The sequence below is a fragment of the Oncorhynchus keta genome, chromosome 4 (assembly GCF_023373465.1).
Source record: "Oncorhynchus keta strain PuntledgeMale-10-30-2019 chromosome 4, Oket_V2, whole genome shotgun sequence".
Lineage (NCBI taxonomy): Eukaryota > Metazoa > Chordata > Actinopteri > Salmoniformes > Salmonidae > Oncorhynchus > Oncorhynchus keta.
Window position 1 is genome coordinate 60,621,021 of NC_068424.1, and position 283,811 is coordinate 60,904,831.

A 283,811-nucleotide genomic window follows, 5' to 3' on the forward strand; every position below is an offset into this window, starting at 1 on the left:
AGGTTTTATGTAAGTGTTCTACAAACCATGAGATACATTCAATCAGATTTCAAGAGAAAACAGTATTTTCTTTCCACAAGCTGTGAGGGATAGTCCAACACCCTTTCAGAAAATACTATTGTTCCTTATGACAGGTCTACAGCAAAGTCTGACACCGCTTGAGAAGAAAGCATTTTCTTATGACAAGATCTTTAGCCCTTTCAAAAAAGACAGCCTTTCCTTCCAACAAAGTATTTGGCACAGTCCAATACAATTATTGATGTGGAGAAGACCATCTTCCCATCCAGCAAGCTGTGAGACACAGTCCAACAAAGCCAGCACACACTTCTTCTTCCCTCATACAACATAGTTTCCTCTCTGACCATGGCGAGGGTCCCTCAGAGAGCGTCCGGGCTGCAGACTAGACCCCACCGAGTTCCTTAGCTGCTTGAGGAGCATCCAGAGCAGTAGGAGCATGAGCAGAAGCAGCAGGAGCAACAGCCCCAGGTACACGCTCAGGTTCCATCCCCAGCCCAGGGCTATGGGCAGCGAGGTGGACGCCACCAAGAACCTCCTCGGTGAGGGCATGGGTCAGATCTGGAGTCCCCCCTGAACACGTTCAGGATCCTTTAACGTTTAGAGTGGTGCCGAGGCGTGGTCATGGTTGTCATTTTAGAATGTTAGATCATTGCGGCTGGTTGCTTTGGGAATTTTCTTTCCCTCCATGGTTTTATTTTTCCTTAGATATTCCTTTTGAGTTATCTTATATCGTTATCTAGAGGAGAAGTGGTCCATAGTGTAGACGTGTGCACCCGTAAAAATAGACTGGGTAAATGGGTGGTAAGCATTCTGTTGCTGGGCTCTGTACTCAGCGCTCGCTGTACAGAGCCAGAACAATGTATCACCGGTGCATACACACACACGCATGCACACACACAGAGCAAGAAGCCCCCCTCACTGCCATTGGCTACCTGTTCACTTGCAGGCAAAGAATTAAATCACAGGCCAGCTTGGAACAGAAAACATGTTTAATCGTCATGTGGTCATTGAAGTGGCAGTTCGACTGAAACATTGTGTAATTAAATTGTCATAAGACATTGGACATGATCAGTCTGCTCGTTTTATATCAGCTTCAGAATGGAAACAATTGTGTTGCCGTGAAGAACTGCCATTCCTTTCTTTAGGGGAGTTCTGATGGCTAAATCTTGCGTGAAATCGTCAAATAGCATTTTCTGAAACAATCATATCTCCCTTAAATGTATCTGTTACGCAGCTTCATTAATTTAAATGGGAGACCAGGCTTTAAATGGTGGCTTTAAAATAGAGCCAGATGCCAACCATAATTCATAATACATGTATGGCACAGGTGTCTAGATCTGTTTTTCAAATGCCAGGACATGAATTGAATTCAAGCATTCATATACACCTTCTCTTGCATGATGCCTGTATCATTGAAACACACCCCCCAAAAAAAAAACACTGATTCAATTTAAAAATGGCATCCACAATCTGCCTGTCTTTGTTTAAATGTGCATTCAGCTGCATCTCATGGCTTTAATAGATGACTAAGTCATGATTTTCAACCAGAGCTTGGTGGCTGAGGACTTTCAGTTAAATATTTGAGTTGATTATTTTGTCTCCTAGCAGATGACATGCTACAAACAGCATAATTTGTAACTTAAGTAAAATAACTCAAACGGGATAGTGGCGAGGAAGTGTGATTACCACTGAAACCAGGTGTGTAATCACTAATCCAAGTGTTTATTGGACAGATTCAGGTAAATCCCTCCCAGTTCCATTTAAGAATAATTTTGCAACAGAATCAGCCACAGGAGTTAGTTTTTGAACCTGTCTAGATAGGCCATTGAACTTCCATTCTATCACCATGACATGTAACTAAAAGCATTCCTCTCCAAGTTGAGGGAATCAATGTGGCAAACCAATGGGTACAAACACGCTATTCACAACAGTAACTTATTCATAATACAGAACAAATTACATCTACAGATGGTAAGACATTTTGAAAATGTAACTTTAAAAAGGACAAAACGACTAGTTGGAAACACCATGTTACTTTAACCAGACTATTTGCGCTATAACAAAATCAGTATTGTTACTCAAATATCTGCAACCAAGATGGCATAGCAGTTCAGACGTCTTTTGTCCTCGTCTTGTCGTGTCCTGTATATATATATATTTACAACTTTTTTCACATACATTTTATTTTCCATCAACTCATCTTCAAAACACTCTCCTGCAACCCGCCTCACCAATTTATATTTATAAAAAAGTATTATTTACCTCAAATCTGTAATCCTCCAAGAAGCTAGCCAGAAACTCCAAGAAGCTAGCCAGAAACTAGCCAGAAGCTAGCCAGGAGCTAGCCAGAAGCTAGCCCAGAAGCTAATCCAGAAGCTAATCAGAAGCTAGTTCAGAAGCTAGTTAGCTTCTTTACTGGCATATCGTTAGTATTCAGCTAACCACGGTTTGTGGTCATCAGCTATCCTTTAGCTCGAAAATCTATCGCCAGTTTTGTACGGTGCAGCGCGGCTCGGAACGGAACATACCGGACCAATTTTTCTCTCCATGTCCCTGGATTTCAACTGCTCTCTGGACATTCATACCCGGATCTCACAGCCAGCTAGTTGCTATCCGTGTGACTATCGGCTTTCGTCGATTCCGGAGCAAACATAAATTATTCCGGAGCTAGCCAGCTCCGTCAATCACTCCTGAGTTCCATCAATCACTTCTGGGCTGCAGTCACCTATCCGGACCCGTTTTACTGCCTACGCGGAGCCCCACCGGGCCTTCACAACTGGACTGCCGACGTTATCTACCCGAAGGAGATCCGGCTGGCTCCTCCGTCGCGATGTTACCTGAACGCCCATCTGCGGCCTGCTAACCGTTAGCTGTCTTACCGGCTGCTATCTGAATAGACAATCGGACAATTTATTTATTTTTATTATTATTATGTTTTCTTCTTGGGCCTCTATAACTATATCTATTGTTTTCATTTTTGTTGTTTTTGTTGTTGTCCCCAGACCTGACTGCCCTTAACCAACACAAAAACATCCTATGGTGTTCTGCATTAGCATCGAACAGCCTCTGTGATATGCAGCTGTTCAGGGAAGCTAGAAACCATTATACGCAGGGAGTTAGAAAAGCCAAGGCTAGCTTTTTCAAGCAGGAATTTGCTTCCTGCAACACTAACTCAAAAAAGTTCTGGGACACTGTAAAGTCCATGGAGAATAAGAACACCTCCTCCCAGCTGCCAACTGCACTGAAGATAGGAAACACTGTCACCACTGATAAATCCACCATAATTGAGAATTTCAAAGCATTTTCTACAGCTGGCCGTGCTTTCCACCTGGCTACTCCTACCCCGGTCAACAGCACTACACCCCCAACAGCAACTCGCCCAAGCCTTCCCCATTTCTCCTTCTCCCAAATCCATTCAGCTGATGTTCTGAAAGAGCTGCAAAATCTGGACACCTACAAATCAGCCGGGCTAGACAATCTGGACCCTTTCTTTCTAAAATGATCTGCCGAAATTGTTGCCACCCCTATTACTAGCCTGTTCAACCTCTCTTTCGTGTCGTCTGAGATTCCAAAAGATTGGAAAGCAGCTGCGGTCATCCCCCTCTTCAAAGGGGGGGACACTCTTGACCCAAACTGCTACAGACCTATATCTATCCTACCATGCCTTTCTAAGGTCTTCGAAAGCCAAGTCAACAAACAGATTAACGACCATTTCGAATCTCACCATACCTTCTCTGCTATGCAATCTGGTTTCAGAGCTGGTCATGGGTGCACCTCAGCCACGCTCAAGGTCCTAAACGATATCTTAACCGTCATCGATAAGAAACATTACTGTGCAGCCGTATTCATTGATCTGGCCAAGGCTTTCGACTGTCAATCACCACATCCTCATCGGCAGACTCTACAGCCTTGGTTTCTCAAATGATTGCCTCGCCTGGTTCACCAACTACTTCTCTGATAGAGTTCAGTGTGTCAAATCAGAGGGTCTGCTGTCCGGACCTCTGGCAGTCTCTATGGGGGTGCCACAGGGTTCAACTCTTGGACCGACTCTCTTCTCTGTATACATCAATGAGGTCGCTCATGCTGCTGGTGAGTCTCTGATCCACCTCTACGCAGACGACACCATTCTGTATACTTCCGGCCCTTCTTTGGACACTGTTAACAACCCTCCAGGCAAGCTTCAATGCCATACAACTCTCCTTCAGTGGCCTCCAATTGCCCTTAAATACAAGTAAAACTAAATGCATGCTCTTCAACCGATCGCTACCTCCACCTACCCACCTGTCCAACATCACTACTCTGGACGGCTCCGACTTAGAATACGTGGACAACTACAAATACTTAGGTGTCTGGTTAGACTGTAAACTCTCCTTCCAGACCCATATCAAACATCTCCAAAGTTAAATCTAGAATTGGCTTCCTATTTCGCAACAAAGCATCCTTCACTCATGTGGACCAAACATACACTTGTAAAACTGACCATCCTACCAATCCTCGACTTTGGCGATGTCATTTACAAAATAGCCTCCAATACCCTACTCAAATTGGATGCAGTCTATCACAGTGCAATCCGTTGTCACCAAAGCCCCATATACTACCCACCATTGCGACCTGTATGCTCTCGTTGGCTGGCCCTCTCCATACTAGTCGCCAAACCCACTGGCTCCATGTCATCTACAAGACCCTGCTAGGTAAAGTCCCCCCTTATCTCAGCTCGCTGGTCACCATAGGATCTCCCACCTGTAGCACACTCCAGCAGGTATATCTGTCTAGTCGCCCCCAAAACCAATTCTCTTTGGCCGCCTCTTCCAGTTCTCTGCTGCCAATGACTGGAAGGAACTACAAAAACCTGAAACTGGAAACACTTCCTCACTAGCTTTCACAGCAGCTCACAGATTACTGCACCTGTACATAGCCCACCTATAATAAGGCCCAAACACCTACCTCTTTCCCAACTGTATTTTGCTCCTTTGCACCCCATTATTTTTATTTCTACTTTGCACATTCTTCCATTGCAAAACTACCATTAGTGTTTTACTTGCTATATTGTATTTACTTTGCCACCATGGCCTTTGCCTTTACCTCCCTTCTCACCTCATTCGCTCACATTGTATATAGACTTGTTTATACTGTATAAATCGACTGTTTGTTTTACTCCATGTGTAACTTTCGTTGTGTGCCGAACTGCTTTGCTTTATCTTGGCCAGGTCGCAATTGTAAATGAGAACTTGTTCAACTTGACTACCTGGTTAAATAAATGTAAAATAAATCAAATCTCTGCAAGGAGCTGAACATTTTTTGGGGGGTGAAAATGTATTCACCAAGGCAGCATTTCCCCAACTCAGTCCTTGTTTTTGGTTCAACACTACATAGCTAATTCATATAAATTAATTCAAGCTTTGATTATTTGAATCAGTAGTGTAGTGCCTTGAGGGTCCAAAGGACTGCGTTTGGGAAATATTGCACTATGGCAAGGGAGCAGTAGTGTTCTGCTGCCCCCAAGAGGCCACAACAAGACATGCAATACTGACATTTCACTGATGCCACCCACAAATTGTGATTTGAAACTTTCACTTGAAATTAGAAAGCCATTTTACATGGTGCTACTACCATGAACTACTTCCAGAATAGTATGAAGTACAATACATTTTAAACAGGAAGGATTAATAACCAAGGGTCTGTGGGAATGGAATTTATTTACAAGAGACATTATACAGAGCGAAATGAGTCATTAATTGTTATCCAATGAATGTCAAGACATACATGAGACAAGTGATTTAAGATAAAGAAAAAGAGGCAGACAAACTTTCGCAGTATGTAGAGTCAAATTAGCTAGATTTAAGTTTCCAAATTACACTAGAAAAGCATTACCCAGAATTAACTTGTGTTATAAAAATAACAAATCAACCACACCCAGACAACCCATATAAAATAAAGTTGTCATAGAAAACCAAACCATGGTTAGTCAGATTTGTCAGGAAAAATACCAAAGTAACTATTAGTTGCAGAGGGGAAAATAAGCTGCAGGTTTATTACAAAGATGCAGAAAGTGAGACTAATCTTTACAGCGTTTAAGCAGTTAAAAACCACTGCAAACATGTCTAGTAAGAAAAGAAACATGACATTGCTTGATTAACATTATATCCCAGGGCTGCATCAAGCATAAAATAACCATCCTACAGCAATGTACATATAAAATGCACATGTTTTTAAAAAATCTAAAAATGTTGACCACGTCCAAGACTGTGGCCATGAGTTTAGTTATTGAAATTCTGGCATTATGAGACGCGTATTAAAAAATAAATATGCACAAAAAAAATCATTCCAAAGACAGTTTCATGGGGGGCTCGATGAGAGAGACCTCTTGGTACCTAGAGAAAGAGAAACACTATGGTAGAAACAACCAACATGCTTTCATTCAGACCCACCATTATGTTCAAGCTAATAGATATCTAGAAAATTACCATATGAACAAGTAGTATCCATAGTAGGAAAACTAGCCGTGCGTAAGCTTACTGGCTATTTTAGATTAGTCACAACTGGATGCCTAGCAATGGTTTACATTAGCGAAATATGCCAACACGAAAAGAAATCCAGCTATACGGTGTACTTACTTGGCACACTTGTACTTCTCCCTCACCGACTGCTGTGCATGAGTAGCAGCATTGCGGTACATTTGGTGCAGATCCTCTATGCATGGCATCAGGTCTTCTAAAGAGTTGCCAGTCACCTCTGCCAGAGACTTGGACTGAAATAAAACAAACTGTCAGAAAAATGCACATAATTTCATTCTAATTTAGGGCTAAGATTTCAGTTGACAAAAGATCTGAATTTAGGAAAAAGTTTGGATAAATAAAACTGCAGTTGAACACAGGCAGTCAACCTGTCTTTTCAGGGTATGACAATCTCATGCTACAGTTGTTTAAGGAAAATGTTAAGTTTAAACTTCAGAGTAGAAAATAAAGATCAAATGCAATCAAGAGACTGAATGTCAGGGAGGAGCCTGGGAATTGAAAAGCATGGCAACATTGAGGGGAGAGAGTCTGTATTACCATGTGGTCAGTAAGCAAACCTGTCAACAGGGGAATAGACAACTTTTCAAATATAAATCTTACAAAAGCATACTTAATACAGCACTAACTTCAGCAAAGTGGAAATAATAGTTTGTGCCAAGTTTAGGTGCAGAATTAAATGTTACACGGCCACTTGACCGTCAGTGACTACTAATTGGTTGATGCAACAAGAACATTAGCAGCTGTAAATCTTGGTTATACAAAGTTCACTAAGTGAACTTACCCATGAGCTTCCTGTTATAGTGTGGTTTGCCAAAACAAAGGCGGCAGCAGCAGTCTGAGAGGGGAGGTACTTCAGGAATGGGTCCGAGTCGACTAGACTGAGCTCCCCTAGGAACTAAGAAAACAAAGACAACATTTAAGACAAAAAATATCAAATATCTACAGAACAATTTGAACCTTGACAAACTATGGATTGTTTTGTTCACTGTTGAAGTGATATCCCAAGAATAAATTGATTGTAGTACACACTAAAGGGTAAAAAAAAAGTTAGGCAAAATAGTGTGTAGACAAGTGCAAACACCAGGGAGTAGGGCACTTAAGGAGTTGGTCTGATAAGGACTGATGAGATCAGCCCCCCATTTGAGATAGAGAACAAAAGAGTGAAGGCCCACCCTCCCACTTGTGCCATGTCTTGATACCTGGACCACCTATTGAGATGTGCCTTTTGTTAAGTAAATCAAGTATTAAATGAAGTGAAACAGATTAGAGTACGACTTTAAATTACAAGCTGTGAACACCACTACAATGTGTAGTCTACTCACCCTTGACAAGCTCTCCACCTTGTTGTTGACAGGCTGGGTGAGAAAGTACTGGGTGAGAAACTGGTTGATGGTGGGAGAGGCCAAATCAAAGGAGAGCACTTTAAGCACCAGATGCTCCATTCGCAACACTTGCTTTTTTGTGTAGGTGTCGTCCGTGATATAAACAAACTCTGCCACCTCTGGGGGGTAGATCTCTTCAAACTTCCTGCATTTGAATGAAAACCAGTGAGTGATCAAAGCACACATTGCTTAGCTTGATACAATCAAGTAAAGGAGTACTACGTCTCTAGGGTTGAATTTCATTTGAAGGGACAGTTCCAACCAAGTTAAGTCAGTCAGATGTTGGTGCCAATCTTTCCTATTAATTTGGGAGAGAGGCCTAATAGTGGGTTCTACACAACGTATAGGGAAAAAAAACTTGGTTTACACGGCACACAAAAGGTGAACAACCCCTTTATAAGGATGCTGTGGGGTTGACAACACTTACGAGGCCAACAGCATGGCGGCGGTTCCGACCAACTGCAGCTTCCCCCGCAGGACTGACATGGAAGACAGGAAACGGTCAATGTAGTTCACAGCAAGGTATAGAGTCTCGTTCTGGAGCTTGTACTCCTCACCAACCTCCACCAGCCAGTCAACAAGGATAGCCCGCATGCTGTAGGTTATGTCTGGCTGCTTTTTCATGTAGCCTGCTTTTGGTCTGGACTTAGCCTAGGGACAAGAGCACAAAAGGACAACTCTGTAGTCATGGTTCAGTGATTTGTGTGAACTGAACAATGAATGGGTTTGCTCACCTCCATTTCCCTGAGATGAGCATGTATTTCTGAAGCATACTCTGTTGCCGCATTCATGTGAACTGGCTTCTCTTCCCCTTCAATAACGGACATATCCATGGGACAATCTATATAGAGAATTGGAAAATGTGAATTTCTAATCCATAGACATATTAAACATCAACATGAGCACCTCCGTGTTATAAAGGGTAAAGTGAAATTTTCAATAATTTGGCCAGGTGTATTACAAATACTCACCACCAAAACTAAGATCCATGTTAGACACACATGTGGCAGGTATGTGAAGAGAAGCCAGAGGCTGCCTGAGACAGGTAACTGTGGGGTTCAGTTTCAGGGGGTACATCTCTTTGGAAGGGTTGGCTTTGAACACCATTTTCCCGGAGAAAGCCGAATCTGGCTCGTCCAGGTGAATCTGAAAAGCTGGCGGCTTGGTACCCAGCTTCTCTGCATAACTTCTAGGGAATTCACTTTCATTTTTGCAGGACAGCAACTGAAATGAAAGGTTAAATATTTCAGTGCCCATTGCTTCAACATTGAGTCAGTTCCAACTAGCCATGTCATGCTAATTAATAAATAATTTGAAACGGGAAGAAAGGAATGAGAAAGCAAGTTGGCCATCCCAATGTTTAACAAGACGCTGACCGCATAAAATGGCGGACTACTTTGGAGGGTACCTAGCTAGTTAGCGGACATTATCAATACAAACTTTGAATACCGTAAGGTGAATATGAAATAAATAATCAAATGTAAAGTAAACACTACTCTTGGCCGTGAAAATATTACCTAAAATTATGAGTGTTGTCCTAAGGTGATCATTTTTGGTAGGTAACAACCTAGCTCAATCTACATGCCAAATATGATAGCTAGGCAACAAGTGTTTGTATAGTGTTCGCTGGCTTGTGGCTTGCTAGAAATTACTAACCTGTGTTGTGTTTTGAGGATTGCTGCATTGATTGTTTTGCAAACCTCCCAGAACTGTTCTCTGTTGGGCTTTGGGGACAATGTTCTCCTGGTTGTCTGCCCGGTTTTTGATTGGACCCCTCAGCCTGGACAGCATATTTTCTTGGTTTTGGTATTCTGGCAGCGGAACGTCAACCGCGCTTCCTTGTCCTTGGTTTGATCCTGACATGTTATTCTCAGTTTCTGGCTCAAACAAGTCACTGCAGAAACGTCCACTTTGCTACAAAGAAAATAAAAAACTTGGTAAAGAAATACTGCAATGAATATAAAAACGAACTTACAAATTGTACAATATAGCACAAAGAGGCTACCTGTGTTAGCAAGCTAGCTACAGTAGCATAAGATATCGCACAGACAAGTCTGGGGTGTTGAGATGGCAACAACGTAATTCTGAGCTACAAATTTAAAACCCTACTTAACGTTGAGACAAAATCATCTTCTGCATGAAAACCGACATTAGCTCGCCAATGCTGTTTGACTAAATCCAATAAATGTAGCTAACCACCGCGCAACCTTTACCTAGATAAAGTCCCTTGTCCTCTGAAAATATATATTAATGCAGAAAAGTTGCTTGTTCTGAGTTCAAGTAGCCCGCGACTATTGAAACGGCCAATCACAACCGAAGGCGAAAATTACGTCACGAATCTACGGCGGCTGATATAACTCAGATTTAATGTGTCCGAGAATACGCAGGCCGTTGCGGTTTCGGCATGTATGGACAATGAAAGAGTCAAAAGTACATGTTTCATAATTTGAATTAATATAATATCGTACAAACAATTATGATCTCTCTGAGAGCATCGCAAAGTCTTGTTACACTCATTTATGCTATACACAGAGATAACCTCACCCCATGACAAATAAACCACACATGATTTAAATACTCTAGTTAGTCTAAATACTTCAATAGAAATATAACTGCCAAACATGAAGGATGGTGTGTTCAAGTGCCAACCTATAAAACAAAAAATATAACTGAATATACAGTGCATTCAGAAAGTATTCAGACCCCTTGACTCTTACACATTCTATTCTAAAATGGATTAAAATGTTTGTTTTTCCCCCTCATCAATCTACACACAATATCCCATAATGACAAAGCAAAAAAATGTTTTGGGGAATTTTTTCTAATGAAATATCACATTTACCTAAGTATTCAGACTCTTTACTTAGCACTTTGTTGAAGCACAGGGGTTCGGCTACCTGGGGCGGCAGGTAGCCTAGTGGTTAGCAAGTAGCCTAGCCTAGTGGTTGGACTTTTAACCGAAAGGTTGCAAGATTGAAGAGATGACAAGGTAAAAATCTGTCGTTCTGAAAAAGGCAGTTAACCCACTATTCCTAGGCCGTCATTGAAAATAAGAATTTGTTCTTAACCGACTTGCCTAGTCAAATAAAACACTTTTTTTTAAAGCACCTTTGGCAGCAATTACAGCCTTGATAATGACACTACAAGCTTGGCACACCCGTATTTAGGGAGTTTCTCCCATTCTTCTCTGCAGATCCTCTCAAGCTCAGGCCAGGTTGGATGGGGAGTGACACTGCACAGCTATCTTCAGGTCAGTCCAGAAATGTTTGATTCGGTTCAAGGGACAAGTCTCTGGTCTCTCAAGGACATTCAAAGACTTGTCCCGAAGCCTAGGGTCATTGTCCTGTTAGAAGGTGAACCGTCGCCCCAGTCTGAGGTCCTGAGCGCTCTGGAGCAGCTTTTCATCAAGGATCTCTCAGTACTTTGCTCTGTACATCTTTCCCTCAATCTCCCTGCCACTAAAAAACATCCCCATAGCATGATACTGCCACCACCATGCTTCACCGTAGGGATGGTGCCAGGTTTCCTCCTGACGTGACACTCGGTATTCAGGCCAAATAGTTCAATCTTGGTTTCATCTGATCAGAGAATTTTGTTTCTCATGGTCTGAGTCTTAAGGTGCCTTTTGGCAAACTCCAAGTGGGCTGTCATGTGCCTTTTACTGACAAGTGGCTTCCATCTGGCCACTCTACCATAAAAGCCTGATTGGTGGAGTGCTGCAAAGATGATTGTCCTTTTGAAAGGTTCTCCCATCTCCACAGAGGATCTCTGGAGCTCTGTCAGAGTTGCCATCGAGTTCTTGGTTACCTCCCTGACTAAGGCCCTTCTCCCCCGATTGCTCAGTTTGACTGGGTGGCCAGCTCTAGGAAGAGTCTTAGTGGTTCCAAACTTCTTCCATTTAAGAATGATGGAGGCCACTGTGTTCTTGGGGACCGTCAATGTTCCAGACATTTTTTGGTACACTTCCCCAGATCTCTGCCTCAACACAATCCTATCTGGGAGCATTATGGACAATTCTTTTGACCTCATGGCTTGGTTTTTGCTCTGACATGCTCTAGTCAAGTGTGGGATCTTATTTAGACAGGTGTGTGCCTTTCCAAATCATGTCCAATCAATTGAATTTACGACAGGTGGACTCCATTGAAGTTGTAGAAACATCTCAAGGATGATCAATGGAAACAGGATGCACCTGAGATCAAATTTGAGTCTCATAGCAAAGGGTCTGAATACTTACATAATTAAGGTATTTCTTTATTTTCATACATTTGCAAACATTTCTAAAAACCTGTTTTCACTGTCATTATGGGGTAGTGTGTAGATTGATGAGGGAAAAAACTATTTGAATCCATTTTAGAATAAGGCTATAATAACATAACAAAATGTGGAAAAAGGAAAGGGGTCTGAATATTTTCCAATGCACTGTATATAGCTAGGCCAACAGAATATGGCTTTAGACATAAAGAATTCAGATTATGTAACATAATTCTAGTATCTTACACAAAAAAAAGACACAGCTGGAAAGTAAACGCTGTACTCTAAACAAAACAAAAGCTATTACAAATGGAGTGTAAAAGTTTGCATCCTCTTTGCTCAAGTTTGATATTATGCCTCATTGAAGAAATTCATCAAAGAATCCAAATCGTAGTTATCCAAAACTTCCAGCAGCAATGACACCTTTGTCTTCACATTCTGTCCTTTGAATTTGAATTTGTCGATGAAGAGGTCCGTTATCATACCTGGGGAAACAGAAGAACACACAAGTTACTGTCATGGTAGTTCTGCATACTGTCAAATTAGTTTTGCACCCAGGATATAAGGATAATTGGCAAGCTAGGCTACTGTGATAGCTGAAAATGTCATTTGTTTTTAATTCTACTGAAACAAGAATTTTAGAGCAATATTTATATACCATAAAGTCTTTCCAGGTGAGCTGGTTGTTTCTTGTATTCCTCTAGCAGATAGGCAGACTCGTCTAGAATGTTACGATATTCAGGAATGAGGAAGTCCGCATTCCCCTCGTGAACCTGAAGCTCCTACAAAACACACACGCACACAGTGAAATTTGAGCAAGAGTTGCAATATTAAAGTAGTTTCAATTATTATTATTTTTTGCAACACTGGCACTTACTTTTAATGCGTCAATCAGCTGAACCTTTTTGGCCAATAGCAGCTGATACTCAAGCTTCGGATGAATCATCTTGAGTGTGTGGCCCACTGAATCGTCATTGATATCTGGAATTTAAAGCCGCAAATAAAAATTGTGAGATAAGATAATATATGTTTTATTTCATGAACATAACCGTTTCACTCCATTGTCGATAACTAACTAGTAGCCTAAAAACAGATAAAATGTAACTAGCTAAAGACCTACCATAAGAAATATCGAGATTGTTTTTTCTTTTGGTGGCTTCTTTGGAGAGGACATCCTTCAGTATGGAGATGGTGGAAATGTTGTCAGACTTGAAGTGGCCTTCCCCTTTACTAAAATGACAAAGGGGTTACATTGGTTACATTTACTTGGAAAACTAAACCAAGAACTCTGATTGATGCATATCCCAAAGGGGATAAATTAAGTTGTATTGAATTTAATTCCTAACCAGTATGTGGCTTCCAGCTGCGTTCCAAGGAAAGTGTTCTGGAAGTAGAAGGTGATATTTTCCCCTGCTGGAGTCTTCTCTGGGACCTCTGGCAAGCAGAAGAGGACCCAGGAATGGATCTCTGCAAAGCTGAATTGGCCAACTAGACTCAAAGTGTTCATGGGTCTGTTTGGGGGGGATGGAGAGAAAAACGGAGAGAATGAAAGAAGACAAAAAAAGAGGGATATTGAACACTGTCTTTCTTTCAGTATCCTTATCCTTATCCTTACCTGTCCTGTTCAATGGTGTGAGTTCTCTGGTGAAGGGACAGAGGTTTGATGAGGTACTGGCGTACCTGACAGGTCTTGGGCTGCAGGCGTGGGGTGATGTAGGCCTGTAGGGTGCCATATTGGCCCTCAATAGACCTCACCTGGAGAAGGGAGAAGATGCTGTTACACAAGTCATGAGAACACACAGCAGTGTTGCCCATAGCATTGCAGAGGCAGGTGAGACTGGATGGGAACTGGAGACTTAGAGTGGTACTTCTATTGGTTGCAATTGACAATTTATTATGAATTGCCATGAGTACAATTCTAAATAAATTGTTATTGGGCTAAAATCAGAAAGAACTGACTAAAACATACTCTTAAAAAATATCTCTCACCTTCAGCTCAAGCCGTGTAGTATTTGCTTGGCATCTGTACGTAACGAGGAGAAAATTGCCTTTTGGCTGCTGGAACAAAAGACATAATTAGTGCCTTGAGGAATCTAAAGCATTCACTTGTATGCTCTCTGTACTAGGACATCTCACCTCTGAATCACATTCGCTGAAACTCACGACAGCAGAGTTCTTGTCGACATCCAGCAGATCAATTGGTACATCACTCTGTAAAGAAAACAATATTAATGTTACAATCCATGACAGAAATATCCACAAGTCATTGCATATGTATAATTAGCAGATCTCTCTCATGCAAAAAAACATACACATTTTTCTTTCGTGTTCAATACAGAACATAAATACAGAGTCAAGTTAATTTGTTTCACCTGCAGCAGCAGATTGTCGATGGCCGTCTGCACTTCCAGGGTCAGGCTGTAGCTGGCGTCATCCTGACACAGGGTGAACTTGTCGTTGACGCTGAACACGGGCATGGCAGACACCGCCGTACTAGACTGCGCGGTTTGCTGGTACTTCTCACGGCCCTGAACGACCTTCATCTGCAGTTGGTCTAGCTCTGCCCTGAGGGGGACAAGTGCTGTGGGTTCATACTGGGAAAATTACAACAGACAGCTAACTTAAATATGAGGAAAGATGCTAACTCAAATTTTTGCTAAACACAGGACTTTACTTTGGCTGTTGAATTAATCTTGCCAACACTGAGTTTTGCTTACAAGGTTCCATTGATATATATTGCAAATGCAGGTGACAACAACAACTGTCCACAAGTATACCTGAGAGCTGCCACTTTGCTCTGGGTCTCCCGACTCATCTTGACTTCATCTCCAGGGCCTGCCTCTGCCTGCTGGGGCTCTGTAGTCAGCCCTGTCACCCATCCTGGACACACACATATTATTTTAAGTCGCTCACAACTTTGTATCTGTATCTCCTATAGAGCACTTATTGGGAGCAGCAAACAGTCAGCGGACATTAGTTTTTCTCGCTAGTGTTTTTTTTTGTATAGCTCTTGTGCATAAAACCCTCTCCTTTTGTTGATAGCTCACCTGTGTACGTGGCTGTCAGAACCTCGTCATAAGACTCCTTCCCAACACAGCCACCCTGAATAGAGGTGACGCTCTCCAATAACACCTGGTGGACAAGTTAGTATCCCAAAGACATGGATTTCTACAATATTCTCAACTTTGGGAAAGAAAGTTTATTTATTTTTACAAAAAAAATACATTTCTATCACCCTTGAATTAAAATAAATTTATTTTTCCCCCTGAATTTCAGATGATATGTACAACGCCAGTAGAATGTGCCATAAAATAATGAAAAATATTATTTGTGGACTTACATGCTCAAAGCGCAATGTGGGCTCATTGGAGCTGTCAAACCCATAGACCTCCACTGTCCCATCATCCCTGCCAACAAGGATGTCTTTCACCCCGTCACCCAGGATATCATACGTGTCGATGCACAAAACACCTGGTAGAAACAGCCATAGAAGAAGAAAATGTGGAATAAGCTCAATGAATGGAATGATGCTATATGATTGAATGATGTCTAACATGGTAAGTCAATGTTAATAACATTCTTACAATATACAATGATAATACATGTGCTAATTGTGTTTCAGTGCATAGGTACTCTGAGTCTCTGACAGATGAAACATATACTAGTTTTCATCTTCATTAACAGTATCGTACCTCCTTTCTTTTTCTCATTATCAATCTCCCATTTAGAAGAGGAAGAGGAATCAGTTATCCTAATCAGTCCCAGTTTGCCATCCACAGTTCCATAGAGAATGTCTTCGCCATTAGTCCCTAAAGCAGACGGTGGGGTAGAAGTAGACCAGTTTTCTGTAAGTACAGGGATGTGTGAAATTTACATTTGAGTTCAGTATAAGGATTTTATACTCGCCTCCATCTCGATTGTACAGCTCCAAAACTGAGGGAGGACCAGGGACTTCAATATCATACACAAGCTCAGATCCCTTTGGGCAAGAAAACACAAACTCACTGAAGTACTCGTTGAAGTACTTATATACTCATACTGCAGTACTCACAAACAATTTCCATTCACCTGCAACACTCTGAGAACTCGGTCTTGACATGCCAACACAGGGACAATACGGCCCAAGTTCTCAGCAGGTAAGCACACAATGTCATTAATTTTGTCTCCAGACAGGTAGTAGTCTTGATCCTTGCAGTCACAGTAGTGGTTGTAGATGTAACTCGCACACACAAAAAGGTCTGCTCCTGAAACGTGCCTGAAAAACACATTGTAGGCATGAAAAAAACCACACATTGTAATATAAAGCAGCACAAAAACACACCCACAATTCCCCTTATTTATAAACAGATTAAAGAATGCTCCAAGTCTCTTTAAAAATTAAAGCTAGACTATACTCTCTCAAAACCGTACTCCCAAGTCTCGTTCGTCACTGTTGACAAACATGTGTAGAAGGCTTGGAACCAAAGCCAGTTAACCTATAATTCACATCAAAAAGTTAAAACTCACATGGCATTGATGCTTTCTGTAAGGTTGGCCTCAAAGGACAGGAACTGTTTGCCTTTCTTGGTATATCCCTTCACTTCTGAGCCAGCACACACAAATATCTTCTCCTGTGGGGTTCCAAGAGCCCCACCAAGGTCCAGCCTTGTTATCTTCTGCCCTGGCAAAGTCTTGAACACAGGCTGGAAAAGATAGGTACAATCAACATTCATGGAATGAAACTTTATTTAATCATTACACAATGACAAGGGAAACTTGTCTATTAGAGGGCACAGTACCCATGCCACCGTACCGCACAGGGTCAGCTGCAGAGAAGCTTTCCTGGTGCAGATAGGGATTAAGCTAAGTGCCTTGTTCCTGGGCACAACGGCAGTAGGTATTCATATGAAGTCCATGAAAGCGGCTGTATTCTGCTAGCCTTGGTGCCAGTCTGGCTCTGATTTAGCCAACAGTGATTAATGAGTCGGCTCCAAAAAAAAGACTGGCACCCAGGAGAGTATTTCAATGTTTTTAAATATGTAAGACTCAATACCTACCACAGCTTCTCCTTTTTTCATCCCAAAACAAGTTATCACACCATCATGATCAGCAACAGCAACCTGAGACACACAAAAACGACATTTCTAACTCAAGAGTACTTGGGACATTGTTCAAATATCATATTCCAACACACCACAGGGTCTATTTATGGGTCACCTCTAATAATGCACATTTACATTACATTACCTTTTGGGTTGCTTTGCGTCCCAAGGCAGGGAGGAGCCTCATGGTTTTCTGAGATATCACACCAACCTGTGTCGATGAATGTGACAGCCAGAGTCAGTCAGTATCACGAGTCATCCAGTTACTTAAGGTTAAATTGGCAGAGTACAACAACAAAAAATCAAGCTGTTCAACTCTTTTTCCATTCAGGCTACTATTTAGCCATAACATTAGTGACGTGATCAGGGGTCGAAATATAGGAAAACTCTACGTTGAATTATCTAGCAAAACATGTAATCCAGTTACCTGTAGATAATCAATTCGGTTGAGATTTATCTCCATGATGTTCTTGGCTTGATGTGAGAGTATGCAATTCAATTGATTAGCTCGCTATCTAATAACGTTCGCTTAATTATCCAAAAGGTGTCTGTCCAGTAACGTTAAGCGTTTACAATCAACAACAAAAAAATCAGACCGGCGTTACAGGTATCTAAATCAACGTTAGCTAGCTAATAAAGATAGCTGGCTAACATGCGAGGTGAACAAAGAGCATTTTGTCAGATTGGGATTATTCTGTAATAGGGATTAGCCTCGTTGGCTAATTTAGCTGTCTCGCTAAAACTGTAGTCAGAATGCACGTAGCATACTCTCTGACGTATTAATATATTCTATATAGCCGCCACATCGTTGTTTGATTTAGTTCAACCATAACGTTAGCTAGTTTATCGACATTATAGGAGTTAGAAAAAGAAGGTTGTCGAAATAACTAGCATCTAATTCTTCTGCGCGCACACTGGACCCGTTACCATGGACAACGTTGTTCGTTTGAAGAAGCTTCAATATCATTGGGTGATGGTGATTGTGGTGTGATTCAAGCTAGATTCTGAATGGTTTAGCAGTTCCAGTATTTTTGTCTTCCTGGATAGTGGAAAGTGGCCATCCTCTAAGAACCAAACCAATAAAATCACCAATGCTCCAAAAATGAGTCAAAGAATACTAATTGATACGAATCATGTTTATATTAGTGAATATGGAGGTTATAAATCTCATTCAACAAGGTCATTTCTTTCATTTTTTTTGATTGAATAGAATGGAGAAATGTATTCCAGCTATACAAACATATTTTCTCTACAAGTTAAATAGGGTAGCCTAGTGGTTAGAGCGTTGGACTAGTAACCGGAAGGTTGCGAGTTCAAACCCCCGAGCTAACAACGTACAAATCTGTCGTTCTGCCCCTGAACAGGCAGTTAACCCACTGTTCCCAGGCCGTCATTGAAAATAATAATGTGTTCAACTGACTTGCCTGGTTAAATAAAGGTAAAAAATATGTTCAATTAGAAAACCTATTAAAAATGCAAATATGAATTTTAAACCAGCCTAGTCCTTCCTTCCCATTTACTGCATAACATGTGCAGACTGAGGAAATGCTGGTATAGTGAAACTGATTAATTTCAGCCATAAATCCTACATTCTCATTTCAGGGTCCTTTTGACACTGCCTCAACTACCAACACATTTTTTTTAAATAGTGAATTACATGGCATCACTTTTCAAATTCATAAGAGTACAAATGTGTTAAGACAAAATCATAACCAATGCTTTTCGTGTAAGAAAAACAACATAAAATGGAATTATTGGATGTAAAAAATAAAATACAGAGCAACTGACATTGCCTTTGAAAAGCACAATATTTGGCTGTTAAAAAAAATAGACTGCAACGATGTATAGTACAATTGAACTATCTAATCTCAGAAGTTAGTATTTTATTTAAAGATAAGAACAAGTATTTTACATGACAAAGACATTTAACCATCACAGGGTCAATCCTTAGAAGTAGAACACATCAAATAGTCAGCTGGTGTTTATTCCCAGAGAGCGAGAGAGAAAAGGGGGAGTGAGTGTTCGGCTGTTCCATAAAGCCATATTGAAAACAATCAGTTTTCAGTGCGTCACAGTCCGAGTCTCAGCCTCCGCTGTAGCGTATGAACAGAGCAGCAGGAAGACAGACCAGACTAACATTCAAATGTTTTTTTCCCTTGGTCTCAAAGTTGTTGTTCGTCCATCCCGCTCGAGTTGAAATGCTGCCACGCCCCTTACAGTACAAACTATGGTTGTGTGGGAACAGGAAGTAAGATCACACTGCGGTGGGGGCCAGGCGGCTCATAAAGGAGATACTGTTGAGGCACATCTTTCTGAAGAAGGCGGGGCAGGCAGGCTTCATGACGAAATGTTCCAGCAGAATCCGCAGCTCTGAGAACAGGGTGCTGGGAGGGGTGGACAGGGAGATTAGGGAATAGGGGGACATGATGGTTTGAGAAATGATTTAATCAACATCATATACCTCGAAACACACAATTCGCCATATTTGTTATTGTACAATTATCCTACATATTAACATTTCTGCACAAAATTCAAATGAGGCTACTTACCGGCAATATGGGTTTCTCCTTGATGTATAGCGGAGAGTTAGAAACCTGTAGTAAATGAAAGGCTGCAGCAAGCTTCCCTGGCCACTGTAAACACAAAGACCAAGAGTTAATCAAGTGACTGGAGTAACCAAGAGTTCATCTCAGTTCATAGTGGTATTGTAAGACATCAAGAAGGAAAAACCCTAATCTGACTTCAGTATTAAGGTACCATACAAATGTGCTGACAAATTTACCAAGAAATAGAAACATACCTGAAGAGCATGAATATGGTGGCTGGCATGAGGAAGATCTCATTGCAGGCGATGAACTTCAGGATGTTCTGCTGGTTGGCCGAGAGCTTGTTGAGGAAGTTCCTCATGAAGAGAAGGCTATTGGGGCCCATTGCCTAAAAGGGGAATTATACACATCAGGACCTTACACACTGTACATTTTCCATTAATGCCCTAAAATAGGAAATGTCTAATGAGGAGAAATGTGCAAAATTACTATTTTACCTAACCAAAACAGGTAGAAGGGTATTTTATGAAATACAATTTTTCAAGTGTTGGTTATGCTTTACCCAACTGACTTTTTAATGGCTTCACGAACATTGAAATGTTTTGGAATCAAAAGGATACTTACATCAAGAACCTTCTTTGTGTAGGTGGTTGCATGAAGCAATGAGAAGAGGAAGACTGGGAATATGCTCACTGTAGACTGCGGTTAAGTGGCAAACAGCATTAAAAATGTACAATGCAAAATAAACACATTTAAGGTCAGCATCAAATAGTGTTGTCAAGCAATACCTTCTTGTTAATAGGTTTAGTAGGTTTGCATAACCGAAACCACGACCCCCAAGCACTGCAAAACCTTCCTGCAACACAATTGGCCTTCTCCCCAAACCAGTTTATTGGTGATATACCAAACTCTAGCTTTATCAGAGACCATTGATTGGTGATACTATGGTGATAAGGCCTTTATCTATGGTTGAGAGGATACTTGTAATGGGGTAAGAGTTGACCAGGATGAGGGAGTATAGCAGGTAGTGACAGCTGTCCTCTTGGAGTGCCTGGGCTAGGAAGGCTCTGCTGAGCTGGAAGTGAGGAAGCCGCTGGTGTAGCCGCAGAGCACTAGTGAGTGCGTTGGCCAGCAGCGCACGCTGATAGAAATTGGCAGCCGCCTGAGGTCTGGAATATGTCAAAAAGAAAGAGAAATGAATTACTCGAGGGAACTCAGACTGGTTAACTATCTCTACTTGCACATTCATCTTCTGCACATCAATCACTCCAGTGTTTAATTGGTATATTGTAATTACTTCGCCACCATGGCCTATTTATTGCCTTACCTCATTTGCACACACTGTATATAGATTTATTTCTACTGTATTATTGACTGTTTGTTTATTCCATGTGTAACTGTGTTGTTGTATGTGTCGAACTGCTTTGCTTTATTCTTGAACAGGTCGCAGTTGTAAATCAGAACTTGTTCTCAACTAGCCTGGTTAAATAATAGTGAAATAAAATACATTTTTAAACTATACTGAACAATTTTTTTATTTTTAAATTCAACAATTTCACTGAGTTACAGTTCATAAGGAAATCAGTCAATTTAAATAAATACACTGCTCAAAAAAATAAAAGGGAACACTTAAACAACACAATGTAACTCCAAGTCAATCACACTTCTGTGAAATCAAACTGTCCACTTTGGAAGCAACACTGATTGACAATACATTTCACATGCTGTTGTGCAAATGGAATAGACAACAGGTGGAAATTATAGGCATTTAGCAAGACACCCCCAATAAAGGAGTGGTTCTGCAGGTGGTGACCACAGACCACTTCTCAGTTCCTATGCTTCCTGGCTGATGTTTTGGACACTTTTGAATGCTGGCGGTGCTTTCACTCTAGTGGTAGCATGAGACGGAGTCTACAACCCACACAAGTGGCTCAGGTAGTGCAGCTCATCCAGGATGGCACATCAATGTGAGCTGTGGCAAGAAGGTTTGCGGTGTCTGTCGGCGTAGTGTCCAGAGCATGGAGGCGCTACCAGGAGACAGGCCAGTACATCAGGAGACGTGGAGGAGGCCATAGGAGGGCAACAACCCAGCAGCAGGACCGCTATCTCCGCCTTTGTGCAAGGAGGAGCAGGAGGAGCACTGCCAGAGCCCTGCAAAATGACCTCCAGCAGGCCACAAATGTGCATGTGTCTGCTCAAACGGTCAGAAACAGACTCCATGAGGGTGGTATGAGGGCCCGACGTACACAGGTGGGGGTTGTGCTTTCAGCCCAACACCGTGCAGGACATTTGCCAGAGAACACTAAGATTGGCAAATTCGCCACTGGCGCCCTGTGCTCTTCATAGATGAAATGCAAGACAATGCTAGACCTCATGTGGCTGGAGTGTGTCAGCAGTTCTTGCAAGAGGAAAGCATTGATGCTATGGACTGGCCTGTCCGTTCCCCAGACCTGAATCCAATTGAGCACATCATGTCTCGCTCCATCCACCAACGCCACGTTGCACCACAGACTGTCCAGGACTTGGCGGATGCTTTCGTCCAGGTCTGGGAGGAGATCCCTCAGGGGACCATCCTTCACCTCATCAGGAGCATGCTCAGGCGTTGTCGGGAGGTCATACAGGCACGTGGAGGCCACACACACTACTGAGCCTCATTTTGACTTGTTTTAAGGACATTACATCAAAGTTGGATCAGCCTGTAGTGTGGTTTTCCACTAATTTTAATCCAAATGCAAACCTCCATGGGTTGATACATTTGATTTCCATTGATAGTTTGTGTGATTTTGTTGTCAGCACATTCAACTATGTAAAGAAAAAAATATTTAATAAGAATAATTCATTCAGATCTAGGATGTGTTATTTTAGTGTTCCCTTTATTTTTTTGAGCAGTGTATATTAGGTCGTAATCTATGGATTTCACGACTGGGTAGGATGGGCTTGGGAAGGCATAGGCCCACCCACTGGGGAGCCAGGCACAGCCAATCAGAATTTGTTTCCCCCCCAAAACAGGGCTTTATTATACTCCTCAGATTCATCAGCTGTCCAGGTGGTTGGTCTGAGATGATCCCAAAGGTGAAGAAAATAGATGTGGAGGTCCTGTGCTGGTGTGGTTACACGTGGTCTGCGGTTGTCAGGCCAGTTGGACGTACTGACAAATTCTCTAAAACAACTTTGGAGGCGGCTTATGGTATGGCAATGAACATCAATTCTCTGGCAACAGCCTTGATGGATATTCCTGCAGTCAGTATGCCAAATACAAGCTTCCTCAAAACTTGACATCTGTGGCATTGTGTTGTGATAAAACAGCACATTTTATTGTCCCCCAGAACAAGGTGCACCTGTGTAATGCTAATGAGGTAATGCTCATGAGCCACACCTGTCAGGTGTATGGATTATCTTGGCAAAGGAGAAATGCTCACTAACAGTGATGTAAACAAATGTGGGGGGAAATTGAGACAAAAGCTTTTTGGGCATATGGAACATTTCTGGGATCTTTAATTTAATTTCAGCTCATGAAACCCAGGACCAACACTTTACATGTTGGATTCATATTTTCATCCAGTATACATTTTGGAGTATATCAAAATGGTGGAACAGTTTTGATCACAAAATGCTACAAAAGTGAATATGTGGTGGGATTGGGTGATCATTCCAGACCTTAGATAATCCCATTAGTAATACATCTGTTAATTTAGCAGTTATGCATTGGTTGTCTCTGTCAGGTATTGTTGCTATATTGCTATGTGCCCACGAAGAAAAATATTATCCCTGGAACTGAGTAAATATTAACAATAATGCAAAACCCAAACTGCAGTAGAAAACCAAACCCAATGACCAGTCCCTGTCATACAGTATTACTTTCTAAATAGACATATAGACAAAGCAAACAATTGGAGCATTGACCCTTACCCTAAGAGAGGTAGAATGAACATTACTGAGCAATAGACGGTGAAGAGCCGCGAGAGCCACATTGCCGTCTCTAGTTTGTTAGCCAACATGAATTGCTGTGGGGGGAAAAACATTTTTTTTTTAAAGAGTACATTCAAGTTCATAAGATTTAAAAAACTAGACTAAATCATCCACTGTAAAATCACCATCCACTGTCGGATCACAATCATAGGCCTATACAGTATCAGTATGAAAACTAGGGTTGCTGTAATCCAGATTTTCATACAGTTTTTGTACCATACCGGGGTATACAACATTACCGAATGTGCACACAAGGGGCGCAAAAACAATTTAGGCAACAGTGATCTTGATAGTCTCTGCTGTAACCAAGAAGCTTGACATCTAGCCACTTTGCTAGCAAGTTATTAAACCAAATACATTGCTGGTGCCCTGAGCTGCATATAATTTATTTGACATATCTTAGATTTCTTATAGTTATGAGCAGTGGCGTAGCACGTACCCTGTCTGTATTTCAAAGTAAGTCCAAATGTGAGAAAAAAAAAAGAATGTCTACCTTACTGCAATGACGCAATGAAGGGATGCAACTGAATAAATAAAAATGGTTTCCCTTGCGTTGCACTACAAATCTGGGGCTGCACACATTTGCAATTCAACTAAATTAGGCTTCAGGCTGGATTTATCCCCCACCAAACATTCAAGGTAAGAAAATGTCACAAGAGCGTGCGTAAAGTTACAACCTATGACATGCAGTGAAATGTGTGTAGAGTGGAGGTTCTACACTACAGAGTATGTCTAGTGGAGTATAAATCCAGCCCAACAAATACAATCTTATGAAGTAGAAGTGCATGATTACTCACCACTGTCCCTAATTGAGGGGGGGGAGGAGCACTTGTTTGCTCTGTGTCAGCCATCTTCTTGACTCTGGTTTATCCCTGAAAAGAAAAACACAAAGACACCGTTTAATGAATATCTTCTGGCACCCTGACATTGCAAGCCCACTTGAAATGGCAAGAATGATACAATGCTGCTTAGTTCTTTCAGGTTTAGGCCAACTTGATCTCTGTGCCTCTTGAAAAAATGGTTTCATAATGACAGATTTAGTGAAATCTTGGATGCTAAGGCTAGTGATCTGAGAATATGTTCACAGATTAACAGGCAGAAGAAGACAGTCACTTGGCTTGCAAGCAAAGCGTGACATGTTCGTGAGCTGTTTTGATATGTGCAGTAAAGACGTTAACATCAAAACTAGTTAGCAAGCTAAAACGTTTAAACTGAATCAAGCTAATTTTAGTTATCAGACTTACGGTTAGCTAGTTAACGTTAATTAGGTTAGTTAGATTCACAGATTCACACAATTCTTCTCTCATTTGTTCAGTTGTAAATAAGCATTGACGGAACACTGGCGCTGTCCAGCAAGCTGATCTGAAGATAACAATTACTAGCCAGAAGTGAGACAGATCCAGGAAATTATAAATAGCAAACAAATGTGTTGGCTTTATTTAATTAATTGTGAAAACGTTAGCAAGCTGGCTAATGTCAGTTAATAAACGAGCTAGCCTAATGTACGCTAGCTATTAGCTAATATAGGACTGCCTCCACTAGAATGTTCGGCACTTGCTTGTTAGCAAGCTAGCTAGTAACGGTAGCTCAGTATTTGTCTAGATAGCTAGCTCAAAAAGCATTGTGCAGCTAACGTTAGAGATTATCTGCAATGTAATTCGATTTAGACTATTTCCCGAAAATTACCTGAAACTGTCGAGATCAACGTTAGGTGTCACTTGTACCAGTGATTGTGTTATTTTGTTGGCTAATTTTGCTACTGTAGCTAGCTACTCAGCCATCTGCGTCGTTCCTACAAAAGACAGTATGAAGATATGCAGTACCTGCTTCTCCCTGATCAAGTTGTAGGCGACGTCATTGCGACGTTGGTTAGCTAGGCGCGTGCGCAGAAACACGTTCACCGGGTCTAAAGGTCGTCTCGGCGAAATGTGCTTGTGCATGCCATCAAAAAGACACTCCTTCGATATAAAGTTGTTTTTGACGAAAATGAAAACGTGTCACTTTCATGAGGCTGGAGTAATAACATGTTCCGCTACTTAAGACATTAGCTCTAATCTAGGTAGTGCCTTCAGATTTCGAGAAAAATTTGTTTCAATTCTCTCATTGGGCGTGTTTAAGTTGTAAGGCTAACTTGCACCCCACACTGCTCACAAACCTCTGCGTTGCCACGGGCTAAAATAGAAGTCAGTTCTATTTGTGACACAGATCACTGCCTCTCACATCTCCTCATTGATTTATAGAAGCAGGCACCCATGTGCCATCTCCTCATTGGTGATACCCACATGGGTGACTGAAAGATGATAATGCACCTAATTTATGAAAATTGCCAATCGCAATATAAAGTCAAGAGAAGAAAAAGCCTAGAAGGAGAAGAGATGACTAGAAACGATTCGGTTTACCGGTTTATGTGTGGATTAATTGTCAGAGTAGAGGACCTTGTACATTTCAGGTAAATTAACAACTCAATGTTTATATCCCAGGACAAATTAGCTAGCAACAGCAAGCTAGCTAAATAGAAAAAATTAGCTAACAAGTGCTAGCTAACTAGCTGTCATAAATGTTTAATGCTTTTCAACCTGTCCCCAAATTAATGTAATGGGTTAGAGTTTGTTTTGATATTTTAACCTGCGTGTCATGATCGTGTTTGGTGTGGGGGAACAAAATACATTTATGCAAGATGGAGCACGTGCGCAGCTGGTTTGGGTTCCGTGTATAAAGCAACAGACTGTAGATGAAAGTCGGTGAAAGTGTGTCAGTGACACTAATGTGGGTTTCCAACCGCAAGGCTCAGATCAGCATCAGCAACACCGTTTATAAAAGGTTTAATTTATAATGTTGAAATAAACATGTCTCCAACACCCATATCACACACTCACAAACTGAAATCATATGTGTGCACATTATACAATCAATTAGTGAGAGAGAGAGCCTCAAACATCACATACATGTTTTAAATATTTACTGTACACATGAATTGTGGCAAATTGGAGCTAGAAACACAAGCATTTCGCTACACCCTCAATAACATCAGCTAAACATGTGTATGTGACTGATTTCAAATTGGTTCCCTTTTTATGTCTTCGGTCACATTCACCTTGGTCAAAGAAAAACACCCTAATAAAAATAGAGCCTCACACAATCAAGTTGGTGAAGAGCAAATGCCGAAACTTGTAGTCTACTGCTGTCAACTTCATGACCTGATCACATGATTTTTGTAAAGTTCATGCAGTCAACATGTAAACTCAAGTCTTAAAGTCTTTTGCCCTAGAATGCAACACACTTTGGAAGGTGGCGACCAATGACAGGCAACAACTTTACAAAAGTGATCGACTCGAACGCGCCCATTGACTTCTCAAACCCAAGCCTGGTCTCCCAAGTTTGCGTTCCCGGGAAGTCTCTCGACGTTGCGTCTCTGGGTTTAGAAACTCTGTGGTTTCCACTGTGAATTAAAATTGATCAGCTGACCTTCCACCAGAAAGGGAAAAATATATCGCGATGTTTGTAGACGTGACCAAATTCTCTGTTTTATTGTATTGTAATGAAACCGGCAGGGAGCAGGTCTCGAACCCTCGACCTTCGAGCCCGAGGGTCCGGCGCGCTATCGACTGTGCCGCAAAAAGCATGCTCGTGCTGCTGAGTCGATTTCCGCGCTTATAAACCCAGGGTCGTTACAGTATTATCTAATTAAGGCTTCTATTATGTTGTCTTAGCAATATTTCTGAGTCAAACATTCATCTTACTGGAACTATTTTACTGTAAATATACAGACGCCTACAGATCTAGGCCTACTTTAGTCAGGATTCTATGTTTAAACTTAATTTTACCTGTGTAAATACATTGGAAATACTCCCAATAAAATATATTGCAAATAATGAGTCTCACATGAGTTCTCAAATGTGCTGTAGGCAAGGAAAAGGCTACAGGGGGAATGTGCAAGAAGGGTTCTTGCATGATCATGTCAATAGGGGGAGGATAGCAACGCAATTCTTACATGGCTTTGATGTTTTAATATAGAGTTGTTATGTGGTACATTACATATTTAATAATTTTTATCAGAATCCACTTTTAATAGAAGTGTCAAACTAGCCAACATTAATACTCTTCTATAGCATGCACGAGCACACACACAGGGAAGGTTAGGGCAAAGGCTGCGTTGAACTTAAGGCTATGGTTATGCCAAGATTACACTGGGTGAAAAGGGTTGCTATCAGAGGATATCTTTACATTACACATTTTTGATATTCTAGAGAATACAGGCCATTTCCAATGCATATTTGTAGTTTTGTGGATATGCACCATATCTTGACAAATTCTGAATCCAGATGTGACTCATTCGATATAATGAGATACGTGACATCCTATTTTAATTTCATGCTAACAAATACTGACTGTATACATAGCAGATCTGTGTTTTTCTCAGAACATGTTTTGAGATCTTCATTGAATGTGAGAACACGTTAGCTAATGCTCAATCACCTCAACAGCTAGCCTGAACCTGGCTAGCACTGTGACTCTAGCTACCTAATAACTCACTGTACAGTTGCTGTGGAGGTTGTGTGCGGAAGATCACAACAAACCTTCTTTCCTTGATGTTTATTGTATACAAACACACACTTAAGGACTAGCTTCAGCACAGATCAAATCAACTGCCCCAAGTGACAGTTACACAGAACATGAATGTGGTGCTGACTGGTGATTGGCCAACACTATGGTCAGTCACCCTACATGGTTGGCGGGACATAAAAGGGGTATGTCTGTATTCACAACACTATCCCCCTCCAGCAGTGCAGAGTTCCTTCAGGCACCTATACTAAAGGCGGGAACAATACAACATTTTCTAAAAACACTTAGCAGAGAAAACAGGTAAAGCATTAAGAATCCCATAACAGGTTCATCATTTTAAAACAGATAACTTGTCCCATATTCAACAAAACAACGATGTAACAGTCCTAATTTTTCTAAACAGACTGTCTCTGCCTGGCTGAGCTGGAAAGCACATGACATGAACTTGGTGGGTGGGGTGTGTAGTGTTAGGTCTGCACTTTTGGATTGGGGCAGCACCACTGTAGTGCCTGAGATTTTCAGAGGAATGTCCAGACACACAGAATGTTCAGTGGTGGCACACTGATCTTCACCCTGGAGGCCTAGGGTAACTGCATGGGCTGGCTGAAGTACCGGTCTGGTGGTGCCTGTATCAACATTGTCAATAGAGGCAGAGGGGTGACTGCCCGGTGTCGAGGGCAGTGACCTCGGAGCGGGCTGCAGGGTGGGGCCAAATTCCTTTCCATCATGTCCCATATCCTCTCACTCTTCTCATCCAGGTATGCAGGGAAGCCCAACAGGGACGCACTCAACTTCAGATACGATTTTATTGGAATTTTTTTTTTTGAAATATCCAGGAAAAATACATATAAAATCTGCACAAAAATGCAAAATAGGCCTGGCTTTGCCTCTGCAGCGCAGGGTCTTGTTCTCACTGTGCTAGCTGCCATTTGGTTGCCATAACAATGAGATCAGGGCTTGAAAAGTACACTTAGCTGATTGGCTAGCAACTGAATCTACCTAACAAGCTAGCTCGCAATGTCTCGATCAGTGAGAATGCCCCAAAACACACAAACATCTGAAAGTCCACAGAAAAGATTACATGGCTCACAAAAATAACACAAATTTCAATAAATAAAAAGTGTTGTCATTTGAGATCTTCACTGAGTGTGAGCTAATGCTAATTCTCAATCACCTCAGCAGCTAACCTTAACATGACTAGCACTGTGAATTGGCACGGTTTATAGATATACAGTTGAAGTCGGAAGTTTACATACACTTCGGTTGGAGTCATTAAAACTCGTTTTTCAACCACTCAACAAATTTCTTGTTAACAAACTATAGTTTTGGCAAGTCGGTTAGGACATCTACTTTGTGCATGACGCAAGTAATTTTTCCAATAATTGTTTTACAGACAGATTATATCACTGTATCACAATTCCAGTGGGTCAGAAGTTTACATACACTAAGTTGAATGTGCCTTTAAACAGCTTGGAAAACTCCAGAAAATGTCATGGCTTTAGAAGCTTCTGATAGGCTAATTGACATCATTTGAGTCAATTGGAGGTGTACCTGTGGATGTATTTCAAGGCCTACGTTCAAATTCAGAGCCTTTTTGCTTGACATCATGGGACAATCAAAAGAAATCAGCCAAGACCTCAGAAATAAAATTGTAGACCTCCACAAGTCTGGTTCATCCTTGGGAGCAATTTCCAAACGCCTAAAGGTACCACGTTCATCTGTACAAACAATAGTACGGAGGTATAAACACCATGGGACAACGCAGCCGTCATACCGCTCAGGAAGGAGACGCGTTCTGTCTCCTAGAGATGAACGTACTTTGGTGCGAAAAGTGCAAATCAATCCCAGAACAACAGCTAAGGACCATGTGAAGATGTTGGAGGAAACAGGTAAAAAAGTATCTATATCCACAGTAAAACAAGTCCTAAATCGACATAACCTGAAAGGCCACTCAGCAAGGAAGAAGCCACTGCTCCAAAACTGCCATAAAAAAGCCAGACTACAGTTTGCAACTGCACATGGGGACAAAGATCGTACTTTTTGGAGAAATGTCCTCTGGTCTGATGAAACAAAAATATAACTGTTTGGCCGTAATGACCATCGTTACGTTTGGAGGAAAAAGGGGGAGGCTTGCAACCTGAAGAACACCATCCCAACCGTGAAGCATGGGGGTGGCAGCATCATGTTGTGTGGTTGCTTTGTTGCAGGAAGGACTGGTGCACTTCACAAAATAGATGGCATCATGGAGGCAGGAAAATTATGTGGATATATTGAAGCAACATCTCAAGACATCAGTCAGGAAGTTAAAGCTTGGTCACAAATGGGTCTTCCAAATGGACACTGATTTTATATTTTATTTAACTCGGCAAGTCAGTTAAGAACAAATTCTTATTTTAAATGATGGCCTAGGAACAGTGGGTTAACTGCCTGTTCAGGGGCAGAACAACAGATTGTCAGCTTGGGGATTTGAACTTTCAACCTTCTGGTTGCTAGTCCAATGCTCTAGGCTACCCTGCTACCCCAAGCATACTTGCAAAGTTGTGGCAAAATGGCTTAAGGACAACAAAGTCAAGGTATTGGAGTGGCCATCACAATGCCCTGACCTTATCCTATAGAAAATTTGTGGGCAGAACAGAAAAGCGTGTGCGAGCAAGGAGGTCTACAAACCTAACTCAGTTACACCAGCTCTGTCAGGAGGAATGGGCCAAAATTCACCCAACATATTGTGGGAAGCTTGTGGAAGGCTACCCAAAACATTTGACCCAAGTTAAACAATTTAAAGACAATGCTGCCAAATACTAATTGAGTGTCTGTAAACGTCTGAACACTGGGAATGTGATGAAAGAAATAAAAGCTGAAATAAATAATTCTCTCTACTATTATTCTGACATTTCACATTCTTAAAATAAAGTGGTGATCCTAACTGACCTAAAACAAGGAATTTTTACTCAGATTAAATGTCAGGAATTGTGAAACTGAGTTTAAATGTATTTGGCTAAGGTGTATGTAAACTTCTGACTTCAACTGTAAGTAGTTGTCATTTGTCTCATAGTCAAAATAGTTTAAAAGTTTAAGTATTCTGTGGTAGTTGTGGGTGTCCATGTGAAGTTCCTCCCAGTTTAATTTGATGGGATGGGAAAAACCTCTCTCCAGGTGTTAGGCCTGTGCTGCTATAAGTTGAAAAGACTGACAAGTTCATGATGTTGGATAAGGAAGTGGGATCTTCTCCATCTGCTGGATGTTGGATAAGGAAGTGGGATCTTCTCCATCTGCTGGAGGATCTAAAGACGGAACTGGGGGAGGGAGGGGGGGGGAGTGAACGTGGTGCGGCTAGGGTGATTCAAAATTTGTGTACAACCTATTCTAAATGTGGATGACACTAATTCTTAAAAATGAGGTCTGCTGTGGTTGTTGTCCAATGTGTGAGGTGAGGTTTTGTATCTGGTTTGGAGAAAGGAGGTGTGAGTGGTTAATAATGGGGAAAGTGGCTCTGGCTTCATTGTGCATGGATGCAATCTGCTTGATTGAAGTTTTGTATGCCCACTGAGAGAACCACTGTGCTGGTGCTTTCTCCAGGACCTTGGTGAAATTGTAAAGAGTTGCCCCGGGGTAGGTTTCAACTTGTATCTTTGAGTTGTGGAATGGGGAGATTCTGTTCACATTGGAGCCTCCCAACACCTGTGTTTGTTGTTTCCCTGGAAATTCCAATCCAGCACCTTGCATTTTGGTCTGGATTTATAATAAAATGGTTTCTGTGGGGGTTGGGACTGGAGTCGGTGTATTGAAGCTCCAGTTGTACAGGGGTCTCAGACGGGCAACGGCATGGCGACTTTTGGGAGGGCTCAGATGGGGTATTTTGGGGGTTTGGCCCATCATCATCATTTGACCCTAGAGCTGCCGGTCCAAATCTTAACTCCTGATCTGGCTCCTCCTGTTGGTAAGAAAGATATAGGAATTCCTATACAAGATTTTAACTGAAACATTGCTAAGTTTATACAACTTGACTGGGCTGTTTGGGAGTACTGCCATCACACCAAGGGTTTCTGGCTGACTGCAGGCCCAATGGTGGAACTCAACTAGGGTCTGGATTACATTAGAGGAGTCCAGGGGTAAGGGTTCAGAGTTGGAGTCTATGGTGGGGGAGGAGGGATCCATAATGCTAGGAATGCTGTGCTCTTGAGTGGTCAATGAGTTGTTTATTGTCTGTGGGCCGTTTGGGGAAGTGGAGATGGGGGTTATCGTTATGAAATTACCATCCACCAAATGGAGAAAGGATTGACATACTGATTCAAACCATGAACTACGAAGAGAAAATAATACACTAATAGTTTATTAATGTATTTTTTTATAGACACTTAAGCTACTAATAGTTTTCTCAGGGTGCTATTGAATTTATAAACATGAAACCATTTTAGCCTAATTGAATAATAAAGTCAATTAGAAAGAGAGTGGAATGTAAAGGTTGGAGGCAATTTGGTTAAACCAGTTAAATAATATAAAATGCAACACTGAGGCATTGTGACTTGTCCAAAATGGCAAATTTTGTATTGCTGGAGGATCTGGCACAAGGTGCGTTACGCAGGGAGAGTGTTTTCAATGAGCATGCATTTTTTTTTGCTGAGAGCAACTCTTGGCTTATTAGTAAATTGTGTTTTCCAAAGCATATTTTATTGCATCTCTGCCACCAACTCTCTCCAGTATTAGAAAGGGAGCTGAATCGCACCAATGCCATCCCAGTGCATACCCAAGTCCTTTCCACCCTGGGATTTTTGACCACTGAAACATTCCAATGGGAGATTGCGGATCGGTCTGGCATTTCACAACCAACCATGAGCCGAATATTGCCTGCAGTCCTTCATGGCACTATTTCATTGACCCCGCAATACATACAGTTTCTGTACACTGCTCTGCAACAGGCCAGAGTGAAAAGGGATTTCCATACCATAGCTGGATTTCCTAATGTCATTGAAGCTATTGACTGCACCCACAATGCAGTAAAAGCACAATCATTGGACAATCATTTCCATTCTGTCAATGTGCAGGTCATCTGTGATTCACATTTGGCTTTGTTAAATGGAGTGACCAAGTGGCCAGGTGGGACACATGATTCATTCATTGTGCAGAACAGTTCAGTTGGCCTGAACCTCCAGGAAGGAGATGTTGAGGATGGATGGCTTATTGGTAATTGACTTGTGTTTTATTTACTAGGTTTTATTTGCCATGATGGACTACTGAGAAACAATATCTGAATGTTAATTTCATAACTGCAGGAAACCGGGGCTACCCATTTAAAAACATGGCTGATGACTCCCCTCACAAACCCCTCAAACCAACAAGATGCAAGGTACAACCAAGCCCACGCATACACAAGAACAACAGTGGAGCGCACCATAGGCCTGCTGAAAGGGCATTGGCTGTGCTTGTCTGGGACAGGAGGCACATGCAATACCAGCCTAGCAGCCTAGGTATGCCTCTGAAATGACATTCCTTCAAATGCCATAATGTGAATGGAATACAATGTGCAAATTCCTTTTTAGGTTAGCTACATTGTCAAGGCTTGCAGTGTGCTCCACAACATTGCAATCAAAAATGGCATTCCACTGAATGATCTACCCAGACCCGGTGAGCCCATGCCTGACAGGGAGTGTTTCCCACCACCCATAGCCCTGGCATAGAGGACCAGAGTCAATATCATACAAAGGTTTTAAGTATCTGTTCTTCCAAATATTGTAATCAAATCGACAAGGCAAACACGTTTACATTGCACCAGAATTTGTCTCACATGTTTGACACACTCAACAAGTTATTTCAATAATTAATTTCTCTCTCAGGCCATTGCATACATCCTCCAGCTGCTGTTTGAGTCCAATAATTGATGTGTTGATCTCTTCTTGTTGTTTCAGGACTGCGTCAGTCAATACATGCGGTGCAGCTGAAGCGCTCGCCAAAGAGGACACCCTTCTGGTAGACCTGGGGATGAGGAGTCAGGAAAATCACCCACATCTGTCAATATTTCATGTTTTGTTATTTTTGTTATATTCATTTTGTTATATTTGTTTATTGTCAAGAAAAAATATTTAGATGTGGTCCATGTCTGAATATGGTTGCGAAAAATAAAGCTTGACTTACCATCAGTTGGTGTGTCTGGTATTGCTTCAGGGTCTGGGAGAGGGTCCTCAGTATCACCATCACAAATGATGCCAGACACTGAGGTCTCTCCAATTAAGCTGCCAATGTGCTGGTCCATAGCAGACAGGGAAGAGTCACTCTGCCCTCCTCCTGTTGCACTTCTATCCCTTTTGTAAAAAATACTAAAATGTTTTAAAATCAAACCATTTCTTTTTAATTTCATTAACTGTTCTGCACTCAGATGAGGCAGAATTTATCACAGCTCTAACCTGCTCCCAAGCAATATTTTTCCTCTACTTGTCAAGCCATTGCTAAGGGCTTGTTTTGCTTCCACTTCGGTGATCAAAAGTTTATTCTTCTTTGATTCCTCCAAGTTGGCAGACAGAAATTAGTGACGTTTCTTGCAGCTTTAAAGGGAAGGTTTGTGACCATACATGGTAATTTAGGGTGGTTCTTTATGTAAATGAGACTTCACGTGCACTAGCACAGTGTTTTAGAACATGTCTGATTTATCAAGTTTGGTATCCCAGGAGGTCTACCCCGGGGGATAGTAATAGAGGGGAGGTACGTGAGGCGACGTCGACTCCCTCTGCTGGGAATACGGGAGTTTGGCACCCCGACACCAAGCAAAAGTAGAAAGAAGGACCGAGCGAAACCTTAGTCATTTTCTTTGTTATATTTATTTTCTGTCTTAGTAAAGTTGTTTTTGCGGACTAAAGCCTCCCTGTCTCTGTGTCAATCTCTGCACGCTCAACCCAACACCCCACGGTTTACCACATATGGTGGAGAATGAGGGTATCTCAGTAGCTTTGGGTGCCGTGTGGTCGAAGCGTACAGAGATTACCATGGAGAAGCTGGTGGCTCAATTAATTTTCAGCCAGCAGAAGCAACAAGCTCTCCAGGAGTAAGCACTGGAGGAGCAGCACCATCAAAACCACAGACTGGTAGCGGAGGTAGCCCAGTTGAATGTTGGGAGGGCTCAGGAGTCAGGCCCGACTCAGTTCCTGGTTCAGTTAAGGGAGGAAGATGACGTGGAGTCATATTTGTGCACCTTCGAGAGGACGGCACAGCGGGAAGGATGGCCCAAGCCCAAGTGGGCCAGCCTGTTGGCACCCTACCTCTCTGTGAAGGCCCAGAAGGCCTACTTTGATTTGAACACTGACCAGGCCGCAAATTATGAGGGACTCAAACGGGAGATACTGAGCCGTTATGGGTTCAATCTCGCACGCCGTACACAACTGGTCCACGACTGGCCCTTTTGACCCCACCCTTTCCCCCCGGGCTCAGATGAGCGACCTGGTGCGACTGACCAAGGGCTGGCTACTGACGGAAGTACCGTAGTGAGGTGTCCACTGGGCCCAGGTCGGACCCGGAGGAGGGAGACGACCCCGCTCCGGCAAGCGAGCCATCGGGCGAGGAAGACCTCAGGCTCCCCTTTTATGGGGGTGGAGGCCCTAGGCAGACCTCCCGACACGGGGCCAGGTGAATGCGGTGGATGGCGCACTGTTACCTGGGGTAAGTGATTGGCGCTACCCCCACTTCACAATCAAGCATAATGTATTGTATCAGGTAGTAAAACATAATGGGGAGACAAAAGACTTGTTACTCATACCCAGCCAGTATGTTAGGACTGTGTTGCAGCTTTCCCACACACACCTGCTTGAGGCACACCTGGGGATGGAGAAAACCAGGGAGTGGATCGGGAACCGGTTCCACTGCTCCGGAGTCAAGCGCACCATGGAGGACTACTGCCGTAGTTGCCCGGAGTCCCAGATGACAGCTTCGAGGGTGCATTATCGAAACCCTTTGGTTTCCTTGCCCATTATAGGAGCGCCATTCGAGTGGGTGGCAATGGATCTGAGCATGCCTCCCTCCCAGTCAGTGCTAAGGGGGGGTAAACCCTGAGGGGTAAATCCCACGGTTTACCACACAAGGCAAAATGTGGGGCTATATGTTTAGATTTTTAATAGATTGTAAGGCTGTATGATGCAACTCTAATGATGATTTGAAAAAAGTTGCTTGAAAGGCATGAGCTCTGCTTTATTTTTTACGCAGGATGTACACACTTCATTAGTATCTCATTCACAATTTGACAAGCACTTGATAATGCCTCAAATTTCATGCCGGCATCCCCTTAATGGCCGTAATGCACCCTAAAAAAAGCCATGCCTTTTGCTGCCAGTGGCTGTTGTGCCCTTGGCCCGCAGTTCTTTGTTGTGCCCTTGGCCCAGAGTACTGAGTTGTGCCCTTCTCCCTGAGTACTGCGTGCTCCTAAGCACCTCTCGCTCACATGGCTCTCCATCACGTGATCGGGTCTTTCTCATAGGCTACAAGTGAAGACCGACACATCGGGGACACAACTACGTGTGATATTGGCAGAACTGTCCACATTTACTTTTCATCATCCAAGAAGATGGGTGGGACTAAAGAACTGCAAAAGCACTGACCTATGTCAATCTATTATCCCCCATAGTACAAAAGATGACCTACTCAGTGTGAGAAATAAATATTCCTAACATAGTCTGGGCCAGTTGTAGGATGCAATAGATCCCAAATTAATAAAACCACTAGCACCAAAAAATAAATGCAACGTGGCTGATGCAACAGATCCGAATTCTTTTGCTTAAAATGTTGATAAACTATTAGGCTATTTCTTCACATTATAAGCCCAGCAATGTGCACATGGTCGTAGGCTATAAGCCCCAATGTTCCATTAGCAGGAAAACACCATTATCAAAAGTAACAACAAATGCAATTATGCATGTAATGCTTTTATTATAAAGGTGCATTTTTATGGTGAAAATGATCTTCCCCAAACTTGACAATCACGTGCTGCATAGGTATGCCAGTTATGCTCTAAACCCCTTGCAAAGCAGATTAATGTGCTTCATTTTAAGTAGTTATTTGGCCACTTTAGTTGCGATACAAACATCAAAACATATAAGTCTATGGGCTAGGCGACAAGAGGTGTGCAATTATGAATTGAGAAATTTAAAAAGAAATGCACTTTCTTATGCTGGGCATCATTCACAAGTGATGTTATAATTCAGTTCTTGATTTAATATTGTCTTTACATGTACTAAATAATATATTTGTGAAATTTGTGTTGATTTAGAATGGACCATTATCATGCACCGGTCTCGAAACAGGGTCAGGGGAAAAATACATGTCATCTACGCACTTAAATGGAGAACGGAGGATGCTTTTCCTGTGGTTCATTTTCATGCCAGCCAGGTAGACTACACTCTTGTTGTAAAGATAAACAATGTGCTTAATATTAGGAAAGTTGAGAAATAAATATAGTAGGCCAAGCCTATGGAAAGCTGATGGGTTCCTCCTTTTTTTTTAGTAGAGGCCATCACACTGTTTTCTCTTGCAGTTGCATAGCCTTTAGAAATGTTGCGCAACATGAACTCATAGGCTCTCATGAAGTGTTTGATTAGATTTTCAAACACATTTCCATTGATGTAAGAGTATTTAGAGGGAAAATAGAGTGCTGAGTACCAGGCAGTTAGCAAGTTTGGTAGGCTACTAATGACTATCAGCAGCATCAGAGCTTGGGGAAGCCTAATTATCGTGACTAAACGGTCACGTGGAATTTGACTGCCTTCATGACTGATGACCGTCGGTGTGGTGGTAATATGGTCACCGCAACAGCCCTAGTTGCAGTTGGATTGCAGATTCTCCAGTTGGGGTGTTTTTCTCCCAGTTATTGTAAAACCTTCCACATCTTCAAGTAAAATGTAGCTTTTATTAGTCAATAGTTAAACGGATCAAATAATATTATCAAAACCTGTGTCCATTGTCATACCCACTGTGTTATCCCGTTTAAAAATCCCTGACATTTCGTAGTATTCCTGCTTCTTCAGGGGCCATTGTTTCTAGTGGAAAATACCCCAGTGCTTAAAAAGATCCAGTTGGAGAGAGGAAAACCTTCCCATTCTTCTTCTATGATATAACGGCGGTCCACAAACCAACGTTAAAGGTACATGCCACCACCTACTGTGCTTAAGTGTGTTCAATCCCGGTTTACAACATTTTTAAATCCTACTACCTAACCCAGTACTTCTGAGAAAATAAAAGAGCCCTACTAACTTCCCCATCCCCCAAATCCCTTCCAAACCTGTCCAACCTCAATGACCCTACACTTCAATCTTTCCCTCTCTTCAACATACTTACAGCAATATAACACATGCTCCACAATTTCATCTACCATATACTCCAGACACATTTTACATGCTTGCCAACCAGATGTAATGATGAGTTCAATCGAGTAAACACCACCTCTTCCTTCCTAAACTGACCTCTGAATCTTGGTCATGGAATATTTCTGTTTCAAAGGAGATACTTTTTTATTTATTCAAACAATCCTTCTTTAATATCAATTTAGTTTTTGAAATAATGAAGCTGGTCTATCCCACACTCTAAAGTGTGTTGCAGAGAGCTCACCAAGCAGATTTGAGCCACAGCATGTTATAGAAAAGTACACCCTCCTGAATGTTCATGACAAACAACAGATGTATGGAATAATACAAAGGTCCATTGTGCTATCAAGCAACAGACATCATGATTTACATTGCGGAATTCAAATGATCCATACCAACTCTGAATACTTTTTTCAACCTTTACATGCACTACCGTTCAAAAGTTTGTAGTCACTTAGAAATGTCTTTGTTTTTTAAAGAAAAGCACATTTGTTGTCCATTAAAATAACATCAAATTGATCAGAAATACAGTGTAGACATGGTTAATGCTGTAAATGACTATTGTAGCTGGAAACTGCAGATTTTTAAAAATGGAATATCTACAGTGCCTTGCGAAAGTATTCGCCCCCCTTGAACTTTGCGACCTTTTGCCACATTTCAGGCTTCAAACATAAAGATATAAAACTGTATTTTTTTGTGAAGAATCAACAACAAGTGGGACACAATCATGAAGTGGAACAACATTTATTGGATATTTCAAACTTTTTTAACAATCAAAAAAGGAAAAAATGGGCATGCAAAATTATTCAGCCCCTTTACTTTCAGTGCAGCAAACTCTCTCCAGAAGTTCAGTGAGGATCTCTGAATGATCCAATGTTGACCTAAATGACTAATGATGATAAATACAATCCACCTGTGTGTAATCAAGTCTCCGTATAAATGCACCTGCACTGTGATAGTCTCAGAGGTCCGTTAAAAGCGCAGAGAGCATCATGAAGAACAAGGAACACACCAGGCAGGTCCGAGATACTGTTGTAAAGAAGTTTAAAGCCGGATTTGGATACAAAAAGATTTCCCAAGCTTTAAACATCCAAAGGAGCACTGTGCAAGCGATAATATTGAAATGGAAGGAGTATCAGACCACTGCAAATCTACCAAGACCTGGCCGTCCCTCTAAACTTTCAGGTCATAAAAGGAGAAGACTGATCAGAGATGCAGCCAAGAGGCCCATGATCACTCTGGATGAACTGCAGAGATCTACAGCTGAGGTGGGACACTCTGTCCATAGGACAACAATCAGTCGTATATTGCACAAATCTGGCCTTTATGGAAGAGTGGCAAGAAGAAAGCCATTTCTTAAAGATATGTAGTTTAAAGTTTAAAGTTTGGATTGTATTTATCATCATTAGTCATTTAGGTCAACATTGGATCATTCAGAGATCCTCACTGAACTTCTGGAGAGAGTTTGCTGCACTGAAAGTAAAGGGGCTGAATAATTTTGCATGCCCAATTTTTCAGTTTTTGATTTGTTAAAAAAGTTTGAAATATCCAATAAATGTTGTTCCACTTCATGATTGTGTCCCACTTGTTGTTGATTCTTCACAAAAGAATACAGTTTTATATCTTTATGTTTGAAGCCTGAAATGTGGCAAAAGGTCGTAAAGTTCAAGGGGGCCGAATACTTTCGCAAGGCACTGTACATAGGCGTACAGAGGCCCATTATCAGCAACCATCACTCTTGTGTTCCAATGGCACATTGTGTTAGCTAATCCAAGTTTATCATTTTAAAAGGCTAATTGATCATTAGAAAACGCTTTTGCAATTATGTTAGCACAGCTGAAAACTGTTGTTCTGATTAAAGAAGCTATACAACTGGTACATTGTACTTGGTGTTGGATAACTGCCTGTTTGCCTCATGTGTATTGATGCTTGTCTAGAATCACTGTTTTGGAGCCCTTGTCTGCTGGTTTCAATATTATGTGAAGGTTGTTTATAAATTATTGTATGGCTTGTCTTTCTATGTGAGTGAGGTTGTCCTGTCTATCTGCCTGGGTGTGGTGCTGAATAGATTTTGGACCCTCCCGTCTACCTGGGACAGTTTAGGTTCCCAGGTAGAAGGAATGGTGAATGGTAACTAGTTGTCATTTGTCGCATAGTCAAAATAGTTGAAAAGTTGAAGTAGTCTATGGTATTTGTGGGTGTTCATCCCAGTCGAATTTGATGGGACGGGGAATTAAGGAAATCCCTCTCTCAAGGTGTTGGACCTGTGCTGCTATAAGTTGAAAAGACTGACAAGTTCGATGTTGGATAAGGAAGGGAGAACTGCCCCATCAGTTGGAGGATCTAAGGAAGAAACTGGGGGACGAAGGGAGAGGGAAGGGGTTTGTGGAGAAGTCAGTGTTGTGGCTAGGGTGGTCCAACATGTGGGTATAACCTATTTTAAATTTAGCTGACCACACCAATTCTTAACAATTAGGTCTGCATGCCTTCCGAGTGGCGCAGCAGTCTAAGGCACTGCATCGCAGCGCTAGAGGCATCACTACAGACCCAAGTTCGATCCTGGGCTGTATCACAAACGGCCATGATCGGGAGTCCCATAGGGTGATGCACAATTGTCCCAGTGTTGTAGGGGTAGGGTTTGCCCCGGGGGCTTTATTTGGCTCATCGGGCACTAGCAACTCCTTGTGGCAGGCTGGGCGCCTGCAGGCTGACCTCGGTCGTCAATGTTTCCTCTGACTTATTGGTGCGGCTGGCTTCCGGGTTAAGCAGGCGAATGTTGAGAAGCATGGTTTGGTGGATCGTGTTTCGGAGGGTGCACGACTCAAACTTTGCCTCTTTATCCTGTTGGAGAGCTGCAGCGATGAGACAAGATCAAAATTGGGGTAAATCTTTTTTGTTTAAATGAGGCCTGCTGTGGTTGTTGTCCAATGTGTGAGGTCTGTTGTTGTGTGAAATGTGTCATGGGGGATCTCCAGGAGGAATGGGCCATGTGTGGCGATGTAACCATGAATAACTTAAAGGTTTTGTTTCTGGTTTGGAGAAAGGAGGTGTGAGTAGTTAATAATGGGGAAAGTGGCTCTGGCTTCATTGTGCATGGATGCAATCTGCTTGATTTAAGTTTTGTATGGATCATTATCCTTATTGTTTATGCCCATCGAGAGAACCACTGTGCTGGTGTTATCTCCATTACCTTGGTGAAATTGTAAAAAGTTGCACCGGGGTTAGCTGTCATGTTTGGGTTGTGGAATGTATGTATGAGTTGTGGAATGGGGAGATTAAATTGGAGTCTCCCAACACCCGTGTTTGTTTCCTTGGAAATTCCAATCCAGCTCCTTGCATTTTGGTCTGGACTTATAAGAATAAAACGGTTTCTGTTTGGTAGCTGGGGTTGGGACTGGGGAAAGTGTATTGAGAAGGCAGTTGTAAAGCGGTCTCGGACTGGCAGCGGCATGGTGTCAATTTGGGAGGGCTCAGATGGGGTAATGCCCATTGTTTGGCCTATCAATCGTTATTTTCCCCTGGGGCTGCCCGGACCCAGTGTTAAGACAGGCTATATACAGTAGCGATGCTATAAAAGTAGCGAGGTTACATACATACCGGTTAGTCAGGCTGATTGAGGTAGTATGTACATGTAGATATGGTTAAAGTGACTATGCACATATGATGAACAGAGAGTAGCAGTAGCGTAAAACAGGGGTTGGCGGGTGGTGGGTGTGACACAATGCAGATAGTTCGGTTAGCCAATGTGCGGGAGCACTGGTTGGTAGGCCCAATTAAGATAGTATGTACATGAATGTATAGTTAAAGTGACTATGCATACATGATAAAACGAGAGTAGCAGCAGCGTAAAAAGAGGGGTTGGGGGGTCACTCAATGCAAATAGTCCGGGTAGCCATTTGATTTCCTGTTCAGTAATCTTATAGCTTGGGGGTAAAAACTGTTGAGAAGCCTTTTTGTCCTAGACTTGGCACTCCGGTACCGCTTGCCATGCGGTAGTAGAGAGAACAGTCTATGACTGGGGTGGCTGGGGTCTTTGACAATTTTTAGGGCCTTCCTCTGACACCGCCTGGTCTAGAGGTCCTGGATGGCAGGCAGCTTAGGCCCAGTGATGTACTGGGCCATACGCATTATCCTCTGTAGTGCCTGCGGTCAGAGGCCGAGCAATTTCCGTACCAGGCAGTGATGCAACCAGTCAGGATGTTGCAGCTGTAGAACCTTTTGAGGATCTGAGGACCCATGACAAATCTTTTTAGTTTCCTGAGGGGGAATAGGCTTTGTCGTGCCCTCTTCACGATTGTCTTGGTGTGTTTGGACCATTCTAGTTTGTTGTTGATGTGGACAGCAAGAAACTTGAAGCTCTCAACCTGCTCCACTACAGCCCCATCAATGAGAATGGGGGCGTGCTCGGTCCTCCTTTTCCTGTAGTCCACAATCATCTCCTTAGTCTTGATTACGTTGAGGGATAGGTTGTTATTCTGTCACCACCCGGCCAGGTCTCTGACCTCTTTCCCATAGGCTGTCTCGTCGTTGTCGGTGATCAGTCCTACCACTGTTGTGTCATCTGCAAACTTAATGATGGTGTTGGAGTCGTGCCTGGCCATGCAGTCGTGGGTGAACAGGGAGTACAGGAGGGGACTGAGCACGTACCCCTGGGGAGCTGGCTTATTATTGGAAATGCTTTGGCACTTGCTTTGGCAATGTAAACATATGTTTCCCATGCCATTGAATTTAATTGGCAGAGAGAGACAAAGGGAGAGAGAGGGAAACAGGGAAAGAGAGACAGTATTTTATTTACTGATTTGGTCATTTCTACTACATCCCCATCCCCCCACCCTTGATTATTGTTATTACTGATTGTCCACAGAACAATCTGAATTTTTTATGATGTTAATATTTTCCAATTTCAAAGTGCAAGTTGGCAATATGTGTGCCTATATCTTACGTCATACCAATGAAGCAATTTGAAATTGAAATTGAAATATGTAGACAGCTGGGTTAAGCCTATGTGGGAATGGAGGAGTTTGAAATCTGTTGTGAAAGCAAACAAGAGCTGGAAAGAGATGCATAGTGACTTTACCCCTACCTACATGTACATATTACCTAAATTAGCTCAACTAACCTGTACCCACGTACATTGACTCGGTACCGGAACACTGTATATAGCCTCGTTATTGTTATTTTTTTGTTGCTCTTTTATTTTTTTACTTTAGTTTATTTAGTACATATTTTTCTTAACTGCATTGTTGGTTACGGACTTGTAAGTGAGCATTTTACATAAGGTCTACTACACCGGTTGTATTCGGCGCGTGTGACAAATAAAATTTGATTAGATTTGAGATTTGTGACATCAAGAGAGAGTAAGCTGGATGAAAAGACAGATATTGAATATGTACTATAAGTGGATATTTGTGATAATGAGAATCTGAATGGGTTTTAGATGCAAGAAGCACTTGGAAAGCATCAGAGTCCATGTTGAAAACAATCATCAAGCAACTGTGGCCTAGTCAATAGCTGGAGATTGGTTTCAGCACCATGGACAGCACCGCACCCTTTGCAGCATGCTTTTGGATCAGCTTGTTGTACACTCACCGGCCTGTTTACGAAAATGGATTTGCTCCTACAGACAATGAGTCACGTGGCCGTGGCTCGCTATATAAAGCAGACATGCATCGAGGCATTCAGTTACTGTTCGATTGAACGTTAGAATGGGAGAAAAAAAGTGACCTAAGCGACAGAGTGGTGGGATCGTCGGTGCCAGGCATGCCGCATTCAGTATCTCATAAACGGCCGCCCTCCTAGGCTTTTCATGCATGACAGCATCTAGGGGTTTCCCGAGAATGGCGCTTCAAACACAAAACATCCGGCCAGTGGCAGTCCTGTGGGCGAAAATGGCTCATTGATGAGAGGTCGAAGGAGAATGGCAAGAATCATGGTACAACAGTGGTGTGCAGATGGCATCTCGGAACGCACAACTCCCCTATCCTTGTCATAAATGGGCTATTGCAGCAACCATACCGGGTTCCACTCCTATCAGCTAAAAACCAGAAGAAGCGGCTCCAGTGGGAATTCAATCACCAACACTGGACAAATAAGGAGTAAAAAAACATTGCCTGGCCCGACGAATCCCGGTTGCTGTTGCAGAGTCAGGATTTGGCATAAGCAGCAAGAGTTCTTGGACCCATCCTGCCTGGTGGCGGTGGTGCAACTGCGTGATGCCATCGCGTCAGCATGGACCAGCGTTTCCGACTTTTAGAATCTATGTCCCGAATAATTCAGGCTGTTCTGGAGGCAAAGGGGGGTCCGGCCTTTGTTACTGGATTACAGTAAATGAAGCCATGTTAGGCATATATATACAGAAAACGAAATTATAATGGAAATTGTGTTTTATTGTAGTTTCACTAGATGGCGCACTCAGCCCTTCCGTGGCGTCCATTGCCCCTCTACTGTGTGGCGTTGACTTTCACTGTGTGTATGCTAATTAGTTTAGCTATGTATAATGCTGAATTTGATCCCAACATGTTTTAAAATAATCTACTGTACTCTGACACTAAATAAATGTTTGAAGATTATTGACAAGAGGGTTATTTAATGATGAGATTGTTTTATATATCATTTGAAAATATAGGCAGTGTAAGCAATGCTGAATCTAATTATTTCTTTGCAAAACCTAATTAGGCATTAAAAAGGTTAACCCCAGCGCCTGAAACCGTTTTTGTTTAATAATCCCATTACTGACGGCTCATCATGTATAAAATGGTGCTGAAAGGACACTAAGTTTCCACTGGTTAAAGTGAATCTCATAGAAATAGTCGAGACAAAACACACCACTTTTGACAAGATCTGAGATGAGAATGCAGGCGGACATCGTCACAGTAAGTTGGCTATAGCGTGTGCATTTTTACCATGTTGTTCCTATAACCCATTTTCGTAGGCTATTTCTGTTATTTAAACTGAATTACACGAGTCATCTTTTTATTTTTATTTTTTACAGTTGAGCCTAAGAGAGTGTGTTTTATTGCTCGAATCACGGCATTAGCCTACCTATGGGCTACACATAGAACTATGAAATTGATGTAGCCTAATCGTTTTCCTTACAAGACTAGATTAAAAAATGTATATTATTCTCGGAGGACTCGCAATATATGGCAACATCAATATGAGCACTGCTCCTGCGTCAGGTCCTCAAGGACCATATTATCAAACCACTGTCATTATAGGATATAACTTAAGCGTGTTCATGCATTGCAATTTTGGAGTTATGGAGTATTTTGCACCTTAGAAACCGGCCTTGTATTCTGTGAACAAACGCATGATTTCTGCGTTTAATGTGCAGTCTACTGATTATTTAAACAAGATAGCATATTGTATGTAGCGTAACCTAAATTATGATCTCACATTTAACATTTTTTTTCTCGATTCAGTCCAATGCAAATGTGCAGGAGAAAAAATTATACATAATCTCCATAAAAGCGCGAGCGTTTTGACACACCTGTCTGCACCATCAAGTTCCAATATGAAAGCGCACGCGTCTAAAATCTGAACGGAGGAAATGTTAGGCTTAATATTTGTGTGGTACTCCTATCTTAAGAAAACACATTTTAGGATATTGAACTTTAAAAGTATCTTCTATTTCTATTTTATGCCTTTACACGACAATATACTATTTTCACTTAACAACTATCCTATATGCAACTATTTGTTCAGCAACCCATTTTTTCTGAAGTCGAATAACTACCATCGATGACCAAAAATAACAGCATTTTTGCAAAAACAAAGCCTTTGCTAGGAAAACCTTTCAACCCGCACTTTCACTTTCCCACCCTTAACCTTTTCCCATTTCAAAACCAATCCATCAATGAGGGACATACGTTTTCTGTTGAAGCTGCATCGAGAAATAGAACAAAACATGCGCGATTGACAGGCTATAGTAAAAAAATGTTTTTAAAAAGACTGCTAAAGGGGAAGAAAGGTTACCTTCAAAAGGAATGCGGTTGTAATCGGAAAAAGAGGGCTGTATTCTTTCCACAGCTGTATCGGACAAAAACAAACAGGGTGTGGAATGGACTGAAGCCAACGAAAATTGGGGCAGGCGAAGAAAACGTGTCAAAAGGATTGGTTTGGCGGAAGGAGGAAAAGAGGGACACGGTTGAAACTAGTCCCTTCAGAACTCTCTCACACTAAAACAGTTCAAAGAAACACTGTGTAACCTGATTATCAACAGTATTTTAAAGACCTTAAATTATGTATGTGTTAATGACGGAACAAACAGCCTATTCAATTCATGTTATTTATTTAGAATATCGGACTTTCAGAATTGCACGATAGAAAAATTACATAACAGATATACAATAATTCAATAAATGCATTATTTTCTGTAGACAATTTCTGATTCCAGTTTTTAAAGAATTGACCGCTCTGGTAACGGCAGCCAATGTGATGTGTTTACATGGTCAAGCAGACCAAAGGTCAAAAACAAGTAATAATAACATGTAGAAAACACAAGGTGGATGGATGTGGGTGCAAACCGGCTGAACAGGCTATAAATTATGGGTATTATAATCTCTTGTACTTTACGCATGACTTGATAGCCAAACAATGTCCATTGAATAAATGTCTTATTTATAAAATAAAGCCTTTTTATTTTGGGGAGGTGTGTTTGTTTCTTAGCTGAGTGGGCATAATGGAATTTATCGGATCAGGACTGTCACCACAAATTGTCTGGGCGTATTGCACAGGGTTGCTTGACATAGCCTATTATGTCGGTAGTCACGTCCCCCTATCTTATAGGCTTTCTTATAGTTTAATACGATAGTATAAATTAAATGGTTGGAGGCAGATTATCCAATTTAATGCTTATTTGATTTATTCGCTTTACAGTGGCCAAGGCCTTCTGCTGGGCCACTTGTGGTTGTGATGGTAGCCGGTACCGTAATCTCCGTAGTTCACGAAAATACGTTTTGATGGTTTTCACTGAAATGTAACAGTAGAGTGTCTTAGAGTGTGACGTTCTTTAAAAACGCTCATCCTTCATTTGGATCAGATCACCCGCCAATCAATTGGTAAGGCCTAGAAAAGGGGGCCCTATCGGTAAACCTATTTTGGTGGTGACATTTGAGGCTACCAGAAATGGCGTAATAACATCGAATTAATACATTAATAATTTATCATATTTAAACAACTGCCTAGGCCTGCATAGTATTTTCTCCCTAAAATGGAATCGGTCTAACTACCCAGCGGAGAGCACAATGTCAAGATCAAAGCGCTATCGTTATTGCTTTATCAAACACAATCAGAAAATGAATTAATCAAGCGCAACGCGATAGAGCAAGCACATCGTTGGTGTATAATGGATTACTTTCAAATGTGACGTTATTATTTCCCGTCATTTCAGGAGAAAAAAAACCCGAACATTTATTGCATATATATTAAAAATTATATAAGTCGTCGCTCGAGACTGATATCTATTTTATTGAGGCACACTAAAAGGTGAGGTCTCAGCGGATCAATTTCTCTGTCTTGTTACTACTCCCGCAAGAGAATGTTTGGAAAATGATTTGGAACCGCAAAATTGATTCAGAAAATAATTCATAACTTGTGGCTAGGCTATAATGATAGTATTTGTTTGGCACCCTCCCTCCATATCCCCCCTACTTTCTCCATCATGTTTTCTTTGCTTTTAAGCACTTCAATATAGCCATGTTTGTGAATTGAAAATTAAGTTGTGAAGTTAGAAGTTGTGAATTCTATGGGTAAGGCAACATTTCTAATTCGTAGCAAAGATCTACTTAATACACTGGGTTTGGTTTCACAAACATAACCATTAAGCAGTGACAATGCTTTTATTGTGCACTTGATCCCAAAATAGAACCATGTCTTAGCTGCAGGATCCAGACTCAACATGCAAAGAGGCCTCGTCTTTGTCTCTCTTTGACGAGATGAATGGCCCGTGTCACGCAGATGATTAGTTTGCACTATTAAATTGTCAAAAAAGGAAGGATTTCTCTAACAATGCCTTTTCGTTTAAGAATTATGGAATTCGGGGCTGTTGGCGACTGCATGGGTTAGGAAGGTTGAGAGTGGCCAACCACTGAGAAACGCGCAAGGTCAGACGAAGTTCTCAGCAGTAACCGTCACTGTGTTAAGTGTGTGGCATCGTGGCTGGAGAGAGGAGGCAGAAGTGGCGCCACTTGTTATAGCCTGCGACTCGATTGGGACATTGTTTTGTCTGCAACATGTAAACGTAATCAGATTTGTATCATTCACCCCATAATGTTTACAGTTGTTATGGACCGTTTTCCCAAATATGCTCCTTTGGAGGCATAGTTTAATAGATTACTTATTCTCTAGTCAGAAAAAAAGTATATCTCTGCCTAAATAAATTAAGAGTGACCACTGTATTTCTCAATGTATTGACTAGGTTGATTATGCATTTCAGTGCACCACAATATTCTTCATAAAGGCCTGACAAATCATTGCTCATTAACTCAAACAGACGAAACAATTTAATTGTGTGGGTAAGTTTTGCTTTCTCTTTGCATCTTATTGAATTGCATACCATTTTGTAAATCAGCCAGTGCACTTTTGGGCATGCCCAACTTTTATGCGCTTCAAAAATGGCCACCCTCAGATCAGTTGGTTGTCTCCAATTGGCCTCGAGGTAAAAATGTAAAGCTGTCTTTCTCGACAACACAACCGCCCTGGCCACTATATATTTCACCCATATTCTATTTTAGTGCCAACTTTTTGTGTTAAATGTTAACAACTTGGCCTAATCCATTTTTATCGCCAACAACATCTATGTTGACTCAAACACTCGCCCCCTTTGTGCCCATTGTGCGCCTGCCCTCATTTGAAGATTTATGTATTTTTTTTAATATTAAATTCCTATTGTCATCAAGACGGCTCTTTTGTTGACTTTTCTTGACCCGCCGACCCGTTCCCTAAACTTTCCCATATTTAACATGGGATATTTCCTCCCTCGCTCTCTATTTTGGCGTCATTGGAACTTATTTGTCTCAACAGTTAAATGCTGTGTGTACCCCCATTTTTGGAATGTGCTGTTTGCACTGTTCATGAACTTCAATGTGCCACACCAGGCGACGCTGCCCTGTCCCCATCATGTACTTTGAACTCTGTATCTTCCTCAAAATTAATGCCCTGTCGGCTACAAGCCTCCCTCTGACTGCCCAGCTTGCTAATTAGTTAAACAAACGCTCGTACTAATGATTCTCCAGGCCTGGCGAGCTTTTGCGGTTTTGTTCGAACTCAGCTGCCGCTGCTGAGGACTTTGCACGTCCTGCTGGAAACTTGCCCCCTCTGACCCCACCTATCACGGCGCTGTTGAAACGGCTGGACCGCCCTGTCCGAAGTCCATCCCCCCACGGGCCAAAGGGCACCTTCAGAGGCTCGGAATGCCACCACCAGCTGCTAGCGGTGACAACGGCCACAAAGGCGCGCGGTGAGCAATCGTTCTATGGGTTGTCAGTATGGTGACAGTGCTGGCCTGAAATTCATTTAATTGTCTCTAATGGAACCAAACAAACACAGTTTCATTTTTGAATTTGAGCCTTTTTCTTGCTATTCCAGCATTTCCATCTAGTGCGGCAAACATGTCCCATTACGCATTGTAATTTGTGGCCTTTCCTGTTGTTTCTGCAATGTTTGGCCATTTGACCGGCCTGTGTCTGTGTGCTCCAAGGAGGTCCCACAGAAATTGATACTAATTGCAGGGACTGTACACTGCTGGCTGGTGGAGCGCCTCAGGCAACCAGAGAACCTGCTTGTCACCGACTAATTGACAAGAGCTTGTCTGTCTTTAGGAGCAGCTGGTCCTAAGCACTGGGACACAAACGCAATCTTGACACGGCCTCCTTTCGCCTGAAGGAGTTTTGAGGGAAAACGCAGTTAAAGGGAGATTTATTGAAACTCCCTTTGGGTGTCGCGGCATTAAGTAAGATATTTCCGCGGTGGATTATGATGCCACGCGCTCCTGGTATTAATAATAGAACACGGAAATTAGGCAGGTGTCATTTCTAGTGACATTATGTATCCCACTAAACAAGACAGGCAGAACGGAAAGCAAGCAATCAAGTAGGCCTATATCAAAAACGAATTTCTATGGTACTTTATTTTCTTTATTTTTATTATATACCAAGGAGACAAATCCATGTGTCACAAATCTGCAGCGCATGATAGTCAAATAATAATGGTTTTAGGGCCCATGCAACCTAACATTTTTATTATTGGATCAATTGGAGACATAAGGGCACTCATTCATGCAAACAAACGACTTCCATATTCAGTCAAATCATCTATTCTTTATACCCTATTCCTATATATATGCAAGCCTATATGTTTGAATGAGTCAAGAGAAAACCAAAGCTAGCATTGTTTTCGAGTGAAGTGGAAACGGGTTTCTGTAACTTTCCCACTGCCTGTAAAGAAATGCTGCTTTTCTTTTCCTTTTGAACAGAAATCGCGATTTTTTTCTCTCGCGTATTCTCCATACGGTCCCCTTTATTTCTGAGGAACAATGACAACAGTGGAGCACCCCTTCGACGCGCCACAGTTGGGGATCTCTCGGATTGTTTTAGATATCTTTAGATTTCATCAATCAAAATGACTGCAGTTTTCCATAAAAATGCAGAATTTGGGCCTGGGCTTGAGAGAACTAGGTAGAAAATACGAAGCTGTCCCTCTTGATGATAAATGTCCATCCTTTGGTTGAACAAATAGAGAAGTCTTTATGCCTACTAAGAAAAAGCTAAATATTGGGAACATTCGTTTTGTTGAACTTTAAGTTTATTAGCCTACTGAAGCAAATAGACCATTTAGTTTTATGTTATGTATTTTAATCTAAAATGCATATGTTCTTACTTATATGTGGTCAAATAGTGGATAAAATCAATCTGAATATGTTTAAAATCGAATTGACTACTGATTCCTTTACAATTCTCTGTATTTCATAAGTCTAACAGTGAACATGTTCAAGGATAACCACCATCAATCTGAGTGGAAAGTGAGTGGCATATTATTGCCAGTATAGCTGTATTGCCCAAATGGTGGGTATATGTAAAATAAGGCTACAGGTAGGCCTACATAGATGATGACAACTATATGTTACACCTTATAACAATGCACAGATAGGCTATGCCCATTTGCTTGCTCTTGCAATAATGATTTATTCTCTGTCGTAGACTGTCACAAGCATATCACTAGACTGGAGAATCGTGTCATGGAGGTTTATGAATGGATCTGCATGCAGAACACAAACACTATAGCCTACATCATGGCGATGTATTTCTGGCATGGTAATAGTAATGCTGCACAATACAATGCTACAGCTCCTCTCTCAACTATGGAACTATTCCAATGCTTATCATACTCTTATAATGATCTCTTGACGTCATAGATATCTCTTTGGATTGACTTTCTAATGCTGCATCTATTTTGATATTTTAGTTTTTTGACCTATGCAGGAAATTGTGAATGACTGCCACTGCTCACTCCTGCGAAAGGGTTGCAAAATTCCCGTAACTTTCCCCAAATTCCAGGAATATTCCAACCAGACCAAGCTGCATGTTCTTTTCATGCTCTTTATCAATGGAGAATGAGCAGAGCATACTCATATGCAATAGCACTCTTTCCTATGACTTGTTGGGTATAACAACAATCACATTTTTATGAAGCCGATCAATTGTTCAGACCTCCACCCTGGACATTGGGTCTAATCCCAGAGGCCGACCCAAAACAACGTTGTCACGGCAGGAGAGGCAGATGGAGCAGCCTCCTGGTCAGACTTTTACATTTTATTAATTGAACCTTTATTTATACAGGTTGTTCTCATTGAAATAACATCTCATACCCAAGAGAGACCTGGTCCAATAGCAGCAGGGGGAACAACGTTTCAGACAAAACAACTTACATACACTAACACAACATTAAACAAAACTATAAACACACATACAGTACAACAAAAACATGTTACGTAAAAAACATGGTCTTGACTAAAAACAGCTGGCCTAAAAACAATTACACTTTTCTATGATATATACATCAATCAAGTATTTAAACTCCACCAACAAAACTAGATAATCAAATTTTATAATGTTCAGGAGAGAATTCCAGGACCATGGAGCTAAGTAACTAAAACTATTTCTACCATGACCTGTTCTACTTTTTGGTACTGTTTGAAGCAAATGAGAATGGGACCGTAATTGATATTTATTTACCGACCTGACTAAAAAACAACAGAGATAAAATGGCATTTTACCCAATATGGCCTTATAAATCAGTGTATACCAGTGTTTAAGCCTACGCAAGGTCAATGACGACCAGCCAACAGTGCTATAGAGATCACAATGATGTGTTAGACATTTTTGATTTGTAATGAACCTGAGGGCTGCATGATACACTGAATCAAGTGCTCTCAGGGTAGTGGTTGAGGCCTGCAAATATACTTAGAAGGCGAGCACACCACCCACCGCTTCCGAGCATATTAGTCGCCAATGTCCAGTCTCTAGACAACAAGATTGTTTTGATCACTTGAACTGGAAAATGTTCCGGGAAGCCTCAGACAATAACATTGATCTATACGCTGACTTGGTGAGTGAGTTTATTAGGAAGTGCATTGGAGATGTTGTACAATCTGTGACTATTAAAACCTACCCCAACCAGAAACCGTGGATAAACGGCAGCATTTGAACAAAACTGAAAGCGCAAACCACCCCATTCGGGGAGATGTGGCCGAATGTAAACAGCGTAGTTATTCCCTCCTCAAGGCAATGAAGCAAGCAAAATGTTGGTATAGGGACCAAATGAAGTCGCAATTCAACGGCTCAGACACGAGACGTATGTGGCAGGGTCCACAGGAAATTATGGACTACAAAAAGAAAACCAGCCACGTCACGGACACCGACGTCATGCTTCCAGACAAACTAAACACCTTCTTCGCCAACTTTGAGGACAATACAGTGCCCCCAACACAGCCCGCTACCAAGGACTGTGGGCCCCCCCTATCCTTCTTTATTGGCTGATGCGAGTAAGACATTTAAACGTGTTAACCCTCGCAAGGCCAGATGACATCCAGAGCCGCGTCCTCAGAACATGTGCAGACCAGCTGGCTGGTGTGTTTACCCCAGTCTGCTGTCCCCACATGCTTCAAGATGGCCAACATTGTCCCTGTACCAAAGAAGGCAAAGGTAACTGAACTAAATGACTATCGCCCCATAGTACTCACTTTTGTCATCATGAAGTGCTTTGAGAGACTAGTCAAGGATCATATCACCTCCACCCTAGACCGACTTAATTTTGCATACCACCCCAACAGGTCCACAGACGATGCAGTCTCCATCACACTGCACACTAACCTATGTAAGAATGTTGTTCTTTGACTACAGCTCAGCATTCAACACCATAGTACCCTCCAAGCTCATCATTAATCTTAAGGCCCTGGGTCTCAACCCTGCCCTGTGCAATTGGGTCCTGGACTTTCTGACGGGCCGCCCCCTTGTTGTGAAGGTAGAAACATCTCCACTTCGCTGATCCTCAACCCTGGGGCCCTACTAGGGTGCGTGCTCAGCCCCCTCCTGTACTCCCTGTTCACCCATGATTGCGTGGCCATGCACACCTCCAACTCAATCATCAAGTTTGCAGATGACACAACAGTAGTGGGCCTGATTACCAACAACGACGAGACATCATATCATTTCACATATAATTAAATGTATCACAATTCCAGTTGGTCAGAAGTTTACATACACTAAGTTGATTGTGCCTTTAAACAGCTTGGAAAATTCCAGTAAATGATGTCATGGCTTTAGAAGCTTCTGATAGGCTAATTGACATCATTTGAGTCGATTGGAAGTGTACCTGTGGATTTATTTCAAGGCCTACCTTCAAACTCAGTGCCTCTTTGCTTGACATCATGGGAAAATCAAAAGAAATCAGCCAAGTCCTCAGAAAAAAAATTGTAGACCTCCACAAGTCTGGTTCATCCTTGGGAGCAATTTCCAAATGCCTGAAGGTACCACGTTTATCTGTACAAACAAGAGTACGCAAATACAAACACCATGGGACCAAGTAGCCGTCATACCGCTCAGGAAGGAGATGCGTTCTGTCTCCTAGAGATGAACGTACTTTGGTGCGAAAAGTGCAAATCAATCCCAGAAAAGCAGTTAAGGACCATGTGAAGATGTTGGAGGAAACGGGTACACATTTAACTATATCCACAGTAAAACGAGTCCTATATCGACATAACCTGAAAGGCCGCTCAGCAAGGAAGAAGCCACTGCTCCAAAACCGCCATAAAACCCAGACTACGGTGTGCAACTGCACATGGGGACAAAGATCGTACGTTTTGGAGAAATGTCCTCTGGTCTGATGAAACAAAAATAGAACTGTTTGGCCATAATGACCATTGTTACGTTTGGAGGAAAAAGGGGGAGGCTTGAACCCCGAAGAACACCATCCCAACTGTGAAGCACAGGGGTAGCAGCATCATGTTGTTGGTGTGCTTTGCTACAGGAGGGACTGGTGCACTTCACAAAATTGATTACATCATGAGGGAGGAAAATTATGTGGATATATTGAAGCAACATCTCAAGACATCAGTCAGGAAGTTAAATCTTGGTCGCAAATGGGTCTTCCAAATGGACAATGACCCCAAGCATACTTCCAAAGTTGTCGCAAAATGGCTTCCTTAAGCCAAAGTCAAGGTATTGGAGTGGCCATCACAACGCCCTGACCTCAATACCATAGAAAATGTGTGGGCAGAACTGAAAAAGCGTGTGCGTGCAAGGAGGGCTACAAACCTGACTCAGTTACACCAGCTCTGTCAGGAGGAATTGGCCAAAATTTTCCCAACTTATTGTGGGAAGCGTGTGATAGGCTACCCGAAACGTTTGACCCAAGTTAAACAATTTAAAGCCAATGCTACCAAATACTAATTGAGTGTATGTAAACTTCTGACCCACTGGGAATGTGATGAAAGAAAGAAAAGCTGAAATAAATCATTATCTCTCCTATTATTCTGACATTTCACATTCTTAAAATAAAGTGGTGATCCTAACTGATCTAAAACAGGGAATTTTTATTAGGATTAAACTGAGTTTTTCACAATGTATTTGGCTACGGTGTATGTAAACTGTAGAAGCACAAGCATATCGCTACACTCGCATTAACATCTGCTAACCATGTGTTTTTAAAAAATATATTTTTATTTAACCTTTATTTAACCATATAGGCAAGTTGAGAACAAGTTCTCATTTACAATTGCGACCTGGCCAAGATAAAGCAAAGCAGTTTGACAGATACAACGACACAGAGTTACACATGGAGTAAAACAAACATACAGTCAATAATACAGTATAAACAAGTCTATATACGTGAGCAAATGTGGTGAGGTGAGAAGGGAGGTAAAGGCAAAAAAGGCCATGGTGGCAAAGTAAATACAATATAGCAAGTAAAACACTGGAACGGTAGTTTTGCAATGGAAGAATGTGCAAAGTAGAAATAAAAATAATGGGGTGCAAAGGAGCAAAATAAATAAATGAATTAAATACAGTTGGGAAAGAGGTAGTTGTTTGGGCTAAATTATAGGTGGGCTATGTACAGGTGCAGTAATCTGTGAGCTGCTCTGACAGTTGGTGCTTAAAGCTAGTGAGGGAGATAAGTGTTTCCAGTTTCAGAGATTTTTGTCGTTCGTTCCAGTCATTGGCAGCAGAGAACTGGAAGGAGAGGCGGCCAAAGAAAGAATTGGTTTTGGGGATGACTAGAGAGATATACCTGCTGGAGCGTGTGCTACAGGTGGGAGATGCTATGGTGACCAGCGAGCTGAGATAAGGGGGGACTTTACCTAGCAGGGTCTTGTAGATGACATGGAGCCAGTGGGTTTGGCGACGAGTATGAAGCGAGGGCCAGCCAACGAGAGCGTACAGGTCGCAATGGTGGGTAGTATATGGGGCTTTGGTGACAAAACGGATTGCACTGTGATAGACTGCATCCAATTTGTTGAGTAGGGTATTGGAGGCTATTTTGTAAATGACATCACCAAAGTCGAGGATTGGTAGGATGGTCAGTTTTACAAGGGTGTGTTTGGCAGCATGAGTGAAGGATGCTTTGTTGCGAAATAGGAAGCCAATTCTAGATTTAACTTTGGATTGGAGATGTTTGATATGGGTCTGAAAGGAGAGTCTAACCAGACACCTAAGTATTTGTAGTTGTCCACGTATTCTAAGTCAGAGCCGTCCAGAGTAGTGATGTTGGACAGGCGGGTAGGTGCAGGTAGCGATCGGTTGAAGAGCATGCATTTAGTTTTACTTGTATTTAAGAGCAATTGGAGGCCACGGAAGGAGAGTTGTATGGCATTGAAGCTTGCCTGGAGGATTGTTAACACAGTGTCCAAAGAAGGGCCGGAAGTATACAGAATGGTGTCGTCTGCGTAGAGGTGGATCAGAGACTCACCAGCAGCAAGAGCGACCTCATTGATGTATACAGAGAAGAGCGTCGGTCCAAGAATTGAACCCTGTGGCACCCCCATAAAGACTGCCAGAGGTCCGGACAGCAGATCCTCCGATTTGACACACTGAACTCTATCAGAGAAGTAGTTGGTGAACCAGGCAAGGCAATCATTTGAGAAACCAAGGCTGTAGAGTCTGCCGATGAGGATGTGGTGATTGACAGAGTCGAAAGCCTTGGCCAGATCAATGAATACAGCTGCACAGTAAAAGTTTCATATCGATGGCGGTTAAGATATCGTTTAGGACCTTGAGTGTGGCTGAGGTGCACCCATGACCAGCTCTGAAACCAGATTGAATAGCAGAGAAGGTATGGTGAGATTCGAAATGGTCGGTAATCTGTTTGTTGACTTGGCTTTCGAAGACCTTAGAAAGGCATGGTAGGATAGATATAGGTCTGTAGCAGTTTGGGTCAAGAGTGTCCCCCCCTTTGAAGAGGGGGAGGACCGCAGCTGCTTTCCAATCTTTGGGAATCTCAGACGACACGAAAGAGAGGTTGAACAGGCTAGTAATAGGGGTGGCAACAATTTTGGCAGATCATTTTAGAAAGAAAGGGTCCAGATTGTCTAGCCCGGCTGATTTGTAGGGGTCCAAATTTTGCAGCTCTTTCAGAACATCAGCTGAACGGATTTGGGAGAAGGAGAAATGGGGAAGGCTTGGGCAAGTTGCTGTTGGGGGTGCAGTGCTGTTGACCGGGGTAGGAGTAGCCAGGTGGAAAGCATGGCCAGCCATAGAAAAATGCTTATTGAAATGCTCAATTATGGTGGATTTATCAGTGGTGACAGTGTTTCCTATATTCAGTGCAGTGGGCAGCTGGGAGGAGGTGTTCTTATTCTCCATGGACTTTACAATGTCCCAGAACTTTTTTGAGTTAGTGTTGCAGGAAGCAAATTTCTGCTTGAAAAAGCTAGCCTTGGCTTTTCTAACTGCCTGTGTATAATGGTTTCTAGCTTCCCTGAACAGCTGCATATCACGGGGGCTGTTCGATGCGAATGCAGAACACCATAGGATGTTTTTGTGTTGGTTAAGGGCAGTCAGGTCTGGGGAGAACCAAGGGCTATATATATATATATATGTTCCTGGTTCTACATTTCTTGAATGGGGCATGTTTATTTAAGATGGTTAGGAAGGCATTTAAAAAAAATATCCAGGCATCCTCTACTGACGGGATGAGATCAATACCCTTCCAGGATACCCCGGCCAGCTCGATTAGAAAGGCCTGCTCGCTGAAGTGTTTCATGGAGCGTTTTACAGTGATGAGTGGAGGTCGTTTGACCGCTGACCCATTACGGATGCAGGCAATGGGGCAGTGATCGCTGAGATCTTGGTTGAAGACAGCAGAGGTGTATTTAGAGGGGAAGTTGGTTAGGATTATATCTATGAGGTTGCCCGTGTTTAAGGCTTTGGGGAGGTACCTGGTTGGTTCATTGATAATTTGTGTGAGATTGAGGGCATCAAGTTTAGATTGTAGGATGGCTGGGGTGTTAAGCATGTTCCAGTTTAGGTCGCCTTGCAGCACGAGCTCTGAAGATAGATGAGGGGCAATCAGTTCACATATGTTGTCCAGAGCACAGCTGGGGGCAGAGGGTGGTCTATAGCAGGCGGCAACGGTGAGAGACTTGGTTTTAGAGAGGTGGATTTTTAAAAGTAGAAGTTCAAATTGTTTGGGTATGTGACCAATAACATTTGATTTGACATTCCCATAACTACTGTGCTGCTAAAGAAAACAGAAACATCTCTTTTTGCAATTTACGAATTAATCTGAGACACGTCTTTCAAAGGTATCCCCAAATTATTTTCTTTATAGTTGTCGCTAAGTATATCATATTGATATGTTAGCTCCAACTCGGGGCACAAGGTCAACACTTTCCCATAAGTGGATACAACATATTATCGTTCTGGCAAAACAAATTGCCCAAAACATTGGACTCTTGACTCAAGCGTGTCGAGGGGCTTGAAGAATTGTTTAATTTCAGAGCTTGGCTGAGGCAGGGCGTCCTCTGTATTTCCTGCGGTGAGGTCTTCGTTGGCTGCTAATAGAGATCTAATTGATGGCTGAAGTCCCGTTTCCGTGCTCCCCTCCTTTTATTGCGCCCTGGCGTCTGCTGTAAAATAGAACTATAATCGAATTGTGCTATTCCACCAGGGAGGAGAGAGTGAGAGTTTACGGCTGAAGGGAAGGGGAAAAAATCGTTATTAAAAAAGTTAAGTGCAGAGTACAATTCGACATAGTGTTGAGGCTTGATGAAAAAGGGGGAACATGATACCACTGACAGACCTTAGCCTATATGAGACATTCTCCATAAATAAACTTTCTTGATGTAGCTTTGCACAATATCCTATAACTTTTAGACCATTGACAGATAGAAGCCATATATGCTATCTATTAAAACAAACAAAAAAATCCTTATTTTCAAACAGAAGTGATCATTTTTCATATAACTACTATCACTATTATCAGGAAAACATATATAGGGGCCGACAGTATATGACAGATATAGTCACAACATCATGATTAAACTAAATGCAATAGCTCAACCCTTGTTATTCACTGCATTGTCATGCACTCTATGGTACGTCTGTCAAACCATCAAACCCATCAGAAACGAGGGTGGCAGCCTGAGAATCACACCAACCGACTGATGCCCCCCATTTCAATTTCAATTTCAATATAAGGGCTTTATTGGCATGGGAAACATATGTTTACATTGCCAAAGCAAGTGGAATAGATAAACAAAAGTGAAATTAACATTAAAAATGAACAGTAAACATTACACTTCCAAAAGTTCCAAAAGAATAAAGACATTTCAAATGTCATATTATGTATATATACAGTGTTGTAATGATGTGCAAATAGTTAGTCTCTCTCTCTCTTCCCTATAGCGTTTCCTGGAAGGGTGCTGCAGTCCATTGGAGGCCTGTCTCCGCTCTGATAGCAGCCCTGGAGCCCAGATGATTGATGAAGGCGAGGGCAAGGCCGAGCGCTGGCAGCATAAAGCCCCATAGACGCATCAATAAAGCCTGGCTAGTGGAGGGCCTGGGCCTGCTCAATAGCCACCGCCTACGAGGATTCAGGCAAGCAAGCGGAGAGGGGAAGGTGCTCTGTTGTTCCCTAATCCGTTTAGCCATTGAGCCACCAGCCGTCTGAGGCTGGATAAGTGCAGCGACGGATGTGTGCGGGGGTGAAAATAGCAGGGAGTGGAGGGCTGGAGAGGACCCGCGGGGGGAGATATAGTGGGACGCATACAGTTCACACACAACTGATTGAAGGATAGAGGGAGAGGGAGATGGAGAAAGAGGCTGATGATTACCCAGCTTCCTCTAGGGTAGAAGGGAAGAGAAGAGCCAGCCATCATGGGTTGGTGGGTGAGGGAATAATGGTTGGTTGGTGTGCATTTATTTCATTGATTGCATATCGGACAGTACAGGTGTTTGTAATTGCTTGAGTATGTAACGCATATTATTTATCTTGACATGTTATGACAAAGTTAAGTTCTAATCTAACCAAAAAGGCACATACTCCCCAGGCAATATACTGGAGAAAACACAGAGGCAAAACAAGAGAACATCTTGGACAATAGTTCAAGAGTTGTTTCCCTTCTTGCACATCTATAAGCAAGAATTCCAAATAGGCACCAGCTAATCAAAAGGCCTTTTTAAAAGTATTACACTTGCACCAAGCAACAGGAGTCCAATTGGTCAGCCATTGACCCCTGCTCCACAGACCCCTACCCCACTGAAGCTTGGGGAATCGCTGTCATCCTAAAAATGCATTTGTCCAGTGTGTCCACCATAGTGGCCAGCCAGACCTCATGCAGGCCATAGTAACTCCAGCGTAGCACATTCCTCAATGGCACAATTAGGCTGCAATCATCTCCTACCAAGCCAGCTTTTCACTGACCCCAGGCCCATTGCAGCTACACGGTACCCTGTAGCACGGCCTGGTTGGAGATGGAGGGAAGAGAAGGAGGGAGGGACGAGGGAGAGTGATGGGGTCTGTGCCCTGTGGCTCCAGTCTGCCCTATGACACTCACTCCCAGCAGGCCTCAGATGTTCGTAGAATGGACATTCCCAATCAAAGCAATGTCCCATGATAGCGGGACTATCTGGACATTCTATTTTTATGTCTCAGCTGAGCTCTCCACTGATCCCTCTACCTCAGCCACTCTCCGACCCATGCAATTTCATAAAAAGGGGCAATTCAACCCGAAATCCAAGTTTCTAAGATAATGATCTTTCCAGTCATTTGGGGTTGATGTCTACAGATTTGTCCTAATTGATGTTTGACGTAGAAGGATACATCTGGTATGTTTAAAATGTTTTAATTTGTTTATATCTTAGAGAGGATGACAGTTTTGAAGATATGTTTTCTAAAAAAAAAATCTAAAAACAAATTTGTTGTGTCTGCAATAACTACAAGTATATGTAGACTAATAAAAATCATTTTCATATAAACTGTGTAGTTATTTTGTCATCATCAGCACCCTAGCTAACAAAAAATGGCACACCAAACCATGTCAAAGCAGTCATTCAAGATTCATGTTAACATTTCAACAGGTTGATGAAACCATAAAAGTCAAGTGTGTCTCTGTTCATTTGTGATTAGTGAAGAAGGGGTGGATTCACGGGGTCCCTGTAACTCAATTCCGCCTCGGGTTGTAATTGTTTAATTGGAGTGATTATTTAGCAATGGGAAACAATTCCACCTGTTCTATCAGAAGGGTGAATCTGTCAGCCTCTTGTTCAAATTGCCAATCAATTGATAAGATTATGGATTTAAATGTGGATTTGGTTCTCCATGACCAAATTAAATAATCAATAATCACATTTATCTCGGATGAGTAAGAGTATAATGATAGAGTAGGTATTTATCATGGTTGAATAGGAGTATAATGATAGAGTAGGTATTTATCATGGTTGAATAGGAGTATTATGGCAGTAAAATCAGTAAATTGAGTGTGATGGTAAGCTGAATATACAGTATATATATATACTCCTGTGTCTTAGTATTAAAACATCAAATCCAATTTTATATCTCACATGCGCCAAACACAACAGGTGTAGACAGTACAGTGAAATACTGACTTACAAGCCCTTAACCAACAATGCAGTATAATGAAAAAACAAGTGTTAAGCAAAAAATTAAAATAACAAATAGTTAAAGAGCAGCAGTAAAATAACAGCAGCGAAACTATATGCAGGGGGTACCGGTACAGAGTTAATGTGCGGGGGCACAGCTTAGTCGAGGTAATTGAGGTAATATGTATATGTAGGTGGAGTTAAAGTGACTATGCATAGGTAATAACCAGAGAGTAGCAGCAGCGTAAAAGAGGGGTTGGGGGACGACGACAATGCAAATAGTCTGGTTAGCATTTTAATTAGCTGTTCAGGAGTCTTATGGCCTGGGGGAAGAAGCTGTTAAGAAGCCTTTTGTACCTAGACTTGGTGCTCCGGTACCACTTGCCGTGCGGTAGCAGAGAGAACAGTCTATGACTAGGGTGGCTGGAGTCTATGACTAGGGTGGCTGGGCCTTCCTCTGACACCGTCTGGTATAGAGGTCCTGGATGGCAGGAAGCTTGGCCCCAGTGATGTACTGGGCCGTACTCATTACCCTCTGTAGTGCCATGCGGTCGGAGGCCAAGCAGTTGCAATACCAGGCAGTGAAGCAACCCGTCAGGATGCTCTCGATGGTGCAGCTGTAGAACTTTTTGAGGATTTGAGGACCCATGCCAAATCTTTTCAGTCTCCTGAGGGGGAATAGGCTTTGTCGTCCCCTCTTAACAACTGTCTTGGTGTGTTTGGACCAAGACAGTTTGTTGGTGATATAAGGAACTAGAAGCTCTCAACCTGCTCCACTACAACCCTGTCGATGAGAATGGTAGTCCACAATCATCTCCTTTGTCTTGATCACGTTGAGGGAGAGGTTTTTATCCTGGCACCACACTGCCAGGTCGCTGACCACCTCCCTATAGGCTGTCTCATCGTTGTTGGTGTTAACACCGTTGTGTTGTCGGCAAACTTAATGATGGTGTTGGAGTCGTGCCTGGCCATACAATCATGGGTGAACAGGGAGCACAGGAGGGGAATCAGCATGCACCCCTGAGGGGCCCCCGTGTTGAGGGTCAGTGTGGCAGGTGTGTTGTTACCTACCCTTACCACATGGGGGTAGCCCGTCAGGAAGTATAGGATCCAGTTGCAGAAGGAGGTGTTTAGTCCCATGGTCTTTAGCTTAGTGATGAGCTTTGAGGGCACTATGGTGTTGAACGCTGAGCTGTAGTCAATGAATAACATTCTCTAGTATGTGTTCTTTTTGTCCAGGTGGGAGAGGGTAGTGTAGAGTGCAATAGAGATTGCATCATCTGTGGATCGGTTGGGGTGTTATGCAAATTGGAGTGGGTCTAGGGTTTCTGGGATAATAGTGTTGATGTGAGCCATGACCAGCCTTTCAAAGCACTTCATGGCTACATGCCTGAGTGCTACGGGTCGGTAGTCATTTAGGCAGGTTACCTTAGTGTTCTCGGGCACAGTAACTATGGTGGTCTGTTTAAAACATGTAGGTATTACAGACTCAGTCAGGGACAGGTTGAAAATGTCAGTGAAGACACTTGCCAGTTGGTCAGAGCATGCTCAGAGTACACATCCTGGTAATCCATCTGGTCCTGCGGCCTTGTGAATGTTGACCTGTTTAAAGGTCTTACTCACATCGGCTACGGAGAGCGTGATCACACAGTCATCCGGAACAGCTGATGCTCACATGCATGCTTCAGTGTTATTTGCCTCAGAGAGCATAGAAAATAATTTAGTAATTTAGCTTGTCTGGCAGGCTCGTGTCACTGGGCAGCTCGCTGCTTTGCATCCCTGTAGTTTGTAATAGTTTGAAGGCCCTGCCACATCTGCCGAGTGTTGGAGCAGGTGTAGTACGATTCAATCTTAGTCCTGTATTGAAGCTTTGCCTGGTTGAAGGTTCGTGGGAGGACATAGCAGGATTTCTTATAAGCTTCCAGGTTAGAGTTCCACTCCTTGAAAGCGGCAGCTCTAGCCTTTAGCTCAGTGCGGATGTTGCCTGTAATCCATGGTTTCTGGTTGGGGTATGTACATACGGTCACTGTGGGGACGACGTCTTCGATGCACTTATTGATGAAGCCAGTGACTGATGTGGTGTACTCCTCAGTGCCATCGGAAGAATCCCAGAACATATTCCAGTCTGTGCTAGCAAAACAGTCCGGTTGCTTAGCATCTGCGTCATCTGACCACTTCTTTATTGACCGAGTCACTGGTTTTTGTTTGCAAGCAGGAATCACGAAGATGGAATTATGGTCATATTTGCCAAATGGAGGACGAGGGAAAGCTTTGTATGAGTCTCTGTTTGTGGAGTATTGGTGGTCGAGAGTTTTTTTCCTCTGGTTGCACATTTAACATGCTGATAGAAATGAGGTAAAACGGATTTAAGTTTCCCTGCATTAAAGTCCCCAGCCATTAGGAGCGCCGCCTCTGGATGAGAGTTTACCTGTTTTCTTACAGCCTTATACAGCTCATTGAGTGCGGACTTAGTGTCATCTTCAGTTTGTGGTGGTAAATAGACATCTATGAAAATGGATGAAAACTCTCTTGATAAATAGTGTGGTCTATAGCTTATCATGAAATACTCTAACTCAGGCGAGCAAAACCTTAAGATCTCATTAATATTAGATTTTGTGCACCAGCTGTTGTTTACAAATATACACAGACCTCTTACAATATACACAGTATACACAGACCTCTTACAGGAGGCCGCTGTTCTATCTTGCCGGGTTCTAAAAACCTCTAGCTGTAATTTTATCGTTGTTCAGCCACGACTCGGTGAAACATAAGATATTACGGTTTTAATGTCCCGTTGGTAGGATATTCGTGATCGTAGCTTGTCTATTTTGTTATCCAATGATTTTACGTTGGCTAATAGGACTGATGATAGAGGCTGATTACCCACTTGCCATTGGATCCTTACAAGGCACCTCAACCTATGTCCCCGATATCTCCATATCTTTCTCCTGCGAATAACAGGGATGTTGGCCTTGTTTGGGTGTCTGAAGTAAATCCTTTGCGTCCGATTTGTTAAAGAAAACATCTTCATCCTGTACAAGGTGAGGAGTCGCTGTCCTGATATCCAGAAGCTCTTTTCAGTCATAAGAGACGGTGGCAGAAACATTATGTACAAAATAAGTTACAAATAACATGGAAAAACACACAATAGCACAACTGCTTAAGAGCCCGTAAAACGGCAGCCATCTCCTCCATTCATATCCTTATAACATAGAGGAACTAACTATACACACAACTATACACAAATGTTTGACAATACTATTTTCAAACAAACAAAACAAAACATTTAAATATCACATCATTCCACAGTATAGCATATAACATAACAAACAGGTATTAGATCACAGTGGTGGACATTGGTCAAAGCATTACTTATATCATAATAGCGTATATGTTTTGGTTTGTGTGTGTTGGCGACCAGTGGGTGGTGGGTGGGGGTGACTAAAAGGCCATGAAGATTCCAGCCACATGAGGAAACATTGGCACGAGAGGCGGAGAATAATAAAGAGCTAATCGGATTCCCAGAATTGATAATGGAGGCTGGCCGGGCTAAATCTGAAGAATTCCAGACAAATTTGAAGGAATGAAAAAGGACTCCCCCTGACATAATGGCACGGTGCTAGGCTGCCTCTAATGAGGTGTAATTTATCTAAGAGCCTCTCTCATTCCTTTTCTATGGCCCTCTCTTGCCTCCCTCGTTCCACTCAAGGCTCAGGTTCACCTCAGAGAATACCCATTATTCCTCCAGCTCTCTTGTTCTCTCCATCTCTTGCTCTCATCAGCTCCTTCTATCTTTTCTTGAGGAGGAGGGGTGGGTGTGTGTGTGTGTGTTTCATAAGTGTGTGGCTGTGTTGTTACTTGAGAGAGAATGGAAGATGAAGAGATACGGATACACAGCAAAGTTGAGATGTGCGTGTTTATGAGAGAGCTTTGGAAGTCATTGCTATTATGCTAATTCAGCTATAATCCGTTGTATCATGTAAATGTGTACACTTTCATCTGTTAACGATATAGCAAGTAACAAAGGCCATGCACCACTAGACGCTATGAGATCCAAGAACCACCAGTCAGATACTTCTATTTGTCTCTATGGGTGGAATAAAGCCCCCTCCCTCCTCCTCCTCTCCCCACCACCTCCAACTCCTCCTCTTCCCACCTCTCTCCTCCTCTTCTACCCTCTACCTCCACCCCCCTCCTCCTCTCTCCACCACCTCCCCACTCCTCCTCTCCCACCACCATCCTCCCAACCGAGACACTAGTGACTGCCCTGGCCCCCGGCATTCCTGACTTCCATAAATTATTGGATATTTTCATATTTCAAATTTCATCTGCATTCATGTGTTACGGCCGAGGGGAGCGTTGGTCAGGCTGCCGGTGGAGGAGAAGAGGTCCCCCTCAGTAGCATAGAGGCTCTGCTCTGCCACCGGCTGCCTGGCTCAGTCGCCCCAGAGACCCCAGCTAATTGAATTGCATCCCCTGATTAGATTATCCTTGCGGCAGCTTGCTGCCAATCTGAAGTATGGGTGCCTTCTATCCTACTTAACCCTTCTGCCCCCCACCTGCTGCTGACACACACACACACACACACACACACACACACACACACACACACACACACACACACACACACACACACACACACACACACACACACACACACACACACACAGGCAGAGTGCCCAATATATGCAGGGGCCATCAAAGTTTGGCAGTGTTGTTATTTTTCTTTTGTATTGTCTTCCCTTGTAAAAGCGTCCATCACTCACAGCATGGTCCCTACAGTTTGTTTCTCTCCCTCGTGCTACTCCCAGCACACTGGAATCCAAAAAATGATATGTTTTCGGTCCCCCTTTTTGGGATGGTTAATGTGTTGCCTGCTATTTTGGGAATTGGCTCATAAGTGGTGTAGTTCTAAGATATGGTGTCATATTGCCCTGTGAGGCTAATGTGGCTACCAGCTCTCACAGTCTCACGTCAGAATTAGACGTTAATCCATCTTTCTCAAACTTAAAATTTTGTGTTTAAGGGTAAGTTTACTGCCCAGTGATACGAGCCTAGCAGACAAGCTAAATGCTTTTTATTCTTGCTTCGAGGCAAGCAACACTGAAGCATACATGAGAGCACCAGCTGTTCCGGATGACTGTGTGATCACGCTCTCCGTAGCCGATGTGAGCAAGACCTTTAAACAGGTCAACATTCACAAAGCCTAAGGGTCAGATGGATTTCCAGGACCTGTACTCAAAGCATGTGCGGACCAACTGGCAAGTGTCTTCACTGACATTTTCAACCTCTCCCTGACGGAGTCTGTAATACCTACATGTTTCAAACAGATCACCATAGTCCCTGTGCCAAAGAAAGCAAAAGTGACCTACCTAAATGATCACCGCTCGTAGCACTCACTTCGGTAGCCATGAAGTGCTTTGAAAGGCTGGTCATGGCTCACATCAACACCATCATTCTGTAAACCTTAGACCCAATACAATTCGCATACCACCCCAACAGATCCACAGATTACACAATCTCAATCAAACTTCAGACTGACCTTTTCCACCTGGACAAATTTAATACCAGTGTGAGAATGCTGTTCATTGACTACAGCTCAGAAATCAACACCATAGTACCCACGAAGCTCATCACTAAGGTAAGGACCGTGGGACTAAACACCTCCCTCTGCAACTGGATCATGGAATTCCTGACGGGCCACCTCCACATGATAAGGGTAGGCAACAACACATCTGACATGCTGATCCTCAACACTGGGGCCCCTCAGGCGTGCGTGCTTAGTCCCCTCTTGTTCTCCCTTTTCACCAACAACTGCGTGGTCAAGTAAGACTCCAAAAGCATCCTTAAGTTTGCTGACGACACAACAGTGGTAAGCCTGATCACTGACAACAATAAGACAGGTTATAGGGAGGAGGTCAAAGACCTGGCAGTATGGTACAAGGACAACAACCTCTCCCTCAATGTGAGCAAGACAAAGGAGCTGATCGTGGACAATACGAAAAGGAGGGCCGAACAGACCCCATTAACATTGACGGGGTAGGGCCTCCTAGGTGGCGCAGTGGTCTACGGCACTGCATCGCAGTGCTAGCTGTGCCACCAGAGACTATGGATTCGCGCCCAGGTTCTGTCGCAGCCGGCCGCAACCGGGAGGTCCATGGGGCGACGCACAATTGGCCTTGCGTTATCCGGGTTAGGGAGGGTTTGGCCGGTAGGGATATCCTTGTCTCATCGCTCACTAGTCACTCCTGTGGCAGGCTGGGTGCAGTGTGCGCTAACCATGTCGCCAGGTGCACAGTGTTTCCTCCGACACATTGGTGCGGCTGGCTTCCGGGTTGGATGCGCGCTGTGTTAAGAAGCAGTGTGGCTTGGTTGGGTTGTGTTTCGGAGGACGCATGGCTTTCGACCTTTGTCTCTCCCGAGCCCGTACGGGAGTTGTAGCGATGAGACAAGATAGTAACTACTAACAATTGGATACCACGAAATTGGGGAGAAAATGGGGTAAAATATATAAATAAATAAACATTGACAGGGCTGAAGTGGAGCGTGTCAAGAGTTTCAAGTTCCTTGGTGTCCACATCACCAATGAACTATCATGGTCCAAACAAACCAAGACATATGTGAAGAGGGCACAATAACATATTTTGCACCTCAGGAGACTGAAAAGATTTTGCATGGGTCGCCAGATCCTCAAAAAGTTATACAGCTGCACCATCGAGAGCATCCTGACCAGTTGCATCACCGCCTGGTATGGCACCTGCTCGGCATCTGACCGTAAGTCGCTACAGAGGGTAGTGCATACGGCGCAGTACATCACTGAGGCCAAGCTTCCTGACATCCATACCTCTATACCAGACGGTGTCAGAGGAAAGCCCTACAAATTGTCAGACTCCAGTCACCCAAGTCATAGACTGTTCTCTCTGCTACCGCATGGCAAGCGGTACCGGAGCGCCAAGTCTAGGACCAAAAGGCTCCTTAACAGCTTCTACGCCCAAGCCATAAGAGTACTGAACAATTAATCAAATGGACACCCAGACTATTTACATTGACAAACCCCCCAACTTCATTTTTTCACTGCTGCTACTCGCTGTTTATTATCTATGCATAGTCACTTTACAAATGACCTCGATTAACCTATACCTCCGCATATTGACTCAGTACCAGTACCCCTTGTATATAGCCTCATTATTGTTATGTAATTTTCTTGTGCTAACTTTAGTTTGTTAAGTAAATATTTTCTTAACTCTATGTATTTCTTGAACGGCATTGTTAGTTAAGGGCTTGTAAGTAAGCATTTCACGGTAAGGTGAAATGCACCTGTTGTATTCGGCGCATGTGACAAATAAACATTTGATTTCATTAACTCCGAATGTTTACGGTTAGGGTTAAGATTAGGCATTAACTCCAAATTCTTAAGGTTAGGCATTAACTGCGAATGGTTAAGGTAAGGCTTAAGGTTTGGAATAGGCTTACAAATATATATAAATGATAAAAAACGACTTTCTAGCACTGGATTGGAACATGCAGCCTTTGGAATGACAGGCAGATGCTTACGCCCATCCACCATCCCCGTCCACAATGCCCTTATTGGCCGGTTTCACGTCATCTCCCGATGTCTGCAGACATGGATGGACGTCAAATACTGACTTGTATCACGGGTGACCTAGCTGTGTGGGGTTGAACTGAATGCCATAAGATACATCTGTCAATATACACTACAGTTCAAAAGTTTAGGGTGAAAAACAAGCACATTTTTTTATCCATTTAAAATAACATCAGATTGATCAGAAATACAGTGTAGACATTGTAGACTCAATAAGTTAATGTTGTAAATGACTATTGTAGCTGGAAATGGCTGATTCTTGATGGAATATCTACATAGGCATACAGAGGCCCATTATCAGCAAGCATCACTCCTGTGTTCCAATGGCACGTTGTGTTAGCTAATCCAAGTTTATCATTTATCATTCAGTTAGCACAGCTGAAATCTGTGTGCTAATTAAATAAGCAATAAAACTGGCCTTCTTCAGACTAGTTGAGTATCTGGAGCATCAGCATTTGTGGGTTCGATTACAGTCTCAAAATGGCCAGAAACAAAATAAATACAATTCTGAAACTCGTCAGTCTATTTTTGTTCTGAGAAATGAAGGCTATTCCTTTAGAGAAATTGCCAAGAAACTGAAGATCTCGTACAATGCAGTGTACAACTCCCTTCACAGAACAGTGCAATCTGGCCCTAACCAGAATAGAAAGAGGAGTGGGAGGCCCCGGTGCACAACTGAGCAAGAGGACAAGGACGTTCGAGTGTCAAGTTTGAGAAACAGATGCCACACAAGTCCTCAACTGGCAGCTTCATTAAATAGTACCCCCAAACACCAGTCTCAAAGTCAACAGTGAAAAAGCGACTCCGGGATGCTGGCCTTCTTGGCAGTCTGTCCTCCCACTCCTCTTTCTATTCTGGTTAGAGTGTCACGTTCGCTGGAATAAATATCGGACCAAGCTGCAGCATGATATGGTTTCCACATCATTTATTAAAGTGAAAACTTAGAACAAAACAAATAAAGAAACAAACAACGAACGGTGACTACATAGGTTCTACATACACTTACTCAAAATACAATAGCCCAAAAACACAGGTGGGAAAAACAGCTACTTAAATATGATCCCCAATTAGAGACAACAATTACCAGCTGCCTCTAATTGGGAATCATACACAATCACCAACATAGAAAAACAAATCTAGAACCCGACATAAAAATAATAAACTAGACTAACCCCCCAGTCACGCCCTGACCTACTCTACCATAGAAAATAAGGACTCTCTATGGTCAGGACCTGACATAGAGCCAGTTTCCACTGTTCTGTGAAGGAAGTAGTACACAGCGTTGTACAAAATGTTAAATTTCTTGGCAATTTATCGCATGGAATAGCCTTCATTTCTCAGAACAAGAATAGACTGGTGAGTTTCAGAAGAAAGTTATTTATTTAGAGCCATTTTGAGCCTGTAATCAAACCCACAAATGCTGATTGTAACGGCAGATCTCTTCGTCTGAAGAGGAGTAAGGATCGTAACAAGATGCAGCGTGATAAGTGTCCATAATGTTTTTAATAAAGACAAATGAACACACGAACAAAAACAATAACATGAAATAACATGAAACAGAACCGTGTGGCGACAAACACTCACACAGAAACAAACACCCACAAACCAACAGTGAAACCCAGGCTACCTAAGTATGATTTTCAATCAGAGACAACTAACGACACCTGCCTCTGATTGAGAACCATACTAGGCCGAAACAGAAACCAAACATAGAAAAACAAACAGACTGCCCACCCCAACTCACGCCCTGACCATACTAAATAAAGACAAAACAAAGGAAATAAAGGTCAGAACGTGATAGTCCCCCCCCCCCAAAGGTACGCAAAACCTGAACCTATAGAGGAGGGTCTGGGTGGGCGTCTGTCCGCGGTGGCGGCTCTGGCGCTGGACGTGGACCTCACTTCACCACAGTTTTTGTCCGCCTCCTCAACCGCCCCCATGGCCCCTCGTCGCCGACCTCCGACTGGGAACCCGGACGGACGAGAGACTCCGGAGTGAAGGGCGATTCTGGCGGCTCCTGGCAGACTGGCGGCTCCGGCGGCTCAGGACAGACGGGAAACTCCGGCGGCTCAGGACAGACGGGAGACTCCGGCGGCTCAGGACAGACGGGAGACTCCGGCGGCTCAGGACAGACGGGAGACTCCGGCGGCTCAGGACAGGAGGAAGGCTCCGGCGGCTCAGGACAGGAGGAAGGCTCTGGCGGCTCAGGACAGGAGGAAGGCTCTGGCGGCTCAGGACAGGAGGAAGGCTCTGGCGGCTCAGGACAGGAGGAAGGCTCTGGCAGCACTGGACAGGCGGGAGCACCTGTAGGCAGAAGACGGGAGACAGCCTGGTGCGGGGGGCTGCCACCGGAGGGCTGGTGCGTGGAGGTGGCACTGGATAGACCGGACCATGCAGGCGCACTGGAGCTCTTGAGCACCGAGCCTGCCCAACCTTACCTGGTTGAATGCTCCCGGTAGCCCGGCCAGTGCGGCGAGGTGGAATAGCCCGCACTGGGCTGTGCTGGTGAACCGGGGACACCATGCGTAAGACTGGTGCCATGTACGCCAGCCCGAGGAGACGCACTGGAGACCAGATGCATAAAGCCGGCTTCATGGCACCTGGCTCAATGCCCACTCTAGCCCGGCCGATACGAGGAGCTGGAATGTACCGCACCGGGCTGTGCACACGCACTGGGGAGACTGTGCGCTCCACCGCATAACACGGTGCCTGCCCGCTCCCGCTCTCTCTCCGGTAAGCACGGGAATTTGGCGCAGGTCTCCTACCTGCCTTCGCCATAATCCCCGTGTACACTCCCCGTGTGCCCCCCCAATAAATTTTTGGGGCTGCCTCTCGGGCTTCCAGCCGCTCTGCCGAGCTAGCTCCTCATAATGCCCCTCTCTGTTTTCGCTGTCTCCAACTCTGCTTTGGGGCGGCAATATTCCCCTGGCTGTTCCCAGGGTCCTTTACTGTCCAAAATCTCTTCCCAAGTCCATTTCTCCAAATATCGCTGCCTCTCCTGCTGCTGCTGCTGCTGCTGTCCTTTACCACGCTGCTTGGTCCTCGGTTGGTGGGTGTTTCTGTAACGGCAGATCTCCTCTTCGTCTGAAGAGGAGTAAGGATCGGACCAAGATGCAGCATGGTAAGTGTCCATAATGTTTTTAATAAAGACAAATGAACACTCGAACAAAAACAATAAACGATAACTTGAAATCTACAAAAACCGAAACAGTACCATGTGGCGACAAGCACTTACATGGAAACAAACACCCACAAACCAACAGTGAAACCCAGGCTACCTAAGTATGATTCTCAATCAGAGACAACTGATGACACCTGCCTCTGATTGAGAACCATACTAGGCCGAAACAGAAACCAAACATAGAAAAACAAACAGACTGCCCACCCCATCTCACGCCCTGACCATACTAAATAAAGACAAAACAAAGGAAATAAAAGTCAGAACGTGACACTGATGCTCCAGATACTCAACTAGTCTCAAGATGGACAGTTTTATAGCTTCTTTAATCAGCAAAACCGTTTTCAGCTGTGCTAACATTGCAAAAATAATTTTCTCGTGATCAATTAGCCTTTTAAAATGATAGACTTGGATTAGCTAACACAATGTGCCATTGGAACACAGGAGTGATGGTTGCTGATAATAGGCCTCTGTACACCTAGGTAGATATTTCATAACAAATCTGCAATTTCCAGCTACAATAGTAATTTACAACATTAACAATGTCTACACTGTATTTCTGATCAATTTGATGTTATTTTAATGGACAAAGAAAGTGTAGTGTACGTACATATGATATGAAGTCATATTTAGTATATAATGTTGTTATTAGGGATCAATATTAATCATGTGTCTACAGTTGAGTTAAATGAATGATCCAGTACAATGTAATAACGATTAAACCAAAAATATGCACACTGACAAGCAATATAATACGAAGCTAAATGTTCAGTTTCTCTATACAATTTTTTAAACGTCTATACTCTGCACAACTTCATACAATTGTTATGAAAAATAATATGTCCTACAGTATCTGTCTTTCTTAGTGATGTAATCTGCAATCCTTCAATGCAGAACTCTAAGGATGGGTTTTTGATGGAACTACAGTTATTTTGAAATGTTTGACATTATATAGACAAGTATCGCAAAATATGTCATTGAAGTCGGAAGTTTACATACAATTAGGTTGGAATTATTAAAACTAGTTTTTCAACCACTCCACAAATTTCTTGTTAACAAACTATAGTTCTGGCAAGTCGGCTAGGTCATCTACTTTGTGCATGACAAGTAATTTTTCCAACAATTGTTTACAGACAGATTATTTCACTTATAATTCACTGTATCACAATTCCAGTGGGTCAGACGTTTACATACACTAAGTTGACTGTGCCTATAAACAGCTTTGAAAATTCCATAAAATTATGTCATGGCTTCAGAAGCTTCTAATAGGCTAGTTTACATATTGTGAGTCAATTGGAGGTGTACCTGTGGATTTATTTCAAGGCCTACCTTCAAATTCAGTGCGCCTTTGCTTGACATCATGGGAAAATCTAATGAAATCAGCCAAGACCTGAAATTGTAGACCTCCACAGGTCTGGTTCATCCTTGGGAGCAATTTTCAAATGCCTGAAGGTACGACGTTCATCTGTATAAACAATAGTATGCAAGTACAAACACCATGGGACCACGTGGCCGTCATACCGCTCAGGAAGGAGACGCGTTCTGTCTCCTAGAGATGCGAAATAGTTCAAAACAATCCCAGAACAACAGCAAAGGACCCTGTGAAGATGCTGGAGGAAACAGGTTCAAAGTATCTATATCCACAATGTCGACATAACCTAAAAGGCCGCTCAGCGAGGAAGAAGCCACTGCTCCAAAACCATTATAAAAAAGCCAGACTACGGTTTGCAACTGCACATGGGGACAAAGATCGTACTTTTTGGAGAAATGTCCTGGTCTGATGAAAACATTTGACCCAAGTTAAACAATTTAAAGGCAATGCTACAAAATACTAATTGAGTGTATGTAAACTTCGGACCCACTGGGAATGTGATGAAAGAAATAAAAGCTGAAAGAAATAATTCTCTCTACTATTATTCTGACATTTCACATTCTTAAAATGAAGTGGTGTTCCTAACTGACCTAAGACAGGGAATTTTTACTAGGATTAAATGTCAGGCATTGTGAAAAACTGAGTTTAAATGTATTTGGCTAAGGTGTATGTAAATATCCGACTTCAACTGTAATAGTTCTCAGACACCAGTTTGTCCCAAAATAGGTAGCTTCATTTTAAATGTATGTATTGGAGTTCCATATCCTTGCTTCAATACCTGCCAACCTTTCACAAAAGGCTCGCTTTCTGCCCTGTCATGCTGTACTTGCCACATCTCAACTTTACTGCAATGCATAACAGATGAATATAGGAGAGATCATGTTGTGATGTAATTATCATCTATTGCTTCCTGTAATTGTATCAGGTCTCTTTTGAACAATAATCTCATGTTGAATGTCTGGAGCTGGGTCCTTTCACTGTTTATTGTTCTCCACTCTGGTAAAACACAATTGAATTGAAGACTGCACTATTGGATTTTTTGCTCTGTAGAATAAACTGAAATTGTATTTTTGCTGGAAATGATCAATACATCTTGCAGAGGGAAAGTAAGAAGACAGGCATAGAATAGAATAGACCCTGGGTATTGGAAGGGAGAGTTACATAAAAAGCTGGAAGATAAAACGAGTGGATGGATAGAAGAGAAAGCTTTTTTAGACATTACAGTATGTTGAAGATATTTATTAACATAGAACATCACACAACCTGTATGTTTTCATATCTTTGTTTCCTAGTCTAGTTAGCAAACATCACATTACCTATATGTTTTCATATCGGGTGGGGCTATGGTTGGGCTGAGGGCTCCGGCTCGAAATGGACAACAGCCATCAACCATTATTATGGGAAGCTCCATGGTTAGATTGGTGGAAGTCCGAAATACCCGTACACTTTGTTTTCCTGGAGCTAGGGTAGTTAGATTCACAGACTCTGTCCCAGATTGGCAGTCTATCAGGCAATTGTTAAATCGGTGTGTAAAAGTAGTTAAAAAAGCTAAATCGGATTATTATGTTAATTCACTATCTGAATGTACAGGGAACCCAGCTACATTTTGGGAAGCTGTTATGTCACTGAAGGATTGTGTCTCCTCTTCTCGCCCCCAATAAATTCATTTAGATCCTGGCCCTATTACTGACAAAATTGATATCATTAATGCATTTAATCCCCATTTTATCTCTGTGGGCTATATACAGTATTTGAATATTATTCAAAACTAGCTCTTGAAAGAGTACTTTGGATGTTGAGGGTGAAAATCTATTGAATGATACTGTAAGTGCCGGTCAAGAATTGTATTTTTGGGAAATTCACTGATGAATAAGTCCTGGATGCTTTGCTAACATTGGACAAAACTTCCAAAGCATAGAAATCTGCATATGTTCTGCCATTCCATAAGGGTGGGAATACAAATGATCTTGTTAAGTATCACCCCATTTCAAGACTACCTTCTATAGCTAAGATTCTTGAATCCTTGGTTAATGTACAACTTTGTTCATTTTATCTGATAATTGTATGCTTAATATAAACCAATCATGGTTTAGGCCTGGGCATAGCACTACCACAGCAACCACGCTAGTTGTTAACAATCTTGTCAATGCCTTGGATGCTACAACTAGCTGTGCTGCCTTGTTTATTGACCTGTCAAAGGTGTTTGACACTGTTGATCATTCTGTTTGGCTGAAGAAGTGATCAAAATAGTCTAGTTTGCAAACATCACAAAACCTGTATGTTTTCATATCTATGTTTTATAGTCGAGCTAGATAACGAGAGTAAATCCAGAGTTTCTGCACAATCACTGCCATCATTGTTCAGGTTATTGTCTGTACATTGATGACGTTTTAACTACAAGGACGGAGAATTCGACTCAAAATGTAAACATAAAAAACCCCACCAATGCACATGTCAAAACAGCTGATATTGTAAGAGACATTCTTTCACTTTGTGGTTCTAGGTTTTGTTATGTTTTTGTGGGGGGGTTCATTCCAATACTGGACTTTGGCACAGTTGGAAAAACCTAAGCACAAATTAAAATATTATTTTCTTGAAACACGCTATATGTTTCACCAACTGCTCTCTGGTCCTATTGGACTAAATATAGCAGCTATTTTTCCTAATACATTTTACAGCAACTTTATGGATGCTAAAAGAGCATTATCAATCCTCCATCTATCAAATAACCATCAGTTTGCAATACGTTTATTGGCTGCTGTACATCCAAGCTGTCATAGCAGGAATCAGGAAGTTAGTCTGACATAACCATTAGGGAGAAGGAAGTGAAGGGACCTGGCATGAGTACAACACCCCTAACGCTCTGAACACTCCCGAATCCACAAACCATCCATCCCTGCCTTCCTGAGTTACTTTTCATAATTATTGAATTACATTCCTCGTAACCCATTAAGCAGGACATTTTCTTCTTAACCACCTGCTCTTCTTCCTCCACCCCATTTTACACCATCAATCTTTCAGCATTACCGGACCCCTAAAAGCTTTCTGACTGGCCTATAATGGGGGACACCGGGGGGTCAGGGAGGGCTATAGGACAGGACTGTGTGCTCAGGAACTGTGATGCCTCAGCATTTGTGTTGGGGGTAAGGGAAGAGGGGATGGTGGGGGTGAGAGGTGGGGGCCACTCTGTCAGTCTGGGGTTCTGGGGGGATTGTTGGAACAGGTCACTCACTGTGTGGCTGTGTGGACCCACGATGAGGACTACATAGTGTTGGGGGGGTCAGTTGAGGAATGGATCATAGACCATTCTGTTATAATGATGACGTTGTCTTGTGCCTCAGGGCACTCACAGGGATGATGGGGACATTGACCCCCAATGTCTGGCTATGGCTGCAATAGACAGGGGGCAAAGCTGAAGGCATGGTGGTGCCACTGGAGCTATAACTTAACCTCTCTCACACGCTCAGTTGAACTTCGAGGGGACGACTGAGGACACAGCTTTACTTTACTCTCTCCACAGTAACATCCATTGTAACTGCAGGAAGGTTGAGAACAGACAGTGTTTAGTCTAAATTTGTCAAATTGGGTGACAAATCAATGAACGACTGAACCAACATCAGTAAATGCTGTATGATGATGTTGTGATGTATAATGTGGTGTGTACTTTATGGGCTGGTTTTAACATTTGTATTGTGGATGGATTGTGTGTGGTTTATCCTGTTTACCCTGCTTGCAAACCAAATTTCCCTCTAGGGACAGTAAAAAATGTATTGATTGATTATTCTCATACCAATATAAAGCTTGATTCAAAATGTAATATTAGTAAGGTGAAGACTGCAGTGGTACATCATTTGATTGATATGAGAAATACTGACATGTTGGTATGCAATGGTCTTTTTTTCTCACCTACAAGCAATTTTTGGTCTGTGTTGAAACTTATCAGTAGAAGAATAGCAATCATCAAATATTCAAATGCATTTACAGAACATCCAATCATTGTGTTCCCTGTTTCTGACAATCAGTAAATACTACTGCACGAAATTCGAAATGCATGTACGCGGGTTGAGAAAACTGGAAATTAATGTTAAAGTAAAAAATGTAGGTTTGTCTCTACACACATGACTAATGCCTGTTTGTCAATATCCCTGCAGTCCAAATCTATAAGGCCAACAGATATGACTGTTATCTCAACATCTGTTGTGTGTGTGTATATGTGCATGTTTGTGTGATCAATTGTGTGTGTTAGAGATGTTTATCGGTGTGTATGTATGCCTATGTGTACACATACGGAGGGCCTCTGCGTACTGTGTTAGTGCTCATCACTCACCTCACTGCATGAACATCATTACCTAATGCTCATAACCCATTGTAGATTATTCATCTCTGAAAGCTCACACTGTTTTGCATAACACACACACATACACATGCACTCACACATTCACATGCACACACACACACACACGTACACACACACACACACACACAGGTATGCAGATACACACAGGCACCGACACACATGCACGCACACACACAGGCATGCACACACAGGCATGCAAGCACATATAGCCTATCAATAGTCAAACACACACCATCAATACCCTTTCTCCTTTGATATCTACATTTACATTTAAGTCATTTAGCAGACGCTCTTATCCAGAGCGACTTACAAATCTCTCTCTATTACGCACGCACGCACACACACACACACACCATATGAGATATGAACAACCTTAATAACACCTCAAACTTTTTCTCCCTTCTTCTCCTCCCTGTTTAAATCCACATCCCCTTTAACGTTTCCCTAATCAGATTATCTAATGGCTTTCCTTCTGCTGCTCGGAGACGCTCTGGCCAGACCTTGGAAAGGGAAGACACACGCGGGTGTGCTACTGCAGAGAGATGGAGGAATCGGTGGAGGGGGTGAAGAGCTACATCCAGGCAGCAGCTCCACTTCAACCCTCCCCTCCTCTACTCTACTCCTCCCCCCACCCCCACCATCCTCCATCCTCTTCCCACCCCCACTTCAGCGAAATCTATAGGGAGAGAAGGCAGAGACAGGTGCATTTTCGACAAATCGAGTTAGCCAAGACATGCCACATCCAATTGGGCTAAATTGATGTGAGAGTTTGCGATGTCTGCCGTGGGTATTACAGCAAAGGTCAGTGTGCCGAGACAATGACATCAATCTGCCTCCACGTGGCCAACTAGTGCTCCGTCCCACATGATTCAGATTCAAGGGATAGAAGCACGTCGGTCACACAAACATGGACATAGGGGGAAGGAGAGGAAAGACAAATATGCGAGGGGAAATTGTGTTTATAGGCCTAATGGTGGGCAGGTATATTGAAGTCTCGTTACTGATCCTTAGAGTATGACTACACCTCAATCTCATAATTGTATATATTCTGTTCACTTTAAACTCCTGCACACTTGCTCCATGTTTTTAATGGATTTCCCATTTAAAGTAATCTGCACAGTGTTTGTTTACATTTACTCTGTTAACTAAAAACACGTATATTTTGGGTTCTGATTGGGTACGACAGTTGAACTAACTTCATTAGGCATAAGTTATACTCTTTAAGAAACAATGGGTACATATCATTAATTTCTAAATCGGAAAATTGATGTATCACCTGCAGATTGCCACTTTAAACCACCTTTTTGGCACGGACCATATACAGGGTTGTCCCGCCAGTGTGCAAGATTTTCATTTTTACAAAAGAATTCTATACGTTTCCAAGCACTTTGACTTTCAATTAGGTGTGAAAATATTTATATGATATAGAGTTGAAGTCAGTGGTTTACATACACCTTAGCCAAATACATTTAAACTCAGTTTTTCACAATTACTGACATTTAATCCTAGTAAAAATTCCCTGTCTTAGGTCAGTTAGGATCACCACTTTATTTTAAGAATGTGAAATGTCAGAATAATAGTAGAGAGAATGATTTATTTCAGCTTTTATTTCTTTCATCACATTCCCAGTGGGTCAGCAGTTTACATACACTCAATTAGTATTTTGAAGCATTGCCTTTAAATTGTTTAACTTGGGTCAAACATTTCAGATAGCCTTCCACAAGCTTCCCACAATACGTTGGGTGAATTTTGGCCCATTCCTCCTGACAGAGCTGGTGTAACTGAGTCAGGTTTGTAGACCTCCTCACTTGCACACACTTTTTCAGTTCTGCCCACAAATTTTCTATAGGATTGAGGTCAGGGCATTGTGATGGCCACTCCAATACCTTGACTTTGTTGTCCTTAAGCCATTTTGCCACAACTTTGGAAGTATGCTTGGGGTCATTGTCCATTTGGAAGACCCATTTGCGACCAAGCTTTAACTTCCTGATTGATGTCTTGAGATGTTGCTTCAATGTATCAACATAATTTTCCTCATTCATGATGCCATCTATTTGTGAACTGCACCAGTCCCTCCTGCAGCAAAGCACCGCCACAACATGATGCTGCCAGCTCCGTGCTTCACAGTTGGGACGGTGTTCTTCGGCTTGCAAACCTCCCCCTTTTTCCTCCCAACATAACGATGGTCATTATAGCCAAACAGTTCTATTTTTGTTTCATCAGACCAGAGGACGTTTCTCCAAAAAGTACGATCTTTGCAGTTGCAAACCATAGTCTGGCTTTTTTATGGCGGTTTTGGAGCAGTGGCTTCATTTTACTAGGGCTCATTTTATTGTGGATATAGATACATGTGTACCTGTTTCCTCCAGCATCTCCACAAGGTCCTTTGCTGTTGTTCTGGGATTGTTTTGAACTATTTCACACCAAAGTACGTTCATCTTGAGGAGACAGAACGCGTCTCCTTCCTGAACGGTATGAAAGCTACGTGGTGTTTATACTTGCGTACTATTGTTTATACAGATGAACATGGTACCTTCAGGCATTTGGAAATTGCTCCCAAGGATGAACCAGACCTGTGGAGGTCTACAGTTTTTTTTTCTGAGGTCTTGGCTGATTTCTTTTGATTTTCCCATGATGTCAGGCAAAGAGGTACTGAGTTTGAAGGTAGGCCTTGAAATACATCCACAGGTACACCTCCAATTGACTCAAATGATGTCAATTAGCCTATCAGAAGCTTCTAAAGCCAATACATAATGTTCTGGAATTTTCAAAGCTGTTTAAAAGGCACAGTCAACTTAGTGTATGTAAACTTCTGACCCACTGGAATTATGTGGTGAAATAATCTGTCTGTAAACAGTTGTTGGAAAAATTACTTGTATCATGCAAAGTAGATCTCCTAACCGACTTGCCAAAACTCTAGTTTGTTAACAAGAAAATTGTGGAGTGGTTGAAAAACGAGTTTTAATGACTCCAACCGAAGTGTATGTAAACTTCTGACTTCAACTGTATAGTTTGACGTTTTTGCAGGGCAGGCTGAAACTTGAATCAAAACCAACATGATTTCCTGAGCACGGTATCAGCATTGAATAAATAGCCTATCAATTTCCCCTAGCATATATAGTGGTGGTTTTGGGAGGTTTTTAGCATCCGTCCTCAGAAAATCTGATATGAATTTGCTGCAGGATTTTGTTTCATCATACTGCCACCTCTTCCCAGGGTCTGTAAATAGAGATTTCAGGCTATCGCTTCCACCCCACGTTTATTCAGAAAATCTTTTTATTTTATTGCATTAGCTTTATTGCTACTCTTAGGCTTTGCTCTGTCTTCCGAGTGATACTTTATATCACCCCAGGGATATTGGTTTTCATTCTGTGGGTTGGTTAAATCTTAGACCAAGCGCTAGCCAAGCCAACATACAGTAGCTGAAGTCATATAAAAGCTGTTCATATGAGATCCTACACAGGTCATAACGTGGGAGGTCATTGCGTTAATGGAAAAAAATGCATGAGAGAACGTTTTTGAACACAACAACACACCAGGCTCCCGAGTGGCACAGTGGTTTAAGACACTGCATCTCTGTATTAGAGGCATCACTACAGACCCTGGTTAAATTCCAGGCTGTATCACAAATGGCCATGATTGGGAGTCCCATAGGGTGGCACACAATTGGCCCAGCATCGTCTGGGTTAGGGTTTGGCAGAGGTAGGCCGTCATTGTAAATAAGAAGTAGTTCTTAAAAGACTTGCCTAGTTAAATCAAATAACATTAAAAAAAAGACATGATTAGGTGATGTAGCTACGGTATAAAAGTATGTGGACACCTGCGCTGAACACCTCAATCCAAAATCATGGGCATTAATATGGAGTTGGTCCCCCCCATTGCTGCTATAACAGCCTCCACTCTTCTGGGAAGGCTTTCCACTAGATGTTGAAACGTCACTGCGGGGACTTGCTTCCATTCAGCCACAAAAGCATTAGTGAGGTCGGGCACTGATGTTGGGCGATTAGGCCTGGCTCCCTGTCGGCGTTCCATTTCATCCCAAAGGTGTTTGATGGGGTTGAGGTCAGCGCTCTGTGGCCAGTCAAGTTCTTCCACACCGATCTCGACAAACAATGGACTTCACTTTGTGCACGGGTGCACTGTTATGCTGAAACAGGAAAAAACCTTCCCCTAAACTGTTGCCACAAAGTTGGAAGTACAGAATCATCTAGAATGTCATTGTATGCTGAAGTGTTAACATTTCCCTTCACTGGAGCTAAGGGGCCTAGCCCGAACCATGAAATACAACCCCAGACCATTATTCCCTTCCACCAAAATATTTACAGTTGGCACTATGCATTCAGGCAGGTAGCGTTCTCCTGGCATCCGCCAAACCCAGATCCATCTGTCGGCCTTCCAGATGGTAGAGCATAATTCATCACTCCATAGAACGCGTTTCCACTGCTCCAGAGTCCAATGGCGGTGGGCTTTACACTACTCCAGCCGACACTCGGCATTGCTCATGGTGATCTTAGGCTTGTGTGCGACTGCACAGCCATGGAAATCCATTTCATAAAGCTCCCGACTAACAGTTATTGTGCTGACGTTGTTTCCAGAGGCAGTTTGGAACTTGCTAGTGAGTGTTGCAACCGAGGACAGAAGATTTTTACAAGCTACACGCTTCAGCACTCGGTGGTCCCATTCTACAAGCCTATGTGGCCTACTACTTTGCGGCTGAGTTGTTGTTGCTCCTAGATGTTTCCACTTCACAATAACAGCACTTACAGTTGACCTGGACAGCTCTAGCAGGGCAAAGATTTGACAAACTGACTTGTTGGAAAGGTGGCATCCTATGACGGTGCCACGTTGAAAGTTACTGAGCTCTTCAGCACGGGCCATTCTACTGCCAATGTTTGTCTATTGAGATTGCAACAATGGGTGTGGCTGAAATAGCCAAACCCACTCATTTGAAGTGGGTGTCCACATACCTTCGGCCATGTTTTGTATAAAAGATCCTATGTATTCTATAGTTTGAGCTATAATAGATCAAAACTCTCCTGTAATTGCAAAACCAGTTGGATAAGAAATCTATTTTGCCTGCACTATTGTGCTTACTCAACAAATTGTCTTGGTGTATAGGACAATGTGAATACCAAACAGTAGAAGCCGGTTCTGGAAAGCGCCTGTGTATTCTGGATTTGGTTCCATAATGATTTTAAGTCAATACCTTGTCTATTTATTCTCTGAAGTGGACTTTCTGTGAGCAAAAGTTGGATGGGTATATCTGAACAACACCAGATATAAGATAACCTCTGTCTTCTTTAAGTATATTCTTTGGAAATGTTCCTCAATTAACAAGATGAGTGGACCCAGTACTCACCCCTGTGGAATCCCAAGCCAGGTGGTTGGCTGAGAGGCAATTTACTCTCACTTACCAGTGAGAGTTGTGCCTGATGCATAAACATAATCTCTGATACACCAATTCATCATCAGATAGCTTGGGGATTCTGGGTGTGTTCTGATCAAATTTGCGTCCGATGATGATGAGAGGCATGTTGGTTTCGCTTCAGAAAACTGCACATCCAGCAATTTGTCACACACGTCACACTATCTCATGGGAGGCTGGGAGAGGGAAGTACAGGAGCGTTTTCTGCTTACTGAGAGGGGCCTTCTGGGAACAGGAAGTGAATCAGCTGCTCAGCCAGGCAGACTGCATCCGATTGGTCCATCTGGCTATTCTTTAAGGATTACATCCAATCAAATTAGCGTTGATTGATCAACAGGCACTACGATTGGCTGGCGGCTGTGGGAATTGAAGGCACTATTCAATCAAAACCAATCATAATTGGGTTACGGATACATTTTTAAAACAACAGTGAGAAAATGTGTATATTAATATGCAGTAGAATTTATTCTGGTTCAAACTATATTGTTTTATTGAGTATGAACCTGAACCTGCAGTGCAAGAAAAATGTGGTTTGGGACTTATCCTGGAAACCCAGTTTGTGTTTTTTGGGGAGTGATGCCTCAGCTGAGGTTTTGAGTTCCAGAATGTAGTTATGGTTAAATGAAGTGGAAATAAATAAACGCACTAGAAGATTACAGTATTTTAGGTGATAGACTGGATAGGTTACCCAGTCAAGCCTCTTTGTGAAAATAGATACCTTCTGCATATACCTTAGATTCATCAATGTAGCAATATGCAAGCTAATTACCAATATAAATTAAAGCAATTTGTGGAATGTGGAATATAAGACAAATTTGTTGAATATATTATTGTAATAAATTCAACATTTGGCCCTATAGCAACATCCGAAAAACATATGTGCATGACATATTGTACGAGTTGCAGAATGTGAATAGATATCATTTTTATTCAAGAATTATGTTGCCGGGATATTATAGCCTGACTAATTAATTATATTAACATTTTCCTCTTTTGGGCTAATTTTGAATTATTCATAATGATTCATTCATAAGGGGCGAGTATAATAATTAGCCTAAAGGGATGTCTCATACAAACATAACTGTAATGCAGAAGTTACAAGTTAAGCCATCAAACCTGAAAAGAATGAAAACAAAGAGGTCTACTGCTTGAGGCGAGACAAATGGGTAAGCTTTTGTGATGCATGGCAGGTGTTTACATGTGTGTATCTTTGGAATAGTTATAATAGCAAAGCAAAAAACATTACAATGCACTGGGATACAATAATCAATATGATTTCACAATGACCTTGACGTTTTATGATGGATTGGAAGAGTCGGTTTACTGTAATTGCCGCTCCCCTTGACGCCCCAGCAGTCAGCGCGACATCCGCTCTCTCATAGGCCAATTTTTGTTTTTAACATTAAAAAGCGCTCCATCACTCTAGATGCGGTGCCCTGTCGCCCTAGACGGCCATTAATCGCTTAATTCCAGTAAACCTACGTGTACACACAATGGCCCGCTGTCTCTTGCTAATGCATGTGTGATTAAGCTTTTAGCCCGACCACAGGGCGATATTAGCCAGCAGGTCTTTGCCTTGTATTGAGCCCCAAATGCCTTCAGGGGGCCGGGGGAGGAACGCGCTGGGATTCGGGGGGATAGTTAATGACACTGACCCTCACTTCACCAACAGCCATTCAATTCAACAATAATAACGCTCCACGCAGCTGATTTATGAGACTGGAGCTAATAATTGTCAATTGCTAATGTGGGGGGAATAATGCCAGTATAGTCTATGCTAAATAAAATATGCCCTCTCCTTGCCCGCCCCTGCCTGACACATGACGACCCCACCCGGCTACTTAGGGGAGAAATAAACAGACAGCTAGGCTTTGACAGCTTGAGTTGAAGTAGTTCCCTAAAGTACATTTGGGGTTTACATGTGAAAAACGTTGAACAAACACACAGGCTATATGCGTAAACTCCATGAAATAAATTGGTAGGCTAAATTGGTAGGCTAAATTGGTAGGCTATCAAATACATTATATTTGTTTTTATAAAATAAATCAAACAAACAAATAGGCCAAAATACATGAATGCATCTTATAAAACTGTGGAATATATTTTATATTTCCCGATTTTATCTCATGCAGTCATATCCGCCAAACCGCGATAAATTAACAAGTAAACAATGTCTCGAGGAGGGGAGGATTCACTAAGTTTATTTACAGATGGAAATCGCATGAAGGCCATTGACCAATGTTAAACAGAACGAGATGAAATGATGACAAGGGACTCCGATAAGAATTTAATACCATCTAATTTTGGACGAGTTTATTAATCAAATTCTTGAACACTGGCAAGAGATTTAATGATCACATATTTTCATAATCTTATTTCAAGCCGGACGATGGCATTCCTCTCCGTTAATGTCGATTTAGAGGTTGGAGTAATTTAGTAATTGATTCTTATCCTAGCTCTCGCTCGTGCCTGGGCCGCGTTTGAGGGCAATGTATTTGCTAATCTTATCCTGTGGAATAAGATGTTTATGCTAGTCTAGTCGCTGGTATCTTAGTCACGTGGGCCTCATATGCAGAGGAGCAACCCGGGGAGGGCAGACAGACCACAAGCCTTCGACCCAGGCAAGTGGCCGTCAGTCAGCCAAAGCTTGACTCTGGAAGATGTGGATAACCTCATAGAGAATATTATATGCTATATATTGCAATTGGATCATATAAACTTGCTTTGATCAACTCACGAACGAAGGTGGCTGATTGATGCTCAACATAATCATCACTATTATCATCACCACACACTATTATCGTCATCAACATCCTATATTTCACCATATCGTCATCACTATGCATCTTGCCTCCCACAACTAATTGCAAAATAACAATAGTTATCAAAATACCAGGTTACTTTGGTATTTTATTAGGATCGCAATTAGCTGTTGCGAAAGCAGCAGCTACTCTTCCTGAGGTCTTCGACGACAAAGTGCCCACCCTGTTCTTGTCTTCAGGACAGTACACCACACGTTTTTGTGTGTGTGAAACACTTCGAGCATATATCGAAAAAGCGGGCCCGCGCTCTTCTAATCGAATGTATCTCTTCCCCAGATGTCACTTTTCATCTGTGCAAGTGGAAACGTGATAAGCCTAGTGACGTGCCACAGATCCTTTTTCGCAGGAACATCCTAAAATCACATTCTTACATCAGCATCTTCGTCGCAGTCTCTTGACTTGTAGGCCTATAAAAGCAGTATTTTGACATTGGAAATAATGTCAGTTCAGATGCTGAGTCTATGGATGTAGGACATAAAGGGGGGGAAATAGGCTGGGTCTAATAAGAAATTCTGATGTGCCAAATATTTTCCATATTGCTATAGATTTGCTATCGAAAAACATTCACATATTAATTGAATTCGCCCATAATTCCTTTATTATACGAGATTAGTGTGATTGCTACATTTTGCACTTGAAAAATACCACAAGCCTCCACGGGCACTACATTGCACAGTGGTAAAATTGTAAACAATTCTGAGCCCATATTCTTTTATTTGATCTTTGGTGCTGTGCGTTTTCTTTTCCCTTAGCACTTGAGTATATGCCTTTCTAATCTCAATATCAAATTGAGATATCAGACGAAATTGTCAGGAGAACAAGCCAAATGAATATTTTATGTTTTGTCAACAACATTGCCTTAGGGTTGTGATTCGACCCCTCCTCAAACACATACGCCCTTATTAATAACCGTTTTGATAGCGGTACGTTTTCCTCAGCCGGAGTAAGACATTATGTTCAATGTGACAGAGGTTCCTCCCATCCCAATGTCTACATCCCCCTCTGTGTTTCCCCTTTTTGTGAGTGTGATACCTCCAATCCATCCACAGACAATGGCATTTTGTTCCTCTTTTTTGTCCTCCTGTCGACCCGCATTCCCATATCGCTGAGCAACGATAGCGCACACTAAAAGGAGAGGAGTTCCTTCTCCGCCTTTTAAATGTCTCCGGCTATTGTGTGGCACTTGCAAATTAAAATGTAGGGTCTCGCACGCATCGCATTTGTCCTGATTTATTTAAGTGATAGCATATGGTCGCTGCTATTTATGTGTCGTTGGGTCACAAATTAACCGCAGGTTCACTTTTATTAAATAGCCATTAAGATACTGTAAATCACGGATTCCATGCACTTGTGATATTTGTTTTCAGATGGTGCTTAATTTCAAGTGGGAGATCATATATTGACTTGTTAGCATCATAATGCCGAAAGTGTAATGCGTAATTTTACTCCAGCCACTTCGAATCTTATTTAATTTAGTTACTGCCTATTTGAAAACGTGTGTGTAGCCTATAGCCCTGTGTGTGTGTGTATAGGCCGGTGTATGTGTGCCTGTGGGTGTGTCTTACAAATGTGAGTGAGGACGGGCTTAACATTCTCTAATCAAAATATCAAAGGTTTTAACTCTGACATTTAATTCCGCCCAACAAATTTGGAAACCAGTTGATAGAATAAAGGGAGACGTTGAAAATATAAAGGAGGGCGTTTCAGTGGTTGGTGGACTATGGTGGACTATAGGCCGGTCGAATAAAGAGCCGTTTGAATGAGAGAAACGGATGGCAAAAGCTATAATTCTATTTGCCTCGGCAAAATATCAGAAAGGACTTCTCGGTTCTTTGTCAGCTATTAGATTAATTCATAGAGATGGCTTCTTTTGCGGTGCCAGACGCGTGGAGGGAGGCCGGTGAACCAGTTGGTCTTTGGTTTCAATAATCAAATTAACCATTTGGTAGGCTACAACTTTTAGTCACAACTCTGGTGTAGAATGAAAAAGAAAGAGAAACCATTTACATAAAAGGGTCTATCTAGGTTGTGTCAAGAAAGAATTAACTTTTTCTTGTCGTTCATCATTGAATGGGTAACGCGTAAAGAACAGAGGGAAAGACACTGAAACGCTTCAGCAATTGTGGAAAAATAATAATCGATTGCATAGGACTTTATTAGCATAACATCTTCAATGTTATGTTGTACCCATTTTTGTTGTTCAATGCACCTTTCATCTCCTCTTTTGAACTTCAGAAAGAAATGCATGGGCCTACTTTCTTTTCTAGAGACACCAACAAAGGGTCAAACGGTAGTTATTTGACTTTTTGTTGCTAAGTCTGACTCCTTTGTCCGTTTATTTCAAGGAATGAAAGATCCATTTTGGCCGATGCCTTCATTTAATTTTCATGGTAAAAAAAACGGAGATAAATACTTTGAATGATAGTCTAACCCTAAAATTGACAATCTTATAGGGTCTCTTTTGAGTTGACTAACCCTATATATATATATATATATATATATATATATATATATATATATATATATGTGCAACATGTCAATTTATTTTTCATAGCCTCACAGCGAACATCAATTTCAATTGATGCGGAAAATATAATTGTGCCTAGACAGACACAATTGTGATACACTCTCGTTAGATACTATTTCAGTGGAAGAAAAATAAACATTGCGCAACAAATTAAATGTTGCTACAAAGCATTTTTTTTTTTTTAGAAAGGCAAGAATGCGTTTTGAGAAATAGTGTGTGGACTAAACAGAAACGTCGACATGCAAGCTCTTGATCCAATGATAGAACAACAGGATCGGGTAAACACCTTACCAATTACAAATTAGCCTTATATCAGCCTAAAAGGTCCGATGACTTGCTCACGACTTAGTTACTTTCATTAGAAATAAGCTATTGGCTAAATGAAGAGAATAATTAATGCAATAAAACGAATTACACCCCCACCCCCTCCCTCCAGATAAAACGTATTCTGTGGCTTTACCTTGCGGAATTGAAATAATATATCATAATTGTTCTATAGGAATATCCTATACCCATCCATTATGTCCTATAGAAATAGCCTATATCCAATCATGTGCATTTAAAACATGTAACATTACAGGCCTACCATTCTGGTTTTCATTTAGACTGCTTTCATTTAACAAAAGCAAGAGACATTAACGTCGGCAGGGTTAGACGATGGCAGGGTTAGGATTAGGGTTGGACGGTGGCAGGGCAAAATGACAACAATAGCCCAATAATAGTAGTAACAATAATAATAATATATATTTTTAAATACAATCCACCCTTCTGTAATAATGTTACATCATGCGTAATGATCCGCACTTCAAGCCAAGCCAAGAAAGAGTGCAAAGGCAAAAAGAGAGAGGGAATACGATCAGAAATTCTGCCTAAGGTATACTGTTGGTTAAAAGGCTTAAAAGCTTGGGGAAAATTGGATCAGGGAGAATCGTCACCCAACTTTCATTATTTCCAAGTGGTGTGATTGAATTAAAGAGCAAGACGGTGGTTAGAGAGGAGGGTGGATGGCGCGCGGGGAGGGGGGGGGGGCTTGGCGCATAATGGTGTGGTATTAAATTCTAATTAGAGATGCAGGGGATCAATGATAGGGAGGTTGGACAGTGCGGGCCCCCAGTGCCAGCCCAATAGACTGATGAGTTATTGTCATGTAAAAGCGCTAGCAATAAGACCAAACGCTTTGCCATTGTCCAAGAGGAAAGAGCCAAGTTTATTATGAGGACTATATGCTCTAGAGACCTGAGGCTAGGCGGCTCTTAGAGGGCTTTTCATAAAACAGGGCGAAGCTCCTATAAAGGAGGCCAGTTTTGGAGCAGGCGCCGAGCAGTGCACATCTACCCACGGTCTAGTCTCTTTCCAAAACAGTCAAATCCAAGCAAGTCAATTCTCCCCATCTCATCTCGCGTCATTATCATTGTTTTTGTAATCAAATTTGAAGTTTCGATTTTTTCCCCTTGGAAGTGCTGCTTTCTTTATCCACTGAGCCTTTTCAAATGTATAAAATGGAGTATTCTTACCTAAATTCCTCTGCCTACGAATCATGTATGGCCGGGATGGACACATCGAGCTTGGCATCAGCCTATGCGGACTTCAGCTCGTGCAGTCAAGCCAGTGGGTTTCAGTACAATCCGATCAGGACCACGTTTGGGGCTACCTCCGGCTGCCCGTCTCTTACGCCGGGGTCTTGCAGTCTGGGGACACTGCGGGACCACCAAAGCAGCCCATACGCCGCAGGTAAGCAACCGCCAACTTTATTCACCACTCCCCGGTCTCTACCCGGGTATATAGGACGCCTTGATTGCATTTGAAAATGGAAATGTGTTTAGTATTTACCAAACGAAATTTGCTTACACAAATGAAAGAATTTATCACGTTAGAAGCGATTGCAGGCAAGCGGTAATTCAGTTATGGGGTTACACTATCCCAGTCACACCCAAACCGCCAACAACATTATCTTAAGCTGCCAAAATGATTGGCATAATTTATTTACTTTGCGATGAGATATAAAGCTTCAAATAATTAGATAACCAAAGATCTAAGCTCATTATTGACACATAATTGGAGTTACAGTAGCAACAACCGGTACGGATGGCAACATTATGACAAGTTTCCAAACTTGAACCCCAATATCAAAGCAAAGATTTGTTTATCATTACAGTTAACCACATTACAGTACATCACTGGTCTCATTTTAACACTAATCCACAAGTATTCTAACATATTATAGAATATAATAACAACATAACTCGATTTCCAACATAATCATTCTTAATTCGGATAGATTTTTATCTGACAACTTTGTTAATATTACTCTACAGCTATTGCCATTGCAAATACGTTTAACGTTTACATTTTATTCCCACAGTTCCTTACAAACTCTTTACGGATCATGGCGGACTGAACGAGAAAAGAAAGCAGAGGCGCATTCGGACCACTTTTACCAGCGCACAGCTCAAGGAGCTGGAGAGGGTTTTTGCTGAGACCCACTATCCAGATATCTACACACGTGAAGAGCTGGCGCTCAAAATCGATTTGACTGAAGCCAGAGTGCAGGTAGGCTATGCTATCACCTCGTCAAAGTGTACCGTCTTTTCCAAACTCGAGTCATTAAGAACAAGGTTCCCTACTATTATTGTGGGGTTTTAAAACATTTATATGGTTTAAACATTGTTGTTTGATTATGTGTGAATAATTACACGAGAGTTGTTTTCCGACGGTCAATGTCTAATATTGACAGCATGACTAGTTTCAGTCATTTACACATACAGTAGGACTATTTAGCCTAATGAACCCGTTTTTCATTTTCTAGGTGTGGTTCCAAAACCGACGCGCCAAATTCCGTAAGCAAGAGCGCGCGGCCGCTGCTGCCGCTGCCGCTGCCAAGAACGGCTCCGGGAAGAAGTCGGACTCTAGGGAAGAAGACAGTAAAGAGGCCAAATCTACCGACCCTGACAGCACGGGAGGACCGGGGCCCAACTCTGTCCCAACCTCTAACTGCGGTGGGCCCAGTCCAACCGGTGGCCAGGTCAACGTTTCCAGCGGAAACGGACAAGTGGACCAAGTGAAGACGTCGGTGGCTCCCGGCATGTGTGGAAACACACCGAGTCAAGGCTGGGCTTCTGCACCAGGTACCATCACCTCCATCCCGGACTCTTTGGGTGGACCGTTCGCCAGCGTACTGTCCTCTTTGCAAAGACAGAACGGAGCCAAAGCTACATTAGTAAAGACCAGCATGTTCTAATACAGCGGAGACCCACTGACAAAATCAAACAGGTGACTGAGGAGTGTTGAGTCGTGAAATGAGGGACGTTACAAGAAAGACTGAAGGACACTGATAGGCCTATCATAACCGCAGTTGTAAAAAGATGAAGATGACTACTTACATTTTTTTGCCTCAGTCCTTCCTTTTCGGTTATCGTCCAGTATTATGGTCATTCTGCACTTATTGCGGTCTGGTTCAAGTAACCACAAACTGCTGTGAGTCATAAGCAGTGTCCCATCATACGACCAGATGTCATCAAAATGTCAGACACTGTACAACTGCTTGTTTTGTTTAAGTAGCCAACATTCTGATTTGAATGAAGATCTTCGATATATGGAATGTCTCTGATTATCGAACGAGAGACTATTTTGTTCATTTCCTGATGCAACTTGCTAAGTGTAAGTAGCCTATACACCACTGTTTCAGGGCTCGTGAAGAATTTCGTTTATTTCAATTGTTGACATCAAATGAACACCCTTATTTCTTCAAAAAAGGCACAAAGTACAAAAGTTCACTGTTGACAGGAATATGTAATTGTATTGTGAGTCTTTCTACAGCTGTGTTTTTGTGGCTCAATTGTATAGTGTTAATATGTATTATTGTATCTATCCTATAGTTGACCATAGGCCATACTCCCCAGTCCCTTTAGAATCACGAAGTCTTTTTGACGTTTTACAAAGTTACCACTGGCGAATTTATTTTGGGTAAAAAAAAGGGAATGTATGCAAAGTGTTATTTCACTATTATTTGCATGTCTTTTTTGTCCGATTTTATAATAATTTCCCCCCATTTTGTGAGCATAATGTAACACGTTTTGTCCAGGATTTGAAAGTTATTTATATGTAGGTAATGAATGCTTATATTTAAGGAAATATTTCTACATGTGCACATAGTTTTCCAGGTGTACCATTGAAATGGTAAAAATGATAAAAATAATCAAAGTTGTTTGTCATGTTTTTCTTTGTTGATCTTTAAACAAAAAGGTACAAACAGGCTAAGGTACCATTCTGCATGCATTAGATGTAAAACGGTTAACCAAATTCGCACAAATTACTATTCTCTTCTGATTCCCCAATCAATGTCAGATTTGGTTCTCAGAAGTGTATCACATTGTTTAAAAGCTATTGTCATGGATTCTATAATGTATTACTATGTACCTCTATTATACAAGTCACCTACACTGAGAGGCACCTTTTTAGGTAATTTACTTCAGCACCATGGATAGCGGCTTGCGACAGAACGCAGGCTATGGGATCAGGGTTACTTTCACAAAGGGCTGACTGTTCAGCAGTAATCCCATCGAAACAGTCGTGGTTAGCCTTTCCCATTCTCTGCCTGCCTTTAGCTGGCTAAATCCAGAAAAAAAATACTGACCTTTTTGCTTTCATCCTCGTAGCAGCAAAAAGGCATAGGGCCGAATTGAGCCGAGTTGACTACATGCAGGTGCCCCACATTATTTCATTATCTTTTAACTACAGAAAGACACGGACAAGCTCATTCATTCATTTGTTACATTTGATTTATAAACATACAGTATGCTATAAAGCCAATGCATTTGAACATCACATTTATCTTTCTTCGGGTAATGTTCAGGTGAATATTACAATAAATACAGAACTTAGACGTAAAGTATCATTCCCAAACTATTAATCCAGCTAAGACGGTATCGATATTTCTGACACAGACGCCCCCCTGCAGAGTATCAGCTGAGATGTATTAATTTCCTAAATAAAAGTAAAAAGACAATCAGATCTGAAGCCTAAAAATATGGTAGGACTATATCAGAAAAATAAACTCAGACGAAACAGGGAAAGTTGTAAGCTACAAGTTGAGAATGGATCATATGTCTGACAGAGTAGGCTATGGATTTATTTCAAGATAGCATTTGGACATACATTATATCCACCACTGGTAACCTATGGAGCGATTTCAGTGCCAACAGACATTTTATTTGAATTCCATAATTTTGAATTTGTAATGCATGAATTTAACCACTGAATTCATAAATGTAACTTATGGTAAGTATTGCATTCATTGTCTGTGAATCAAGTTTACAAACAATCATTTCAAGTGAATCAAAGTTTCATATATTCAACTTCAGCTCTCTAAATTCAGATTCAAAACCTGAGACAACATCCTGGTACTTTACCAACCAGGAAGGTAGAGAACAGATAATCAAATGCTCACTCTGTAAAACATAAACTTCATGCAGTTTCTGAAGCCAATGTGACATGTTGAATTTATTTTCTTCCTATGAATTTAGCGGCAACTTTTGAACAGTCTTGGCTATGAGCTATCATGACCCCATTCCTGAAACCACAGATTCTCTGGAGCCTTCTGTTCCCTTCTATGATGACAACAATCGGAGTTAGAAGAGAGTCACAAAAAACACAATTTGGCCCCCATAAGAATATAGTTGAATAGTCCTGCCATAGCCCTTCTAAGGATAGCCTTTCCACTCCCTATTAAATCTTGCTCTTGTGACAGTGGGTTTGAACAAGGTCTCCTACATGTCACAAGACTATGTTAGCCCAATTAGCTAAAGCTGAATTCAACGATTACAAATTCAAAAGTATTACAATCAAATTCAAAATCCTAATTCAAAATTATGAAATTCAAATACAATTTCTGTTGGCACTGAAATTGCTCCACAGTAGCCTATAATTTCACAATTGGCGTTCAAACTGCTGTCACTGGTCTTTAGCAGCCAAATGTTAATCAAGTGCACCTGCTGGTAAGAACATTTTAGCCATAATTTCACAATGCAACAAGTATGCTTAATTTATATTTTTGTTGTTGAAAATGGGTTTCTATTGCTGACCAAAGTCGTCATCACTGTCAACAGGGTATAGAGAGGCCCATATAGTCATTATAATGTCAAAACATTCGGATACACAAAATACAAAAATCAATGGTCATCCTATTTTTTGTTGGGAAAGGCTGCTATTAAATATGTCAACCATATATCCTAGATATATTTTAGATTCCGTTTTGAAACTGGAAAGACACTGCAAATCATGAAATCATGAGAAAACAAGGTTTGGTAGACTGTGACATGAGTAAAAAAATAAAGGGGAATATCAACTAAACAAATTGGTGGGGTGATTTTAAGCTCTCGTGCAGTTTCTCCTGCATTTTTGGACAAAAATCTCCCATCCTACCCCATCACACTTAAAGGAAAACTCCATCCAAAAACAAAACTTTGGCATTTGTTTCATTAGTCTATTGTTGATATAGTCTCAAAATGTTTTGCTTGTTAGCAAATAAGTTTTAAAATACATGTAACATACACAATACAGAAATAATCCCTATATGATGCCTATTTCTGATTTCTGTATTTTAAGTGATATTCTTGATCATGTTTTTCTTGTCAATTATCAAGTTGAGACTATATCATCAATGGACTAATGAAATAAATACCAAAAGACAGTTTTCGGGTGGAGTTTTCCTTTAAGTGGACATCATCTTTGGGTTCCCTTCCCTTGAGTGTGCAATCACCTGTTTACCTAAGGCACGTTTCATGACATTCCAAGCCTGAAATTCCTAAAGAGAACCGGTTAAGAGTTTACGGAATGGTTTAGTACAGTAGCATGAATCCATGACGGTTGTTTACCTCCACAATCAGTTTACATGCATCAGTTTGCGTTATTGCTTTGAAATCAAGTACATCTAACTTTGTGAGCGGACATTTTTTTTGAGCAAAGAAAGAGAGAAAAAGGATAACGTTGTCAGGCCGACGTGCAAAGTTACTGTAATGTATGTAGGCCTATAGCCTAGTGACAGCACAGTATTTTTTTGTATCCAGTAGGCTACTAAAGCAATACGGAAGAAATAAACGATAAGACAGTGTTGGAGCTGCCTGGAAAGAAGATAGTTAGCTAAACAAAACAATTTAACTTTCAGAATTTAAACCAGAGTTTGGGTTAATTGTGGTTTAAGTGAAAATCGGGAGGAACAAAGCAGGCTTTTCTAAGCCTTTAGTTGACCACCGAGAAAAACTCCTACAGATCTCAAGTTGGTAAAATGGAATACACTTCTATTACTTGAAACTTTTATTGGAAATCATGACAACCTTCTCTAGCAACCAAATTAGAAGCTTAAGTTACAAACTAAAGACTAATAAGGCCTATCTAACAACCTGGATACCAGAGAATAATTCTATTCAAATAAAGGGTATACTATACAAACAAATATTTTGTCTAAGTGCCAAATTTGTTGGTTGGACTTCATTGCATTAATGTTTTCATGAGTTTCCTATACTGTTTTGAAGTGATGGAGGCTGTTATACTGTATACGCCATATTTACAGTATCAGAGCTCAGATTCAAAATGGCCACCATCCTCTCGAGGGCTTGTGGGTGCATATGGATACGAGGAAGTGAGAACCTCTGAGCTGTGATCATACAGAGCCAATAGAATCAATAGGCTGACTATGATCAGTCAGACTAATATTCTATGTACACACAACTTTCCAATGTCAGGCATTATTTGGACCATTTCAATAAACCCGATAGGATGTGATTTGCAGACATTGCGAAAATCCCCACATAGGCATTGACAGACAAGACACATTCCACACAGAAGTAGGAAGAAGGGAGACAATTTCTCTGTGTGCTTTCCATTGACCCAACGTTGTCACAATGTGGTTGGCTGGCCGGCTGCTGAAAATAGAGCAACAAAACAATAAGGACAACTGTAAATTCTCTAACAGTTGATTATCATATTTAACGGCATTAAGGAAAAATACATGTATTTCTTGAGGCAATTGGGTACACAATACTCTTATATCCGTTAAACTAAAACTGTGAAAAGGGCAATGAACTAATCAGTGTGTGATGTAGCTATTTATCATGTGAAAGTGAGGGAGACAAATGTATAGGTGTGTGAGTGAGTGAGAGAAATGTGTATCCGTGTGTGTGCATGCGGGGATGTGATTTTGTGTGACTCACAGCGGGAGCGGATGTAGCACTGGTGGCAGTTGAGGAGGCCGTTCCGGATCCTCACGTCTGTCCCCGTGGTGGTGTCACCCAGCTGTCCCTTACAGACCCCACACTGCAGGGGGAAGAGTGACAGAGGAGAGAGAGAAGGGAGAGGAAGGAGGAAGAAAAGTACACTACATGAACAAAAGTATGTGGACACCTGCTCGTAGAACATCTCATTCCAAAATTATGGGCGTTCCAATTCATCCCAAAGGTATTCAATGGGGTTGAGGTCAGGATTCTGTGCATGCCAGTCAAATTCCTCCACACTGATCTCGACAAACCGTTTACGTATGGACCTCGCTTTGTGCACGGGGGAATTGTCATGCTGAAACAGGAAAGGGCTTTCCCCAAACTGTTGCCACAAAGTTGGAAGCACAGAATTGTCTGGAATGTCATTGTATGCTGTAGCGCTAACATTTTGCTTCACTGGAACTAAGGGGCCTAGCCCGAACCATGAAAAACAGCCCCAGACCATTATTCTTCCTCCTCAAACTGTAGAATTGGCACTACGCATTCGTGCATCCGCCAAACCCAGATTTGTCTGTCAGACTGACAGATGGTGAACCGTGATTCATCACTACAGAGAACTTGTTTTCACTGCTCCGCAGTCCAATGGCAGCGAGCTTTACACCACTCCAGCCGACACTTGGCATTGTGCATGGCTAACCGAGGCTTGTGTGCGGCTGCTCGGCCATGGAAACCCATTTCATGGAGCTCCCGACGAACAGTTCTTGTGCTGACGTTGTTCCAGAGGCAGTTTGTAACTCAGTAGGGAGTGTTGCAACAGAGGACAGAAGATTTTTTACACGCTTTGCGCTTCAGCACTCAACGGTCCCGTTCTGTGAGCTTGTGTGGCCTACCACCTCGCGGCTGAGCCGTTTTTGCGCCCAAATGTTTCCACTTCGCATTTACAGTTAACCAGGGGAGCTCTAGCAGGGCAGAAATTTGACGAACTGACTTGTTGGAAAGGTGCCATCCTCGGGAAATCCACTAATTTGAAGGGCTGTCCATATACTTTTGTATACATTGTGTAAGACATATGCTTTGTTTGAATACTTTGAAAATGCATAATTCTTTCCTTCCTTCCTTGTAGTAATCACTGATCTGACATTGGTGAGTGTGTTAATCAGAGATGATTGGAAAGGTTTAAGCAATATGGTAATTCCTTCACCTTGCCTTCTGATTGGTCGGGTGGGAAATCTGCCATATTGCTTACACCTTAGCCTCTGAGTCCCGAACCACCGGATGTTCTGGTTTTCAGGGGAAATGGAAAGAGAGTCTGACGCGACTTCCGCTTTTGGAAATTAACAAGGGAACACTCCATCTTAACTCCTCCTCCACATTTACTGGATTGGTTGAACAGTGCGGAAGACAACCTCCCTATAGTTTTTTCTTCTTGTCAAGACCAGTAAGTAGGGGATCTAGTTTCAGGTGTTTCTTTAACCCATGCTACATTAGGTTACTTAAATCTTATACCAGTGGAGGCTGCTGAGGGGAGGACGGCTCATAATAACGGCTGGAATTTACAAGGAAACCATGTTTTGATACCATTTCACTTATTCCGCTCCAGTCATTACCAACAAGCCTGTCCTCCCCAATTAAGGTGTGACCAACCTCCTGTGGCCTATACAATCTTTGAAGATCAACAAGGAGTTTCTTGGAGGTTGGGTCTAGGGCTTGGATTGGAATTCATCATCAATTACATTAGTTACAGTCCTGTAGTTAATAACTGTGGATGGGTGTGGTGTTGTGGTGAAAGGGTTCTGACCTAACGCAGCCTGGTACTAACAGTGGTGTTGTGGTGAAAGGGTTCTGACCTAACGCAGCCTGGTACTAACTGTGGTGTTGTGGTGAAAGGGTTCTGACCTAACGCAGCCTGGTACTAACATTGGTGGTGTGGTGAAAGGGTTCTGACCTAACGCAGCCTGCTACTAACTGTAGTGTTGTGGTGAAAGGGTTCTGGCCTAACGCAGCCGGGTACTAACTGTGGTGGTGTGGTGAAAGGGTTCTGACCTAACGCAGCCTGCTACTAACTGTGGTGGTGTGGTGAAAGGGTTCTGACCTAACGCATCCTGCTACTAACTGTGGTGGTGTGGTGAAAGGGTTCTGACCTAACGCAGCCTGGTACTAACTGTGGTGGTGTGGTGAAAGGGTTCTGACCTAACGCAGCCTGGTACTAACTGTGGTGGTGTGGTGAAAGGGTTCTGACCTAACGCAGCCTGGTACTAACTGTGGTGGTGTGGTGAAAGGGTTCTGACCTAACACAGCCTGCTACTAACGGTGGTGAAAGGGTTCAGGCCTATCACAGCCTGCTACCAACTGTGGTGATGTGGTGAAAGGGTTCTGACCTAATGCAGCCTGCTACTAACTGCGGTGGTGTGGTGAAAGGGTTCTGATCTAATGCAGCCAGCTACTAACTGCGGCGTTGTGGTGAAAGGGTTCTGACCTAACGCAGCCTGCTACTAACTGTGGTGGTGTGGTGAAAGGGTTCTGACCTAACGCAGCCTCAAACTAACTGTGGTGGTGTGGTGAAAGGGTTCTGACCTAACGCAGCCTGCTACTAACGGTGGTGAAAGGGTTCAGGCCTATCACAGCCTGCTACCAACTGTGGTGATGTGGTGAAAGGGTTCTGACCTAATGCAGCCTGCTACTAACTGCGGTGGTGTGGTGAAAGGGTTCTGATCTAATGCAGCCAGCTACTAACTGCGGCGTTGTGGTGAAAGGGTTCTGACCTAACGCAGCCTGCTACTAACTGTGGTGGTGTGGTGAAAGGGTTCTGACCTAACGCAGCCTCAAAATAACTGTGGTGGTGTGGTGAAAGGGTTCTGACCTAACGCAGCCTCATACTAACTGTGGTGGTGTGGTGAAAGGGTTCTGACTTAACACAGTCTGCCTGAGTGACACTGACCTTAAAGCACTGGATGTGGAAGTAAAGGCTGAGGGTCTCAATAATCATGGCTGCCCCTTTTCCCAAAGGGTGACCGCAACTGGAGCACAGCTTCTTACCGCTCACCGACCTGCAGGGGAGAACCCAGTTCAGGCTACAACAGACTGACCACTGAGCAGCAAACTGAATGACCGCAGTGGCAAATGAAGTATGGTCCAGTGGATATATGGTCCTTTGATAGTGAATGACGAACTGAGGGATTGATGCTTTTAGATTCCTCAGATTCACATCTAGTACAGTATATTGATCTATACATTTAATACAGTAGTGTGGGATAGAGATATCAGCAATGTCTTCTACAGAGCTGACATGATACTTTTCACAGAGAAGCACAGATCAAACCTTGTATTTTCAGCAAGTTCAATATCCTTCTCAATATAACAGATGACAAAAGCAGCAGTGAGTGGCCTCAAGGAGCTGAGTTTGGCGCCCTCTGATGGCTGTACCTGTTTGGAGATTGAGGCATGTCAGATGGGCATGTGGTGGGTGAGTTTGATGGACTGGGCCCCATGGATTCAATGGAGCCACACCTGAAGATGAAAAGCAACATGAAGGCCTGCCTAGCAACATGGACATGATTGAAACCTTTAGTATGAATTGGACCAATCAAAACTATATGAGCCGAACAAACAATATTTAAGGTTCTACAGGTGAAAATACAACGTTGCTACCAATTATGTGGACCATACAGTGTGCAATACAGCGGCATTTGACAAATTCCTACTATAAGCAGGTTTACAAATATGGGTTCTTACTCTCTTGAACCACAAATAAGAATCTGTTTTAATTGGTTGAACTATAAAATCAGGGGACTTTTTTGTAAATTCCTAAATATAAAACCTCTTGTCATTTCTCTATAAAGCCTCATCTTGACAGTGAGGCAACATAGATTACTTACGGGGCCACCTACGGGCCATCTGAGTAAAAGGCATGTCCGTGATGGAAGATGTGGAGAAGCATTAATAACTAAAAGAGAAAGCCATCTGCATAACATAGTGAATATTGGCTTGTGAATGATAGAACAAACTCAAACCCACACATGAACACATCGTTCCCCTCACCCCTAATCTCTTCTCACCCGCACATATGCAGAGCCAGAGGGGTGTCTGGACACCCCTGACATCTGATTGGCCAACCCGGGTGCCACCCCAACATTTCATTCGCTACTGGCACTTTGATGCTGATTGACATCTCATTTCACATTTAGCTGAAAGAAGCATTTTACGTTGACGTTCGGGGGCGCATTTTTCAAATAGATGATGAGAGAATATTAACGTTGGTGGCGAGATACAGAAGAATAAGAAGAACATACAGAAGAGACAATATTTCCACAGCTCCACAAGCTCTTTTCGCGGTTGACGAAAGCCTCGTATTTGAAGTAAGTTTTAAAGTTTAGCATCGGGTTTAGATTTCCTAATCAACTTTTACGAAAGTTGAGTCGCTGTGTCAGTCAATGGAGCCAAAGGCCTAACATTAACAGACAGTTAATCAGATAAGAGAGATCGGTTCCTAACATTATGTTTACTTTACATATGTGCTAGTAATACACTCATATACAGTGCAGTAAGTTACAGTATACGAATGTTTAGCTAATGTGGGGTAACTAGTAGGCTACAGCTGTCAGTGTTCAGCAAGTTAACATTCAGCAATTTGAAATCCATTAACTCAGATTTTCGTACTTGAACTCAAAACTAACAATTATCAATCTGTTAGCGTTACTCAAAAGACTACCACAATTTGCAGATAGTCTGTTTGCTATCGTAAAGGTGTAAGAAATGATAGATAGCTAAGTTACTCACTGCAGAGTAGTCCTGGCCATGATCTAACTAGTAACTTACTGCAGAGTAGTCCTGGCCATGATCTAACTAGTAACTTACTGCAGAGTAGTCCTGGCCATGATCTAACTAGTAACTTACTGCAGAGTAGTCCTGGCCATGATCTAACTAGTAACTTAGGCTGGTAGTTGATTTTAAGATAGAGTTATGATAAAGGGGATTTGTAATTAAGATTGAGATTGGAATAAAATGTGGGAAATTGGATGCTTAGATGTAACCATAGACTGTCTTATTTTTGCATAGGTTCAATTAAACATGAAAACAAAAGGGAGATAGACTTCTGTTCCAAAAGGACCCAATGTTAGGCCAGGCCTATACTTTAAACTACACATTTTAGTTTGCAGCTGTTAGCATCTAATCTTGTGGATCCCTTAATTATACATTTCCATAGACTTTATTTAACGTGTATTTCAGACATTTCAAGATCCAGAGAATGGTTCCTGTAAAGCCGTGTTTGAAAACATTTCCCAGAACTCAGCATGGTACTAGGAAAAGGGCTTTCAACAGCTCCTGGTATACGGACAATTTGTGGCTTGAATATTCTGTCAAGTCAAGATTCGACTTGTTTCGCCTGTAGGCGTTTCTCTGCCCCAATAGACCTGAATCTGCTTTCACATCAGTCAGGTTTTTTTGTAACCGGAAAAAGGCACTGTTTAAAGATTCAGAGTTTAAGCTCCATTCGAAGGCAGAGCATCTTATCAATGCCATGTATGCTTGGAATCATCATAAAAGGGCTATTGACAGCAACTCATTAATGTTAGACGTCATAAATGAGGACAGGAAAAGTGGAGGAAAATGGTACGTACATTAAAACAATTGCAGATGTGCTCCTATTAACTGCCACTCAAAATATAATGCAGAGGTCATTAACAAGGGTAATGGTTTGACAATCTTAAAAGAAATAGCCAAGCATGACCCTCTCATAGATAAAAGGATGAATGCATGTGGCAATGCTAAGTACACAAGCCACCAAATCCAGAACAAAGTTCTTGAGGGCTGATCTGAGATGGTACAAAGTGACATTTTTAAGTGTAATTGTAGATGAAACCAAAGATTTTAAAGAAAAAAATAACAAATGTCTTTAGTCGTGAGGTACTATTACACCTGCCATCCACGAAAGCTTTTTACACTTTCAGTCAGCTGAAAGCTTAGATGCAGCAGGTCTCATAAAAATGATGATCTGGCTATTGCCTTGAAAAACATAAATAATCTTGTGGGGCAAGGCTATGCCGGTGCATCCGTCATGAGTGGAAAGCATTCTGGTGTGTCTGCTCGGATTAAAAACAGTGCAAGAGTTGCATTTTATGTGCACTCTAATGCACATTCTTGTCAATGATGTAAAATCAGTGCCTGAGGCAGTTAACTGTTTTGCTCTCCTGCAGAAGCTTTATAACTTTGTATCTGGCTCGTACGTTCATCTCAAGCGGCTTGCAGTTCAGAAAGAGCTATATCCACAGCAGCCCAGAGAACTACAGAGAGGGATGTAAGGTGGGCATGCAGATACATGGCATGCCGTAATCTGAGGGACAGGCTACCAGCAGTTCTGAGAGTGCTACAGGATATCACACTTGGTTACCTTTTGTAAAGTGCTCGGTGATGCCAAAAGACATGTTCCAATCAAGCGCTCTTAATCTATCAAGGGCTGTGGATCTAGTAGGTGCCTTTACAGACACATTACAGGACTACAGAAGTGAGGGTTACTTTGCAGAACTATGTAAAGAGGTTGAAGAGATTGCAGAGCACTGCAAAATAAACGGATAAACAGTGTGTCAAAGAGCCTAAAAACAAGCTTAAGAGTTCACGCCTCATTGATGATGAGCACTGTAGGACAGAAAAATAGTGACCAAAGTGATGGTGAGAGCTTCCAAAGAGATATCTTTTATCAGGTGCTTGACAGACTCATAACTGAGCTGCAGAGAAGAAGAATTGCGAGAATGCAAGGGGTTCAGTTTCTCAACCCAAAGAGGACATCATTCTTGAATGAGGAGCCTCTGTTTGCCTTTGTTCAGACCTTTGAGTCAGATTTAGAGGACATCAAACCAAGCGGCTTCTTGATAAGAGAGAAAGGTGGAAGGGATAGACCGTCTACTCTCCTCGACTTTGTTATGTTTCTAGAATCTTTAAAAAAGAGGCCTTCCATGAGCTTTTTCGACATTGTAAGATTTCTGTTATTAAAAGCTTCTCAGCTTTAAAACTGATTAAAACCCACCTTTGGACAACAATGGTTGATGACAGGTTAAGTCACCTCTGAATCCTCAGTGTTGAATCAAGGGGGGCACGCTCCCTCAACATGGATGTGTTTGTGAAACATTTAGCCAGTTCTCACCAGAACCGCAGAATTATGCTGTTTTTAAATCTACCTATGATAATTTGGCACTTAGGAGGTCCCTCTGGTCATGATTAAAACCTCCACTGTGTACTAGCTAGTACACGGACATTCAAAATGATAAATCCAAAGGGTATCATCCTGTGGCGGACTGCAATAGCATCGAATAGTCCCCGTGATATGCAACTGTTCAGGGAAGTCAGGAACCAATACACGCAGTCAGTCAGGAAAGCTAAGGCCAGCTTCTTCAGGCAGAAGTTTGTATCCTGTAGCTCCAACTCCAAAAAGTTCTGGGACACTGTGAAGTCCATGGAGAACAAGAGCACCTCCTCCCAGCTGCCCACTGCACTGAGGCTAGGTAACACGGTCACCACCGATAAATCCATGATTATCGAAAACTTCAATAAGCATTTCTCAACGGCTGGCCATGCCTTCCGCCTGGCTACTCCAACCTCGGCCAACAGCTCCGCCCCCCCCGCAGCTCCTCGCCCAAGCCTCCAGATTCTCCTTTACCCAAATCCAGATAGCAGATGTTCTGAAAGAGCTGCAAAACCTGGACCCGTACAAATCAGCTGGGCTTGACAATCTGGACCCTCTATTTCTGAAACTATCCGCCGCCATTGTCGCAACCCCTATTACCAGCCTGTTCAACCTCTCTTTCATATCGTCCGAGATCCCCAAGGATTGGAAAGCTGCCGCAGTCATCCCCCTCTTCAAAGGGGGACACACCCTGGACCCAAACTGTTACAGACCTATATCCATCCTGCCCTGCCTATCTAAGGTCTTCGAAAGCCAAGTCAACAAACAGGTCACTGACCATCTCGAATCCCACCGTACCTTCTCCGCTGTGCAATCTGGTTTCCGAGCCGGTCACGGGTGCACCTCAGCCACACTCAAGGTACTAAACGACATCATAACCGCCATCGATAAAAGACAGTACTGTGCAGCAGTCTTCATCGACCTTGCCAAGGCCTTCGACTCTGTCAATCACCATATTCTTATCGGCAGACTCAGTAGCCTCGGTTTTTCGGATGACTGCCTTGCCTGGTTCACCAATTACTTTGCAGACAGAGTTCAGTGTGTCAAATCGGAGGGCATGCTGTCCGGTCCTCTGGCAGTCTCTATGGGGGTGCCACAGGGTTCAATTCTCGGGACGACTCTTTTCTCTGTATATATCAATGATGTTGCTCTTGCTGCGGGCGATTCCCTGATCCACCTCTACGCAGACGACACCATTCTATATACTTTCGGCCCGTCATTGGACACTGTGCTATCTAACCTCCAAACGAGCTTCAATGCCATACAACACTCCTTCCGTGGCCTCCAACTGCTCTTAAACGCTAGTAAAACCAAATGCATGCTTTTCAACCGATCGCTGCCTGCACCCGCATGCCCGACTAGCATCACCACCCTGGATGGTTCCGACCTTGAATATGTGGACATCTATAAGTACCTAGGTGTCTGGCTAGACTGTAAACTCTCCTTCCAGACTCATATCAAACATCTCCAATCGAAAATCAAATCAAGTCGGCTTTCTATTCCGCAACAAAGCCTCCTTCACTCACGCCGCCAAGCTTACCCTAGTAAAACTGACTATCCTACCGATCCTCGACTTTGGCGATGTCATCTACAAAATTGCTTCCAACACTCTACTCAGCAAACTGGATGCAGTTTATCACAGTGCCATCCGTTTTGTCACTAAAGCACCTTATACCACCCACCACTGCGACTTGTATGCTCTAGTCGGCTGGCCCTCACTACATATTCGTCGCCAGACCCACTGGCTCCAGGTCATCTACAAGTCCATGCTAGGTAAAGCTCCGCCTTATCTCAGTTCACTGGTCACGATGGCAACACCCATCCGTAGCACACGCTCCAGCAGGTGTATCTCATTGATCATCCCTAAAGCCAACACCTTATTTGGCCGCCTTTCGTTCCAGTTCTCTGCTGCCTGTGACTGGAACGAATTGCAAAAAAAAAAAATTGCTGAAGTTGGAGACTTATCTCCCTCACCAACTTCAAACATCAGCTATCTGAGCAGCTAACCGATCGCTGCAGCTGTACATAGTCTATTGGTAAATAGCCCACCCATTTTCACCTACCTCATCCCCATACTGTTTTATTTATTTACTTTTCTGCTCTTTTGCACACCAATATCTCTACCTGTATATGACCATCTGATCATTTCTCACTCCAGTGTTAATCTGCAAAATTGTAATTATTTGCCTACCTCCTCATGCCTTTTGCACACATTGTATATAGACTCCCCCTTTTTTTTCTACTGTGTTATTGACTTGTTAATTGTTTACTCCATGTGTAACTCTGTGTTGTCTGTTCACACTGCTATGCTTTATCTTGGCCAGGTCGCAGTTGCAAATGAGAACTTGTTCTCAACTAGCCTACCTGGTTAAATAAAGGTGAAATAAAAAATAAATAAAAATATCATGTCACACAGATTTAATTTGGTCTTGATTAGGTCAATTCCAAAACTTCTCTTTGCTATTAGTTAACACACACAATACTGTAAGCTTGTAATATTGATTGGCACCAAAATGATTTTTATTTTTCAAGTCTGTTTCTGCTTGATACCTGTTATGTCAAATTGCATTGTGTACATTTTTGTACATAAACTATGCAATTTATGTAACACACAAACGCCATCTTATCTCCTTGGTGCTTGTGCTTTATTTCCTTAAAATATTTTGGATGTGCAACACTTATAGACCCAGATTCTATATTCATGAAAACAGAGTGACCCAAGTCTCTCCAGTATGTGAGTACAATATGTTTGTGTGCGTGTGAGTGAGAGAGAGAAATTGAGCTGCAGTTCCGAGGTAGAGACACTGACTAGTCATAGTATATTAAAGAATTCTAGTGAAGTAACCCTTTTGGAGCACACTATCTACCACATTGAAGAACTCCTGGTTATGTGAATTATCACTTCTACCTCTAATCAGCAATCATAGGATTCATTCATGCTCCTTAGATGCCAGGTTAGGGTGACACACTCATTTTCTGTCATGGTCGATGGACCGCCTAAAGTAGACTTGGCCACCCAATGTACAAAATTCTAGTTCCGACACTGCACATACCTCCTGTCCCGAGAGGGCGCCTGCTGGCTGGGTTTGGTGCAGTCTAGTAAGACCTCTGTATTTTGTTTCTTGTTGGGGGGCTGGGGAACGGCCATGGTGGGTGGTGCTCTCTGACCATTCTGAAAACTCGGTGTCAGCTTGTCTGCCTGACTGCTGTTCTGGCTGATTGAGCTGTTGATGATTGATTGATTAAATGCATAATTAATTTCCATTTCATTAATGGCATTATATAGAAAGTCATTATTCTCATGACCATTGTAGAGTTCAAGGCCACACACACACGCTCTCAGACTGACCTGACTGCTGTTTTCAGACTCTCATCTCTGGACACTGTGCTGATGTCACTACTCCTGTCGTTATCTTGTCCTTTCCATACCACTCTCTCGGTGTTCCCCTGGTGGATGAAGACAGTTTCAAAAGGTTAGTTACAATCACCCTAAAATCCACCATATCACAAAACCCACTGCCTTACTTAACTGTGGTCATATTAGCCGTTTAATAAATTAAAAACTGTTAGTTCACAATTTCACTTTATTAGTGAAGTCCACGTCCCTACACTGAGTCGAGTGCCTTTTAACTGTGTTGAGATATGCTCAGAGAGAACTTGCAGGTGTCACGCCCTGGTCGTAATATATTGTGTTTGTCTTCATTTATTTGATCGGGCCAGGGTGTGACATGGGTTTATTGTGGTGTGTTTTGTCTTGGGGTTTTGTGGGGTGTTGGGTGTGTGGCTTAGTGGGGTTATCTAGCAAAGTCTATGGCTGTCTGGAGTGGTTCTCAATCAGAGGCAGGTGTGTATCGTTGTCTCTGATTGGGAACCATATTTAGGCAGCCATATTCTTTGAGTGTTTTGTGGGTGATTGTTCCTGTCTTTGTGTTTGCACCAGATAGGGCTGTTTCGGTTTTCACATTTCATTATTTTGTAGTATCTTCATGTATAGTTTTTTCCTTCATTAAAATATCATGAATCATCACGCTGCATTTTGGTCCGACTCTCCTTCACCACAAGAGAACCGTAACAGCAGGGCTCTGCGTAAACAGCTTCGACCCACCGATGAGAAGTACGAGACTGGAAAGTGTACTTCAAACGAGTTGACTCAAGAGTGGAAAGGACCGGGAGTAGTCATTGACCAAGATGGTGTGGTGATATTTGTGAGGCACGGAGACACCATTGTGCATCACTCAACATTGAGGAAAGTAAATGATCAACAAGAGAGGGGCTGTTGCTGAGAATCAGCCTCCTAATGAAAATGACAAAAAGGACACATTAACAGACACACACCAACCAGATGTCATATCCAATGACATGGACACTGAAACTGACAGGAAATGGAGCAGACACCTTCAACCATGCCACAGATAATACTGTTGAGCGTTCAAATTAGGAAAACATTCAACAGCCACATGTGTAAAGACAACATGGTTGTTCCAGTCGGAAAACTGGACACACTTAAATACATGGACAAAGAAAGTGGTATTCCACATCCAGAAACAGTCATTGGAGGAGCAGGAAAAGACTAAACTGGTACAACTTGCAGTACTCTGAACCAGCTACACTTTCTGGTACAACAGGGTCAGCTGACCGGTCACTTGTCGATAATCTCAGAATTGAACCAATGGAAAATCGATGCACTTGAAACAAAGGATGTGTCATTTGACTAAGTGAAGCTAGACGAGCTCAGTAATTGGAGTAAAAATGGAGTGTTTGAGGAAGTCAAAGAAATGCCTCAACAAGGTAGGCGTGTACCCTTAAATAATCCTTAACTGGAATAGTGCCAAAAGCACATCTAGTGGCTAGAGGAGCTGGCTGCTAAAGAACTCCAAAAGACGTAGTGTGCTAATAAGGTTTAGTAAATGTTGTTAAACTGGAACCTTGTTGTTGTGTCATTTCGAGTTTAAAAAAGGGTACCGAAACATTTCTGCTGCATTGAAGGTCCCCAAGAACACAGTGACCTGCATCATTCTTAAATGGAAATAGTTTGTAACCAACAAGACTTCCATGAGCTGGCCGCCCAAACTGAGCAATCAGGGGAGAAGGGCCTTGGTCAGGGAGGTGATCAAGAACTCAATGGTCACTCTAACAGAGCTCCTCTGTGGAGATGGGAGAACCTTTATTGTGAATTTTCAGTACATACGTGGCAATTATATATTTCAGAAGGAGCCAGCAAAACTAGTGTAAGTATTTGTGCTCGAGGTCATTGGACACCATTAGACATGCACGTGGTTATTCTTGTAACTGTTATGGCCAACGATGGTTACAACCCTTGGGTCTTTTCTGGAACAGGGGTTCCCCTTTCAGAAGAGTCAGCAGGATAACATCTATTGGTTATTCCTGTAGAGTGGCAAGGTCTGTTGCTATTAGAGGTTGACCGATTAATCGGAATGGCCGATTAATTAGGGCCGATTTCAAATTATAACAATCGGAAATCGGTACACCGATTTATTAATGATTTTTTTACACCTTTATTTCATCTTTATTTAACTAGGCAAGTCAGTTCAGAACACATTCTTATTTTCAATGACGGCCTAGGAACGGTGGGTTAACTGCCTCGTTCAGGGGCAGCACAACAGATTTTCACCGTGTCAGCTCTGGGAATCCAATCTTGCAACCTTACAGTTATCTAGTCCAACGCAATAACGACCTGCCTCTCTCTTGTTGCACTGCCTGTTACGTGAATGCAGTAAGCCAAGGTAAATTGCTAGGTAGTTAAACATATCTTACAAAAAAACAAATCAATCAATCATAATCACTAGTTAACTACTATGATATTACTAGATATTATCTAGTGTGTCCTGCGTTGAATATAATCTGACTGAGCATAGAAGTATCTAAGTATCTGACTGAGCGGTGGTAGGCAGAAGCAGGCGCGTAAACATTCATTCAAACAGCACTTTATTGCGTTTTGCCAGCAGCTCTTCGTTGTGCGTCAAGCATTGCGCTGTTTATGACTTCAAGCCTATCAACTCCCGAGATGAGGCTGGTGTAACCGAAGTGAAATGGCTAGCTAGTTAGCGCGTGCTAATAGCGTTTCAAACGTCACTCGCTCTGAGCCTTGGAGTGGTTGTTCCCCTTGCTCTGCATGGGAAATGCTGCTTCGAGGGTGGCTGTTGTCGTTGTGTTCCTGGTTCGAGCCCAGGGAGGAGCGAGGAGAGGGACGGAAGCTATACTGTTACACTGGCAATACTAAAGTGCCTATAAGAACATCCAATAGTCAAAGGTTAATGAAATACAAATGGTATAGAGGGAAATAGTCCTATAATAACTACAACCAAAAACGTCTTACCTGGGAATATTGAAGACTCATGTTAAAAGGAACCACCAGCTTTCATATGTTCTCATGTTCTGAGCAAGGAACTTAAACGTTAGCTTTCTTACATAGCATATAATGCACTTTTACTTTCTTCTCCAACACTTTGTTTTTGCATTACTTAAACCAAATTGAACACGCTTCATTATTTATTTGAGGCTAAATTGATTTTATTGATGTATTATATTAAGTTAAAATAAGTGTTCATTCAGTATTGTTGTAATTGTCATTATTACAAGTAAACAATTATTCATTAAATATTTATTTATAAAAAAATAAAATAATTGGCCAATTAATCGGTATCAGCTTTTTTGGTCCTCCAATAATCGGTATCGAAAAATCATTATCGGTAGTTGCTATGGTCCTACATGCATTAAACTATTTGTGTGACTCTACAGGTTGCATGTCCTAATGTTAAGGCAATATGATAACGGTGGCTAAATGCCAGAGGTGATAAGCCATTAAGAGGAGCTACTATGAGTATGACGTAAGGACAAATGTATAAAACATGTGTGCCAAGGCTGGAAGGCAGTTGTCTTTATGATGCAGCTCGGCTTTTATTATGAAGTAATAAAAAGTCTATTAAACCCACATGCTCCAGTATTTGTGAAATATGATTGACCAAAATTTTTCCACAACAAATCATCTCTGCCCCCCCATCATGCCCCAGGACTACCTGACATGATGACTCCTTGCTGTCCCCAGTCCACCTGGCCATGCTGCTGCTCCAGTTTCAACTAGGACCTGAGCCCTAGGACCGTGCCCCAGGACTACCTGACATGATAACTCCTTGCTGTCCCCGGTCCACCTGACTGTGCTGCTGCTCCAGTTTCAACTGTTCTGCCTTGTTATTATTCGACCATGCTGGTCATTTATGAACATTTGAACATCTTGGCCATGTTCTGTTATAATCTCCACCCGGCACAGCCAGAAGAGGACTGGCCATCCCACATAGCCTGGTTCCTCTCTAGGTTTCTTCCTAGGTTTTGGCCTTTCTAGGGAGTTTTTCCTAGCCACCGTGCTTCTACACCTGCATTGCTTGCTGTTTGGGGTTTTAGGCTGGGTTTCTGTACAGCACTTTGAGATATCAGCTGATGTACGAAGGACTATATAAATAAATTTGATTTGATTTGATCAGGCCTTTTTGGTAGAGTGGCCAGACAGAAGACATTCTTCAATAAAATGCACATTACAGCCCGCTTGAAGGTTGCCAAAAGACACCTAAAGACTCTCAGACCATGATAAACAAGATCTGGTCTGATGAAACCAAGATTGAACTCTTTGGCCTGAATGTCAAGGGTCACGTCTGGAGGAAACCTTTCACCATTCCTCCGGTGAAGCATGGTGACGGCAGCATCTTGCTGTGGGGATGTTTTGCAGTGGCATGGACTGCGAGACTAGTCAGGATCGAGGCAAAGATGAACGGAGAAAAGTACAGAGAGATCCTGAGCTCTCTGGAACAGGTTCTCAGACTCGGGCGAAGGTTCACCCTCCAACAGGACAACGACCCTAAGCACACAGCCAAGACAAAGCAGGAGTGGCTTCGGGACAGGTCTCTGAATGTCCTTGAGTTGCCCAGCCAGAGCCCAGACTTGAACACGATAGAACATCTCTGGAGAGACCTGAAAATAGCAGCAAAGCGCCCCATCCAACCTGGCAGAGCTTGTGAGGATCTGTAGAGAGGAATCGGATAAACTTCCCAAATACAGGTGTGCCAAGCTTTTAGCGTCGTACTCAAGAAGACTTGAGGCTGTAATCTCTGCCAAAGGTGCTTCAACAAAGTACTGAGTAAAAGGTCAATGTAAATGTGATATTTTAGTTTTACATTCTTAATAAATCTAAAAAACTGTTTTTACTTTGCCATTATCGGGTATTGTATTTAGATTGACGAGGGGGAAAAAAACGGAATAATGCTGTAACGTAACAAAATGTGGAAAAAGTCAAGGGGTCTGAATACTTTCCGAATGCACTGCATATACATATTTACAACACGTTATTTTAATTTGAAAGGTAACCCAATATAACTTATCCTCTCACCCCCTGTCTCTCCAGCAGCTCCTGCTTGCGTTCCCAGTCGGCCAGCGACCGGACGATGGTGTCCTGGGGGTCCATAGGCGCGGGGGTATCCCCCCGGATGGGCAAGGGCAGGGTGGAGGAGAGGGGGGTCAGAGGGGCCACAGTCTCCTCTAGTATCCTTCGCTCCTGTGGAAAAAGGGAGGGAATGAGGAAGAGCGGGAGTGAGGAAGAGAAATAGAGAGCGGAGGGAGGGAGGGAGGGAGAGTAATAGGAGGAGGGAGAAATAGGTAGAGGGAGGGGGAGGGTGAGTGAGGGAGGGAGGGAGAGTAATAGTGAGTGAGGGAGGGAGGGAGGGAGAGTAATAGTGAGTGAGGGAGGGAGGGAGAGTAATAGTGAGTGAGTGAGGGAGGGAGGGAGAGTAATAGTGAGTGAGGGAGGGAGGGAGAGTAATAGTGAGTGAGGGAGGGAGAGTAATAGTGAGTGAGGGAGGGAGGGAGAGTAATAGTGAGTGAGTGGGAGGGAGGGAGAGTAATAGTGAGTAATAGAGGAGGGAGGGAGGGAGAGTAATAGTGAGTGAGGGAGGGAGGGAGAGTAATAGTGAGTGAGGGAGGGAGGGAGAGTAATAGTGAGTGAGGGAGGGAGGGAGTAATAGTGAGGAGGGAGGGAGGGAGGGTAATAGTGAGTGAGGGAGGGAGGGAGGGTAATAGTGAATAGTGAGGGAGGGAGGGAGGGAGGGAGGGGGGGGGGGTAATAGTGAGGGAGGGAGGAGGGGTAATAGTGAGGGAGGGGGGTAGGAGGGGGAGGGGTAATAGTGAGGGAGGGAGGAGGGGGAGGGAGGGAGGAGTAATAGTGAGGGGGAGGGAGGGGGGGAGGGAGAGTAATAGTGAGGAGGGGAGGGAGGGGGAGGTAATAGTGAGGGAGGGAGGGAGGGAGAGTAATAGTGAGGAGGGAGGGAGGGATGGGAGGGAGAGTAATAGTGAGGGGGAGGGATGGAGAGGGAGGGAGGGAGAGTAATAGTGAGGGAGGGATGGAGAGGGGGAGGGAGAGTAATAGTGAGGGGGAGGGATGGAGGGAGGGAGGGAGAGTAATAGTGAGTGAGGGAGGGAGAGTAATAGTGAGGGGAGGGATGGAGAGGGAGGGAGGGTAATAGGGAGGGAGGGAGGGAGGGGAGGGGAGGGGTGGAGAGGGAGGAGGGGTAATAGGGAGGGATGGAGGGAGGGAGGGGTAATAGGGAGGGGGGTGGAGGGAGGGGGTAATAGGGGGAGGGGGATGGAGGGAGGGAGGGGGAGTAATAGGGAGGGATGGAGAGGGAGTAATAGGGAGGGATGGAGAGGGAGTAATAGGGAGGGATGGAGAGGGAGTAATAGGGAGGGATGGAGAGGGAGTAATAGGGAGGGAGGGGGAGTAATAGTGAGGGAGGGGGAGTAATAGGGAGGGAGGGAGTAATAGGGAGGGAGGGAGGGAGAAATTGGGGTTTGTATTCATTCAGCAGCCACTTTCATATTCGCACACACACTCACTCAACACACCTCCTCATGGTATCTCCTCTCCTCGTCTTCCACCTCTCTTTGCGCTCTCTCCCACTCCTGTTTCAGCTTCTCCTGCTCATGCTGGTACTTCTCCTATTACCATGGCAACGAGAGATGGCACACATTCATCATCGATGACATGTCATACAGATAGACGGATGGTCAGAAAAGATGCCTATTGGGCCATACCTGGCCATAAAGCATATTGGGATTTTCCATTTTTCGTGTTTTAGTAACTAACAAAGTACTTATCACTCTCCCTAAAACATGATGATAGCTCATGACACTTTGCTTCATGAAAATCCAATGTCTTGAAAACTTGACTGCAGACATGCAAAACATGTTGAGATTGTATCAACAAGGAACTAATGAAAAGAATGTGTCTTTTTCCTTGAAAGATGGTGTGAAATGTGGAAGACTCAACTTCAGACTCCTTTTGAAATATGAAAACATCTGATTAACTTAGATTTCGAATGAACTATCCATTAACATTGGATTTCATCTAAAATAAATATATTGTGTTAGTTCAGGTCTATATTAAGTACCAATGAGAAGCATGAGCCAATCATGTGACAGGAAAAAGTGGGCATACACAAATATAGCATGCGTGTATGATGAGGGTTATAAAAGAGAGAAAATACATTAAAAAAGCTGCCAACCAAAGAAACAGACACACCATGCACTGACAAGGTGGTTTAGGAGTCTAAGGTGACAAGGGTTCATACATCAGCAAAGCAAACCCTGTGGGTGGATCTCAATAGAATGGCTTTCTTTTCTTCTCACCTTCATCAGTAGATTTATAGATCTGAGAATATAGGTTAGGCGAGGATGAAGAAAACAAGGCTATTTGGAGTATTGAGACACACTATGATGGGTAGGTAGAGGAGGAGAGCGAAGTTGACTGGCGGAAGATTTGGGGCTCTGGCGAGTGTGTGAGACACGCAGGTCATGCCATAGCACACAGCTTTTATTGTGCATTGCTGCCGCTGTGTGGCCACTGTGTGCACAGCAGTGAGTAGCACATTGGGGGTTGACTTCAGACTCAGAGCAGGCAGATGACTAAGCAGGATTGTGGTTAATTAAAATGTGTTTGCAAGCTAACAGAAAGTTAGCACCTGCTTTGGGTAAATGTAACTGGTGCTGCAGACCATAGATTCAGTAATCAGCAGGCTTATTCGGGCCTATCTTTAGCTAAAGTCAATAGGACATCATGCTAACTCAGGCCTAGCTTTAGCATGCTAACTCTGGCCTTTTGTTAACATATTATTAGCCGTATACTAACTCAGGCCTAGCTTTTCTTAATGAGTATATAGCAGCATGCTAAATCAGGCCTAGCTTTTGTTATTTAGTATTTTGCAGCATGCTAAAATCAGGCCTAGCTTTTGGGTCTTTAGTAGCTTAACTCTACCTGAAGCATGCGCTCCTGCTCTTGCTGCCACCTTTCCTGACGCTTTCGCTCCTCATTTGGGTCCCAAGACCAGCGGTCACCCCGCTTAGCCTGGGCCACTACCGGGGATGACACCTGAGTGACCTGATAGAGCCCACCCAGAGCTCACACACGCACACACGCCAAACCGAAGTACACACACATCCACAGAAAGGGAAGAGAGGAGACAGTTGATCTACAACAGCACTATTATGCCCATGCTAGCCAAAGGTGTCCTACTAAGGAGAGAGAAAAGAGCGAGAGATGAGGGGATGAAGTGCAAGGCTGGGCACTTTGTACATAATCCTCATCTGATTGGTCATTGTTCATTGGCTCAACCTATCAAGCATTGGGTTTTAGGGAGGTCCTAAATATATTAGAAAAACAACAAATGGATTGTGCTCAGTAGACAAAACGGAAAAACACGCTCTGAAATAGAGTGAAACAGAGCCAATAATGAACTTGCCCAATAAGAAAAGTTTGTTTTGGTTTCACGGTTTTGTTACTGGGTGCCCTAATGAACACAACCCTGGATTGTCTTAAAATGCATTGTATCCAATGCATTTGGGACGGTATTGACAACATTGTTTTTGTCTCAACCAGATGAGAACTAGTAAAACCCCATTTAGAACTCTACCAGGAAAGATTATAGCAGATGGAACAGTTAGAATGGACTCACCGCTGCTGTACCACGCTCCTGCTCTGCCCCCTCTATGAAATAGAGATAGTGAAAAAGGTAGTCGTTTAGTAAACAAACATCGTTCAAAACACAGGAACTGATGCGGAGTGGACATGATCTTTTTAGTCATTACACTATCTTTGTGTGAACGCAAAAGCTATTTAAATAATGAATGTCAGGTAAAGGAATGAGGGAATGAAGCGAAAGGTGTCAGGGAACAAATCTAGGTGAGAAGGTATGAAGGTGAATATTGAGTTGCTGAAAAGCTACAAGCTGTGTGGTATTTGTCATTACGGAGTGGCTAACAATTCCAGTTTCCTGTGCAAAAGTACACTAAAAATCTACATTCAACAATTCTTTAACACTTTACAAGAAGTTTCCCTTATTTATTTAAAACTCTTACTTACAATTTTGTTGCAGTGTCATGTACACGTTTAAAGTGTCGTTTAAATACAAAACAAAATTGACAATGCAACTTTTATAACAGTTACATAACAATAAAACATTTTTTTTTTAAAGACTAGCCTGCTGGTCTTACTGAGTCGATAGGAACATTAGGCGAAGCTATTTAGGAGGGATATCACACCTGGCACAAATTATTGTTTAGTTCTGTTTTTCCTGCTGAGGGGTGCCCTATACCTGCGTCCAGAGGGGAGTAGTTCAGAGTCTGGGTACAGGGGGTGGCTTGGGTCGAAAATGATTTTGTGAGCCTTCCCTGACCTTAAAGATCTCATCCAGGCCTGTCTGTTTGACACAAAGTACCTTGCTTGCTGTAGTGATAATCCTCAGCATATTTCTCTGGCTGACAGTGGCATTACCAAACCAACAAACAATACAAAAAGTTAAAATACTCTCAATGAAAGATTTGTAAAACAGAGTCAGTATAGTGTACATTGAAAGATCACAGCTTTTTGAGAAAGGATAGTCTCTGTTGGCTCTTTTTGTAGATCAGGTCTGTACATTTACTCCACTGAAGCATATTGTCCAAGAGGACACCGAGGTATTTGTATTCCTCTACAACCTCTATATTCTGACCTCTGATAGATGTTGCAGAGGTAGGTGTTGTACACTTCCTGAAGTCTATGCACATCTCTTTGGTGTTGAGGACCAAGTGTGATTTGTCACACCACTCTACAAAGTCATCTAGGACCGGGCCATGATGTTCCTCATCATCATGCAACAGGCTGATCAAGGCAGTGTCATCAGCAAACTTAATGAGGTGTCTGTTAGGATGGGAACTAGTACAACTATTAGTGTACAAGATGTACGGGAGTGGGGGCAAAACACATCCCTGAGGAGAGCCTGTGTTGGTATTGCGTATGTCCGACACGTGGGGACCTATTTTGTCTCGCTGTGAGCGTTGGCTCAGGAAGTCCAACAGCCACAAAACCAGCCGCCCATCTAAGGAAATAGTGTTGAAGGCAGAAGAAAAGTCAACAAACAGAACCCTAAATGGGATTTGACACCCTCTAGATGTCTATAGACCATGTTAAGGAGGGTAAGAATGGCATCAACTCCTCTGCTAGGCTGATAGGCAAACTGAAATGGGTCAAGAATCTTCAGGGTGACGCTGAGAATATGACTTTTCACAAGTTTCTCAAGGCATTTCATTACTAAGGATGTCAAGGCAACAGGGCGGTAGTCATTCAGCACAAAGGGATAAGATGCTTTAGGAATGGGTATAATAGAGTTTTTCCACAATACTGGCACGTGCTGCTGATCGAGTGAGGATAGGAAAATGTCTAAAAACACCAGCCAATTGGTTCAGCACAGTGCTTTAACATTTACATTTACATTTAAGTCATTTAGCAGACGCTCTTATCCAGAGCGACTTTAACACATGTCCACTTATTTTGTCTGGGCTTTTGTGTGTGTTGCATCCCCTGAACAACTTTAAATCATCAGACTGTTTAACAACAACTCTCCCAAACATTTGTAACGATGCTTCCATTTGTTTTACCTCCGACACAAAGTTGTCCGATTCAAATCTTAAGAAAACATTCAGTTCATTAGTAACACTGTAGTTATACGTAGCAATGTTGTATTAACATTGTTACTATAGTAATTACAGCATTATAAAAGACTCCACAGGACTCCAATAGCAAATGACAAAACCAGTAGAGTGAGGAAACAGGTTTCCAATGCTGTCACCCAGCCTCCGGGGAAGCCATGGGGAAAACCTGTACTATGCATGAGTTCGTGAACCCCAAAGAGGGTTACAGGCAAGCTCAACTAAACAGTGAGCAGTTTACCTGGCGTGGTGAAGAACTCCCAACGTAGGCCTAACCTAGGGTTGCCGGTTGCTGGTGGATAACTGGCACTGTTAGCCAGCTCTATAGCACAAGCAAGGAGAAGGGAGGAAGGAGGGAGGTTAAGGGGGCGAGGAGGAGAAAAGGAGGGGATAGATAGAGAGTTCACAAGCAAACATACAGAGTGCCAGTTGGAGACGCAAAGGAAAAAAAAGTGTTTGGTGTGAGATAGCTGAGAGGGCTGCGGGAAATAAAGACTTTTGTCAAAAAGGCAGTTTGAGGTTAATTCTGTTCTGAAAACAAATTTTGCTTACCTGTTGTGGGAGCTTCACATGGTGGTTTGTTTCTGACAGGTCCTGGATCAGCCAAGGTAGAAACTTCATCTGCTCTCCGAGACACCTCCAGGCTGGGCTCACTGACCTAAGATCATCCCAGAAAAGTCAGAAACACAATGATCAAAACATAACCAGAGGATTCTTCAAAAATATTTATAGTTAGAACGTATCAGAGAGAAATTTAATTGATAGAGTTTGTGATACCCTATTCTACACAGTATAGAATCAGGACTGTTCTACATTTCTATCTGAAAGTTCTATGGCGCTGCACACTCCTGGGTACGGCTTCTGCTTGAGGTAGAGCAGCGCACAAATGATGGACTATTCGCAGCATTGGGGGCCATTGATTGGTTGGCAGGTGATCTCACCGGTGCGGTCATTGGTTGAGCTTGTTGTGTGGCGTGCTCTGATAGGACTGGACGGAGGATAGTGGTGTTCTGTCTAGTCGCTGTGGCATTCATACACACTTCTGTTTGTTCTTTGGGAGCTTGTTGTGACTCTGAAAACCAGACGGACACATGTCTAGATGAATCAGAGCAAGACTCTGCATCAGAGTCTACGGTAAGCCCAGACAGTGTGTCCTAATGTGACTTTAACCACAGGAAGACCAAGTTGAATAATTTGTTTAACAGCTTAAAGTGTTCATTTGCTAATCAGACAATGAGTAATTAATTCCTAGAATGCACATCGAATAGCAAAAGGATTTGATGGGTTATAGAAACAATATAAATTACCACCACTAGGTGTCAGTGTAGCAGCAGTTAGTCTCCTAGGTAACACATAGGAACAGACCTGTAGCTGGAGAGGGCTGTACTGCAGTCTCTGTTGTGTTGGGCTCCTCCCCCAGTGGGCCTGCAGCAGACCTGCCTCCCGCCTCCACAAGACATTCTGTGCTCTGCAGCTCCTGTAGGGACACCCACAGGAAGAAATAGTCTGATTATGCATCCTCCTCCTTCCTTTTGTTGAAGTCATGACCTTTCTGACACAATGTTGCTTTATCCTATCTATGGACTGTATGTAGGCTTTCAGTCAGCAGTTTGCAGTGGTGGAAAAAGCACCCAATTGTCATACTTGAGTAAAAGATATCTTGATAGAAAATGACTTGAGTAAAAGTGAAAGTCAACTAGTAAAATCCTGCTTGAGAAAGTCTAAAAGTATTTGGATTTAAATATACTTATGTATCAAAAGTACATTTAATTTCTAAAATATACCTACGTATGAAAAGTTAAAGTATAAATCATTTCAAATTCCTTATATTAAGCAAACTAGACAGCACCATTTTCTTGTTTTATTAATTTACAGATAGCCAGGGGCATGCTTCAATACTCTCATATAATTTACAAACGAAGCATGTGTTTAGTAAGTCTGCCAGGTCAGAGGCAGTAGGGATGACCAGGGATGTTCTCTTGATAAGTGTGTGAATTAGACCATTTTCCGGTCCTGCTAAGCATTCAAAATGTAATGAGTACTTTTGGGTGTCAGGGAAAATGTATGGAGTAAAAAGTACATAATTTCCTTTAGGAATGTAGTGAAGTATAAGTTGCCAAAAATATAAATAGTAAAGTACAGTACAGATACCCCCCAAAAACGACAGGATTGCTGGGTCCCCCGTGGACAGTTGAGCTAACTAGACTAATGTGATTGCATGAGGTTGTAAGTAAAGATAATTTCCCAGGACATAGACATATCTGATATTGGCAGAAAGCTTAAATTCTTGTTAATCTAACTGCACTGTCCAATTTACAGTAGCTATTACAGTGAAATAATATAATGCTATTGTTTGAAGAGAGTGCACATTTATGAACTTGAAAATGTATTAATAATTAGGCATAATTAACAATTAGGCACATTTGGGCAGTCTTGATACAACATTTGAACAGGAATTCAATGGTTCATTGGATCAGTCTAAAATGTTGCACCTACACTGCTGCCATCTAGTGTCCAAAATCTCAATTGTGTCTCAGCTAGAATAATACATTATGGCCTTTCTCTGGCATTTTAAAGATTGTACAATCATTTTTTAAAAATTCATGTTTTTTTCTTTGTATCATCTTTTACCAGATCTAATGTGTTATATTCACCTACATTAATTTAACATTTAAACAAACTTCAAAGTTTGCATATCCTTGCTACAGGCAGTTAGATTTGGGTATGCCATTTTAGACCAAAAAAAGGGGGCGGATCCTGAAGAGGTTTAAGTAGTACTTTCAAGTATTTTTACTTAAGTACTTTACACCACTGACAGTTTGTCAAGATGCAAGTCACAATTTACATTGTTCCAAGTCTTTTCAGACCTTTTAGATAATGTATGTTTTTTTCCACAGAAACAAAGCCGGCTGGCTGCATGTATTGAGTGCTCACCGAGGGCAGTGAGGTGGGCCGGCTAGGCGGTGTAGACTCCTGTGCATTATCCTTCTTCTGGGCATCACTTTCTCCTGGCACTGAAGATGATGTCACTGCAGTGCCTGTGCTTGTGCCACACTGTGCCACTTCTGGCATGGCTGGTAATGGACTTGCCCTGGGGGAGGGGCTGTGTGTGGGTGGGGGAGTGGCCTCACATGGGTGTGTGTCAGAACCATCAGAGGAGGCTGTAGGTGTGGCAGGGGAGGGGTAGAACCTTAGAGGGGAGGTCCTTCCCTCGCTCTCTGGAGTGGTGACCTCATCGTTTCCCATGTCGCCGTTGACTCGCAGCAAGCCGTCCACCTGAGTACACAGGTTAGAGACTGAAGGCTTAGAGAACACACACATGTATACATACTACAAAGATGCATTTCAATGTCAAAATCCAACACTTAAAACACAATTTTAGAGATACTGTATCCACGCCAAAAATATCCTTCAGACAGCAATACAAGAACAGTCAACTGGGGTGAACTCTCCCAAATTCCACAGCAACGACTGCATTATGACCACACAGTTGTACTACAGACCACCCAGACCGGAAGTTGCCATGTTGTAAATAAAACCGTAACTCATTCATGTAACTCTGGCCTATAAGCTATTCAGCTAGCCTGATAACATGCTGGGACTGAATGAAAGGCTGTAATGCATGTGTGAGGAGCACAGAGTACTCCAGACACACAGGGGGGTTTGTTGAATGAAGGGGGACTCACTACCCAGAATCACCCCCTCAGTCTGTGTGGTCCTCTCTGTCTGCCCAGAGACCCACTTCACATTGAGAGGGACTACTTGTCAACTTCTTAAGTCAATACGGAACAGAGCCCCCCATTCAGGCTCCCCTCAGCTCCAAATAAGAGATTCCAGACACAGAAGTGAAAGAAGTCCCGGTTTGTTCCCATAATAACCCCAAAGCATGTTATCTTCCTTTGGAATAGGCCCATTTGGCAAATGGCTCTGAGGATGAAAATGAACATCCTGTTATGCTGAATTGAGATGTTGCAACAGACTTCGGGGAAGAAGGAAAAGGGATTTATATATTTTTGTCTGTAAACATGACACCTAATCTCCATGGTTTCTGTCTTCTATTCTAATTTAAATGCCAAGATCAGGGTTCCATTTACACAATACATTTGTGCCCTTGGAAGACCAGGCTGAACAAAACATTCAAACTACTTTGAGGGATGAGTGGCTAACAAGCCCACGGCCCCCCTGGTAATTTTAACCTTTGTTCAAACACAATGTTACAGTAAAATACACTAGTGATAACACTGATAAAACCCTTGCCATTAGCTGGCATTTTGTGTCACACCTTGCCTGGCCTGGGTCCCACCAGCATCTGCATGCCCTTGGGTTGATTGTAAGGCTTGGGCATCAGCAAAGGCACAGACTTGGGTGAGACGGCCCGGATCGAGGGGTTTGGTTCAGGCTTGCGCGACCGAATCTGGGGGCGATGAGACAAACCCTGGGGGAACCCCACCACCTGGGCCTCAACAGTAGCGGTAAACTTGGGTGCCGGGAGCGACTGCTGCCTCAGGTACTTCAGGGGGCCATTTTTATCTTCTTCCGGGGAGGTGGGGGTGGGAGAACAGGAAGTGGGGGTGAGGGTGAGACGTGTGTTGGTGGTAGCGGTGGGATCCTCAGAGATGCTCCTGTCCAGCAGTTTGGGCAGTTGCAGGCGCTCCAACACCGCTTCACTGATGGTGAAGCGCTGGGCGTAGCGGTGGAGGACCAACGCTGCCTCCTCAGGGGTGCGGGCCAACCGGTAGGCCTCGCGGAGGTCGTTCTCACGACGCTCCCTAGGGGAGGAGAGACGGTAGGACAAGATGAGACAGAGGCCATGTGACTGGCTACACACTGACAAAAGCATCATTGTTGAAACATGCTATGATCCCCTGCCCTGATGCAATTATAAAATAGGTTGAGGCCAGGATGAGATAAAAAAAAACACAGGCTATGAGAGAAGAGAGTAGGTATAGGCCTATACTGCACATGGAAACAACAAACAATATGGAAACCAGGATTCGATCTAAAATGGAGGATTTCCTTGTGACGTACTTCTCCTCAACAATCTCCCGGTAGGTTTTGATGCTCTTCTTCCTCTGAGAGATGGCCCCCCCCTCACCAGTCATCAGCTTCTCCATCATCTTCCTCTCTTCCTCCTTCTTAATCAGGTCCTGGGAGACGCTTCTCCTGCGACTCTTCCACCGGGCTAGGTCCTAACAGACCGACAGTAGATGTGTGACTGTATGAATGCTTGAATGTGTAGGTGTGTGTGTGCAACTGTATGATAAAGTTTGAGTAAGTGTAAGTGTACATGTGTGTATAAAAGTGTATTCGCATGTGCGTATGCGTGTGTGAGAGAGAGTGCTTACATCCTGCCAGTGGTCCTCTTCCTCCTTCATCATGTTGTACTGGTTGTGCATGAGCTCGTGGCGCACCTGGCTGTGGTGTGGCAAGATGGCGTCCTCCTCACAACGCATGTCAATCATACTCACACTTCTGAGGGGGAAAAAAGGAGAAGACAAGGATATGGAAGGAGTTATAGAGAGATTCACTGGGAGAAAAGTCATGTATACGGTATAGACAGAAAGAGTTTTATTTTAAAGGAACAGAAGATGGAGTAATGTTTGGAGTTGCCGTAGTGATGAAAGTTCAGCCAGGAAAGGTCAAACCGAGTCGATGGTCAGATGCACCTTCTCAAACCCAAAAAGGAACTCACCATGATTCTGACAATACCACACATATTATTGGATATTACTCTTCTGTATATATTAGTTTGTATTATACTGTGTAGAACCATGCAAAACAGAAGGCAGCAGCGATAACGTTAATAATTAAAAGCAGATTATAACAACATGTAAAGCAACATGCTATAAAAAAGGTCATATATACAGTAGCCTATCTGTACAACAGCACAGAGCATCAGTTATACATTTGATCCAGGTTTTGTTTTGAGAACCACAGTGAGAGCCTCATACCTTGTACATATACTTGTTTGTGAGTGTATGCGACATGCATCATGGTGAGCTCTCTAGTCTCTCTAGCCTTCCACAATTTTCAAATGTTCTGGCTTCACAGCGTCTGCATGTAATAGGACATGAGTTTGTCATAGAGGAACTACGTCACTGTCTACGTCACCATCTTATCCACTTAAATAACATACTAAATAGTATCTAGCAAGATGGAGATCACAGAGGTATTTTTAATGAGTGCATTTCGCAAGTGGCTAATTAACATCAACTAGCTTCACTAAAACTAACCATCTGAAAATGTCCGAAACCCTACCTCTTCAAAGAGTATCAAAAATAAATCCCATGGTGCCCCCCACCCCAAAAATAATTATGTATGCACTAATGTAAGATGCTCTTATCCAGAGCGACTGCTAAATGACTAAAATGTAAATGTTAATGTAAAACCACTGCAAGGTTTTGCATGCAAACTTTGGTTTTGAATCTTCATTCAGGCATGTCTGCCTCCTGATTTAAAAAAAAAAAGAAGAAAAAAAAGAAGAGTTGTCTGTCTGAAGAGGACCCACCCAAGAACAATCTTCCCCCCTTATCGAAGTTGCCAAAAGAGTCAGTCATTGAAATCAGACCCTAGTCACTGCTGTTGCCTAGGGTTTGGGGTTTACGAGACTATGAGCTGTCCACAAGACAGGAGAGTGATCTAGGTTCATCCTATTCCACAGTAGACCCTCGAAGGCTATAAGAGACACACCAACTCGGTGAGGCTGGATAAGTGGCTCACAGACATTTTCGGGTGCACCCTTGCAGTTAGGATTCATGCGCACGTCTAGAGTTCCAGCGTTTGCTTTTGAGAGTGAGTGTGAGACATGCAGATGACAGATCTTAATTTGAAGTCAACCGCTAGACCCTCCCAACTTCTGGCAAATAACAAATGAATAGGATGGGTGTAACATGGTTAAAAGTCCAATAGTCCAGAGTTACACCCATCAGCTCCTTAGAGATAGACATGTCTAGAAGCTGGCATACTTGATGGGATACTTTGCAGGTGTGGTTTAGCAGGGATGTGCTGCCGATGGGTAACAAAGAACCACTTACTCTGGGTCATCTGATACACTAGCAGCTCTGTGACTGAATCTACGAAAGCAGAGACATGGAGAAAGAGCACAAACACTAATGAACAAACATACAACTACAACACATACAGATCTGGACACACAACGCAATACATACAGATCTGGACACACAACGCAATACATACAGATATGAGAATGTGTGATATAAGGAATATAGGGGGCGTGTTGAAAACACCTGTAGGTTTACTCTATGGGTTACCGTTGACAACAGAATGAGCTCTTTGTAAAGAAACAAGAAAGTTTAATGAGATACTTACTATAGGTTCAGTATTATTACAAAATGAGCAATTACTGTCTTAAATACCAAAACGATGGGTTTACAGTATAGTTGTTCTGGCTAGATCTACAGATTTACAGAAAACAGTGTCCATTTGAACACAAGGTGGCACTCTAAACAAGAACACAGCCAGCTCAGCACTTGGGGAGAAAAAAAAACCCCACTGAATTCACTGCACTAATATAGGCCTCTACAGAATATTGTATGGCGCAGATGGAAATGATCTCATGATGCAGTCTAAAATAAAACTAGCATTAAAAAGCATGCAAATTTTATTAGCCTGCTCATAACGCATCTTCAAAGATGGGGTTCTTCGTCTTTCGCCAGAACAATACGCAATTTGGAGGCTTGGGTTAACCGGGTTTGGGTTTAAGTTCCAGGCCACAGAGGGCTTTTAAAAGCTGCCTTTCTGACGTTGGGAAGGATGCGAGTGAAAGTGTGTTTTGTGGTCCTATTAAGACTGGCCACAAGACGGAGAGGTCTTATGAAACGGACAGCATATAAATTGTTTTACGGGCTGTATGTATTTGTCATATCTGCCACAGAGCGAAAGGCCATTTTTCTACTACTACCAGTGCATTCTGGTAATAGAGTTTAAGTCTACTCTATGTAATATGTTTACCATGTATGCATATATCTGCAAGTGTTTAGGCACATTCATGCATACATGTGCAGCCCTGTATATTCAACAATTATTAAATAGCAACACTCCTTGGACAAAGCTAAGAAAGTAATACAATGTAAATATGATTGAGGGAGTTGCTGTAACCAGTGTGTATTGGAAATGGTCCAATTTCAGAGGTCACCATGCAAGGTTACTTAAAAGGTCACTGTCATTTCTTCATATGCGCAAAAATATACAAACCCAAATGAACAAATAAAATATATAAAGTATAAATAGAGAAAGGTCATGCATTCTTCATGTTTGCCATCCAGAGGTGTGCATCACTGCTCGAGGTCATGGCCACATGCGTAAGAAGCAGGATTTCTAAACGTCTACTGAAGGATGACAGGTAATGTAGTTCTCTGTATCTGATCTGTGTAGGCTGGGAGAAACTCAATATGTTGTGGCTGTTATGGTGTGATGCTCCTCCCTTAGCCAACTGAGCATTTTGTATTGGTCTCTGAATCCTAGTCAATGAACGACAAGCTCACATTGGCGGGAGGTCGTCGTCAAGCCAAGATGGACATTTCTCCACCGCCGGTTTGTTGCCCTCGCGACCTTCAACCTCCGACTTGCCCATGTGACCCTGGCAGGTGATGGTCAGCGTGGTGTTTGCCCCGGCTGAAGGAACAGGCAGGAACTGGTTTGGACCAGTGGTGCCGCCGTGTTTTGGCGAGGTAAGGGCACGGCGAGCCCATACGTCGTCATTCCTCCCCGTGTCTGTCGCCAGGGATATGGACAGCCCCACCTTCTTTTGCCCTGCCTTCTCCCTGTAAATCATGGGAGGGAACTTCCTGGATGTGTCCAGGCTGGTCCTGGGGCTAAGGGGGCTCGTCACGATGATGGAGGTAGTCATGGGGCTGGTTGTCAGGGATGACGGACGGTATAGTTCCTCCGAGCATGAGCGGACGGGGCTACTGCTGAGAGAGTGGTTTGGTTAGCATTGACCAAGGTCGTAGGGCATTTGACATTATTTCACTATTGAAATAACAATAAAACAAAATTAGGATATCCAGATACTTGAAATTAAAAATACAAAAAAGTCTCTTGACCAATCATAATTACACAAATGCACATGGCAGAGGTAAGTTGTTTTTGGCAAAAAGCAACAGGGTCGTTCCATGTTATTTCATCAAGTCATGACACCTACCATTGTTCAGATTGTTCTGAAATGGTTTCTGAAGTTAGAAACAGATCATTCAGCAACTTTATTTTGTGGAAATATCATTTTCTCAGAGAACTTAAGCTAATTAATTGCACCCAAATTGACCATAAATATTTTTAAGGATTCATACAATATTCAATAATTATAGTACCCAACATCCAATTTGGACCTCACATTCTTCAAACTTTGTCCACCTAATAGTAGGAACAGTAACATCTAGCGGTTAACATCTGGTGATATCAGGATGATGGATGGGACATAAACCTAAAAACTTAAAATGACTAGTTTCTCTGAACAGGGGAAAAATACAAATGAACTGAGAATACATTACATAGGATGAAGAAACAATACTCCGATCCGCAGCTTCATACTTCTTGAGACAGAGAACTGATACTATATACTTGTTTTTGGGGTGAGATTGACGTGAGGTGTGGGGGGGTCTGTGGGTGACTTGCCAATTTCTTTGGATTCCTCATGTCTTAGTCATAGTTAGTTAGTACTATATTTATTGAATATTATCTGAATCTTATATATTAAAATGGCCAATTTGAGCACAACAAATTAGCTTAATTTTTTTTAAATATAATTTAATCTCTAAGGAATTATGTTCCACAAATGTTTATCTTAACTGTTTCTAACAAATTATTTCAGAACAATCTGAGATTGTCAGTGTCAAAACACTTCCTTGTTCTTTTTGAGGTGGAACCACCCAACAGTAAAAGAGATGTCTGATTTTTGCCATAATATAATTGATTCTGTTACAAAAAGGTTTTCTGGTGAGTGTCATACATTGATCGGTTTCAGGTCTTTTGGAAACTCTGTTCGGTGCACGCTTGTAATTTCTATTTGAAGTGGGGAAAATAGCATACCGATGTCAGGGCAGCCTGGAGGGCTAAATACGCCACTAAAAACTATATTAAATAGTTTGTTTTATTAAGTATCTCAAATGACATGGTATATCCTTGCAGTTAACAATATCACAAGGATTATCTAATTTAATTAAAAACAAAGCATTAAAATAGGCTGAACAAAAAAAGTGATCCAAAAATGAACTCGCTCAAGTAATCGAATAATAACATCCATTCAGATATCGGATATTAGATAACCGTGCTCATCCTGTAATAATCGTAATATAAAGACATCGGCATTGACTCGAATGGGTTTGTTCATAAGGGTTGTGGAACCATTTCAAACACAGATGCAGAATCATACCCAAACACAATATCCTATTATAAAAACTCACATTAGTACAGCTGGAATGTAGATTTGTGAAGAAAAGCAGATAAAACACTAGTGACTCACAAAGATTGTATTGGGAGAAAACCCACAATAGCTATAGCTAGTCTGCTTTGGTAAAGCTTTCCCCCGTGGATTTTTAAATTTGATTCTTTGCTTGAAACATAGGCGCAGTTAAATTAAATAGCCCCACTCTTAATAAAAATGGTCAATACATGGTTCAACTTACTAAAAATTATTTTTCTCCCCACTCATATTATACTAGGCCTTACATTCTACCAGAGTCATTTTCATTATCACACCGTTACCATTGAAAATGTGGACATGTCTTCTGTCATTGAAAAAAATATCTAATGTGTGCCATTGAGAATGCGTACATCTCTTCAGGCAATGAGAAGGGTACGCCATATCCCAGCCCTGGTCAGGGACCCCTCATTTCCTACTTCCTGAGGGTGGGTTGTCAAATACTGTAACACAGTATGGGTAGGCTAGCTAGACAATGGCAAGTATTTGGTGTGTGCGTGCAAGGCTGCGTCTATATCAAATGTGTGTGTGTGCTTGAACAACCAACGTGTTTCCAATATACAAAGGCAGCATAGTGACTTGCTGATTATCTCCAACCTGTGCCATAGACCCATTCGGTATGAGATAGATCGCAGCAGCCCTGCCCATCTCTGGGGAAAACAACCTGTGGTTACCTAGGTTACCCCATTGACTCACAGCAAAAACATTTAAATGCAATTTTCTTGTCATCTGCTTGTTTTAGTCAATTAAAAACAACATTTAGGAACTGTACATGTCTAAAGATTACTTTTAAACATTGCCTTCTCCCGAGCTCAGTATTGCCAACTTAGCAACTGTCGCTATATCTAGCGAGTTTTCAGCCCTTCATCGACTTTTATTGGTAAAAGATTCTAGCGCCAAATTCAACTATTTTTCAGGTTGCCTTTGGGGACTTTTGACAATGAGGGTTTCTATGGTTTTAATTGCATTTAGAGATTTTTCCCACTGAATTCTGCTGCAAACAACAGAAGCCACAGCAACGACGCACACACAGGCAGAGAATGACCTGCAGAGAGCTGGGACCAAAGTAACAAAGCCTACCATCAGTAACACACTATGCCACCAGGGACTCAAATCCTGCAGTGCCAGACGTGTCCCCCTGCTTAAGCCAGTACATGTCCAGGCCCGTATGAAGTTTGCTAGAGAGCATTTGAATGATCCAGAAGAAGATTGGGAGAATGTCATATGGTCAGATGAAACCAAAATATAACTTTTTGGTAAAAACTAAACTCATCATGTTTGGAGGACAAAGAATGGTGAGTTGCATCCAAGGAACACCATACATACTGTGAAGCATGGGGGTGGAAACATCATGCTTTGGGGCTGTTTTTCTGCAAAGGGACCAGGACGACTGATCTGTGAAAGGAAAGAATGAATGGGGCCATGTATTGTGACATTTTGAGTGAAAACCTTCCATCAGCAAGGTCATTGAAGATGAAACGTGGCTGGGTCTTTCAGCATGACAATGATCCCAAACACACTGCCCGGGCAACGAAGGAGTGGCTTCGTAAGAAGCATTTCAAGGTCCTGGAATGGCCTAGCCAGTTTCCAGATCTCAACCCCATAGAAAATCTTTGGAGGGAGTTGAAAGTCAGTGTTCCCCAGCAACATCACTGATCTAGAGGAGATCTGCAAGGAGGAATGGGCCAAAATACCAGCAACAGTGTGTGACAACCTGAAGACTTACAGAAAACGATTGACCTCTGTCATTGCCAACAAAGGGTATATAACAAAGTATTGAGATAAACTTTTGTTATTGAGCAAATACTTACTTTCCACCATAATTTGCAAAATAAATTCATAAAAAATCCTACAATGTGATTTTCTGGATTTTTTTTCCTAATTTTGTCTGTCATAGTTGAAGTGTACCTATGATGAAAATTACAGGTCTCTCATCTTTTTAAGTGGGAGAACCTGCACAATTGGTGGCTGACTAAATACTTTCATGCCCCAGTGTAACACCCATCTATCCAGAAACAAGGGAACAAATTAATTCCATTTGAGTTTGCGCATCTCAAATAGCCTCTTGTAATGCACATTGGTGGTTGTTTTACCTATGACCTATTTTACAATAATGGTGCCGAAGAAGAAGGAAGATATGTGTCCCCAACCGATTGTGTGTTTTTGTTTGTTTATTAGCGCTTTTTTGTAACTTGTTTTTTTACATAATGTTGCCGCTACCGTCCTCTTCTGACCGAAAATAACTTTTGGACATCAGGACTGCAATTACTCACCACGGACTGACAGAGTCCTTTTTTTCAGAGTCTGATGAGCCCGACGTGACCGATTATACTGCTTTCTGGGGAACAGGCCCAGATCCCTGTGATTTGCATAAAGAGGTGGAGAAAAAGGGGCCAAAGGGTGGGCTGCCTTCTGAGAATTCGTGGGCGATCGAATAAACCCCCACTTCCTTCCATTCTGCTAGCAAACGTGCAATCCTTTGAGAATAAAATAGATGACCTACGCGTAAGATTACAGCATCTAGTAGCCAGGGACTTGAATGCAGGGAAACTTAAATCTGGTTTACCAAATTTCTATCAGCATGTTAAATGTGCAGCCACAGGGAAAAAAATAATTAAAAACTCTGGACCACCTTTACGCCACACACAAAGACGCATACAAAGCTCTCAGTCACCCTCTATTTGGCAAATCTGGCCATAATACTATCGTTCAGATTCCTGTTTACAAGCAAAAATGTAAGCAAGAAGCACCAGTGACTAGATCAATAAAAATGTGGTTAAGATGCTAAGCTACAGGACTGTTTTGCTAGCAGACAGGAATATGTTCCGAGATTCCTCTGATGGCATTGAAGAGTGCTCCACATCAGTCATTGGCTTCATCAATAAGTGCATCGATGCAGTCGTCCCCACAGTGACCGTACGTACATACCCCAACCAGAAGCCATAGATTACAGGCAACAGCCGCACTGAGCTAAAGCTGCCTCTTTCAAGGAGCGGAACTCTAACCCGGAAGCTAATAAGAAATCCCACTATGCCCTTCGATGAACCACCAAACAGGCAAAGCGTCAATACAGGACTAAGATCGAATAATACTACACCGGCTCTGATGCTCGTCGGATGTGGCCGTGCTTGCAAATCATTACAGACAACAAAGGTAAGCACAGCCGAGAGCTGTCCAGGGACACAAGCCTACCAGACGAGCTGAACTATTTCTAGGCTCGCTTCGAGAGGCAAATGGCACTGAAACATGCATGAGAGAACCAGCTGTTCCTGAAGACTGATCACAGCAGCCGATATGAGTAAAACTTTTAAACAAGTCAACATTCACAAGGCCGCAGGGCCAGATGGATTACCAGGATGTGCACTGCGAGCATGCGCTGACCAACTGGCAATTGTCTTCCTGACATTTTCAACCTCTCCCTGTCCGAGTCTGTAGTACCAACATGTTTTAAGCAGGCCACCATAGTCCCTGTGTCCAAGATCACTAAGGAAACCTGCCTAAATGACTACCGACCCGTAGCACTCACATCTGTAGCCATGAAGTGCTTTGAAAGGCTGGTCATGGCTCACATCAACACCATTATCCCAGAAACCCTAGGCCCACACCAATTTGCATACCGACCCAACAGATCGAAAGATGCAATTTCTATTGCACTCCACACTGTCCTTTCCCACCTAGACAAAAGGAACACCTATGAGAGAATGCTATTCATTGACTACAGCTCAGCGTTCAACACTATGGTGCCCTCAAAGCTTATCAATAAGCTAAGGACCCTGGGACTAAACACCTCCCTCTGAAACTGGATCCTGGACTTCCTGACAGGCCACCCCCAAGTGGTAAGGGTAGGTAACAACACATCCACCACGCTGATCCTCAAAAAAGGGGCCCCTCAGGGGTGCGTGCTCAGTCCCCTCCTATACCATGTGGTGCCAGGACAACAACCTCTCCGTCAATGTGATCACGACAAAGGAGATTATTTTGGACTACAGGAAAAAGAGGACCGAGCACGCCCCCCATTCTCATCGACAGGGCTGCAGTGGAGCAGGTTGAGAGCTTTAAGTTCCATGGTGTCCACATTGCCAACAAACTAACATGGTCCAAGCACACCAAGACAGTCGTGAAGAGGGAACAACAGAACCTATTCCCCCTCATGAGACTGAAAAGATTTGGCATTGGTCCTCAGATCCTCAAAAGGTTCTACAGCTGCACCATCGAGAGCATCCCGACTGGTTGCAACACTGCATGGTAACTGCTCGGCCTCCGACCGCAAGGCACTACAGACGGTAGTGCAAATGGCCCAGTGCATCACTGGGGCCAAGCTCACTGCCATCCAGGACCTCTATACCAGGTGGTGTCAGAGGAAGGCCCTAAAAATGGTCAATGACTCCTGCCACCCTAGTTGTAGACTGTTCTCTCTGCTACCGCACGGCAAGCGGTACCGGAGCGCCAAGTCTTGGTCCAAGAGGCTTCTAAACAGCTTCTACCCCCAAGCCATAAGACTCCTTAACACCTAATCAAATGGCTACCCAGACTATTTGCATTACCCCCCCCCCCTCTTTTACACCGCTGCTACCCTGTTGTTATCATCTATGCATAGTCAATTTAATAACTTTACCTACATGTACATATTATCTCAACTAACCGGTGCCCCCGCACCGTTACCCCCCCTGTATAGTCTGGCCATTGTTATTTTACTGCTGCTCTTAAATTACTTGTTACTTTTATTTCTTATCTGTTTTTAAAAAAACTGCATTGCTGGTTAGAGGCTCATAAGTATGCATTTCACTGTAAGGCTGTTGTATTCAGCGCATGTGACTAATAACATTTGATTTGATTTTAGTTGAAAGCAGCAAAAGTCATTCTGGACAAGAGCGTATGTTAAATGATTAGAATGTAACTGTAATCAACAGTAGCCAAACAACTAACAGGCAGAAGGCCATAAGAAGTTGCTTCAGGACGGATGTCAAAACAACTGCCAGGAACACAGAGCGACTCATCAGAAATAAAAAGAACGAACATTGCAGACTCCTGGCAAACACCAAAACCCCAAACTTCTGAGCTTGGTTATCACATGCAGCGAAAGAGGGCAGCTGTGGCCAACGCCAACAAAAACACTAGGCCACAGCACAGCTTATGTTTGGAATGTTCCTCGGACCTCCCCAGAATAACTCTTGGGTATGTCCTAAATGGCACCGTATTACCTATATAGTGCCCCTACTTTGGACCAGGGCCCACAGTGCACTATATCAGGAATAGTGTGCCATTTAGGATGCAGACTTGGAACATGCCCTGTACACAAGTCCTATTTCATCTTTAGTGTGTTTAGTCAGCCAACATAGTGCCAAGCCAGGTCTTCAGATATCAAAGGCCAGAGAAAGCAGACCTATTCATAGGGTGGATCCAAATTCAACTCACTACGGCCCCAAATAAGCATCAGTTATGTCCTTGTCGGAAAATAACAGGAAAAGTTACGCTCTTATGAAATGGTTCACTGAATCTCCCAGAGTTTGTGTAAGTAGTTGTCTTTAGAAGTATCTGCATGGGCGTGTTTGAAGGTGTCATCACCAAAACAATATAAGGAAATCAAATTGGCACCTTGGTTTCAATACATTTTACGGGGATATCCTAAAGAGGGTTAATTAAGTTAGGGTCATTGGAACTGTGGCTTGATGAGACAAGAGACTAAGGGAAAGTTTCATCTGGGGATTGTTTTGGTAAGGGGTTATTGTTTTAGCTTTAGGAGTTAGGGCACACAGTGATTGGCACCTTTGCTCAGCGGTCACAGTCAGGTGTATAGCAGTCTCCCTGTGGTTGAGTGTGGGGGTCTGTGAGCGCTGAGGGGGGGTGTAGGAGTGAAGCTCATACTTCTCCCTCTCCTTCCACTCCTGTCTCCACGGGCATGCCGGAGTGAACCTCCCTTCCTCCTCTTTTCTCTCCTCCATTTCTTCCTCATCCCTGTGTTGTTCTTCTGACTGACTCTGTGGTTGGGGAAGGGGTTGGGCTTGGAGCTCGGGGGACGGGGGCTCAATAGGAGCTATAACTGGGGGTACGTCTAGGTTGGGGAGTTTGGTTGGACTGTTACACACACACACACACACATACATCCATCCATCCAGCACACACGCACGCCCACACAAGCGGCAATCACAACACCAACATGCAACGATAACACAGCGTAGCACAAACAAAGCCGCAAGGCATGTGAAACACGCAAGCATTACCACAAAACACAGTGATAATGTGATCATATGCACAATGACAATGGGAGTACCAAAAAGCAACACACCAATGGAAACATGTGGAAGGAAAAAATAGCAAATTAACAGATCACACATTATAATGATGTAATACAAATCTCAAAACATTTGAATAAAGAGTCACTGAAAAGCCGAATAAGCTGAATGAAGAATAATGTGCTGTTTGGTATTGGTCGGTCAGGGACCCGATGACCTCGGTGAAAAGCTCAAGCCAATCTCATTCAAGTGCACAGACAGGTGTAGAAATGCACTGACACATGCACACGTCCTCATACATTTACTCAGATAGGGCTAGCATGACCTTAGGATCTAAAATTGCACACCCACATGTAAACACAGAGACACACTTGCTTGCTCTGCTCACACTTGCTCCTTGTTGACTTCGACTTACACGTTTAACTCTTTCCAATTACAACCTTGCATTGAGACACACGTAGAGGAAATACGATGTTTGCTGAATGAATCCAACTGGAAGCCAGTCATCCTTCCAATACTATTGCGAAGCCTGCGTATTACGAATCCTGTATTCGTCATCGTGTGAGAGTGGTGTGTAGGTGTTACATCTAAAGTCTGGTTTAAACTAATAAGCTTAAAGTCAAACCATGCCATGTCAACAAGGTCAGATGTACTGTTGGAGCAAAGGCCCGATTTAGTAGGTGACGTCTAGTGTAAACAAACACACTCATATGTATGCATGTAAACTCAGCAAAAAAAGAAACATCCTCTCACTGTCAACTGCGTTTATTTTAAGCAAACTTAAATGTGTAAATATTTGTATGAACATAAGATTCAACAACAGACAAACTGAACAAGTTCCACAGACATGTGACTAACAGAAATGGAATAATGTGTCCCTGAATAAAGGGGGGGGGGGGGCAAAATCAACCGTGCTCAAAGGGATTGAGATTTGAGCTCTTCGCTGGCCATGGCAGAACACTGACTTTCCAGTCTTGCAGGAAATCACACACAGAACAAGCAGTATGGCTGGTGGCATGCTGGAGGGTCATTGATGGAGGGATTGTGCGTTCCTGGAGTAACTCGGGCAGTTGTTGCCACCCTGTAGCTGTCCTGCAGGTGTGATGTTCGGATGTACCAATCATGTGCAGATGTTGTTACACGTGGTCTGCCACTGCGAGGACAATCAGCTGTCTGTGCGGTCTCCCTATAGCGCTGTCTTAGGCGTCTCACAATATGGACATTGCAATTTATTGCCCTGGTCACATCTGCAATCCTCATGCCTCCTTGTAACATGCTTATGGCATGTTCACGCAGATGAGCAGTGACCCTGGGCATCTTTCTTCTGGTGTTTTTCAGTGGCTTAACGACCGTTCCACAGGTGCATGTTCATTTGTTGTTTATGGTTCATTGAACAAGCATGGGAAACAGAGTTTAAACCCTTTACAATGAAGATCTGTGAAGTTATTTGGATTTTTACAAATTATCTTTGAAAGACGGGGTCGTTTCTTTTTTTGCTGAGTTTATGTATGCATGTGTTTGTACAGTATGTATGCATGTACTCTGTGTGCACACATGAAAGCACGCTCACACACATGCTCGTAAGCGCACACACACCAGATTTCAACTCATCAAGATGAGGGCCCCTCAGGGGTGCGGAATCCCTAGTTTGAAAACAACTGTTTTTCTGGATGCCACATTTTCCCCCATGTGGGCCTGCCCCCTAGCAAATCAAGCGCAACCAATGAGCTTCAGCCTCTCGCCATAACAGATACAGCTATCAATACACACATGACGCACCCACAGCAGAGGGAGAGAGAGAGAGCAAAGACATGGTGCACGTCTGCATATCTGGAAAATTGCGTGCTACGTTAGGTAATTTTCAAAGAGAATTTTTGGCTCATGAGAACTACTTTCAGAACTACTGGCTAAATAGTAAACAAAAGTACAGAAAAATCTCTTTAAACATGCATGTTCCACATCAGACAAGACATTCCCAGTCTCCCAGTCTCCTTTGTGCGTTGGGGAAATGACAATATGAAGGAAAATTGGCTGACGGTAGCGGTTTTCGAAGTGCTGTGTGAGGTCTGGTGGAAGAAACAACATATCGGTGTTCCGGAGAGAAGCAGTCCATCACCACCACCCTGGGGCGGCAGGGTAGCCTAGTGGTTAGAGCGTTGGACAAGTAACTGGAAGGTTGCAAGTTCAAACCCCCGAGCTGACAAGGTACGAATCTGTCGTTCTGCCCGTGAACAGGCAGTTAACCCACTGTTCCTAGAATTTGTTCTTAACTGACTTGCCTAGTTAAATAAAGGTAAAATAAAATTTAAAAAAATAAACATGCCAACACTTCTAGAAAAGATAGACTAAGGGCTCAGAGTTTCTTTCGTCTCAATGGTAATAACAGAACCTCCATTAGCATTTTGGCTAATGTTTAGATTGATGGCCCATTAGGCTTGTGTTATCTGTAGCTAAAAAAGAACACTAGGCTAACGAGCTGCTAAGGTGTGTGCACCAATCGAGTGGTGATGAGTATTTTGGAGAACAGTTATCCTTTTGAACAATAGAGTATGAGATGTACTTTTTCAATATATGACAAATACAATATTAGCATATTGGTCTCCTACTGCTATTGAAACACCTCCCACTATCTATTGGCTTGGGTCTGTCTGAACTGGTCTGTCAAAGTGTAGCAATTGACATACATAGGAGTTAAAAATGATCAAGTTTTCCTGGAGAAAAGAGTGCAACACATTTACCAAATCACACCATGGCTACGATCGAATATCCATACTAGCATTCCACTTAGTAGTGGTAGTAGGCTCTGTTCCAATCTATCTATCACTTATTACATCACCAATGCTCACCTGAAGGGTATATCGCCTCCTATGGGCGAGGTGGCGGTACTCCAGCTCTTGCGGCTGCCTCCACCCCCTCCACTGCCCTCCTCCCGGCTCTCGTGGTCACCCCTTTTCCTGCGCAGCGGTGTGGGCACATAGCCACTGGCGTTGCTCTTGTTGGGCAGGTACTGATTGAAGGGCACCATCACGCGGGGCTCGCTCACCGAGGTCCGCCGAGCCAGCATGTCATCCTTGCGCACGTCTGGCAGCTTCCTGCCCCCGTGGGGTCCGGCGTCGGACTCGGAGTCGCTGCCACGGCCTGGTGGGTACAAACGAGGGAGAGACTGACTTAAACCACCACAGTACCCCCATGAAACGTTGCCCCACCCACCGAGAAAGAGAAATAACTGCTTAGGTTTTTAAAATTAGACATCAGCGTTTACCAATCCTGGACTAAAAGGACCACTTTATTCATTGGTTTTCATTTTAATGATGCTATCCAACCACTGACCTCTCAACTTGGATAGACATTACTAAGAGTGGTCTAGAGGTATGCTAGAAACACCCCAGTATCAATTAAACAGACCATTGAACAGCAGAAAACTTTCTAGATTGTGTCTTTAAGAGCTCTGAGTCTGATATAGCCATAGACTGTTAAAATGGAAATAAACCACAAGAATCAGTTTAAAAGAACACCAGTACATTAGGAGTCCCCCAGTACCTGGCCTAGATGATCATGTGACTTAGCAGTCTGCCAGTGAAGTCTCTATTTTACCACCTATGCACCTTTCTAGGCTTCCTTAAACAAACTGTACAGTATACTTATTATGGGCGAAGGTAGATACTGTTTGATCGCTCTTGTCAACCATCAAATTAACCCAAAATAGTAACATTTGGTTGTGCAGAACCTCATCGCTTAAGGTCTTCCCTCCCTCTCTTCCACATAAATTCATCCTTTAAGGTCCTGCCATTCTCCACTTAGAGATTTATGCTTCCCAAATGGCACCCTATTTCACCTTGAAAGTAAACTACTTTTGACCAGAGCCCAGAGGATGCCATTTGGGACGCAAACATTCACTTTTTGACAGATAAAGCCTATAGAGGCCTTAAGGTACTTCTGCTTCAAATTGACCATAGGTTGTAAAGTGGAGGGGTTTAACCCTTCAACAGCTTCAATTGGAACCATAAGCAGGTGCCACTAATGCATGCAGCCCATAACAACTGACCCGTGGTCTCCTGTCAACCCGTGGTCTCCTGTCAACCCGTGGTCTCCTGTCAACCCGTGGTCTCCTGTCAACCCGTGGTCTCCTGTCAACCTGTGGTCTCCTGTCAACCTGTGGTCTCCTGTCAACAGTAAACCACATGTCAACAGAAAACCACATGTTACCAGTAAATGGCAGGTAGCATAGCGGTTAAGAATGTTGGGCCAGTAACTGAAAGGTCGCTTGTTCGAGTCAGAGCCTACTAGGTGAAAAATATGTCGATGTGCCCTTGAGCCAGGCACTTAACTCCAATTGCTCCTGTAAGTCTCTCTGGATAAGAGCATCTGCTAAATTACTAAAATGTAAACATGTGGACTACTGTTAACAGGGAAGAATAGAAGAGGGAGGAATAGAGAAGAGTGAAGACTAGAATAGGGAAGAGAGTACAGAAGTGGCCTCTTGCTAGTAACACAAATATGTCTATTTATCCAGTGTGCGTTGATTTACATAACCCCTGACAAAAGAGGGCTGCCATTATCACATTTCTTTTGGAGATGAAATTAAAATCCTCTGAGGTAGCTTCCACAGTGAGTTTGAGAGCAGAATGGTGATAGCAGCTTAAGGAAGGCCTGGACCATGGAAAACTGTAGCTAATTTGTATAAACAGTCATGATTGGGAGCCTCATCATTGAATGATCTCTCTTCTGTCCTGCTGTTCTCAGACCAAGAGTGTGAGCCTCCAGGAGGTCTCCTGGAACTGTTCCAGAGTCAATTAGAGTTAGATGAGCCCAGGGCTGGAGATGGCCTGGGCGAGGCACTGTGGTTAGGACAGTGAACATCTTTAATGTACAGCTGGTCTCACTAAATTAATTTCACTAAAACCACTCAATGTTTACCTATATGGCCAACCCAGCATCAATAGCTCAATGTTTCCCTATAAACCAATACAAAAAAAACCCACCAACAACTCAATGCTTCCTTTCAATCCAATAGAAAAACAGACCTCTCAATGCCTTTCGCAACAAACCAATAATAAAACATCTTTACAAATGAATAGCAAACACATCAAATAAGCGTTTCCCTACAAACCAATAGCAAACACAATGTGGTCGGTCCTGTGTGGCTCAGTTGATACCATGTGGCACTTACAATGCCAGGGTTGTGGGATTGATTCCCACGGGGGACCAGTACAAACAAATATGAAAATGTACGCACTCACTACTATAAGTCGCTTTGGATAAGAGCGTCTGCTAAATGACACTAACACACACACACACACACACACACACACACACACACACACACACACACACACACACACACACACACACACACACACACACACACACACACACACACACACACACACACACCTCAAAAAAAATAAAGGGATCACTTAAACAACACAACGTAACTCGAAATTATAGGCAATTAGCAAGACACCCCCAATAAAGGAGTGGTTCTGCAGGTGGTGACCACAGACCACTTCTCAGTTCCTATGCTTCCTGGCTGATGTTTTGGTCACTTTTGAATGCTGGTGGTGCTTTCACTCTAGTGGTAGCATGAGACGGAGTCTACAACACACACAAGTGGCTCCGGTAGTGCAGCTCATCCAGGATGGAACATCAATGCGAGCTGTGGCAAGAAGGTTTGCTGTGTCTGTGAGTATAGTGTCCAGAGCATGGAGGCGCTACCAGGAGACAGGCCAGTACATCAGGAGACGTGGAGGAGGCCGTAGGAGGGCAACAACCCAGCAGCAGGACCGCTACCTGCCGCCTTTGTGCAAGGAGGAGCAGGAGGAGCACTGCCAGAGCCCTGCAAAATTACCCCCAGCAGGCCAAAAATGTGTATGTGTCTGCTCAAATGGTCAGAAACAGACTCCATGAGGGTGGTATGGAGGGCCCGACGTCCACAGGTGGGGGTTGTGCTTACAGCCCAACACCGTGCAGGACATTTGGCATTTGCCAGAGAACACCAAGATTGGCAAATTTGCCACTGGCGCCCTGTGCTCTTCACAGATGAAAGCAGGTTCACACTGAGCACATGTGACAGAGTCTGGAGACGCAGTGGAGAACGTTCTGCTGCCTGCAACATCCTCCAGCATGACCAGTTTGGCAGTGGGTCAGTCATGGTGTGTGGTGGCATTTCTTTGGGGGCCGCACAGCCCTCCATGTGCTCACCAGAGGTAGCCTGACTGCCATTAGGTACCGAGATGAGATCCTCAGACCCCTTGCGAGACCATATGCTGGTGCGGTTGGCCCTGGGTTCCTCCTAATGCAAGACAATGCTAGACCTCATGTGGCGGGAGTGTTCCTGCAAGAGGAAGGCATTGATGCTATGGACTGGCCCGCCCGTTCCCCAGACCTGAATCCAATTGAGCACATCTGGGACATCATGTCTCACTCCATCCACCAACGCCACGTTGCACCACAGACTGTCCAGGAGTTGGCGGATGCTTTAGTCCAGGTCTGGGAGGAGATCCTTCAGGAGACCATCCGCCACCTCATCAGGAGCATGCCCAGGCGTTGTAGGGAGGTCATAAAGGCACGCGGAGGCCACACACAATACTGAGCCTCATTTTGACTTGTTTTAAGGACATTACATATATATGTATGTACATATATTTATATACATGTACATATATTTATACACACACACACACACACACACACACACACACACACACACACACACACTTTAAATCAAACAAACATCAACTAAACATCTCCCTGCAAACCAAAAATCCAGCTCTGAGCACTTTCACCCATCGACACAGACATTTCCTCCCCACTTCCTTCCAAACAATAACACACCCTAGCCCTCGACAGGAATATTGGTCTCAGCCCATGTGTTGCCTTTAGTTCCCAGAATCTCAGCCAAAAGACTTCGTGAAACATTGCAACCTTTTACAAGCCTCCATTAAAAGTTAAGAGGTTGCTTTGACAATTATACTGTGTGATACTACTTACCTACTTCCTATGGTAACTTATGACTAGCATGAAGTTAAAAAACACCTTCAGTTTCAGCCAAGCTAGAATTCAGACTCCAGACAGACTTCCTTGCAGTGCATCATTTTTAAAAAAAAATGTAAATTATTTTTTACAGCAGTTGACGTGTCTGTCTTTCCGACATGAAACATTACTCACAGCATCGCATGTTACATGCGACCATTGTGAACATGGCGGATGCATTGGAATATGGACATTTAAGCAGAGCTGTTGCTTTAATCCTTTCCATCCATTGTCTGACACCAGCGCACTCTCCAAAATGAAAACACACGCGGGCACACACAGTGGGGGGGGGGAGTTGTGCCCAGCAAAAAGTGCACAAAAAACAGTGAGAAAAACAGATGGGAGCATAGCTACCTGAGCTGCATAGGGTCAAACGTGGACAGGCAGCTTAAATAATAACCATCTGCATGCATGCAACATCTTGCTAGTCCACATATATAAATAAACTCAGCAAAAACAGAAACGTCCCTTTTTCAGGACCCTGTCTTTCAAAGATCATTCGTAAAAATCCAAATAACTTCACAGATCTTCATTATAAAGGGTTTAAACACTGTTTCCCATGATTGTTCAATTAATGAACATGCACCTGTGGAATGGTCGTTAAGACACTAACAGCTTACAGACGGTAGGCAATTAAGGTCACAGTATGAAAACTTAGGACACTAAAGAGGCCTTTCTACTGACTCTGAAAAACACCAAAAGAAAGATGCCCAGGGTCCCTGCTCATCTGCGTGAACGTGCCTTAGGCATGCTCCAAGGAGGCATGAGGACTGCAGATGTGGCCAGGGCAATAAATTGCCATGTCTGTACTGTGAGACACCTAAGACGGCGCTACAGGGAGATGGGATGGACAGCTGATCATCCTCGCAGTGGCAGACCACTTGTAACAACACCTGCACAGGATCGGTACATGCGAACATCACACCTGCGGGATAGGTACAGGATGGCAAAAACAAATGCCCGAGTTACAATAGGAACGCACAATCCCTCCATCAGTGCTCAGACTGTCCACAGTAGGCTGAGAGGCCCTGGACTGTTAGTCACATGTCTGTGGAACTTGTTTAGTTTATGTCTCAGTTGTTGAATCTTATGTTCATACAAATATTTACACATGTTAAGTTTTCTGAAAATAAGCAGCTGACAATGAGAGGACGTTTCTGTTATTTGTTGCTAAGTTTTAATATACGCGCACGTACACAGACATATATAAAGATTAAAGCAGGCTAGGCTTGTGTGGTTATGGTTAGGTCTCATTTTGTCTCAATCCCCCTTGAACAATCAGGGTTTTAAAAGGCTCTGGTTGGAGCATCATAGAGTTTTAAAATACAGAACCTAGTTCTTGGCTTCTCTTTCCTTGCCTGGAAAATACATAAAACACACATCTTATTTTTCCTCTGGTGCATTTGATGGAGAGCTTGCTAGTCTTGTGTTGACATTGCAGCTGCTAATATACAAAAGATAGTCCTCAAAGGTAGCATAGGCCTGTATAAGAGAGGAGAGGAATTATATCAATCAATAATGGTGTATGTGTGCATGCGCATATGTCCCTAGGTGTGCATACAAATATAGGCACAAGATTGAGTATGCCCCTATATTTCAAGCAGAAACACCCACACCCACTGTGACTGATATGGATCACTCTCAGGTATCTTAATTCTAGTGCAACACTACAGATGACAGACAGAACACTCACACCCACTGTGACTGATATGCATCACTCTCAGGTATCATCTAGTGCAACACCACAGATTGTAACAGTTGAAGAATTGGTATGTAAAAAACAGCTCCACTAGAATATGTTGCAACCCGTCAGTCAAGACTGCAATCTCCTCTCTCCACCACCTGATCTCAATTCTCTCTCTCCATGTCTCTTCAAGAGGGCCTTCAAAGAGACGTAACCCACAGCAACAGCCCTAAACATTGGGCCCGAGGAATAAACACAAAACCTCCTTTGTACATATGTCAATAACAGAGCTGGGCTGAGATGGAGATACCCTGACAGATGATCACATAGATTGGAGGTTGAAAAGAGCAAATAGGGGCAGCTAGTTTCAGACCAGCTGACAGTGACTATTCCACCACCTGCCCCAATGACACTGTATGTGAAAATGCCTGACATGCATCATTAAAGTGCACAGAATAAACCATTGGTGGTGAATGAGGTAAGTCACTATGTGATGACAGCTACATGAACAAAACAGTTACAGCTATGCAAGCCACTATAACACAACAGGGTGCACACCATTTAGCAACAGAAAATGTTTTACAACGAAAATGAGAATTCAAGTTCAGTTAGTCCCTCCCGGTTTTGTCCATTTTCTTCTGTTAGGTTTTGACCCAGGTAACACCAGACAGTATGAGACAGTAAAAGCATGTGACTTGTGTGTGCAGTGTGACCCATCCGGGCGTCTAGCGTCTTACCATCACTGCCAATGCCGCGGGCGACCACTACGTCCGGCGAGGGCGTCTGTCTGGAGCGTGAGCCGAATGAGTCCAGGCTGTCGAAGGAGTCCTCTCGGCCGTGGCGAGGCGGGGAGAGCGAGTCGCTACGCTCCGAGTCCCAGCAGTCGATGTAGCCGCTGTCCCGTATGCTGCGCTGGGGGCTCTCAGTGTCCTCTGCCTCCTTTGACACACAAATGCACAAGCATGCAAATTTATGCACACACACACGTCAATGTAAAAAGATTGTGTTGAGATCCCAATACCCCATCCAATCTGGATCCCTCCTTCACCATGATTCCTCCAACACGGACAAGTACATTCACTTCCTCTTTCCAATTCTAATTGATATTCCTCTTCGGTCTCTGTGTTTTAAGCTGCACAGTGTAACCCTATCTGTGGCTTCTCTAGTTTCCAGGGTTGAGGAAAGGCTTTTCCTTCCCGTCTGCCGGAGGAACCTCCTGGACCAGCCCTGTTTCTCTTTCCCTCTCATGGCTGACACCTACCACCTCTTTCTCCCTCTCCACTGCCCCTTCTCTTTTCCTCAAACCCTCCTGTCCCTCCCTCTACTCCTCTCTCCTGCTCCCTTCCACTCCCCCTCTCCATCCCTCCCACACTATCCCGTTCTCCACCCACCCCTATCCCCCCCAACCCATTTTCCCCCCTTACCCTCCAATCTACTCAGTCTTTCAATTCCTCAGACCTATTCCCTGTGCCAGATCCTGAGTGAAGGAGGATGCTGGGGTCCTACTTGGCTGACCTCATGGTGGGTGGGGGGGTGTGGGGTACAATGGCTGGCTTTGAGTGGCAACTCTAGGGGGGGGGATTCCTATAGGGTTCATAGGACAACAGCAGTGGACCTGAAGCTAATGAGTGTGCAGGTTTTGGTTCCTGCCCAGCATTAATACACCTCCTGTATTGCGTGTAACAGGATTTCATAAACCTATTGAATTTCTCTCTCACTTTAAGTCACTATCATTACCTTTTGTTAAGTGGAGATGTGGCCCTGTTATTCTGGACTATAAAGACATCTGGGAAAGCATTCTAGGTTAAGTGGTCATTTCTCATTTATAGAGAATAATAGTGGGAGAATGGAATAAATGGAAGAGGAGTGACCTCACGCTCAGAACGGTTGCTACAGCTACGTCCCTATATGTCCCTGGGGGGCTGTAAAAAGCCATAGTCCAGGTGACACACACTGGTTCTGGAGGACCAGTTGAAGGCCTGAGATCATCCCTGGACAAAGAGAGAGGTGGGAATGGGGGGGGAGAAAGAGCAAAGAGCATTCTCTTCTGGGGATGACTCCATGATGAGGGGAAGGGTGAGATAAAGGATGGAGTAGTGAAAGCATCAGTGCACCCGAGGGGAGTTTGCGTCATAACATCCTTACGTTTGCCAAAGAAAACATATGCTTAGATCGGACAGTCCCTTCTAGTCTAACGTTCCTAATAGTACAGCCACCTAACAACTGCAAAACTACTCTGAACATCTACAAAGACGTACAAATAAACCACCCTTCCAGGAATTGAACCCCCAACCTTGTCATTGCTATCACTAGGATACAACAAACTGAGCCATGTCAAAGCCTTACATCTATCCCTGTACGCATCCCTGTACACACCTTCCGCATTTGTGATAGCAGGCCTTCAAACTCCTTCAGGTCCAGTGTGGGCCCGTTGTAGGAGGTGCAGCTGTTGGCAGCCCGGCCCAGCCAGTATATGGTAATCAGAACCTGTGGAGGAATCATTACAGCAGGAAGAGGATTTTAGAGCCAGTATCAACAAGACAAGGTATTAACGTCAGTCTGTAACATTCAATTTAGTGGTAGATCATTGCCAATTGACCCAGCCGCACAGTCAACCAACTTTTGGGCTAACTAATTCCCAGTGGTCTCATACCCCAAGCTTGTGCACAAGTTGTATAATACATTATGCAAGACTGCTAGCACATGATACATTAGCTTATTTGATAAATAGCAAAGTTGCTTGATAAATGTTTTACGGGCCCAATATCCCACTTTTCCCCCCAAAAAACAGACCAAACTAACAGTTTGCTTACTGAGTAATAAACCTGGCAAACTGCCATTGCAAAATCAACTTATGTTGATATGGGTAAAATTAACATACTGTAAGCCACAAACGAAATTCTTGACAGCTCCAAGGTATGCTTCATAACGCTAATACTAACCGACAGCAACACAAGCATTCTCAGCCACCTGAGAGCAATCAGAGAATTCCACATTTCACACAGTATGTCTATGTGACAGATGCCAGCTATGGCACACTGTACCCATTAGCTAGCAAAATTCTACCATCTCTCAAAGAGGAACATTGGGCTAACTTATATAAAATTAAAATAATGCTAACTCAGACATGTGTTGCAGACTCATTGAGGTACTGTACTGACACATTAAATATTCCGGATACATTCTGGACATATCGTTTTGCCATGCGGTTTGTGCAGCGACCGTACCACACACAACTGATACTACACACAACTGATACTACACACAATTGCTCCACAGTTGTTATTCCCCAATTGCATCAATTCAATGTACTATTCTCCCTTGAGTGTTAGTTTGATGTCAAGTCCAGTCATACAAACTAAAATCACTCTCCTTTCCACTTGCCTTCAATTTGTAAGGAGTATAAACAGTTTCATCAAAGTGGCCACCAATAGGGTTCACTTCCTGATATATTTGGTCCACTCTTTTCCCTATCACTATAATAGGCTAGCCAGGGGTTTCTGTACAAAAAAGACCTAGCCCTGGCCAATATGAACACACAGCTAGCTTTCTCACTCTCTTTACCATTGCCACATGGGTAAGGTTGTTTTACTATGCTAACATAGCCCTGACAGCTAATTTACCATGCCAACTTCATCTACTATCTCATGTCCCTATATGTAGCTAGGCCACTGTGTGGACACAGCACTCTTGCTACTGTGGCCATATGGAGATCACACAGGCTCTTTTATGTTGCAAGAACAAGCTGATAGATGACTTTGATATCACAAAGCAGACAATCTAAGGATCTAGGGTTATTCCTTTGATAAAACCGATTACAGGTGGTTTGCCTAATGTGTGGTACACAGTAATTGTAAGCACTCTTTTCAGATGACAATCTAGGCTACAAAACAAAAACTAAACATACTTCAACCACAATGCACATCCAGTGCACTGTATCTAGAAGGCAAAACAATACTATTCACATTCATCACAAGCACCCACACTACCATTTAGCATGACAAATGTACACAAAGTGAATTCAGGTAGGTAGCCTGACTGGGATTCAAACTTGGAGGATACTTGCAACTTTCAGTACAACACCTGTCTGTCAAACAGCAAGGGGCTGGAATCTCTTGATAAGGTCATTAGGTGCCGTTCTAAGGACGGAAAACATTTGTGTCAATAAATAGCCTAGACAGGGTATAAATGTTCATACAACTCATGCTCTGTTTGTGGAATATACAGTAGGTTCTACAACTGTTGCAATGATAAATTAAACAGCATACCGAACCTGGCTAAATATGTTGAAGCTACACCTTTGCAAACACCCCTGTGACAGCATGTCACACTGAAAGTATACACCACAAACTAATCCTGCAACATCTTAAAGACCTGAGGTCATGCCCTCTGCACGTCTGTCTCCGCCTCACTTTACAGTGCCCGTCTTCTCTGATACGTTTCACTGGACCAAGTCACCTGACAAAATGTGTTCCTTCCAGACGGGACAATAACCTCCTTGTGCCACAAGTGTGTACACAGGCCTGATTGGTGTCACAGTTTTGCCCCAGCCCCAGCCCCAGCTAACACACCTGACTCCAATAATCACCTAATCATGATCTTCAGTTTAAAATGCAATTTGATTAATCAGCTGTGTTTGCGAGGGATGGAGAAAAAGTGTGCCACCAATCAAGCCCTCGAGGACTGGAGTTGCCCACCCCTGTAGCTTGCATGAGCACACACACCTTCACAGCAGCAGTTCCATACCTACAGAACCAAAAAGCCAAACAATATTTTCTCCAAAACATACCTACGTCATAGGGAATAGATAGATACCTTACCCTTGGTTCAGTTAAACAATCCATGAGGCCAGCAGAATTCCATCCAGTCAAGCATGATAGTCCCTTTTCCTAGCCAAGTTTACAAAACAGTACAAAATACTCCACCACCTATCTAATTTTTTCAGTTTGATGGTGCTCTGAGTCTCAGCAAAAATTTTTTTTATAATTGAATGCTGCTGCTGCAGTTTGCTACAATGAAAAGTTTGCTACAATTGACAGCAGCACTAGGCTAGCTCACTCTACAGCTGTTGGGGGTTTATGGGACGTTCTCATGCAGTGCAGACTGAGTCTAATGCAGCGCTTCAGTGTCCCTCTGCTAAAACAGCTGTGGGGCTAGAGTTGGAGGCAGCCTTGGCTGAGTATAGTCACATATGTTAGACAGAGTACGCTATAGCAAGCCAAGTCAGGTAGAGAGCTCACTGCAGAGAATGACAAACGCACTTCGCCAGCTCCTCTTAAAGCAGCAGAGACAGGAGATAGACAGAGGGAGAAAGAGAGGGGTTCATGGGATGGACTGACTAAGGCAGAGGGATAGGATTGAGAGAGATATTCAGAGATGGAGAAAAGAATGACAGAAAGAAAGACAAAAAAAGACAAAACACAGCCAGAGACAGAGACCAACCCATAGACACGAGGACATAACAGATTACCAGACTGACAAACAATATAGAGAGGTGTCACTTACATTTTTGAGTTTCCTACTGCAGTCTGCAACCCTGCTAGGGAGAGAGAGAGAGAGAGAGAGAGAGAGAGACGAGGAGGATCATAGGTTCCAGGTTAGAGAGCTGTCAAATGAGCTGCACCTACTCCACACTGTAGTTATGGAATGACATACAAATGGAAAAACTGATCTGGACTGAGAAGGAGGGAGGAGGAAGAAAGTGAGTGGGAGAGAGAGAGGGGAAGGGAGAGAGAAAGAAAGAAGTAGAGAGGGACAAAGAGAGAGAGACAAAGAGAGAGAGAGTAGTTGCAAGAGAGAAAATATTAGTCTCTCCCAACTCTCCAGCCTGACCCTGTTGCTGCAGCCTCAAGGTTGTTTGACCCCGTTGCTTCAGCCTCAAGGTTGTTTGACCCCGTTGCTTCAGCCTCAAGGTTGTTTGACCCCGTTGCTTCAGCCTCAAGGTTGTTTGACCCCGTTGCTGCAGCCTCAAGGTTGTTTGGATGCTTTTCTATGTTCAAGCGCCTCTAGGCAATAGCAGGGCAAGGACAAATTATTATTTAATTGTCTTTCTCTGACACACAAATGGACACACGCACAGAGACAAACAGACAAAAACACACGGGCAGGCATGTTTGCCTTCCATTCTCTCACTAACATCTTTCTAATCAAACTAAATAAGCACTCAACCATGTGTCAGAATGGTAACATATTGAACTATATCTACAGGTCCCGTGTCGGTCTGGTGTGTGCATGCGTTTGTGTGTGTGTGTGCATGTGTGTGTAGGTGAGCTGACCTAAGGCTACACTTGATACTTTACTCACACACTAGTCAGAGGTCATAGGTCAGCCTAGTGGGCTTGTTCAGCTCCCACACAACATTCCATGTCATAATGACCTTTACAGGTGACCCAGGAGTTAAGAGTGTTACAGACCTACTCCCACATGAGTGGGATTATTATGGAATGGTCAATCAAATGACTCAAGTCCAGATCGTTAGTAGGTGGAAGCTTATTCATTTACATGTCAATCTGCTTGTTCATACCTAATCCTTATTTTACCAGGTTGGCTGAGAACACTCCCTTTAACGACCTAGATTTGCAGAGAGTTGCAGGAGAAAGGAAAGGGTTTAAATTAGAAGCTGAGGATGATTTGGTAGCCAAGGCACCAGGGATAACATCCCATACTCTTGCGACAAGTGCTGTGGGATCATGTAAATTCACTAATCCTTATAATATATGGATCAGTTCATGCTTGCCTGTTTTGAGGTTGAGGTGATTTGTAGATTTCTGTGCTGCAACTAACCCTGTCAGATCCAATGACTAATAGAAAGGCTCTATAGCAATTAGAAGATATTTTGAAGATATTCTGTTTGTTCCCATTTCTGGCAGCTTTGATAAAGAGACATATAAAGGTGATTCTTTTCACTTTGTACATGACCTCCCCTTGATAGCACCACATTTGTTTTTTGGCAACAGGATACTAACACACTTCATGACCAAAAGTATGTGCTCGTAAAACATCTCATTCCAAAATCATGGGCATTAATATGGAGTTGGTCCTCCCTTTGCTGCTAGAACAGCCTTCACCTTTCTGGTAAGGCTTTCTACTTGATGTTGGAACATTGCTGCTGGGACTTGCTTCCATTCAGCATTAGTGAGGTCAGGTACTGATGTTAGGCGATTAGGATTGGCTCGCAGTCGGTGTTCCAATTCATCCCAAAGGTGTTTGATGGAGTTGAAGTCAGGGCTCTGTGCAGGCAATCAAGTTCTTCCACACCGATCTCGACAAACCATTTCTGTACGGACCTCGTCTAGAATGTCATTGTATGCTGTAGTGCTAAGATTTCCCTTCACTGGAACTAAGGGCCCTAGCACGAACCATGAAAAACAGCCACAGACCATTATTCCTTCGGGCAGGTAGCGTTCTCCTGGCATCCGCCAAGCCTAACTTCGTCCGTCGGACTGCCAGATGGTAAAGGGGCGAGCTTTACACCACTCCAGCCGAAGATTGGCATTACACACGGTGATCTTAGGCTTGTGCGTGGCTGCTCGGCCATGGAAACCCATTTCATGAAGCTCCAGACACACATTTATTTTCCTGACGTTGCTTCCACAGGCAGTTTGGAACTCGGTAGTGAGTGTTTTAACTGAGGACAGACGATTTTGACATGCTTCTGCACTCGTCAGTTCTGTTCTGTGAGCTTGTGCGGCCGACCACTTTGCGGCTCAGCCGTTGTTGCTCCTAGACTTTTCCACTTCACAATAACAGCACTTACAGTTGACCGGGGTAGTTCCAGCAGGGCAGAAATTTGACCCACTGACTTGTTGGAAAGACTGCCATCTTGAAAGTCACTGAGCTCTTAAAAGTTAGGACATTCTACTGTCAGTGTTTGTCTATAGAGAATGCATGGCTTTTGCTCAATTTTATACACCTGTCAGCAACGGGTGTGGCTGAAATAGCCAAATCCAATCATTTGAAGGGGTGGCCACATCATTTGTGTATATATAGCTAGTGTAGCTGATCCAGCAGAAAGGGCCAAATGAGGGCCAAAGACCAAATGAAAGTTAAAGAAAGAGCGAGAAATACAGTAGATAGGTGACACCAAGTCAGTTTCAACGTCAGTTTCTCCACCTCCCTCTCCTTCAACAGAATGGCCCTGTGTCATTTCACCTTCCTCTCTTCCCTCTGTCCTTCCTCCTCTCCTCTAGCTTGACTAAATAGACAGGTCTCTTTTCTCTACGCTACCTTGATTACTTACAGAACCACATCTAAAGGCTGCCTGAGAAAGAAGGCAATTCAGATTCCACTAGGTATTAGATCACTGCCTGTGATATCAACTGTACTCTCTTTTCCCCGCTCTCCCTCGCTCTCTTTTCCCCTCTCACACTCCCCCTCACTCTCTTGCTGTTACTCTCTCTCTCCCCATCTCTCCCTCTCACCCTCTCTTCCCCTGTCACTTATCTTGGAAATGGTTCAGTTTCCATCAACAGATGGTACAGAGGACATATTTCAGGCCTCAGCTCATTGTGTGTCTCTTTATACTAGAGGTCGACAAATTATGATTTTTCAACGCCGATACCGATTATTGGAAGACCAAAAAAAGCAGATACCAATTAATCGGGCGATTTAAAAATATGATTTTTTAAATAATGACAATTACAACAATACTGAATTAACACTTATTTTAACTTAATATAATACATCAATACAATCAATTTAGCCTCAAATAAAATCAAACATGTTCAATTTGGTTTAAATAATGCAAAAAAGTGTTGGAGAAGAAAGTAAAAGTGCAATATGTGGCGATGTAAAAAAGCGAACGTTTAGTTCCTTGCTCAGAACATATGAAAGCTGGTGGTTCCTTTTAACAGGAGTCTTCAATATTTCCAGGTAAGAAGTTTTAGGTTGTAGTTATTATAGGAATTATAGGACGCTCTCTCTCTATACGATTTGTATTTCATATACAGTCGTATGAAAAAGTTTGGGCACCCCTGACAATTTCCATGATTTCCATATATAAATAATTGGGTGTTTGGATCAGCAATTTCAATTTGATCTATCAAATAACAGTAATATTTCAGTAGTGAAATGAGGTTTATTAGATTAACAGAAATTGTGCAATATGCATCAAAACAAAATTAGACAGGTGCATAAATTTGGGCACCCCAATAGAAAAATCACATCAATATTTAGTAGAGCCTCCCTTTGCTAAAATAACAGCCTCTAGACGCTTCCCATAGCCTCTAATGAGTGTCTGGATTCTGGATGAAGGTATTTTGGACCATTCCTCCTTGCAAAACATTTCAGTTCAGTTAGGTTTGATGGTTGCCGAGCATGGACAGCCCACTTCAAATCATCCCACAGATACTCAATAATATTCAGGTCTGGGGATTGGGATGGCCATTCCAGAACATTGTACTTGTTCCTCTGCATAAATGCCCGGGTAGATTTTGAGCAGTGTTTTGGGTCGTTGTCTTGTTGAAATATTCAGCCCCGGCGTAACTTCAACTTTGTGACTGATTCTTCAACATTATTCCCAAGAATCTGCTGATATTGAGTGGAATCCATGCGACCCTCAACTTTAACCTCTAGTAACTCCCCACCCCGGGTCCGGGAGCGTAATCGTCGACTGACACTAATTAGCATCACGCAAGGGACATAAATATTCCTAGAAAATATTCCTATTCATGAAAATCACAAGTGAAATATATTGAGACACAGCTTAGCCTATTGTTAATCACCCTGTCATCTCAGATTTTCAAAATATGCTTTACAGCCAAAGCTAGACAAGCATTTCTGTAAGTTTATCAATAGCCTAGTATAGCATTTTGTCCAGCTAGCAGCAGGTAACTTGGTCACGGAAATCAGAAAAGCAATCAAATTAAATTGTTTACCTTTGATGAGCTTTGGATGTTTTCACTCACGAGACTCCCAGTTAGATAGCCAATGTTCCTTTTTTCCAAAAATATTATTTTTGTAGGCGAAATAGCTCCGTTTGTTCTTCACGTTTGGCTGAGAAATCGCCCGGAAATTGCAGTCACGAAAACGCAGCAAATTAGCTCCATAATATCGAAAGAAACATGGCAAACGTTGTTTATAATCAATCCTCAAGGTGTTTTTCAAATATCTATTTGATAATATATCCACCGGGACAATTGGTTTTTCAGTAGGACCGATTGGAATAATGGATACCTCTGTATTTTACGCGAGAATCACTCTGAGAGCCATCAGGTGACCAATTGCACAATGTAGCCGCTTACGGGTATTCTTCAACATAAATGCGTAAAACTACGTCACAATGCTGTAGACACCTTGGGGAATACGGAGAAAAAGTAATCTGGTTGATAGCCCATTCACTGCTCAATAGGGACGCATTGGAACGCAGAGCTTTCAAAAGATGAGTCACTTCCGGATTGGATTTTTCTCAGGCTTACGCCTACAATATCAGTTCTGTTATACTCGCAGACAGTATTTTTACAGGTTTTGGAAACTTTAGAGTGTTTTCTATCCTAAGCTGTTAATTATATGCATATTCTAGCATTTTGTCCTGACAAAATATCCCGTTCACTACGGGAACGTTATTTTTCCATAAATGAAAATACTGCCCCCTAGTCACAAAACAAGATTCCCAGTACCGGCACTGGCCACACAGCCCCATGGAACCCCCACCAAATTTTTACTGTGGGTAGCAAGTGTTTTTCTTGGAACGCTGTGTTCTTTTGCCGCCATGCATAATATCCCTTGTTACAGTGCCTTGCGAAAGTATTCGGCCCCCTTGAACTTTGCGACCTTTTGCCACATTTCAGGCTTCAAACAAAGAAATAAAACTGTATTTTTTTGTGAAGAATCAACAACAAGTGGGACACAATCATGAAGTGGAACTGAAAAATTGGGCGTGCAAAATTGACATCATTTGAGTCAATTGGAGGTGTACCTGTGGATGTATTTCAAGGCCTACCTTCAAACTCAGTGCCTCTTTAATTGACATCATGGGAAAATCAAAAGAAATCAGCCAAGACCTCAGAAAAAAAATTGTAGACCTCCACAAATCTGGTTCATCCTTGGGAGCAATTTCCAAACGCCTGAAGGTACCACGTTTATCTGTACAAACAATAATACGCAAGTATAAACATCATTGGACAACGCAGCCGTCATACCGCTTAGGAAGGAGACGCCTTTTGTCTCCTAGAGATGAACGTACTTTGGTGAAAAAAGTGCAAATCAATCCCAGAACAACAAACGACCTTGTGGAGATGCTGGAGGAAACCAGTAAAAAACGATCTATATCCACAGTAAAACGAGTCCTATATTGACATAACCTGAAAGACCGCTCAGCAAGGAAGAAGCCACTGCTCCAAAACCGCCATAAAGCCAGATAACGGTTTGCAACTACACATGGGGACAAAGGTCATACTTTTTGGAGAAATATCCTCTGGTCTGATGAAACAAAAATAAAATTGTTTGGCCATAATGACCATCGTTGTGTTTGGAGGAAAAAGGGGGATGCTTGCAAGCCGAAGAACATCATCCCAACCGTGAAGCACGGGGGTGGCAGCATCATGTTGTGGGGGTGCTTTGCTGCAGGAGGGACTGGTGCACTTCACAAAATAGATGGCATCATGAGGTAGGAAAATTACGTGGATATATTGAAGCAACATCTCAAGACATAAGTCAGGAAATTAAAGCTTGGTCGCAAATGGGTCTTCCAAATGGACAATGACCCCAAGCATACTTCCAAAGTTGTGGCAAAATGGATTAAGGACAACAAAGTTAAGGTATTGGAGTGGCCATTACAAAGCCCTGACCTCAGTCCTATAGAACATTTGTGGGCAGAACTCAAAAAACATGTGCGAGCAAGAAGGCCTGCAAACCTGACTCAGGAATGGTCCAAAATTCTACCAACTTACTGTGGGAAGCTTGTGGAAGGCGATCTGAAACGTTTGACCCAAGTTAAACCATTTAAAAAGGCAATGCTACCAAATACTAATTGAGTGTATGTAAACTTCTGACCCACTGGGAATGTGATGAGAAATAAAAGCTGAAATAAATCACTCTACTATTATTCTGACATTTCACATTCTTAAAAAAAAGTGGTGATCCTAAATGACCTAAGACGGGGAATTTTTACTAGGATTAAATGTCAGGAATTGTGAAAAACTGAGTTTAAATGTATTTGGCTAAGATGTATGTAAACTTCCGACTTCAACTGTAAAGGCAGGCAGACAGGCTGAAAGGCAGACAGGCTGAAAGGCAGACAGGCTGAAAGGCAGACAGGCTGAAAGGCAGACAGGCTGAAAGGCAGACAGGCTAAAAGGCAGACAGGCTAAAAGGCAGACAGGCTAAAAGGCAGACAGGCTAAAAGGCAGACAGGCTAAAAGGCAGACAGGCTAAAAGGCAGACAGGCTAAAAGGCAGACAGGCTAAAAGGCAGACAGGCTGAAAGGCAGACAGGCTGAAAGAGACAGGCTGAAAGGCAGACAGGCTAAAAGGCAGACAGGCTAAAAGGCAGACAGGCTAAAAGGCAGACAGGCTAAAAGGCAGACAGGCTAAAAGGCAGACAGGCTAAAAGGCAGACAGGCTAAAAGGCAGACAGGCTAAAAGGCAGACAGGCTAAAAGGCAGACAGGCTAAAAGGCAGACAGGCTAAAAGGCAGACAGGCTGAAAGGCAGACAGGCTAAAAGGCAGACAGGCTAAAAGGCAGACAGGCTAAAAGGCAGACAGGCTAAAAGGCAGACAGGCTAAAAGGCAGACAGGCTAAAAGGCAGACAGGCTAAAAGGCAGACAGGCTAAAAGGCAGACAGGCTGAAAGGCAGACAGGCTGAAAGGCAGACAGGCTGAAAGGCAGACAGGCTGAAAGGCAGACAGGCTGAAAGGCAGACAGAACAACTGTTCAACCACCCTACTGACCACCTACTGGACAGTGAGCCAACCAGCCAGTCAACCAGCCAGACAGGGAAGCAGGTGTGTGTGATGTCTTACTTGGCGTTGGGACGTGTGGAGATATCCTGCAGGTCCCCAGGGTCAAACAGCTGAGAGCCCTTCAGTCCCAGCTCCTCACAGCCACGCAGGAACACACTCAGGTTGTCCTGAAGGGAGAGAGAAAACAGAATATTACTTAGAGAGGACATAATCACATCAGACGCCATAAAGTGCTTTGAAAGACTGGTCATGGCTCCCATCAACACCATTATGCCAGAAACCCTAGAACCACGTTCATCTGTACAAACAATATTACGCAAGTATAAACACCATGGGACCACGCGGCCATCATACCACTCAGGAAGGAGACGCGTTCTGTCTTCTCGAGATGAACGTACTTGTGCAAATCAATCCCAGAACAACAGCAAAGTACCTTGTGAAGATGCTGGAGGAAACAGGTACAAAAGTATCTATATCCACAGTAAAACGAGTCCTATATCGACATAACCTGAAAGGCCGCTCAGCAAGGAAGAAGCCACTGCTCCAGAACCGCCATAAAAAAGCCAAGGATGAACCAGGTGTTGGTCTTGGCTGATTTCATTTGGTTTTCCCATGATGTCAAACAAAGAGGCACTGAGTTTAAATGTAGGCCTTGAAATACACCCACCGGCACACCTCCAATTGACTCAAATGATGTCAATTAGCCTATCAGATGCTTCTAAAGCCATGACATCATTTTCTGGAATTTCCCAAGGTGTTTATAGGCGAAGTCAACTTAGTGTATGTAAACTTCACTGGAATGTGATACAGTGAATTATAAGTGAAATTATCTGTCTGTAAACAATTGTTGGGAAAATGACGTGTCATGCACAAAGTAGATGTCCTAACCGACTTGCCAAAGCTAGTTTGTTAAACTCTCTGGGATATGTGGGATGGTAGCATCCCACTTGGCCAAAAGCCAGAGAAAATGCAGAGCGCCAAATTCAAATAAATTCCTATAAAAATCTAACTTTCATGAAATCACACATGTAAGATACCAAATTAAAGCTACATGTGTTGTGAATCCAGCCAACATGTCAGATTTCAAAAAGGCTTTTCGGGTAAAAGCAAATGATGCTATTATCTGAGCATAGCACCATAGTAAACAAAACGGATGGCACTGTGATAGACTGCATCCAATTTATTGAGTAGGGTATTGGAGGCTATTTTGTAAATGATGGTCAGTTTTATGAGGGTATGTTTGGCAGCACGAGTGAAGGATGCTTTGTTGCGAAATAGGAAGCCGATTCTAGATTTAACTTTGGATTGGAGATGTTTGATGTGAGTCTGGAAGGAGAGTTTAGAGTCTAACCAGACACCTAGGTATTTGTAGTTGTCCACATATTCTAAGTCAGAACCGTCCAGAGTAGTGATGCTGGACAGGCGGGCAGGTGCAGGCAGCGATCGGTTGAAGAGCATGCATTTAGTTTTACTTGTATTTAAGAGCAGTTGGAGGCCATGGAAGGAGAGTTGTATAGCATTGAAGCTCGTCTGGAGGGTTGTTAACACAGTGTCCAAAGTATACAGAATGGTGTCGTCTGCGTAGAGGTGGATCAGAGACTCACCAGTAGCAAGAGTGACATCGTTGCTGTATACAGAGAAGAGAGTCGGCCTAAGAATTGAACCCTGTGGCACACCCATTGAGACTGCCAGAGGGCCGGACAACAGGCCCTCCGATTTGACACACTGAACTCTATCAGAGAAGTAGTTTGTGAACCAGGCGAGAAAATCATTTGAGAAACCAAGGCTATCGAGTCTGCCGATGAGGATGTGGAGATTGACAGAGTCGAAAGCCTTGGCCAGGTCAATGAATACGGCTGCACAGTATCGTTTCTTATTGATGGCGGTTAAGATATTGTTTAGGCCCTTGAGTGTGGCTGAGGTGCACCTATGACCAGCTCTGAAACCAGATTGCATAGCGGAGAAGGTACGGTGGGATTGGAAATGTTCAGTAATCTGTTTGTTGACTTGGCTTTTGAAGACCTTAGAAAGGCAGGGTAGGATAGATATAGGTCTGTAGCAGTTTGGGTCTAGAGTGTCTCCCCTTTGAAGAGGGGGATGACCGCAGCTGCTTTCCAATCTTTGGGAATCTGACACGAAAGAGGTTGAACAGGCTAGTAATAGGGGTTGCAACAATTTCGGCAGATCATTTTAGAAAGAAAGGTTGTCGAGCCCGGCTGATTTGTCGGGGTCCAGATTTTGCAGCTCTTTCAGAATATCAGCTGACTGGATTTGGGAGGAGAAATGGGGAAGGCTTGGGCGAGTTGCTGTGGGGGGTACAGTGCTGTTGACCAGAGTAGGGGTAGCCAGGTGGAAAGCATGGCCAGCCGTAGAAAAATGCTTATTGAAATTCTCAATTATAGTAGATTTATCGGTGGTGACAGTGTTTCCTAGCCACAGTGCAGTGGGCAGCTGGGAGGAGGTGGTCTTATTCTCCATGGACTTCACAGTGTCCCAGAACTTTTTTGAGTTTGTGTTGCAGGAAGCAAATTTCTGCTTGAAAAAGCTAGCCTTGGCTTTTCTAACTGCCTGTGTATATTGGTTTCTAACTTCCCTGAAAAGTTGCATATCTTGGGGGCTGTTCGAAGCTAATGCAGAACACCATAGGATGTTTTTGTGTTGGTTACCCTCTCTGGGATAGGGGGACGCAAATGTCCCACTTGGCCAATTGCCAGGGAAAATGCAGAGCGCAAATTTCAAATAAAATACTATAAAATTCAAACTCATTAAATCACACATGTAAGATAGCAAATTAAAGCTACACTCGCTGTGAATCCAGCCAACATATCAGATTTCAAAAAGTATTTTCAGCGAAAGCATAAGAAGCTATTATCTGATGATAGCACAGCAGTAAACAAAGAGAGAAATAATATTTCAACCCTGCAGGTGCTACACAAAACGCAGAAATAAAATATAAAACATGCCTTACCTTTGATGAGCTTCTTTTGTTGGCACTCCAATATGTCCCATAAACATCACAAATGGTCCTTTTGTTCGATTAATTCCGTCCATTTATATCTCAACTGTCCATTTATTTGGTGCGTTTGATCCAAAAAAAAAACAGCTTCCAATTTGCGCAAAGTCGCAACAAAATATCTCAAAAGTTTCCTGTAAACTTTGCCAAAACATTTCAAAATACAACTTTAGGTATTTTTAAACGTTAGTAATCGATCTGTTTTCAATAGAGGACGAGAGAAAACTAATGCTACTTTTCAAGTCTTGGCCAACTCTCAACAGCGTTACCCTTTTCCAGGATGCACAAAGGAATAACCTCAACCAAATTCTAAAGACTGGTGACATCCAGTGGAAGTGGTAGGAACTGCGAACAAGTGCCTAAAAATATAGTTTCCCCATGAGAACCCAATGAACAGACCTCAAAAATAAATAATTCTGAATGGTTAGTCCTTGGGGTTTTGCCTGCTACATACGGATGCAGGCAATGAGGCAGTGATCGCTGAGATCTTGGTTGAAAACAGCAGAGGTGTATTTAGAGGGCAAGTTGGTTAGGATGATATCTATGAGGGTGCCTGTGTTTACGGCTTTGGGGTGTGCAGGGTGAATATGTCGTCTGTCATACAATAATTTGGTAGAAAGCCAATTTGACATTTGCTCAGTACATTGTTTTCACTGAGGAAATATACGAGTCTGCTTTTAATGATAATACAAAGGATTTTCCCAAGGTTTCTGTTAACGCATAACCCCATGGTAGTTATTGGGGTCAAATGTGTCTCCACTTTGTGGATTGGGTGATCAGTCCTTGGTTCCAGATATTGGGGAAGATGCCAGAGCTAAGGATGATGTTAAAGAGTTCTAGTAAAGCCAATTGGAATTTGTTGTCTGTATATTTGATAATTTCATTAAGGACACCATCAACACCATAGGCCTTTTGGGTCGGAGGGTTTGTATTTTGTCCGTTAGTTAATTCAATGTAATTGGAGATTCCAGTGGGTTCTTGTAGTCTTTAATAGTTGATTCTAAGATTTGTATGCGTTTTTGATGTTTGTTCTTTGTTATAGGGCCAAAAAGATTGGAGAGTTGGTTCATATTAGAATGACTGATTTTGCTGTGATCTGATAGGGGTGTGAGCGGGTTGACTGTGAACGCTCTGAGAGACTCTGGGTTGAGGCCAGTGGTAAAGTAGTCTACAGTACTACTGCCAAGAGATGAGTTATAGGTATACCTACCGTCCCCTCAAAGCCTACCATTGATTATGTACATACCCAGCGTGTGTGACAGAGCTGTAGGAGTTTTTTGTTGGTTATGTTGACGTAGTTGTGCCGAGGGGGGCATATGGGGGAGGGAATGCCTTCGCCTCCAAGTATTTGTCCCCCTGTGTGCTGAGGGAGTCAGGTTCTTGTCCAGTTCGGGCATTTAGGTCGCCACAGACTAGTACATATCCCTGCGCCTGGAAATGATTGATTCCCCCCTCCAGGATGGAGAAGCTGTCTTCATTAAAGTATGGTGATTCTAGTGGGAGGGTATAGGTAGCACATAGGACATCTTTCTCTGTTGAGATCATTTCCTTTTGAATTTCTAGCCAAATGAAAGATGTTCCTGTTTTTATTAATTTATTTAATAGAGTGAATTACGTCTGCTCTATACAAAATTAGCATACCCTCAGAGTCCCTTCCCTGTTTCAAACCTGGTAGTTTGGTGGATGGGACTACCAGCTCTCTGTAACCTAGAGGGCAACCAGTGGGTCCATCTCCTCTATACCATGTTATTGTAGGATGACAATGTCTGTATTTCAGAAGTCCAGGTTCCTGCTCTTTAGGTCAAAGGCAGATGACCTCAGGCCTGGGATATTCCAGGATGAGATAGTGAAGGCTGTGTGTTCAATAAAGTGTTCAATGTTGTTAGTCGTGTGGTTTGGCCTCAGACCAGTAAGTGTGAGCAGAGCCTGCTGAGCATCTGGTACATGCCATTGGCTTGGGCTAGTGTAAGAGTGAGGGTTGGGCCTGTTTGCCTGCTCTCTCTCTTTGTTCCCCCCCATCTCTCTCTCACTGTCTCCCATGCAGAGCGTGCCAGGTGTCCTGCAGTCCTTTGTTCTGTTCTGTCGGTGCAACCTGACCCTGGTAAGGCTCCTGTCCCCTTCTCTTCTCCAGTTCCCAGCCTATTTCTCTTCTCTCCCATTCTCCCTCTCTACACAGAGCTGGATTTTCTCACATTTCAGAGCATTTCTCACTGTGCCCTGGAGAGGAGACCCCACCCATAAACACACACACACACACACACACACACACACACACACACACACACACACACACACACACACACACACACACACACACACACACACACACACACACACACACACACACACACACACACACACGGTGTGAATGGATATTGCTCTGCCGGCAGGATATGTAAAAGACAAATCAACAAAAACTATTTTTCACAATATTGAGCAATTGGAACAGTAGTATTAAGTGACATCAACTTCTCCCAAATCAGCACTTGCATACACACTGATAAAAACTATTGACATGCATTTCAAGGTCTACAAGGTTTTGCTCTTCCCATCTATATGTTTATCATAGCAGACTTTATTTTATCACTTAGAACAGTTTTGACACTCACCACGACATCCTTTATCATAAAGTTGGTTGGACCTCTAAAAACACACGTCACGTCATTATACTATTTTTGTTTATAAAGCCTTCCTCAATAAACTACCAATTTACTTATCATTGTTGAAATGTAGAAACTCAGATTACACCACTAGATCACAGGGTTGGTTAATGCTGGAGACTCCACGTGTATCCACAGAGTTGGGTAAATCTGTTTTTTCCTAACATGCCCCTATCATGTGGAATAATCTCCAAGTAACATTTCATTTGGATATGTTGTTGTCTCTGGGTCAGTTTAGGAGAAAGGCTAGGGATTTTTGTATTTATAAATGTGCTTGTTTTGTTTATTGTGTATATAATATTTGCTATTTATTTAATTTTGTGTTTTAAATTGTGTATACTTTTCTTTTCTGTATTGTTCACATTTGCAAATGAGACCTAGGTCTCAATGTGTTTTTCCCTGGTTAATTAAATAAAAGTTAATCAAAAAAGACAAATAATGTTCCATATCTATATACACTAGATCCTCACTGAACTTCTGGAGAGAGTTTGCTGCACTGAAAGTAAAGGGGTTGAATAATTTTGCACGCCCAATTTTTCAGTTTTTGATTTGTTAAAAAAGTTTGAAATATCCAATAAATGTCATTCTACTTCATGATTGTGTCCCACTTGTTGTTGATTCTTCACAAAATACAGTTTTATATCTTTATGTTTGAAGCCTGAAATGTGGGAAAAGGTCGCAAAGTTCAAGGGGGCCGAATATTTTCGCAAGGCACTGTATATATACAAAAGTATGTAGACACCACTTCAAATGACTGGATTTGGCTATTTCAGCCAAACCCGTTGCTGACAGGTGTATAAGATCGAGCACACAGCCATGCAATCTCCGTAGAATGGCCTTACTGAAGAGCTCAGTGACTTTCAACGTGGCACCGTCATAGGGTGCCACCTTTCCAACAAGTCAATTTCTGCCCTGCCGGAGATGCCCCGGTCAAGTGTAAATGCTGTTATTATTATTGTTATTGTTGTTGCTCCTATTATCTAGGAGCAACAACAACTCAGCCGCAAAGTGGTAGGTCACAAAAGCTCACAGAACGTGACCGCCGAGTTGCAACACTCACCGCTGCTCGGTTGCAACACTCACAACCAAGTTCAAAACTGCCTCTGGAAGCAATGTCAGCACAATAACTGTTCTTCAGGAGATTCAAAAATGTGTTTCCAAGCCTAAGATCACCATGTACAATGCCAAGTGCCAGCTGGAGTGGTCCTTCTGTAGCTCAGTTGGTAGAGCATGGCGCTTGTAACGCCAGGGTAGTGGGTTCGATTCCCGGGACCACCCATACGTAGAATGTATGCACACATGACTGTAAGTCGCTTTGGATAAAAGCGTCTGCTAAATGGCATATTATTTATTTTATTTATTTAAAGCTCGCCGCTACTGGACTCTGGAGAAGTGGAAATGCGTTCTCTGGAGAGATGAATCACGTTTCACCATCTGGCAATCAGACGGACGAATCTGGGTTTGGCGGATGCCAGGACAACGCTACCTGCCCGACTGCATAGTGCCAACTATACATTTCCTTTCCTGTTTCAACATGACAATGCCCCCGTGAACAAAGTGAGGTCCATACGGAAATGGTTTGTCAAGATCGGTGTGGAAGAACTTGACTGGCCTGCACAGAGCCCTGACCTCAACTCCATCAAACACCGTTGGGATGAATTGGAGCACCGACTGCGAGTCAGGCCTAATCGCTCAACACCAGTGCCCGATGTCCCTCACGCTCTTGTGGCTGAATGGAAGCAAGTACCCGCAGCAATGTTCCAACATCTAGTGGAAAGCCTTCCCAGAAGAGGGGAGGCTGTTATGGCAGCAAAGGGGGAACCGACTCCATGTTAATGCCCATGATTTATGATTGTGGAATACTAATTTCATCAATATTACAAAACTTACTTTAGGTCAGCTTCAATGGCTTTCATAGGTAGGTGAGAAAAGTTACATGATGTCAATTTTTATGTCCAAACATGAATATTGACTTACATTGAAGCGTTTTCGGGTGGTATATGGGCAATATACCACGGCTAAGGGCTGTTCTTACGCACAACTCAAAGCAACGCAGAGTGCAAGGACACTGCCCTTAGCCGTGGTATATTGGCCATATATCACAAACCCCTGAGGTGCCTTATTGCTATTATAAACTGGTTACCAACGTAAATAGAAATGTAAAAATAAATGTTTAGTCATACCCGTGGTACACGGTCTACCACAACTTTCAGCCAATCAGCATTCAGGGCTCGAACCACCCAGTTAATAAATAGTAGTGCAATACCATTACTTTTTTCCCCTTTAATTTCAAAATGATCCAGCTTCTTCCACCATGTTTCACACATATTCAGACTACATTTTGAGATAATATATGACAAAGTGCAGTTAAACTATATATATTATAGACATTACTTTATAAGCAACCTTAAGTCTGAATAGTGATGAATTGACCCAATGCGTCATGAAATGTGGTTTCACCAATTTACTGTATGTTGTCAACTATTCAAATCATATTTTTCACCAAAATAAGCATTTTTTAAATACAAACTAAATGTACCCTATTCTTAGTCCACCATACCATTTACTGACATATTAACCACCTGGTTGATTTGTTGCTTTTGAGCCTTTTTACATTTTAACCATTTATTTTCATATTTGGGGTGGCAGCGTAGCCTAGTGGTTAGAGCGTTGGACTAGCAACCGGAAGGTTGCAAGTTCAAACCCCCGAGCTGACAAGGTACAAATCTGTTGTTCTGCCCCTGAACAGTTAACCCACTGTTCCCAGGCTGTCATTGAAAATAAGAATATGTTCTTAACTGACTTGCCTGGTTAAATAAAGGTAAAATTAAAAAATATATATATATATTTCTACTCTTCAAGGTCTCTATTAACAGGAATGGTGCAATATGAATACCTCAACAACGGAATTCCTCCTGCCGTTTATCCCTTATCTTTGGTGACTGATTTTGAGTATTCTTACAGTGGGCGAAGTTAGAGAGCCACAACAATGAACTGCAGCAACCCAAAATAATACCAATTATGTAAATTCATCCACGAGGGCTTGGGAGTTGACCAATCAAGTTCAAGTGAATATCTCTTTCATATTCACTTCTAAATCAATTGTCAAAACATGCTCTACCAGATGATTGAGAATAGGGTTAAAGGGGTATGGAGAAATTAATTATTTAAATAAAGTTGTTTCCACTTAGAGAAATACATATACTGAAATCTCCAAAAATACTTCACCAAGCACACTACAAACAAAACCTTGAAAATTCCAAACTATTCACTTACAACTTGGGGGAGCCTGATTGGCTATGCAGCACCCAGTAAGAATGTGCTTTGAGATTTCAAATGGCTCACCAATCACTGACAGTCATGAAGTGAATACAGTAGGCCTTCCATTGGCCAGAGACTTCCCAGTTCCCATTTAGCATAGCTGAGTTACATTGGAGGGATTCCATCTTAAAAGCCTGTAGTAGGGATAGATGAATGTATTGTTGGCAGGGGGAAAAAGAAAGGAGGAGGATGGAAAGGATTTGGAAAGGGTTTACGAGGGCAATCAAGACCAGTTAAATACAGACAAACTAAACTAGTTAAGTACAGTAGAATCCAGTGAAACCAGTTAGCCACAGAGGTCTGGCACAACATGGTGTGTTTAAAAATTATGCTTTTAAATAAAAAGTGGAGGCTGGGTGGAGACATTGTGAAGACATTGAAAAACATGAAAGTGTGATTTCACAATGTCCTATTTTGAGTAACAGGTTGGTTATACTTAATAATGCCTGCATTGCTAACTTCTCCACTGTTTTTGTCCCGTAGCTACCATGTTGTAGCAGTGTGAAGCGAACCCGTAGCTACCATGTTGTAGCAGCGCGAAGCGAACCCGTAGCTACCATGTTGTAGCAGCGCGAAGCGAACCCGTAGCTACCATGTTGTAGCAGCGCGAAGCGAACCCGTAACTACCATGTTGAAGCAGCGCGAAGCGAACCCGTAGCTACCATGTTGTAGCAGTGTGAAGCGAACCCGTAGCTACCATGTTGTAGCAGCGCGAAGCGAACCCGTAGCTACCATGTTGTAGCAGCGTGAAGCGAACCTGTAGCTACCATGTTGTAGCAGCGTGAAGCGAACCCATACACATGCACAGATACTCTGTGTGATCCAGTAGTCAGTTAACAAGAAACCAATAACAAAGAAACTGGATGAAGAGGAGAAAAAAATAAGAAAATGGAGGCTCCCAAACCATCTCTGTCCACAATGCTGCTGCTCCCAAACCATCTCTGTCCACAATGCTGCTGCTCCCAAACCATCTCTGTCCACAATGCTGCTGCTCCCAAACCATCTCTGTCCACAATGCAGCTGCTCCCAAACCATCTCTGTCCACAATGCTGCTGCTCCCAAACCATCTCTGTCCACAATGCTGCTGCTCCCAAACCATCTCTGTCCACAATGCTGCTGCTCCCAAACCATCTCTGTCCACAATGCTGCTGCTCCCAAACCATCTCTGTCCACACTGCTGCTGCTCCCAAACCATCTCTGTCCACAATGCTGCTGCTCCCAAACCATCTCTGTCCACACTGCTGCTGCTCCCAAACCATCTCTGTCCACAATGCTGCTGCTCCCAAACCATCTCTGTCCACAATGCTGCTGCTCCCAAACCATCTCTGTCCACAATGCTGCTGCTCCCAAACCATCTCTGTCCACAATGCTGCTGCTCCCAAACCATCTCTCCACACAATGCTGCTGCTCCCAAACTCTCTGTCCACAATGCTGCTGCTCCCAAACCATCTCTCTCCACAATGCAGCTGCTCGAAAAAAACCATCTCTCCACAATGCAGCTGCTCGAAAAAACCATCTCCACACAATGCAGCTGCTCGAAAAAACCATCTCTCCACAATGCTGCTGCTCCCAAACCATCTCTGTCCACACTGCTGCTGCTCCCAAACCATCTCTGTCCACAATGCTGCTGCTCCCAAACCATCTCTGTCCACAATGCTGCTGCTCCCAAACCATCTCTGTCCACAATGCTGCTGCTCCCAAACCATCTCTCCACACAATGCTGCTGCTCCCAAACCATCTCTCCACACAATGCTGCTGCTCCCAAACCATCTCTGTCCACAATGCTGCTGCTCCCAAACCATCTCTCCACACAATGCTGCTGCTCGAAAAAACCATCTCTCCACAATGCTGCTGCTCCCAAACTATCTCTGTCCACAATGCTGCTGCTCCCAAACCATCTCTCCACACAATGCTGCTGCTCGAAAAAACATCTCTCCACAATGCAGCTGCTCGAAAAAACCATCTGTCCACAATGCTGCTGCTCCCAAACCATCTCTCCACACAATGCTGCTGCTCCCAAACTATCTCTGTCCACAATGCTGCTGCTCCCGAACCATCTCTCCACACAATGCTGCTGCTCCCAAACCATCTCTGTCCACAATGCTGCTGCTCCCAAACCATCTCTCCACACAATAACTGCTGCTCGAAAAAACCATCTCTCCACAATGCAGCTGCTCGAAAAAACCATCTCTCCACAATGCTGCTGCTCCCAAAACATCTCCCTCCACAATGCTGCTGCTCTCTTCTGTGCTCTCTTCCGACAACAAAGAACATGCGGACAGAGGAAATATTAGTGACAAGGGTCTGTGTATGTGCATGTATGTGTAGGGGAAACCACTTAAACCCACGTCCAGCAAGCGTCTTGTACAATAACATACAACATGTATGTGTGTTGGAACCGTTTGTGTGTACACATGTGGGGTAGGGGGTCACTGGTGGAGGAAACTGGGTGGAGACCACAGCTGAAAACATCGACAGTGACCTCTTGTAATGGAAAGCTGTTGATGACAGACACTGATGTCTACATCAACACACACAGTGTTCCAGCCACTGCCCTTGTCACGCCTTGGTCATTGTATTTTGTGTTTTTGTTATGTTTGGGTAGGCCAGGGTGTGACATGGGTTTATATGTTGTGTTTCGTATTGGGGTTTGTATTATTTGGGATCGCGGCTGATTAGGGGTGTGGTATAGGCTTGGCTGCCTGAGGCGATTCTCAATTAGAGTCAGGTGCTTATCGTTGTCTCTGATTGGGAACCGTATTTAGGCAGCCTGAGTTCGCTTTGTATTTCGTGGGTGTTTGTTCCTGTCTCTGTGTTGTAGTCACCAGATAGGCTGTAATTAGTTTCACGTTCCGTTCTGTTGTTTTTGTGTTAGTTTCAGTTATTTCATGTACCGCGATTCTTTCATTAAAGTCATGAGTAACCTACACGCTGCATTTCGGTCCGACTCTCTTTCTTCAACAGACGAACGCCGTTACAGCCAGCCCTCATCCCCCCAGACACCAAAACTATGGACAACGGTCAGAGAGAACCAGGCACGATAACACATGTAGACTTAGAGACATCTGCAGAGAACTCCATTCCTGTGGTCTTGAGACAATATTTCCCCAATAGAACTAAAAACAGTAAAAAAAAAACTATTAGGAGCTAATTGATGATGCATGAAGTACAGAGACATTAAACATGTTCCATCCTCAGATCATTTTACATTACGGTGCTGAATCTGGATGGACTCAATACCTTTCTGACGCGATGTTGAAGGAATTTAATTCCTCTGTTTTAATAAAAATTCCCTTAAAACGCGATCCGACAACAGATGCAGGGGGGGGAAGTGAACCAGCATTCACACCCAGAAACAACACCTATAGAGTATCCAGGGGAACGGGGTTCACAGATTACGCTGAGGGAGATGGGTGTCTCACAGATCTGTTTCAGATCCCAACCTCACAGAGTCAAGGCCAAGGACAACACTCAAATAAGCAGGGGAGAGTTAACTCACAGACAAGTGGTTTCTTCTTATCAAAAGTCAGAATTCTAGGCAGTGCCATGACTGGTGTTTCATAATTATACACAGTGTCATACACACATCTATGGTTATCAGGTTCTGTGTAATGGTACACTGGAACTAATACAGAATATTCCCAAAAGTGCAAATTTTAAGTTAAATGTAGTGCTCCGCAAACACTCTCAGGTACTATAAAAGATTTGACCTATGAAATGAACCCAGGTCTGCTACCAACCCACTAGCCCTCTTCAGCAGTACACCAAGCAACAAACCAAAGAACCAACCAGCCGTAGTCCAGGGAATGTGGCTTGCTAACACTGAGTCTCAGTGCAGCTTGCTAATACTGAGTCTCAGTACAGCTTGCTAACACTGTGCCTTAGTATGGCTTGCTAATACTGTGCCTTAGTATGGCTTGCTAATACTGTGCCTTAGTATGGCTTGCTAATACTGTGCCTTAGTATGGCTTGCTAATACTGTGCCTTAGTATGGCTTGCTAATACTGTGCCTTAGTATGGCTTGCTAATACTGTGCTTTAGTATGGCTTGCTATCACTGAGCATTCCTAATGCCCTGGACAAGAGCTACCAATCAACCTGTAAAACATTCCACACTCTGCTCTGCTCCCCATCCACCCTGATTACACAACAAGGAATTCCACAGAGACATTTTCCCATTAGGCTGTAACAGGAAGGGGAAGAGCCTCGTCTGGAATTTTTCTTTGGATATGCAGATGTAAGGTGTTACTGCAATGCACAAGCGTGTGTGTGAGCACATTCATATGATTTTCAAAAAGGAAGGTGCCTGCACCTTGAGTTGAACCATAAGGATTCACCATAACAGGTACAGGTCCTACCCTACACGAGTCAACCATGTGGTTTACAAGCCTAGTTTACTGGTATTGTTTACAGGCCTACTTTACAAGCCTAGTTTACATGCCTAGTTTACATGCCTAGTTTACATGCCTAGTTTACATGCCTAGTTTACATGCCTAGTTTACATGCATAGTTTACATGCATAGTTTACTAGTTCAGTAGGCCACAACTTTCAGATAGAAATATATTATAAAGAACAAATCAAATCAATTAAAATCTAATTTGATTTGTCACATGCACCGTGTTGACCTTACCGTGAAATGCTTACTTACAAGCCCTTAACCAACAATGCAGTTTTAAGAAAATAGAGTTAAGAAAATATTTACTAAATAAACTAAAGTAAAATAACGAGGCTATATACAGGGGGTACTGGTACTGAGTCAATGTGCGGCGGTACAGGTTAGAGGTCATTTGTACATGTAATGTAGGTAGGGGTAAAGTGACCATGCATAGATAATAAACAGTGAGTAGCAGTAGTGTAAAAACAAACGGGGGGAGGGAAGGGGGTGTCAATGCAAATAGTCTGGGTGACCATTTGATGAATTGTTCAGCAGTCTTATTGGAGTGGGTCTAGGGTTTCTGTGATTATGGTGTTGATGTTTATTTCTTGAACTGCATTGTTGGTTAAGGGCTTGAAAGTATGCATTTTACCCGTTGTATTCGGCGCATGTGACAAATACATTTCGATTTGATGTGAGCCATGACCACCCTTTCAAAGCACTTCATGTCTACCGACGTGAACAGCGCTACTCTTGAAATTTCTATCTGCAACGTTCCACAAAGCTTCCCTACTCAACCCTTCCCTACTCAACCCTTCCCTACTCAACCCTTCCCTACTCAACATGGCCCTGGTAACCCTGTATTTGCTTGGCTTTGTTCAATGACAAGAAGCAAAAGCATTATGCCGTGAATTGCTTGTGCCCACTCAGATGCAGTACAGTACATATCAAAGACGTACTAATGTCTCTTTCCTCCTCCCACTCACTAGTTTCTTGTTCATGTCCCCAGCAGATGGAGGGCCAGTTTGTGTAGATGGATAATTGATAACCCCTCTAATTCTATGCAGAAAGACTGACCCGACACCAGATTAAGTGTTCTCTTAGGTCTTGTAGACAGAAATCATTAGATGTGTAATGGAGAGAAACAGTAGCCATGTAAACAGAAAGTAGGTCCAGAACAGAAACGGAGGAAGAGAGAGACTTTTGATGCTCTTAACTTAGATATCTTCAGAAAATGTGAGTGAGTGAGTGAGTGAGTGAGTGAGTGAGTGAGTGAGTGAGAAAGACCAGAAAGATTGAAAGACTTAACTAGTGTTACAGTGGAGCAAAAACATCTTGACAAAGTGAGGAAGTAACTGTTTTGCTTTGAACTTGTTACAAGATAATAAGATAATCAATCCATTGTTACTGGATTGTAAAAAAGAGAAAGGGCATGTAATTGCTGGTGTTCCTTAACAGCCAGAGGAGGCTCGTTGGCGGCGATTAGAGACGCCATTAGATAAGAGAGTAGGGAGAGAGAAGCCGGGCCAAACCAAACTTCCTACCACTTTTGCATTTTGGGTTCTAGCTCCCCCCCTCTCTCCCTCCCTCCATCAGCCAGCTGTTGAGTTCTCCTCTCTTTCATCCTTTCTTTTCTGCATATGTTTGTCTCTCGCTTTCTTTCTTATCCAGCCATTGTCCATCTCCTCTCCTCCGTTCTTCATCCCTTCTGTACTTTTCATTACCATTTGGTCTCCAAACCATGAGCAGAGTCAAAGAAGACACAGGGCAATTGTGATTATATATATATATATATATATATTTAATATTTTTATTTAACCTTTATTTAACTAGACAATTCAGTTAAGAACAACTTCTTATTTACAATGATGGCCTACACTGGCCAAACCTGGGTGATGCTGGGCCAATTGTGCACCACCCTCTGGGACTCCCAATCATGGCCAGTATCCTAGATCTGTACTTTGGGGCAACTTCACACTGAAGGGAAGTTAGCCATTGAATGCTACTCATTATTCCTATCCAGAGTTGGAGAGAAACTGATTACATGTAAGTGATTACAAAAAAACATTAACTGTAATCTGTTACGTTACCAGCAAAAACATTGTAATCAGATTACAGATACTTTTGAAAAACTAGAGGATTACTTTTAAATTCAGAAAGGATTTTTGCGAAAAAAAACTTCTGTAAACTCAATGACATTCAAATGAACATTGAAAAAAGGTGCATGTTTAAATCAGAGCTTGCTATGATGACACACCAAATGTGTTTGATGGATCGAGGGAAAAGAGCAGGAATAGGCTTTTGTAGGCTACAGTCCAAGCTATGTCTTCCAATGGTGCGACTGCTGTCGGCATCCAAAGATTATACAACTCGAATAATAGCTTGGAGGTAAGGATGAGAGCAGTGGTATAGTCTACGGCAAAACGGATATCACTTATTATTGATATCTACAGTGGGGATAACAAGTATTTGATACTAAGTTCTGCTTTTCTGATGTATCAAATACTTATGTCATGCAATAAAATGCAAATTAATTACTTAAAAATCATACAATGTGATTTTCTGGATTTTTGTTTTAGATTCCGTCTCACACAGTTGAAGTGTACCTATGATAAATGTGTACCTATGATAAAAATTACAGACCTCTACATGCTTTGTAAGTAGGAAAACCTGCAAAAATCGGCAGTGTATCAAATACTTCTTCTCCCCACTGTATATAGCGCAATGATGTGAATCACACTGCTGCTCTCTAAATGAGCTATTTGCGACGGATTGTGGTTGTTGTGGATGGCGGTTCAGAAATCTACATGTGTATTTGAACCCAATAATGGTTGAATTGAATAAATTAAAGCTTTTGATAAACTTAAAGGGGCAATCTGTAGTTGCTACATCCATTTTTGGACTTATTAATTATATATATTAATGTAAAGATAACATTTAATCAGAAATGATATGTAGTAGAAAGCGATGGGTTAGAAGAAGCCTACATAACCAACCCATAAAGTAAAATTTAACATCCATATATGGCCAGTTATGTAAACTTTAACATTGATTTAATCTGCAATAGAAGTCGTTCAATTGGTTACATACACTTAGGTTGGAGTCATTAAACATATTTTTTTCAACCACTCCACAAAAATCTTGTGAACAAACTATAGTTTTGGCAAATCGGTTAGGACATCTACTTTGTGCATGACACAAGTCATTTTTCCGACAATTGTTTACAGACAGATTATTTAACTTATGATTCACTGTATCACAATTCCAGTGGGTCAGAAGTTTACATACACTAAGTTGACTGTGCCTTTAAACAGCTTGGAAAATTCCAGAAAATTATGTCACAGCTTTAGAAGCTTCTGATAGGCTAATTGACATCATTTGAGTCAATTGGAGGTGTACCTGTGGATGTATTTCAAGGCCTACCTTCAAACTCAGTGCCTCTAATTGACATCATGGGAAAAATCAAAAGAAATCAGCCAAGACCTCAGAAAAAAATTGTAGCCCTCCACAAGTCTGGTTCATCCTTGGGAGAAATTTCCAAGAGCCTGAAGGTACCACGTTCATCTGTACAAACAATAGTACACAAGTATAAACACCATGGGACCATGCAGCAGTCATACCGCTCAGGAAGGAGACATGTTCTGACTCCGAGATAAACATACTTTGGTGCGAAAAGTGCAAATCAATCCCAGAACAAAAGCAAAGGACCTTGTGAAGATGCTGGAGGAAACAGGTACAAAAGTATCTATATCCACAGTAAAACGAGTCCTATATCGACATAATCTGAAAGACCGCTCAGCAAGGAAGAAGCCACTGCTCCACAACCGCCATAAAAAAAGCCAGACTGCAGTTTGCACATGGAGACAAAGATCGTACATCTGGTCTGATGAAACAAAAATATAATTATTTGACCATTGTTATGTTTGGAGGAAAAAGGGGGAGGCTTGCAAGCCGAAGAACACCATCCCAACCGTGAAGCACGGGGGTGGCAGAATCATGTTGTGGGGGTGCTTTGCTGCAGGAGGGACTGGTGCATTTCACAAATAGATGGCATCATGATGGAGCAAAATGATGTGCATATATTGAAGCAACATCTCAAGACATCAGTCAGGAAGTTAAAGCTTGGTCGCAAATGGGTCTTCCAAATGGACAATGACTCCAAGCATACTTCCAAAGTTGTGGCAAAATGTCTTAAGGACAACAAAGTCAAGGTATTGGAGTGGCCATCACAAAGCCCTGACCTCAATCCTATAGAAATTTGTGGGCAGAACTGAAAAAGCGTGTGAGAGCAAGGAGGCCTACAAACCTGGCTCAGTTACACCAGTTCTGTCAGGAGGAATCAGCCAAAATTCACCCAACTTATTGTGGGAAGCTTGTGGAAGGCTACCTGATATGTTTGACCCAAGTTAAACAATTTAAAGGCAATGGTACCAAATACTAATTGAGTGTATGTAAACCTCTGACCCACTGGGAATGTGATGAAAGAAATAAAAGCTAAAAGAAATAATTCTCTGATATTATTCTGACATTTAACTTTAAAATAAAGTGGTGACCCTAACTGACCTAAGACAGGGAATTGTTACTAGGATTAAATGTCAGGAATTGTGAAAAACTGAGTGTAAAATGTATTTGGCTAAGGTGTATGTAAACTTCCGACTTCAACTGTACATAACATACATTTTGTCTTCTAATGCCTCTAATCAGTATGTTTAATCCAAAAGTTCTGTTAAAAAATATAATTTTGGACAGGCAACTAGTAACTGTAACACATTACATTTAGAAAGCCACCTACCTAACCCTGTTCCTATCTCACAATAGAGTCATATAATAGCAGCAAATCTAGTCAAGATCGATTTGAAGACCAAAGTGTGGAGCAGAGGTAGCATAACCATGGGTCTCGTCAAACAGTGCTGCCAGTCTCGCAGCGTTTTACACTAATAACTGATCCCGGGGCTGTCCCAGTACATCTGGGCCAGGCAAACCAGCAGACTCAAGCCAAGCCAAGCCAAAACAATGCAGAGGAAGTGGGGGGGTTCCTTCCTCTCCTTTGCTATCACTCTATATACATAAAACAGTGTAATGAGGAGCTGGATGCATTTCCACAAGATCTTGAAAGACCTGCTGCAACACACACACACACACACACATGTACACACACGTTTCCACAGACACACACAATGGATTACTACTGTGAGGTTTACACCATTCCATTGTTCGCAGCTGTTTGACAGACATAGGTTGAGCCTTATAGCTTGGGAGTTGGAGTGACTCTGTACTGTCTATCTGTGAATAATTTAAAGTGCAGAATAGACTGTACATTATTCAGAAAGGAATAGAGGTAGAGTGAGAGGAAGGGAGAGGTGGAGGGAGGGAGGAGAGGAATAGGAGGATAGGGGAATTAAATGGTGGGAGGAATGGGGGAATAGATGGTAGAGTGAAAGGAAGGGGGAGATGGAGGCAGGAAGGGATGCAGGAATGGGAGGATAGGGAAACTAAATAGGATAGGGAAACTAAATGGAGGGAGAAAGGGGGGAATAGCTGGCAGAATGAGAGGAATCCGAGGGAGGAGAAGAATGGAAGGAGAGGAAGATAGAAGGGGAGAGGAATGGAGTGATGGCAGAAGGAGAGAACTTACCAGGCCAGCGATGGGAGTGGGTAATCTGTTGATCTTCTTCACCAAGCCAGGTTTGATGGAGCTCAGCAACCTGAGAGAAAGAGAGCGATGAGAGAGAGAATGTAAAATAATATGAAACCACAAACACCTGATTCAAATCCAATCAGATATCTGTACAAAACATCAATATCTTCAGCTATGAATGGATAACATCTGTAAAGGCATTGTTGGAAACAGTCCCAGCAGATACCATCAGACACTTACAGTATAATTTACATAGAGGGAGGGCTATAGACCTAAACTTCCTTAGATAACTATGTGAATGATCATCATAACCAGAAAGTCCAGAGTTGGTGAACTTCAATGTCTCTTATCCAGCATCTGCTGCTCTGAAGAGTTAGGAATCGTATGCATTTCATATAACAGGAAGATAGAGAAGGGGAGAGATGGATAGATTGAGAGAGACAGAACAAATAAACAGACAGACTACGACGACAGAAAGAAAGAAATGAATGAAGGAATCAGAAAATGGACCCTCCCCCTGAGTGTGTCCTATGTGGCCGTCTTGAGAGGTTGGCGTTGACACTGGCTCTAAATCAGATGGAAGGACTTAAGGACACATGCTGCTCCCCACTCCTCTGTATATTAGAACAGGTCTCAGAGCAATTGGAGTGGATAGTGATAATTACAGGGCAGAGCCAGAAGAAAAGGAAAAACCTCTGTCCTCACAGCCCTCAAGGGGCCCATGATAAGTTGGAGCACAGTGGAGCACACAGCCGCAGCCTTGGACTGCTGTCAGAGTCACAGACAGGCCTTGGACTGCTGTCAGAGTGACAGACAGGCCTTGGACTGCTGTCAGAGTGACAGACAGGCCTTGGACTGCTGTCAGAGTGACAGACAGGCCTTGGACTGCTGTCAGAGTGACAGACAGGCCTTGGACTGCTGTCAGAGTGACAGACAGGCCTTGGACTGCAATCAGAGTGACAGACAGGTCTTAAGAGACTTAAATACACACCCAGTCACACAAACACGTGACGAACGATCATACACTATCTCAGTGTGTTAGGATGTATCTGGCTTTATTGTATCCAGTCATGTTATTCCTGAGGAAGTGGGCATGAGTGGTTGGGATAATGTTGTCAGGTCATGGTTCACAACAAATTACTAACACGCAGATAACTGTAGCTAAAATATGTTATTGTACACAAGCACTTCTGTCAAAAACTAAATCTGTCAAAAACATGGGAAGTCACGAGACAAACCCCCCCATTTTGATGTTCTGAAACTTAAAAGACTTAACTAAAGTACATCCCCCTCCCCACTCAAGGTAACCTCCTCAAAAACTAAACATGAGAAAAAAAAGCAGGTAAGGGTGTCAAAGACAAAACAGATAACTTCCTCGTGGTCCAGCCCTTCCTTTGTTGTGAGCACACATGGTCCACAGCAGACATTCTCCAACTTCCTCCCAAGGTGCAAGGTTTTTAGAAAGAGCCTGAGGAGATCTTATCTAATCCTAGGCCTGTTATTGCTGTTTCACCTGAGGAATGTACAACCAGAGTTCCCCCTATCTGATTCCAGACCTGTTACTATGTCCTGTTGTTGAGGAATGCGCTACAATAGTTCCCCCTTTGTTCCTCATCAAAGCCAGAGCCAACGTGACATAACTATCTTCTGATAACAATCGCTGTGGTTATGACATGCCTGGAAGGCAATGTGATTCTATCTCAAACGCTGAGTGGAAGAGAGTGGAGAGGTTGAGTTGGATTGAGATGGATGGCTGTGAATGGTGTGATATGGGAAGGGTTAGGTGTAAGGGAGATGCTGGTTGTTGACAGAGGTGTTTCACACATGACCGTGGTAGTAAAGAGTAAGCGGAGAAGGTGATATGTGATGTTGATAATATGGTAAGATAATGCTGGTCTTTCAATGGCGGTGTTATTCATACTCCTGTCCCTTCATACTCCAGTGTAGACAGAGAACATACAGTAGAGGCCCACAATTCACGGTGAACACTCAACAACCCACAGTTGTATTACCCATCTGTTTCAGTTGACCCCACTGAAGTCCTTCAAAGTCCCTTCATGGTCTCCAGGGGACTGTACCGAACCCCTAGGGTGTCTGTGCACTTTACTACACGAACAGAATCCACACACTGGAATTTAGTGGGATGACCAAAATCATTAAATCTCCTAGATTGAGTCCACTGCTGAAAAGGACAGGGTCATTCCGTAAAGTAAAGTATGTTCTATGCACAGGATGAGGAACATGTCTGAAGGGAAGGAGGGGGACTATAGCCGTAACACAGGATGAGGAACATGTCTGAAGGGAAGGAGGGAGACTCTAGCCATAACACAGGATGAGGAACATGTCTGAAGGGAAGGAGGGAGACTCTAGCCATAACACAGGATGAGGAACATGTCTGAAGGGAAGGAGGGAGACTCTAGCCATAACACAGGATGAGGAACATGTCTGAAGGGAAGGAGGGAGACTCTAGCCATAACACAGGATGAGGAACATGTCTGAAGGGAAGGAGGGAGACTCTAGCCATAACACAGGATGAGGAACATGTCTGAAGGGAAGGAGGGGGACTATAGCCGTAACACAGGATGAGGAACATGTCTGAAGGGAAGGAGGGAGACTCTAGCCATAACACAGGATGAGGAACATGTCTGAAGGGAAGGAGGGGGACTATAGCCGTAACACAGGATGAGGAACATGTCTGAAGGGAAGGAGGGAGACTCTAGCCATAACACAGGATGAGGAACATGTCTGAAGGGAAGGAGGGAGACTCTAGCCATAACACAGGATGAGGAACATGTCTGAAGGGAAGGAGGGAGACTCTAGCCATAACACAGGATGAGGAACATGTCTGAAGGGAAGGAGGGAGACTCTAGCCATAACACAGGATGAGGAACATGTCTGAAGGGAAGGAGGGGGACTATAGCCGTAACACAGGATGAGGAACATGTCTGAAGGGAAGGAGGGAGACTCTAGCCATAACACAGGATGAGGAACATGTCTGAAGGGAAGGAGGGAGACTCTAGCCATAACACAGGATGAGGAACATGTCTGAAGGGAAGGAGGGAGACTCTAGCCATAACACAGGATGAGGAACATGTCTGAAGGGAAGGAGGGAGACTCTAGCCATAACACAGGATGAGGAACATGTCTGAAGGGAAGGAGGGAGACTCTAGCCATAACACAGGATGAGGAACATGTCTGAAGGGAAGGAGGGGGACTATAGCCGTAACACAGGATGAGGAACATGTCTGAAGGGAAGGAGGGAGACTCTAGCCATAACACAGTTGTTCCCACAATGTGAAGAATTGAGGTGACATGGTTGGGAGGATGCATGCAATTTACACGCTACAGAAAAAAAGGTTGACGACTCAATTAGTACTTTACTGTAGTTATTGAATTGTTAATTTACTGTATCTATATTAAATTATTTATCAGAGTATATCTAATTGGGATTAAAGAACCCTGGACCACAGTATGTTTAAATAGAGAATAAATGATTGGGTAAACCCCTCAGAACTGTGAATATATCAAATGGCAAACATATCTAGTCAATATTATAGAATGTGCATGTAATGTACAGTTAGCCTGACTAACAAAGCCAAACTCTGTAGCCATAGTGACCAATTTCAGGAAACTTGGCGTATGTTGCGGGTCACTACTTCACAGGAGAGCCGTTTGAAAGTTAACTTTTTTTTAAAATCAAAATGCGTTTTTTGGGGGACAGAAATGCCTTCTCGAACATGTGAACTTTCATGTGCCTTAATAAAAAACTTGTATGCCATCCGTAAATATGAATAAAATTGTTAAATTACGAGCCCAGTAGGTTTAGCCACAGAAAAAAACAGCAACATTCCAGCTAGCCATGATTGGCTGAGATAATGAGTGGGCTGGACATGCCGAGAGATGAGTTTGAATTGGTTTGCCATATAGTACACATTCTGTCTATTTGAGCTGGTCAGTATGTGTAGGTAATCCTGTCTAATCGTCTTTTTTTGGATCGAGTAGTAAAACTACATAAATCAGTATGATATTCAAGTATGATAGCTAAGGAGATGGAGAAAACACCTGTTTCCGAATTACATCTTCAAACTAAGGGCAGGAGACGCATCCATCTATGATGTATACGGGTAAAATATTCTAGCAACCTTCATTTTCAGATATGACACGTTTCTAATTTTGACAGAAAGTAGTTCATTTCAAGTTAAAGTGTACCGTTAGCTAGCTAACATTAGCTTGCTAACATTTGCTTGCTAACTCGCAAGCTAACGTTACGTGTATGATCTTATTATTCGTATCTTTGAGTCATTTGCTTGGCTAGTTAATGTCAGCTAGCTACCATTGAACCTGATTGGTTAGCTACCTGCAGACTCATGCAGGGTAGTAACATCATGAGTTGGGATTATGGTTAATTGTTTAGGTTGCTAGTGAGCGAGCTCGCTAGCTAGCTACCTACCTACCGCGTTGCGTTTGTAAATTCAGTCTGGCCATCTACTCCGATTTCAGAGCACTCTCGTCTGAGTGTACCAGAGCTCAGAATAACTGATGAATTTAGGAAAGCTCAACACCCGTTGAATATGGCCGGTGTCAGTAAAAGTTGGCAAATAAATGTAATTAAATTGTTGCCAGCAGCACAGTTAACCAACACTCTGGATAACATGAAAACAGCCTAACCAGCTCTGCTTGGGTGAGAAAAAGGGTCAGAGTTTGGGTGGGGGCTAAAGCTTAAGAGGGTGTGAATGATGCTGAATGGGTGTAGACAAAGAAGAGCTCTCCAGTAGTTACCAAAGCATTCAAAGGCCATTTCTCAAAAGTCAGGTTCATCAACTTTCAAAGCAGAATTACTTTCCCATTGTTCCTCAATTGCAGTATATGTCATACCATTTTGTAGCTCTGTGTCTATGATTTTATCCAATGTAAAAAACACAATGTTGCTACATAAGACCGAATCAAGGCGGTCGGTCACATACGGCCAGTAAGCCTGTAGTGTACTTAACTCACTATTGTACCACATGGTCTGGTGTGTCAGGCTACTTACTGTACATTATAAACTGGGTGGTTCGAGCCCTGACTGCTGATTGGCTGGCAGACGTGGTATATAGACCGTAGACCACGGGTATGACGAAACATTTATTCTTACTGCTCTAATTACATTGGTAACCAGTTTATAGCAGCAATAAGGCACCTCCGAGGTTTTCAGTATATGGCCAAAATATCGCGGCTAAGGACTGTATCCAGGCACTCCGCGTTGTGTCGTGTTTCAGAACAGCCATCTAAATGCAACTCGTATTGTGCCGAGCAGCAAAGGAAGACAGTGGAGGGTACAGCTTATGTCATGATCGTAACTTGAAGGTGATTTTTTTTTTAAATTGTAAAACACTTACTCGCACAGCAGGATCCCATTCTCCAGGCCTCCCCTGAAGTCCTTGTCATTGAAGCATCTGCCTGTGACCGCCTGTCGATCAAAAAGGAAAACCAAAGGTGTCAGTTCCCTTGGTCCTATTCAACCTCACAGGCACATTAGTCAGTCAGTAGTCCTGCAGTAGCTTTGCCTTGTCCTCCTTCTCAGTGTACAACAGTATTTTCTAAATTCAAAGACATGAGTTATTCCTCAGTTGAAGATGTACAACTATAAAATGCAACATTATTTAACATTTAGCTACTTAAATAGCAATATGAAAAAGCACGGCTGGCCGAAGAGGATGAAAGAGAAGGTATAGTGAACTGACACTCGCATGTCTACTGTACATCAACGTCCATAAACCAAAAATCCCTCTGTGGCGAAACAGGCTTCAAACACAATATCCTTTGTTCCTGGTGCTTCAAAACTTTTCCTCCGTAAATCTCCAGAGGAAATACTACAGAGCAACAGAACAAGAAACTAGAAAGCCACCCTCGCTCATTGACAGGGATAACTAACAAGCTGTATGTTAACAAGCTTGACTTAAGCTGCCATCATCCCCACCAAATGGCTCTCTGGGGCTGTTCCAGGCCTGTAATTGGACGTGACACAGGGGATTTATCTCTCGTAGTAGTCCAGTAGCGCTTGCATGACTGGGCTAAGTCTAAATGTGCCACTGTGGTCTAAGGCTCGAAATAGGACATGTGGATGCAAATGCTAGACTGTTTTGTTCAAATGTACATTTGTACATCCAAAGGTGACAATGTGTCAATACTTCAGACTAGTAGCAGGTTGAAAATCATAGAAGAGCATCTAAAAAAAGCTTCTCTCAATTTCAAGCTGAGTAACACTTGGGAGAATGCTGACATCAGTCCATTCACACAACTCACAATCGAAATCTAGGCAAGTTAGAGTACCTTGACCTGTTGACCCGGCCCCGGTTTCCCAAAAGCATCTGAAGTCTAAGTTCATTGTTAGTACCTTCGTAGGAGTATCGTTAAATCTCAGAGCGGTTTTCCAAAACCATAGTTACTATGGTTGCACTTGAAAATGCTCGTAATCTAAAGCCTGCCTCAGACCACTCATAGAACAGCTAAGTGCGTCGTGAAATCCTCTTTGCCCTCCCACTTTGTGCACAGAAGATCTCCGCTAAACATAAAATCACACGGTTTATCCATCTCTCTGTGACTGCCAATAACTTCGGAACAAAGTTGACTACAAATACAACGTTTCCAATGTCTTAGCAATTGATACAAACAAGCGACGTATAAACATATGCTTCAAATGAAAACCCGGGATGACTGCATTCTTTCCATCCTATCAGTATCGAAACATGCTCCAACAACGCACTTAGCGACCGCTCTCTCTGCACGGTGTTTTGGGAAATGGATGTTACATCTTCGGCCGTTGTAGGAAATATATATTGTTAACACATTCATAGGCCTAAATTTCATCGCTATTGGGAAACAAGGAAACAGCCTAACCAGCTCAGCTACAAGGACATCCTCCTTACACATCCGCACACAGATACAAATCCTGCCAAAAACATTGTTTACAACATGCGCAAACACACACACAGTCCCAAACTAAATTACAACCGTCTTAAATATTAGCAGCACTTAATAAACAACCTCCATTCAAAAATCACCTCTAATCTCCCTGTTGTAAGTGTGTAACAGTCTCGCTTCCGTCTCACTCCTTGAAGCAACCTGGACATGAACCAGGGACCCTCTGAACACAACAACTGCCTCCCATGAAGCATCGTTACCGATCTTACCGATCGCTCCACAAAAGCCACAGCCTTTGCAGAACCGCTACGTCTAGGTCTCAGAGAAAGTGACGTTACCGATTGAAACGCTACTAGCGCGCACCGCTAACTAGCTATCCATTTCACACAGGTTAGAAGTGCAAGACCAATTTTAATGTTTTTGTTTTGAGGCGCATAGTAAACATAGCCATTTAAAAAGTGGAGCTCTTCGGATGGTTATTTTCGGAAGCTAATAATGTACGGGATTAAATTCCCTGACTGGTACATTTATTTGCACAGCTGTGGAAAAAGTGTGGGGATACGGGATATACAACGACTGGCTGGCCGGGGTGTGCATTTCTGTCAGTTCTTTGGCTTGTTTGGACGGCGTACAAAAAGAAATGGACTGCTGTTTGACAGTGAGTAGTCCAATATGTTGATGTGTTTGGTGGAAAGGAAACAAGGCCAACTGCCTTGTGTATGTGTGCTGACATTGGGGCCTTTCACCAATACTATTCACAGCAGTGGCTAATAATAGTGAACCAGGCATTGTCTGTCCATTGACTACACAAAAGTGATGAGACAACATTCTATTGGAGGTCTGTGTCACTGTGTGAGCTCCAAACATTCTAACACTAAACTGTCAAAAAGCACATAGTCCACATTATCAGCATTTCATTTATAATTGCTGTATAGTTTTCAGGGTTTAACAATATATTGCAATGTAGATTTATACAGTGTCATTTTGAGAGAACCGGTTTCTTCCAGTTCAGATTCAACAGTAAAGTATCAGCTTATATTTGTTTTATACAGGAGAATATTTCAGTGCAGTGAGGATGATGATGATACAGCAACGCCTGATATATTTCTTAGTTAAAATTGTTGGCATTGTCAGTGTCTGCGAGGCTTGAATAATGTCAAACTGGCTGTCCACTGATTCATCTGATGCGGTAACCTCTAACTCAAGACCTAGAGGGCATCAGCAGATAGCTGTGTTTCCTAAACTGAACAGAGACCCGGTAAGGAAGCCCAGGCCTTTGGCCGACCAACATACCCTGGCTTACCTCATCATAGGGGCTTCTGGCTGGCACAACCAGGGGGCCTGATCTCTAACAAGCCTCTCCTGGCTAATTTCCCTGTGGAATTTTTATCAGGAAGCCACAGCAGTAAAAGGTGAATTTGTTCCTAGCACACCAAGGGAGGGTCCATAGACTGGAGCTATACTGTACTGGCAGGTTCAATCGAAATAAACACACATTTTCCTGAAAACAATTGCCTCGGGGGTCCAGCATCCAGGAGAGTTTGACCCCAAAGTCCATTTGGCCCTTTAGTCTAGTTCAAAGACTAAAACCCTTTAGTCTCATTCGATAAATGCATCCATCTTACAAATTTCCTCAAATTACCTCTCATTTAGATGGAAACATAGACCGAAACTAAGTAATGGGGAGTTATTCTGACCAAGGTCTCAGCCAGTGTCAATGCCCAGTGAAGTTTCTGGTAACTTCTGGACCCCAGATTTCAAAACAGCGGGGTCATCTGAGGGGGCTCAATTAGACTGTGGAATGTGTTGCCTTTGTTGTCTCCAGTGGAATGCGGCACGATGCTTGTTGTCCAAAATGCTTGGCCCCATTGTTCCACAAACAATAATTGTTTTTCTTACTTCCCATCCCCATGGACCCCTTTAATGACCAAACAGAAGCGATTCTCATGGTTTCGTATCCAAGTGTATCAGTTCCAGTACTTTCTCATGCTCTTTGGGAGGAAGGCTCCATTGGAGAAAAACAGCATAGACATACTTTTAAAGGAAGCAACAGAAAAGCTTTGCTCTTTATCCCGAGCCAGGAAAACCAAGGACTCTGAAGAGTAAATCGACAAAGGCCTTGTTCTACTTTGATGACTTCAAGTGTCCTAGATCTGAGGAGCCTGGGAAATGTGTTCCCCCAAAGGAGAAGCGGTTTGTGACTATTTGTTGCTTCTGAAGAACTGTCTGGTCTGGTTGTTCAAGCCAAGCACAGGGAATGAGCAATGAAACATGAGGTATTGCTTGCTTTACATCCTGGCTAATCCAATCTACAATATTATTAGTCATACAAATGTCAAAAGAAAATCCATTAGAAACCAAATTGTATAACAAAATGGACTCTGAGGCCTCTATCAAAATAGACAAGGTATACTATTCTACCTGCAAGTTCAAATTCAGATCCAGTGCTCAAAACATCCAAACTTCTCTAGACAAAATCCTCAGTGACATGAGACCCATCGGAGGGCCAACTTTGTCCTGAACAGATGTTTATCTTTGTGGAAATAGTCTTAACTGGACCCCCTAGGGCCCAGCTATTGAAAACAGATCCATTGCATCTCAAAGGTAATCTCTGGAGCATTTCCCTGGAAGGCTACCTGTCGCAAATTAATAACCGCTAACTCCAGGTTTTTTTGACTGCAAAACCATTTTACCACGAGCCTGAGGCAAAGCATGTTCCACCTGTTCCAGAGTTGACAGGTGTTCACTCCATTGCTCATAAACAGAGACGTGCGCTCCTCAAAACGGCATGTCGTGGTCTGTTTTGTCAAATGTGATCTGCCATTCAGGTTTTTTGTATGGGCCCATTGCATAATCCTGACTACCTAACACCATGCACATCAAACACATTCAGTTGAAGTCGGAAGTTTACATACACCTTTGCCAAATACATTTTAACATTTTACATTTAAACATACATTTTTTCACAATTCCTGACATTTAATCCAAGTAAAATTTCCCTGTTTTAGGATCACCACTTCATTTTAAGAATGTGAAAGGTCAGAATAATAGTAGAGAGAATAATTTATTTCAGCTTTTATTTTTTCCATCACATTCCCAGTGGGTCAGAAGTTTACATAGACTCAATTAGTATTTGGTAGCATTGCCTTTAAATAGTTTAACTTGGGTCAAACGTTTGAGAGCCTTCCACAATAAGTTGGGTAAATTTTGGACCATTCCTCCTGACAAAGCTGGTGTAACTGAGTCAGGTTTGCAGGCATCCTTGCTCACACACGCTTTTTCAGTTCTGCCCACAAAATTTCTATGGGATTGAGGTCAGGGCTTTGTGATGGCCACTCCAATACCTTGACTTTGTTGTCCTTAAGCCATTTTGCCACAACTTTGGAAGTATGTTTGGGGTCATTGTCCATTTGGAAGATCCATTTGCGACCAAGCTTTAACTTCCCGACTGATGTCTTGAGATGTTGCTTCAATACGTTTGCCTCCTCATGATGCCATCTATTTTGTGAAGTGCACCAGTCCCTCCTGCAGGAAAGCACCCCCGTGCTTCACTGTTGGGATGGTGTTCTTCGGCTTCCAAGACTCCCCCTTTGTCACGCCTTGGTCATTATATCTTGTGTTTTTGTTATATGTTTGGGTAGGCCAGGGTGTGACATGGGTTTATATGTTGTATTTCGTATTGGGGTTTGTATTAATTGGGAGTGTGTATTATTAGGGGTGTGTCTAGTTAGGCTTGGCTGCCTGAGGCGATTCCAAGTGGAGTCAGCTGATTCTCGTTGTCTCTGATTGGGAACCGTATTTAGGCAGCCTGAGTGCGCGTTGTATTTTGTGGGTGATTGTACCTGTCTCTGTGTTAGTCACCAGATAGGCTGTATTAGTTTCACTCGTTTGTTGTTTTTGTATTTTCCGTTATTTCATGTACCGCTTTATCTTCATTAAAAGTCATGAGTAACCTACACGCTGCATTTCGGTCTGACTCTCTTCTAATGACAGACGAGGTTCATTACAGAATCACCCACCATTCACAGACCGAGCAGCGTGTGAACTGGCAGGATCTAAAGGAGGACGTTATGGACGGCAGAAGCAGGGATTATACGACGTGGGAAGAAATCGACAGGTGGGCGGCCGACCCAGAGCGAGTGCAGGAGCCCGCCTGGGATTCCCTACAGCAATGCGAAGAGGGCTATACACGTATGGAATCGAGAAGGAAAGCATTGCTATACAGAGCGAAAACCGAAGGTAACGGGAAAGCGCAGAGAGAGAGTGGCTGAGTCAGAGAATAGACCTGAGCCTACTTCCCTGTTGATCGTGAAGAGCAGTTGCAATGGGAGAGACTGCATCAATTGGAGATTTGGACATGGGAGGAGGAATTAGACGGTCAAGGACCCTGGGAGCAGCCGGGAGAATATCGCCGTCCCAAGGAGGAAATAGAGGCAGCAAAAGCGGAGAGGCGCATTTGAGGAGGCAGCACGGCGACGCGGTTGGAAACCGGAAAGTCACCCCCAAAAATATTGGGGGGGGCTAAAAGGGAGAATAGTTATGCCAGGTAGGAAACCTGCGCATACTCCCTGTGCTCACCGTTGGGCTAGAGAGACCGGGCAGGCACCGTGTTATGCTATGGAGCGCACGGTATTTCCAGTGCGGGTGCAGAGCCAGCTGCGACACATACCAGCCCTTCCTATTGGCCGGGCTAGAGTGGGCATCGAGCCAGGTAAGCTTGGGCAGGCTCGGTGCTCAAGAGCTCCAGTGCGCCTGCACGGTCCGGTCTATCCAGAGCCACCTCTACACACCAGTCCTCCGGTAGCAACTCCCCGCACCAGGCTTCCTGTGCGTGTCCTCGCGCCAGTACCACCAGTTCCAGCACCACGCACCAGGCCTCCAGTGCGCCTCGCCTGTTCAGCGCAGCCAGTGCCTTTCTCCTCTCCTGCGCTGCCGGAGTCTCCTGTCTGCCCAGCGCCGCCAGTCGGCCCAGCGTCACCAGTCTGCCAGGATCCGCCAGAAGTGCCAGTCTGCCCAGCGCCGCCAGAGCTCACAGTCTGCCCAGCGCCGCCAGTGCTCCCAGTCTGCCCAGCGCCGCCAGTGCTCCCAGTCTGCCCAGCGCCGCCAGTGCTCCCAGTCTGCCCAGCGCCGCCAGTACCGCCAGTCTGCCCAGCGCCGCCAGTGCCGCCAGTCCTCCCAGCGCCGCCAGACAACCAGTCTCTTCCAGATCTGCCAGACAACCAGTCTCTTCCAGATCTGCCAGACAACCAGTCTCTTCCAGATCTGCCAGACAACCAGTCTCTTCCAGATCTGCCAGACAACCAGTCTCTTCCAGATCTGCCAGACAACCAGTCTCTTCCAGATCTGCCAGACAACCAGTCTCTTCCAGATCTGCCAGACAACCAGTCTCTTCCAGATCTGCCAGACAACCAGTCTCTTCCAGATCTGCCAGACAACCAGTCTCTTCCAGATCTGCCCGACAACCAGTCTCTTCCAGATCTGCCCGACAACCAGTCTTTCCAGATCTGCCCGACAACCAGTCTCTTCCAGATCTGCCTGTCAACCTAGATCTTCTAGATCGGCCAGACAACCAGGATTTACCGGAGCCTACTACCTGCCTGAGCTTCCTCTCAGTACCGAGCTGCTCTGCCCCTCTGTCCCGAGCTGCCCCTCTGTCCCGAGGCCCCTCTGTCCCGAGCTGCCCCTCTGTCCCGAGCTGCCCCTCTGTCCCGAGCTGCCCCTCTGTCCCGAGCTGCCCCTCTGTCCCGAGCTGCCCCTCTGTCCCGAGCTGCCCTCTGTCCCGAGCTGCCCCTCTGTCCCGAGCTGCCCCTCTGTCCCGAGCTGCCCTCTGTCCCGAGCTGCCCCTCTGTCCCGAGCTGCCCCTCGGTCCCGAGCTGCCCTCGGTCCCGAGCTGCCCCTCGGTCCCGGAGCTGCCCCTCTGTCCCGAGCTGCCCCCTCGGTCCCGAGCTGCCCCTCGGTCCCGGCTGCCCCTCGGTCCCGAGCTGCCCCTGATGGTCCCGATCCTCGGTCCCGAGCTGCCCCTCGGTCCCGAGCTGCCCCTTTTGCTGCCCCTCGGTCCCGAGCTGCCCCTCGGTCCTGCCCCTCGGTCCCGAGCTGCCCCTCGGTCCCGAGCTGCCCCTCGGTCCCGAGCTGCCCCTGAGCTGCCCCTCGGTCCCGAGGAGCCAGAACCGCCACCATGGACAGACGCCCACCCGGACCCTCCTATGCTCTTGAGGTGCGTCCCGGAGTCCGCACCTTAGGGGGGTTCTGTCACGCCTCATTATATCTTGTGTTTTTGTTATATGTTTGGGTAGGCCAGGTGTGACATGGGTTTATATGTTGTATTTCGTATTGGGGTTTATATTAATTGGGAGGGGGTTTATATGTTGTAGTGTGTATTATTAGGGGTGTGTCTAAGGCTTGGCTGCCTGAGGCGATTCCTAATTGGAGTCAGCTGATTCTCGTTGTCTCTGATTGGGAACCGTATTTAGGCAGCCTGAGTGCGCGTTGTATTTTGTGGGTGATTGTACCTGTCTCTGTGTTAGTCACCAGATAGGCTGTATTAGTTTCACTCGTTTGTTGTTTTTGTATTTTCCGTTATTTCATGTACCGCTTTATCTTTATTAAAAGTCATGAGTAACCTACACGCTGCATTTCGGTCTGACTCTCTTCAAACGACAGACGAGGTTCATTACACCCTTTTTCCTCCAAACACAACAATGGTCATTATGGCCAAACCATTCTATTTTTGTTTCATCAGACCAGAGGACATTTCTCCAAAAAGTACGATCTTTGTCCCCACCGTAGTCTGGCTTTTTTATGGCGGTTCTGGAGCAGTGGCTTCTTCCTTGCTGAGCGGCCTTTCAGGTTATCGATATAGGACTCATTTTTACTGTTGATATAGATACTTTTGTACCCGTTTCCTCAAGCATCTTCACAAGGTCCTTTGCTGTTGTTCTGGGATTGATTTGCACTTTTTGCACCAAAGTACATTAATCTCTAGGAGACAGAACGCATCTCCTTCCTGAGCTTATGACAGCTGAGTAGTCCCATGGTGTTTATACTTGCGTAATATTGTTTGTACAGATGAATGTGGTACCTTCAGCCGTTAGGAAATTGCTCCCAAGGATGAACCAGACTTGGTCTTGGCTGATTTCTTTTGATTTTCCCATGACGTCATGCAAAAAGGCACTGAGTTTGAAGGTAGGCCTTGAAATACATCCACAGGTACACCTCCAATTGACTCAAATTATGTCAATTAGCCTTTCAGAAGCTTCTAAAGCTGTGACACAATTTTCTGGAATTTTCCAAGCTGTTTAAAGGCACAGTCAACTCAGTGTATGAAAACTTCTGACCCACTGGAATTATAAGTTAAATATTCTGTCTGTAATCAATTGTTGGAAAAATTATTTGTGTCATGCACACAGTAGATGTCCTAACAGACTTGCCAAAACTATAGTTTGTTGACAAGAAATTTGTGGAGTGCTTGAAAATCGAGTTCATGACTCCAACCTAAGTGTATGTAAACTTCCGACTTCAACTGTACACGTACAGATGTGGGATCTTAATTTGATCACTTTTTTGTTGCTGACAATTGTCCTGCGCCTCAGAAAATGCTGATGATCTTTGTGATTTACTTAAATTCACTGAAAACCGGCACTAAAACAGTTATTAACAGTATTCCATTTTTCCATTGAGCATACTTTTGTCCAGCTAATAGCCTAACCACAGATCAAGCAACATTATGGACTAAACATTCAAATCCTGTTGTTGCAGGAATATTTTGCTACGACAATACTAGTCAAAATAAGATCCTATACATGAACATTCTGGCCACCGACCAATAATCGCTGTAATTTGAAAATCATAACAAAATGTTGCACATCTATGGAAACATTGTGACAACCAAGTTTTACCAATATACAGCTACAATAAAAATCTGTGGACCACTCAAACCATCCCTGCCCTCCCCCGTCCCTTGGCCTAGAGACAAATGTACAACATGTCTACACTGTCAGAACATAAAAAGGGCACTTCGGTTGTCCCCATAGGAGAACCCTTTGAAGAACACTTTTTAGTTTCAGGTAGAACCCTTTTTAGGTTCCATGTAGAAGCCTTTCCACAGAAGGTTCTACCTGGAACCAAAAAAGGTACTCCTATGTGGACAGCTGCAGAACCCCTTTGGAACCCTTTTTTCCAAAAGAGTGTACAGTACAATAAAACGCATCCAAGGACACCAACATCATTGTATTGTGGATCATCAGTTTCTAGGAATCCCATGCGTGGGGGGCCTCTCTTTAGGGTTTGTCAAACCATTTGGGGCTTCAACAGTTCAGCCAAAGGCCAAGAGAGGGATTTGTCTAGGATCCACCATCCAAAAACGTTCCACATGCTGCCACTCTCAAAGGAAACCAACTGTCTTTGGATGTCTAGCAGCTCCCTCTATTGTGACTATGGGCTGGATGCCCTGGGGCTTGACACATATTATAGACTGGGGTGGGAGGGAATTAGGGGTTCAATGTCGCAGTTAGTGGCTGTGCTTGCTGCCACCACTGTGGTAACTCCGGGGGCAGCTGTTAACTTTAAGGAGACTTCACAGCTCTACAGTGGGTGAGAATAGACGACACATCTCCGCCACAGCTGCCCTCCTCTACGGTACCAAAGGCTGCTGGGAAAGCAGTTGGCTGCTGGAGGATTCTGGCCTACTTTCTGCTTTTAGCACTAGCCCAGTGGTGCTATTCTATTATATTAAAGAGTGGGAGAAAGAGGGGGATGAGGAGGGAGAGGTGGAGAAGAGCTAGCCTCGTTTGGTAGTATAAATGCATAACCCCTTGGCAAGAATTGGTTAACATTTCCAACAGTTCCCTCTCTCTATTTTTTGAATTTGCAAAAAGTAATCAACATACATTTTAACCCAGATTTGAACCACTAGGGTCACAGGTTCACAAATCAACAAAAGGGTTGTTGCCCTACTGATGGACTAACTGACAGCTGGGAGACACGACTGAATTGCTAAATTATTATTTGGAAAGAGAGCAGCAAAACCTCCATATTTTTTAAACCAGAACACTATCCAAATGCCTGCGGTCTCATTTTTCAGTTAAAGGTCAACGCAGTTTCATTCTTTCCCTCTGAGCCCTCAGAAACTGTTGGCCAGGCCTCCCGTCAAGGAGTGAATTTCCATAAAACTGAAAAATGAGACGCTTTTTCCCCACAGCTTTATGATATTTCCCCTGTTCTGCTGCCCCTCACTCCCTCCTGTTCAAAACAAAACGCAATGGAAGGAAGATGCAAGGCTAGCGACTTAGCTTTAGCGTGTGGTGAACAGGGATGAGCTACAATATACTGTCATCACATTCGCGCCTATGCTGCAGGAAGAGGAGAGAGGCTAGACCATCTGGAGAGAACGTGTCAGCCTGTAAAACTTCTATCTTCTTTGTCTACAATGGGTTCATTGATGTGGTCTTGGCAGAGACTGTATCAGATTTGGAAACTGGTCCTTAGGCTTGCTGCAGGTCTATATAGTAAATCACCCAAGTGGAGGTCAAAAGTATTGAGGCTGACATCCAATAGATACAAGCTAATACAGTGAGCACACATTTAAAAGTTTGGCCAGGAATATTTGCTAGACAGCTAGGTAACATTGCCTCACAGCCCTGAACTGTGCATTTTTTCTTTTTAAATACCTCACAATGCTCTGCGATATATTTATGTCTTAACTGTTCTTTTTACAAAGTCCTTGAGAAGGCAGCGACACACAGTCTACAGCCTACCTCTATATCAGCCTCAACATTTACAGTACATACACGCATCTAGATTTTTATGCAGGACTTGAGCAGGAGTCAGCTCTGAGGAAACGCCAGAGGTTTAAATCAACTAAACAACAACAGGCGTGCCAAAAGGATCATCGCAGGTAATGAAGCACCCTGACTGTGGTATTACGCAGTTGAAATCAGAATGAGACCACAGCAAAGTCAAAACCCAGTCTCTAAATCCCTCACTAAAGACACACCAATAGAAGGCTTGCCATAAAATTAAAAAAACACAGCTACTGATTGAGAAATTAGGATATGGTTTATTTGATTGTGGGCAATTTATCTAAGCCTTGAGGTCAGATTTAATACTGTATATGGTGCAACTGTTTGTAAATGTCATAAAAGGATGCTGTGCCTTCAAAAACCACACACACAATAGCCATCTCTCCTGGCAAAAGCACAACTAAATGTAAAATGTTTGATCATGAAACGTTGAACTTTTCCACTATGAAGTAGTCGTAAGGGGTAGAATGTTGCACAATAGACTAGAGTTGAATGGCACCAGCCTGCTTCTCTCATAACACCCTAACCACAAGAGCTATATTGGGTGACAACACTCCATTACCTTGATTTATATCATGATTTATGTGGAACACAACAGTAGAGAGACATACACCAACAAGGTAGAGCCTGCTATAATCTTAAAGTAATTTCTTTTGTAACTTTTTTTATTGAACCTTAATTTGAACAGGGACTCAGTGTTGAGTCCAATGGTCTCATTTCCGGGTGAGCCCTGTGTACACAATAAACATCGAGATACAATATACACATTAAAACTACACATGCATAAATACATAAAAATACACAAAAACACAATCATTTACTGTTGATTACTTCGGGGAAAATACAATTTTTGGTACTATACTAAATGTAAGTACAGTGTATATGAACATGCCACATTTTTGTCTATCCTGAGACAGTAGGTTTAGATTATTTTCCCAATTTGTCTGGATAAATACAGCCACAAATATAATGGTAGCAAATGTGAGAAAACCGTCTAGTTATTACAATTGAGGCATCAGAGTTCGTATCCTTCCTAGATTCTCATTTTATCTCCTCAGGTCCTGGTCCCTCAGAAATTTGCCCAATGGTAAATTCTACCATGTAGAATTAGTAGTACCAGTTTGTTTTTTTATATTTAATCTCCCCGCATAGTTCATATGGTTTATGTGAACAGCTGAATTACACATGTATTCTATATTCTAGTCATATTGTGCGAAAGCAGGCAGAAAACAGTATTGTGTTTCTTTGCTGATATAGTCTGGTGCAAATTTACTCTGCTACTCCCTAGTTTACAACCATCACTGTAAATCTAGAAGATGGCTGTTGAGGAACACAGACACACACACCTATAAATAAATTAACCACAGCACAGAGGTTTGAGAACGCAAAACCAGATTGAGCTCACCATACAACCCAGACGATTTATAGACTCCTTCAACTTAATTCATCAACAATATGGCTATAAAACATATTTGTAAATATATGAATGCCTTCAATGTAGTGAGGGTTGGTGGCTGCCTGTTGACTTGAAGCTGAATTTGATGTCAGTTCTTGCTGGCTATGCTAAATTGTCACCGTATACACACATGGTTGACAAATGGGTGGTTTGTTTGGCTGTGTGTGTGTGTGTGTGTGTGTGTGTGTGTGTGTGGTGTGGCCAAAATTTGACCGGCATAACTTCTATTTACCTCACATTGAAATATGCACTATGCAGAAATCGCTCTGCCATTTCCTGGTTGTTAAATTCTAGTTTGCCTAATTTCAGTTTGTGAGACAAAACAAGCAAGTATCTTAAAACGCTGTGAAATATATTTTTCATAACCAAACATTTTGTATTTTCAGCTGGTGTACAAAACCGAAAGTAAGACGCAAAAACAAAACTTGAGAACGGGAAGCATAGAAATAGTGCACGCAGAGCACGCGGCAAATACCAAATAGATGATTGTTGAGATGTGATTGTCAGTGAAAAGCAGACAGACCCTGCAAGGTATATCGCTACATGTAAAAACACAAATCAAAAAGTATTATTTTATTGGCACCAGCGGAGAACATCGGCCATATCCCTGGTGAGTGTGGTGAGTGTGCATATTCACGGCCTTTATCAAATGGGTCAGTGCCACTTTTGTTATTGGACAATCATTTCCTCCTCCAGGTTAGATGGATATCCTATTGTATTTGTGTCTCCCCTTTTCGGAGGCCTAATACATGGATCAGACAGCATTGTTTCTATTCATCTGTTTGTCAGTGACAGCAGAGTACACTACCGTGTAATTTTTGTCGTATTAAAAAAGATTCTGCAAATGTCTCTGGTCATATAAAGTGTAGTACAATTGCATCAAATGTGTTCATAAAAAGGCCAACATTTTCCTGTGCAAAGAAAGGTGAAGAAATGTAGACATCTGATATATCCTATAGCCTTGGCCTACTCTAAGCCACTAGTGCTGCAGTCTTTTTTGTGAATATTTATTGTATTATATATTATTACTATATTATCCACTGATATTTACATATATGAATAGGCTAAAATGCATCATTTCGGAATGTGATTATTTTGGGGAGAATTGTGTCAATTTTATCTGCTCCTCTTTCTTTTTTTATTGGCCAAAAGCCAGCTATTACCGGCTAAAGGAAACCCTGGTGCATGTGTGCTGTCAGGTCTAGTTGCTAAATGTCTGACTTCTGTGAGATAGCAAGGATCAACATGCTCTTGGAGCACATAATCTCCTCTTAAACTTTGTCATGCCTGTCATTCAGCATAGGACATCTGGAAAGTATACAAACACCTTGATTTTTTCTCACATTTTGTTACGTTACATCCTTATTCTAAAATGTATTAAATTGTGTTAATCCCTCAACCTACACACAATACCCCATAATGACGAAGCAAAAACAGTAGAATATTATTTTTGCAAATGTAAAAAAATAAATAAACTGAAATATCACATTTACATAACTATTCAGACACTTTACTCAGTACTTTGTTGAAGCACCATGGGCAACGATTGCAGCCTCGAGTCTTCTTGGTGTGATGCTACAAGCTTGGCACACCTGTATTTGGGGAGTTTCTCCCATTCTTCTGACATAATTTGAGAGGATCTGCAGAGGTTGGATGGGGAGCGTCACTGCACAGCTATTTTAAGGTCTCTCCAGAGATGTTTGATCGGGTTCAAGTCCGGGCTCTGGCTTGGCCCTCATGGACATTGAGAAACTTGACCCGAAGCCGCTCCTGCGTTGTCTTGGCTGTGTGCTTAGGGTGGTTGTCCTGTTGGAAGGTGAACCTTGGCCCCTGTCTGAGGTCCTGAGCGCTCTGGAGCAGGTTTTCATCAAGGATCTCGCTGCACTTTGCTCCGTTCATCAGTCTCTCGATCCTGACTAGTCTCCCAGTCCCTGCCGCTGAAAAAAATCCCCACAGCATGATGCTGCCACCACCATGCTTCACCGTAGGGATGGTGGCAGGTTTCCTCCAGAATTGACGCTTGGCATTCAGGCCAAAGAGTTCAATTTTGGTTTCATCAGACCAGAGAATATTGTTTCTCGGTCTGAGAGTCCTTTAGGTGCCTTTTGGCAAACTCCAAGTGGGCTGTCATGTGCCTTTTACTGAGGAGTGGCTTTCTTCTGGCCAGTCAACCATGAAGGCCTGATTGTCCTTCTGGAAGGTTATCCCATCTCTACAGAGGAACTCTGGAGCTCTGTCAGAGTGACCATCGGGTTCTTGGTCCCCTTCCTGACCAAGGTCCTTCTCCCCCAACTGCTCAGTTTGACTGGGGCCAGCTCCAGGAAGAGTCTTGGTGGATCCAAACTTCTTCCCTTTAATGGAAGAATGATGGAGGCCAATGTGTTCTTGGGGATATTCAATGCTGCAGAAATGTTTTTAGTGACCTTTCCCAGAATCTGTGCCTCAATACAATCCTGTCTGAGTTCTACGGAAAATTACTTCGACCTCATGACTTGGTTTTTGCTCTGACATGCACTGTCAACTCGCTCATAGCCTTGACCATCCGGATCGATGGGTGGCTTCGAGAACATAGGAGGGAGAGGGAATCTGTGCCCTTTCGCCCTTTCTTGCCCTAAATTCCCACCTCGCTTCCAAAGAAAACTCCTGAAGTCTACATGTCCGAATGAACGACTTCACCCAAGTTCACGGGATTCACAGAGGGCTGCCAACTCGCCTCCTTCAGAGTCCTTGCTTCAGAGTCCTTGCATCTGGGCGAGGCTAGATTGAATCCGGTTGAGCATTTACACCAACTCCACACCTAGAGCTGTCTATATTGTGGAGCTACGGGACATTAAAAGTGGTGTTGGAGGTCAAGTAGGAGGCACTCTTTCCTCTGGTCTAAAAAATATCCCAATGCCCCAGGGCTGTGATTGGGGACACTGCCCTGTGTAGGGTGCCGTCATTCAGATGGCACGTTAAATGGGTGTCCTGACTCTCTGTGGTCATTAAAGATCCCATGGCACTTATCGTAAGAGTAGGGGTGTTAACCACTGTGTCCTGGCTAAATTCCCAATCTGGCCCTCAAACCATCACGGTCACCTAATAATCCCCAGTTTACAATTGGCTCATTCACCCCCATCCTCTCCCCTGTAACTATTCCCCAAATTGTTGCTGTAAATGAGAATGTGCTCTCAGCCTACTTACCTGGTAAAATAACAGATAAATAAAAAAATATATATTAAAAAAAAACTTGTACTCTGGTGGGCCATACTTTTCCTTTCCCCTTACTCGCACCCGTTTCCATGCCATTCTGCTCTGAGGGAACAAGTCGAAATCTCTCTGGGTACTCATCGACTGAGGCCGATGAGTTTTGGAAGCTACCCTGGCGTCCGAGCTAGGCATCCCCACTCAGCCCCTTTCCATTCCCATGGACGTTAGAGCGCTGGACGGGCATTCTATAGGCTGAGTCACCCACAATACCACCCCCATCAACCTACGTGTGTCTGGGAACCACAGAGAGACGATCCAATTCCTGCTTATTAAATCTCCTCAAGTTCACATTGTATTGGGATACTCTTGGCTCCAGAGACACAATCCCCTTATTGACTGGTCTGCTGGTGCCATCAACAGAGAATCAAACACCTTCCAAACTTCCTCCACAAACTCCTCCAGACAGAGGCAGATGGTGGACTGTTGCTCTCACACCGCCATCATTCCACGTTCCCAGGGTTCTCATTACAGTTGTTTTGACGGCAGCTTAGCTTTCAGGCCAGTAGGGTGGTGTAAGGGATACTAATACATGAGTTCCAACAGCCATGGGGTGTAGCCACTACTTCGGAGACCAAGGAATAGACAGATATAATGAATGAGTACAAAAGGGATTTTAATCTTTGAATGAAGGAATGGAAAGAATGCATATCACTTTAACACTTGACAGAAGGAAGTGGTTAGTTTCCAAAGCATTGTGAATGCTGACAAATACAGACACACACACACACACACACACACACACACACACACACACACACACACACACACACACACACACACACACACACACACAGAGACAGACAGACAGACAGACAGAGAGAGAGACGCATACAGTGGGGCAAAAAGTATTTAGTCAGCCACCAATTGTGCAAGTTCTCCCACTTAAAAGATGAGGCCTGATGAAAATCATCATAGGTACACTTCAACTATGACAGACAAAATGAGGAAAAAAAAAAATCCAGAAAATCACATTGTAGAATTTTAAATGAATTTATTTGCAAATTATGGTGGAAAATAAGTATTTGGTCACCTACAAACAAGCAAGATTTCTGTCTCTCACAGACCTGTATCCAACTTCTTTAAGAGGCTCCTCTGTCCTCCACTCGTTACCTGTATTAATGGCACCTGTTTGAACTTGTCATCAGTATAAAAGACACCTGTCCACAACCTCAAATAGTCACACGCCAAACTCCACTATGGCCAAGACCAAAGAGCTGGCAAAGGACACCAGAAACAAAATAATAGACCTGCACCAGGCTGGGAAGACTGAATCTGCAATAGGTAAGCAGCTTGGTTTGAATAAATCAACTGTGGGAGCAATTATTAGGAAATGGAAGACATACAAGACCACTGATAATCTCCCTCGATCTGGGGCTCCACGCAAGATCTCACCCCGTGGGGTCAAAATGATCACAAGAACGGTGACGAAAATTCCCAGAACCACACGGGGAGACCTAGTGAATGACCTGCAGAGAGCTGGGACCAAAGTAACAAAGCCTACCATCAGTAACACACTACGCCACCAGGGACTCAAGTAGTGTTCAACACCTCTTCACTGCTGCAGTCTCATTCACACACACACACACACACACACACACACACACACACACACACACCTTCTCTTTCATCATTTAACACTAACACACACACACACATACATACATACTGCGCTCTCTACATGCTCACAGTACCACCAACATTCCCAGGCCCATTCCCTGGGAGACTCAACTGCGTAGGAAACCTTACATAACCTCTGATTGGCCATCCATTACTCCCCCCTCATCAAGAAAGATGTACTGCTTTTCCTGGAAAAAGACAGACCCATAGAGAACCATATCATAGATTATCTTCAACCAGGTATTACCCCACACACACATCTGGGATTAGGGAGGATGGTACAGGTGTTATTTATCTCCATCTACTTAGCTTTCTCCTCCAGCACTCCACACAAACGTGTGTTAAATCTTATACCTTGATCTCCCTCGTTTTGACCAGCAGAGGTGAAAGACCACCTGACCACTTGGTCACCCGTCAAATCTGTGTTTGCCGTTTCAGGCTTGATTGAAGGTCGAGGTGGTTAAGAATTAATCTCAGGGTCTCACTACCAGAGACATGACTAACACTATAAAGATACTGTTGATCCATCCTTAGGGAGGTGGTCTACAGTATACTGTTGATCCATCCTCAGGGAGGTGGTCTACAGTATACTGTTGATCCATCCTCAGGGAGGTGGTCTACAGTATACTGTTGATCCATCCTCAGGGAGGTGGTCTACAGTATACTGTTGATCCATCCTCAGGGAGGTGGTCTACAGTATATACTGTTGATCCATCCTCATGGTCCTCTGTTGATCCATCCTTAGGGAGGTGGTCTACAGTATACTGTTGATCCATCCTCAGGGAGGTGGTCTACAGTATACTGTTGATCCATCCTCAGGGAGGTGGTCTACAGTATACTGTTGATCCATCCTCAGGGAGGTGGTCTACAGTATACTGTTGATCCATCCTCAGGGAGGTGGTCTACAGTATACTGTTGATCCATCCTCAGAGAGGTGGTCTACAGTATACTGTTGATCCATCCTTAGGGATGTGCTACATGTGGCCTGATGTTGGACTACCTTTTCTGATTCGTTATGTTTGGCTAGCAAGGAAGGAGCCCTAATGTCCACATCTGTTTCTAACACACCCGATCTTGCCAATCAACCAATCAGACCTTGATTGAAGCTGGGATGGAAGAAAAGCATTTGTACACCCTATAGAGGTGGAGTTACACTGACAGTGACAGTGGTGTAGTGTCACTGGTCACTCATACATATTTAACCGACTCAGGGGCATTAGCATACAGCTCTGGCCTACATCTCAAGGTCTCTCCCTCTCCCTCTTCTCTACAGGTTGTGTGAGAAAGCAGGGCCTTGCCTTTGAGACATAGGGTGATTAAGTTCATAGAAAATTCTCCTGTATAGCATCCTGAATGAACAAGCTGGAAAAGTCCTTGACTTGATTTAATTTGAGGCAATTTTCTTCATGGCCATACTTACAATTCATACACAGTAACACAACTTAGACATAATTATGTATTGGCAATCATTTATACAGGCCTCAGTGTAACACTCATTCCTTCGACGATAAAAGCGAATCCGACCATCACCCCTGGTGAGACAAAACCATGACTCGTCAGTGATGAGCACATTTTGCCAGTCCTGCCCATAAGCGACATTGTTGCCAGTGATGTCTGGTGAGTACCTGCCTTATAACAGGCCTACAAGCCCTCAGTCCAGCCTCTCTCAGCATATTGCAGACAGTCTGAGCACTGATGGCTGGATTGTGCGTTCGTGATGTAACTCAGGCAGATGTTGCCATTCTGTACCTGTCCCGCAGGTGTGATGTTCACATGTACCGATCCTGTGCAGGTGTTGTTACAAGTGGTCTGCCACTGCGAGGACAATCAGCTGTCCATCCTGTCTCCCCGTAGTGCTGTCTTAGGCGTCTCACAGTAGGGACATGGCAATTTATTGCCCTGGCCACATCTGCAATCCTCATGCCTCCTTGCAGCATGCCTAAGGCACGTTCACGCAGATGAGCAGGGACCCTGGGCATCTTTCTTTTGGTGTTTTTCCAGAGTCAGTAGAAAGGCCTCTTTAGTGTCCTAAGTTTTCATAACTGTGACCTTAATTGCCTACTGTCTGTAAGCTGTTAGTGTCTTAACTACCGTTCCATAGGTGCATGTTCATTAATTGTTTATGGTTCATTGAACAAGCATGGAAAACCATGTTTAAACCCTTTACAATGAAGATCTGTGAAGTTATTTGGATTTTTACGAATTATCTTTGAAAGACAGGGTCCTGAAAAGGGATTTCTTTTTTGCTGAGTTTAGCTCCATATCAATGGTTGCCAAGTGTTTGACATGGTTCAAGAACAGTATTCCAATGTTGAATTGCAACATAACAATTGAGTGTGTTAGTGGCACTTGACAAAGGAAATCATTCTACACAGGTGGAATTCACAGATTCCATGAAGCTAAAACACTACAGTAACACTACAGCTTGAAATGAATTGGCATGTGCTTTCCAAAACCAGAATATTCATTTTCACAGACAAAATGCGGCTGGTGGGTTCAGTACATTCATGTAGAATGTACTGCTCCCCAGGAAGTAAGGTGTAACATCTAAAACAGCCATGTAGCATGACACAACAAAACACTAACAATGTAGAGCATTGTCAAATGAGGAACAGAAAAACACACATTACTGCTTAATACCCCCCACTCTTACACTAGTCCAAGACAATAGCATGTTCCAGATGCTCCGCAGGCTATTTTCACACTCACTGGTCTGAGGCCAAACCACACAACTAACAACATTAGACACTTTATTGAACACAAAGGATTCACTATCTCATCCTGGAATATCCAAGGCCTGAGGTCATCTGCCTTTGGCCTAAAGAACAGGACAAATACAGACATTGTCATCCTATAAGTAACATGGTATAGAGGAGATGGACCCACTGGTTGCCCTCTAGGTTAGAGAGCTGGTAGTCCCATCCACCAAACTACCAGGTGTGAAACAAGGAAGAGACTGAGGTGGTACGCTAATTTGGTATAGAGCAGAACTAACTCACTCTATTAAATAAATCAAAACAAGAACATTTTACATTTGGCTAGAAATTCAAAAGGTAATTATCTCAGAGAAAAATGTCCTCCTGTGTGCTACCTATATCCCCCCACTTTAATGAAGACAGCTTCTCCATCCTAGAGGGAAAAATCAATAATTTCTTGGCCCAGGGACATGCATTAGTCTGTGGCGATTTAAATGCCAGAACTGGACAATCATCTGACAGCCTCAGCACACAGGGGGACAAACATCTACCTGGAGATGACAGCATTCCCTCCCCCATATGCCCCCCCGAGGCACAACTATTACAACATAACCAACCAAATCGAGTCACAACTCCTGCAGCTCTGTCGCACGCTGGGTGACAGTCAACGGTAGGCTTCGAGGGGACTCCTACGGTAGGTACATCTACTGCTCATCTCTTGGCAGTAGTACTGTAGATTACTTTATCACTGACCACAGTCTCTCAGAGCATTCAGTCAGCCCACTGACACCTCTATAAGGTCACAGCAAAATCACAGTTTACTTGAACAGAGCAATACTCAATTGTGATGCATCAAAGCCAAAGGAACTGAATAATATTAAGAAATTCCTTTTAGACAACTTTCTGGACAAAAACGTTTCACTATAATAATGAAGGTGTAAACATGGCAATAGAAAACATAGGGAAGCTGAAAGGTCAAATATACTGTCTATCAAATCTAAAAATGTCAAACAGAAAACCTAAGAAACTGAACAACATTGACAAATGGTTTGATGAAGAATGCCAAAATCTAAGACAGAAATGAAGAAACCTATCCACCCTAAAACATAGAGACCCAGAAAACCGTAGCCTACACCTACACTATGGTGAATCATTAAAACAATACAGAAATACACTACAGAAAAGAAGGAACAGCTCATCAGAAATCAGCTCAATGTAAATGAGGAATCCATAGACTAACCACTTCTGTGAACATTGGAAAACAGAGTTATCTATCCAAAACAGAGATGTATGGATAAACCACTCTCCAACCTGTTTGGCCCTATAACAAAAGTAAACAGCAAAAACATAAGTAATAAAGTAATATGCCATTTAGCAGACACTTTTATCCAAAGCGACTTACAGTCATGTGTGCATACATTCTACGTATGGTAGATAGTAGCAGTCAAAAGTTTGGATACACCTACAAATTCAAGGGTTTTTATTTATTTGTACAATGTTCTACATTGCAGAATAATAGTGAAGACATCACAACTATGAAATAATATATATGGTATCCTGCAGTAAGCAATAAAGTATTCAAAAAAATCTAAATACAGTATATTTTATATTTGAGATTCTTCAAAGTAGCCATCTTTGCCTTGATGACACTAGGCATTCTCTCAACCGGCTTTCATGAGGTAGTCACCTGGAATGCATTTCAATTAGCAGGTGTGCCTTGTTAAAAGTAAATTTGTGGAATTTCTTTCCATGTTAATGCGTTTGAGCCAATCAGTTGTGTTGTGACAAGGTAGGGGTGGTATATAGAAGATAGCCCTATTTGGTAAAAAACAAAATTCCATATTATGGAAGGTCTGTCAACATGGAAAATGTCAAGAACTTTGTGTAGTCGCAAAAACCATCAAGCGCTATGATGAAACTGGCTCTCCTGAGGACCACCACAAGAAAGGAAGACCCAGAGTTACCTCTACTGCAGAGGAAAAGTTCATTAGAGATACCAGCCTAAGATTGCAGCCCAAATAAATGCCTCAGAGAGTTCAAGTAACAGACATCTCAAAATCAACTGTTCAAAGGAGACTGCATGAATCAAGCCCTCATGGTCAAATTGCTGCAAAGAAACCACTGCTAAAAGGACATAAATAAGAAGAGACTTGCTTGGGCCAAGAAACACAAGCAATATACATTAGACAAATGGAAATCAGGCCTTTGGTCTGATGAGTCCAAATTTGAGATTTTTGGTTCCAACCACTGTCTTTATGAGACGCAGAGTAGATGAACAGATGATCTCTGCATGTGTGGTTCCCACTGTGAAGCATGGAGGAGGTGTGATGGTGTGATCGTGCTTTTCTGGTGACACTGTAGGAGATTTATTTAGAATTTAAGGCACACTTAACCAGAATACCTACTACAGCATTCTGCAGTGAAACGCCATCCCATCTGGTTTGCGCTTAGTGGGACTATCATTAGCTTTTCAACATGACAATGACCCAAAACACACCTCCAGGCTGTGTAAGGGCTATTTGACCAAGGAGAGTGAGAGTGCTGCATCAGATGACCTGGCCTCCACAATCACCCAACCTCAACCCAATTGAGATGGTTTGGGATGAGTTGGACCACAGAGTGAAGGAAAAGCAGCCAACAAGCTCAGCATATGTGGGAACTCCTTCAAGACTTGGAAAAGCATTCCTTATGAAGCTGGATGAGAGAATGCAAAGAGTGTGCAAAACTGTCATCAAGGCAAAGGGTGGCTACTATGAAGAATTTCAAATAAAATAGAAAATGGTTACTACATGATTCCATTATTTCATAGTTTTGATGTCTTCACTATTATTCTACAATGTAGAAAATATATATTTTTTTGAAAAACCCTTGAATGAGTAGGTGTCCAAACTTTTGACTGGTACTGTACATGATCAATAACTAATCTTAGAATCAACTATTAAAGACTACCAGCACCCACTGGATTCTTCAATTACATTGAATGAACTACAGGACAAAATACAAATCCTACAACCCAAAAAAGGCCTGTGGTGTTAATGGTATCCTCATTGAAATGATAAAATATACCGACCACAAATTCCAATTATCTATATTTAAACTATAACATCATCCTTAGCTCTAGCATCTTCCTCAGTATGTGGAACCAATCACCCCAATCCACAAAAGTGGAGACAAATTTGGCCCCAACAACTACCGTGGAATATGCTTCAACAGCAACCTTGGGAAATCCTCAGCATTATCATTAACAACAGACTTGTACATTTCCTCAGTGAAAACAATGTCCTGATCAAATGTGAAATTGTCTTTTTACCAAATTACCATACGACAGACCAAGTATTCACCCTGCACACCTTAATTGACAAACATGCTATGTTGATTTCAAAAAAGCTTTTGACTCAATTTGGCATGCGGGTCTGCTATACAAATTCATGGAAAGTGGTGTTGGGGGAAAAACATGATATCATAAAAAACATGTACACAAACAACAGTAAGACAAAAATCATGGTTTTCCAAAAAAGGTCCAGTTGCCAGGACCACAAATACAAATTCCGTTGCCCTAGAGCACACAAAAATACCTCAGCCTAAACATTAGAGCCACAGGTAACTTGCACAAAGCTGTGAACGATCTGAGAGACAAGGCAAGAAGGGCCTTCTATGCCATCAAAAGGAACATCAAATTAGGATCTGGCAAAAATTACTTTAATCAGTTATAGAACCCATTGCACTTTATAGTTTTGTGTGTGTGTGTGTGTGTGTGTGTGTGTGTGTGTGTGTGTGTGTGTGTGAGATAGTGAGAGATAGTGAGTGAGTGAGTGAGTGAGAGATTTAACACAGACAACCAGAGAGAGGATTAAAGCAAGGGAGACACTAAATCAAACTTAATTAAAGGCGTTGGTCGTGAGTTAGCGAAGCAAAACACAGAGATAACAAGCGCTTGTTTAGGCTACTATTGGTATGCCACTTAACAGACGCTTTGATCCAAAGGCACTTATAATAAGTGAATACATACATTTTAGAATGCGATTCCTGCAGGAATTGAACTCATGACTTTGGCGTTGCACACAGTAAGCTCTAACCAACTGAGCCACAATGATGGACACTAGTATTGGTCCTGAATCCCGGTTGATAAGTGTAGAATCGTTATAATGGAAAAAGTTGGCTAAAGTGTTTGTATGTCATTTTAGGGAGTAACCAAACTGTGTGTAGGGTTACCTTTGTTCAATTGAGCCACTACTGCATACTGTATACTGTACGTACACCAACAGCAAACCAAGAGGAAAGAGACAGCAAGGAACGCAACAAAATATGAGCTAGACAAGCAGTCAAGGCTGTCTTTATAGTGCACATTACTTTGGTATGTCTAGATAGAACTGCATTGAGACGACATAACAAAGGGACAGTCTTTCAAGGAAATGACCTATAAGCCGCAAGAACTCCAGCGATCTCTACCTACTACTCTAATACGTAAGGACCTCCTGGCCAGTTCGAGGAAGTGGAAGGCGGGCTGTGGCCTATGTCAGATAAACAGTGGACAGATAGGGTGTGTGTGTGTGTGTGTGTGTGTGTGTGTGTGTGTGTGTGTGTGTGTGTGTGTGTGTGTGTGTGTGTGTGTGTGTGTGTACCAAAATAGAAAGGAGAAATCTTGAGTTCTAGTTCATTCTGAAAGGGAGAGTATATATAACTTACACAACCTTCACTCAATAAATCACCATCTTCCCTTGTGACAAAATGCATAGCACCATACCCAACAGCATTAAGTCGCCAATGACATTAGATAGCTAGTATTAGTTATTAGCCATTCTGTCTTGTCGTCGTGCTAGCCTCCAGTAGGGCTGATCACTGACACACACCTCCATAGACAGAAATAGTCCCGCATTGCTTTTAGAGGGTGCTGATTTTCCGGTCTTTAGCAGGAACGCCTTAGTGTGGTTCCAAAGACGGAGTGTGGGACAACATAATGTGACAGTGTCGGGAGAGAGAGAGAGGAGAGTCAGGTGTTACGAAATATATTGGGAGTACTGTGGCAAGTTTGTAGGAGCGTATTTATACACTCTTAGAAAAAAAGGTGCCATCCAGAACCTAAAACAGTTCTTCGGCTGCCCCCGTAGGACAACCATTTGAAGAACCCTTTTTGGTTCCAGATCGAATCCTTTTGGGTTCCATGTAAAACCATTTCCACAGAGCGTTCCACCTGGAAGCAAAATTGGTTCTACCTGGAAGCAAAAATGGTTATCCTATGGGGGCAGCCGAAGAACCGTTTTGGAACGTAGTAGAGTGTAGTACATGACTCTTTAGACTTTCCATTCCAGGAAAGGAAAATGTAATGTTTGTTTTTAAATGAGATCCATACCTGCAGCATGGCAGTAACCTCCCAACATATTTAACTACGCAACACACGCACGAACACACACTTCTCGGTCTGGTGTTCGATCAATAGCTCTGGCCCACATAGAGGATGACCCACTTCACGCTACAGCGCTCCTCTCACCCAGACCAGGAACAGTACAGCTCTGCGCTCCTCACCCAGACTAGGAACAGTTCAGTACAGTACAGCTCTGCACTCCTCTCACCCAGACCAGGAACAGTTCAGTACAGTACAGCTCTGCACTCCTCTCACCCAGACCAGGAACAGTTCAGTACAGCTCTGCACTCCTCTCACCCAGACCAAACAGAACAGTACAGCTCTGCACTCCTCTCACCCAGACCAGGAAGTTCAGTACAGTACAGCTCTGCGCTCCTCTCACCCAGACCAGGAACAGTTCAGTACAGCTCTGCACTCCTCTCACCCAGACCAGGAACAGTTCAGTACAGCTCTGCACTCCTCTCACCCAGACCAGGAACCGTTCAGTACAGCTCTGCACTCCTCTCACCCAGACCAGGAACAGTTCAGTACTCTCTCTCTCTGTGTGTGTGTGTGTGTGTCAATCGTATAGCTGGCTTCACTGCCGCAGGCCTACTGTACTGTATGTTTCAAATGGAGGTGAATCAACGGCAACAGTAAAATCACTTCAGGGTGCATGTGTGATAGGCTTGCCTAACCAATATGATGTCATGCATGATAGGCTAGCATAATCAATATGATGGCATGCCAGTCATTACATCAGTCTGTACAGTTTGATTTGTGTCAAACTACCATCGGTCTGTCTTCTGGGAAAGAAATACAGATTGTGCCTTTTAAAAAGATACCCATCATATACTACCAAAATCATGTTTTATAGAGAACCTTTAAAGGGGAACAAAGGTATTGTAAAATCTACTTGTTCAGGCTTTTCAGTATATACCTCTCCCACATGTCACATTTCACTCAGTACTACTGCTCTCTGTCTCTGCAGTCCTGAGAAACATGACCGAAGGCCACAAACATTTATTTGGGGATTTTGATGCCAGGTAAAAAGGCTGCCGAAAAAAAGATAAATGTTTGATTCAGCAGAGAAAAATACCATAGAGGACAGGCAGAGGGGTTGAGCTGACAATGTTACCATCATAGAGGACAGGCAGAGGGGTTGAGCTAACAATGTTACCATCATAGAGGACAGGCAGAGGGGTTGAGGTAACAATGTTACCATCATAGAGGACAGGCAGAGGGGTTGAGCTGACAATGTTACCATCATAGAGGACTGGCAGAGGGGTTGAGGTAACAATGTTACCATCATAGAGGACAGGCAGAGGGGTTGAGCTGACAATGTTACCATCATAGAGGACTGGCAGAGGGGTTGAGCTGACAATGTTACCATCATAGAGGACTGGCAGAGGGGTTGAGGTAACAATGTTACCATCATAGAGGACTGGCAGAGGGGTTGAGCTAACAATGTTACCATCATAGAGGACTGGCAGAGGGGTTGAGCTAACAATGTTACCATCATAGAGGACAGGCAGAGGGGTTGAGCTAACAATGTTACCATCATAGAGGACAGGCAGAGGGGTTGAGCTAACAATGTTACCATCATAGAGGACAGGCAGAGGGGTTGAGCTAACAATGTTACCATCATAGAGGACAGGCAGAGGGGTTGAGCTAACAATGTTACCATCATAGAGGACAGGCAGAGGGGTTGAGCTAACAATGTTACCATCATAGAGGACAGGCAGAGGGGTTGAGCTAACAATGTTACCATCATAGAGGACTGGCAGAGGGGTTGAGCTAACAATGTTACCATCATAGAGGACAGGCAGAGGGGTTGAGCTAACAATGTTACCATCATAGAGGACAGGCAGAGGGGTTGAGCTAACAATGTTACCATCATAGAGGACTGGCAGAGGGGTTGAGCTAACAATGTTACCATCATAGAGGACAGGCAGAGGGGTTGAGCTAACAATGTTACCATCATAGAGGACAGGCAGAGGGGTTGAGCTAACAATGTTACCATCAAAGAGGACTGGCAGAGGGGTTGAGCTGACAATGTTACCATCAAAGAGGACAGGCAGAGGGGTTGAGCTAACAATGTTACCATCATAGAGGACTGGCAGAGGGGTTGAGTTAACAATGTTACCATCATAGAGGACTGGCAGAGGGGTTGAGCTGACAATGTTACCATCATAGAGGACAGGCAGAGGGGTTGAGCTAACAATGTTACCATCATAGAGGACAGGCAGAGGGGTTGAGCTAACAATGTTACCATCATAGAGGACAGGCAGAGGGGTTGAGCTAACAATGTTACCATCATAGAGGACAGGCAGAGGGGTTGAGGTAACAATGTTACCATCATAGAGGACAGGCAGAGGGGTTGAGGTAACAATGTTACCATCATAGAGGACAGGCAGAGGGGTTGAGCTAACAATGTTACCATCATAGAGGACAGGCAGAGGGGTTGAGCTAACAATGTTACCATCATAGAGGACAGGCAGAGGGGTTGAGCTAACAATGTTACCATCATAGAGGACAGGCAGAGGGGTTGAGCTAACAATGTTACGATCATAGAGGACTGGCAGAGGGGTTGAGCTAACAATGTTACCATCATAGAGGACAGGCAGAGGGGTTGAGCTAAAAATGTTACCATCATAGAGGACAGGCAGAGGGGTTGAGCTGACAATGTTACCATCATAGAGGACAGGCAGAGGGGTTGAGCTGACAATGTTACCATCATAGAGGACAGGCAGAGGGGTTGAGCTAACAATGTTACCATCATAGAGGACAGGCAGAGGGGTTGAGGTAACAATGTTACCATCATAGAGGACAGGCAGAGGGGTTGAGGTAACAATGTTACCATCATAGAGGACAGGCAGAGGGGTTGAGCTGACAATGTTACCATCATAGAGGACTGGCAGAGGGGTTGAGCTGACAATGTTACCATCATAGAGGACAGGCAGAGGGGTTGAGGTAACAATGTTACCATCATAGAGGACTGGCAGAGGGGTTGAGGTAACAATGTTACCATCATAGAGGACAGGCAGAGGGGTTGAGGTAACAATGTTACCATCATAGAGGACAGGCAGAGGGGTTGAGCTGACAATGTTACCATCATAGAGGACTGGCAGAGGGGTTGAGGTAACAATGTTACCATCATAGAGGACTGGCAGAGGGGTTGAGCTAACAATGTTACCATCATAGAGGACTGGCAGAGGGGTTGAGCTAACAATGTTACCATCATAGAGGACAGGCAGAGGGGTTGAGCTAACAATGTTACCATCATAGAGGACAGGCAGAGGGGTTGAGGTAACAATGTTACCATCATAGAGGACTGGCAGAGGGGTTGAGCTAACAATGTTACCATCATAGAGGACAGGCAGAGGGGTTGAGCTAACAATGTTACCATCATAGAGGACAGGCAGAGGGGTTGAGCTAACAATGTTACCATCATAGAGGACAGGCAGAGGGGTTGAGCTAACAATGTTACCATCATAGAGGACTGGCAGAGGGGTTGAGCTAACAATGTTACCATCATAGAGGACAGGCAGAGGGGTTGAGCTAACAATGTTACCATCATAGAGGACAGGCAGAGGGGTTGAGCTAACAATGTTACCATCATAGAGGACAGGCAGAGGGGTTGAGCTAACAATGTTACCATCATAGAGGACTGGCAGAGGGGTTGAGGTAACAATGTTACCATCATAGAGGACAGGCAGAGGGGTTGAGCTAACAATGTTACCATCATAGAGGACAGGCAGAGGGGTTGAGCTAACAATGTTACCATCATAGAGGACTGGCAGAGGGGTTGAGCTAACAATGTTACCATCATAGAGGACAGGCAGAGGGGTTGAGCTAACAATGTTACCATCATAGAGGACAGGCAGAGGGGTTGAGCTAACAATGTTACCATCATAGAGGACAGGCAGAGGGGTTGAGCTAACAATGTTACCATCATAGAGGACAGGCAGAGGGGTTGAGCTAACAATGTTACCATCATAGAGGACAGGCAGAGGGGTTGAGCTAACAATGTTACCATCATAGAGGACAGGCAGAGGGGTTGAGCTAACAATGTTACCATCATAGAGGACAGGCAGAGGGGTTGAGGTAACAATGTTACCATCATAGAGGACAGGCAGAGGGGTTGAGCTGACAATGTTACCATCATAGAGGACTGGCAGAGGGGTTGAGCTAACAATGTTACCATCATAGAGGACAGGCAGAGGGGTTGAGCTAAAAATGTTACCATCATAGAGGACAGGCAGAGGGGTTGAGCTAACAATGTTACCATCATAGAGGACAGGCAGAGGGGTTGAGCTAACAATGTTACCATCATAGAGGACAGGCAAGGGGTTGAAACAATGTTACCATCATAGAGGACAGGCAGAGGGGTTGAGCTAACAATGTTACCATCATAGAGGACAGGCAGAGGGGTTGAGCTAACAATGTTACCATCATAGAGGACAGGCAGAGGGGTTGAGCTAACAATGTTACCATCATAGAGGACAGGCAGAGGGGTTGAGGTAACAATGTTACCATCATAGAGGACAGGCAGAGGGGTTGAGGTAACAATGTTACCATCATAAAGGACAGGCAGAGGGGTTGAGCTAACAATGTTACCATCATAGAGGACAGGCAGAGAGAGGGGTTGAGCTAACAATGTTACCATCATAGAGGACTGGCAGAGGGGTTGAGCGGGACAGGAGAAATCCACACAGGGGCTTCAATGTTGACCCTAAAATAACAGCAGGGGGCCGTACTGCTGCCCCATACCCCCCGGGGACCCGCACACACCCACTTTAGTGGTTCAGAACGCCCACCTTTCAGAGTAGAGCTGTTATCCCAGATGTGCAGTTACAAATCCCTACCCGCTAACCCCGCACACACTTTCATTACAGTGGAACCCGAGTCTGGAGGGGATTGTGTAAATTAAAGTTGGAGTCTGAGAGGAAAGGAAGGGAGGCGGGGAGTCTTTTATGAAATACCCTCTCTCTTTCACATGTGCCTTAGTGAGGTCCATTCTCCCCTTCCTATCTGGACTCCACTGGCCCCAACACCTACAGAGTCATCCATGACTAGTTGAAGGTACCCAACGTGGATGAGGTTCATGAAGTTGGTCTGCAACCCTCAGAACACTACATGAAGCCGGAAGACTGCCAAAACCAATCATCACATTTCTATGTGGTCCCTACTGACAAGCCCCCAACAGTTCCTAGCAGCAGATCAGAGATAAGGAGTGTTGGCTGGGAGGACTCCCCCTGGATTAAGCCCTAGGCCCCCTAAGCACCGCAAGGCTCCAATATCCTGGGCTGGCTGCTCCACAGTCCCATAGGCTGGGGCCATATTCATTGGGAAAATGTTTAATAATGTGGGGGGCATTTCTTATTGATCAAGTTTCAGTCCATTTTCTTCCGTATGGTGCATAATGAATAGACCCCTGTGGGACAAGCCAGGGGTACGAGCCAGACCCGACATGGAGACAGATGACCTTGCATCGACCCAGCAGACAGACTCCAACATTCTGATACCAACGCTGTGTCAACCACCAGCATCCCTCAACGTGTGCCTGGGTATATACAGGGGCTCATTCAGGCTCTCAGTGGCTGGAGTGTTCATAGGAGTCGTTGATACAGTCACACTGTGTGTAAGTACACACACCTCAAAACACACAGTCTCTAATATATCCAAACACGATAGGATACTTGCCATTAAAGCTGGAGCACTGTGTTAATCGAGTAATAACTTAAACATCATAAATATGGGCAAACACACACACAGAAACCAGGACAATGTTTACAACGTAGTACCACCAGCAGCACCCTAGCACTGCACTGCACATCGACATGTCAAGACATGCCTGCCTCTTTTCATTACGATGTATAGTTCAAACAATGGCGGGCTAATCAAACGCTATTCACACAATACTGTGCAAACATCAACACACAACAGTGGGTCAATCAGCGTGTTTAGTGTGCAACTTCTGTTCTGACATGTATATGCTCTTCAAAGCATTTATATATATATATATATATATATATATTATAAAGTTATGCAAGTCCTCAACATCAGAACAGCTGGAGCACAGTGGAGAAGATGACCAAAGACCACCCAGAAGTGGACAGCCTTTGTTGTTGTGAGTATAGAAAGTCCATGTCGGGAGTGGACTGTCTCCCAAAAAGGGTTGCCACACAAAATAACCTCTAGAAAAACCCCTAAGCAAGCACCACCAACTGACTCAATTTCTTCAACACCCCACAAAATCCAAATCCAAACTAAATGACACCGTCGTCCCTAACATTTTCCCAAGGCCCTGGTCCAAATTCTGACTTTCCCCCCCCATCTCCGGCCCCTGGAAATACCTTCCCTGGTTGGCACCACAGAGTCCCCATTGGGAAAGGGAAGCTAGGGAGTGGAGAGCCAGGTTTCCCTTACTCTTTATATGCAGAAGTCCTGCCATTGAACCAATCCCCAGGGGCCCCATACTGTATCCTTCCCTTCTCTCTCTCGGTAAGAACAGAGAGCGAGAGAGAGAGACGGTGAAAACATATGAGAGGTGTGGAAACCAAGATGGACGATTAGGCCTATACCAGTTAAGACCCATAGTCATAACCCTAACTCAACAACATACTGATTATCAGTCATTATCAGAGACCATTTGACTCAAAATCAAATAAATTTTATTGGTCACATACACATTTAGCAGATGTTACTGCGGGTGTAGCAAAATAACACATAGGACTGGTTTCCCGGACTGAGATTAATACTAATCCTCGACTAAAAGGCACTTTACATGGAGATTTTAGAAGCAGGCTTAATCTGGGTTTGGGAAACTGGCCCATTGTGTTCAACTACAAACATGGTATGTCTTTCTCCTACTGAATCACTGCTGCTGAACCATATGGCTAGATGTGAAGTACTAACACATTGTACACATAACAGGGTACAGTGGTCACTTCACATCGACATCTGACTAACTCTTAAATCAGGGTTATATGGTACAATCTCTGTGTGGATAGAAGGGTATTGTCATCTTGATGAACACTGCTGTTCACATACAGACTGCCTTGGCAGGGGCGTTGGGGATTAGTGTCAAGATGGGAAGCATAAGCAGTGTTGATCCCCAAAACACCCTTTCACCTAAACCGAGTATCTTCAAACTGCACAATCTAACACGAGGAGACACTTTTAATTTGGTTATCTGAGATCACATTTAAGTAGACTTAGCTTATTTGACATAGTACCATATATCATTTGAACACAATTTGTTCTCTTCTTGGGATAAATATGACCTTCATAGAGAGCGTAGACTACTAACAAGACATGGTGCAGCCATTGCAAACATATCCTCATGTCCTACCAAAGACAAATCCCAATTCCCTACAAGTATGTGAACACCTGCCCGTCGAACATCTCATTTCAAAATCATTGGCATTAAAAATTGAGTTGGTCCTCCCTGTGCTGCTATAGTAGCCTCCACTCTTCTGGGAAGGCTTTTCCATGTTGGAACATTGCTCTGGGGACTTGCTTTCTTTCAGCCACAAGAGAATTAGTGGAGTCGGGCACTGATGTTGGGCGATTAGGCCAATTCATCACAAAGGTGTTTGATGTAGTTGAGGTCAGGGCTCTGTGCAAGCCAGTGAAGTTCTTCCACACCGATCTCGACAAACCATTTCTTTATGGACCTCCCCTTGTGCACAGGGGCATTGTTATACTGAAACATTAAAGGGCCTTCTCCAAACTGTTGTCACAAAGTTAGAAGTACATAATCATCTAGAGTGTCATTGTATCCTTTAGCATTAAGATTTTCCTTCACTGACCATTATTCCTCCTCCACCAATCCACCTAACTTTCCTGTTGGCACTATGCAATCAGGCATGTAGCGTTCTCCCTGGCATTCGCCACAACCAGATTTGTCTGTTGGCCTGCCATATGGTGAAACACGATTCATCACTCCAGAGAACGCGTTTTCACTGCTCCAAAGTCCAATGGCAGCGAGCTTTACACCACTCCAGCCGACACTTGGCATTGTGCATGGTGATCTTAGGCTTGTGTGCGGCTGCTCGGGAATGCAAACACATTTCATGAAGCTCCCAAAGAACAGTTCTTGTGCTGACGTTGCTTCCAGAGGCAGTTAGAAACTCGGGTAGTGAGTGTTGTAACAGAGGACAGATGTTTTTTACACGCAATGCACTTCAGCACTCGGCGGTCCTGTTTAATAAGCTTGTGTGGCCAACCACTGCACAGCTGAGCGGTTGTTGCTCCTAGACATTTGCACTTCACAATAACAGCACTTACAGTTGAACGGGGTAGCTCTAGCAGGGAAGACATTTTACGAACTGACTTGTTGGAAAGGTGGCATTCTAGGATGGTGCCACGTTGAAGGTCACTGAGCTCTTCAGTATGGGCCATTCTACTGCCAGTGTTTGTCTATGGAGATTGCATAGCTGTGTGTTCGATTTAATACACCCGTCAGGAACGGGTGTGGCTGAAATAGCTGAATCCACTCATGGTCTTTTGACCATGTAGTGTACCTACCCAAATAAACTCTGTTTCATTGTATGTTTCCAGGCTATGGTGTAATTTCCCTTCAAACTCTATTTAAAGGTGGTCATGGCTAATGTACAATGTGCTGCCCAGATGACAGAGATATAGATAAGCCCTTTGGGGGTTCAGCCTCTGTTGTGAAAATCTCTTTCAGAACAGGAAGGAAGTTGGGTTGGGCTAAAGGACAACTTTCAAAGAGAGAAAAAGAGGAACGTGGGAAAGAGAGTGAAATGGCTAGACCAATGCCCAATGAATATCTCTGGTGCAGACTGGCACATAGTCTTGTTTTGAAGGAAAACGTGTGGCAAAGACACAAAGGAAACACCCAGATACTTGTTTCCTCATATTATGAAGGGGGTGCTGTTGTGTGTGTGTGTGTGTGTGTGTGTGTGTGTGTGTTGTGTGTGTGTGTGTGTGTGTGTGAGAGACTAGGAGGGAGAGAGAAATTAAAACATAATCACATCAAAAAATTAAACCTACTCATCTTGTTGGCCGATGAAAAATAAATGTGGACAGTTCTTCCAATATCTTCATTATGCACCTCGGAATTGAATAAGGGTGCGCGCAGTTGCGTCCCCAATGTATCGGTCTTCACTTGTAGCCTGTGAGAAAGACTCGATCACACTCTCCATATGAGTGAGAGGTGCTTCGGATAACGCAGCACTCCGGGCCGCAAAAGGCATGTGCTTTACGTCCACAAAGGGGATGCCGCTGTGACATTCGAGGCATTATCAAGTGTTCGTTAAATTTTGAATGAAAGACTGTTGAAGTGTGTACAGCCTGTGCAAAAACAAAAACCAGAGCTCATGCCTTTCAAGGAACTCTTTTCAAATGATCTTAAGTCTCATCATGCAGCCTTACAATGTATTAAAAATCAAAACACATAGCCCAACGTTTGTAGAACAACTAAAGTTACATTAATAACTAGAAATGAAGCATATAGGAGTACCTATTTCTTTGTGAACCGCTCAACACAGAATACCTGCATGTGTGAAGCCCCTCAAATTGTTTGTGGAGAAAATAAGCTTTTAATTGTATTCTTTAAATTCTAACATAATATTAAATAATTCCACGGAATTCTACGCAAATCTTGTCTGCTAAATTAAATAGTGTAGCCCACAGCCACTTGGCATAGCCACATCAGGACAACTCTGAGTATACCATTATTTTCTTCTGAAATAGACTACCGTTTCTTCATATCATGTTTCTTTAGACCCGTCTAAAATAAATAATGGATTTATTGTGTAGGCCATATTATATGGATCAGTGGCTTGTAGTGTTTACATTAATTAACGGTCAATTACTGCGAGACCGACAGTTATTTGCTTGACAATCACCGGCTGACAAAATTGTGACCGCCACAGCCCTAGTTTGACCATTAAGGATTCCAACTTTAAGCAGGTTTAATTAGAGGTCATCAACTCTGGGCTCTCTACTGATCAGGGAGGATCATGATAATGTTCTCCACTCTGCATTCATATTCCTTCCCCATGGACCGACCACGCACGCACACACAGTACAGTACAGTAGGATGGCAGACAGGTCACGACTTTCAACAGCACCTTAGGGCTGAAAGAGGATCGCCCCCTAATGCCTCCCCCTATAACCCACTTCTCACCCCCCACTTGCCCTCACAGCTTGATTCCCCCATCCTAATGGCCAACCATATGATTGGCCAACATACTTTAATGTCAGACATTGCTATTGTTCAAAATTCATAAACATCAACAAACAAATCCCCCCTTATTCCCTCTCACTTATGTCAACCATTCCGGCTCTAGATTCCCAACTGACCACGCACACAAGTCTGCACACACCTCATTGGGGCCCATACTGTAGCCATTCGCTGAAGGTCTACTGACAAAATAAAGGGAGCACTCTCAGAGGTATCGATGGGGAGCAGAGTTACACTGTGTGATTTCAATACACAGTCCACAGAGAGGGAGGTTTCTATGGAGTTTCATAACAGCTAATTATACCGCAAAACTGAGAAGGTTTAGTCATAAAGACTTAGGCTTACATAACCTGTAATACTCAAAGTAGCTGTTTAAATAACTGATTATATCAATGAAAAGCCTAACAGTGGGCCGTTTCAGAGCAAGTGTACACTACAAATAAACATGCAAATATGAATCAAGTCAAGATCAAGTGTCAGCCTACTCTTAGAGAAATCAATAGAATGAAGAGAGGACTTTTCTCCAGCAAGAGTTCTAATTTGATAACTTCCCCTGTTCAGCTAGACAGATCATGTGCCAGGAAAAACAATTAAGTATAAAAAGAACAACAGTTACCAAGCCTAGGGGCAGAAGTTCTACACATCTGACAATCTGACAAATAGTAACACGATTGACACGTTATGTAACCAACCCATTCTCCAAATAGAACGCAAACCAGTGGTGCAAATGCAGTAACAGAATTATGCCATGGCTTGACGTTTTAATTACGCCATGTGGTGCTGTATTTTAGCTGTCAGTCAAACTCCGCAAAAGTGAAACTAAAGCTATGCATTAATTATGAATGTTTCGTGTTAGAGTTCAACTTTAGTTTATGCATTAATTCCGAATGGTTAAGGTTAGAGTTAAGGTTTAGGAAAGACTTAAAAACAAAAAAGTGTCTAGCACTGGGATTGAACATGCAACAGTCAGAGCTAGGGTCTGCAGTGTAAACAACCACCCACCATCCCCATCCGCAATGCCCTAGTAAGCCGCACGCCTAATAGAAGGTCCTATGTGCTTACATTGCTCCTAGTGGTCGGTATAGCTTCCACATTTTGCCAGGTCCAAACGTAATCTGGTACCTACAGAATCGGCCCCTCCTGGCGTATTCCATAAGAGAATGGGCTGTAAGTAACACTACTGACAAGTAACACCATTAACAAAAATTAGGCATAGACATATAAGAGACGTCATCAATCCCATCATAAGAAACGTCCAGGTTTAAAGTACTCAAGGGCACAATGTGCTTCAACAAGACTTTGGATATGCACCCATCTCTGACCACTACTTCCATTCGCTTTGAGGGGCATCTCCAATCCTAAGGGTGGTGGGGTTAGGCGTTGTAAGGCGTTCCAAGACGATGGCGCAGAGTACATAAAAGCCCTTTTACCAAATTCAGTCCGGACATTTGGAACAGTTAGCAGGATAAAGTCCTGCCTATACCTTAAGCATTGATGTTCTTTACTGCTGAAGTGAATTGATGTTAACTAGGACACGGCCAACTGTCACGCTCACCCAAAGAAGATGGAGGTGCAGCTGGGTAGATTAATCAGGATTTGGGTTTATCCCTTCTAGAGCTAGCAGCAAGCTAAAAGAGGATTCTTTTTACTGGTTAAAAACACTACCCCGGAGATCTGTACACTACAGTGGGACATATACTCCTAGTGGAGGTGGAATAAAGATTGGTTTTCAAGCTACAATAAGTTCTCATATTGCATAGTTCTTATCATAAGAGGTCAAACTTATGCTAACACTAAGCAGGTAGCATAGTGGTTTACGAGCATTGGGCCAATAACTGAAAGGTCGGTGGTTTGAGAATCCCAGAGCCAACTAGGTAGAAAAATCTGGTGATGTGCCCTTGAGCAAGGCACTTAACCCTAAATGCTCAGGTAAGTCGCTCTGGATAAGAGAATCTGCTAAATTACAAAAATGTACAAAATGTATAGTTAAATAGGATATTTGATTTACCTATGACAGACATTTCTTGAATAGTGTGAAATAATACTGGGTAATGTATTATGAACAATAACTTTGAAATGAAAACTGACTGTCCAGAAGAGTATGGGGCAGGTCCCTCTATGTTCATTGGCTTATTCTCTACAGTAGCTTTTTCCATGGTAAATTTCCACCCTGGCTTGTGAGACAGCGTTGTTGACAGACTTTTATTGTATATTGGGATTGGAACTTCAATGCGAGCTGTTAAATGCGTTGTGACAATCAAATGTTAGACATCGCTAAACAAATACCTTACCGACATGGATTGGCGAGGCTGGCGTTGGCTGCAGGCCAATATGAAGTGGACTGAACAGACCTCTGTCCCTGACAACAGGACTGGCCTAGGGTTGAAGAGAGGCCTGATACAGTCGAGAGGAACAAGGCCTTTACTGTACACTACTGCTCTACTTCCACATCATCATACCTCATCATTATCACTCGAAGGGGGTGGGAGACCTCACTTTATTTTGATAGTTCTGCAAAAAAAACTGTAGATGATTTGACTCTGAACCAACTATCTAGAAGATTTTAACTATCTAGAAGGTGTAGTTGTAACATGTTGCAGGCAATAACTAGGTTTATTTAGATATATTCAGTCACTGTGAAAGTGGATGTTGGATGTTGGATGTTGCACTTGATTCAATGATCAGTTATTTGAAAATCAAATCTGTATGTGACCATCCAAATAAAGAGAAGAAAAGGAGGGATACAAATGTAGGATCTTAATTTCAGCCAGTTTGCTAAAGCAGGAAAATAATCCTGCAGCAACAGGACATGTGAATTATAATTAATGGACAATTTTGTAGGGGTTGATAGATTTTTCGTAAGGGAAAATCAAGTCTGAAATTGCAAAGTGGAAATTACAAACTTCAGAAGCCTTTTTAAAACCTCAAATACACTAAAGGTCTGACAGAGAAGTGACAATTTCCCTAGTTAATATTGCATGCTAACATTCATTTATTTGAACTAAATATGCAGGTTTAAAAAAATATATACTTCTGTGTATTGACTTTAAGAAAAGGCATTGATGTTTATGGTTAAGGTACATTCGTGCAACGATTGTGCTTTTTATTAAATCATCACAGACACCGCATTGATTATATGCAACCATTTCTGTGAGAACAGGGGGGTATTGGTGCTTGTGTGTATCATTTTTGCATGCTGGTAGATAATTGATAAGCCAACCACACTACTAATCTTCTATTTATCTACAAAAGTGGCCATTCATGAAGTAGGCTAATACTTCATATAGCTCTAGTGACATGAGTGATACAGACAATGAGAGTACCCAGGGGACAAGATTACCATTCTGACAGACAGGAGACAGAATGTGAGAAAAAGTGAGAGAAGCAAACTATCATCATGCAAATAATGCCTAATGGTTTTAAGTCAATAGTAAAATGAATGAGATGTGGGAAGACAAATAGATGGTCTCTAAAGAGAAGGGGTAGAAACAACATGGCCATGATATAGGATAGACAGAGTATCTACCTCCTAGTAAGTTCTTATTTCAATTCTCTCAGAGATTGAAGCAGCTAAACTGTTGCTGAAAAGATCATTACTAATATGAAAGAAACAAGGTCAAGAAGCTCAGCCATTTGCAAGAGTGAGGAAGACATGCTCGACAAGTGTCTTATTTCAACTCAGCATTTTGTATGCGTGTCTCCTGGCTACTGTTCCCTTGACTTAAGAACGTCCAGACCTTGGCCTTTTGTTAAGCATTTCTATGACTATTTAGCTCATTTACGCTAACATTAGCTTGTAAACCATGCTAGCAGGCTAACAATGCTAAGAAAGGTAACACAGCTAACATGCACATTTGCACTTTTAGTACACTGTGGGCAGTGTAGCTAACAACAGAATGAGCTTCCCATAGCAGTGGGGTGGCATCACTAGACCTTAATGGACCCGTTTAAGCTCATTCACCCACTGCCCTGCAACTTCCCTCTTCCACTTTACAGGGGCAGGTGTCAGAGATACGGATAGTTCCATAGCTTAGGATAACTGCACTAAGTACTAAGTTGGATGGGGGCCTGTCCAAGCAACATTTCCAGGTTGCTAAATACTTGACAAAGAAACTACTTGGGAGAAAATCTAAATGTGTACTCACAATGGGGTCAATCTGGTCATCACAATCAGAGAAGCACACAAAGTAGTTGCAAAAATATATTATAGCAAATATTTTAGAGGTAAAATCAAAGTAGTGAGATTACACACATTTTACACCGATTTCCCAAAAGAATCTCAAGAGCTTTATAGTCCAAGATGGCTTAATCTGTCTCTGGGTAAAGTGATCTGTAGTGTTTTATAGCTGTTGCTATTACATTGTATGTCAAGGCAGAGGCCTGGGGCAGTGGAGACCCGGCACATGCCAGTCAGCTGAGGGACGATTGTGTCACTTTCCAGAGCTGGTGACAGGGCGCATTGTTGCCATGGGGGACTAGCTGAAGGGGGGAGTATGTGTATACGTATGTGAATGAGGTGGTTGAATTCAGGATCTTAGGAATGTTTGGGTGGATATTGAATCGTGTGTGTCATCAACAATGGAAACCAACCCAGCACTGGTCTGAAAGGCACCATTCATAGTGGGTGGTCATCATTTTCGCTCCTCTATGCCCGTTTGGGTATCTCACAATTGCAGAATTTCAACCAAAAGGACAGTTTCCTCCAAGCACAATTGAGTTGGGTTGAGCCTAAAGGCTCATTTGAATCAAATTTGTTTTACAGGCTGACTACACCACTCGTGTCGCGCGCACGAGCGTTGCAAAATAAATGTAGACATACATGTTATTCAATTATTGCACCCACACTGCTCACGCGCGCCAACGATTGTCTGCGCTGCCAAGGAATCAAATAGAAGTCAGTTCCATTTCTGACCCAGATCACGCATCAAGTCCTGCCTCTCCCATCTCCTCATTGGTTTGTAGAAGCAGGTACCCACGTACCATCATTGGTTATACCCACGTGGGTGACTGAAAGATGAACGAGTTCAGTGGCGGTAATGCACCCAATTTATGAAAGTTGCCAATCGCAATATAAAGTTGACCATTTTATGTGTGGATTAATTGGCTGAGTAGAGGACCTTGTGCATTTCAAGTAAAATAACAACTCAATGTTTATATCCCAGGACAAATTAGCTAGCAACAGCAAGCTAGCTAAAAGTACGAATTAACTAGCAAGTGCAAGCTAGCTAGTTAAATTGCCATAAATGTTTAATGCTTTTCGACCTCTCCCCAAATTAATATAATTGGTTCAGGGTTTGGGTTCCGTGTTAGGCTCTCCAACGGATATGAAGGGATGAGTGGTGCAACAAGAACAGAAGAGATGTTGTGAATCTAAGGCTTATTGATAGAAGTGTCTAAGACAATACTTTAATTAATCAAAGAACAACTACGCTAGGAGTTGAAATTGGGGTTAGGCATGCAAATAAGCCTGTTGAGCTAATACTGCCTGAACTTTACCCTCTAATGGTCACCAACCAGTCCATCATGATCATGATCGATGAGTTGATCGCCAAGGCATTCCTCGTCATTCACCAAACATTTTTGTAAAAAACCCAACGCTAAAAATATATGTTTTGCACTGCAGGTGCATTTGAATCAGCAGCCCTAGTGCCGGGAAGGCAAAGTGTTTCTATTTGGAACCATTTCATGTGTGTGAAGGTAAAACGCCACCTACCCAGCAGGTCCAGAGTAAATCAAATGCACCTATAGGCCTACCGGTGGCCAATCAGATAGCTCAGATAACCGTGTCTGCAGTTTGCTCGAGCCTTAGACTGTAAAAAGAATCCTTGAAGGCAGAGGAAATCTAAACATGTACTCATAATGGGGTCAATCTGGTCATCACAATAAGTGAAGCACACAAAGTAGCTGTGTGATACTGAGATTTCAAAACTTGTAAAAACCATGACTAGAGAGAGACAACGAATACAGCAAATAACCTGCTGTTTTTATGAGTAAGTTTCTCTTTAAAATTGTTATTCAGCACTTTTGTCAACATTTTTACAAACCATAAAATGCGAGTTCTCCCTACCTCCATTTACACTACATCCAGCACTGCAATGAATGAGTGTACTATAGTAAGCTTGTGTTTTTTTTTGTTACATCGAGGAATTTAACTTTCTCTGGTCATAGGAGTAACAAGAAATTTGTGCATGAGGCAGAAATAATGCAGTGCGGCTTGAGTTTCGCCATCAGCTGGAAGACTGTTTCCTTTTCTCAGCGGAGGGAAGGAGGGTAGAGGGATGGTGAGTCGGGTGAGAGTCAGCCTCATCGCTGCTCCCTCCCTCCCCTCAGACTGACAATCACATGCATTCCATCAGTCCAATAAAAAAAAGAGCCAATTATTTTGCTCACTCAGCTGTGCATCACAAGTGATACAACAAATTGTCCATTACCAGTGTGCTCATATACTTCATTTATTAAAATATAATTTCAGAATTGCTACAGAATGTATTAAAATGTGTTAATGTTGCATAGGCATAATACGTTTTTGAAGTCATGCAAAAAATAAAGCATCTGAGCGGTAGATCTCGGCTTGCATCTAGACTCAGAAAAGGTTGGTGGCCACTGCTCCAATACTAACAAGACCATTTGTTGGAATCGCACTGGAACCAGTCCTTATGTAGAAATGTATGTCTCTATAACATTATCATATCACTCTGAACACGCTGTGTCAAAGAGCAGCAGTCAAGGAGACACCTAATTTCCCATTCAAATGTCACCCAATCTCCATAGGAAAAATAGAGACAGGGCTTCTCCAAAGACACAAAGAGCAATTGGATTATACAGTAAGTGTCAGTGCACTGAGTATGTGTTTTATTGCAGATAATGACACACTGTGCAGGTTACTTCAGTGTGTGTGTGTGTGTTTGCCCCACTGCAGACGGAGACACACTGCGCAGGTTCTAGTGCCTCCCTCAGCAGTCTAGAAAGAGTCCAGCTCCCATGAGCCTTAACTCAGTAAACTAAGAGGCCATCTCAGTCTCACTGCCCCAATTAAAATCATACACGCAACTGAGAGATCACTCCACCTATCTTCCCATTTGTTTGACTATCCTGTATGTATGTCTGTCTGATATAAAGCCTACAATTGACTCATTCGTTTGGAACAATAGTGTACGATGACGACCCTACACTGTGTAGGAAAAAAACGCAGCGATGCCTGATTCAGAAGTAGGTCTATATTTCTACTCAGCAGCTGGTACACGCCTCAACACTAACTTGAAATGTCCCTTTGTTTATGTGCCCAGAGAAGGAAGCAGCTCACTTTCCTATGATGACAGGCCTATTCTGGGAACAAACCTAACAGGACTTCTGGTGTTGAATAGGAGGAAGAAACATAGATTTGGGGGGGATGGACTTTAGTTACATATTGGGATATTATGTTTGAACAAAACTACATTTTCTCGTGGCTCTCTTTTCTCTCTGCAGCAGACACATGGTGAGCAATATGGTTGGAACATCAAGTAGCAATACATAGTATTGAATCGCAATACATATAAAATTGTGAGAATAGCAATACATATCGTATCGGCACTTAAGTATTGTGATGTCCCTCGCAGTTCCTAGTCCTAGAAGAACACCCTCGTGGTTCAAAACAAAGTTATGCTTGATGGAAGAGGGTGCTTTTTCTGTCCTGTCTTACAGGAAACTAGAATTCCATCCTGGCTGAAACATTTCCAAAATGTTTGCTGGGATGAGGGTATCATTTAAATATGTGGCTCAATTTGTGATAAAAAGTGCAATGATTTCTGACAATGTAAAACTTTACTTCAGTACAAAACAAACTATAGTAACAGTAAGAAGCGGACATCCGCAGCTAATACACTGTAACAAGGTCTCTCTACATCCCACAAAGCAATGGTACATAGCAATAGCAGCATGACCAGAAGACTTCACCTCCGTAATCCAGATTAGGATTGAGGATTCAAGTGAAGTGAAGCTAGTGAGGTCAAGACGGAGCATCGCGACTCTCAACCCAAACAATAACAAACTGACTGCTGCCGCTCAGAGGGGAAACACTTTTAGACAGTGTATAGCTCTGTGGCACCAGGTGTGCCTGCCACTAAGGATGGATATGCTAAAGTGTCATGCTGTTATACCTGCCCTGATGGAGATTGAGTGAATGCAGTTGCAGCCCCATCTCCTCTGCGTGTGTGCTTGCGCGTGTTTGTCGCACTGCAGATTGACATTCTCCTACTCGCCCTCCCTCCCACAGGGTCCACCTCAGACATGGGACAGGTATGAATGTGCTCCCCAGCCTGATCACAAAGATCGACAAAAATGGATTAGAGGACAGGGAAGCGTAGATAACCATTCAGAGAAAAGTAACACACTCACGTGCATGTAAACCACATACAAAGAGACGCAGTATGATATGCACTAGGACATCCACTGTGCATGCATATCATACAGACAAATGCACAAGCAAAGACAAATACAAAAACACAGACACGGGTGTTTGAACCCATCGGTCAATCCCACCTAGGACGACAGGAGTATGTTTACTTACTAGGCCCAATCCCCTAGGCCTGGGCTCTCCCCATAGGCACTTGTAGATCAAAGGATTGGGATTAGCAACACAACAATTAACTTCACCATACCCTTTAATTGGCTACGTGGTATTCTCCTATTGCAATTTAGGCAAATTAAGCTAAATTGTACAAAGTTTCCCCCAGAACTAAACAAAATGTTGCATAATGAGGGGAGAAAAATCTGTTAATGGTCAAAAATAAAATTAACATAAATCTTCCTGCACGATTAAGAAGATCATAGTTGAAGTTTTAGTCATTAGTTTCTTACTTTCAAGGCTTTTATCTTCGTGTGACTGGTCGAAACTGTGCAAGCGTGTGTCGATTGTGCGTTTGTGCAAGTGGAGTGCGTGTTACCTGTCGCTGGTGAACTGATTGTTGAGTTTTTGCATAAACAACTTGTTATACAGTACCAGTAAAAAGTTTGGACACCTACTCATTCCAGGGTAACCAAAAAAGTGTTAAACAAATCAAAATATATTTAAGATTCTTCTAGGTAGCTACCCTTTGTTTTGATGACAGCTTTGCACACTTGCCATTCTCTCAACCAGCTTCATGAGGTATGTAATGTATTTCAATTAACAGGTGTGCCTTGTTAACACTTAAATAGCAGAATGTATTTTCTTCTTAATGCGATTGAGCCAATCAGTGGTGTTGTGACAAGGTAGGGTTGGTATACAAATGATAGGGCTATCAGTACCTGTGCATCAAAGCTGGGATCAAAAGACTGAAAAACAGCTTCTATCTCAAGGCCGTCAGACTGTTAAATAGCCATCGCTAGCACATAGAGGCTGCTACCTATAGAAAGACTTGAAATCACTGGCCACTAATAAATGGAACACTAGTCACTTGGATAATGTCTACATATCTTGCATTACCCATCTCATATGTATATACTGTATCCTATACTACTCCACTGTATCTTGTTCAAATTCTATGACATTGCTCGTCCATATATTTGTATGTTCTTAATTCCATTCCTTTACTAGATTTATGTGTATTGGGTATGTGTTGTGTAATTGTTAGATATTACTGCACTGTCGGAGCTAGAAGCACAAGCATTTCACAACACCTGCAATAACACCTGCTAAACATGTGTATGTGACCAGTAAAATTTGATTTGATTTTGGTTAAAGTCCAAATCCATATTATGGCAAGAACAGCTCAAACAAGCAAAGAGTTGAGACATGAAGGTCCGTCAATCACTTCTGCAAGTGCAGTCGCAAAAACAACCAATCAATCTGGCTCTCATGAGGACCACCACAGGAAAGGAAGACCCAGAGTTACCTCTGCTGCAGAGGAAAAGTTCATTGGAGTTACCAGCCTCAGAAATTGCAGCCCAAATAAACGCTTCAGAGTTCAAGTAACAGACACATCTCAACATCAACTGTTCAGAGGAGACTGCGTGAATCAGGCCTTCATGTTTGAATTGCTGCAAAGAAACCACTACTAAAGTACACCAATAAGAAGAGACTTGCTTGGACCAAAAAAACATGCGCAATGGACATTAGACCGGTGGAAATCTGTATTTGTGTCTGATGAGTCCAAATTTCAGATTTTTGGATCCAACCGCTGTGTCTTTGTGAGACGTAGAGCAGGTGAACGAATGATCTCCGCAAGTGTGGTTCCCACCGTGAAGCATGGAGGAGGTGGTGCGATGGAGTGGGGGTGCTTTGCAAGTGACACTGTAAGTGATTTATTTAGAATTCAAGGCACACTTAACCAGAATGGCTACCACATCACTCTGCAGCAATATGCCATCCCATCTGGTTTGCACTTAGTGGGACTATCATTTGTTTTTCACATGACAATGACCCAACACACCTCCAGGCTGTGTAAGGGCTATTTGACCAAGAAGCAGAGTGATTGAGTGCTGCATCAGATGACCTGGCCACCCAACCTCAACCCAATCGAGATGGTTTTGGATGAGTTGGACCGCATAGTGAAGGAAAACCAGCCAACAAGTGCTCAGCATATGTGAAAGCTGGTTGAAAGAATGCGAATAGTGTACAAAGCTGTCAAGGCAACGGGTGGCTACTTTGAAGAATCTAACACTTTATTGGTTCCTACATAATTCCATAAGTGTTATTTCATAGTTTTGATGTCTTCACTATTAATAGCAAAAATAAAGCAAAACCCTTGAATGAGTAGGTGTCCAAACTTTTGACTGGTACTGTACATTATTTGGAAAATATATTACATTATTTTGAATAAATCCTACTGTATCTTCATCAAGTACAGTATTTTTGTACTGTACTTCATTTAATTGATAAGAGCATTATTGATTGGTTGTTCCACTACCGCAAGGTTTTTCACCAGAAGTGAATAAGCAGAATGTTACGTAATTTGCAGAGAAAATTAATTTGTGGGCAATGGAAATGAATCAAGATCAAGGTTAAGAAACTTTTGTTCTCCCATGAACAGCTGAAAATATCTACAGGGAGGTTGATGTTTTTTTTTTTCATTCTCACACCCACCGACACCCACAGTATGAAAGTTCTTTAAAGCACATTATAATACTCCCTTTATTATTCAATCCATCCAAACCCAAATAGAACTCTAGCCTCTACTCTCGACGCACTTATGGCCATCTGTGAGGTATGGATAGGTGTAGCTAAGCAATATGGCCAATAGCTCCATCTTGACCCCTAACACTTAATGTAAATGTTGTCATATTGCTTTTCATACACTTATCCCATCCTATGGCTTGGGGTTGATTTGAGATTTAGAAATCCTTAATCTACTCACTTCCTCTTTCCTAGCAGCTAGTGGTAGGCTTACAGCATGCGTCTGGGTCTTAACTACTCACGCTCATCCACCTCAAGACAACCAGAAAAAAAAACAACTCAACCCTCTCAGAACTCGTCACTCCAGTCTATAGGAAGGGGGAAAACAATAAACCCAACATAGGAGGACATCATGTAATGTAGTCGTGGCAGTTATTCCCATTGTCCGGTCTCTTTGTTCTCTGTTTCGTACTTTCCCTACCAGGCAGAGACAGATTGCTCTCACCAAGTCTGGTCCCCCTCTGCCACTTGCAGATTATACAGTGTCTTCTTCCACTAAACTTAATTAGTATAATATGCCATGCATCTGTAAGAACAAATGTACAGTCGTGGCCAAAAGTTGAGGACACAAATATTAATTTTCAAAGTCTGCTGCCTCAGTTTGTATGGTGGCAATTTGCATATACTCCAGAATGTTATGAAGGGTGATCAGATGAATTGGAATTAATTGCAAAGTCCCTCTTTGCCATGCAAATGAACTGAATTCCAAAAAAGCATTTCCACTGTATTTCTGCTGGAGATCACCCTCATGCTGATTGAGTTCGAATAACAGACTGGAAGCTTCAAAAAGGATGGTGGTGCTTGGAATCATTGTTCTCCTCTGTCAACCATGGTTACCTGCAAGGAAACATGTGCCATCATCATTGCTTTGCACAAAAAGGGCTTCACAGGCAAGGATATTGCTGCCAGTAAGATTGCACAAAAAAAAGTTATGGCTTGAATCCCGCTAATGGGACCGATATGACAACAGCCAGTGAAAGTGCAGGGCGCCAAATTCAAAACAGATTCCTCAAACATAGAAGTATTTTACACCATTTTAAAAGATAAACTTGTTAATCCCACCAGTGTCCAATTTCAAAAAGGCTTTACGAAGAAAGCACAAACGATTATGTTAGGTCTGCACCTAGTAACAGAAAAACAGCCATTTTTCCAGCCAAAGAGGAGTCACAAAAAGCATAAATAGAGACAAAGTAAACACTAACCTTTGATGATCTTCATCAGATGACACTCATAGGACTTCGTGTTACACAATACATGTATGTTTTGTTCGATAAAGTTCATATTTATTATTTATTGTTGATTTTGCAGAGAGCCACATCAATTCACAGAAACACTCATAAACATTGTTAAAAGATACAACTATTATGCATGGAATTATAGATACACTTCTCCTTAATGCAACCGCTGTCAGATTTCAAAAAAGCACACCACGCAATAATCTGAGTACAGCGCTCAGACAACAAATCAAGTCAGACAGATATCCGCCATGTTGTGGAGTCAACAGAAGTCAGAAAAACATAATATGCACTTACCTTTGATGATCTTCATCAGAATGCACTCCCAGGAATCCCACTTCCACAATACATTTTGATTTGTTCGATAAAGTCCATCATTTATGTCCAAATACCTCCGTTTTCTTTGCGAGTTTAGCCCAGTAATCCAAATTCATGACGTGCAAGCAGACAAAAGTCAAAGTTCCGTTACAGTCCATAGAAACATGTCAAACGATGTATAGAATCAATCTTTAGGATGTTTTTATCAGAAATCTTCAATAATGTTCCAACCGGAGAATTCCTTTTTCTTCAGAAATGCAATGGAACTCAAGCTAACGCTCACGTGAACGCTCTCATGCCACGCTGCCAGACCTCTGACTCAATCTCCTCTCATTCCCCTCCTCCTTCACAGTAGAAGCATCAAACAAGGTTCTAAAGACTGATGACGTCTAGTGAAAACCTTAGAAAGTGCAATTTGACACAATAGACATTATATTCGATAGGCAAAAAGTTGAAAAAATACAAACTTGGGATTTCCTACTTCCTGGTTGGATTTCTTCTCAGGTTTTTGCCTGCCATATGAGTTCTATTATACTCACAGACATAATTCAAACAGGGGGCACCAACAGTACAGAGCTTGCTCAGGAGTGGCAGCAGGCAGGTGTGAGTGCATCTGCAAGTACAGTGAGGCGAAGAACTTTGGAGGATGGCCCGGTGTCAAGAAGGGCAGAAAAGAAGCCACTTCGCTCCAGGAAAAACAACAGGGACAGACTGATATTCTGCAAAAGGTACAGGGATTGGACTGCTGAGGACTGGGATAAAGTCATTTTCTCTGATGAATCCCCTTTCCGATTGTTTGGGGCATCCGGAAAAAAGCTTGTCCGGAGAAGACAAGGTGAACACTACCATCAGTCCTGTGTCATGCCAACAGTAAAGCATCCTGAGACCATTCATGTGTGGGGTTGCTTCTCAGCCAAGGGAGTGGGTTCACTCACATCTTTGCCTAAGAACACATCCATGAATAAAGAATGGTACCAACAACCTCCGAGAGCAACTTCTCCCCACCATCCAGAAACAGTTTGGTGATGAACAATGCCTTTTCCAGCATGATGGAGCACCTTGCCATAAGGCAAACGTGATAACTAAGTTGGCTCGGGGAACAAAACATGGATATTTTGGGTCCATGGCCAGGAAACTCCCCAGACCTTAATCCCATTGAGAAAGTGTGGTCAATCCTCAAGAGGCGGGTGGACAAACAAAAACCCACAAATTCTGACAAACTCCAAGCATTGATTATGCAAGAATGGGCTGCCATCAGTTAGGATGTGACCCAGTAGTTAATTGACAGCATGCCAGGGGGGATTGCAGAGGTCTTGAAAAAGAAGGGTCAACACTGCAAATATTAAGTCTTTGCACAACTTAACGTAATTGTCAATGAGAGCCTTTTACACATATGAAATACTTCAGTATTCCATAGTAACATCTGACAAAAATATCTAAAGACAATGAAGCAGCAAACTTTGTGGAAATTAATATTTGTGACACTCAATTTTCAGTCACGACTGTATGCAGATAGACTAGAAGGGATGGGCATGGTGATTGTTGCTCTGCACTTTTCATTCATTTAAAACCATGGATCAAATTAACAAGACAATTGGGGGAACCTTTCCCCTCCATTGTTAAGAATCATCTCCATGTTTATCGACCAACAGTGAACCCAAACACTGAAACAATTAGTGTAATTCCTCAGATTTCCTGATAAATTGATAAATGATTAAATAGTGTATGAGTGGAGCTGCGTGTTGACTTATTTTCAGAAATCTGAGTTTAATTAAGTTAATGAAAATTTGATTTACTATCAACACAGCCTATAATAACAACCCCACTGTATCAACGCTCTCAGACTATTTGCCTATTACAAACAGTGATATCTTCTGAATGGTATCACCCAATGACAAGTAGATGATAGCAGGGCTCCCAAGTGGCACAGCGGTTTAAGGCACTGCCTCTCATTGCAAGAGGCGTCACTACAGTCCCTGGTTTGAAACCAGGCTGTATTTGGGAGTCCACTGGGCCAGCACACAATTGGCCCAGCGTCGTCCAAGTTTGGCCGGTGTAGGCAGTCATTGTAAATAAGAATTTGTTTTTAACTGACTTACCTAGTTAAATAAAGGTTCAATCGAAATAATTTTTAAAATGTCACATACCATTTCAGCCTTTCACAATAGAACACACTCACAGTATTGTTGCAGAAGGTAACAACATGCCCATGCTGAGTGAGAGAAGGGATAAAAGAGAAATGTCAAAACAAAGCACTGAGCAAGAAAAAAGTATGTATATTCAAGAGTGAAGAAATATCCAAACATATCCAACCAGTATACCTGAACCCTCTCTAATTTGCTTGATGTGTACTTGTAACATTGTGTGATTCAATTCATGTCAATCAAACTCAATTTAATATTGATGTCAAGTAAGTCAACTGAAATATGTTGACAAAAAATATATAATCATATCAGCATTTCATTCCCTTATCTACTTTGTGGAAAGTTAGGTGTTTTCATTTGAGCAACCTTGAGATGAGTGATTTCATTCCAGCATTCAGTGGGAAGTGTCAAATGGTTGACCAACACAGTCATTGGCTGGGAAAAACCCTGTGACTATAGTTAAATCAGCACAACAATTGTTTATACCCTCATCAAAGAGCTGTCTGTCTGAAAGAGTAGACTTAACACTATCATTACCAGTGTCCCTGACAAGGTGCTGGCAGAAAGGAAACTGCAGTCAATTTCAGTTCAAAACCGCTGTATATCTTATTGAGCAAAAATGGGCAATTGGTAGGCTACAATCAGAGTGCTAACACATTGAATTAAGGTATACTCCTTAAGTAGTGAAAGATGAGGATGGCACTGCAGTGGATAGCAGCAATCTTATGGGCTCCTGACCAATTCTGCTAAATTTGTGTGCTTTTTTTTTACACTGATCTGAATTTTTATTTTACATAATGTCTCTGCCATAATTTCCTACAACCAGAAACAGCTTCTGGATATCACAACAGCAATCAGTAACCTTGTACTGCTTTCTCCAGACCAGGCCCTAGTCCCCGAGACTCGAAAGAGGAAGCGGCAGCGAAAAAGAGGCAAGTGAACCGGCACCTTGACGAGACTACGTCGGAGAACAAATAGACCACCATTGCCCTGTGAACATGTAATCACTGGGAAAAAAATTGGATGAGCTCCGTTCGAGACTACCCTATCAACGGGACCTGAAACTGTAATATCCTATGTTTCTCTGAGTCGTGGCTTAACGACGACATGGATAAACATCTTGCTGGTTTTTCTATGCATCGCTAAGACTGGACGGCAGACTCGGGTAAGACGAAGGGAGGAGGGGTCCGATCTCTAATGTTAAGGAAGTCTCAGGTTTTTACATGTCTGAGTTAGAATACGTCATGATAAGCTGCAGACTATACTATTTTTCGTAGCTGTCTATTTACCGCCACAAACCGATGCTGGCACTAAGACCGCACTCAGCATCTGCATAAGGCCATAAGAAAACAAATTCAGAGGCAGCATTTCTCATGGCTGGTGATTTTAATGCATGGAAACTTAAATCCATTTTCTTATTTTTACCAGCATGTCACCTGTGCATCAGTGACAAAACACTCTAGATAACCTTTATTCCACATACAGAAACACATACAAGGCCCTCCCTCACCCTCCCTTTGGCACATCAGATAATAACTATATCCTCCTGCTTGCAAACAAAAACTCGAACCGAAAGTACCAATGATGCGGTCAATACTGAAGTGGTCCAATGAAGCGGATGCTAAGCTATAGGTTATGTTCCCGGGATTCATCCAGTTACATTGAGGACTTTACCACATCAGTCACTGGCTTCATTAATAAGTGCCTCGACAACGTCGTCCCCACAAAGACTGTACGTACATACCCCAACCAGAACCCATGTATTACAGGCAACATCCGCACTGAGATAAAGAGCTGCCGCTTTCAAGAAGCGGGACACTAATCCGGAATCTTACAAGAAATAACCTCCCACCATCCATCAAACAGACAAGGTGTCAATACAGGACTAAGAACGAATCCTACTACGCCGGCTTTGACGCTCAAGAGAGTGGCAGGGCCTATAAAGGGAGACCCAGCCGTGAGCTGCCCAGCGACGTGGGCCTACCAAACGAGCTAAATGCCTTCTAAGTCCGCTTTGAGGCAAGCAACCCTGAACCATGCATGAGAGCACCAGCTGTTCTGGCCGAGTTTGTGATCTTGCTCTCTGTAGCCAATGTGAGTAAGACTTTTAAATAGGTTAACATTCGCAAGGCCGCGGAGCCTGACGGAATACCAGGACATGTATTCAGAGCATGCGGTAACCAGCTGGCAAGTGTCTTCACTGACATTTTCAACCTATCCCTGAACCAGTTTGTAATTCCAACTTGTTTCAAGCAGACCACCATAGTCCCCATGCCCAAGAACCCCTAAATGACTATCGAACTAAATTAACTGCCTAAATGACTATAGCCCCGTAGCAATCACATTGATAGCCATTAAATGCTTTGAAAGACTGGTCATGGCTCACATCAACACCATCATCCCAGAAACCCTGGACCTACTCCAAATTTGCACACCGCCCCAACAGATCCACAGATGACGCAATCCACACTGCCCTCACCCACCTGGACAAAAGGAATACTTATGTAAAAATGCTGTTCATTGACTACTGCTCAGCATTTAACACCATAGTCCCCTCCAAGCTCAGGATCTTGGGTCTGAACACCTTCCTCTGCAACTGGATCCTGGACTTCCTGACGGGCCATGGTGAGGGTAGGCGGTGAGGGTAGTCAACAACACATCCGTCATGCTGATCATCAACACTGGGGCCCCTCAGGGTTGTGTGCTTTGTCCCCTCATGCACTCCCTGTTCACCCATGACTGAGTGTCTGTAAATGACTCCAACACCATCATCAAGTTTGCTGACCACACATCGGTGGTAGGACTGATTACCGACGGCGAGCTCAGAGACCTGGCTGTGTGGTGCCAGGACAACAACCATAATCGGAAATCGGTATTTTTGGACGCCGATTTCCGATTATTATTGTTGTTTTTTTTAGACCTTTATTTATTTAACTAGGCAAGTCAGTTAAAGAACACATTCTTATTTTCAATAACTGCCTAGGAACGGTGGGTTAACTGCCTTGTTCAGGGGCAGAACGACAGATTTTCACCTTGTCAGCTCAGGTGACCCAATTTTGCAACCGTACAGTTAACTAGTCCAACGCTCTAACCATTGCACTCCACGAGGAGCCTGCCTGTTACGCGAATGCAGTAGAAGCCAAGGTAAATCGCTAGCTCGCAGGTTATATCACAGCTGTGTATATCCCCCCTCAAGCTGATACCATGACTGCCCTCAAGGAACCATATATCCTCAGGCTGCATTCATTGTGGCTGGGGATTTAAACAAAGCAAATTTGAGGAAAAGGCTGCCTAAATTCTATCAGCATATCAACTGTAGTACTCGTGCTGCTAAAACACTCGACCACTGTTACTCCAACTACCGGGATGCATACAAGGCCCTCCCAAGCCCTCCTTTCTGAAAATCTGACCACGACTCCATTTTGATCCTCCCTTCCTATAGGCAGAAAGTCAAACGGGAAGTACCTGTGCTAAATACTATTCAATGCTGGTCTGAACAATCGGAATCCACACTAAGATTGTTTTGATCACTAGGACAGGGATATTTTCCGGGCAGCTTCCGAGAATAATATTGACGAATACCCTGAGATGATTACTGACTTTATCCGAAAGCGTACAGGAGATATTGTACCCACTGACTTTTAAAACCTTCCCTAATCAGAAACCGTGGCTAAATGGCAGCATTTGCGCAAAACTGAAAGCGCAAACCAACGCATTTAACCATGGCAAGGTGACTTGGAATATGGCAGAATACAAACAGTGTAGTCATTCACTCTGCAAGTCAATCAAACAGGCAAAACGTCAGTATAGAGACAGTGGAGTCGCAATTCAACGGCTCAGATACGAAATGTATGTGGCAGGGTCTACACACAATCACGGACTACAAAAGGATAACCAGCTACGTCGCAGACACCGACGTCTTGCACCTGGACAGGCAAAACATGTTCTTTGCCCGCTTTGCGGATAACAGTGCCACTGACGCGGCCCGCTAAAAAAGGACTGTGGGCTCTCCTTCTCCGTGGCCGACGTGAGAAAGACATTTGAACATGTTAACCCTCGCAAGGCTGCTGGGCCAGACGTCATTCCTAGCCACGTCCTCAGAACATGCGCAGACCAGCTGGCTGGAGTGTTTACGGACATATTCAATCTCTCCCTATCCCAGTCTGCTGTCCCCACATGCTTCAAGATGGACACCATTGTTCATGTACCCAATAATGAAAAAGTAACTGAACTATATGACTATCGCCCCGTAGCACTAACTTCTGTCATCATGAAGTGCTTTGAGAGACTAGTCAAGGATCATATCACATCCACCCTACCTGACACCCTAGACCCACTCCAATTTACTTTCCGCTCCAATGGGTCCACAGACGATGCAATCGCCATCACACTGCCCTAACCCATCTGTACAAGAGGAATACCTATGTAAGAATGCTGTTCATTGACTATAGCTCAGCATTCAAAACCATAGTACCCTCCAAGCTCATCATTAAGCTTGAGGCCACGGGTCTGAACCCCGCCCTGTGCAATTGGGTCCTGGACTTCCTGATGGGCCGCCCCCAGGTGGTGGGAAACACCTCAAACACCACCTTCGCTGATCCTCAACACTGGGGCTCCACAAGGGTGCATGGAAATCAGTGTCTTTGTAAGTGTCTCCCTGTTCACCCATGACTGCGTGGCCAAGCACACCAACTCAATCATCAAGTTTGCAGACGACACAACAGTAGTAGGCTTGACTACCAATGATGAGACAGCCTACAGGGAGGAGGTGAGGGATCTGGGAGTGTGGTGCCAGGAAAATAACCTCTCACTCAATGTCAACAAAACAAAGGAAATGATAGTGGACTTCAGGAAACAGGAGAGGGAGCATCCCCTATTTCCACATCGATGGGACAGCAGTGGAGAAGGTGGAAAGTTAAGTTCTTCGGCATACACATCACTGAAATGGTCCACCCACACAGACAGTGTGGTGAAGAAGGTGCAACAGCGCCTCTTCAACCTTAGGAGGCTGAAGAAATTTGGCTTGTCACATAATACCCACAAACTTTTACAGATGCACAATTGAGAGCCTCCTGTATCACCACCTGGTATGGCAACTGCACCTCCCACAACCGCAGTGCTCTCCAGGACACCTACAGCACCAAATGTCACAGGAAGGCCAAAAAGACCATCAAGGACAACAACCACCTGAGCCACTGCCTGTTCACCCAGCTATCATCCAGAAGGCGAGTTCAGTACAGGTGCATCAAAGCTGGGACCGAGAGACTAAGAAACAGCTTCAGATTGTTAAATAGCCTATATACACAGACTTGAAATCATTGGTCACTTTAATAATGTTTATATCTCATATGTATATACTATATTCTATTCCACTCTGACATTGCTCGTCCATATATCTTAATTCCATTCCTTTACTTAGATTTGTGTGTTTTTTGGTATATGTTGTGAAACTGTTAGATATTACTCGTTAGATATTGCTGCACTGTCGGAACTAGAAGCACAAGCATTTCGCTACACCCGCAATAACATTTGCTAGACACGTGTATGTCACCAATAATATTTGATTTGATTTGCAGTTTACATTTAATTGAGAAGGTTTTGGGGAAAGTATTTCTGTCAAGCCGCAAGAAGGTTATCACAACTGGCTACACACCGAGTGATAGACAAACATGCGCACCACACATACAGACAGGAACAATATTGCTGGAAATTTACTTGCAGATATTGTGTTAGGTTTGTCTTTTTAAGCCAATAGTGGCTAACCAGGGGTGAGATCATGTCAATGCTGTGTTGATTAGATAGTAGCTGGTAGCTTGAGGTGTCTGATAATTGTGAGATTTGTTAATGACAGTTTGTGGTGGAAAAGGTGAAAATTGCATGTACAGTGCCTTCCGGAAGGATTCCGACCCCTCGACTTTTTTCACATTTTGTTACGTTACTGCCATATTCTAAAATATATTAAACAAAACATTTTTTTCAGCAATCTAAACGCAATACCCCATAATGACAAAGTGAAAACTGGTTCAGACATTTTTGCAAATGTATTACAAATTTTTTAAAACAGAAATACCTTAGTTACATAAGTATTCAGAACCTTTGCTATAAGACTCGAAATTGAGCTCAGGTGCATCCCGTTTCTATTGATCATCCTTGAGATGTTTCTACAACTTGGAGTCCACCTGTGGTAAATTAAATTGATTGGACATGATTTGGAAAAGCACACACCTGTCTATATACAGTCCCACAGTTGACAGTGCATGTCAGAGCAAAAATCAAGCAATGAGGTTGATAAAGGTTTATGAATCTGCAATAAACAGTTAATACATTGGTTGGAACTGTGTTCCATCAAGTATACTGTAATGTACAGTGTTACTGTCAGAGCAATCCAAGGCCTAACACTCGGAAACGGCTAAGAAATATACTCATGGCTGAGAAATTAAGCCTTCTTAATTTACCTGATAATAATGGGCTTGGCTCTTGTTTGTTTCCTTCAAAACCGGTGATCTGTATCAACTCTCAATGCCCCCAAGGGGACCCAGTGACATACACCAGGTGTATGTGGGTAAGGTGAGCAGTCCCCTTGAGAGGACAGAGAACAATCTGTCCAACTGTTTTGTTTCTCTCATTCAACTGTGTGGCTCATTATCAGGCAAAGGAGACAGGGCCAGTAATGGCTGCTTTAAACTAGGTTGACTACCCATACATAAAAATGTGGATATATATATATTATTATATTAACATGCTACAACGATAATTGTGTAAGCTCAAAACAATACATATGGTGATAAAGTACACAAACTTGTGATAAAGTACATGTCTGTCGGGGTTAAAGGTTGAAAGGGATAACAGGCTTTAAACGTTATCTACAGTTTTTAAAATACGTGTCCAGAATAGACACTAATGCCTCAAAGTTATTTCACGTAGGCCTAGTTTACCAAGCTTAGTTCACATCACAACAATCTAAAACATTGTGTTGAATAGAACAATGTAACTGCTAATCACAGTCTAACAAAGCCAAGTGCAACGCGGCCAGTGAATGCCGTGATTTCAATTCTCACAGAACAAAAACCCGTTTGTGCGATTATTGTCCGACAAGCTCGCGATGAGGCAAACAAAAAAATATCCATTCCAGATGATGCATTCTTTGTTTTCAACCAAACGCGCACCCAGCTCCACAGCAGAGGCTACTGTTCGTAGGGCAATTGAGAAGACGAATTTGCGTCACTTATTCAACAGGTGACAAGGCAATAAAACCGCTTAGCATGGTTTACTGTGCCTTTGTGACATGATGACATGATAATATGATAACGTGACGGGGCTTTAGACTTTTATGCAAATTACAAGTCTGTAAATTCTAGGCATATTTGGTCATTTTGCAGTCTAATAGCGTGCCCGTAGGAGTTTGATAAGGACAGTGACTCACCTCAATCCATTTCTGCGCTTCTAGAAACGCGGGCTCCGAGGCCGATTCGGAGAGGGGATGTCGCTGGTGTGGTTGTCCTCTATCTGCAGCGGGACTTGCCATTTGCAAAGCTGCTCAGTATTAAAATAGACCAACAATAAATCTACAAATGTAGGCTATTGGAAATCCTCAGGCTACAGCCTCAGCGCCTGACCGTGAAAACCCGATAATGCCGTTTATTTATCTTTACTTGACTTGCTGTGTAGCCAGTCTCCCCCACTCTCCTTCGGTCTATGTCGCAAACCCCAAGCACTGCACTTGCAGCTACCCCCTGTAACTCCCGTGTAGCCTACTGGGACTGTGGACCGAGTCGCCTCGCTCGCACCGCAATATGAATTGCATCGATGGCTAAAAATACACGGAGCAGTGCTGCTGTGCGGTCAGCCAATGCAAAGACAGCAAGCAATTCCATCAGCCACTCCGGATCACACACCCAGTTTCCCGACAGCAGCAACACAGAGCAGTGAAGAGAATTATCATTGGGTGTGTTCGAGCGGTACGCCTAACGAAGCCGACTGTAGAAATTAGGCGAGTGAAGTTGGGGGAGGTGCATCTGTAATAGCCGAAAGACGGACACTGCAAGGCTCAGATGAACATGTCAGTGTCAACATGGCTGCTATTTTTATTTAAAAAAATATTTATAGATGTCAAAATTAACTTTTCTATACCCTCATATCACACAGTTACAAACTGAAAACATAACGTCTGTACAATGAATTGGTCTCAATTAAAAGGTCTCAAATATCACTTTTATTTGTGTTCCCTGTAGCTTTTAGAATAACAGCAAAGCTGGTTCCTGTTTAAGTCCCTTCTTTTACCCTCCTAATGATTGGTTGATAAACAGTCCCTCCCACAATGCAGGTGATGCTGCATGGTGCAGTTGGTGAGGAGCAACTGCAGCGATTTAAGGATGCACGATGCAGAATTCTCTCCTCCATTTCCTGGTTGCTAAAATTCTAATGGTTGGCCTAATTTCAGTTTATGTGACAAAACAAGCAAGTATAGCATAGAGAATCATTGTACCATCTAAACTGCTGAGAATATTTTGTTTCATCGGTGGCGTGTATTCATGGATGCCAAGGCAAGCCAAGCTTCCCCAAATATTTGACAAAATAAATAGATAAATAAAAACATGTATTTCTTCTCTCTGTGTGATTTAAGAATTTTCTGTAAATTCGCAAGTGGCGAAATCTCACTGGAGAAATCATCCTAGCGAGGGAAATAGCACCCCTCTCAGTACGTGTAGCCCATGGATCTGATGCTGTCAAGACCAAAAGAGTATGACATGTTGCGGCTGTAGCGTTTGACTGATTGATGCCAGCAAGCATTTGGCTTCCCTTAATTAAAAAAATATTAAAGAATGAACTGAGCTCAAGGGTGGGTTGTCCTGGTGTAGCAAAACACCCCCCAATGGAAACCAGTTTGGATTTGGCATCACACCAATCAAATCACAACCTAAGCAAAACATAATTTTAGTATTTGGTCCGCTTGTGTTGATGTCATGCAGTAGCTAGCTCGCTAAATCGGCTTTTTCCTAAACCATGGATGAAGATGGGGATTTGGACTTAATTCTCAGTACAGGCCAATGATTATGACGGCGATTCTGATTAATATGTTGTGCCACTGGCCTGGGAGGTTTGAAGTTCAATATGTAGTCTAGATGTAGCCTAGGCCTTTTAGGCTCACGTTAACTAGCTAGCTAATTTAGCTGGTTCATTGTTGCCCATGCAAGGAAGTTAGGCTAGCAAGCAATTTAGCTAGATAGCCTATGACAACAAAAACTAAAAGCGTACTGTATGACAGAGCCATAGACTGTTTTGCCAACATGAAAGAAAGAAGGATGGCATTGGCGTTTAGCTAATCTTCAAGTAGGGTGATTCCAACATTTATTTTTGCTTACACACGCATGCACACACACATAAACACACACACACACACACACACACACAGAAGATGGTACCAGAGGGGATGGCGGCCGTTTTATTGTCTCTAAAACCAACCGTGCTATTTTGTTTGTTTTTTCACCTTATTTGTAACTTATTTTGAACATAATGTTGCTGCTTATTTTATAGATAATGTCTCTTATGACTGAAAAGTGCTTATGGACATCAGAACAGCGATTACTCACCTTGAACTGGACGAAGAATTTTTCTTTAATGAGTTGGACGAGAGGAATTTACTCCAGACACCCGAACAGGTCCTCATCCCCGTCATTCGCAGGAGAAAGAGACAGAGGTTTCGGGAAGGAGATCAGGGTGCCTTGTGAGGATCGGGCGACAAGTGGCTAATCTGCCTTTGCCATATGTCCTATTGGCCAACGTACAATCGCTGGATGATATAGTGGACAAACTACAAGCATGTATATCCTACCAACGGGACATTAAAAACTGTAATATCTAATATTTCACAGAGTCGTAGCTGAATGACGACATTAATTTTTTTAATTATTTTTTTTATTTCACCTTTATTTAACCAGGTAGGCTAGTTGAGAACAAGTTCTCATTTGCAACTGCGACCTGGCCAAGATAAAGCGTAGCAATTCGACACATACAACAACACAGAGTTACACATGCAATAAACAAAACATACAGTCAATAATACAGTAGAACAAAATAAAATAAAAAGTCTATATACAGTGAGTGCAAACAAGGTAAGTTAAGGAAATAAATAGGCCATGGTGGTGAAGTAATTACAATATAGCAATTAAACACTGGAATGGTAGATTGGCAGAAGATGAATGTGCAGGTAGAGATACTGGGGTGCAAAGGACCAAAATAAATAAATACCAGGATGGGGGATGAGGTAGGTAGATAGATGGGCTGTTTACAGATGGGCTATGTACAGGTGCATTGATCTGTAAGCTGCTCTGACAGCTGGTGCTTAAAGCTAGTGAGGGAGATGTGAGTCTCCAGCTTCAGAGATTTTTGCAATTCGTTCCAGTCATGAGCAGCAGAGAACTAACTGGAAGGAAAGACGACCAAAGGAGGAATTGGCTTTGGGGGTGACCAGTGAGATATACCTGCTGGAGCGCGTGCTACGAGTGAGTGCTGCTATGGTGACCAGTGAGCTGAGAGAAGGCGGGGCTTTACCTAGCAGAGACTTGTAGATAACCTGTAGCCAGTGTTTTTGGCGACGAGTATGAAGCGAGGGCCAACCAACGACAGCGCACAGGTCGCAATGGTGGGTAGTGTATGGGGCTTTGGTGACAAAACGGATGGCACTGTGATAGACTGCATCCAGTTTGTTGAGTAGAGGGTTGAAGGCTATTTTATAGATGACATCACCAAAGTCGAGGATCGGTAGGATGGTCAGTTTTACGAGGGTATGTTTGGCGGCATGAGTGAAGGATGCTTTGTTGCGAAGCCGATTCTAGATTTAATTTTGGACTGGAGATGCGTAATGTGAGTCTGGAAGGAGAGTTTACAGTCTAACCAGACACCCAGGAATTTGTAGTTGTCCACGTATTCTAAGTCAGAGCCGTCCAGAGTAGTGATGCTGGACGGGCGAGCAGGTGCTGGCAGTAATCAATTGAATAGCATGCATTTAGTTTTACTTGCGTTTAAGAGCAGTTGGAGGCCACGGAAGGAGAGTTATATGGCATTGAAGCTCGTCTGGAGGTCAGTTAACACAGTGTCCAAGGAGGGGCCAGAAGTATACAGAATGGTGTCGTCTGCGTAGAGGTGGATCAAAGAATCACCAGCAGCAAGAGCAACATCATTGATGTATACAGAAAAGAGAGTCGGCCCGAGAATTGAACCCTGTGGCACACCCATAGAGACTGTCAGAGGTCCGGACAACAGGCCCTCCGATTTGACACACTGAACTCTATCAGAGAAGTAGTTGGTAAACCAGGCGAGGAAATCATTTGAGAAACCAAGGCTGTCGAGTCTGCCAATAAGAATGTTGTGATTGACAGAGTCGAAAGCCTTGGCCAGGTCGATGAATACGGCTGCACAGTAATGTCTCTTAACGATGGCGGTTATGATGTCGTTTAGAACCTTGAGCGTGGCTGAGGTGCACCCATGACAAGCTCTGAAACCAGATTGTATAGCGGAGAAGGTATGGTGGGATTCGAAATGGTCAGTAATCTGTTTGTTACCATGGCTTTCGAAGACCTTAGAAAGACAGGGTAGGATAGATATAGGTCTGTAGCAGTTTGGGTCTAGAGTGTCACCCCGTTTGAAGAGGGGGATGACCGTGGCAGCTTTCCAATCTTTGGGAATCTCAGACGATACGAAAGAGAGGTTGAACAGGCTAGTAATAGTGGTTGCAACAATTTCAGCAGATAATTTTAGAAAGAGGGGGTCCAGATTGTCTAGCCCGGCTGATTTGTAGGTGTCCAGTCCAGATTTTGCAGCTCTTTCAGAACATCAGCTACCTGGATTTGGGTAAAGGAGAAATGGTGGGGGCTTTGGCGGGGTGCTGTGGAGGGTGCCGGGCAGTTGACCGGTGTAGGGGTAGCCATGTGGAAAGCATGGCCAGCCGTAGAGAAATGCTTTTTGAAATTCTCAATTATAGTGGATTTATTGGTGGTGGGAGGAGGTGCTTTTATTCTCCATGGACTTTACAGTGTCCCAGAATGTTTTTGAGTTAGTACTACAGGATGCAAATTTCTGTTTGAAAAAGCTTGCCTTAGCTTTTCGAACTGCCTGTGAATATTTGTTCCTAACTTCCCTGAAAAGTTGCATATCACGGGGGCTATTCGATGCTAATGCAGAACGCCACAGGATGTTTTTGTGCTGGTCAAGGGCATACAGGTCTGGAGTGAACCAAGGACTATATCTATTCCTAGTTCTACATTTTTTGAGAGCGGCATGCTTATTTAAGATGGTGAGGAAGGCACTTTTAAAGAATAGCCAGGCATCATCTACTGACGGGATGAGGTAAATGTCATTCCAGGATACCCCGGCCAGGTCGATTAGAAAGGCCTGCTCGCAGAAGTGTTTCAGCGAGCGTTTGACAGTGATGAGGGGTGGCCATTTGGTCGCAGACCCATTACGGATGCAGGCAATGAGGCAGTGATCGCTGAGATCTTGATTGAAAACAGCAGAGGTGTATTTGGAGGGCGAGTTAGTTAGGATGACATCTATGAGGGTGCCCGTGTTTACTGATTTGGGGTTGTACCTGGTAAGTTCATTGATAATTTGTGTGAGATTGAGGACATCAAGCTTATATTGTCGGATGGCCGGAGTGTTAAGCATGTCCCAGTTTAGGTCACCTAGTAGCACGAATAATGAACAGCTAGCGGGTTATACACTATCGGCAGGATAGAGCAGCAGCCTCTGGTAAGACAAGGGGTGTCGGTCTATGTATATTTGTAAACAACAGCTGGTGCACGCTATCTAAGGAAGTCTCAAGGTTTTGCTCGACTATGGTAGAGTATCTCATGATAAGTTGTAGACCATACTATCTACCTAGAGAGTTTATCTATATTCTTCGTAGCTGTCTTTTTACCACCAAAAACCGATGCTGGCACTAAGAACACACTCAATGAGCTGTATATGGCCATTAGCAAACAGGAAAACGTTCATCCAGAGGTGGCACTCCTAGTGGCCTGGGACTTTAATGCAGGGAAACTTAAATCCATTTTAAGCTCTCCTTTGCCCTTCATTTGGCATATCTGACCATAATTCTATCCGCCTGATTCCTGCTTACAAGCAAAAATTAAAGCAGGAAGCACCAGTGACTCGGTCAATTAAAAAAATGGTCAGATGAAGCAGATGCTGAGCTACAGGACTGTTTTGCTAGCACAGACTGGAATATGTTCCGGGATTCTTCCGATGATATTGAGAAGTACACCACGTCCATCACTGGCTTCATCAATGAGTGCATTGGTGACGTCCCACCGTACAGTGGCTGTACCCCAACCTAAAGCTATTGATTACAGGCAACATCTGCACAGAGCTAAAGGGTAGAGCTACCGCTTTCAAGGAGACGGATTCTAAAATGGAAGCTTATAAGAAATCCCGCTATGCCCTCCGACGAACCATCAAACAGGCAAAGCATCAATATAGGACTAAGATCGAATCGTACTACACCGGCTCGGACGCTCGTCGGATGTGGCAGAGCCATTACAGACTACAAAGGGAAGCACAGCCGAGAGCTGCCCAGTGACATGAGCCTACCAGACAAGCTAAATTACTTCTATGCTCACTTCAGGGCAAGTAACACTGAAACATTCATGAGAGCATCAGCTGTTCCAGATGACTGTGTGATCACGCTCTCCGCAGCCGATGTGAGGAACACCTTCAACTTCTTTGGGACTGGCGGGCAGTACCTGCTAGTACTACTGCCTACTACTAGAATATGCATATAATTAGAAGATGTGGATAGAAAACACTCTGAAGTTTCTAAAACTGTTTGAATGATGTCTGTGAGTATAACAGAACTCATATGGCAGGCAAAAACCTGAGAAAAAATCCAACCAGGAAGTGGGAAATCTGAGGTTTGTAGTTTTTCAAGTCATTGCTTATCGAATATACAGCGTCTATGGGGTCATATTGGACTTCCTAAGAGTTCCACTAGATGTCAACAGTCTTTAGAACCTTGTTTGATGCTTTTACTGTGATGGAGGGGGGAATGGGAGCTGAATGAGTCAGGGATCTGCCAGAGTGGCATGAGCTGATCACGCGTGTTCAAGTGAGAGCGACCTGCATTCCATCGCATTTCTACAGACAAAGGAATTCTCCGGTTGAAACATTATTGGAGATTTGTGTTTAAAAACATCCTAAAGATTGATTCTATACTTCATTTGACATGTTTCTACAAACTGTAACATGACTTTTCATCTGAACTTTCGCCTGGACTTGCCCGCCCGTCGTGAGTTTGGATTGTGTACTAAACATACGAACAGAAAGTAGGAATTTGGACATAAATGATGGACTTTATTGAACAAATCAAACATTTATTGTGGAACTGGGATTCCTGGGAGTGCATTCTGATGAAGATCATCAAAGGTAAGTAAATATTTATAATGCTATTTCTGACTTCTGTTGACTCCACAACATGGTGGATATCTGTATGGCTTGTTTTGTTGTCTGAGCGCTGTACTCAGATTATTGCATGGTGTGCTTTTTCGGTAAAGCTTTTTTGAAATCTGACACAGCGGTTGCATTAAGGAGAAGTGGATCTAAAATTTCATGCATTACACTTGTATCTTTTAGCAGTGTTTATTATGAGTATTCTTGTAAATTGATGTGGCTCTCTCTCAAAATTACCGGATGTTTTGGAACTACTGAACGTAACGCGCCAATGTAAACTGAGATTTGTGGATATAAATATGAACTTTATCGAACAAAACATACATGTATTGTGCAACATGAAGTCCTATGAGTGTCATCTGATGAAGATCATCAAAGGTTAGTGATTAATTTTATCTCTATTTCTGCTTTTTGTGACTCCTCTCTTTGGCTGGAAAAATGGCTGTGTATTTCTGTGACTAGGTACTGACCTAACATAATCGCTTGGTGTGCTTTCGTCGGAAAGCCTTTTTGAAATCGGACACTGTGGCTGGATTTACAACAAATTTATCTTTAAAATGTTGTGAAATACTTGTATGTCCGAGGAATTGTAATTATGGGATTTATGTTGTTTTGAATTTGGCGCCCTGCACTTTTACTGGCTGTTGTTGAGATTGGACGCTACCGTCCCACATAGCCCAGAGAGATTAAACAGATCAACATTCACAAGGACGCAGGGCCAGGCGGATTACCAGGACGTGTACTCCGGGCATGCGCTGACCAACTGGCAAGTGTATTCACTGATATTTTCAACCTCTCCCTATCTGAGTCTGTAATACCAACATGTTTCAAGCAGACCACCACTTCCTGTGCCCAAGAACACTAAGGTAACCTGCCAACCGTAGCACTCACGTCTGTAGCCATGAAGTGCTTTGAAAGGATGGTCATGGCTCACATCCAAACCATTATCCCAGAAACCCTAGACCCACTCCAATTTTCATACCACCCCAACAGATCCACAGACGATGCAATCTCTATTGCACTCCACACTGCCCTTTCACACCTGGACAAAAGGAACCCCTATGTGAGAATGCTATTCATTGACTACAGTTCAGCGTTCAACACCATAGTGCCCTCAAAGCTCATCACTAAGCTAAGGACCCTAGGACTAAACACCTCCCTCTGAAACTGGATCCTGTACTTCCTGACGGGCCCCCCCAGGTGGTAAGGGTAGGAAACAACACATCCGCCAAGCTGATCCTCAACACGGTGGCCACTCAGCGGTGCGTGCTCAGTCCCCTCCTGTACTTCCTGTTCACTCATGACCGCACGGCCAGGCACGACTTCAACACCATCATTAAGTTTGCAGATGACACAACAAGTGATATTAGAATATGAAGATACCATGGGATGAATATCGCTCATTTGTCATTGTTTCTTGCTGGAAGACCACTCCCGAACTTACAGAGTGAATTTAAGAGTGAATAGTGCTTAAACACAATGCAACAAGTTCACTGCTAAAGGAGAAATTAAGATGAGCAACATTTTTGAACATGCATCATAGCTAACCTGGTTTGACTTTTGCCGAAGCAGAGTCATCCTTCACATTTCAGCAGTTTAAACCAATCCAGACAAGATATGACTGATCTCATGGAATCCAAATTCTCATTAGATTCAACTGCTGTAGCCTTAAGATTCAGTTAATGATGATGAAAAAGAAAGACACATCATTGACAAACACATCATATTACACACCAAATTAATAAAACAATATTGCTTAGGCTAGTCAATGTATTTTATACTCAATAGTTTGTCAATAGAAGGAATTCAAATGGCATAATGGCAAAAAACAGCATGTTTTCTTGTCCTCTACTGGCATCTTCAGGAACATTGCTGAAATGAGGATACTTGAAAAGTCACTTCCCACTTTCTCTCTGTCATGTCTCAAATCCTGGTGCACCTTTTAAATCGAACAGTTTGAACTGCATTTTGAGGCCTGTATTGTGTCACCTCCAACTGGTATATCTTCCATACGAGGGGTCATAGCTCAATGGAGGATCATTTGATTGCAGATCAAGAGGTCCCAGATTCAAATCCTGGTGCCCCCTTAAAATCAAGTTGTTTAAACTTGTATATGCATTTTGATGCCTATGTTGTCAACATGAGGGGGTTTAGCTCAACGGTAGAGCATTAATCTGATATAAATCTTCAATAAGCCTATTCAATATACGTATTTCCTTAATGTTTTGTAATGCCTCAAAAATATTTAAATTGACTGTTTTTATACAAATGAAACTGAGCAGCTGGCGGGTGTTGGGAACTGGATTGATCTCTGACCTATTTCCTGTGAGATAATGACAACAATGATCATCAATAAGCTGGAAGAGCAGTGAATTTGAACAATGCTTAGCATGAGAAAATGAGAATGCAAGAAGATACAAGTCCCCTCCACTCTTCAGTCAACTTTTTAGACAGCAGGCGTTCTGCTCAGTGGAGCCGCTGTTTGAGGCAGATATGATACCTGCAGTGAAATGTTAGCATATTGATTCAAAACAAAAATACCTTATTTACATATGTATTCAGACCCTTTGCTATGAGACTCCATGTTTAGCTCAGGTGCATCCTGTTTCCATTGATCATCCTTGAGATGTTTCTACAACTTGATTGGAGTCCACCTGTGGTAAATTCAATTGATTGGATATGATTTGGGAAGGCACACACTTGTCTATATTAGGTCCCAGAGTTGACAGTGCATGTCAGAGCAAAAACCAAATGATAAGGTCGAAGGAATTCTCCATAGAGGTCAGAGACAGGATAGTGTCGGGGCACAGATCTGGGGAATAGTACCAAAACATGTGTGCAGAATTGAATGTCCCCAAGTACACATTGGCCTCCATCATTCTAAAATGGAAGAGGTTTGGAACCACCAAGACTCTCCCTAGATCTGGCCGCCAGGCCAAATTGAGCAATCGGGGTAGATGGGCCTTGGTCAGGGAGATGATCAAGAACCCGATGGTCACTCTGACAGAGCTCTAGAGTTCCTTTGTGGAGTTGGGAAAACTTTCCAGGACAACCATCTCTTTAGCACTCCACAAATCAGGCCTTTATGTTAGAGTGGCCAGACGGAAGCCCACTTTAAGTTCTCAGAATCTCAGACCATGAAAAAACAAGATTCTACGGTCTGATGAAAGCAAGATTGAATTCTTTGGCCTAAATGCCAAGCGTCACGTCTGGAAGAAACCTGGAACCATCCCTACAGTGAAGCATGGTGGTGGCAGCATCATGCTGTGGGCATGTTTTTCAGCGGCAGGGGCTGGGAGACATATCAGGATCGAGGCAAAGATGAACGGAGCAAAGTAAAGAGAGATCATTGATGAAAATATGGTCCAGAGCACTCAGGACCTCAGACTGGGGCGAAGGTTCATCTTCCAACAAGACAAAGACCCTAAGCACACAGCTAAGACAACGCATGAGTAGCTTTGGGACAAGTCTCTGCATGTCCTTGAGTGGCCCAGCCAGAGCCAGGACTTGAAACTGATCAAACATGTCTGGAGAGACCTGAAAATAGCTTTGCAGAGACGCTCCCCATTCAACCTGACAGAGCTTGAGAGGATCTGTAGAGAAGAATGGGAGAAACTCCCCAAATACACATGTGCCAAGCTTGTAGCGTCATATCCAAGAAGACTTGAGGCTATAATCGCTGCCAAAGGTGCTTCAACAAAACACTGAGTAAAGGATCTGAAGACGTATGTAAATGTGATACTTCAGTTTAGATTGATGAGGAGAAAAAAACAACAGTCAATTTTAGAATAAGGCTGAAACCTAACAAAATGTGGGAAAAAAGTAAAGGGGTCTTAATACTTTCCAAAGGCACTGTATACACACCTCTATTAGTGCAGGTAGGACCGATATACACCTACGCGCAGGTAGGACTGTTATACTGATAAACACTTGTGTTAGTGCAGGTAGGACTACAACTGCGTCCTCCATGTCCTGTATCAAATTGATCTTCCACTCTTCTTCCTTGTACACCTCCAGTATACCTGCACAGTGACTGCCGACTCTCACCAGTCTCACATCATCAGGCTGTGAGCTGGTCAGGCCAACAGCATTGTCAGGTAAACAGGTGTGTTCTTCTCTGGCTGAAGTGCTACAGAGCAGGAGGAGAGACTCATTGCCTTTACATTGGAACTCTGTAGTCCAGGTTGGACCCACACCTTCTGCACTGAATCTGAGCCTGGACTATTTTTCTGGAAATTCTACCCCATCAGCTGAAATAGTCCTGCTGCAGCCTGATATATCCTGGACTGTCTCAATGGGAGAGGCTTCTGGTCACCAGGAAGCTCCTTCTTCCTCATGCTCAACGTCTCCAACAGATTCCAGACCCAGCCAGCTGTCAATCACTCTGCTGCCTTCCTCTTCCCAGCTGCAGACGACTACCACCAAGGGAACTACAGCTGTGTTTACGGGAGTTATGTTTTCTCTCAAAACCTCTCCTCTGAGCGTAAACTCCTCTCCCTCATTGTTTCAGGTAACTGAGAATGAACCAGACTTTTTGTACTTTGTGCCAGATTTGGAATGATTTTCCACAGATCGATCTGATGATCAGATCAAATGGTCAAATGTGTTTTTATTCCAGCCTCTCCTCTGACTGCTTTCACCATCAGACTGGTCCTACTGCTGCTGACGTCAGTGACGACCACCAGTGTCCTCTATCTGTACTTCAACACCACCAGGAGGCAGAAGAGAGAAGAAGGGGAGATTGTGGAGATTGTGTCCCTGCAGGGAAGACCTGAGGTTGGGCCAACAGATGAAAGGAGAGGAGAGGAGAAGGGAGTAGATGAGAGTAGGTGATGATATAGTAGGAGAAAGTGGAAGAGTGAAGGGGATTGAAGGAGAGGAGAGGAGTACTTCCTAGAATGCTTTGAGATTATTCTCATTGTCAAATAGTTTAAACCTAAGGTTAGTTAAAACCTGTGTTGTCCTTAGTTGAAGATTGAGTGTTTGTCAACTTTCTAAGTTCTATCTACTGATTGATTGTTTTTCGTTTAAATTGTCATATAGTTAGGACACATGTATACATTAGTTTTTGTTCTGATGATGAAATGGAAGCTTTGAGTTCAATCCAAATGTAAAACGACAGTTTTCATCAGCGTTTCTATGGTGTGTCCACTTTTATGTTTTTAATTTGACATGTGGTTACTTGGAAACTTATTGTGAAGAGACTTTTCATCATAAGAAATGTTTATCATTGTTTTAAATTGTTTACATGGAGTTCTGTATTTCATTTTCACATATTAATAAACTTAGCTAATAATATCGATCTCTACAGTTGTCACGCCTTGGTCTTAGTATTTTGTGTTTACTTTAATTATTTGTTCAGGCCAGGGTGTGACATGGGGTTATTGTATTGTCGTATTGGGTTTTTTGTAGGCATTGAGATTGTGGTTGATTAGGGGTGTGTCTAGTATAGGCTTGGCTGCCTGAGGCGGTTCTCTATCAGAGTCAGGTGATTCTTGTTGTCTCTGATGGGGAACCGTATTTAGGTAGCCTGGGTTTCACTTTGTATTTCGTGGGTGATTGTTCCTGTCTCTGTGTAGTGTTCACCAGACAGGCTGTAATAGGTTTTTGTATTTATTAGTTATTTCATGTATTGCGATCCTTCATTAAAGATCATGAGTAACCACCATGCTGCATTTCGGTCCGACTCTATTTTGACAAACGAAGAACGTTGTTACAACAGTTGAAGAAGCATCTAGTCTCTTTTACTACTTTTATAATCTGCCTGTTTTTAAAATGCTCCTGTCTTTTCAAATCTAGATAAAGTGTTTGGCTGCTTTGAGCTTGCAACAACACTCAAATAAAAATCATCTGAACATTTGCTGGCCCCATCCTCCGAAGCATAGGCTACTGTAGCCTCTCAACTTTACAAGCATGATTCAGAAATGTTTAATTAGAGAGTAATACATAAACTTTTTCAATGCTAGTTAAGGATACAATATTCATCCCATTTCACATTGGATTTATTAACTACAAAACGTGTAAGACGTGTTTTTAATTCTGATGCTGCTCTGCACACACAAGCGTGTTAGCAAGCTGCTCTATCCACACTGTTTGGTGAAGTAATTAAATGTAGAGTTAAATAAATAAATATGATTTCAGAAGTTTAACAAGGAAGAGAAATTAACAATATAAACTAATATTTTTTTGGGTTCAAAGCATTAAGAACTTTCTTTTGCAGGTCAGAACAATGGAACGGAACCCCAAAAATAATGGTTATGTTCAGAACTAAACAAAAGGGAAATTATTTTGGTTCCAACCACTGCTCTCTACCAATAACAGCAAATGTTTTGTTTTCCCTTCCCCAAACAAACCACGACCAGCAGTCCAAGCTACATTATTGTTTGAGAAATTGCTCTTTGTTAAGAAGCTAATTTGGTTTGTTTTTGACCATTTTAATTGAAAACAATCACAGTAAAGTACTTAATTGTTACCCAGAAATGATTAAATATTGAGATAAAAACAGCTGCATTGGACCTTCTCCAGTGGTAAGCACATTCAAGGATGCTCTACGACCAAGTAGATTGGGGAAAGTTTACTGATCGCATGCGGATATTGAAAAGGTTTAATAACCTTGGAAGCTCATTCAATCAAGAGGCCTGTGGAGATTGGAAAGACAAGGTGTTTGCTGTTAGTTGTCGGCTGTTCCCAGTGGTGAAGTACCTTTGAGACAAGAGGCTGCTGGTAGCCTGACGTTGATTAATGGCGTAGCCTTGTAACGTGTCATTGTGCTCAATGACCTGTCAGCATCTGTGCAGAACCGTGTTATTTTTTTTTTGCTTCAGGGATGTCAGATAGAGTGATATAGTCAGAAAAGTTTTGGGAATATGTTTGATTGAGCTAGTTAGTTGGATCAGTAAATGCTTGGGGGACGATTGGATTATCTTTGAATAGACATGTACATCAACACACAAATATCTTCACAGAGCTACAGGATTTTTGTTGTTGTGATTAGTGTGTTTATATATTCCTACACCACCATTTATTTTGGGTGTGCGTCTACCGGGGTGTATTCATTACACTGATTATTTAGCAAACCGTAATGAATACGAACCCCTTTTGTCAACTGTTCATATTCAGATCGTCTCCTCAACAATATCAATGATAACAATTTTGTTAAACATTTCTACATTTAAAAATATTCAAAACAAGACCTCATAATCATGTTTGTAGTAATTAGATATGGAACATTTTAGATCATTACATTTACATTTACATTTAAGTCATTTAGCAGACGCTCTTATCCAGAGCGACTTACAAATTGGTGCATTCACCTTATGACATCCAGTGGAACAGCCACTTTACAATAGTGCATCTAAATCTTTTAAGGGGGGGGGGGTGAGAAGGATTACTTTATCCTAGACCATAACAACATTAGACCATAACAACATTAGACCATAACAACATTAGATCATAACAACATTAGACCATAACAACATTAGACCATAACAACATTAGACCATAACAACATTAGACCATTAGACCATAACAACATTAGACCATTAGACCATAACAGCATTAGACCATAACAACATTAGACCATAACAACATTAGACCATAACAACATTAGACCATAACAACATTAGACCATAACAACATTAGACCATAACAACATTAGACCATAACAACATTAGACCATAACAACATTAGACCATTAGACCATTAGACCATAACAACATTAGACCATAACAACATTAGACCATTACCATAACAACATTAGACCATTAGACCATAACAACATTAGACCATAACACCATTAGACCATAACAACATTAGACCATTAGACCATAACAACATTAGACCATTAGACCATAACAACATTAGACCATAACAACATTAGACCATAACAACATTAGACCATAACAACATTAGACCATTAGACCATAACAACATTAGACCATAACAACATTAGACCATTAGACCATAACAACATTAGACCATTAGACCATTAGACCATAACAACATTAGACCATTAGACCATAACAACATTAGACCATTAGACCATAACACCATTAGACCATAACAACATTAGACCATTAGACCATAACAACATTAGACCATTAGACCATAACAAAATTAGACCATAACAACATTAGACCATAACAACATTAGACCATTAGAACATTAGAACATTAGACCATAACAACATTAGACCATAACAACATTAGACCATTAGAACATTAGACCATTAGACCATAACAACATTAGACCATTAGACCATTAGATCATTAGATCATTAGACCATTAGACCATAACAACATTAGACCATAACAACATTAGACCATTAGACCATTAGAACATTAGACCATTAGACCATTAGACCATAACAACATTAGACCATTAGACCATAACAACATTAGACCATTAGACCATAACACCATTAGACCATAACAACATTAGACCATTAGACCATAACAACATTAGACCATTAGACCATAACAACATTAGACCATTAGAACATTAGACCATAACAACATTAGACCATAACAACATTAGAACATTAGATCATTAGAACATTAGACCATAACAACATTAGACCATTAGACCATAACAACATTAGACCATTAGACCATTAGAACATTAGACCATTAGACCATTAGACCATAACAACATTAGACCATAACAACATTAGACCATTAGACCATAACAACATTAGACCATAACAACATTAGACCATAACAACATTAGACCATTAGAACATTAGACCATAACAACATTAGACCATAACAACATTAGACCATAACAACATTAGACCATTAGATCATTAGAACATTAGACCATTAGACCATTAGACCATAACAACATTAGACCATAACAACATTAGACCATAACAACATTAGACCATAACAACATTAGACCATTAGAACATTAGACCATTAGAACATTAGACCATTACAACATTAGACCATTAGAACATTAGACCATTAGAACATTAGACCATAACAACATTAGACCATTAGAACATTAGACCATTAATCCTTTAAAACATTAGACCATTAGAACATTAGACCATAACAACATTATACCATTAGAACATTAGACCATTACAACATTAGACCATTAGAACATTAGACCATAACAACATTAGACCATAACAACATTAGACCATTAGACCATAACAACATTAGACCATAACAACATTAGACCATAACAACATTAGACCATAACAACATTAGACCATTAGACCATAACAACATTAGACCATAACAACATTAGACCATTAGACCATAACAACATTAGACCATTAGACCATAACAACATTAGACCATTAGACCATAACAACATTAGACCATAACAACATTAGACCATTAGAACATTAGACCATTAGAACATTAGACCATAACAACATTAGACCATAACAACATTAGACCATTAGAACATTAGACCATAACAACATTAGACCATTAGAACATTAGACCATAACAACATTAGACCATTAGACCATAACAACATTAGACCATAACAACATTAGACCATAATAACATTAGACCATAACACTGCTACTCCTACTGCTCTCTCTTCGTCCGCCCACGTGTTCTCGCACACCCCGAGAGCTTCTGGTCAGCGGGGTGGTGGCACCGGGATCCTCATCTCTCCCAAGTGGTCATTCTCTCTTTCTCCCCTTACCCATCTGTCTATCGCCTCCTTTGAATTTCATGCTGTCACAGTTACCAGCCCTTTCAAGCTTAACATCCTTATCATTTATCGCCCTCCAGGTCCCCTCGGAGAGTTCATCAATGAGCTTGATGTCTTGATAAGCTCCTTTCCTGAGGACGGCTCACCTCTCACAGTTCTGGGCGACTTTAACCTCCCCACGTCTACCTTTGACTCATTCCTCTCTGCCTCCTTCTTTCCACTCCTTTCCTCTTTTGACCTCACCCTCTCACCTTCCCCCTACTCACAAGGCAGGCAATACGCTCGACCTCATCTTTACTAGATGCTGTTCTTCCACTAACCTCATTGCAACTCCCCTCCAAGTCTCCGACCACTATCTTGTATCCTTTTCCCTCTCGCTCTCATCCAACACTTCCCACACTGCCCCTACTCGGATGGTATCGCGCCGTCCCAACCTTCGCTCTCTCTCCCCCGCTACTCTCTCCTCTTCCATACTATCATCTCTTCCCTCTGCTCAAACCTTCTCCAACCTATCTCCTGATTCTGCCTCCTCAACCCTCCTCTCCTCCCTTTCTGCATCCTTTGACTCTCTATGTCCCCTATCTTCCAGGCCGGCTCGGTCCTCCCCTCCCGCTCCGTGGTTCGACGACTCATTGCGAGCTCACAGAACAGGGCTCCGGGCAGCCGAGCGGAAATGGAGGAAAACTCGCCTCCCTGTGGACCTGGCATCCTTTCGCTCCCTCCTCTCTACATTTTCCTCCTCTGTCTCTGCTGCTAAAGCCACTTTCTACCACTCTAAATTCCAAGCATCTGCCTCTAACCCTAGGAAGCTCTTTGCCACCTTCTCCTCCTTCCTCAATCCTCCTCCCCCCTCCCCCTCCTCCCTCTCTGCAGATGACTTCGTCAACCATTTTGAAAAGAAGGTCGACGACATCCGATCCTCGTTTGCTAAGTCAAACGACACCGCTGGTTCTGCTCACACTGCCCTACCCGGTGCTCTGACCTCTTTCTCCCTCTCTCTCCAGATGAAATCTCGCGTCTTGTGACGGCCGGCCGCCCAACAACCTGCCCGCTCGACCCTATCCCCTCCTCTCTTCTCCAGACCATTTCCGGAGACCTTCTCCCTTACCTCACCTCGCTCATCAACTCATCCCTGACCGCTGGCTACGTCCCTTCCGTCTTCAAGAGAGCGAGAGTTGCACCCCTTCTGAAAAAACCTACACTCGATCCCTCCGATGTCAACAACTACAGACCAGTATCCCTTCTTTCTTTTCTCTCCAAAACTCTTGAACGTGCCGTCCTTGGCTAGCTCTCCCGCTATCTCTCTCAGAATGACCTTCTTGATCCAAATCAGTCAGGTTTCAAGACTAGTCATTCAACTGAGACTGCTCTTCTCTGTATCACGGAGGCGCTCTGCACCGCTAAAGCTAACTCTCTCTCCTCTGCTCTCATCCTTCTAGACCTATCGGCTGCCTTCGATACTGTGAACCATCAGATCCTCCTCTCCACCCTCTCCGAGTTGGGCATCTCCGGCACGGCCCACGCTTGGATTGCGTCCTACCTGACAGGTCGCTCCTACCAGGTGGCGTGGCGAGAATCTGTCTCCTCACCACGCGCTCTCACCACTGGTGTCCCCCAGGGCTCTGTTCTAGGCCCTCTCCTATTCTCGCTATACACCAAGTCACTTGGCTCTGTCATAACCTCACATGGTCTCTCCTATCATTGCTATGCAGACGACACACAATTAATCTTCTCCTTTCCTCCTTCTGATGACCAGGTGGTGAATCGCATCTCTGCATGTCTGGCAGACATATCAGCGTGGATGACGGATCACCACCTCAAGCTGAACCTCGGCAAGACGGAGCTGCTCTTCCTCCCGGGGAAGGACTGCCCGTTCCATGATCTCGCCATCACGGTTGACAACTCCATTGTGTCCTCTTCCCAGAGCGCTAAGAACCTTGGCGTGATCCTGGACAACACCCTGTCGTTCTCAACTAACATCAAGGCGGTGGCCCGTTCCTGTAGGTTCATGCTCTACAACATCCGCAGAGTACGACCCTGCCTCACACAGGAAGCGGCGCAGGTCCTAATCCAGGCACTTGTCATCTCCCGTCTGGATTACTGCAACTCGCTGTTGGCTGGGCTCCCTGCTTGTGCCATTAAACCCCTACAACTCATCCAGAACGCCGCAGCCCGTCTGGTGTTCAACCTTCCCAAGTTCTCTCACGTCACCCCGCTCCTCCGCTCTCTCCACTGGCTTCCAGTTGAAGCTCGCATCCGCTACAAGACCATGGTGCTTGCCTACGGAGCTGTGAGGGGAACGGCACCTCAGTACCTCCAGGCTCTGATCAGGCCCTACACCCAAACAAGGGCACTGCGTTCATCCACCTCTGGCCTGCTCGCCTCCCTACCACTGAGGAAGTACAGTTCCCGCTCAGCCCAGTCAAAACTGTTCGCTGCTCTGGCTCCCCAATGGTGGAACACACTCCCTCACGACGCCAGGACAGCGGAGTCAATCACCACCTTCCGGAGACACCTGAAACCCCACCTCTTCAAGGAATACCTAGGATAGGGTAAGTAATCCTTCTCACCCCCCCCCCCCCTTAAAAGATTTAGATGCACTATTGTAAAGTGGCTGTTCCACTGGATGTCATAAGGTGAATGCACCAATTTGTAAGTCGCTCTGGATAAGAGCGTCTGCTAAATGACTTAAATGTAAATGTAAATGTATAACAACATTAGATCATAACAACATTAGACCATAACAGCATTAGACCATAACAGCATTAGACCATAACAACATTAGACCATAACAACATTAGACTATAACAACATTAGACCATTAGAACATAACAACATTAGACCATAAGAACATTAGACCATTAGACCATTAGACCATAACAACATTAGACCATAACAACATTAGACCATAACAACATTAGACCATTAGAACATTAGACCATTAGAACATTAGACCATAATAACATTAGACCATTAGACCATAACAACATTAGACCATAACAACATTAGACCATAACAACATTAGACCATAACAACATTATCATCCTGGGATGATCATGGGTTTCTGTTAAATGTTTTGCAGCATTCCAACAGATGGCACTGTTGAAATATGGAAATGTTTGTTGGATATTTGCCACTATCACAGTATTGGTGCATTTCCAACCAAACAAAAATACATATTGTGTCGGAGATAGGGTTGTTTAATACATTGGCACCTTTGTTAAAAAAAAAACACTTTAAATTAAGTGAAATATGTAAACATATGTCAATTTGTTATTGACACTATTCTGGAATCAACATTCTAAAATGCTGGGATTCATTAATGTCTGAATGTTTGTATCTGTATATAATATTTTTTTTATATACTTTTTGTTTCCAGATCATCTTCAGACTTTAAGACTAGATGAAGTTAGGTAATATTGTATTGTATAAATATTTATAATTACTGCCCCTTTAAAAGGCTGGAACTGCAGCACCTCCCCTTTCACACAGAGGATTATGTCATCATGGTTTACCCCAGACTCTGGACAAATGATGCTGGGTGTCGCTCAGAGGGATTTTTTTCTCCTCTATCGCTCTCTACTGGCATTTGCTCTCTCCATTAGTGAGGTGACAGTGGCTGGGGGAACGGATGCACTGTCTCCATATTTTCTCTCTCTCTCTCTCTCTCTCTCTCTCTCTCTCTCTCTCTCTCTCTCTCTCTCTCTCTCTCTCTCTCTCTCTCTCTCTCTCTCTCCTCAGCTAATTCTAACAGCAGTGATGTAGTCCTCTGTCTCTTTCAAACTTCAGCACCGGCTATGCTGTGAACTCCTTGGTGACTGCTGTTGATTCTATTGGGACCTTTTTCTTCTCTTACTCTTCACTGAGCTTGTTTGAGAGGATCTATACCTTAATGAGTTTGGAAGGGGAGGTGTTTGATTTCGCTCTATAATCTGGTGGAAGTACGGGACCATGGCCATGAAGGAAACCATTCTGCCCATCAGCGAGGTGTCCGCCCCGGCCCCGCCCCCGACCCCAGAGGTGGTGGAGCTAAATGTGGGTGGCCAGGTGTACGTCACCAAGCGCTCTACCCTGGTCAGTGTGCCCGACACCACCCTGCACGCCATGTTCGCCCGGTGCCCACCGTGGGAGCTGCCGAGGGACAGCCGAGGTCGATTCTTCATCGACCGCGATGGCTTCCTGTTCCGCTACGTGCTGGACTTCCTGCGAGACCGCCAGCTGGTGCTGCCCGACCACTTTCCCGAGCGCGAGCGTCTACAGCGGGAGGCTGAGCACTTCCAGCTGGGCGAGCTGCTGCGCCTCCTGGGGCCCCGCGTAGGTTCCAAGCAGGGCTCCATGAACGATGAGGGCTGCCACAGCGACATCGAGGAGAGCTCGCAAAGCAGCGAGTACCCCACAGGTCGAACCTCGACTTCCTCAGACAAGAGGTCAGGGTTCATCACCATCGGCTACAGGGGATCCTACACTACAGTGCGAGACAACCAAGCCGACGCCAAGTTCCGACGCGTGGCACGGATCATGGTGTGCGGACGCATCGCCCTGGCCAAAGAGGTGTTTGGGGAAACACTGAACGAGAGCCGGGACCCTGACAGGCCGCCGGAGAAGTACACTTCGCGGTTTTACCTCAAGTTCACCTACCTGGAGCAGGCATTTGACCGGCTTTCTGAGGTGGGCTTTACAATGGTGGCGTGTAACTCCACGGGAACAGCCGCTTTTGTCAACCAGTACAGGGACGACAAAATCTGGAGCAGCTACACGGAGTACATCTTCTTCAGTAAGTGACTTCTCACCCATTCAATAACATACATATTGGATAGGTGGGTCCAACATGTTTTCTCAGGTTTTAGAAGTATTGTGTAACATTATTCTTTACATTTGGAAAGATTGAACGAATTGCCTACCTTTTCTCACTTGGATTGTACATGCTATTGAAGGTAAATAATAGCCTTCTCTCTCTGTGGTTCAAAGTAATCCCATTACCAGCTTCTGCACTTTCCTTGAGAATAGCCTTCCTGTGTGGTCCAGCAATGATGGCCCCTGACCCCGGCAAACATGGATGCTAGAGTCAGCATGGGGTTTGAATACGGGCCCACTGCCCTTTGACCCACCCTTCCCCGTCTTTCAAACACTGTTCTATCTCTTCAATAAAGCTCATAAATTACGTAAAGAATATGAGACTGCCCCACCCTCCCTGGTTCTCTCATCAGTTGGAAATGTTTTCCAAATCACAGCAGGTAGGTAAAAGAGAGAATATATTAAAGGGAACGGTGTGTGAGAGTAACATACAGTTTCATTGTAAGAAGAATGATTGAAGGACCAAAAACTTTTTGAGGGCTGTAGATACAGTGCATTTGGATAGTATTCAGACCCCTTGACTTTTTCCACATTTTGGTACGTTACAACCTTATTCTGAAATGGATTAAATGGTTATTTGTTTTCATCAATCTATACACAATACCCCATGACAAGCAAAAAAATGTTTTTAGACATTTCTGTAAATCTATTAAATATTTTAAACTGAAATATTATGTTTACATAAGTAAGTTTTCTTGGGTATGACGTTACAAGCTTGGCACACCTGTATTTGGGGAGATTCTCCCATTCTTCTCTGCAGATCCCCTCGAGCTATGTTAGGTTGGGGAGCGTGGCTGCATAGCTAAATTCAGGTATCTCCAGGAATGTTCGATCGGGTTCAAGTCCGGGTTCTGGCTGGGCCACTCAATGACATTCAGAGACTTGTCCCGAAGCCACTCCTGCGCTGTCTTGGCTGTGTGCTTAGGGTCATTGTCCTGTTGGAAAGTGAATCTTCGCCCCAGTCTGAGGTCCTGAGAGCCCTGGAGGAGGTTTTCATCAAGGATCTCTTTGCACTTTGCTCTGTTCATCTTTCATCTCACCTGACTAGTTTATCACATCCTGCCACTGAAAAACATTCCCACAGTATGATGCTGCCACCTCCACCATGCTTCACTGTAGGGATGGTGCCAGGTTTCTTCCAGACATGACCCTTGGCATTCAGGCCAAAGAGTTCAATCTTGGTTTCATTAGACCAGAGAATCTTGTTTCTCATGATCTGAGAGTCCTTTAGGTGCCTTTTGGCAAACTTCAAGCAGGCTGTCATGTGCCTTTTACTGAGGAGTTGCTTCCGTCTGGCTAGTCAACCATAAAGGCCTGATTGGTGGAGTGCTGCAGAGATGGTTGTCCTGCTGGAAGGTTCATGGTCAGAGGAACTCTGGAGCTCTATCAGAGTGACCATCGGGTTCATGGTCACCTCCCTGACTGCGGTCATCTCTTGGAAGAGTCTTGGTGGTTACAAACTTTTCCATTTAAGAATTATGGAGGTCAATGTGTTCTTGGGGACCTTCAATGCTGCAGAAATGTTTTGGTACCTGTCCCAAGATCTGTGCTTCGACACAATCCTGTCTCAGAGCTCTACGGACAATTCCTTCGACCTCATGGCTTGTTCTTTTTTGCTCTGACATGCACTGTCAACCATGGGACCTTATATAGACAGGTGTGTGCCTTTCCAAATCATGTCCAATCAATTGAATTACCACAAGTGGACTCCAATCAAGTCGTAGAAACATCTCAAGAATGATCAATGGAAACAGGATGCACCTGAGCTCAATTTTGAATCTCATAGCAAAGGGTCTGAATAGTTACAGGGACTTGCAAAAGTATTCATCCCCCTTGGAGCTTTTCCTATTTTGTTGCATTACAACATGTCATTTAAATGGATTTTTATTTGGATTTCATGTCATGGACATTAAAAACAATGTCCAAGTTGGTGAAGTGGAATGAAAAAAGTACTTGATTTAAAAAAAAAAAACGAAAAAGTGGTGCGTGTATATATATTCACCCCCTTTGCTATGAAGCCCCTAAATAAGATCTGGTGCAACTAATTACCTTCAGAAGTCACATAATTAGTTAGATTGCACACAGGTGGGCTTTAATTAAGTGTCACATGATCTGTCACATGATCTCAGTATATATACACCTGTTCTGAAAGTTCCCAGAGTCTGCAACACCACTAAGCAAGAGGAACCACCAAGCAAGTGAGACCATGAAGCTCTCCAAATAGGTCAGGGACAAAGTTGTGGAGAAGTACAAATCAGTGTTGGGTTATAAAACATATACGAAACTTTGAACATCCCACAGAACACCATTAGATCCATAGATAAAAAATATGGCACCACAACAAACCTGCCAAGAGAGGGCTGCGCACCAAAACTCACAGGCCAGGCAAGGAGGGCATTTATCAGAGAGGCAACAAAGAGACCAAAGATAACCTTGAAGGAGCTACAAAGCTCCACAGCGGACATTGAAGTATCTGACCATATGATCACTTTAAGCTGTACACTCCACAGACCTGGGCTTTACGAAAGAGTGGCCAGAAAAAAAGACATGTCTTAAAGAAAAAAAATAAGCAAACATGTTTGGTGTTCGCCAAAAGGCATGTGGGAGACTACCCAACCATATCGAAAAAGGTGCAAAGGTCAGATGAGACTAAAATTGAGCTTTTTGGCCATCAAGGAAAACGCTATGTCTGGTGTAAACCTAACACCTCTCGTGACCCCGAGAATACCATCCCCACAGGGAAGCATGTTGGTGGCAGCATCATGCTGTGGGGATGTGTTTCATCGGCAAGGACTGGGAAGCTGATCAGATTTGAAGGAATGATGGATGGCTCTAAATACAGGGAAATTCTTGAGGGAAACCTGTTAGTCTTCCAGAGATTTGAGACTGGGACAGAGGTTCACCTTCCAGCAGGACAATGACTTTAAGCAGGACAATGACTCAAAGCAACACTCAAGTAGTTTAATGGGAAACATTTAAATGTTTTGGAATGGCCTAGTCAAAGCCCAGACCTCAATTCAATTGAGAATCTGTGGTATGACTTAAAGATTGCTGTACACCAACAGAAACCATCCAACTTGAAGGAGCTGGAGCAGTTTTGCCTTGAAGAACGGGCAAAAATCCCAGTGGCTAGATGTGCCAAGAGATTTGTAGCTGTAATTGCTTTAATTGTACTTTTTTTGTCTTATTTCTGGTTTGTTTCACAATATAAAATATTTAGCATCTTCAAAGTGGTAGCCATGTTGTGTAAATAAAATGATACAAACCCCCCCAAAAATCTATTTTAATTCCAAGTTCTAAGGCAACAAAATAGGAAAAATGCCAAGGGGGTGAATGCTTTTGCAAGCCACTGTATGGAAATAAGGTATTTTTGTTTTCTAATTTGTAAAACATTTGCAAAAATGTATAAAAAAACATGTTTTGCTTTGTCATTATGGGGTATTGTGTGTATATTGATGAGGTGGGGAAAGCAATTTAATACATTTTAGAATAAGATGAATTAACTTAACAAAATGTGGAAAAGTCAACGTTTTGGTATAGTGTGTCTGGGGTGAGGTGTGTCTGGGGAATAGGGAATGAAATGGGGGGGAAACAACCAAGGAAGTGCATAAGGTCAGGCAAATCCTAACAGATTGGAACAGTCTAATCAATACAAATAAATCATGACAAATAGGTGTGTGTGTGTGTGTGTCTTTGAGTCTGCATGTGTGTTTCTATGCCTGCACAGGTGTTAATGAAGACAAAATGGCCAGTCTATATATTGACCGTATACAGTTCCAGACATTTTGCTCCCTGACTTGTCACCCTTTTTCACTCTCCCGGTCACATGTCCCTGCTGGTAACAAAGAATTTGGTCCCTTTGGACGTGAAGGCTTTGACAGGAGAGGGGGAGGCTTGATTTTGTCTGTTCATTCTAAGACGAGATGAAGAAGCACAGAATATATTTCAGTTTTGTTAATACACCACCAAGATATTATTTAGTTATTTTGTCAATGACATCTACAACAGAATACACAGTTTGATTTTTTATGGAGTAAAATTCTTGAAATAGACCAATGGGGAATGAGTCCAAACCGGTGCTAACATTCAATAAAAAAGATAGAGCTACTTTTCACAAACTATCATGCAAAGATATGTCAGAGAGGGCTCAGAGGCATCGTCTAAAAATCTTCCATGGGGGGTGTTTTATTTTGAAGGAAGCACAGATGCCAACATAACACATGTGGAATATGCGAGAACACTCCATTGGTGGGGGGCGACATATCTGACATCAAGGCATCTTACCCCACTCCCTGTGAAGGCACATGGTACTGTTTAACACGTTTGAAAGTGCTAGAGGGTGTGAATATGCAGGGGGGTAATGGATGGGGTGATGAAGCAAAAGTGCATCCGAGGAACTCGAGGCCAACGGTAGCCGCTGACAAATGCCTGTCTGGCTCAGAGGTTGAGGAGGCTGTTTCGATTGGGTTATTTTCATCTAAAATTTTCCTCGTCTCGATGGACGTGTTGGCAGTGCTGTACACACTTCTCACTTCTCTCCGCTGAAGGTGATCCGCCTGTGTGATCCTGCTTGGGTCTTGCATAATTCATTAGCTTCTCTGCAACATGGCATTGTATTGATATTTATGAGGGATCAAGCTTTTATTCCTGTGCGATGTTGGAACATCACTGCCATAACAAGCAGATTTTCCCCCTGTTGAATACAGTATAAGCATTGAGCTGCTATTATGCTTAAAGATCGGCTAAATCCTCAACATGTGTGTTAATTGCATTCTGTTGTTCTTGTAAAGATCATTTGATACACTTTTCACAACAAGAAAATGCTAGATAAGGCTATAGGTACCATAGTGGCATGTTACAGAATATTAAATTACAACAAAAACGTAATAAAAATGAATAATTTATATTATATTTATATTATATTTAAAAAATAAAAAAAATTGTGCAGGCACATCGTTTGTTTGCACATTATGAATATACCGTATTTATGCTTCAAATGTATTCTATACTACAATATCCAATTCAACACAGATATACAGTACATTCGGAAAGTATTCAGACCCCTTGACTTTTTCAAAATGTTCTTACGTTGCAGCCTTATTCTAAAATTGAAAAAAACGGAGATATCTAATTTACATCCTGTTTGCATCCTATTTGCATCCTGTTTCCATTGATCATCCTTGAGATGTTTCGATAACTTGATTGGAGTCCACCTTTAGTAAATTCAAATGATTGGACATGATTTGGAAAGGCACACACCTCCAACAGTTGACAGTGCAGTGACAGTGGCCTCTATCATTCTTAAATGGAAGAGGTTTGGAACCACAAGACTCTTCCTAAAGCTGGTCGCCCGGCCAAACTGAGCAATCGGGGGAGTAGGGCCTTGATCAGGGAAGTGACCAAGAACCTGATGGTCACTCTGACAGAGCTCTAGAGTTTCTCTGTGGCGATGGGAGAACCTTCCAGCAGGACAACCATCTCTGCAGCACTCCACCAATCAGGCCTTTATGGTAGTGGCCAGATGGAAGCCACTCCTCAGTAAAAGGCATATGACAGACCATGACAGCCCACTTGAAGTTTGTCAAAAGGCACATTAACCCTTGTGTAGTCTTAACATTCTGTATACTCCCCTTGTCTTAAGGGTAAAAAATTATCAGCCTACACTAAACCCCTAAAATGAAGCAGCTAAATTGAATTTTAAACCCCAAATATATTTTGCATGAAGAAACAACCTGTCATTCATCACAAACTTTGTGAATATCTGGGTTTTCCCTCTTCACAATGCAGAAAGACTGCATTTAATCAGTGGACACCATTTGTTTTTATTACAACACACCTGGCATAATTGTTTTCTTTACTAAAGTGGAGGTTTATTATTATTATTATTACTATTATTATTATTATTATTATTGCTAAAGGTACGGCATAGGTGTAAACATATTTTTTTTAGCAAGAGATAGCACTTGTATAGCCTAAGAAAGTAGCAGAAATGTGCAGAAAATAGTTTTGAATGCATTTTATTGAAGGGAAACAATAAGTCCTGAACATTTTTGGCAACATCGTGAAATATTCCTATAAACTGTACAATGAGGAATTCTACTACAAAATACTAGTCTTCTTCCATTTTTTGAACCATTGCCCCCACCCACAAGGTGTGGTTGAATGGGAAAAACTCCCCAAATACAGGTGTGCCAAGCTTGTAGCATTATACCCAAGAAGACTTGAGGCTGTAAACGCTGGCAAAGTTTCTTCAACTTTAATGAATAAAGAGTCTGAATACTTTGCCAACATTTCTAAAACCTGTTTTTAAGTCATCATTATGGGGTGTGTGAAGAATGATGAGATTGAAAAAACAATTTAATCCATTTTAGAATAAGGCTGTAACATAAGAAAATGTGGAAAAGGTAAAGTCTGAATACTTTCCTCATGCACTGTATTAGCTCTAAACTTGCTCTGTATAGATAATTTATGGAAAATTTGGTGATTGGTCCATTTCCAGCTTGATATTTAATGGCAAGAAAAGTCTAAAAAGACAAGAGAGACAATATTGCCTAAGATATGTACTGACCATACAAAACATTAAGAACACCTTCCTAATATTGAGTTGCACCCCCTTTTGCCACCAGAACAGCCTCAATTCATTGGGGCAATGACTTTACAAGGTGTTGAAAGCATCCCATAGGGATGCTGGCCCATTTCGACTCCAATGTTTCCACAGTTGTGTCAAGTTGGCTAGATGTCCTTTGGGTGGTGGACCACTCATGATACACACTGGAAATTGTTGAGTGTGAAAAACCCAGCAGCATTGCAGTTCTTGACACAAACCAGTGTGCCGTTCACCTACCACCATACCCTGTTAAAAGGCATTTAAATATTTTGTCTTGCCCATTCACCCTTTGAATGGCACACATACACACCCCATGTCTCAATTGTCTCAAGGCTTAAAAATCCTTCTTTAACCTGTCTCCTCCCCTTCATCTACTCTGATTGGAGTGGATTTAACAAGTGACATCAATAAGGGATCATAGCTTTCACCTGGTCAGTCTATGTGGAAAGAGCAGGTCTTCTTCATGTTTTGTACACTAAACGTAAAATTAAACTAGGAAGCATTGACCAGGATGTCGAACAGTTCCATTTAACCATGTTAAAGAGATACTGCGAGATTCTGGCAACCTAGCCTCTAGCTTACCCCACCGTACCTGTAGACGTCCATTCGCTAACACTAGTCAGCATTGCCTTGTGTAACTACCTCTACCTTCCTTCGTATTGCACCCAGAGACATACAAATAGTATCCAAGAGTTCATCTGAGTCTAGGTAAGTAGAAAAGCTTAATTGCCAGAATATCGCAGTATCGCTTTAAAAGCTTTATATTTTCCAAACCAGTAAGTTTAGCATTTACCAGACTTGAAAGCATTCAATAAGAAAGCTTTTTCCAACACTTAAACATCCATCCCAACTCAGGCATTATAGACTTGTAACCTTTATTCCTGAACCAGACTGCAACACCTTACTATTCCCCTTACCATGCCCTTTACCATGACTCTTACCATGCCCTTTACCATGACTCTTACCATGCCCTTTACCATGCCCTTTACCATGACTCTTACCATGCCCTTTACCATGACTCTTACCATGACCCTTACCATGCCTCTTACCATGTCCCTTCCCATGCACCTTACCATGCATTAATACATTATACATGCTGTTATGGTTTAGCAATTTCACAATTTGTTTCTCAGACCAAAAATATTGATTGCCAATGTCTCTGGTCTGAAGAAGGTCAATAGAAGGTCAACTACTATCTCATAGAGACCTTGCACGTACGAACACACACACACACACACACACACACACACACACACACACACACACACACACACACACACACACACACACACACACACACACACACACACACACACACACACACACACACACACACACACACACACTTTTGCTCAACAAATCATCATGTTCAATTACTTCTAAGGAGGGAAACATCTTTGCCAGGGACATACAGGGAGTGAAAACCCCTATCACAGCCCATTATATACAGCCCTACATATACTGCACACTGCGAACAGTTCTCAAATCTGTTCTCAAATATGCACTGCACATTAGGCCTATGTTCTTCAGCTATATTAATGTCCTACATTTTATCATTGATATGTCTTCAACACATTTCTTTTCAATACAGTTTGGGTGGTTAGAGTTCTTGTTTGATTCATAGTCCTGAAGAGTCTGCTAGCAAAGTTCCAACAAGAAGAAACAATAATTCCCTCACATCAGAGATGTCAGTTAAAGGAGGAATGACGACCAGATGTTTTCAGACCTTAAACATTTTGAGATAAGCCCACGTTCCAGGCCATGTGTTCCCAAATCCCCAAATCAATGGAAAAGATGAGCACCACATATCTCCATATTTTGGTGCATAGCTGCATCTACACTATTGATGGTGTGGGACGTGGGTTCATCATGATGGTGAGGGATGTGGGTTAATCATGATGGTGTGGGACCTGGGGTAATCATGATGGTGTGGGACCTGGGTTCATCATGATGGTGTGGGACCTGGGTTCATCTGTAAGTCGCTTTGGATAAAAGCGTCAGCTAAATGGCATATATTATTATTATTATTATTATGATGGTGTGGGACGTGGGTTCATCATGATGGTGTGGGGCGTGGGTTCATCATGATGGTGTGAGACCTGGGTTCATCATGATGGTATGGGATGTGGGTTCATCATGATGGTGTGGGACCTGGGTTCGTCATGATGACGTGGGATGTGGGTTCGTCATGATGACGTGGGACGTGGGTTCTTCACGATGGCACGGGACCTGGGTTCATCATGATGGCGTGGGACGTGGGTTCATCATGATGGCGTGGGACGTGGGTTCATCATGATGACGTGGGACGTGGGTTCATCATGATGGCATGGGACGTGGGTTCATCATGATGACGTGGGATGTGGGTTCATCATGATGACGTGGGACGTGGGTTCATCATGATGGCATGGGACGTGGGTTCATCATGATGACGTGGGACCTGGGTTCGTCATGATAGCATATGGACCTGGGTTCATCATGATGGCATGGGACCTGGGTTCATCATGATGGCGTGGGACGTGGGTTCGTCATGATGACGTGGGACGTGGGTTTGTCATGATGGTGTGGGACGTGGGTTCATCATGATAGCGTGGGACGTGGGTTCGTCATGATGACGTGGGACGTGGGTGTGTCATGATGGTGTGTGACGTGGGTTCATCATGATGGCGTGGGACGTGGGTTCATCATGATGGTGTGGGACGTGGGTTCATCATGATGGCATGGGACCTGGGTTCATCACGATGGCGTGGGACCTGGGTTCATCACGATGGCATGGGACCTGGGTTCATCACGATGGCATGGGACCTGGGTTCATCACGATGGCATGGGACCTGGTTTCATCGTGATGGCGTGGGATGTGGGTTCATCATGATGACGTGGGTTCGTCATGATGATGTGGGAGGTGGGTTCGTCATGATGGCATGGGACGTGGGTTCATCATGATGACGTGGGACGTGGGTTCATCATGATGACGTGGGACCTGGGTTCATCATGATGGTGTGTGACCTGGGTTCATCATGATGGCGTGGGACGTGGGTTCATCATGATGGTGTGGGACCTGGTTTCATCACGATGGCATGGGAACTGGGTTCATCACGGTGGCATGGGACCTGGGTTCATCACGATGGCGTGGGACCTGGGTTCATCACGATGGAATGGGACCTCTGTTCATCACGATGGCGTGGGACCTGGGTTCATCACGATGGCGTGGGACCTGGGTTCATCACGATGCCATGGGACCTGGGTTCATCACGATGGCATGGGACCTGGGTTCATCATGATGGCGTGGGGCGTGGGTTCATCATGATGACGTGGGTTCGTCATCATGATGTGGGATGTGTGTTCGTCATGATGGCGTGGGGCGTGGGTTCGTCATGATGGCGTGGGACGTGGGTTCGTCATGATGACGTGGGACGTGGGTTTGTCATGATGGCGTGGGACCTGGGTTCATCATGATGGCGTGGGACGTGGGTTCATCATGATGGTGTGTGACGGGGTTCGTCATGATGATGTGGGGCGTGGGTTCGTCATGATGACGTGGGATGTGGGTTCGTCATGATGACGTGGGACGTGGGTTCTTCACGATGGCACGGGACCTGGGTTCATCATGATGACGTGGGACGTGGGTTTGTCATGATGGTGTGGGACGTGGGTTCTTCACGATGGCATGGGACCTGGGTTCATCACGATGGCGTGGAACCTGGGTTCATCATGATGGCGTGGGACGTGGGTTCATCATGATGACGTGGGACGTGGGTTCATCATGATGGCATGGGACGTGGGTTCATCATGATGACGTGGGATGTGGGTTCATCATGATGACGTGGGACGTGGGTTCATCATGATGGCATGGGACGTGGGTTCATCATGATGACGTGGGACCTGGGTTCGTCATGATAGCATATGGACCTGGGTTCATCATGATGGCATGGGACCTGGTTTCATCATGATGGCGTGGGACCTGGGTTCATCATGATGGCGTGGGACGTGGGTTCATCATGATGCTGTGTGATGTGCGTTCATCATGATGGCGTGGGACGTGGGTTCATCATGATGGTGTGTGACGTGGGTTCATCATGATGACGTGGGACGTGGGTTCATCATGATGACGTTGGACGTGGGTTCATCACGATGGCATGGGACCTGGGTTCATCACGATGGCGTGGGACCTGGGTTCATCACGATGGCGTGGGACCTGGGTTCATCACGATGGCATGGGACCTGGGTTCATCACGATGGCATGGGACCTGGGTTCATCATGATGGCGTGGGATGTGGGTTCATCATGATGACGTGGGTTCGTCATGATGATGTGGGAGGTGGGTTCGTCATGATGGCATGGGACGTGGGTTCATCATGATGACGTGGGACGTGGGTTCATCATGATGACGTGGGACCTGGGTTCATCATGATGGCGTGGGACCTGGGTTCATCATGATGGTGTGTGACATGGGTTCATCATGATGGCGTGGGACGTGGGTTCATCATGATGGCATGGGACCTGGGTTCATCACGATGGCATGGGACCTGGGTTCATCACGATGGCAAGGACCTGGGTTCATCACGATGGCATGGGACCTGTGTTCATCACGATGGCGTGGGACCTGGGTTCATCACGATGGCGTGGGACCTGGGTTCATCACGATGGCATGGGACCTGGGTTCATCACGATGGCATGGGACCTGGGTTCATCATGATGGTGTGGGACGTGGGTTCATCATGATGACGTGGGTTCGTCATCATGATGTGGGATGTGTGTTCGTCATGATGGCGTGGGGCGTGGGTTCGTCATGATGGCGTGGGGCGTGGGTTCGTCATGATGACGTGGGGCGTGGGTTTGTCATGATGGCGTGGGACCTGGGTTCATCATGATGGCGTGGGACGTGGGTTCATCATGATGGTGTGTGACGTGGGTTCATCATGATGGTGTGGGACGTGGGTTCATCATGATGGTGTGTGACGTGGGTTCGTCATGATGATGTGGGACGTGGGTTCGTCATGATGACGTGGGGCGTGGGTTCGTCATGATGACGTGGGACGGGTTCTTCACGATGGCATGGGACCTGGGTTCATCATGATGGCGTGGGACGTGGGTTCATCATGATGACGTGGGACGTGGGTTCATCATGATGGCATGGGACGTGGGTTCATCATGATGACGTGGGACCTGGGTTCATCACGATGGCATGGGACCTGGGTTCATCACGATGGCGTGGAACCTGGGTTCATCATGATGGCGTGGGGCGTGGGTTCATCATGATGACGTGGGGCGTGGGTTCATCATGATGGCAAGGGACGTGGGATCATCATGATGACGTGGGATGTGGGTTCATCATGATGACGTGGGACGTGGGTTCATCATGATGGCATGGGACGTGGGTTCATCATGATGACGTGGGACCTGGGTTCGTCATGATAGCATATGGACCTGGTTTCATCATGATGGCATGGGACCTGGTTTCATCATGATGGCGTGGGACCTGGGTTCATCATGATGGTGTGTGACGTGCGTTCATCATGATGGCGTGGGACGTGGGTTCATCATGATGGTGTGTGACGTGGGTTCATCATGATGACTTGGGACGTGGGTTCATCATGATGACGTTGGACGTGGGTTCATCATGATGGCATGGGACCTGGGTTCATCACGATGGCATGGGACCTGGGTTCATCACGATGGCATGGGACCTGGGTTCATCACGATGGCATGGGACCTGGGTTCATCACGATGGCGTGGGACCTGGGTTCATCACGATGGCGTGGGACCTGGGTTCATCACGATGGCATGGGACCTGGGTTCATCACGATGGCGTGGGACCTGGGTTCATCATGATGGCGTGGGATGTGGGTTCATCACGATGGCATGGGACCTGGGTTCATCATGATGGCGTGGGACGTGGGTTCATCATGATGGCGTGGGATGTGGGTTCATCACGATGGCGTGGGACCTGGGTTCATCATGATGGCCTGGGACGTGGGTTCATCATGATGGTGTGTGACGTGGGTTCATCATGATGGTGTGGGACGTGGGTTCGTCATGATTGTGTGTGACTTGGGTTCGTCATGAAGGTGTGTGACGTGGGTTCGTCATGATGGTGTGTGACGTGGGTTCGTCATGATGATGTGGGACGTGGGTTCGTCATGATGACGTGGGACGTGGGTTCGTCATGATGACGTGGGACGTGGGTTCTTCACGATGGCATGGGACCTGGGTTCATCATGATGGCGTGGGACGTGGGTTCATCATGATGACGTGGGACGTGGGTTCATCATGATGGCATGGGACGTGGGTTCATCATGATGACGTGGGACCTGGGTTCATCACGATGGCATGGGACCTGGGTTCATCACGATGGCATGGAACCTGGGTTCATCATGATGGCGTGGGACGTGGGTTCATCATGATGACATGGGACGTGGGTTCATCATGATGGCATGGGACGTGGGTTCATCATGATGACGTGGGATGTGGGTTCATCATGATGACGTGGGACGTGGGTTCATCATGATGGCGTGGGACGTGGGTTCATCATGATGACGTGGGACCTGGGTTCGTCATGATAGCATATGGACCTGGGTTCATCATGATGGCATGGGACCTGGGTTCATCATGATGGCGTGGGACGTGGGTTCGTCATGATGACGTGGGACGTGGGTTTGTCATGATGGTGTGGGACGTGGGTTCATCATGATAGCGTGGGACGTGGGTTCGTCATGATGACGTGGGACGTGGGTGTGTCATGATGGTGTGTGACGTGGGTTCATCATGATGGCGTGGGACGTGGGTTCATCATGATGGTGTGGGACGTGGGTTCATCATGATGACGTTGGACGTGGGTTCATCACGATGGCATGGGACCTGGTTTCATCACGATGGCATGGGACCTGGGTTCATCACGATGGCATGGGACCTGGGTTCATCACGATGGCGTGGGACCTGGGTTCATCACGATGGCATGGGACCTGCGTTCATCATGATGGGACCTGGGTTCATCACGATGGCGTGGGACCTGGGTTCATCATGATGGCGTGGGACCTGGGTTCATCACGATGGCATGGGACCTGGGTTCATCATGATGGCATGGGACGTGGGTTCATCATGATGACGTGGGTTCGTCATGATGATGTGGGATGTGTGTTCGTCATGATGGCGTGGGACGTGGGTTCGTCATGATGGCGTGGGACGTGGGTTCGTCATGATGACGTGGGACGTGGGTTTGTCATGATGGCGTGGGACGTGGGTTCGTCATGATGGCGTGGGACGTGGGTTCGTCATGATGACGTGGGACGTGGGTTCGTCATGATGGCGTGGGACCTGGGTTCATCATGATGGCGTGGGACGTGGGTTCATCATGATGGTGTGTGACGTGCGTTCATCATGATGGCGTGGGACGTGGGTTCATCATGATGACGTTGGACGTGGGTTCATCACGATGGCATGGGACGTGGGTTCATCACGATGGCGTGGGACGTGGGTTCATCATGATGATGTGGGACGTGGGTTTGTCATGATGGCGTGGGGCCTGGGTTCATCATGATGGCGTGGGACGTGGGTTCATCATGATGGTGTGTGACGTGGGTTCATCATGATGACGTGGGACGTGGGTTCATCATGATGACGTTGGACGTGGGTTCATCATGATGGCATGGGACCTGGGTTCATCACGATGGCATGGGACCTGGGTTCATCACGATGGCAAGGACCTGGGTTCATCACGATGGCATGGGACCTGGGTTCATCACGATGGCATGGGACCTGGGTTCATCACGATGGCGTGGGACCTGGGTTCATCACGATGGCATGGGACCTGGGTTCATCACGATGGCATGGGACCTGGGCTCATCATGATGGCGTGGGATGTGGGTTCATCATGATTACGTGGGTTCGTCATGATGATGTGGGAGGTGGGTTCGTCATGATGGCATGGCACGTGGGTTCATCATGATGACGTGGGACGTGGGTTCATCATGATGACGTGGGACCTGGGTTCATCATGATGGCGTGGGACGTGGGTTCGTCATGATGACGTGGGACGTGGGTTTGTCATGATGGTGTGGGACGTGGGTTCATCATGATAGCGTGGGACGTGGGTTCGTCATGATGACGTGGGACGTGGGGTTGTCATGATGGTGTGTGAAGTGGGTTCATCATGATGGCGTGGGACGTGGGTTCATCATGATGGTGTGGGACGTGGGTTCATCATGATGGCGTGGGACGTGGGTTCATCATGATGGTGTGGGACGTGGGTTCATCATGATGGCGTGGGACGTGGGTTCATCATGATGGTGTGGGACGTGGGTTCATCATGATGGCGTGGGACGTGGGTTCAACATGATGGTGTGGGACGTGGGTTCATGATGACGTTGGATTTTATTTTGATACTCATTTTTTTTCTGCCATGCCAAGCAAAACGCCAACAAACACCGACCTAGAGGCATGACAGAGAAGGTTGTTTTATGCAGTGACATTCTTCAACATAACCGTTATTGATTGAGAGGGTAATCGTTTAAATGTCACAGATGCAACCCTGGGACAATGACAAATGTGGTGGGACTCCCGGCACGACTAGCCTAATGATGGATTTCGTCTGAGGTCAGGTGACAGGCGGGCAGGCCACCGGGTGGGAAGTTGGCTTTCTCTTCCGTTTGCTCACTCCCTAAACTTCACACCATTTCCCCCGCTCATCAACATTGCGAAGTGAATGATGCGTTCTCCCAAGCGTTGAATGAGATTATATGGCCGCCTTCTGTAGATAACAAACCTACAGGGTTTTTTCTGCTTTGTGTGGCAATGCGGTTTCTCAACTAAATAAGGCTTGCAATCCCTTTCATTAATTTAGATAAGCATTCAGGGTGGGCTCTGAGACAGGTAGTTGATTCTCCATGCAAAACAAATAATCCCAATTCCCAACAGCTCATTTGATTAGCTATTGTTGTCCTTTGGAATTGTCCTTGAAAGAGAGAAGGAGAACAATAGGATCGTTTATACCATGGAATTGAGAGAGAGAACAACAGGAGAGTTCTCAGCTGCATACCAAAACAAGTGTCGGAGCTGCCATTTTGCTGAACAATGAAATACCAAATTCAAATTTTAAGCGCTGGAGATTTTTATCAAGCAAATGCCAGTCGACTACGATGGTCTTTATCTGCCTAAGTCTCATTAATTAGGCAGAAAGCTGTCCGATAACACGCCTGAAAGATAATGACAGTGGCACTTTGCCTGTCGTTTAAGTCCAGATAGACACCAGGAATTTAAGTAGTCATGACCAAGTAGTAGAGTCATTGTGAACTCTACCGGACCATGAAAATGGACACAGATGGGGATGTTCTATGTGCAAGATTAGGAGAGGGAAGCATGAGTGAACACAATATGTTTACACCATTTCCATGTGCATTATTTCTAGGACATTGTTTTGCCCCCAGAGAGAATACTAGCTTGTGAGGCCATCTGCTCCCCCAGACTTCCACTACAACACAGGTTGTGAGCCTATGCGTGAACACATTAGTGCTTAGTGCTTTCATTGGAATTGGATGTTTACTAGCAGGATTTGAACTTGTTTCGATAGCCATTGCTACTACAGAGTACATGTGCACATTGATTTACAGATTACAGGCGGCTTTAGTCTTTAATCTGTGTAAGATAAATGTTGGACCATAGTACTTAAAAAGTTAACTGCCACCTACCTGTCTGGAAACACCTTGCTGAGAATGTACTGCAAGTGAAATTCAAATTCTCAAATAGGAGGATAAAACCATCCTCCTCTTCCTCAATACACCAGTCTTCACTGACAGACATGTATTCAACATAATGTCTATCGTGCTGAAGTACAGAAACAACCTGTATGTTGTGCCCTAAGGCTTGGCCATGCTCCTGCTCTGTCTCTGTTTAGGCTAAAGCCATTTCCCCATGGCCATCACCGCTACAGAATCTTCATCCGTTTTTTTTATTCCATACACTTCCTTTCTTTCCCCCAACTCACCCGCTGAGAGATAGGAAGACCTGCATTTCAATTATAGATTGGTATCACACTCAACTCCTTCTTTTCTCAAACCCCTTTTCACTTGACAAAGGCCAAAACCTGCTCCATTCTTTCAGTCTCTTGATGAGGCCTCTGCATTCCCTTTTGATACTTTGCCTCTATTCAATGAATTAGTCAGGTGGACTGAACATTCTCACCATCTTTATAAAATCATTATATCTCTATATTTGTGTTCTTTATTCCTGCTATAGAAGTCTGTTATCTACAATTTTTTCATGTCATATCTCTTTATTTCAACCATTACGCAAATGTAATTACTGTGATATATTATCCACAATACTTCTTTCAAAACATTCACTTCATCCCAAATCTCAAACACAATGTTTTTATTAATTTTAACCCATATTTTACCCTTAGTTGACTGAGAACCCATTCTAATTTACAGCAACGACCTAGGGAATAGTTACTGGGGAGAAGAGGGGAGATGAATAAGCTAATTGGAAGCTGGGGATGATTAGGTGGCCATGATGGTATGAGGGTCAGATTGGGAATTTAGCCAGTGGTTAACGCTCCTACTCTTACGTTAAGTGCCATGGGATCTTTAGTGACCAAAGAGAGTCAGGACACTCCTTTAACTTCCCATCTGAAAGACAACACCCTACACAGGGCAATGTCCCCAATCACTGCCCTGGGACATTGTGATCTTTTTTTTATCTGAGGAAAGAGTGCCTTCTACTGGCCCTCCAACACTAGTTCCAGCAGCATCCAGGGACCGACCAGGATCGAACCCTGCTAACCTTCAGAGTCAAGCCAGCAGTGGGCTGCAGGGGTGTCTGCTGCTGGCCAGTGTCGAAAAGGGAATTGCATTCAAATGATGTGCTTTTCTTTTTTCACTTCACTATTTGCTTGAGAGATCATGACTTTTTATTTTTTTTACATCTCTCAGGATGGCCAAATGTTGTTCTGAGAGCATTCAGCTAAGCTTTCCTACCTTCTTATTAAGATTCACCACTGGCTTTTCAACATAATTGCACCTTTCATTCTTAGCGCACATCTACAAGTACTGTAATTTGCCTCCATTTCTTGGCTGTGCACTCAATGAAGCGTTATCAGGAGCACTTATATAATGATTTGTTCAACACTTGATTAGATAATAGATGTCTTGCTTAGCCGTTGGTGTGCTTTCTCACATATCTCACTTGTCACCGGGGCTATTTTTGGATACGGTGTCCATTTGTAGAAGCTGGTCTGAAAGGTTTTTAAAGTGTCAAGTGCTTCTTAACCAAGGAATCATGCTGTCATTATATGCAAATCAAGTATTATATGCATTATATTCAAATCAATAATTACATTTTAAAGTGGAAATTACAAACTTTTGAAGACTTTTTAAACCTAGAATATACTTCAAGTTTGCATTTCCCGTTGTGCAGTAAAATTTGCAGTAACAAACGGGATCAAATTAAGATCCTACATCTGTACTATGAATCACTGACTTGTATTATTGTACTTATGTGATTATCAAACCTGGGGGCGGCAGCGTAGCCTAGTGGTTAGAGCGTTGGACTAGTAACCGGAAGGTTGCGATTTCAAACCCCCGAGCTGACAAGGTACAAATCTGTCGTTCTGCCCCTGAATAGGCAGTTAACCCACCGTTCCCAGGCCGTCATTGAAAATAAGAATATGTTCTTAACTGACTTGCCTGGTTAAATAAAGGTAAAAAAAATAAAAATCTACCTTTGGCCCATAGTCGGCGCCGATTACTTCCGGCGCCGACAGAGATGGCCGCCTCGCTTCGCGTTCCTAGGAAACTATGCAGTTTTTAGTTTTTTTTACGTGTTATTTCTTACATTAGTACCCCAGGTCATCTTAGGTTTCATTACATACAGTCGAGAAGAACTACTGAATATAATAAGATCAGCGTCAACTCACCATCAGTACGACCAAGAATATGTTTTCCGCGACGCGGATCCTGTGTTCTGCCTTTCAAACAGGACAGCGGAATGGATCCCATGCTGCGACCCCAAAAAACGACTCCGAAAAAGAGGGAAACGAGTCTCCTGGTCAGACTCCGGAGACGGGCACACCGTGCACCACTCCCTAGCATTCTTCTTGCCAATGTCCAGTCTCTTGACAACAAGGTTGATGAAATCCGAGCAAGGGTAGCATTCCAGAGGGACATCAGAGACTGTAACGTTCTTTGCTTCACGGAAACATGGCTCACTGGAGAGATGCTATCCGATGCGGTGCAGCCAACGGGTTTCTCCACGCATCACGCCGACAGAAACAGACATCTTTCTGGTAAGAAGAGGAGCGGGGGCGTATGCCTTATGGCTAACGAGACATGGTGTGATGTAAGAAACATACAGGAACTCAAATCTTTCTGTTCACCTGATTTAGAATTCCTCACAATCAAATGTAGACCGCATTACCTACCAAGAGAATTCTCTTCGATTATAATCACAGCCGTATATATCCCCCCCAAGCAGACACATCGATAGCTCTGAACAAACTTTATTTAACTCTTTGCAAACTGGAAACCATTTATCCGGAGGCTGCATTCATTGTTGCTGGGGATTTTAACAAGGCTAATCTGAAAACAAGACTCCCTAAATTTTATCAGCATATCGATTGCGCAACCAGGGGTGGAAAAACCTTAGATCATTGTTACTCTAACTTCCGCGACGCATATAAGGCCCTGCCCCGCCCCCCTTTTGGAAAAGCTGACCACGACTCCATTTTGTTGATCCCTGCCTACAGACAGAAACTAAAACAAGAGGCTCCCACGCTGAGGTCTGTCCAACGCTGGTCCGACCAAGCTGACTCCACACTCCAAGACTGCTTCCATCACGTGGACTGGGATATGTTTCGTATTGCGTCAGTTAACAATATTGACAAATACGCTGATTCGGTGTGCGAGTTCATAAGAACGTGCGTTGAAGAGGTCGTTCCCATAGCAACGATTAAATCATTCCCTAACCAGAAACCGTGGATTGATGGCAGCATTCTCGTGAAACTGAAAGCGCGAACCACTGCTTTTAATCAGGGCAAGGTGTCTGGTAACATGACCGAATACAAACAGTGCAGCTATTCCCTCCGTCAGGCTATCAAACAAGCTAAGCGTCAGTACAGAGACAAAGTAGAATCTCAATTCAATGGCTCAGACACAAGAGGCATGTGGCAGGGTCTACAGTCAATCACGGACTACAGGAAGAAATCCAGCCCCGTCACGGACCAGGATGTCTTGCTCCCAGGCAGACTAAATAACTTTTTTGCCCGCTTCGAGGACAATACCGTGCCACTGACACGGCCTGCAACGGAAACGTGCGGTCTCTCCTTCACTGCAGCCGAGGTGAGTAAGACATTTAAACGTGTTAACCCTCGCAAGGCTGCAGGCCCAGACGGCATCCCCAGCCGCGCCCTCAGAGCATGCGCAGACCAGCTGGCCGGTGTGTTTACTGACATATTCAATCAATCCCTATACCAGTCTGCTGTTCCCACATGCTTCAAGAGGGCCACCATTGTTCCTGTTCCCAAGAAAGCTAAGGTGACTGAGCTAATCGACTACCGCCCCGTAGCACTCACTTCCGTCATCATGAAGTGCTTTGAGAGACTAGTCAAGGACCATATCACCTCCACCCTACCTGACACCCTAGACCCACTCCAATTTGCTTACCGCCCAAATAGGTCCACAGACGATGCAATCTCAACCACACTGCACACTGCCCTAACCCATCTGGACAAGAGGAATACCTATGTGAGAATGCTGTTCATCGACTACAGCTCGGCATTCAACACCATAGTACCCTCCAAGCTCGTCATCAAGCTCGAGACCCTGGGTCTCGACCACGCCCTGTGCAACTGGGTACTGGACTTCCTGACGGGCCGCCCCCAGGTGGTGAGGGTAGGCAACAACATCTCCTCCCCGCTGATCCTCAAAACTGGGGCCCCACAAGGGTGCGTTCTGAGCCCTCTCCTGTACTCCCTGTTCACCCACGACTGCGTGGCCACGCACACCTCCAACTCAATCATCAAGTTTGCGGACGACACAACAGTGGTAGGCTTGATTACCAACAACGACGAGACGGCCTACAGGGAGGAGGTGAGGGCCCTTGGAGTGTGGTGTCAGGAAAATAACCTCACACTCAACGTCAACAAAACTAAGGAGATGATTGTGGACTTCAGGAAACAGCAGAGGGAACACCTCCCTATCCACATCGATGGAACAGTAGTGGAGAGGGTAGCAAGTTTTAAGTTCCTCGGCATACACATCACAGACAAACTGAATTGGTCCACTCACACAGACAGCATCGCGAAGAAGGTGCAGCAGCGCCTCTTCAACCTCAGGAGGCTGAAGAAATTCAGCTTGTCACCAAAAGCACTCACAAACTTCTACAGATGCACAATCGAGAGCATCCTGGCGGGCTGTATCACCGCCTGGTACGGCAACTGCTCCGCCCTCAACCGTAAGGCTCTCCAGAGGGTAGTGAGGTCTGCACAACGCATCACCGGGGGCAAACTATCTGCCCTCCAGGACACCTACACCACCCGATGTTACAGGAAGGCCATAAAGATCATCAAGGACAACAACCACCCGAGCCACTGCCTGTTCACCCCGATATCATCCAGAAGGCGAGGTCAGTACAGGTGCATCAAAGCTGGGACCGAGAGACTGAAAAACAGCTTCTATCTCAAGGCCATCAGACTGTTAAACAGCCACCACTAACATTGAGTGGCTGCTGCCAACACACTGACACTGACTCAACTCCAGCCACTTTAATAATGGGAATTGATGGGAAATGATGTAAATATATCACTAGCCACTTTAAACAATGCTACCTTATATAATGTTACTTACCCTACATTATTCATGTCATATGCATATGTATATACTGTACTCTATATCATCGACTGCATCCTTATGTAATACATGTATCACTAGCCACTTTAACTATGCCACTTTGTTTACATACCCATCTCATATGTATATACTGTACTCGACACCATCTACTGTATCTTGCCTATGCTGCTCTGTACCATCACTCATTCATATATCCTTATGTACATATTCTTTATCCCCTTACACTGTGTATAAGACAGTAGTTTTGGAATTGTTAGTTAGATTACTTGTTGGTTATTACTGCATTGTCGGAACTAGAAGCACAAGCATTTCGCTACACTCGCATTAACATCTGCTAACCATGTGTATGTGACAAATAAAATTTGATTTGATTTGAATTAGCTGAGTCAGTGCTGTTCCTCAAAGTTACAAAACAAATTGGCGTACCATTTTATTTTTAGGTCCTTTACATTCTCAATGTCCCAATGTCATCGGAGAAGGGCGGTGGCATCAGTTGTCCTATTTCAATACTGACTGATACCCACCTGTTTAGCCTGTCCCCACTGTCCCCAGGGCTCAATGATTATTGTGCAGCCCTGACAAAGACTGTCCCAGAGAATCGATCTGAAACACGAAGACTCAGCAGGGAGTTATATTGGAGAGCTATAGGAAACAAGACCCTTTATTGGGAGGGTTGAGATTGGACTCAATAGTAGATCGCCAGTTTGTCCTTGGATGTGAATCTCGGACACTTTGATTTAGGTGTGGTTTTGTACGTATTGCTGTAACACTGTTCTGATTGACATGACAGCTGTCTTTTCCTATTAAGATAACCCTATGTCCTAAAGCATAAGACTAAATATACAGTTGAATAATTGTTTTCATTGGTTGTGGTAGTGTTATTAGGTTTTACTATGTGTTGTGCAAGCTTTACCAAGGTGTTGTGTTACCTTATTGACAGTGTTAGGAAAGCCATATGCAAACATATCAAGTGTTACAGAAGTAGCTAAAATGTGTCAGTTGGCCCAAAATATTATTCTTATGGCTGAGTTTTATCAAACCTGCTATAGAA

The 283,811-nt window shown here is 43.3% G+C and overlaps 6 protein-coding genes and 1 long non-coding RNA gene across 22 annotated transcripts in view; 3 read left to right on the forward strand and 4 right to left on the reverse strand.

The window, feature by feature from the left end:
- Window positions 1-5,695: 5,695 nt before the first annotated feature.
- Window positions 5,696-10,220, reverse strand: LOC118379839 (cyclin-A2-like). 2 transcript variants are annotated; one of them, XM_035766850.1, is made up of 9 exons: window positions 10,129-10,220; window positions 9,572-9,829; window positions 8,887-9,139; window positions 8,650-8,756; window positions 8,343-8,566; window positions 7,856-8,060; window positions 7,315-7,428; window positions 6,633-6,766; window positions 5,696-6,389 (listed from the first exon to the last, which is right to left on the reverse strand). In XM_035766850.1, exons 2-9 carry the CDS (start codon window positions 9,776-9,778, stop codon window positions 6,338-6,340), a joined length of 1,296 nt encoding a protein of 431 aa, XP_035622743.1. In that variant the 5' UTR covers window positions 9,779-9,829; window positions 10,129-10,220; the 3' UTR covers window positions 5,696-6,337. The 2 variants fall into 2 exon arrangements, with proteins under 2 accessions (XP_035622743.1, XP_035622735.1); XM_035766842.2 differs by having other exon boundaries at window positions 9,921-10,171.
- A 1,930-nt stretch (window positions 10,221-12,150) lies between these two features.
- bbs7 (Bardet-Biedl syndrome 7) lies at window positions 12,151-18,236 on the reverse strand. 2 transcript variants are annotated; one of them, XM_035766867.2, is made up of 19 exons: window positions 17,675-18,236; window positions 17,393-17,458; window positions 17,203-17,265; window positions 16,673-16,848; window positions 16,235-16,421; window positions 16,073-16,145; window positions 15,859-15,975; window positions 15,507-15,637; window positions 15,214-15,298; window positions 14,944-15,046; window positions 14,539-14,731; window positions 14,303-14,377; window positions 14,156-14,221; window positions 13,782-13,921; window positions 13,513-13,677; window positions 13,287-13,396; window positions 13,044-13,147; window positions 12,825-12,948; window positions 12,151-12,651 (listed from the first exon to the last, which is right to left on the reverse strand). In XM_035766867.2, the coding sequence occupies exons 1-19, from the start codon at window positions 17,708-17,710 to the stop codon at window positions 12,518-12,520; spliced, it is 2,148 nt and encodes a 715-aa protein (XP_035622760.1). In that variant the 5' UTR covers window positions 17,711-18,236; the 3' UTR covers window positions 12,151-12,517. The 2 variants fall into 2 exon arrangements, with proteins under 2 accessions (XP_035622760.1, XP_035622754.1); XM_035766861.2 differs by having other exon boundaries at window positions 14,156-14,224.
- An 859-nt stretch (window positions 18,237-19,095) lies between these two features.
- tmem33 (transmembrane protein 33) lies at window positions 19,096-25,863 on the reverse strand. Of its 2 annotated transcripts, none has more exons than XM_035766884.2 (8): window positions 25,586-25,863; window positions 24,560-24,634; window positions 23,703-23,797; window positions 20,775-20,962; window positions 20,418-20,485; window positions 20,048-20,181; window positions 19,797-19,880; window positions 19,096-19,631 (listed from the first exon to the last, which is right to left on the reverse strand). In XM_035766884.2, the coding sequence occupies exons 2-8, from the start codon at window positions 24,611-24,613 to the stop codon at window positions 19,502-19,504; spliced, it is 753 nt and encodes a 250-aa protein (XP_035622777.1). In that variant the 5' UTR covers window positions 24,614-24,634; window positions 25,586-25,863; the 3' UTR covers window positions 19,096-19,501. The 2 variants fall into 2 exon arrangements, with proteins under 2 accessions (XP_035622777.1, XP_035622769.1); XM_035766876.2 differs by having other exon boundaries at window positions 25,449-25,596.
- Window positions 23,818-34,448, forward strand: LOC118379887 (uncharacterized). 3 transcript variants are annotated; one of them, XR_004824741.2, is made up of 4 exons: window positions 23,818-24,401; window positions 33,596-33,790; window positions 33,863-34,026; window positions 34,229-34,448. It is a non-coding gene; the product is annotated as an uncharacterized LOC118379887 (long non-coding RNA). The 3 variants fall into 3 exon arrangements; XR_004824739.2 differs by having other exon boundaries at window positions 33,863-33,947; XR_004824743.2 differs by having other exon boundaries at window positions 33,596-33,669; window positions 33,863-33,947.
- A 55,123-nt stretch (window positions 34,449-89,571) lies between these two features.
- Window positions 89,572-94,201, forward strand: LOC118379978 (paired mesoderm homeobox protein 2B-like). The gene is made up of 3 exons (XM_035766978.2): window positions 89,572-91,268; window positions 91,900-92,087; window positions 92,344-94,201. The coding sequence occupies exons 1-3, from the start codon at window positions 91,028-91,030 to the stop codon at window positions 92,773-92,775; spliced, it is 861 nt and encodes a 286-aa protein (XP_035622871.1). The 5' UTR covers window positions 89,572-91,027; the 3' UTR covers window positions 92,776-94,201.
- Window positions 94,202-94,293: 92 nt separating this feature from the next.
- LOC118379901 (LIM and calponin homology domains-containing protein 1-like) lies at window positions 94,294-240,383 on the reverse strand. 11 transcript variants are annotated; one of them, XM_035766925.2, is made up of 26 exons: window positions 239,772-240,383; window positions 181,618-181,688; window positions 176,237-176,306; window positions 157,293-157,399; window positions 149,839-149,872; window positions 146,710-146,820; window positions 145,071-145,272; window positions 138,464-138,755; window positions 125,981-126,019; window positions 124,292-124,418; window positions 123,975-124,135; window positions 123,229-123,715; window positions 121,881-122,222; window positions 120,312-120,423; window positions 119,888-120,018; window positions 119,499-119,604; window positions 116,936-116,967; window positions 116,239-116,361; window positions 114,831-114,923; window positions 113,323-113,487; window positions 108,274-108,371; window positions 107,978-108,148; window positions 101,171-101,254; window positions 100,686-100,794; window positions 97,745-97,847; window positions 94,294-97,456 (listed from the first exon to the last, which is right to left on the reverse strand). In XM_035766925.2, the coding sequence occupies exons 1-26, from the start codon at window positions 239,871-239,873 to the stop codon at window positions 97,431-97,433; spliced, it is 3,498 nt and encodes a 1,165-aa protein (XP_035622818.1). In that variant the 5' UTR covers window positions 239,874-240,383; the 3' UTR covers window positions 94,294-97,430. The 11 variants fall into 11 exon arrangements, with proteins under 11 accessions (XP_035622818.1, XP_035622813.1, XP_035622799.1 ...); XM_035766920.2 differs by lacking the exon at window positions 239,772-240,383 and adding an exon at window positions 225,656-225,799 and having other exon boundaries at window positions 94,294-97,453; XM_035766906.2 differs by lacking the exon at window positions 239,772-240,383 and adding an exon at window positions 225,656-225,798.
- A 19,643-nt stretch (window positions 240,384-260,026) lies between these two features.
- LOC118383987 (BTB/POZ domain-containing protein KCTD8-like) overlaps window positions 260,027-283,811 on the forward strand; it is a 43,097-nt gene continuing 19,312 nt past the window's right edge. Inside the window, exon 1 of the mRNA XM_035770351.2 lies at window positions 260,027-261,239. Within this exon, the coding sequence (XP_035626244.1) occupies window positions 260,417-261,239 (823 nt within the window). The 5' untranslated portion in view covers window positions 260,027-260,416. The remainder of the gene's footprint in view (window positions 261,240-283,811) is intronic.

Excerpts from the sequence above, each read along its gene's own strand:
- bbs7 (XM_035766861.2), bottom strand. The coding sequence starts at position 17,710 with ATGGAGATAAATCTCAACCGAATTGATTATCTACAG. Across the intron at positions 16,849-17,202 it reads TGAAAAAAGGAGAAGCTGTG|CCTGTGTTCAAGACTTTGCC; the intron begins GTAGGTATTGAG and ends TATCTTTTCCAG. Across the intron at positions 13,148-13,286 it reads CAATCTCGATATTTCTTATG|ATATCAATGACGATTCAGTG; the intron begins GTAGGTCTTTAG and ends TTTAAATTCCAG.
- LOC118379839 (XM_035766850.1), bottom strand. The coding sequence starts at position 9,778 with ATGTCAGGATCAAACCAAGGACAAGGAAGCGCGGTTGACGTTCCGCTG. Across the intron at positions 8,061-8,342 it reads GCCGCCATGCTGTTGGCCTC|GAAGTTTGAAGAGATCTACC; the intron begins GTAAGTGTTGTC and ends ATTCAAATGCAG. Across the intron at positions 6,767-7,314 it reads CTATAACAGGAAGCTCATGG|TCCAAGTCTCTGGCAGAGGT; the intron begins GTAAGTTCACTT and ends GTTTTATTTCAG.
- tmem33 (XM_035766884.2), bottom strand. The coding sequence starts at position 24,613 with ATGGCTGACACAGAGCAAACAAGTGCTCCTCCCCCCCCTCAATTAGGG. Across the intron at positions 20,963-23,702 it reads TTCATTCTACCTCTCTTAGG|ACCTCAGGCGGCTGCCAATT; the intron begins GTAAGGGTCAAT and ends GACATATTCCAG. Across the intron at positions 20,486-20,774 it reads CAACTCTTACCCCATTACAA|TGAGCATATTCCCAGTCTTC; the intron begins GTATCCTCTCAA and ends CGCAGTCTACAG.
- LOC118379901 (XM_035766906.2), bottom strand. The coding sequence starts at position 225,787 with ATGTCTGAGGTGGACCCTGTGGGAGGGAGGGCGAGTAGGAGAATGTCA. Across the intron at positions 157,400-176,236 it reads CCACTCCCATCGCTGGCCTG|GACAACCTGAGTGTGTTCCT; the intron begins GTAAGTTCTCTC and ends CTCTCCCTTCAG. Across the intron at positions 146,821-149,838 it reads GCAGTAGGAAACTCAAAAAT|GTTCTGATTACCATATACTG; the intron begins GTAAGTGACACC and ends ATTCCTCCACAG.
- LOC118379978 (XM_035766978.2), top strand. The coding sequence starts at position 91,028 with ATGTATAAAATGGAGTATTCTTACCTAAATTCCTCTGCCTACGAATCA. Across the intron at positions 91,269-91,899 it reads AAGCAGCCCATACGCCGCAG|TTCCTTACAAACTCTTTACG; the intron begins GTAAGCAACCGC and ends TTATTCCCACAG. Across the intron at positions 92,088-92,343 it reads TGACTGAAGCCAGAGTGCAG|GTGTGGTTCCAAAACCGACG; the intron begins GTAGGCTATGCT and ends TTCATTTTCTAG.